The following is a 288358-nucleotide window of genomic DNA, read 5'->3' as shown; positions in this document are numbered from 1 at the left end:
TCAAGCTTTGAATCTCTGAACCGCTTCTGTCTGACAAGTGATTAAATCCTCTTCCAAACTGCAAATGCACCTAATTCTTAAAAATTCCCCATAGGGAATGCTCCGAATCAAATGATTAGGGTGGGCACTGCTAGCATGGAGTATTGAATTATCTGCAGTTGTGTTCCTATGGAGTTTAGTATGGATGGAGTTATCTCTAATATATATCTCAACATGTAGGAACTGCACTCTCTCATTGCTTATATCTGCAGTAAAATACAAATTCAACATGTTGTTATTAATAGTCTCTATAAACTTTGTGGCCAATTCCATAGAGCCTTTCCAGATTAGACCAACATCGTCAATAAATCTCTACCAGTGGCGTACATGTTCATCATAAATGCTACTGTGGATGGTCTTGAGGACATGCTCCTCCCACCAGCCAACGTGAAGGCACGCATAATTGGGAGAGAAGCACGCCCCCATCGCTACTCCACGCAACTGTTGGTATACATCTTTACTGAACATAAAATAGTTGTGAGTATGACAAATCTCAATCATTTGTTAAAATAATTTTGTTGTGTTCATAAAATTGTATATTCTGTTTATTCAAATAGTAGCGCACTGCTTCCATCCTCTCAGTATGTCTAATACTGGTTTATAATGAACTGATATCCATCACTATTAGAAGATAGTCATTTTTCCATTTCACAGATTGTAATTTAGACAGGAAATGACTAGTGTCTCTAATGAACGACGGAAGACCCTCCACAAATTTGTGTAGAAAGTGGTCCACATATTTGGACATCGGTTCGAGGAGACTTTTTTTTAGCTGAAATTATTGGTCTCCCTGGTATTGGTGTCACGTTCTTGTGAACCTTGGGTATGAAGTACAGTGTCTGTGTTGTTGGATAATCGTTCTTTAAAAAACAGTATTCATTTTTTGTTAAAAGGCCAGAGCGTTTCCACTGTGCTAGTTCTTTGAACACATTTTCTTTGATTTGTCTTAGTTCAATAAAGTTAGCTTGTCTATAGCAATCTCCATCATTGAGGAGATGTGCAGCTTCTTCCATATATAAGGATTTAACACTATATTACCACCCTTATCTGCCTTATTAATGATCACATTTTCCTCATTCTGTAATTTTCGTATGAGATTAGAGTATTGTATCTCTTGATGTCTTCTTTTAGTATTCTTCTGTAGAGTATTTCTATTTAATTTTTTGAGGTCATCAATGACGCAGTCGCTAAAAACATCGATAGCGTCCTTGGGCATAATGGGTATAAAGGTGGACGGTGGGTGAAATGGACTGCTTGAAGGACTGCTGCACGTAACTCCCACGTCACATAGTTCATCTTGTGTGGACCCTGATGTAATCATAGTGTCATTGGCCAAGGACTGCATAGATCTAAGCGTGGTGATGTCTGAGACTTGAAGGATTGACGATGGATTAGTAGTATGGACAACCTGTGCTGCTGAATCAGATGCTTTCTTCAGTTTGAAATGTTTGCGTAGTTTCAATTTACGGATACATTTAAACACATCCACTCTTGTTTGTGTGTATTTAAAGCTGTTAGTTGGACAGAAAGAAAGTCCAAGAGCCAATAGTTGTTGTTCCTTTGATAGTACAATATCCGATAAATTGATCATGGTGTTATCTGTTTCATTTATTGTTGGGGCCATTTCTTGCCTCTCTTGCCCCTGTCTCTGTTTCCTGCATTTCCTTCTTTCCCTCCTGTCTTGGTTTCTCCGCTTGTTTTTTGTTTTACAGGATTGCGTGGTCGCAGGGTTTGGCGGCGGTCCTCCAATAAAAAATTCAGTTCTTCACCTGAAGTGAAATTAGTAGGTAGCAGCGCACAATTGATCTCACTGCCATTATCAGATTCATTTCCACTGCTTGCTGAACTGATCTCTCAGACTGATGATTCTATTACGTCTGGTGAAGCTAGAGCCGGGATTTTATTAGTGAGCGATTGTCTTTTCACATTATCACATTTTTTAGAGAAAGTGAAGATTCTTCCTGTTTCATAATCTCGCTTATCTCTAGCAAATTTAAAGATGTTCCTGGCTTTAATCATCTCTTCATGTTTTTTTAGACGTATTTCTATCTATATATATATATATATATTACCTACTGGCAGTCGCCAGTAGGTAGTTATAGTTAGGACCTATTTTCCATTGGAAATCCGCAACATTCTATTTGGAATAACGTTGGCGCCGATTGACGAATCTTCGCACAATTTTCCAAACTTTTGGCCAGCTTCGGTCCGCTCCTATCCTGAAAATTTCACGGTGATTCGTCAAGCGGGGGCCGAGAAAAAAGGGGGTCCCCAAACGCGTTTTCCCCATGCATTTTCCCATAGGACCTGTTGACGCAGCTACAGCCCGAACTGCTGAACGGAATTACACCAAATTTGGCAAAGAGGTAGTCCCCAGTTCAGACTCGTGCCTTTTGCTTAAATGGTATAAATCCGTTCAGTAGTTCCTGAGAAAATTAGAGTTAAAAAGATCGATATATCTGGGCGGAGCCTAACCACACATCTCATCGTGAGATCTGATTGGCTGTCAGTACTTCATCCAAGAAGTGTTGGCATCCAAATTGGGACCAATATACATGATAGCACCTCATTTAAAAGCAATGCAGTTAATAGAAGGTTTTAAGACTTTAGTTACATTATAAATCATTTGTTGATGGGACCATACTCATTTTAAGAATTGTGGTGTGTTGTAAGGTGATTTTACCATGTGAAAAAGCCTTCTGCTGTGATATCATGAATTATATTTGAGAGAAAACTATTTTCTCATGCTTTTCCCACAGAGGTTTGGAAGGTGATCTATAAGCTAAACTGAGAGCATATTTTCTGTAAATTCACATTATCTTTCTCAGTCATGTGAGAATGAAGTCTGACATTCTCAGTAAAACTTGTACATCCAACAAGGGCAGAGACTGTCAGTTGATTCCTTTGTGTTCTACTGCAGCTTCCCAGAGTGTTCTAAAGAACAACTAGAGCGCTAACAGTCCTACTTATGACAAACGTATTGCACACCTGAAGCCATCTTGATTGGAATAAAGTGGTAACTCTTAAAACATTTAATTTATAAAGGAACAAAATGAGGGGGTTCATTTTGCCATAGAAAGTATGATTAGTGCTGCAGAAAGAAAAATTAGGGCACATTTTGAGTGACTTCTCAAATCCTCTTCTATTTCATTAAAAAATTCTGACATGCAGACTGAAACATGCACTTTCAATACCAGCAACAGACTTCCCTGGTGAGCAGTAGCTTTACTACAGTGATCTAATAAGCAACTAGAGTGCTAACATTCTGAATTTATGGCAAATGTGTGACACATATGAATGCCTTCTTGATGGAATCAAAGTCAAAAACTGAAAGTATTTTCTACTGAGGAGACTGTAGAAAATGAGGAAATTAGGAAACTTCATAACAAGTCTCCCAAAATGGCCACCAGAGACAAAAGAGCCCAAATGTAGCCCAAATATCACCCAGATGTAGCCCAAGTATAGCCCAATGATGGAATGTCCCAGAGTGTTCTAACGAACAACTAGAGCGCTAACAGTCTTACTTATGACAAAAGTATGGCACACCTGAAGCCATCTTGATTGGAATAAACTGGTTACACTTAAAACATTTAATATAAAAAGTAACACAATGAGGGGGTTCATTTTGCCATAGAAATTATGATTAGTGCTGAAGAAAGAAAAATGAGGGCACATTTTGAGTCACTTCTCAAATCCTCTTCTATTTCATTAAAAAATTCTGATATGCAGACTGAAACATGCACTTTTAATACCAGCAGCAGACTTCCGTGGTGAGCAGTAGCTTTACTACAGTGATCTAATGAGAAACTAAAGTGCTAACATTCAGAATTTATGGCAAATGTGTGACATATCTGAATACCTTCTTGATGGAATCAAAGTAAAAAATTGAAAGCATTTCCTACTGAGCAGACTTCAGGAAATTAGGAAACTTCATAACAAATAAATCTCCCAAGATGGCCACCAGAGACAAAAGAGCCCAAATGCAGCACAAATATCACCCAGATGTAGCCCACATGTAGCCCAATGACAGAAGTGTGCAAAACACTTATTTTTTGTGTATTTGCAGTTTTATATAGTGCAGACTTGTCAGGTATTGGAGTGCTTTACATGAGCATTGGTTACATCACACAAGATCAAATTCATTTTGCTTGTAGACATGGGGAGATTAAGTGATTTGACCAGAATCACAGAATGTTGAGCTGAAGCAGAAACTCCAACCTGGTTCCCCAGTTGCAAAGTCTGCAGCTCTGGAAGTAACACCACATCCTCTCCCCTAGGTGCAACATTTAATCAAGTGGTCAACTGGATAAAAAAAAACATAAAGATTACAAATAATTTAAAAGATCTTTGTTGCTATTTGAAAACTCAGAAAATATGTCCTCATTTTAGTTTTTTAGAGCACTAACCATAATTTTGATGCAAATAAGACCCTCTCATATATGTAATTTCTAAAGGAAATGCTCTAGGTATTACAGTTTTGATTACATCAAGATGACATCAGGCGTTCCACACTTTTGTAATAAATATAGAATGTTAGCAATCTAGTTGTTCATTGGGATACTGTTGAGAGGCAGAGGCCAGGGGCACGGACTCTGAAAAATGAAGGCAGGTAGGGGAGTGCAGAGGCAACAATTTGACCACACTGGGCAGGCAGGAAGGGCAGTGGCAGCACAACAGATTATGGAGGGCAGTGGAAATGGGGGCAGGGGCAACAAACCAACAATACATGACTGGCAAGAGAGGCTGTGGCAATATAATAGACCATTGTGGGCAGAAGGAAGAGGCAGTGGTAGTACAACCATACATGCCAACAGACCCGTTTCAGCCAGGAAACGTCGAAAGTTTTTAAGCTCAAATGGGCTTTATTTGATCTGTCTCCTGTCTACAATCTCCTCTTTTTCAATGTAACTCAAAGGGGAAAATCAATACCCCAGTTTTTTTTCAAAATCTACCTCTTACCAAGTTCAAAATGTTCGCAAGTATGGTACATTGGATCATTGTAGGCAGGAGGAATTGGGGTAGGGACATGGACTCGGATAACAGAGGACAGGAGGGACATGGAGAGGTGCACCAAACTGACCCTACAGGGCAGGCATCAGGGTTTGCAGCAGCACAATACACCACACAGGGCATGCAGGACGGGAGTGCAGCACAACAATCCATAGAAAGCAATAGGGAGGGGACAGGACCATGAACATGGACAACAGAGAACAGAGGGGAAAGAGGCAATGGTAGCTAGCTGACCATAATGGACAGACAGGAGAGAAAGCTGCAGCATAACAGACCATAAAGGGCAGGAGGGACGGATCAGGGGCATTACAATAGAACAGACAAGCCAGGAGGGAGGGAATAGGGGTCTGCACATGGAAACAGAGGGCAGTGGGGCAAGGGGGCAGGGCAGGAGCAGCTAGATGACCATGGAGATCAGGCAGGATGGGCACTAGAAACAAGACACACCATGGAGAGCAACAATGAAACTATGATGGCATACACACAGACCATGGAGGGAAGGTGGGAGGGGGTCAGGGGCAGCTAGCTGACCACACAGGGAAGGTGGGAGGGGCCATGGCAGCACAGAAGACCATGCATGGCAAGCAGGAGGGTTATTGGCAGCACAATGGCTATGATGGGCAAGAAGGAGGGTGCAGGGGCATGCACAAAGGACCATGGAGGATAGAAGGGAGGGTCAGGACCTGTGCACAGACAAGAGAATTCAGGGGAAGTGGCCTCACAGCAGACCGTGTGGGGCAGGCAGGAGGAGCAGTTACAGCACAACAGACCAGGGAGAGCAGAAGGGTGTGGCAGTAAAATGGACCATGGAGGACAGGAGGAAGGGGATAGGGGCATGGCATGTGGACAGGCAGGGTGAAGGTGGCAGGGACAGGTTACAGTCATCAGACAATGCTAGGCAGGTGGGAGGGGAGTGGCAGCTCAACAGAACACTCAGAGTAGATAGGAGTGGCAGGTCCATGGAACATGGTGGGCAAAAAGGATGGAGCAGGGGCATGCACAAAGACATCGCAGGGCAGGGGGGAGGAGAATAGGGGCAGCAAGCTAAGCACAGAGGCTAAGCAGGAGGTCAATGATGGGCCATAGAATTGGGCAATGGAGGGCAGGAGGAGTGGACTGGTCCATCATGCTAAATGGAGGGCAGTGGCAGCACATCAGACCATGAATGGCAGGAGGGAGGAGGCTAGTCCATGGATTCAGACAACAGGGGATAGGGAGGAGGTGGATGGGGCAGCAAGCTAACTGTTCAGAGAAGGTGGGTATTAGGAACTTTATTGTCTTTAAAATGTGTGGCTGTGCGAACTACTTAAAATATGAACAAGTATGCAGCATAATCTCACTTTTATTCAGGAAGAAGAGGACGTTTGTGACTGTGACTCCGGACTCACTTGGCAGAAACACCCCCTGACCCTCCACCCCCATCGCAAAATGTAATGCCCGTGAAAAGGGTGGGTGGACTCAGTGTTATATAGAACATAGTCCTGAGAGCACGATTGAAAATGAAAACTAGATATAGTATATGGTATAAACTATGCACCAAAATGTGTGATATAAGATGAACCGGGGCGTGAAATATAATATGCAATACATTGTGCGCAATGACAGATTCATTGGAGAGCGCGAGATAGCACAGGCACTAGCGCGTGCTATGCGATATGCGCCTTGGAGTGTAATATGCACAGGACAGTGTTGTGTAACCTAACTATTCTCTAAAGTTGTAATATAAAATATGTGCTGGGGAGTGTAACGTGGCAAGTGCACTGTGACAAAGATATTGATCCCAGATTGTAATATGTATGGCATAGTGCTGTGCGTTATAACATAGGCATCGAGGAAGGGACGTTAGATGGGGAAATATAACACGTGCGAAGGCAAGTGTGGCATGACATATTCACGGGGTGGTGTTACAGTGCACATGGGCTAGAGAGTGTCATAGCATACACACTAGCTGGTGGAATACAACACAGAGGTGTGTTGCACTCGGAGGGCACTGGTGGGTGTAAAACAGCATTGGGCTCAGCCAGGAGCACGCTGTGACTCTCAAGTGAGGTTCGTCTCCTTTCCAGAGAGTAGAATAAAAAATATTACACATCCGGCGGTGGATGTGTGTTTTATTAACCGTGAGGGGGGTTTCTTGCATAGTTTGGTTGAATCCCCTTTGAATGGCTTGGTGTGCATGTGTATTAAATGTGCCTGTCAATAGCTACCCATGTTTGTATAAATTAACGACAAGGGTGTCTACTTGGAGAGTACCCACCGGCGGGGGCGCCGGGATTAAGCACGGTAGGGCGTCAGGCACGGTAGGGCGTCGGGCGCGGTAGGGCCTCAGACACGTCAGAGCTTCACTAGCGGTGTAAATACATTCCACGTGGATTCATTGTATGCATAGTCGCCTTTTAATGAATATCACGCAAATCGTCAAGGTGATAGGTACATACGGTTTGTCCAGCATGTCCTAGGTGTTTCTATAAATATGTATTTTTTTAAAATAATAAAAAACAAATGCCGGCCACGGGGGATGGGGTCCCCGGGGCCATAAGTGACCTGAGGAGGGGGGCAACGCAGCCCCCCTCCTAAAGAATAAACAAAAAAAAAGAAGGCCATGACCCGGGGGTTGGGGTCCCCGGGGCCGGTTAAGGCCTTGGGAGGGCCAAATTTATTTTTTTCAACAAAAAAAATTAGGGTGCAGGCCCTGGAGGATGGGGTCCCCAGGGCCAATAAATTAGAAAAAGAAGGGGGGCCACACAGCCCTCCTTCTTAAAAAAATAAAATAAATAAAAGACCAGCATCGCGCCGGAGACCACGCCCCCTCCTTGCAGCACTCTGCAAACGCGCCCCCCTGGCCAGTTGTAAGTTGGGGAATTAATTCCCCTTCAATACTGAGGGTCCCTAAAGGGCCAACTAGCCCAATAGGTATCTCCAGTACGCGCCTGGGAGCTGCGTTGCAGACAGGTGTTCTGAGGCCACGCCCCTTTTACACCTCTATGCAACGCAGCTCTGTGGCGCTTACTGGAGGTACCTAGTGGGCTAGTTTGACCCTAGGGACCCTTAGGATTCAAGGGGACTTAATCTCTCAATTTAGAACGGCCACAGGGCACGTTTACACAGTGGTGAAGGGAGGGGACGGGCCTGAGGTGACGTGTGCAAACACGCCCTGTGGCGTGTTTTAAGTTGGGGAAATAATTCCCTTTCAATCCTGAGGGAGCCTGGGGGCCAACTAGCCCACCAGGTGCTTCCAGTAAGTGCCACTGCTCTGCGTTGCAGAGAGGTGGTGCAGGCCGTGCCCCTTTTTACACCTCTCTGCAATGGCGCTTACTGGACGTACCTAGTGGGCTATTTTGCCCCTAGGGACCCTCAGGATTCTTTTTTTTTCTTTTTTAATATTTTTATTTTCATCATCATAGTAGGCACAAAATAAAATACAGTAAGACAAAAGCAAATATAGTAGTATACATCAACAATATAGTGAATTCAAAAAGAAAATAAGATAAGTAGCATATGACATAACATATGGAGAAGGAAAGCAACAATAATAAAGTAAGCAGGTAATCAGAAAGGACCATATAATCACAAATTGAGATGATCGCCAAATGATATAAAGCAATGTAATCATGAGGACACAGAGGAACATTTACATCGCAAAATACATAGCCACAGAGTCAATATAAAATATGTAGTAAATAATCAAAAGGACATTGGTCGCCAAAGTGCTTCTAATTTGACCAAGGAACGAAGTCCCCTTGTATTTGCTAGGGCAGCCTCTAAACCATAAGTTTCCTTAATTATCGACCAAAAATCCTCAACCTGAGGAGGTGTGGGAGAAATCCAAGCCCTAGCAATAGCTAGTCTAGCAGCCGCCATTAAAATTGAAAAAAGACGTGCTAAACCTAAATTATTTTCTTTGCAGCCCAGCATGATTTCAAGACCAGTCAATGGTTGATTCAGGCCAAGTTTTAACTGAAGTAGCTGTTCGATTTTCTGCCAGAAAACCGTCAGTGAAGGGCATGAGATAAACATATGCAACAAGTCGGCAGCGTATAATCCGCATTTAGGGCAGTATTTTTTATCTCCCATCATACTACCTGGATCCCATTTTGCAATTCTAGCCGGTGTGTAGTATAGCATACAAGTAATACGTAATTGCTGGAGTTGCAAGTTGACAGAGTGCACCGAGTCCTTTACATTAACTAGTGCTTGTTTGATCATACTAGGGGAGACCGCTGTACCCAGCGTTTGACTCCAACGTTCGGCTAATTTTACGCTACCATCAAGTTTAAAGCTAGATAGATGAGTGTACATCATACCTATTAAGGACTTGGTCTTTGCACCATATATACAATCCCAAACATTTGACTGTGTGAACTCAACTGGAGCGAAACTTGTAGTTAAATAGTCTCTTATTTGCAAATACTTGAAAAAGAAATTTACCGGTAGCTTATACCTTATACGCAAGTTTTCGAATGACATGATTCCTGTCTCATTATAAATTTCGCCCAGGTATGAGATCCCATATTGACTCCAAGATTTGCCTGCCTGATCCTGAAAAATCTTAGGGAGCAATGGGTTCCCCCACAAAGGAAATTTAGTATGGATTTTGGGTAGCTTACTCTTAAAAGACATATCTCTCCATATGGCCACAATATCCCTCAGAGTCTTAAACTTTACTCTCTTAAAATAATTTGGATCATTTATTCCATACAAAAACATGTCCCTCTGATTACCTAAAATAAGCTTAAATAGTGAGTTTGACTGGTCCAAGCCCAACAAGCATCGAAAACGAACAATAAATGAAGACCAGAAATATATTTTAAAATCCGGGAAACCCAGTCCTCCTTGTTCATACGGAGATTTAAGTAGCTCAATTGCTCTTCTGGGTTTTTTATAACCCCATAGAAAGCTACTGCATATGCCCTCAAGTTTTTTAAACAGATTGTTAGGGATTTTCAACGGAATGGAGCGAAACAAATATAAGAATTTGGGAAGTATTTTCATTTTTATTAAGTTAGATCTACCCAGTAGTCCCAAAGGGAGCCTGTGCCAAAATTTAAACAGCCTAGTGGTTTCCTGCAAGAGTGGTAGATAATTGATGTCTATGATCTGTTTAACATTAGGAGTTATTTTTACCCCCAAATAAGTTACTGTAGTGCACGCCCCAGTCATAACATTATGAATCCCTGGAGTAGTAAGTACTTGAGTTTTATTCACGTTCAGCTTGTACCCTGAGACATTGCCGTATTTCTCAGCTTCATCTATAATCTTATTCACGGCCTCACTTGGATTAGTAGCATAAACCGCTATGTCGTCAGCATATGCTGTGAGCTTAAGTTGAGAGGTGCCGGAAACCAACGGATCAATATATGCACAAGATTGAAGGATACGTAAAAATGGCTCTATATATAGAGCAAAAAGTAATGGTGACAGCGGGCAACCTTGCCTGGTCCCGCACAGTATCCTGAATGATGCTGACCTAGAGCCCATATAACAAAGATTAGCTTGTGGATTACTATATAAAGCTTTTACACAGGACTGGAACTGCTTACCGGTACCTATCTTTGCTAGAATAGCCCATAGAAATTCCCATCTGACACGATCGAACGCTTTTTCAGCATCTAATAGGATCATGCCAAAATCAATTTTCTTTTGCTCTGCATAGTCAAATGAGCTAATAGCCGTGTTAACGTGGGCAGTAGTATCCCTCCCTAATATGAATCCATGCTGACTTTCAGAAACTAAGTCCGTCATAATCGGGGCTAAGCGATTTGCCAAGATCTTAGAAAATATCTTCGCGTCCGCATTAATAAGCGAAATTGGCCGGTATGAGCCACACTCAGTCGGTGGTTTGCCCTTTTTTAAAAAAAACACAATCTGTGTCTTATTCCATGATGCCGGCACCTCACCGTTAATAGCTACATATTGGATTGCACTAATGAGAGGTAAAAGTATGATCTGTTTGAAAGATTTATAAAACTCTAATGGTATCGAGTCAAAACCAGCCGCTTTCCCATTTGGCAGTAGTGACAATGCAGATTCAACTTCTTCTGACAAGATTGTTTCTTCTAATGTATTAATTTTCTCATTGTCTGCAGGCTGGAGGCCACTGTTATTAATATAACCTAGTATCTCTTCTTGGTTAGAGGGCCATGTCAAAGAATATAACTGTTGATAGAACTGCGAAAACTGATCTAAGATATCCGATGTTTCCGTGTACAATATCCCATTTGTTCCCTTAATAGCATCAATCTTAGTTCTGGCTTTTGCCTCTGCAGTCTGATATGCCAATACATGTCCTATGTGCTCCCCATACTCATACCTCTCCAACCGATGCTTACTGTAGTTTGCAGCCATTTTTTCTCTTAAGTTTTTTTTAACTGCAACTCTTGCATCAATTAAAGAGAGGAGCATACTTTCCTGAGCCTTTAAATCCTTACTCTTAACTACCTTCACATGTTCTCTCTCAATGTCACGCAAATTAAGTAATAAATTCTCCATTTCGCTTTTTCGTTTTTTATTCTGTAAAAAAATATATTTCTGTGTAATACCGCGGACGAACGCTTTCATAGTATCCCAAACAATTATTGGGGATGCAGAACCTGTATTTATTCTAAAAAATTCCTCTAATTGCTGTGTAGTACTCAACAAATATTCAGTATCAGTCAACAAATACCTAGGGAAAGAGAATTGCCTGATTTCCTTATCTTCAATTTTAACCTGAACAGAGAAAATAATAGGGTTATGGTCGGAGGTCACCCGGGGACATATTTCCATTTTCGATGTTATAAGTACTCTATCAGACACCAAGGCCATGTCAATCCTGGAGTATGATTTATGAGGAGCCGAATAGTAAGTGTAGCCCGGTATTAGAGGATATATATGTCTCCAGGCGTCCTTAATGGACTGGAGCCTCATCATTTGCATGATCGCTCTGCGAGTTTTACACATTCTTACATTACGCCTATTCCCCGTAGAGTCTATATGATAATCTAAGACGCAGTTGAAGTCCCCCAAGATTAATTTTTCCCCCTCCCAGTTTAATAATTCCAAATTGAGGAATTCGAAAATATTAGGATCGTCGACATTAGGGCCATATATGGCACAAATCACATATTTCTTACCCCCTATAGCCAGCTGAGCTATTGCCCATCGGCCCCATTGATCTGCCAGTTTGTTGATGACTTCGCAGGCAAACTTTTTATTTTTTAAGATAGCAACTCCTTTAATAGATACAGTTTGAGTTGTACTAATGATAACCTCTAACCCCAGGTCCGCTAATAAATTCCGGTCTTTGTAAGACAAATGAGTTTCTGTCAGGACCACTAAATGAGACTGATACATTCGTAGCTCCTCTCGGACCAACCTTCTTTTACCTGCACTGTTAAGACCAGCGACATTACAGGCCAAACACTTGATCCAATTCATAATTAAGTTTTATCTTTTGTGTTAATCCTCCTCCTACAACAATAATTATCCAAAAAGTTGAATGAGCTATAACATATAGTTTATTTTTTATACTGTTGACAACTAAAAAAAACCTACCCCATTCTTTAAAAGCATAGCGCCCCAATGATGACGATTTTCTCCCCCCCTTTAACCTCATACTCCCTCCCTGACCCTCACCAAACATAAACCCAATCTAAGGGTGACACCACACCCCGTCTCCAAGAAGAACCCCCCCCCTTATTAACAGCTGCCGCTGGAAATGGCAGCCCTACAAAGCCACAACCCAATAGGTCAACCCTACCCTCACTTGCATCCGATTATAATAATAATCATAATCATAATCACAACCTTTAATCATAATTCACAGTTTCTACAAGTTTCTACAAGTTACTACAAATACTGCAAGAAAAAAAAAAGAAAAAATTGGAAGAAAGGGAGGTAAACGAAGAGAGCCAAAGTCCCTAGTCGCCATAGAACAGACCCCCCTTCTATCCCTCCTATCCCTGTTCAGCAGCTTCTGCCCGCCATTTGGCTATTGCCGCACTTGCTTCTTTTTCTTCCAAAAAAATATAGGTATGACTACCCTTAAGAACTTTCACACGTGCAGGTTCTTGTAAAAAAGCTTGAGCGCCAAGAGCTTTTATAGGATCGATAAATTGGCGCAGTCTCCAACGTCTGTCCATTGTAGCCTTACTCAAATCTGATCTAACAAAAAAAGAAAAAGAATCTACTGAGATTGGAGCATTAGGTCTTGCTTTCATTGACACTGCTTGTCTCAATAAAAAGTTCCCAAAGTAGATCAAGAAAGGGCGAGGATATTGCCCCCCTTTATTCCTCTGAGTTAGCGGCAGTCTATGAACCCTTTGGAGTTGAGAGTCCCAGTCCCAATCAGAGAGGTCAGGGAAAGCTTTTTGAAATAATTTAACCAAGAATCCCCTCGGGTCTGACCCCTCCGCGCCTTCAGAAATACCAAAAAGTCTAAGGTTCTGTCTTCGCTGGCGGTTTTCAATATCCTCCAACTTAATTTGCATATCCGAGATCTGTCCTTCATGCTTTCTGGCAGAGACATCTGTAAGTGCAGATAAATCTTCGGTTGCGGAAACTCTCTGCTGCAACTCAGTTAAATCTTGAGTTAACCCGCTAATTTTATCAGTCATTTCCCGAAGGGATTGTTGAATTCTATTATTATCCTCTCTGACCTGTGTATAGTGCAGCTGCGCCTCTTGTCTTTGCTCAGCTAAAGACTGCAGGATCAAAGAGAGTGATGGTGCTGCTCCCTCATAACAGCCAGCAGTTCCTGCCTCAGATAAGGCCGTCGCCTGAACAACTTGAGACTGAATTTCTTTTGGGGAATACGCATCATTGTGGCTTAAGGATTTAGGCTGTGCTACTCCTGGGGCACCATACCCGGAACTGGCTTCTGATGACGAGCCACCAGAACGAGATGTTGGTGAATTAGCCCCATTGCTGTTGCCGTTAACACCTGAAAGTCTTAGTGCCATATTTCGCACTCCGCCCTTAGCTTGCACCCACTTCCTGAGGGGGCTATTATCAGAGATAGCTTTCCCTATAGGAAGCGCATTATGTAGGTGGAGTGTACTTCTCTTCGATTTGTTATTAACTTTCCCTTTGGCCTTTTTAACGGTCAATGACTTACACCCCATCTGTGCTGGGTACTCGGCTGGTTCTTCAATATCATCAAATGAAGCCGAATCATTAGCTTCACTGTCGCCTTCCCCTTCTTCTATAACGCTACCTTCCAAGCCAAGAGTCCGACTCCCACCAACTATTGCAGTCACGTTATGCTCAACAACTTCAACAACTTCAATACCTTGTCTCAAGTCTGAGGATGTGGGCTCCACTACCTCCGTTACCTCTCCCTCTTGTCTGCCAGTCCCCTCGTCGTGCTGTATGGATGGCAAAGGAATAAGCAGAGACTCAGATTGTGAGCCCTCCGCGCCCACACTACTACTTGCAATAGGCACACTGACGTCGCTATCCTTGTCCGCTACCGATGAAACAATGTCTATTGAAGGAACAGCAGAGCTAAGCGCAACAATGTTACTGTCTGTTATCGCGGAGAGTAAAGTCTCTGTAACATTGTTGCCAGTCGAGCACTTGCCTGCGAGGAGCTCCGGAACTCTCCCAGTTTGTAGAAGGTGCGATAGTGGTTTGCTGGTTGTAATGCCTGATCTCTCCTTGCCGCCAGCACCCGTAAGCAAGTTTCCCTCGCCTTTCCCAGCGATGTTGCGGCCAGTGCGAGTGCACCGCGGGGTCGTTTTTGGTGGTGCCATGTCTCCCCCACGCTCAGAGTCTACCGCAGCAGACGAGGTCAGACCGGTCCAGTGGAGTGTCGAGCAACGCGGTGAGCGTCCTGGGAGGGAGCAGTAACCAGCAAGCAGCCGCTCCAGTGCTCTCCGCTCGAATTTTAGGACGAAAAGCTGCCACATTCGCTCATTCAGCTCCAGTGAGCGCCGTAGTTCTTCCCCGCAAGTATTTTAATTCAGAAACTCGAAGTCTTCCGTATCGCGCATATCGTATTGATTGTTTGCTGGAGGTATAGGGAGACCATCAGGGCTGCAGCTCTCTGTGGCGGCTTCAATCCGCCATCTTGGTTCTCCGCCGATTGACAAACGTTTCAGGACCCTCAGGATTCAAGGGGACTTAATCTCCAAACTTAAAAAACGGCCACAGGGCGTGTTTACACAGTGGGGAAGGGAGGGGACAGGGCCTGAGGTGACGTGTGCAAACACACCCTATGGCGCGTTTTAAGTTGGGGAAATAATACCCCTTCAATCCTGAGGGCCCCTGGGGGCTAACTAGCCCACCAGGTGCTTCCAGTAAGCGCCACTGAGCTGCGTTGCAGAGAGGTGGTCCAGGCCGTGCCACTTTTTACACCTCTCTGCAACGCAGCTCTGTGGCGCTTACTGGAGGTACCTAGTGGGCTAGTTGGACCCTAGGGACCCTCAGGATTCAAATTAACTTAATCTCCCAATTTAAAACGCCCACAGGGCGTGTTTACACAGTGGGGAAGGGAGGGGACGGGGCCTGAGGTGACGTGTGCAAACACGCCCTGTGGCGCATTTTAAGAGGTAGTTTTAATCCCCTGCCCTATTATATACTGGGGGCTTACAGACCCCAACGCATAGTGTTCCCTAGTGTATGTAGGTGTTTTCACTGTATTTCGAGTGTCTTTTAACATAGCACTGGCTCTAGGACTGGTTAGTCAGACTCAGTTACCACCAGTATCCGTCTGAAAAAGTTGAGGATACAGGATGATTTTGCAACAAGGCTTCTTTCTGCTCTTCTGTTTGTTCTTTCTGCACGTTATCCTTCTTCCTGCACTTTTCTTCGTCTTTGAGGACTTCTGTTGCTTCTTTCTGCATTTCTTTTTTTTTCTTTCTGTGCGTTTTTTCTTCTTTCTTCACATGTCCTATCTCTGTAGGCATAGTTAGAAATTAGCATTTAAAAAACCTTTGAAATTCACTGAAAAAAACATAGGTTTCAGGCATGTATTGTTAGGAATTAGCATTTAAAAAACCTTAGAAATTCACTGAAAAAACCATAGGTTTCAGGGGCGTTATAGTTAGCTGAGATGTCATCAGTGATGTCATGAGTGATGTCACTGACCATGTCATGAGTGATGTAATATGTGACGTCATCAGCAGTGCATTGTGGACGCGCGAGTTATAGTTAGCTGAACTAACTATAACGGGGGAATTTCAATGGTTTTGTACGAGTGAAAAGTCCAGCTAACTGTAACGCCCCTGAAACCTATGTTTTTTCAGTGAATATATATATATCTATATCTATATATATATATATATATATATATATATATATATATATATATATATATATCCAACAAAAGTTGCCTGTGATAGGAGTGACCAAACAGGAAGGTAAGTAATTGCCACTTCTTTAATGGAGCGAGTAGGGGGAATACAGCAAACTGCCATGCAAACATTTAGTCCTCCCCAAAGCGTTTCGTGCCAGAGCGCACTTAATCATTGGTTCAGGGCTTTTGCTCAGTGCAGGCAGCGACAGTTCAACCAGGCATCGTTTCAAATTTCGTATCTTCCGCCCCAATGGGCGTGGCCACCCCTGTGGCCTCTGGTAGATGTAGTGCCTTCGTTTCTCCTCTAATGAGTCGCCGTGCCTCACTGACTATATTACAGATAAACAACCAATTGGGTTGCATTGTACAGTTCTGCTGCAGACCCACATTCTTTATCTCACTCCATGGGCTGTTCTTGTCCCAACGCAGCCTCGTCGATTGGCGCTGCAGCCGGACTGCATGAATGCAGCTGGTCTTCTCCCACGGCTCAGGCGGGGCCGTTTACAAAGCCAATAAAAGTTGCCTGTGACAGGAGTGACCAAACAGGAAGGTAAGTAATTGCCACTTCTTTAATGGAGCGAGTAGGGGAAATACAGCAAACTGCCATGCAAACATTTATCCTCCCCAACGCGTTTCGTGCCAGAGCGCACTTAATCATGGGTTCAGGGCTTTTGCTCAGTGCAGGCAGCGACAGTTCAACCAGGCACCGTTTCAAATTTCTTATCTTCCGCCCCAATGGGCGTGGCCACCCCTGTGGCCTCTGGTAGATGTAGTGCCTTTTCTTTCTCCTCTAATGAGTCGCCGTGCATCACTGACTATATTACAGATCAAAAACCAAGTGGGTTGCGTTGTACAGTTCTGCTGCAGACCCACGTTCTTTATCTCACTCCATGGGCTTTTCTTGTCCCAACGCTGCCTCGTCGATTGGCGCTGCAGCCGGACTGCATGAATGCAGCTGGTCTTCTCCCACGGCTCAGGCGAGGCCGTTTACAAATCCAACAAAACTTGCCTGTGACAGGAGTGACCAAACAGGAAGGTAAGTAATTGCCACTTCTTTAATGGAGCGAGTAGGGGGAATACAGCAAACTGCCATGCAAACATTTAGTCCTCCCCAACGCGTTTCGTGCCAGAGCGCACTTAATCATGGGTTCAGGGCTTTTGCTCAGTGCAGGCAGCGACAGTTCAACCAGGCACCGTTTCAAATTTCTTATCTTCCGCCCCAATGGGCTTGGCCACCCCTGTGGCATATATATATATATCCCATTTTCACTGCAACCCCTGCCCACCCGAAACCTTTTAAAAAAAAAACCTTGTCCTAATATATATATATATATATATATATATATAAACGCTTAATACTTACATTTGAAACGCATATGCCTTTTCTATTCATGCCTTTGCACCAAAATTAGTTGTAAAAGCATGCATGGTAAAGAGATATGCGTTGTAAAACCTGTCTGGTAATGGTTATGCGAGTTAACGGTACCGGCATTGTAACAGCCGCGTTGTAATGGTTATACGTGGTAACTGCTGCTTTCTAACAGCTGTTTCGGCATTGATAAAGGCATCCGCCGAAACGCGTCTGCCAGGAGCTGTTACATGAGGACAACGCGTTTGTTTGTTTTTTTAAGTGTGAATAGAGGCATTTAAACTTACTGCAGAGCATCTCCAGCATGTGTCTGACCCGTTTTTTAAGGTAAAAGCGGGACTGGTGTTGTACATATGGCGGAAGTCGGCTCCACTTTCAGACACGCCTCTTGATTTGGAGCTCCACGCATTACCGACAAACTTTGTGACTGAGTGCACGGACTGCACAGCGTGGCGCCCCCCCAGCCTGGACTGTGGTGTAGGCACTGGGGAAAGAGCAGCAGCTGGTCTGCTGATAGAGAAGCTCAGCAGTGATGAAGTCCGCCATCGACCAAGCCAGAGTAAAGGAACGAGCAGAACAAAGGCTGACTATGTCAGGGCACAATTGTATGCACGGGCAGGTTATTATACCGCGCTCGCAATTTTGGACTTGCTTATTCCTTTTGGCGAAAAGATCGTCGCACTGGGCATTTTGAGAGGAATCTTGATTGACATATTGGGAGAGGAAAAGTACTGACTTTTGGGAACTTTCTCTGTCCTCTCTCGATAGCTACATCAGACAGCCAATGAGATCCCTCCATACAGATATTTAAACACCACCCCGCTAAAATCCTCACTTTTGGACTATCCAGCTGAAAACCGGCATTGATAAAGGCATCCGCCGAAACGCGTCTGCCAGGAACTGTTACATGAGGACAACGCGTTTGGTTTTTTTTTTAAGTGTGAATGGAGGCATTTAAACTTACTGCAGAGCATCTCCAGCATGTGTCTGACCCGTTTTTTAAGGTAAAAGCGGGACTGGTGTGGTATATATATATATATATATTGCTCACATTACATGTCTGCCTCGTGAATCAAGCTCCAGCTCCGGCACGATCAGAGTGAAAGGTCATCTCACTCCGAATCCCTTCCTCAGCCATTACACTTTTGCTGAAGTAGCATTTCCCTTTGGTTTGAAATGGCGAGTGGGTCATGCTCACTTGATAAGATTCCAACAACATGCCTCCGAGCAGAGAGCCTCCAACCCTGCAGGGTGGCCTCCAACAACGGGCACGGAGCAGCCCGTCAATTTAACTTCCGTTACACACCACAAGAGGCCCAATACCGGAGATGCAGACTTTAATTCACAGGCACAGCAGCGCAAAGGTTACCCCTTGTCCTTACGCGTTTCAGCAATGTATTGCCTTGATCACAGGTGGGGATTATTCGTTGCAAGTGCATTTCTGCACGCTTTTTAAACTTCAAGAATCACGTGACTGGCCTTAAAAATACAGTTCCCATGGTGCATTTCACAGGTAATGCAAATGTATTTTACAGAGTCTTAGTGAGTTCAAGTTGTCTTTCATTTAAATTCATTATTTCTTTTCTTTTTCCGTTCATGCACCCATGTTAAAGTGGCTAAAATTTACTCACGCCGTCAAGTTGTTATAATTTCTTGGCATATTGCTAACATTACATGTCTGCCTCGTGAATCAAGCTCCAGCTCCGGCACCCACTCGCCATTTCAAACCAAAGGGAAATGCTACTTCAGAAAAAGTGTAATGGCTGAGGAAGGGATTCGGAGTGAGAAGACCTTTCACTCTGATCGTGCTGGAGCTTGATTCACGAGGCAGACATGTAATGTGAGCAATATGCCAAGAAATTATAACAACTTGACGGCGTGAGTAAATTTTAGCCACTTTAACATGGGTGCATGAACGGAAAAAGAAAAAAAATAATGAATTTAAATGAAAGACAACTTGAACTCACTAAGACTCTGTAAAATACATTTGCATTACCTGTGAAATGCACCATGGGAACTGTATTTTTAAGGCCAGTCACGTGATTCTTGAAGTTTAAAAAGCGTGCAGAAATGCACTTGCAACGAATAATCCCCACCTGTGATCAAGGCAATACATTGCTGAAACGCGTAAGGACAAGGGGTAACCTTTGCGCTGCTGTGCCTGTGAATTAAAGTCTGCATCTCCGGTATTGGGCCTCTTGTGGTGTGTAACGGAAGTTAAATTGACGGGCTGCTCCGTGCCCGTTGTTGGAGGCCACCCTGCAGGGTTGGAGGCTCTCTGCTCGGAGGCATGTTGTAGGAATTTATATATATATATATATATATATATATATATATATATATATATATAAACGCTTAATACTTACATTTGAAACGCATGTGCCTTTTCTATTCATGCCTTTGCAACAAAATTAGTTGTAAAAGCATGCATGGTAAAGGGATATGCGTTGTAAAACCTGTCTGGTAATGGTTATGCGAGTTAACGGTACCGGCATTGTAACAGCCGCGTTGTAATGGTTATGCGTGGTAACTGCTGCTTTGTAACAGCTGTTTCTCATCTCTTACACATGCAGTGTATGTCCCCTAATGCATTTTCCAGTGTTTTACCAAGGTACTAACCACCGGTAGTTTCTAGAATAACCCAGGTGTGTACACCACCTCGAATTTATAGGGTACCGCTGTCACCAGTTACGGGAGTAAATGCCTTAGGTGGGTTGAGCCTAGCAGAGACTCTGAGCGTGCAGTTGGTGCTTCAAAAAGCTAAGGTTGAGGAAGAGGAGAAGACCAGAGAGCTTGAGAGGGAAAAGGTAAGGTTTGCACACTTGGAGCAAGAGGAGAGGAGGCGGGACGGACAGAAGGTATTTGCCCATGTTTAGCAACTGTGGTGTATTATAAGGTGGGATCTGAAAGAAACATTTAGCTATAGATTCCTTACCTTAGAATCTCCCCAAGCCGTCAGACTGGATCCGGAAAGTTTTTCGTCAGCAGTACCCCTACTCGGCGAAAGGTGGCGTCTGTCGAATCCGCGTTCGGCGTTGTGGTAGCTACATAGACGCCGCCCTCACGCGCTGACGTCAGTTCTTTCTTTTTCCGCACCAGCAAGCGCAGATCCAGAGAGAGTGGTACCCTCAGTCAATTTGTCAACTTCGTTGTTGTCGAGTCCATAGACTCCTGGTGCAGGAGGGATGCCCAGCTTCAAAGCTTGCAGTTCCTGTAACCGACTCATGTCGGTAACGGATCCGCACTGTATGTGCCTCTACTGCCAGGAGCATGACCACGACCCCAAGTCGTGCTCCGACTGCCAGACCATGGTCCCAAAGTCTTTCCGGGAGCGGTCCCGAAAGCTACTCGAGCATAGCAGTCATCTCCGCGCAGCTAGAGGTCCCAGTTGCAGAGGAGGCCGAGGGACCGGTCGCGGAGCCAACACCGTTCTTCGTCTACATCTTCGCAGTCAGCATCACGTAAGTTGAAGCACAAAAAGTCGAAGAAGCATCGTCGCTCTTCGACTTCTCCCCGTCCGTCGGCCGATGCGACGAGGGATGCGTGTTGTGCCCCTCCTGCGGCTTCACGTGCGGAGCCTACTGGGTCGACTTCGGGTTTCCCTCCCTTTCTGGGACCCCTGCCCAGCTTCGGAGTTTCTACGAAGCGATGCATGCCATCTTTGGGCAGCCCGACTTTGGCGGCGTGCCTTTGGGCCCCGAGGACTCAGCTGGGGGCCGCGGGCCGCCGGCGGCTTCGGCCTCTGCACCACAGGGCCCCCTTTGGATCCAGGCCTCGATCCGGATCAGTGCCGGTCGACCTTGTGACACCATCCCCGGCGCCGATTTCACCAGCACCACGTCCGCCACCGGCGTCAACTGTGTCCCCAGCCAACGTCGACCCTGGCCTCCACCTCAAGGTAGACACAGAGTTAGACTGGCGTCGACCGACACCGGATCTGACGCCGATGGGTGCTTTTGTGCCCCTGTTCTACCCTGGCTCTTTGAGACCAGATTGGTTGCCAGAGGAGGACTGGGACTGGGAGGGGTCTGGAGACACATTAACAGACCAGCTGGTGTATGAGCAGGACTGGAGAGGGGAACTGGGGGAAGCCAGTGGTTTGGCTACCTCACCAGACCTTGGCATGTTGTGTCCTCCTACCGTGGCTATGGAGTAGGGAGCGTCATATGCAGTGGTGTTGCGTAGGGCGGCCGAGGCTCTCCACCTCGAGCTACCTACCGTAACAGTCAGGACTAACATCCTGACACAGGGGCTTCAACTGGCAGCGGGCTCTTCGGAGCCGCTCCTGCAGATTAATGAAGCCCTGACGGACATCCTTTGGGGCACCTGGTCCAGGCCCAACACAGGGGCCCCTGTGCACAGGATGATTGCCCGATGCCACTGCCCGGCCCCGTGCGACCCCCACTTTCCTCTCCCAACACCCCACCCCTGAAAGCTTGGTAGTCCAAGCCTCCACTTCCAAGGGCGCATTCCCTACTGCTCCCCCGGACAGGGAATCCAAGAAGCTGGATCATCTTGGGAAGAAGGTTTATCCTTTCCTCCAGCTTGAGACTGCGGTCAGTCAACACCGCATGTCTAGTGGGCTGTTACACTCACTCCATGTAGGACACAGTTGCGCAAGTGCTGCCTCAATGCCTGGAGGAGGCCCAGGCCGTGCTCTCGCGAGCATTTGCTGAAGAGAGAGAGGCAGCGATATTTACCATCTGCTGTGGGCTGGATACCGCCGACGCACTTGGCAGGACGATTTCCACATCAGTACCCCTTAGACGCTATGCCTGGTTGCGTTCGGCTGGTTTTCCGGGGATGTCCAATCCACACTTATGGACATCCCCTTTGATGGCCGTCGCCTTTTCGGCGACAAGGCAGACAATGCGCTAGAACGTTTTAAGGACTCTGGCTACGGACAGGTCCTTGGGCTTCTCCACCACCTGCCCTGCGCTGTCTGCCTTTTGCCCCTTTCGTGCCTACCGAAGGGGTGCCCCGCTACGTCCCGCCCAGAGCAACAGGCTGGCACAAGCCGTTCAGCCCCATTGCGGCCGGGGACGTGGGAACCATTACCATGGTTCTGGAGGCCTGCGGGCAGGACAGTCCACCACAGCCCCCTCTGCAGCAGCCTCCAAACCCTCCTTGCCCGACCTTTCAGGGCCATCAAACCACAGTGGACGGCAGGATCTGCCATCACCTCGCCCACTGGTGCACCATCACGTCAGACAGATGGGTTTTGAAAATAGTCCAAAGAGGCTACTTCCCCCCCTTCGAGACTACCCCTCCATCCATGCCATCCCAGTACCATTGCATGTCGGAGGATGACCTGGCTCTTCTCCAACAGAAAGTTGTGGCACTCTTGGCCAAGGGAGCCATCGAGCGCGTACCTGCCCCAGAAGTTGGTTGCTATTCGCCCTACTCTCTGGTGCCCAAGAAGGACAAAGGCCTGCGTCCTATCTTGGATCTCAGGAATGTCAACCGCTTCCTCCAGAAGGAGAAGTTCAGAATGTTGACGCTCGCTCAGGTCTTGTCTGCCCTCGACCCTGGAGACTGGCTGACAGCGTTGGACTTGCAAGACACCTATTTACACATCCCCGTCCTGCTGGCCCACAGGCGTTAACTACGGTTCACGGTAGGCCACGAGCATTTTCAGTTTACCATGCTCTCTTTGGCCTTACAAGCGCCCCTCGGGTGTTCATGAAAGTAGTGGCGGTGGACGCAGCTCATCTGCGCAGATCAGGGTTTCCAGTCTTCCCCTAACTCGACGACTGGCTGTTGAAGGCGAGCTCGCCCCAGGCTGTCGTCTCCCACCTCCAGACTACGGCCGACCTCCTGCATTCGCTGGGGTTCTCCATCAACATGCCAAAGTCACACCTGACCCCCTCTCAGAAGCTCCTCTTTATCAGAGGGGTTCTGGACACAACGCTGTTTCGGGTTTATCCTCCCGAACAGTGAGTCCAGGTTATTCGGGCTATGATTCCGATCTTTCTGCCTCTATCCCGAGTTTTGGTTAGGATGACCCTCAGGCTGCTGGGTCTGATGGCCTCCTGCATCCTGCTGGTGGAGCAAGCCAGATGGCATATTTTGGCTCTGCAGTGGGTCCAACATCAAGGGAATCTGTCTGATTGTGTCCAGATCTCAGAGGGCCCTGCACATCAATTGCAGTGATGGCTTACGAACCAGGATTGGGTCAAAGGCAGATCCCTCTCCCATCCTCAACCAGAGTTCACAGTGGTGACCGATGCATCACTCCTGGGATGGGGCTGCCACATGGGGGAGGTGGAGATCAGAGGCCTCTGGTCGCAGGCAGAGTCTGGGCTTCACATCAACCTTCTGGAGCTTCGGGCGATTCGTCTTGCACTCAAGGCATTCCTTCCCTCTGTCCGGGGGAAGAGTAGTGCATGTGTTCATGGACAACAACACCGCCATGTGGTACTGCAACAAATAAGGCGGGGTGGGGTCATGGACTCTTTAAGGTGGCCCTCCGCCTCTGGATATGGCTGTAACATCAGGGCTTATCCCTGTTGGTTCAACACCTGGCAGGTTCTCTGACCGCCAGGGCAGACGAGCTCAGCCGCAAGTGCATGAGGGATCACGAATGGCGTCTGCACTCGGAGGTGGTGCAAAGTCTCAGCAGTGGGGAGAGCCTTGGTTAGATCTATTCACCACCAAAGAGAAAGCGCAATGTCAGCAGTTCTGTATGCTGGAATTCCAAGACGGCACTCGCTAGGCGACGCTTTTCGTCACAAGTGGAGTTGCGGTCTTCTATACGCCTTCCGGCCTATACCACTTCTGCCCAGAGTGTTGAAGAAGATCAAGCACGAATGGGCCCAAGTCATTCTTGTGGCTCCAGATTGGGCACGAAGAGTCTGGTATCCCGAGCTGCTCAACATGGCCATCGGTCTTCCGATCAGACTGCCTCTTATCGGGAGGATCTTCTTTCGCAGCAGCAGGGGAGGGTCCTCCACCCGAACCTGTCCAGCCTTCACCTCCTTGTGGTGGCAGTTGTCGTCGTTTGACCTGCCTCCCGAAGTCTGCGAAGTTGGCAGCCAGGCGTCCCTCCACTAAGACTGTATACGCCTGCAATGGCACAAATTTGTGGCATGGTGCACAGCAAAGGCTGTGGAGACCCTTTCCGCCCCTCTTTCTAAGGTTCTCTTGTTCCTCCTTTCTTTGGCCCAGCAGGGATCTGCTCTGGGCACTCTCAAAGGCTACCTTCCTTAGGCTTCCTGATCAGCCTTCTCTTTTCAAGTCCCCTGTTGTAAATAGATTCCTTAAGGGCATTACTCATCTCTTTCCTTCTGTTCCCTTACTGCTTACTTATCTTATGTGTGATCCCTTTGAGCCCCTGCATAACTGCCCTCTCAGGCTTCTTACTTTGAAAACTGCCTTTCTGGTGGCCATCACCTCTGCATGCCTCCCTTTCTGGCTGTCCATCCGGACAAGGTCATCCTTAGAACTAGACCTTTCTTTCTTCCCAAGGTGGTTACTTCTTTCCACATTGGCCAAACCATCACTTTGCCCACCTTTTCTTTCTGCATCCTTCAAAAGAGGAAGAGAGGCTACACCGGCTGGATCCAAAACGTGTGCTTTCTTTCTATTTGGATTGCACAAAACAATTCCGGGTGGACGACCAGCTCCTTGTTGGTTATGTGGGCGCTAAGAAAGGTCGGGCCGTGCAAAAACGAACCATCTCCAGGTGAGTCGTTCTGTGCATCAAAGCCTGCTACTCTTTGGCAAAGAAGGACCCTCCAGTGGGGCTGTGCGCCTATTCCACCAGGGCGACTGCAGCTACTATTGCCTTGGGACGAGGAGTCCCCCTGAATGACATCTGCCAGGCAGCTACGTGGGCATCGCTGCACACGTCTACCAAACACTACTGCCTGGACAGCCAAGTCCGGAGAGATGGCTTCTTTGGCCATTCTGTTCTCCAGGACTCTCTGGTGTGAACTTAGTTCACAGACCCACCTCCCGGGTTGGTATTGCTGGGATATCTATTCTAAGGTAAGGAATCTATAACTAACTGTTTATTTCAGATGAATAAGTTACTTATCTTCGGTAAAGATATATCTGTAAGAAACATAGGTTAGTTATAGATTCCTTACTGCCCTACCCATCCTCCCTGTTTGGCAAACTGACTTCTAGGGTTAAGGTCATCCTTTCAGGTCCCTAGTTTTGTGCACCAGTGGTCAGTGTCTTGCATGGCTCTGTGCTCCTGGCGTGGAAAGTCGTCTACAGAACTGGCGTCAGCGCACAAGAGCGGCGTCTATGTAGCTACCGCGACATCATCCTGGCGACCACCACCACGACGCCGATGACTAACGTGGAGTCGACCGACACCACCTTATGACGCGCAGGGGTACTGCTGATGAAAAACTTTCCGGATCCAGTCTGACGCCTGGGGGAGATGCTAAGGTAAGTGTTAGAATGGGGAACCCCTAGTTGGCACAGGTAGGTACTTGTGACAAGCAGTGGTCCCTTCTTCTATTCAGGGCGAGAGAGTTACCCCCTCAGAACAACCCCTGCTCACCCTATAGGTAGTGTGGCGCGAGCAGTCAGGGCTAAACTTCAGGGCGCTAGTCAGTTAAGCATTTATGATCACACACAGTAAACCACAATGATCCCCCACAAATGGACACCAGGCGTAAGTTGTATCAAAAATACGGATGCTTTATATAAAAGATTCTTTGTTACGCAGGCATGTACAAGACCATCAATAACGGTTGCGGAATGGAAGCCACAAGATGATAATTAGGCACTGTTATTGTCTTTGGTAACTTATTCGATCACGAGCGCTTCACAGGGCTCGGTTGAGTCGGTCCAGCCACGATGATGCGCAGTGCACCCAGGGTACAGTGATACGGGGAAATCAGAACGTTGCGGACCCCGAGTCCGATAGAGAGTTCACTGTACCTGGGAACGTGCGGTGTGCTTGGACGAGTCTTCAGGAGAGATGCAGGTTCTGCACCTCGTGGGTCTTCCGGATCAAGAATTCAGCGGGCGGCTTTCGGTAGACAGGTGCGGCCCAGGGCCTCCGACACGGACTGTGCGGGAGGTCACTGCGGAGGGCGGCACGGTCAGACTCAGGCTGGGGGGTGAAGCGGGGCGGCCGGATACGTTACGACGTACGGGCGGCCGTCCGAGGCTGGATTTCACTTCCCCACTAGAAATCCGGCGGGAGGGCGAAAGGGCACCAAGCGCGCTCCAGTAGCAGGCAGGTGACAGGGAGGCGGGACGGCCAGACTCGTGGGTCCAGAGCGACTCAGGTAGAGCGGGGCTCTCGGCGAGTGGAGGCGGCCAGGCTTCTGGGTGTCACGGCCCTAGGAGGGATGCGAAGGTGCGCAGGGCACTCCGGCGGGAGAAAGCACACGGCTCGAATTCTCAGACGAGCGGAGACACGGTGAACCCACTGGTCCTGGGGTTCAGTTCAGGGGGCAAGCTCTTCTTCCAAGCCCTTGGAGATAGTTGAAGAACAAAGTGCAAAAGTCTCTTTCAGTCTTTTTCCTCTCCTTCCTTAGCAAGGCACCTACTGCAGGCCAGTCCCTTAGGTCAGGGAAAGTTACTCCTCCTTCAGCTTCTTCCAGGTCCTTCTAGTCAGGCAGAGTTCCTTCGTGGTTCAATCTGGATCTGATTTCTTAGGAGCCAGGCTCCTACTTTTATACAGGGATTCTTTTGTTCCTTAGCGCCAGGGGGCCTGGGCCTGGCTCAGTCCAGTTTTGGAGCACTCTGTTGTAGTGACTCGGCTTGTTCCTTTCAGCAGCAGGGCAGAGACATCAGCCGCTCCACAGGGGGCGGCGCCGGCTTTGTGGTGGCAGAGCACAGGTCTATTCAAGAGTCAGGGTGCACTCCTCCCACCCATCCTGGTGTAATCTCTCTACCCACCACCTGGCAGCCAACCTGTCTCCTGGAATCCCCCAGCCCTGCTCCTGTACTGTTACTAGGCAGAACACACACACACAGCAGAGGCGGACTGGGATGGTCAGGCACGCAAAGGCTAACTTTCTAAAAGTAGCATTTGCAAACCCGGGATATTAAAATAACCTTTACTAAAAGATGTATTTTATTATCCCGAGTTCAGGCATACTAAACATGACTTTCTACCATGCTCTCTGAGTCCACTGGGGTCACAGCGTGTAGCGATCCCAGCAGCCCATTCTGGCCTATGGAGAGCAGGTAGCCTTCAATAGTGAAAAACGAAAATGGCTGTAATTCACTATTAAGACATGCCACACACATCAGGGCATGTCCTACCTTATACCTACAATGCACCCTGCGCTCAGGCCTACCAGAGGGGTGACTAACATGTAGTTAAGGGAAGGTTTAGGGACTGGTAAGTGGGGACACTTGCTCAGTCAGCGCGACGGTACCAGACCGCGCGCAGGGTCTGCAGTGGCAGACCCTAGACACATTTTACCCCGCTGCTTCGGTGGGTGGCACAACCAGTGCTGCAAGCCCACTAGCAGCATTTGGATATACAAGCCCTCGGCACCCCTGGTGCACTCTACTAGGGACTGATAGTAAACCAAATAAACCAAACGTGGAAGTCAATTCACTTAATACATTTTACCATAGGGAGCACTTGCACTGTGGCACTGGATGGCAGTGGCACAGTGCCCTGAGCAGCTAACACCAACACAAAACACATTGAGGCACAGACAAAAATGGAAGGGTGACCCACGCCAATGGTGCCAGGTCTAACACGTGTCCCCTCCAGCTGAAAAGTGGGGAGAACTACCCTACCCCAGGGAGTTCTGCATCACTAAGGCGGAAAAACCTGGACAGACCGTCAGCATTGGCGTGATCTGTGCCAGGGCGATGCTCCACCGTAAAGTCCATACCCTGTAGGGAGATGGACCACCTCAACAGTTTTGGGTTCTCACCCCTCATTTGCATCAACCATCTGAGGGGCCTGTGGTCGGTCTGAACCCGGAAGTGAGACCCAAACAAGTAGGGTCTTAGCTTCTTCAGCGCCCAGACCACAGCGAATGTTTCTCGTTCTATCGCACTCCACCTTTGTTCCCGGGGAAGTAGCCTCCTGCTAATAAAGGCTACGGGTTGGTCAAAGCCCTCCTCAGTGATCTGTGAGAGAACAGCCCCTACACCATGCTCTGATGCATCCGTCTGCACCAGGAACTCTTTGGAGAAGTCAGGAGCCAAGAGCACGGGCGCCGTGCACATGGCAGTTTTCAGGGTGTCGAAGGCTTTCTGACAGGTGTCAGTCCATATCACTTTTCTGGGCTGCTTCTTCGAAGTCAGCTCTGTCAAGGGGGCAACGATGCTGCCATACCCCTTGACAAACCTCCTGTAGTACCCGGTGAGTCCTAAAAAGGCCCTCACCTCCGTCTGGGTCTTTGGGGGCTCCCAAGCCAGGATGGTTTCAACTTTGGGTTGGAGGGGCGCCACCTGGCCGCTCCCCACTTGGTGTCCCAAGTACACCACTGAACCCTGCCCGATCTGACACTTGCTTGCCTTGATCGTGAGGCCTGCCTTGCGCAGCGCCATCAACACTTCCCAGAGATGTTGCAGGTGTTCTTCCCATGTGCCGCTGAACACTGCGATGTCATCCAGGTAGGCGGCGCTGAACTCGGTCAGCCCCGCCAACACCTGGTTGACCAACCTCTGGAAGGTGGCAGGGGCATTCTTCATCCCAAAGGGCATCACCCGGAACTGGTAATGCCCATCTGGTGTAGAGAATGCGGACCTCTCTTTGGCCCCATCAGTTAAGGCGATCTGCCAGTACCCAGACGTTAAGTCAAACGTGCTGAGGTACCGTGCAGCCCCTAACCGATCGATGAGCTCATCAGCTCTGGGGATGGGGTGCGCGTCAGTCTTCGTGACTGAGTTGAGTCCTCGGTAGTCCACACAGAACCGGAGTTCGGGCGTGGCACCCGGCGCTGCAGCCTTTGGGACCAAGACCACTGGGCTGGCCCAAGGACTGCTGGAGGACTCAACCACCCCTAGGGCAAGCATCTTCGAGACCTCCTCTTTGATGCAGGCTCTGACCCTGTCAGTTACCCGGTAGGCCTTGTGCTTCACAGGTAAGCTGTCTCCTGTATCTACATCATGGACGCACCAATTTGTGATACCAGGAATCAGGGAGAACAGGTCAGGGAACTGCCCCAGCAGCTGGCGACAGTCACCCTGTTGCTCAGGGGTCAGGGTGGGTGAGAGGTTAACTCCATCCACTGACCCGTCTCGCTCTGAGGCTACCAAGAGGTCAGGAAGAGGCTCGGACTCCTCTTCCGTCCCATCATCGGTGGCCAAGAGCATGCCCACTTCGGACCTCTCCAAGTGGGGCTTCAGTCGATTGACATGTAGGACCCTTAAGGGGTTCCTAGGAGACCGCAAGTTCACCAAGTAGGTGACAGAACTCTTGCGCTCCACAATCTCAAAGGGTCCGGTCCACTTGTCCTGGAGTGCACAAGGCTCCACAGGGGCCAGGACCCACACTTTTTGGCCAGGTTGAAGCTCAACCAGAGTGGCATTCTGGTCGTACCACCGCTTCATCTCCTCCTGGCTGGCTTCCAGGTTTGCCTCAGCAAGTTGCCTGAAACGCCTAGTCTGGTTCCGGAAAGCCAGCATGTAACTGTATACATTCTGGGGAGGTTTCCTGGGAGATTGCTCCCAGCCTTCCTTGACCAGACTAAGAGGTCCTCGTACGGGGTGGCCGTACAAAAGCTCAAAGGGACTGAACCCTAGAGACTTTTGTGGCACCTCGCGGTACGCAAAGAGAAGGCATGGTAAGAGGATGTCCCACTTACGCCTCATGGGTTCCTCGAGACCCATAATCATGCCCTTCAGGGTTCGGTTGAAGCGCTCAACCAACCCGTTTCCTTGGGGATGGTAAGGTGTGGTGAACTTGTAGGTTACACCACACTCTTGCCAAAGGGACTTCATATATTTCGATATGAAGTTGGTCCCCCTGTCAGACACCACCTCTAGAGGGAATCCTACTCGTGAGAAAATTCCCATCAGTGCCCGTCCCACCACGGGGGCCGTCACTGTCCTCAGAGGGATGGCTTCAGGGTACCGGGTGGCGTGGTCCACCAAGACCAGGATAAACCTGTTGCCCATGGCTGTCTTGGGGTCCAGTGGCCCCACAATGTCAATCCCCACCCGCTGGAATGGGGTACTGACCACAGGGAAAGGTTGGAGTGGAGCTCTCAGCTTCCTTCCACTCTTGCCACTTGCCTGGCAAGTCTGGCATGTCCTGCAGTGAGTGTCAGAACTCCTGCGCATTTGGGGCCAATAAAAGTGGGTGACAAGCCTTTCAAAGGTCTTGTCCTGCCCCAAATGTCCTGCTAACGGTACGTCGTGAGCCAGCCCCAGTAGGAAGGCTCTGAACTTCTGGGGTACCACCAGCGCACGGGCTGACCCAGGTTCAGCAACCTTAGGCTCTGAGTATAGGAGGTCGTTCTCCCAGTAGATCAAGTGAGTTCCGGACTGATCACCATTGGCCTGGGCTGCAGCCTGCTGCCGCATACCCTCTAGAGAGGGGCACTCTTTCTGCTCCCTGCAGAATTCCTCCCTGGTGGGGCCTCCTTCTTGCTGCCAATGGGTCAGCTCAGGCAGGTCCCCCAGTTCGGCTATCTGTTCCCCGGTAGGCTCCAGGGCATTCCCCTCAAGGTCTGCTTCCTCCTGGGCCGTGGGAACTTCAGGAGCCGGAGTCCCGTGCCTCCCTTGCCCTCTCTCTAAGGCCGGTTCCTGGGCCTCTCCCTCAGGCTCCAGGGTTCCTTCAACACCCCTACCGGCTGCCATCGACCGGGTGGTCACACACGCCCAATCAGGCAAGCCCACCATCCGCAGGTGAGTCGTCTTCTCCACCTTTTCCCAAGGGGAGCTCTCCAAATCGTTACCTAGGAGACAATCAACAGGCATGGCCTCTCTCACAGCCACTTGCAGAGTACCAGAGACCCCCCCCCACTCAAAGGGAACCTGAGCCATTGGACACTGACTCTCTGTGTTGTCAGCGTTGACAACACGGCAGAATGCGTGCGGGACAACCTGCTCTTGAGACACCAGGTGTTGCTTGACAGCAGTCACACTGGCTCCTGTATCTCTAAGAGCTCCCACCCTCTTGCCATTTATGGTCACCCACTGCCCATACTTTTGAGTATTGGGGGGCAGCTGGGCCTCAGCGACCATCTCACTGTCTCCTAATGAGACTAGGGTCATCTGTACGGGATCCCCCGCCCCTTGGACATCTATCTCCCTCCCCAAGGCTACACTATTCACCTGCTTGGGGGGTGGAGCACCAGAGGGTGCTGGTTTGCCATACAGGGGGCACTTGGGATCCACGGAAATGTGCCCCAGGTTGTTACACTTGTAACATCGGAGGGGCCCTCTTTGAACAGGGTTACCTGTCGGGGCCCCGGTCTGCTTCGGGGGTGGGGGTGGCTGAGAACCTTTCCCTTGGTTCCCTTGGGAATTACTTTGGGGCCCTCTGTAGAACTCCCTCTGTTTACCCTTGTCCCCCCCACTCTTCTGCTGGGGACCCTGAACACCCTTGGCGGGGCCTCCTACGGGACCCTTGTGGACCCTGGTGCTGATCCAGCGGTCCGCCTCCTCAGCAAGCTTCCTCGGGTTGGACAGCTTGCTATCGATCAGGTGTTGGCGTAGCTCAGGAAAACAATTATCCGACAAGTGCTCCCATGCAATTAAATCAAACAGCCCTTGGTAATCATTCACTTTGCTACCCTTCACCCAACCATCCAGCGCTCTGCAAAAAAAGGTCACATATTCTACATACGTGGTACCAGGTTTCTTGGTGCAATCCCTAAATCTCTGTCTGTACAGTTCAGGAGTTAACCCATACCTTGTCATAAGAGCCTCCTTCATGTGTGGATAGGATGTGTGGACATCAGAGGGGAGGTCTAGCAGAGTGTCCCGCCCCTCACTTAGGAACCTTCCCCACAACCCCGCTCCCCAATCCTTCTCAGGGACCCGGTGGGAGGACATGGCTACTTCATAGGCCCTAAACCACTGCCCAATATCATCCTGCTTATAATATTCTTTGACTACATCTTTAGGAATGTGCACCCTTGACTCTGTTGAATTGCTGCCACCAGAGGGTGAGTTGTCTAAACTCCTGGCCTTGAGATCCAACTCCCTCATTTTTACCTCATGCTCCATGGCCAGTTTCTGCCTTTCTCTCTCCATTTGCAGTTTTGCCATCTCCACCTCGTGTGCTCGGGCGGCACTCCTGTCGGCCAACTCCTCTGGCGACAGGCCTCTGCTAGGCTCAAACACACCTTCGGGGGGTATCACCTCCCGGGCATTCTCTGGGAACTTTGATTCGTGCCAGGCTCTCAGGGCTGTCACGTACTGATCCTTGTTGCTTAGTCCACTTTGCTTGATTCTGTACTTGGAGAGATATCCCTTCAGGACATCATTTGTGCACTTCCTCAGTGCCTCGGGCTCCCAATCGATGTCATCCACTCCAGAGAATACAGAGGGCGCTCCGCCTCCGTTGACTGAGCTAGGCATGGTTTCTTAAGGTGGAGATTTTTCTTTAGCAACAACTGTCAATCAATCTGTGGCTGCGTTATAGGTCTGCTCTACGTGGTGATCAATAATTCACTGTATGTAAATCATAAATGCAAATTCGAAATCCCACCGCTGCCACCAATGTTAGAATGGGGAACCCCTAGTTGGCACAGGTAGGTACTTGTGACAAGCAGTGGTCCCTTCTTCTATTCAGGGCGAGAGAGTTACCCCCTCAGAACAACCCCTGCTCACCCTATAGGTAGTGTGGCGCGAGCAGTCAGGGCTAAACTTCAGGGCGCTAGTCAGTTAAGCATTTATGATCACACACAGTAAACCACAATGATCCCCCACAAATGGACACCAGGCGTAAGTTGTATCAAAAATACGGATGCTTTATATAAAAGATTCTTTGTTACGCAGGCATGTACAAGACCATCAATAACGGTTGCGGAATGGAAGCCACAAGATGATAATTAGGCACTGTTATTGCCTTTGGTAACTTATTCGATCACGAGCGCTTCACAGGGCTCGGTTGAGTCGGTCCAGCCACGATGATGCGCAGTGCACCCAGGGTACAGTGATACGGGGAAATCAGAACGTTGCGGACCCCGAGTCCGATAGAGAGTTCACTGTACCTGGGAACGTGCGGTGTGCTTGGACGAGTCTTCAGGAGAGATGCAGGTTCTGCACCTCGTGGGTCTTCCGGATCAAGAATTCAGCGGGCGGCTTTCGGTAGACAGGTGCGGCCCAGGGCCTCCGACACGGACTGTGCGGGAGGTCACTGCGGAGGGCGGCACGGTCAGACTCAGGCTGGGGGGTGAAGCGGGGCGGCCGGATACGTTACGACGTACGGGCGGCCGTCCGAGGCTGGATTTCACTTCCTCACTAGAAATCCGGCGGGAGGGCGAAAGGGCACCAAGCGCGCTCCAGTAGCAGGCAGGTGACAGGGAGGCGGGACGGCCAGACTCGTGGGTCCAGAGCGACTCAGGTAGAGCGGGGCTCTCGGCGAGTGGAGGCGGCCAGGCTTCTGGGTGTCACGGCCCTAGGAGGGATGCGAAGGTGCGCAGGGCACTCCGGCGGGAGAAAGCACACGGCTCGAATTCTCAGACGAGCGGAGACACGGTGAACCCACTGGTCCTGGGGTTCAGTTCAGGGGGCAAGCTCTTCTTCCAAGCCCTTGGAGATAGTTGAAGAACAAAGTGCAAAAGTCTCTTTCAGTCTTTTTCCTCTCCTTCCTTAGCAAGGCACCTACTGCAGGCCAGTCCCTTAGGTCAGGGAAAGTTACTCCTCCTTCAGCTTCTTCCAGGTCCTTCTAGTCAGGCAGAGTTCCTTCGTGGTTCAATCTGGATCTGATTTCTTAGGAGCCAGGCTCCTACTTTTATACAGGGATTCTTTTGTTCCTTAGCGCCAGGGGGCCTGGGCCTGGCTCAGTCCAGTTTTGGAGCACTCTGTTGTGGTGACTCGGCTTGTTCCTTTCAGCAGCAGGGCAGAGACATCAGCCGCTCCACAGGGGGCGGCGCCGGCTTTGTGGTGGCAGAGCACAGGTCTATTCAAGAGTCAGGGTGCACTCCTCCCACCCATCCTGGTGTAATCTCTCTACCCACCACCTGGCAGCCAACCTGTCTCCTGGAATCCCCCAGCCCTGCTCCTGTACTGTTACTAGGCAGAACACACACACACAGCAGAGGCGGACTGGGATGGTCAGGCACGCAAAGGCTAACTTTCTAAAAGTAGCATTTGCAAACCCGGGATATTAAAATAACCTTTACTAAAAGATGTATTTTATTATCCCGAGTTCAGGCATACTAAACATGACTTTCTACCATGCTCTCTGAGTCCACTGGGGTCACAGCGTGTAGCGATCCCAGCAGCCCATTCTGGCCTATGGAGAGCAGGTAGCCTTCAATAGTGAAAAACGAAAATGGCTGTAATTCACTATTAAGACATGCCACACACATCAGGGCATGTCCTACCTTATACCTACAATGCACCCTGCGCTCAGGCCTACCAGAGGGGTGACTAACATGTAGTTAAGGGAAGGTTTAGGGACTGGTAAGTGGGGACACTTGCTCAGTCAGCGCGACGGTACCAGACCGCGCGCAGGGTCTGCAGTGGCAGACCCTAGACACATTTTACCCCGCTGCTTCGGTGGGTGGCACAACCAGTGCTGCAAGCCCACTAGCAGCATTTGGATATACAAGCCCTCGGCACCCCTGGTGCACTCTACTAGGGACTGATAGTAAACCAAATAAACCAAACGTGGAAGTCAATTCACTTAATACATTTTACCATAGGGAGCACTTGCACTGTGGCACTGGATGGCAGTGGCACAGTGCCCTGAGCAGCTAACACCAACACAAAACACATTGAGGCACAGACAAAAATGGAAGGGTGACCCACGCCAATGGTGCCAGGTCTAACAGTAAGGAATCTATAACTAACCTATGTTTCTTACAGCTATATCGTTACCGAAGGTAAGTAAGGTGTCGTTGTGCAACCACACCGTGAAATACTCACAAAAGCATTTTGGGTCCAGTCAAGCTCATATGCTAAACCATAGTTAAACCCTAGTAGCTGTGGCTTCAAACATTCTGATTTAAACAATCAAACAAGTTTAAAGCATTTAGAAGTACAAAAAGAACAGAATAAGAAATTAACAGATCACAAAAGAAATCAACCCAAATTTACTAAAATGTATTCTATTTTTTATGAATTTTAGACATCAAAACAAACAAAATCCACCAGAGGGTTTTAGAGATATAGATTTGTAAGTAAAACATATATCTCAGCGAATAGGCATTGGTAACCTCAAAGTCGGGAAACATTGTAAAACTTTTGAAGAGTTGTGTTTGACTACTCCGGCCCACATTGGGTGACCAACTCCAACAGGGGTAAGATCAGGGGGGGCTAGTGAGGAGTTGTAGAACAGCCCCAAAACAACCTCCAATCCATTTCCAGAATCTATGGGCAAACTGCCTTAGACTTCAAAGGAGTGGTCCTGATGCAAGGGATGGAGGATGCTGAAGATGCTGTGCCATCAATAGGTGTCTTCCTGCTGGAGCTAATCCTAGGTCCATGGTCCAGGTGGGGCAACTTTGGCCACGGGGGTCGATGTCCCTTAAAGTCTTTTTTGGTCAAGCGAAAGTCCAGTTACCACTAGACTGCTGGTCTCTGGTAAAAGCAAAATCAGTGGTTCCCTTTGATGATGGTGAGAGTCCGTCTTAGCTGTCGAGTCTGCACTTTGATGACTCTCCTCGGTCGGGCAGACTTCGGTGCAACTTTTGAGCATGGGGACTTGGTCGTCCGGGCTGCACATCAGCGGCCTGTGGCAGTCAAGTGATTTTGGCTATTGACTGTCCAGAACTGGCTTCTTCAGCTTTTATGGCCCTGGTGCTGTTACAGCAAGTCGGCCAACTGACTCTTACATTCAACTTCCCTGTCGGGGCTCTGGAGTGACTTTTCCATGAGCCAGGCGCAGTCCTCTCGGTACTAGTCCAAAGATCAGCAGATGCTGTCCAACGGTTGGTGCAACCTGTCTTGCTAGGTCCAGGGAACAGCAAGGCAGTCCTTTGGTCCTCTCTCCAGTCCAGATGTGATCTGAGGTCTGTGTGTTAGGGGTGCCATATTTAGAAGCAGAAAATGCTCTAGGGATGGGGTGGTCACTAGCCAATGGCTTAATAGGAACTTTCCTACCTGATGACGACTTCCTGCAAAGTTTGGCATCTGATGGGAACATCTAGCCAGAGATTATTTAGCTTTGAATTATCCCCAGGTGCTAGACTGGATCCAGAAACCTTTCCAGAGCAGTACCTCTGCGTTTCAGTAGAGATTGTCTAGCGACGTCGTCCACCGGATGTGAATTTAACAGTGTCCATATAAGCACTCCCTGATGCATGAACATACATTTCTTCCTTTCCGTGCCGACCCGGAGAGCCGTACCTTTGCCCAGTTTTTGGCCTATCTCGGCGTTTGTTGACAACAGTGTGCTTTTTTTCTGGATAGTTTGGAGTCCTGTGGACTATGATGTCATCCCCGCACCCTCACTCTATTTGCATGTTGTGTTTGGGTGTGCATCGTGATTCTGAAGGGTGTGTCTCATGTTTTCAGCTTCAGTCATCTGAGTTACAAGAGCCCCGCATGACACTATTAGCGGTGCAGTGGTTGAAGGTCCCTCGTCGGTCGCAGTCCTCGTCTCCATCCGAGGACCACTCAAGGGCCATCTCCTGAAGCCCTTCATCTTCGTTGTCGACTGGTAAGTCATGCCGTAGGCAGTTGGACTGTGGTCTTTCTTGACTTTGCCACGCCTCTGAATCTTCAGGTTACAGAGTCGGAAAGCAAATCTGCCTCGCGCCTTACGATATTCCACTGTACAGATGAGAGAATACTAGCTCTCCGTTCATGCTATTTTTGGTTCTCCACCTCCCTCTGATGTGCATCTTGACCTCAAGGAGGCTGAATAAGCCTTGACTGGGTCCGACTGGACCTCCCTTAATGTCAGTGAGTCCCTCTGGATCCCCAATCGAATCTGTATCGTCTTCAGTGCACATTGCTTCGGTGTTGTCACCTGTGACACCAGTTTTGGATCCACTGGTGCCGACATCAACAGCGCTGATAGCCGCTATTATGTCTCTCCTTCCCAATGCCAAGATGTCACCTCTTCTGCACTGATCACCAGGAGTGGTGTTGGCAGAACCAGTTCTTTTCAGGCTACCTTCTCGACAAGTATTTTGGTGATGTCTGTGATGACATGGGTGACACTACTCAGCCTCCTTCGGAATTTCATTGGGTATCTGGCCTCTCCTCATCCTTAGGTTTCTTTTCCCCTTCTAGCATCGCTACTGAGGCTAGCTCTGCTTTTGATGAGCTTTTGCAGAGAGTTGCTGTGGTTCTAGAGCTGCAGCTCCCTTCTGTAGAGGTGGCCATTGATCCCCTACTTGGGGTGCTTCATCAGAATCTAATGGGGGCTGAGTCTGTGCTCCCCTTCAGTAAGCCCTTTTTGATACTGCTAAACTTGTTTCAAGGGCTTCCGTGGACTGATCCATAGCTCATAAGCACAGTCCTGCCCCTGGAGAGCTGATTTGCCTCATCCAACAGCCTAGACCGCGCATCTTTGTGGTTCATGTGTCCGTATATAATCTGTTGTGTCTGTGGTCATACATCTTTTTATCGGTCTCTCTATAGACAATCGTGTTATGCTACCTTTCTGGGAAGGGGTAGCTTTGTTTACGTGCTGTGTTTTTCCTCCTGTCGCACAGGGCCTTCACTTCGTTGCTTTGCATACACAAACCTTCCTCCACTTTGGTTCTCTATTGCATGGTCACAGAGGGCTCTTTTTTTCTCATGGAGTGTTTCCTTTGGCTATGGATGGGCTATGGCTGTCTTCATTGTTGATGCCATACTCTTACAGTTGGGTGGTGAATTGTTTTGCGACTTCATACCACAGCTCCCATGTTATTTTGATGTTAAAGAAGAGTACATTGATATTGACAGCATTGAACTATGTGTACTTCACAAAAGGAGAGAAGGAACAAAGACAACAAACTCTACAATACAATTGCTGGAATCTTGTGGCACTCCCTTTTGTCTGTTTTTCAGTTTTAAGGTACTTATGGTTTTGGCGTAGTTTTACCATTAGATGGTGAGTGCAGACCACTATTACATTGTGGAACTAGCACTTGTGCAGCTGTCTTTAGCCAGAACTACTCTTGCTTTAGGAGTATTTCTACAAGATAAGGCGTTATCAAAGGTAAGTAACTTATTCATTGAGATATCCTTTAGAGCACTATTCTGCCCACTCCCAAGATGGCTGAGTCCCTCTTTCTTGGTTGTTTGGAGCTTGGTAGGCCACAATAGAGGTGTGGCTACCTGAGGGCTACCCACCCATAAAAAGAATGGCTTGGCAACTGGTCCCCCCTTGCTGTTCCCGATGCCAACCCATCTACTTCAACAAAAGTGAATCCCCACTCGTGTTTGTCCACCATTTGCCCTTCAAAGGCAGCTTCCCCTTTGAAGCTTGACTTTTGGGTCACACTGTGTTGGGCTTCCTACCAGGAAGAGGTGACACCTCTTCAAATGGCAGGTGTCTATTGTTGGTACTCCTTGGAGTTGTTCAAACTTCTCCCCAGGAAGGCCGAATGCTGTCGTGTGGCCAGCATCTGTGTGGCCATTGGAAAACTTAGGCAGCAGAGTGACAACTTTCTAAATGTTGCCCTTATTTAAAAGTTACATTAAATTCGACTTGAGCTTCAAGTTGTGTTTTATGTGACGATACCTTGAAGTGCCAACTGTAGTAGCCCCATTCAGAAATGGCCAGCAATTAATCCTGTACTTGCCAATGGGGCTACTAGCCTTTCCACAGGAAAAACGACAATTTGAGGGTGCAGGGGAATTACTGTTGGGACATATAAAAATGAATGCCCTGCCTTAGGTCTCGATAGGCCTGCTGTAGGGGACACACACACACACACAAGCACGCACGCACGCTCACATACACACACACACACACGCAGACACACACACGCACACACACCTGCTAAACGGATTTACACCAAATTTGGCAAAAAGGTACTGCTTGGCTCAGAAAGCGACCTTTTTAAAAATGGTGTAAATCCGTTCAGTAGTTTTTGAGAAATTAAGAATTAAAGATAGTGATATCTAGAGGCACGGAGGATTCGCGCAACCTCCCGATCACGAGCTTCATGTTAATTGGCAGTCAACACTCCAAACCAGGAAGTGTTAGCAGCCATTTTGAAGAAAACCAAAAAACATATGTGGAAAACAGGAAAAGGGGGCAGGGTAGAAACACCCTGACCCTCTAGGCCTGCTCAGGGGGTCCCACAAGGACCCCCAGGGCCCAATTATTTTTTTGCAGAGTGTTGTAAAAGGGGGCGTGGCCTCTGAACACCTCTCTGCAATGCAGCTCCCTTGCGCATTCTGGAGGTACCTGGTGGGCTAGTTGACCCCCAAGCGGCCCCAGGATTGAAGAGGAATTATTTACCCAACTTAAAACGCGCCACAGGGCGTGTTTGCACACGTCACCTCAGGCCCTGCCCCCTTCCTTCACCATTGTGCAAATGCAATCCCTGGCAAGTTGTAAGTTGGGGAATTAATTCCCCTTCAATACTGAGGGTCCCAGAGGGCCAACTAGACCACCAAGTACCTCCAGTAAGCGCCACTGCGCTGCATTGCAGAGAGGTGGTCCAGGCCGTGCCCCTTTTTACACCTCTTTGCAACACAGCTATGTGGCGCTTACTGGAGGTACCTAGTGGGCTAGTTGGACCCTAGGGACCCTCAGGATTCAAGGGGAGTTAATCTCCCAACTTAAAACGGCCAAAGGGTGTGTTTACACAGTGGTGAAGGGAGGGGTCGGGCCTGAGGTGATGTGTGCAAACACACCCTGTGGCGCGTTTTAAGTTGGGGAAATAATTCCCCTTCAATCCTGAGGGCCCCTGGGGGCCAACTAGACCACCAGGTGCTTCCAGTAAGCACTGCGTTGCAGAGAGGTTGTCCAGGCCGTGCCCCTTTTTACACCTCTCTGCAATGCAGCTCTGTGGCGCTTACTGGAGATACCTGGTGGGCTAGTTGGACCCCAGGGACACTCCGGATTCAAGGGAACTTTATCCCCCAAATTATAACGGCCACAGGGCGTGTTTGCACACGTCACCTCAGGCGCCCCCCTCCCTTCACCAGTGTGCAAACGCGCTCGTGACGCGTTTTATGAGGTAGTTTAATCCCCCTGCCCTATTATGTACTAGGGTCTTACAGAGGAGGTCATGCTAATCACAGGGGTACCCCAACGCATAGTGTTCCCTAGTGTATGTAGGTGTTTTCACTGTATTCTAAGTGTCTTTTACCATAGCACTGGCTCTAGGCCTGGTTAGTCAGAGTCAGTTACCACCAGTACGCGTCTGAAAAAGTTGTGGGCACAGGATGATTTTGCAACAAGGCCTCTTTCTGCTCTTCTGTTGGTTCTTTCTGCACATGTCTTGCTTCTTCCTGCAATTTTCTTCGTCTTTGTGGACTTCTGTTGCCTCTTTCTGCATTTCTTTTGCTTCTTTCTGTGCGTTTTTTCACATGTCCTACCTCTGTCGGCATAGTTAGAAACTAGCATTTGAAAAACCTTTGAAATTTACTGAAACAACCAAAAGTTTCAGGCACGTTATAGTTAGAAATTAGCATTTAAAAAACCTTAGAAATTCACTGAAAAAACCATAGGTTTCAAGGGCGATATAGTTAGTTGGACATTTCACTCGTACAAAACCATTGAAATTCCCCCGTTATAGTTAGTTCAGCTAACTATAACTCGCGCCCCCGCAATGCACTGCTGATGACATCACATATTACATCACTCATGACATCATCCATTTTATAATTTCATGCATCTTCTCACACGGTAATATAACTTTTGATACACCCTCTCTAAATTACAGGCTGCCATTCTCCAAACCATAGACACTCCAAGACCTATAACTACCTACCCGCTCACTGATTCTTAGGTTTACACACACATCCACTCACTCACCCGTACAGTCACTCATACTTATGGTCACTCAGTACAGGACTATCATATGCACTCATACACTTATATAGACACTCACACACCGCCACTCATCCATAGACGTACTCACACACCTAGTCAGTCATGTACCACTGAGATATACATTCACTCACTAACACACCCTTACACACACTCACCCAGCCATACAGTCCATCACAGATGCAGTCTTGAAACCATGCACCCAGTGAATCACTCACTCACACATCTATGCACAGTCACACACACCCCACACACACAAACACTCAGGCACCCATACAAATACTCAGACAACCAATGAAAAACTCATATAGACACTCATGTAGTTATTCACAAACCCATGCAGCCGCTTACACACCAACAGACAGACGAATACAGAGATTCACAGTTTAATCACTAACCCATGCATTCAGTAAGATATGTTTAATCACTCACTTATAGAGTCAGTCACGCACCTAGTAAATCATTCATTCAGACACTTATACACCCACTCCTTCTTCAATACGCCTTTCCCTATAAATATATTAAAGATATTTAAACTTTACAGAAACACACAGTCACTGGATGAGGTCATCAGTGATGTCATCAGTGATGTCATCAGTGATGTCATTTGAGATGTCAACAGTGATGTCATCAGTGATGTCACTGACCATGTCATGAGTGATGTAATATGTGACGTCATCAGCAGTGCATTGCGGGGGCGTGAGTTATAGTTAGCTGAACTAACTATAACGGGGGAATTTCAATGGTTTTGTACGAGTGAAATGTCCAATTAACTATAACGCCCCTGAAACCTATGTTTTTTTCAGTGAAAATATATATATATATATATATATCACCTAACTCCAATCCACCAGCCGTTGCTCCACTTCGCCGCGGGTACTTGCTCAGCGTATGGTTGAGTATGCGATTTATGCCACAAACACGATTCCTCCATCCACGGAACTGTCTCCCAAAAGAGCGCACTCTGGAGCCTAAAGAACTTTATATTTGCTTCTTTTATTGCATTGTTTCTGCAATTATTAACGACAAACGTGTTTCGGCGTGCTTGCCTTCGTCAGTGTCGGGACTCTGACAACGGCAAGCACGCAGAAACGCTTTTGTCGATAATAATTGCAGAAACTAAGCAATAAAAGAAGCAAATATAAAGTTCTTTGGCTCCAGAGTGCACTCTTTTGGGAGACGTTCCGTGGATGGAGGAATCGTGTTTGTGGCATATATATATATATATATATATATATATATATATATATATATCAAGCCTCCTGTCTCTCAGTTAGACAAACAGCACTCACGGGGTACTTTTAAAAGATTTTATTGAGAGGACGCGTTTCGGCGTATCTGCCTTCTTCCAGCTCGATTTAACAACTGGTAGCAACTTCGTGTTGGTACTTTTAAAATCACAACTGCGCCCAATGGGAACAGAGTTGTGATTTTAAAAGTACCAACACGAAGTTGCTGCCAGTTGTTAAAGCGAGCTGGAAGAAGGCAGATACGCGGAAACGCGCCCTCGCAATAAAATCTTTTAAAAGTACCCCGTGAGTGCTGTTTGTCTAACTGAGAGACAGGAGCCTTGATATTTTACATGGATCCACCTCCATGTTACTTGCACCCGTCAAAGAAGAGTGCTGATGTTGCCAGAAGGTGGAAAAACGGAGCGAGTATGTATATTTATATATATATATATATATATATATATATATATATATTACCATCTGGCGGTCGCCAGTAGGTAGTTATAGTTAGGACCACGTTTCCATAGGAAATCCGCAACATTCTATTTTGAATAACTTTGGCGCCGGTTGACGAATCCTCGCGAATTTTTCAAAATAGGTGGGGCGCTACGCTCCGCTCCTACCCTGAAAGGGGATTCGTCAAGCGGGGGCTGAGATAAAAGGGGGGTCCCAAAACGCGTTTTTCCCATGCATTTTTCCATAGGACCTTTAGACACAGCTACAGCCCGAACGGCTGAACAGAATTACTTGAAATTTGGCAGAGAGGTAGTCCTCAGGTCAAGGAAGTGCCTTTTGTAGGTTTGGTGTAAATCTGTTCAGTAGATTCTGAGAAAATAGCCTTTAAGTCAATATATATATCTGAGCCAGTGTACGGTGCGCTTACGGTACGCTTACCGTACGCGTACGGTGGCGTGCGCGAGCGCGATTCTGATTGGCCCTTAGATCTTAGTAAACATTCGAATCGGTCGAAACCAGGAAGCGGCGGCCGCCATTTTCTCTCTCGCACTCTGACAGGGGGTTGAAAAATCAAGTGCAAAAACATGTAAAGGGGCTGTTTACACAGCTCCCAAGCACCTAGCCATGTCGAGGGAGTCCCCAACGATCCCCCAAGTGAAAAAAGGCAATTTTATTTTTTTCGAAAATTTCGCCGATTACGCTTACGGTAAGAAATAATAAAACAAAAAAAAAAATATCCACATTCTCCCCACCCCGTGTGCAAAAGGTGTCCGAAGGGCACCTTTTGTGCATGGCTTATTAGAGCTAAACAAAACATATATTTTACTTGTCACAACGATGCTCATCATATGGCCTCCATGTGCGCACGGTGCGCGAAGCGCATCGTGCGTTCATGGCCCATCTAGCGTAACGTGCACGAAGCGCACCGTGCGCGCACGGAACGAACTGCGTTAAGTGGGCGCGCACGCCACAAATGGCGTAAAGTAACTTAGCATTTAAAAAAACGTACAAATTCAATGAAAAAACCATAGGTTTCACACACGTTATAGTTAGGAATTAGCATTTAAAAAACCTTGCAAATTCACTGAAAAAACCATAGGTTTCACACATGTTATAGTTAGCTGGACATTTTACTGATAAAAAACCAATGAAATTCCCCCGTTATAGTTACTGTAGGCAACTATAACTCACGCGACCGTAATCCTCTGCTGATGACATATGTGTCTTTATGAAAAAAAAATATTTGTAATATATGTATAGCTAAAATTTAATGGAAGAAGACATGGGCAAATAAGCGTCTAAATGCAGTATTAGCATCAGCAGAGGATTACGGTCGCGTGAGTTATAGTTGCCTACAGTAACTATAACGGGGGAATTTCATTGGTTTTTTATCAGTAAAATGTCCAGCTAACTATAAAATGTGTGAAACCTATGGTTTTTTCAGTGAATATATATATATATATATATTATCTACTGGCGGATGCCAGTAGATAGTTATAGTTAGGACCTATTTTGCATAGGAAAAGCGTTTTTTGTTTTCCCAATAACTTTGGCGCCAGTAGACGACTCTTCGCGAAATTTTCAAAACTTGTGGCCCGCTCCGGTCAGCTCCTAGCCTAAAAGTTTCGGGGTGATTCACAAAGCGGGGCCCGAGAAAAAAGGGGGGTCCCAAAACGTGTTTTCTCCATGTTAATTCCCATAGGAAACTTTAGTCACGGCTACAGCTCGAACTGCTTAATGGAATTACACCAAATTTGGCAAAAAGGTAGCCCTTGTTTCAGAAAGAGACCTTTTTTTTTTTAAAATGGAGTAAATCCGTTCAGTAGTTCAGGAGAAATTCAAAAAATAGAGGTCGGAAAATCAATTTCCCATAGGAAACGTTAGACACGGTTACAGCTGAAACTGCTGAACGGAATTACACCAAATTTGGCAAAAAGGTAGCCCTTGGAGACCTTTTTTTTTAAATGGTGTAAATCTGTTCAGTAGGTTTTGAGATATTAAAGGAAAAATGTGTTTATATATCTGGGCGGGACCTAACTACACAAGCACGAGCTTGGCTCTAATTGGCCGACAACACTTCAATCCAGAAAGTGTTGGCACTTGGCAGCCATCTTGGTGCAATGCTTTTTAGGTCTCGTCTAGCGATGCAGCGCATGCGTTGCACGCTTGGCGAGATCTATTTTTGTCGATCTACCCAAACCCCACTGCACTAACCTAAACCCTAAAACACTACCACCAGCACGACCCCCTACACTACACAAACACCACTGCACTACCCTACACCCTAAAACACGACCCTCAGCAAGGCCCCTACACTACCCAAACACCACTGCACTACCCTAAAACCTAAAATACTACCACCAGCATGAACCCCTACACTAGCCAAATACCACTGCACTACCCTAAAACACGACCCCCTACACTACACAAACACCACTGCACTATCCTAAACCCTAAAACACTAACCTCAGCACGACAAGCTACACTACACAAAAACCACTGCACTACCCTAAACCCTTAAACACTACCCCCAGCATGACACCCTACACCAAACAAACACCACTGCACTACCCTAAACCCTAAAACACTACACTCAGCATGACCCCCTACACCACCCAAACACCACTGCATTACCCTAAACCCTAAAACACTACCCCCAGCACGACCCCCCACACTACACAAATACCACTGCACTACCCTAAACCCTAAAACACTACACCCAGCATGAACCCCTACACTACACAAACACCACTGCACTGCCCTAAACCCTAAAACACTACCCCAGCACGACCCCCTACACTACCCAAACACCACTGCACTGCTCTAAACCCCAAACACTAACCCCTGCAAAGACCCCTACACTTTCCAAACACCACTGCACTACCCTAAACCCTAAATCTACCCCAAGCGCGACCCCCTACACAACACAAGTACAATTTCACTACCCTAAACCCTAAAACACTACCCCCAGCACGGCCCCCTACACTACCCAAACACCACTGCACTACCCTAAACCCTAAAACATGACCCACTACACAAACACTGCACTACCCTAAACACTAAAACAATACCCCCAGCACAACCCCCTACACTGCTCAACCACCACTGCATTACCCTAAAACACGACACCCTACACTACCCAAACACCACTGCACTACCCTAAACCCTGAAACACGACCCCATACACTACACAAACACCACTGCACTACCCTAAAACAATACCACCAGCATGGCTCCCTACACTACACAAATACCACTGCACTACCCTGAACCCTAAAACACTACCCCTAGCACAACCCCCTACACAACACAAATTCCACTGCACAACCCTAAACCCTAAAACACTACCCCTAGCACTACCCCTACACTACCCAAACACCACTGCACTACCCTAAAACCTAAAATACTACCACCAGCATGAACCCATACACTAGCCAAATACCACTGCACTACCCTAAAACACGACCCCCTACACTACACAAACACCACTGCACTATCCTAAACCCTAAAACACTAACCTCAGCACGACAAGCTACACTACACAAAAACCACTGCACTACCCTAAACCCTAAAACACTACCCCCAGCATGACACCCTACACTAAACAAACACCACTGCACTACCCTAAACCCTAAAACACTACACTCAGCATGACCCCCTACACTACCCAAACACCACTGCACTGCCCTAAACCGTAAAACACAACCCCCAGCATGACCCCCTACATTACCCAAACACCACGGCACTACCCTAGAAAACAACCCCCTACACTACACAAACACCACTGCACTACCCTAAACCCTAAAACACTACCCCAGCACAACCCCCACACTACACAAACACCAGTGCACTACCCTAAACCCTAAAACACTACCCCCAGCATGAACCCCTACACTACACAAACACCACTGCACTGCCCTAAACCCTAAAACACTACCCCAGCACAACCCCCTACACTACCCAAACACCACTGCACTGCTCTAAACCCCAAAATACTACCCCCTGCAAAGACCCCTACACTTTCCAAACACCACTACACTACCCTAAACCCTAAATCTACCCCCAGCACGACCCCCTACACTACACAAACACTGCACTACCCTAAACACTAAAACACTACCCCCAGCACAACCCCCTACACTACCCAAACACCACTGCACTACCCTAAACCCTAAAACATGACCCCCTACACTACACAAACACCACTGCACTACCCTAAAACAATACCACCAGCATGGCTCCCTACACTACACAAATACCACTGCACTACCCTGAACCCTAAAACACTACCCCCAGGACGACCCCCTACACTATACAAACACCACTGCACAACCCTAAACCCTAAAACACTACCCCCAGCACTACCCAAACACCACTGCACTGCCCTAAACACTAAAACACATACCCCAGCACGATCCCCCTACACTATCCAAACACCACTGCACTAAACCCTAAAACCCTACCCCCAGCATGACCACCTACACTACCCAAATATCACTGCACTATCCTAAACCCTAAATCTACCCCAGTATGACCCCCTACACTACACAAACACCACTGCACTACCCTAAACCCTAAAACACTACCCCAGCAAGTCCCCCTACACAATACAAACACCACTGCACTACCCTAAACCCTAAAACACTGCCCTCAGCATGACCCCCTACACTACACAAACACCACTGTACTACCCTAAACCCTAAAACACTACCCCCTACACTACACAAACACCACTGAACTACCCTAAACCCTAAAACACTACCCCCAGCATGACACCCTACACTAAACAAACACCACTGCACTACCCTAAACCCTAAAACACTACACTCAGCATGACCCCCTACACTACCCAAACACCACTGCACTGCCCTAAACCGTAAAACACAACCCCCAGCATGACCCCCTACATTACCCAAACACCACGGCACTACCCTAGAAAACAACCCCCTACACTACACAAACACCACTGCACTACCCTAAACCCTAAAACACTACCCCAGCACAACCCCCACACTACACAAACACCAGTGCACTACCCTAAACCCTAAAACACTACCCCCAGCATGAACCCCTACACTACACAAACACCACTGCACTGCCCTAAACCCTAAAACACTACCCCAGCACAACCCCCTACACTACCCAAACACCACTGCACTGCTCTAAACCCCAAAATACTACCCCCTGCAAAGACCCCTACACTTTCCAAACACCACTACACTACCCTAAACCCTAAATCTACCCCCAGCACGACCCCCTACACTACACAAACACTGCACTACCCTAAACACTAAAACACTACCCCCAGCACAACCCCCTACACTACCCAAACACCACTGCACTACCCTAAACCCTAAAACATGACCCCCTACACTACACAAACACCACTGCACTACCCTAAAACAATACCACCAGCATGGCTCCCTACACTACACAAATACCACTGCACTACCCTGAACCCTAAAACACTACCCCCAGGACGACCCCCTACACTATACAAACACCACTGCACAACCCTAAACCCTAAAACACTACCCCCAGCACTACCCAAACACCACTGCACTGCCCTAAACACTAAAACACATACCCCAGCACGATCCCCCTACACTATCCAAACACCACTGCACTAAACCCTAAAACCCTACCCCCAGCATGACCACCTACACTACCCAAATATCACTGCACTATCCTAAACCCTAAATCTACCCCAGTATGACCCCCTACACTACACAAACACCACTGCACTACCCTAAACCCTAAAACACTACCCCAGCAAGTCCCCCTACACAATACAAACACCACTGCACTACCCTAAACCCTAAAACACTGCCCTCAGCATGACCCCCTACACTACACAAACACCACTGTACTACCCTAAACCCTAAAACACTACCCCCTACACTACACAAACACCACTGAACTACCCTAAACCCTAAAACACTACCCCCAGCATGACCCCCTACACTACACAAACACCACTGCACTACCCTACACCCTAAAACACTACCCCCAGCAAGACCCCCTACAATACCCAAACACCACTGCACTACCCTAAACCCTAAAATACTACCACCAGCATGAACCCCTAAACTACCCAAATACCACTGCACTGCCCTAAAACACGACCCCCTACACTACACAAACACCACTGCACTATCCGAAACCCTAAAACACTACCCTCAGCACGACAATCTACACTACACAAAAACCATTGCACTACCCTAAACCCTAAAACACTACCCCCAGCATGACACCCTACACTAAACAAACACCACTGCACTACCCTAAACCCTAAAACACTATACCCAGCATGACCCCCTACACTACCCAAACGCCACTGTACTACCCTAAACCCTAAAACACAACCCCCAGCATGACCCCCTACATTACCCAAACACCATTGCACTACCCTAAACCCTAAAACACTACCCACAGCGTGACCCCCTACACAACCCAAACACCACTGCACTACCCTAAACCCTAGAACACTACCCCCCGCACTACCCAAACACCACTGCACTAAACACTAAAACACTTACCCCAGCACGATCCCCCTACACTATCCAAACACCACTACACTAAACCCTAAAACCCTACACCCAGCACAACCACCTACACTACCCAAATATCACTGCACTGTCCTAAACCCTAAATCTACCCCAGTACGACCCACTAGACTACACAAACACCACTGCACTACCCTAAACCCTAAAACACTACCCCAGCAAGTCCCCCTACACTACCCAAACACTACTGCACTACCCTAAACCCTAAAACATGACCCACTACACAAACACTGCACTACCCTAAACACTAAAACAATACCCCCAGCACAACCCCCTACACTGCTCAACCACCACTGCATTACCCTAAAACACGACACCTTACACTACCCAAACACCACTGCACTACCCTAAACCCTGAAACACGACCCCATACACTACACAAACACCACTGCACTACCCTAAAACAATACCACCAGCATGGCTCCCTACACTACACAAATACCACTGCACTACCCTGAACCCTAAAACACTACCCCCAGCACAACCCCCTACACTACACAAATTCCACTGCACAACCCTAAACCCTAAAACACTACCCCCAGCACTACCCCTACACTACCCAAACACCACTGCACTACCCTAAAACCTAAAATACTACCACCAGCATGAACCCATACACTAGCCAAATACCACTGCACTACCCTAAAACACGACCCCCTACACTACACAAACACCACTGCACTATCCTAAACCCTAAAACACTAACCTCAGCACGACAAGCTACACTACACAAAAACCACTGCACTACCCTAAACCCTAAAACACTACCCCCAGCATGACACCCTACACTAAACAAACACCACTGCACTACCCTAAACCCTAAAACACTACACTCAGCATGACCCCCTACACTACCCAAACACCACTGCACTACCCTAAACCGTAAAACACAACCCCCAGCATGACCCCCTACATTACCCAAACACCACGGCACTACCCTAGAAAACAACCCCCTACACTACACAAACACCACTGCACTACCCTAAACCCTAAAACACTACCCCCAGCACAACCCCCACACTACACAAACACCACTGCACTACCCTAAACCCTAAAACACTACCCCCAGCATGAACCCCTACACTACACAAACACCACTGCACTGCCCTAAACCCTAAAACACTACCCCAGCACAACCCCCTACACTACCCAAACACCACTGCACTGCTCTAAACCCCAAAATACTACCCCCTGCAAAGACCCCTACACTTTCCAAACACCACTACACTACCCTAAACCCTAAATCTACCCCCAGCACGACCCCCTACACTACACAAATACCATTTCACTACCCTAAACCCTAAAACACTACCCCCAGCACGACCCCCTACACTACCCAAACACCACTGCACTACCCTAAACCCTAAAACATGACCCACTACACAAACACTGCACTACCCTAAACACTAAAACACTACCCCCAGCACAACCCCCTACACTACCCAAACACCACTGCACTACCCTAAACCCTAAAACATGACCCACTACACAAACACCACTGCACTACCCTAAAACAATACCACCAGCATGGCTCCCTACACTACACAAATACCACTGCACTACCCTGAACCCTAAAACACTACCCTCAGGACGACCCCCTACACTACACAAACACCACTGCACAACCCTAAACCCTAAAACACTACCCCCAGCACTACCCAAACACCACTGCACTGCCCTAAACACTAAAACACATACCCCAGCACGATCCCCCTACACTATCCAAACACCACTGCACTAAACCCTAAAACCCTACCCCCAGCATGACCACCTACACTACCCAAATATCACTGCACTATCCTAAACCCTAAATCTACCCCAGTATGACCCCCTACACTACACAAACACCACTGCACTACCCTAAACCCTAAAACACTACCCCAGCAAGTCCCCCTACACAATACAAACACCACTGCACTACCCTAAACCCTAAAACACTGCCCTCAGCATGACCCCCTACACTACACAAACACCACTGTACTACCCTAAACCCTAAAACACTACCCCCTACACTACACAAACACCACTGAACTACCCTAAACCCTAAAATACTACCCCCAGCATGACCCCCTACACTACACAAACACCACTGCACTACCCTACACCCTAAAACACTACCCCCAGCAAGACCCCCTACAATACCCAAACACCACTGCACTACCCTAAACCCTAAAATACTATCACCAGCATGAACCCCTAAACTACCCAAATACCACTGCACTGCCCTAAAACACGACCCCCTACACTACACAAACACCACTGCACTATCCGAAACCCTAAAACACTACCCTCAGCACGACAAGCTACACTACACAAAAACCATTGCACTACCCTAAACCCTAAAACACTACCCCCAGCATGACACCCTACACTAAACAAACACCACTGCACTACCCTAAACCCTAAAACACTATACCCAGCATGACCCCCTACACTACCCAAACACCACTGTACTACCCTAAACCCTAAAACACAACCCCCAGCATGACCCCCTACATTACCCAAACACCATTGCACTACCCTAAACCCTAAAACACTACCCACAGCGTGACCCCCTACAAAACCCAAACACCACTGCACTACCCTAAACCCTAGAACACTACCCCCCGCACTACCCAAACACCACTGCACTAAACACTAACACACTTACCCCAGCACGATCCCCCTACACTATCCAAACACCACTACACTAAAACCTAAAACCCTACACCCAGCACAACCACCTACACTACCCAAATATCACAGCACTGTCCTAAACCCTAAATCTACCCCAGTACGACCCACTAGACTACACAAACACCACTGCACTACCCTAAACCCTAAAACACTACCCCAGCAACTCCCCCTACACTATACAAACGCCACTGCACTACCCCAAACCCTAAAACACTGCCCTCAGCATGACCCCTTACACTACACAAACACCACTGCACTACCCTAAACCCTAAAACATGACCCACTACACAAACACTGCACTACCCTAAACACTAAAACACTACCCCCAGCACAACCCCCTACACTACCCAAACACAACTGCACTACCCTAAACCCTAAAACATGACCCCCTACACTACACAAACACCACTGCACTACCCTAAAACAATACCACCAGCATGGCTCCCTACACTACACAAATACCACTGCACTACCCTGAACCTGAAAACACTACCCCCAGCACGACCCCCTACACTACACAAACACCACTGCACTGCCCTAAACACTAAAACACATACCCCAGCACGATCCCCCTACACTATCAAAACATCACTGCACTAAACCCTAAAACCCTACCCCCAGCATGACCACCTACACTACCCAAATATCACTGCACTATCCTAAACCCTAAATCTACCCCAGTACGACCCCCCTACACTACACAAACACCACTGCACTACCCTAAACCCTAAAACACTACCCCTGAAAGTCCCCCTACACAATACAAACACCACTGCACTACCCTAAACCCTAAAACACTGCCCTCAGCATGACCCCCTACACTACACAAACACCACTGTACTACCCTAAACCCTAAAACACTACCCCCTACACTACACAAACACCACTGCACTACGCTTAACCCTAAAATACTACCCCCAGCACAACCCCCTACACTACACAAACACCACTGCACTACCCTACACCCTAAAACACTACCCCCAGCAAGACCCCCTACAATACCCAAACACCACTGCACTACCCTAAACCCTAAAATACTACCACCAGCATGAACCCCTAAACTACCCAAATACCACTGCACTGCCCTAAAACACTACCCCCCGCATGACCTCCTACACTACACAAACACCACTGCACTACCCTAAACCCTAAAACACTACCCCAGCAAGTCCCCCTACACAATACAAACACCACTGCACTGCCCTAAACCCTAAAACACTACCCCAGCACAACCCCCTACACTACCCAAACACCACTGCACTGCTCTAAACCCCAAAACACTACCCCCTGCAAAGACCCCTACACTTTCCAAACACCACTGCACTACCCTAAACCCTAAATCTACCCCCAGCACGACCCCCTACACTACACAAATACCATTTCACTACCCTAAACCCTAAAACACTACCCCCAGAACAACCCCTTACACTACCCAAACACCACTGCACTACCCTAAACCCTAAAACACGACCCACTACACAAACACTGCACTACCCTAAACACTAAAACACTACCCCCAGCACAACCCCCTACACTACCCAAACACCACTGCACTACCCTAAACCCTAAAACATGACCCCATACACTACACAAACACCACTGCACTACCCTAAAACAATACCACCAGCATGGCTCCCTACACTACACAAATACCACTGCACTACCCTGAACCCTAAAACACCACCCCCAGCACGACCCCCTACACTGCACAAACACCACTGCACAACCCTAAACCCTAAAACACTACCCCCAGCACTATCCAAACACCACTGCACTGCCCTAAACACTAAAACACATACCCCAGCACGATCCCCCTACACTATCCAAACACCACTGCGCTAAACCCTAAAACCCTACCCCCAGCATGACCACCTACACTTCCCAAATATCACTGCACTATCCTAAACCCTAAATCTACCCCAGTACTACCCCCTACACTACACAAACACCACTGCACTACCCTAAACCCTAAAACACTACCCCAGCAAGTCCCCCTACACAATACAAACACCACTGCACTACCCTAAACCCTAAAACACTGCCCTCAGCATGACCCCTACACTACACAAACACCACTGTACTACCCTAAACCCTAAAACACTACACAAACACCACTGCACTACCCTAAACCCTAAAACACTACCCCCAGCACGACCCCCTACACTACACAAACACCACTGCACTACCCTACACCCTAAAGCACTACCCCCAGCAAGACCCCCTACAATACCCAAACACCACTGCACTATTCTAAACCCTAAAATACTACCACCAGCATGAACCCCTAAACTACCCAAATACCACTGCACTGCCCTAAAACACGACCCCCTACACTACACAAACACCACTGCACTATCCTAAACCCTAAAACACTACCCTCAGCACGATAAGCTACACTACACAAAAACCACTGCACTACCCTAAACCCTAAAACACTACCCCCAGCATGACACCCTACACTAAACAAACACCACTGTACTACCCTAAACACTATACCCAGCATGACCCCCTACACTACCCAAACACCACTGTACTACCCTAAACCCTAAAACACAACCCCCAGCATGACCCCCTACATTACCCAAACACCATTGCACTACCCTAAAGCACTACCCACAGCGTGACCCCCTACACAACCCAAACGCCACTGCACTACCCTAAACCCTAGAACACTACCCCCGCACTACCCAAACACCACTGCACTAAACACTAAAACACTTACCCCAGCACGATCCCCCTACACTATCCAAACACCACTACACTAAACCCTAAAACCCTACCCCCAGCACAACCACCTACACTACCCAAATATCACTGCACTATCCTAAACCCTAAATCTAACCCAGTACGACCCACTAGACTACACAAACACCACTGCACTACCCTAAACCCTAAAGCACTACCCCAGCAAGTCCCCCTACACTATACAAATGCCACTGCACTACCCCAAACCCTAAAACACTGCCCTCAGCATGACCCCCTACACTACACAAACACCACTGCACTACCATAAACCCTAAAACACTACCCCCTAGACTACAAAAACACCACTGCACTACCCGAAACCCTAAAACACTACTCCCAGCACGACCCCCTACACTACACAAACACCACTGCACTACCCTACACCCTAAAATACTACCCCCAGCATGAGCCCCTACAATACCCAAACACCACTGCACTACCCTAAACCCTAAAATACTACCACCAGCATGAACCCCTACACTACCCAAACACCACTGCACTACCCTAAACCCTAAAACATGACCCACTACACAAACACTGCACAACCCTAAACACTAAAACAATACCCCCAGCACAACCCCTACACTGCTCAACCACCACTGCATTACCCTAAAACACAACACCCTACACTACCCAAACACCACTGCACTACCCTAAACCCTGAAACACGACCCCCTACACTACACAAACACTACTGCACTACCCTAAAACAATACCACCAGCATGGCTCCCTACACTACACAAATACCACTGCACTACCCTGACCCCTAAAACACTACCCCCAGCACGACCCGCTACACTACACAAACACCACTGCACAACCCTAAACCCTAAAACACTACCCCCAGCACTACCCCTACACCACCCAAACACCACTGCACTACCCTAAAACCTAAAATACTACCACCAGCATGAACCCATACACTAGCCAAATACCACTGCACTACCCTAAAACACGACCCCCTACACTACACAAACACCACTGCACTATCCTAAACCCTAAAACACTAACCTCAGCACGACAAGCTACACTACACAAAAACCACTGCACTACCCTAAAACACTACCCCCAGCATGACACCCTACACTAAAAAAACACCACTGCACTACCCTAAACCCTAAAACACGACCCACTACATAAACACTGCACTACCCTAAACACTAAAACACTACCCCCAGCACAACCCCCTACACTACTCAAACACCACTGCACTACCCTAAACCCTAAAACATGACCCCCTACACTACACAAATACCACTGCATTACCCTAACACACTACCCCCAGCACGACCCCCTACACTACACAAACACCACTGCACAACCCTAAACCCTAAAACACTACCCCCAGCACTATCCAAACACCACTGCACTGCCCTAAACACTAAAACACATACCCCAGCACGATCCCCCTACACTATCCAAACACCACTGCGCTAAACCCTAAAACCCTACCCCCAGCATGACCACCTACACTACCCAAATATCACTTCACTATCCTAAACCCCAAATCTACCCCAGTACGACTACACAAACACCACTGCACTACCCTAAACCCTAAAACACTACCCCAGCAAGTCCCCCTACACAATACAAACACCACTGCACTACCCTAAACCCTAAAACACTGCCCTCAGCATGACCCCCTACACTACACAAACACCACTGTACTACCCTAAACCTTAAAACACTACACAAACACCACTGCACTACCCTAAACCCTAAAACACTACCCCCAGCACGACCCCCTACACTACACAAACACCACTGCACTACCCTACACCCTAAAACACTACCCCCAGCAAGACCCCCTACAATACCCAAACACCACTGCACTACCCTAAACCATAAAATACCACCACGAGCATGAACCCCTAAACTACCCAAATACCACTGCACTGCCCTAAAACGCGACCCCCTACACTACACAAACACCACTGCACTATCCTAAACCCTAAAACACTACCCCCAGCATGACACCCTACACTAAACAAACACCACTGCACTACCCTAAACCCTAAAACACTGTACCCAGCATGACCCCCTACACTACCCAAACACCACTGTACTACCCTAAACCCTAAAACACAACCCCCAGCATGACCCCCTACATTACCCAACACCATTGCACTACCCTAAAGCCTAAAACACTACCCACAGTGTGACCCCCTACACAACCCAAATACCACTGCACTACCCTAAACCCTAGAACACTACCCCCGCACTACCCAAACACCACTGCACTAAACACTAAAACACTTACCCCAGCACGATCCCCCTACACTATCCAAACACCACTGCACTGCTCTAAACCCCAAAACACTACCCCCTGCAAAGACCCCTACACTATCCAAACACCACTGCACTGCCCTAAACACTAAAACACATACCCCAGCACGATCTCCCTACACTATCCAAACACCACTGCGCGAAACCCTAAAACCCTACCTCCCCCATGACCACCTACACTACCCAAATATCACTTCACTATCCTAAACCCCAAATCTACCCCAGTACGACCCCCTACACTACACAAACACCACTGCACTACCCTAAACCCTAAAACACTACCCCAGCAAGTCCCCCTACACAATACAAACACCACTGCACTACCCTAAACCCTAAAACACTGCCCTCAGCATGACCCCCTACACTACACAAACACCACTGTACTACCCTAAACCCTAAAACACTACACAAACACCACTGCACTACCCTAAAACACTGCCCCCAGCACGACCCCCTACACTACACAAACACCACTGCTCTACCCTACACCCTAAAACACTACCCCCAGCAAGACCCCCTACAATACCCAAACACCACTGCACTACCCTAAACCCTAAAATACTACCACCAGCATGAACCCTTAAACTACCCAAATACCACTGCACTGCCCTAAAACACGACCCCCTACACTACACAAACACCACTGCAATATTCTAAACCCTAAAACACTACCCTCAGCACGACAAGCTACACTACACAAAAACCACTGAACTACCCTAAACCCTAAAACACTACCCCCAGCATGACACCCTACACTAAACAAACACCACTGCACTACCCTAAACCCTAAAACACTATACCCAGCATGACCCCCTACACTACCCAAACACCACTGCACTACCCTAAACCCTAAAACATGACCCCCTACACTACACAAACACCACTGCACTACCCTAAAACACTACCCCCAGCACGACCCCCTACACTACACAAACACCACTGCACAACCCTAAACCCTAAAACACTACCCCCAGCACTATCCAAACACCACTGGACTGCCCTAAACACTAAAACACATACCCCAGCACGATCCCCCTACACTATCCAAACACCACTGCGCTAAACCCTAAAACCCTACCCCCAGCATGACCACCTACACTACCCAAATATCACTTCACTATCCTAAACCCCAAATCTACCCCAGTACGACCCCCTACACTACACAAACACCACTGCACTACCCTAAACCCTAAAACACTACCCCAGCAAATCCCCCTACACAATACAAACACCACTGCACTACCCTAAACCCTAAAACACTGCCCTCAGCATGACCCCCTACACTACACAAACACCACTGTACTACCCTAAACCCTAAAACACTACACAAACGCCACTGCACTACCCTAAACCCTAAAACACTACACCAGCACGACCCCCTACACTACACAAACACCACTGCACTACCCTACACCCTAAAACACTACCCCCAGCAAGACCCCCTACAATACCCAAACACTACTGCACTACCCTAAACCCTAAAATACTACCACCAGCATGAACCCTTAAACTACCCAAATACCACTGCACCGCCCTAAAACGCGACCCCCTACACTACACAAACACCACTGCACTATTCTAAACCCTAGAACACTACCCTCAGCACGACAAGCTACACTACACAAAAACCACTGCACTACCCTAAACCCTAAAACACTACCCCCAGCATGACACCCTACACTAAACAAACACCACTGCACTACCCTAAACCCTAAAACACTATACCCAGCATGACCCCCTACACTACCCAAACACCACTGTACTACCCTAAACCCTAAAACACAACCCCCAGCATGACCCCCTACATTACCCAAACACCATTGCACTACCCTAAAGCCTAAAACACTACCCACAGCGTGACCCCCTACACAACCCAAACACCACTGCACTACCCTAAACCCTAGAACACTACCCCCGCAGTACCCAAACACCACTGCACTAAACACTAAAACACTTACCCCAGCACGATCCCCCTACACTATCCAAACACCACTACACTAAACCCTAAAACCCTACCCCCAGCACAACCACCTACACTACCCAAATATCACTGCACTATCCTAAACCCTAAATCTACCCCAGTACGACCCACTAGACTACACAAACACCACTGCACTACCCTAAACCCTAAAACACTACCCCAGCAAGTCCCCCTACACTATACAAACGCCACTTCACTACCCCAAACCCTAAAACACTGCCCTCAGCATGACCCACTACACTACACAAACACCACTGCACTACCATAAACCCTAAAACACTACCCCCAGCATGAGCCCCTACAATACCCAAACACCACTGCACTACCCTAAACCCTAAAATACTACCACCAGCATGAACCCCTACACTACCCAAACACCACTGCACTGCCATAAACCCCAAAACATGACCCACTACACAAACACTGCACTACCCTAAACACTAAAACAATACCCCCAGCACAACCCCCTACACTGCTCAACCACCACTGCATTACCCTAAAACACAACACCCTACACTACCCAAACACCACTGCACTACCATAAACCCTGAAACACGACCCCCTACACTACACAAACACCACTGCACTACCCTAAAATAATACCACCAGCATGGCTCCCTACACTACACAAATACCACTGCACTACCCTGACCCCTAAAACACTACCCCCAGCACGACCCCCTACACTACACAAACTCCACTGCACAACCCAAAACCCTAAAACACTACCCCCAGCACTACCCCTACACCACCCAAACACCACTGCACTACCCTAAAACCTAAAATACTACCACCAGCATGAACCCATACACTAGCCAAATACCACTGCACTGCCCTAAAACACAACCCTCTACACTACACAAACACCACTGCACTATCCTAAACCCTAAAACACTAACCTCAGCACGACAAGCTACACTACACAAAAACCACTGCACTACCCTAAAACACTACCTCCAGCATGACACCCTACACTAAAAATACACCACTGCACTACCCTAAACCCTAAAACACTACACTCAGCATGACCCCCTACACTACCCAAACACCAATGCACTACCCAAAACCCTAAAACACAACCCCCAGCATGACCCCCTACATTAGACAAACACCACAGCACTACCCTAGAAAACAACCCCCTACACTACACAAACACCACTGCACTACCCTAAACCCTAAAACACTACTCCCAGCACGACCCCCACACTACACAATACCCCCAGCATGACCCCCGACACTACACAAACACCACTGCACTGCCCTAAACCCTAAAACACTACCCCAGCACAACCCCCTACACTACCCAAACACCACTGCACTGCTCTAAACCCCAAAACACTACCCCCTGCAAAGACCCCTACACTTTCCAAACACCACTGCACTACCCTAAACCCTAAATCTACCCCCAGCACGACCCCCTACACTACACAAATACCATTTCACTACCCTAAACCCTAAAACACTACCCCCAGCACGACCCCTTACACTACCCAAACACCACTGCACTACCCTAAACCCTAAAACACGACCCACTACACAAACACTGCACTATCCTAAACACTAAAACACTACCCCCAGCACAACCCCCTACACTACCCAAACACCACTGCACTACCCTAAACCCTAAAACATGACCCCCTACACTACACAAACACCACTGCACTACCCTAAAACAATACCACCAGCATGGCTCCCTACACTACACAAATACCACTGCTCTACCCTGAACCCTAAAACACTACCCCCAGCACTATCCAAACACCACTGCACTGCCCTAAACACTAAAACACATACCCCAGCACAATCCCCCTACACTATCCAAACACCACTGCACTAAACCCTAAAACCCTACCCCCAGCATGACCACCTACACTACCCAAATATCACTGCACTATCCTAAACCCTAAATCTACCCCAGTACGACCCCCTACACTACACAAACACCACTGCACTACCCTAAACCCTAAAACACTGCCCTCAGCATGACCCCCTACACTACACAAACACCACTGTACTACCCTAAACCCTAAAACACTACACAAACACCACTGCACTACCCTAAACCCTAAAACACTACCCCCAGCACGACCCCCTACACTACACAAACACCACTGCACTACCCTATACCCTAAAACACTACCCCCAGCAAGACCCCCTACAATACCCAAACACCACTGCACTACCCTAAACCCTAAAATACTACCACCAGCATGAACCCCTAAACTACCCAAATACCACTGCACTGCCCTAAAACACAACCCCCTACACTACACAAACACCACTGCACTACCCTAAACCCTAAAGCACTCCCCCAGCATGACACCCTACACTAACCAAACACCACTGCACTACCCTAAACCCTAAAACACTATACCCAGCATGACCCCCTACACTACCCAAATACCACTGTACTACCCTAAACCCTAAAACACAACCCCCAGCATGACCCCCTACATTACCCAAACACCAGTGCACTACCCTAAAGCCTAAAACACTACCCACAGCGTGACCCCCTACACAACCCAAACACCACTGCACTACCCTAAACCCTAGAACATTACCCCCCGCACTACCCAAACACCACTGCACTAAACACTAAAACACTTACCCCAGCACGATCCCCCTACACTATCCAAACACCACTACACTAAACCCTAAATCCCTACCCCCAGCACAACCACCTACACTACCCAAATATCACTGCACTATCCTAAACCCTAAATCTACCCCAGTACGACCTACTAGACTACACAAACACCACTGCACTACCCTAAACCCTAAAACACTACCCCAGCAAGTCCCCCTACACTATACAAACGCCACTGCACTACCCCAAACCCTAAAACACTGCCCTCAGCATGACCCCCTTACACTACACAAACACCACTCCACTACCCTAAACCCTAAAACATGACCCACTACACAAACACTGCACTACCCTAAACCCTAAAATACTACCACCAGCATGAACCCCTAAACTACCCAAATACCACTGCACTGCCCTAAAACACAACCCCCTACACTACACAAACACCACTGCACTACCCTAAACCCTAAAGCACTCCCCCAGCATGACACCCTACACTAACCAAACACCACTGCACTACCCTAAACCCTAAAACACAACCCCCAGCATGACCCCCTACATTACCCAAACACCATTGCACTACCCTAAAGCCTAAAACACTACCCACAGCGTGACCCCCTACACAACCCAAACACCACTGCACTACCCTAAACCCTAGAACATTACCCCCCGCACTACCCAAACACCACTGCACTAAACACTAAAACACTTACCCCAGCACGATCCCCCTACACTATCCAAACACCACTACACTAAACCCTAAAACCCTACCCCCAGCACAACCACCTACACTACCCAAATATCACTGCACTATCCTAAACCCTAAATCTACCCCAGTACGACCTACTAGACTACACAAACACCACTGCACTACCCTAAACCCTAAAACACTACCCCAGCAAGTCCCCCTACACTATACAAACGCCACTGCACTACCCCAAACCCTAAAACACTGCCCTCAGCATGACCCCTTACACTACACAAACAGCACTGCACTACCCTAAACCCTAAAACATGACCCACTACACAAACACTGCACTACCCTAAACACTAAAACACTACCCCCAGCACAACCCCCTACACTACCCAAAACCACTGCACTACCCTAAACCGTAAAACATGACCCCCTACACTACACAAATACCACTGCACTACCCTAAAACAATACCACCAGCATGGCTCCCTACACTACACAAATACCACTGCACTACCCTGCACCCTAAAACACTATCCCCAGCACGACCCCCTACACTACACAAACACCACTGCACAACCCTAAACCCTAAAACACTACCCCCAGCACTACCCAAACACCACTGCACTGCCCTAAGCACTAAAACACATACCTCAGCACGATCCCCCTACACTATCCAAACACCACTGCACTAAACCCTAAAACCCTACCCCCAGCATGACCACCTACACTACCCAAATATCACTGCACTATCCTAAACCCTAAATCTACCCCAGTACGACCCCCTACACTACACAAACTCCACTGCACTACCCTAAACCCTAAAACACTACCCCAGCAAGTCCCCCTACACAATACAAACACCACTGCACTACCCTAATCCCTAAAACACTGCCCTCAGCATGACCCCCTACACTACACAAACACCACTGTACTACCCTAAACCCTAAAACACTACCCCCTACACTACACAAACACCACTGCACTACCCTAAATCCTAAAACACTACCCCCAGCACGACCCCCTACACTACACAAACACCACTGAACTACCCTAAACCCTAAAACACAACCCCCAGCATGACCCCCTACATTACCCAAACACCATTGCACTACCCTAAACCCTAAAATACTACCCACAGCGTGACCCCCTACACAACCCAAACACCACTGCACTACCCTAAACCCTAGAACACTACCCCCCGCACTACCCAAACACCACTGCACTAAACACTAAAACACTTACCACAGCATGATCCTCCTACACTATCCAAACACCACTACACTAAACCCTAAAACCCTACCCCCAGCACAACCACCTACACTACCCAAATATCACTGCACTATCCTAAACCCTAAATCTACCCCAGTACGACCCCCTACACTACACAAACACCACTGCACTACCCTAAACCCTAAAACACTACCCCCTAGACTACAAAAACACCACTGCACTACCCAAAACCCTAAAACACTACCCTCAGCACGACCCCCTACACTACACAAACACCACTGAACTACCCTAAACCCTAAAACACAACCCCCAGCATGACCCCCTACATTACCCAAACACCATTGCACTACCCTAAACCCTAAAATACTACCCACAGCGTGACCCCCTACACAACCCAAACACCACTGCACTACCCTAAACCCTAGAACACTACCCCCCACACTACCCAAACACCACTGCACTAAACACTAAAACACTTAACCCAGCATGATCCCCCTACACTATCCAAACACCACTACACTAAACCCTAAAACCCTACCCCCAGCACAACCACCTACACTACCCAAATATCACTGCACTATCCTAAACCCTAAATCTACCCCAGTACAACCCCCTACACTACACAAACACCACTGCACTACCCTAAACCCTAAAACACTACCCCCTAGACTACAAAAACACCACTGCACTACCCAAAACCCTAAAACACTACCCACAGCACGACCCCCTACACTACACAAACACCACTGAACTACCCTACACCCTAATATACTACCCCCAGCATGAGCGCCTACAATACACAAACACCACTGTACTACCCTAAACCCTAAAATACTACCCCCAGCAAGACCCCCTACAATACCCAAACACCACTGCACTACCCTAAACCCTAAAATATTACCACCAGCACGAACCCCTACACTACACAAACACCACTGCACTACCCTACACCCTAAAACACTACCCCCAGCAAGACCCCCTACAATACCCAAACACCACTGCACTATCCTAAACCCTAAAACACTACCCTCAGCACGACAAGCTACACTACACAAAAACCACTGCACTACCCTAAACCCTAAAACACTACCCCCAGCATGACACCCTACACTACCCAAACATCACTGCACTACCCTAAACCCTAAAACACTACACCCAGCATGACCCCCTACATTACCCAAACACCATTGCACTACCCTAAACCCTAACACACAATCCCCAGCATGACCCCCTACATTACCCAAACACCACTGCACTACCCTAAAAACAACCCCTACACTACACAAACACCACTGCACTACCCTAAACCCTAAAACACTATACCCAGCATGACCCCCTACACTACCCAAACACCACTGCACTACCCTAAACCCTAAAACACAACCCCCAGCATGACCCCCTACATTACCCAAACACCATTGCACTACCCTAAACCCTAAAACACTACCCCCAGCGTGACCCCCTACACAACCCAAACACCACTGCACTACCCTAAACCCTAAAACACTACCCCCAGCACGACCCCCTACACTACACAAACACCACTGCACTACCCTATACCCTAAAACACTACCCCCAGCAAGACCCCCTACAATACCCAAACACCAATGCACTACCCTAAACCCTAAAATACTACCACCAGCATGAACCCCTAAACTACCCAAATACCACTGCACTGCCCTAAAACACAACCCCCTACACTACACAAACACCACTGCACTACCCTAAACCCTAAAGCACTCCCCCAGCATGACACCCTACACTAACCAAACACCACTGCACTACCCTAAACCCTAAAACACAACCCCCAGCATGACCCCCTACATTACCCAAACACCATTGCACTACCCTAAAGCCTAAAACACTACCCACAGCGTGACCCCCTACACAACCCAAACACCACTGCACTACCCTAAACCCTAGAACATTACCCCCCGCACTACCCAAACACCACTGCACTAAACACTAAAACACTTACCCCAGCACGATCCCCCTACACTATCCAAACACCACTACACTAAACCCTAAAACCCTACCCCCAGCACAACCACCTACACTACCCAAATATCACTGCACTATCCTAAACCCTAAATCTACCCCAGTACGACCTACTAGACTACAAAAACACCACTGCACTACCCTAAACCCTAAAACACTACCCCAGCAAGTCCCCCTACACTATACAAACGCCACTGCACTACCCCAAACCCTAAAACACTGCCCTCAGCATGACCCCTTACACTACACAAACACCACTGCACTACCCTAAACCCTAAAACATGACCCACTACACAAACACTGCACTACCCTAAACACTAAAACACTACCCCCAGCACAACCCCCTACACTACCCAAAACCACTGCACTACCCTAAACCGTAAAACATGACCCCCTACACTACACAAATACCACTGCACTACCCTAAAACAATACCACCAGCATGGCTCCCTACACTACACAAATACCACTGCACTACCCTGCACCCTAAAACACTATCCCCAGCACGACCCCCTACACTACACAAACACCACTGCACAACCCTAAACCCTAAAACACTACCCCCAGCACTACCCAAACATCACTGCACTGCCCTAAGCACTAAAACACATACCTCAGCACGATCCCCCTACACTATCCAAACACCACTGCACTAAACCATAAAACCCTACCCCCAGCATGACCACCTACACTACCCAAATATCACTGCGCTATCCTAAACCCTAAATCTACCCCAGTACGACCCCCTACACTACACAAACACCACTGCACTACCCTAAACCCTAAAACACTACCCCAGCAAGTCCCCCTACACAATACAAACACCACTGCACTACCCTAAACCCTAAAACACAACCCCCAGCATGACCCCCTACATTTCCCAAACACCATTGCACTACCCTAAACCCTAAAATACTACCCACAGCGTGACCCCCTACACAACCCAAACACCACTGCACTGCCCTAAACCCTAGAACACTACCCCCCGCACTACCCAAACACCACTTCACTAAACACTAAAATACTTACCACAGCATGATCCCCCTACACTATCCAAACACCACTACACTAAACCCTAAAACCCTACCCCCAGCACAACCACCTACACTACCCAAATATCACTGCACTATCCTAAACCTACCCCAGTACGACCCCCTACACTACACAAACACCACTGCACTACCCTAAACCCTAAAACACTACCCCCTAGACTACAAAAACACCACTGCACTACCCAAAACCCTAAAACACTACCCACAGCACGACCCCCTACACTACACAAACACCACTGAACTACCCTACACCCTAATATACTACCCCCAGCATGAGTGCCTACAATACACAAACACCACTGCACTACCCTAAACCCTAAAATACTACCCCCAGCAAGACCCCCTACAATACCCAAACACCACTGCACTACCCTAAACCCTAAAATATTACCACCAGCACGAACCCCTACACTACACAAACACCACTGCACTATCCTAAACCCTAAAACACTACCCTCAGCACGACAAGCTACACTACACAAAAACCACTGCACTACCCTAAACCCTAAAACACTACCCCCAGCATGACACCCTACACTACCCAAACATCACTGCACTACCCTAAACCCTAAAAGACTACACCCAGCATGACCCCCTACATTACCCAAACACCATTGCACTACCCTAAACCCTAACACACAATCCCCAGCATGACCCCCTACATTACCCAAACACCACTGCACTACCCTAAAAACAAACCCTACACTACACAAACACCACTGCACTACCCTAAACCCTAAAACACTATACCCAGCATGACCCCCTACACTACCCAAACACCACTGCACTACCCTAAACCCTAAAACACAACCTCCAGCATGACCCCCTACATTACCCAAACACCATTGCACTACCCTAAACCCTAAAACAGTACCCCCAGCGTGACCCCCTACACAACCCAAACACCACTGCACTACCCAAAACCCTAGAACACTACCCCCAGCGCGGCCCCCTACACTACGCAAACACCACTGCACTACCCTAAACCCTAAATCTACCCCCCGCATGACCCCGTACACTACCCAAACACCACTGCACTACCCTAAATGCTAAAACAATATCCCAGCACAACCCCCCACACTACCCAAACACCACTGCACTACCCTAAACCCTAAAACACTACCCCAGCATGACCCCCTACACTACACAAACACCAGTGCACTGCCCTAAACCCTAAAACACTACCCCAGCACGACCCCCTACACTACCCAAACACCACTGCACTGCTCTAAACCCCAAAACACTACCCCCTGCAAAGACCCCTACACTTTCCAAACACCACTGCACTACCCTAAACCCTAAATATACCGCCAGCACAACCCCCTACACTACACAAATACCATTTCCCTACCATAAACCCTAAAACACTACCCCCAGCATGACCCCCTACACTACCCAAACAGCACTGCACTACCCTAAACCCTAAAACATGACCCACTACACAAACACTGCACTACCCTAAACACTAAAACACTGCCCCCAGCACAACCCCCTACACTACTCAACCACCACTGCATTACCCTAAAACACAAAACCCTACACTACCCAAACACCACTGCACTACCCTAAACCCTAAAACACGACCCCCTACACTACACAAACACCACTGCACTACCCTAAAACAATACCACCAGCATGGCTCCCTACACTACACAAATACCACTGCACTACCCTGAACCCTAAAACACTACCCCCAGCACGACCCGCTACACTACACAAACACCACTGCACAACCATAAACCCGAAAACACTACCCCCAGCACTACCCAAACACCACTGCACTGCCCTAAACACTAAAACACATACCCCAGCACGATCCCCCTACACTATCCAAACACCACTGCACTAAACCCTAAAACCCTACCCCCACCATGACCACCTACACTACCCAAATATCACTGCACTATCCTAAACCCTAAATCTACCCCAGTACGACCCCCTACACTACACAAACACTACTGCACTACCCTAAACCCTAAAACACTACCCCAGCAAGTCCCCCTACACAATACAAACACCACTGCACTACCCTAAACCCTAAATCACTGCCCTCAGCATGACCCCCTACACTACACAAACACCACTGCACTACCCTAAACCATAAAACACTACCCCCTACACTACACAAACACCACTGCACTACCCTAAACCCTAAAACACTACCCCAAGCACGACCCCCAACACTACACAAACACCACTGCACTACCCTACACCCTAAACCACTATCCCCAGCAAGACCCCCTACAATACCCAAACACCACTGCACTACCCTAAACCCTAAAAGACTACCACCAGCATGAACCCCTAAACTACCCAAATACAGCTGCACTGCCCTAAAACACGACCCCCTACACTACACAAACACCACTGCTCTATCCAAACCCCTTAAACACTACCCTCAGCACGACAAGCTCCACTACACAAAAACCACTGCACTACCCTAAACCCTAAAACACTACCCCCAGCATGACACCCTACACTAAAGAAACACCACTGCACTACCCTAAACCCTAAAACACTACCCCCAGCACGACCCCCTACACTACCCAAACATCACTGCACTACCCTAAACCCTAAAACACTACACCCAGCATGACCCCGTACATTACCCAAACACCATTGCACTACCCTAAACCCTAACACACAATCCCCAGCATGACCCCCTACATTACCCAAACACCACTGCACTACCCTAAAAACAACCCCTACACTACAAAAACACCACTGCACTACCCTAAACCCTAAAACACTATACCCAGCATGACCCCCTACACTACCCAAACACCACTGCACTACCCTAAACCCTAAAACACAACCCCCAGCATGACCCCCTACATTACCCAAACACCATTGCACTACCCTAAACCCTAAAACACTACCCCCAGCGTGACCCCCTACACAACCCAAACACCACTGCACTACCCAAAACCCTAGAACACTACCCCCAGCGCGGCCCCCTACACTACGCAAACACCACTGCACTACCCTAAACCCTAAATCTACCCCCCGCATGACCCCGTACACTACCCAAACACCACTGCACTACCCTAAATGCCAAAACAATACCCCAGCACAACCCCCTACACTACCCAAAAACCACTGCACTGCCCAAAACCCTAAAACACTACCCCCGGACGACCCCGTACACTACACAAATACCACTGCACTGCCCTAAACCCTAAAACACTATCCCCAGCACAACCCCCTACACTACCCAAACACCACTGCACTGCCCTAAACCCTAAAACACTACGCCCAGCACGACCCCCTATACTACACAAACACTACTACACTGCCCTAAACCCTAAAACCCTACCTGCAGCACGACCCCCTACACTACCCAAACACCACTGCACTACCCTAAACCCTAAATCTACCCCCAGCATGACCCCCTACACTACACAAACACCACTGCACTACCCTAAAACACTACCCCCAGCACGACCCCGTACACCACACAAACACCACTGCACTACCCTAAACCCTAAAACACTACCCCCTACACTACACAAACACCACTTTACAACCCTAAACCCTAAAACACTACCCCAGCACGACCCCCTAAACTACACAAACACCACTGCACTACCCTAAACCATTAAACACTACCCCCAGCATAACCTCCTACACTACCCAAACATCACTGCACTACCCTAAACCCTAAAACACTACTCCAGCACTACACCCTACACTACCCAAACACCACTGCACTACCCTAAACCCTAAAACACTACCCCCAGCACAACCCCCTACACTACACAAGCACCACTGCACTACCCTAAACCCTAAAACACTACCCCCAGCGCGACAAGCTACACTACACAAAAACCACTGCACTACCCTAAACCCTAAAACACTACCCCCAGCATGACACCCTACACTAAACAAACACCACTGCACTACCCTAAACCCTAAAACACTACACCCAGCATGACCCCCTACACTACCCAAACACCACTGCACTACCCTAAACCCTAAAACACAACCCCCAGCATGACCCCCTACATTACCCAAACACCACGGCACTACCCTAAACCCTAAAACACTACCCCCAGCACGACCCCCCACACTACACAAACACCACTGCACTACCCTAAACCACTACCCCAGCATGACCCCCTACACTACACAAACACCACTGCACTGCCCTAAACCCTAAAACACTACCCCAGCACGACCCCCTACACTACCCAAACACCACTGCACTGCTCTAAACCCCAAAACACTACCCCCTGCAAAGACCCCTACACTTTCCAAACACCACTGCACTACCCTAAACCCTAAATATACCCCCAGCACAACCCCCTACACTACACAAATACCATTTCCCTACCATAAACCCTAAAACACTACCCCCAGTACGACCCCCTACACTACCCAAACAGCACTGCACTACCCTAAACCCTAAAACCTGACCCACTGCACTACCCTAAACACTAAAACACTGCCCCCAGCACAACCCCCTACAATACTCAACCACCACTGCAATACCCTAAAACACAAAACCCTACACTACCCAAACACCACTGCACTACCCTAAACCCTAAAACACGACCCCTACACTACACAAACACCACTGCACTACCCTAAAACAATACCACCAGCATGGCTCCCTACACTACACAAATACCACTGCACTACCCTGAACCCTAAAACACTACCCCCAGCACGACCCACTACACAAACACCACTGCACAACCATAAACCCTAAAACACTACTCCCAGCACTACCCAAACACCACTGCACTGCCCTAAACACTAAAACACATACCCCAGCACGATCCCCCTACACTATCCAAACACCACTGCACTAAACCCTAAAACCCTACCCCCAGCATGACCACCTACACTACCCAAATATCACTGCACTATCCTAAACCCTAAATCTACCCCAGTACGACCCCCTACACTACACAAACACCACTGCACTACCCTAAACCCTAAAACACTACCCCAGCAAGTCCCCCTACACAATACAAACACCACTGCACTACCCTAAACCCTAAAACACTGCCCTCAGCATGACCCCCTACACTACACAAACACCACTGCACTACCCTAAACCCTAAAACACTACCCCCTACACTACACAAACACCACTGCACTACCCTAAACCCTAAAACACTACCCCAAGCACGACCCCCAACACTACACAAACACCACTGCACTACCCTACACCCTAAAACACTACCCCCAGCAAGACCCCCTACAATACCCAAACACCACTGCACTACCCTAAACCCTAAAATACTACCACCAGCATGAACCCCTAAACTACCCAAATACAGCTGCACTGCCCTAAAACACGACCCCCTACACTACACAAACACCACTGCACTACCCTAAACCCTAAAACACTACCCCCAGCATGACACCCTACACTAAAGAAACACCACTGCACTACCCTAAACCCTAAAACACTACCCCCAGCACGACCCCCTACACTACACAAACACCACTGCACTACCCTAAACCCTAAAACACTACCCCCTACACTACACAAACACCACTGCACTATCCTAAACCCTAAAACACTACCCCCAGCACGACCCCCAACTCTACGCAAACACCACTGCACTATCCTACACCCTAAAACACTACCCCCAGCAAGACCCCCTACAATGCCCAAACACCACTGCACTACCCTAAACCCTAAAATACTACCACCAGCTTGAACCCCTAAACTACCCAAATACAGCTGCACTGCCCTAAAACACGACCCCCTACACTACACAAAAACCACTGCACTACCCTAAACCCTAATACACTACCCCCAGCATGACACCCTACACTAAACAAACACCACTGCACTACCCTAATCTCTAAAACACTATACCCAGCATGACCCCCTACACTACCCAAACACCACTGTACTACCCTAAAACACAACCCCCAGCATGACCCCCTACATTACCCAAACACCATTGCACTACCCTAAACCATAAAACACTACCCACAGCGTGACCCCCTACACAACCCAAACACCACTGCACTACCCTAAACCCTAGAACACTACCCCCGCACTACCTAAACACCACTGCACTAAACACTAAAACACTTACCCCAGCACGATCCCCTACACTATCCAAACACCACTGCACTAAACCCTAAAACCCTACCCCCAGCTCGACCACCTACACTACCCAAATATCACTGCACTATCCTAAACCCTAAATCTACCCCAGTACGACCCCTACACTACACAAACACCACTGCACTACCCTAAACCCTAAAACACTACCCCAGCAAGTCCTCCTACACTATACAAATGCCACTGCACTACCCCAAACCCTAAAACACTGCCCTCAGCATGACCCCCGACACTACACAAACACCACTGCACTACCCTAAACCCTAAAACACTACCCCGTATACTACAAAAACACCACTGCACTTCCCTAAACCCTAAAACACTACCACCAGCACGACCCCCTACACTACACAAACACCACTGCACTACCCTACACCCTAAAATACTACCCCCAGCATGACCTCCTACAATACCCAAACACCACTGCACTACCCTAAACCCTAAAATATTACCACCAGCATGAACCCATACACTACCCAAATACCACTGCACTGCCCTACACTACACAAACACCACTGCACTATCCTAAACCCTAAAACACTACCCTCAGCACGACAAGCTACACTACACAAAAACCACTGCACTACCCTAAACCCTAAAACACTACCCCCAGCATGACACCCTACACTACCCAAACATAACTGCACTACCCTAAACCCTAAAACACTACACCCAGCCTGATCCCCTACATTACCCAAACACCATTGCACTACCCTAAACCCTAAAACACAATCCCCAGCATGACCCCCTACATTACCCAAACACCACTGCACTACCCTAATTAGCAACCCCTACACTGCACAAACACCACTGTACTACCCTAAACCCTAAAACATTATACCCAGCATGACCCCCTACACTACCCAAACACCACTGCACTAACCTAAACCCTAAAACCCAACCCCCAGCATGACCCCCTACATTACCCAAACACCATTGCACTACCCTAAACCCTAAACCCTAAAACACTACCCCCAGCGTGACCCCCTACACAACCCAAACACCACTGCACTACCCTAAACCCTAAAACACTATACCCAGCATGACCCCCTACACTAACCAAACACCACTATACTACCCTAAACCCTAGAACACTACCCCCAGCGCGACCCCCTACACTACACAAACACCACTGCACTACCCTAAACCCTAAATATACCCCCAGCAAGACCCCCTACACTACCCAAACACCACTGCACTACCCTAAATGCTAAAACAATACCCCAGCACAACCCCCTACACTACCCAAACACCACTGCACTGCCCAAAACCCTAAAACACTACCCCCGGCACGACCCCGTACACTACACAAACACCACTGCACTGCCCTAAACCCTAAAACACTACCCCCAGCACGACCCCCTACACTACCCAAACACCACTGCACTGCCCTAAACCCTAAAACACTACGCCCAGCACGACCCCCTATACTACACAAACACTACTACACTGCTCTAAACCCTAAAGCCCTACCTGCAGCACGACCCCCTACACTACCCAAACACCACTGCACTACCCTAAACCCTATATCTACCCCCAGCATGACCCCCTACACTACACAAACACCACTGCACTACCCTAAAACACTGCCCCCAGCACGACCCCCTACACTACATAAACACCACTGCACTACCCTAAACCCTAAAACACTACCCCGTACACTACACAAACACCACTGCACTACCCTAAACCATTAAACACTACCCCAGCACAACCTCCTACACTACCCAAACATCACTGCACTACCCTAAACCCTAAAACACTACCCCCTACACTACCCAAACACCACTGCACTACCCTAACCCCTAAAACACTACCCACAGCACAACCCCCTACACCACACAAGCACCACTGCACTACCCTAAACCCTAAAACACTACCCCCAGCGCGACAAGCTACACTACACAAAAAACACTGCACTACCCTAAACCCTAAAACACTACCCACAGCATGACACCCTACACTAAACAAACACCACTGCACTACCCTAAACCCTAAAACACTACACCCAGCAAGTCCCCCTAAACTATACAAACACCACTGCACTACCCTAAACCCTAAAACACTGCCCTCAGCATGACCCCCTACACTACACAAACACCACTGCACTACCCTAAACTAAAACACTACCCCTACACTACACAAACACCACTGCACTACTCTAAACCCTAAAACACTACCCCCAGCACGACCCCCTACACTACACAAACACCACTGCACTACCCTACATCCTAAAACACTACCTCCAGCAAGACCCCCTACAATACCCAAACACCACTGCACTACACTAAACCCTAAAATACTACCACCAGCATGAACCCCTAAACTATCCAAATACCACTGCACTGCCCTAAAACACGACCCCCTACACTACACAAACACCACTACACTATCCTAAACCCTAAAACACTACCCTCAGCACGACAAGCTACACTACACAAAAACCACTGCACTACCCTAAACCCTAAAACACTACCCCCAGCATGACACCCTACACTAAACAAACACCACTGCACTACCCTAAACCCTAAAACACTATACCCAGCATGACCCCCTACACTACCCAAACACCACTGTACTACCCTAAACCCTAAAACACAACCCCCAGCATGACCCCCTACATTACCCAAACACAATTGCACTACCCTAAACCCTAAAACACTACCCACAGCGTGACCCCCTACACAACCCAAACACCACTGCACTACCCTAAACCCTAGAACACTACCCCCCGCACTACCCAAACACCACTGCGCTAAACACTAAAACACTTACCCCAGCACGATCCCCCTACACTATCCAAACACCACTGCACTAAACCCTAAAATCCTACCCCCAGGACAAGCACCTACACTACCCAAATATCACTGCACTATCCTAAACCCTAAATCTACCCCAGTACGACCCACTAGACTACACAAACACCACTGCACTACCCTAAACCCTAAAACACTACCCCCAGCACGACCCGCTACACTACACGAACACCACTGCACTACCCTACACCCTAACATACTACCCCCAGCATGACCCCTACAATACCCAAACACCACTGCACTACCCTAAACCCTAAAATATTACCACCAGCATGAACCCCTACACTACCCAAATACCACTGCACTGCCCTAAAACACAACCCTCTACACTACACAAACACCACTGCGCTATCCTAAACCCTAAAACACTACCCTCCGCACGACAAGCTACACTACACAAAAACCACTGCACTACCCTAAAACACTACCCCCAGCATGACACCCTACACTATCCAAACATCACTGCACTACCCTAAACCCTAAAACACTACACCCAGCATGACCCACTACATTACCCAAACACCACTGCACTACCCTAAAAAACAACCCCTACACTACACAAACACCACTGCACTACCCTAAACCCTAAAACACTATACCCAGCATGACCCCCTACACTACCCAAACACCACTGCACTACCCTAAACCCTAAAACACAACCCCCAGCATGACCCCCTACATTACCCAAACACCATTGCACTACCCTAAACCCTAAAACACTACCCCCAGCGTGACCCCCTACACAACCCAAACACCACTGCACTACCCTAAACCCTAGAACACTACCCCCAGTGCGACCCCCTACACTACACAAACACCACTGCACTACCCTAAACCCTAAATCTACCCCCAGCATGACCCCCTACACTACCCAAACACCACTGCACTACCCTAAACCCTAAAACACAACCCCCAGCATGACCCCCTACATTACCCAAACACCATTGCACTACCCTAAACCATAAAACACTACCCACAGCGTGACCCCCTACACAACCCAAACACCACTGCACTACCCTAAACCCTAGAACACTACCCCCGCACTACCCAAACACCACTGCACTAAACACTAAAACACTTACCCCAGCACGATCCCCCTACACTATCCAAACACCACTGCACTAAACCCTAAAACCCTACCCCCAGCTCGACCACCTACACTACCCAAATATCACTGCACTATCCTAAACCCTAAATCTACCCCAGTACGACCCCTACACTACACAAACACCACTGCACTACCCTAAACCCTAAAACACTACCCCAGCAAGTCCTCCTACACTATACAAATGCCACTGCACTACCCCAAACCCTAAAACACTGCCCTCAGCATGACCCCCGACACTACACAAACACCACTGCACTACCCTAAACCCTAAAACACTACCCCGTATACTACAAAAACACCACTGCACTTCCCTAAACCCTAAAACACTACCACCAGCACGACCCCCTACACTACACAAACACCACTGCACTACCCTACACCCTAAAATACTACCCCCAGCATGACCTCCTACAATACCCAAACACCACTGCACTACCCTAAACCCTAAAATATTACCACCAGCATGAACCCATACACTACCCAAATACCACTGCACTGCCCTACACTACACAAACACCACTGCACTATCCTAAACCCTAAAACACTACCCTCAGCACGACAAGCTACACTACACAAAAACCACTGCACTACCCTAAACCCTAAAACACTACCCCCAGCATGACACCCTACACTACCCAAACATAACTGCACTACCCTAAACCCTAAAACACTACACCCAGCCTGATCCCCTACATTACCCAAACACCATTGCACTACCCTAAACCCTAAAACACAATCCCCAGCATGACCCCCTACATTACCCAAACACCACTGCACTACCCTAATTAACAACCCCTACACTGCACAAACACCACTGTACTACCCTAAACCCTAAAACACTATACCCAGCATGACCCCCTACACTACCCAAACACCACTGCACTAACCTAAACCCTAAAACCCAACCCCCAGCATGACCCCCTACATTACCCAAACACCATTGCACTACCCTAAACCCTAAACCCTAAAACACTACCCCCAGCGTGACCCCCTACACAACCCAAACACCACTGCACTACCCTAAACCCTAAAACACTATACCCAGCATGACCCCCTACACTAACCAAACACCACTATACTACCCTAAACCCTAAAACACAACCCCCAGCATGACCCCCTACATTACCCAAACACCATTGCACTACCCTAAACCCTAGAACACTACCTCCAGCGCGACCCCCTACACTACACAAACACCACTGCACTACCCTAAACCCTAAATATACCCCCAGCAAGACCCCCTACACTACCCAAACACCACTGCACTACCCTAAATGCTAAAACAATACCCCAGCACAACCCCCTACACTACCCAAACACCACTGCACTGCCCAAAACCCTAAAACACTACCCCCGGCACGACCCCGTACACTACACAAACACCACTGCACTGCCCTAAACCCTAAAACACTACCCCCAGCACGACCCCCTACACTACCCAAACACCACTGCACTGCCCTAAACCCTAAAACACTACGCCCAGCACGACCCCCTATACTACACAAACACTACTACACTGCTCTAAACCCTAAAGCCCTACCTGCAGCACGACCCCCTACACTACCCAAACACCACTGCACTACCCTAAACCCTAAATCTACCCCCAGCATGACCCCCTACACTACACAAACACCACTGCACTACCCTAAAACACTGCCCCCAGCACGACCCCCTACACTACATAAACACCACTGCACTACCCTAAACCCTAAAACACTACCCCGTACACTACACAAACACCACTGCACTACCCTAAACCATTAAACACTACCCCAGCACAACCTCCTACACTACCCAAACATCACTGCACTACCCTAAACCCTAAAACACTACCCCAGCACTACCCCCTACACTACCCAAACACCACTGCACTACCCTAACCCCTAAAACACTACCCACAGCACAACCCCCTACACTACACAAGCACCACTGCACTACCCTAAACCCTAAAACACTACCCCCAGCGCGACAAGCTACACTACACAAAAAACACTGCACTACCCTAAACCCTAAAACACTACCCACAGCATGACACCCTACACTAAACAAACACCACTGCACTACCCTAAACCCTAAAACACTACACCCAGCAAGTCCCCCTACACTATACAAACACCACTGCACTACCCTAAACCCTAAAACACTGCCCTCAGCATGACCCCCTACACTACACAAACACCACTGCACTACCCTAAACTAAAACACTACCCCTACACTACACAAACACCACTGCACTACTCTAAACCCTAAAACACTACCCCCAGCACGACCCCCTACACTACACAAACACCACTGCACTACCCTACATCCTAAAACACTACCTCCAGCAAGACCCCCTACAATACCCAAACACCACTGCACTACACTAAACCCTAAAATACTACCACCAGCATGAACCCCTAAACTATCCAAATACCACTGCACTGCCCTAAAACACGACCCCCTACACTACACAAACACCACTACACTATCCTAAACCCTAAAACACTACCCTCAGCACGACAAGCTACACTACACAAAAACCACTGCACTACCCTAAACCCTAAAACACTACCCCCAGCATGACACCCTACACTAAACAAACACCACTGCACTACCCTAAACCCTAAAACACTATACCCAGCATGACCCCCTACACTACCCAAACACCACTGTACTACCCTAAACCCTAAAACACAACCCCCAGCATGACCCCCTACATTACCCAAACACAATTGCACTACCCTAAACCCTAAAACACTACCCACAGCGTGACCCCCTACACAACCCAAACACCACTGCACTACCCTAAACCCTAGAACTCTACCCCCCGCACTACCCAAACACCACTGCGCTAAACACTAAAACACTTACCCCAGCACGATCCCCCTACACTATCCAAACACCACTGCACTAAACCCTAAAATCCTACCCCCAGGACGAGCACCTACACTACCCAAATATCACTGCACTATCCTAAACCCTAAATCTACCCCAGTACGACCCACTAGACTACACAAACACCACTGCACTACCCTAAACCCTAAAACACTGTCCCCAGCACGACCCGCTACACTACACGAACACCACTGCACTACCCTACACCCTAACATACTACCCCCAGCATGACCCCTACAATACCCAAACACCACTGCACTACCCTAAACCCTAAAATATTACCACCAGCATGAACCCCTACACTACCCAAATACCACTGCACTGCCCTAAAACACAACCCTCTACACTACACAAACACCACTGCGCTATCCTAAACCCTAAAACACTACCCTCCGCACGACAAGCTACACTACACAAAAACCACTGCACTACCCTAAAACACTACACCCAGCATGACCCCCTACATTACCCAAACACCATTGCACTACCCTAAACCCTAAAACACAAACCCCAGCATGACCCACTACATTACCCAAACACCACTGCACTACCCTAAAAAACAACCCCTACACTACACAAACACCACTGCACTACCCTACACCCTAAAACACTATACCCAGCATGACCCCCTACACTACCCAAACACCACTGCACTACCCTAAACCCTAAAACACAACCCCCAGCATGACCCCCTACATTACCCAAACACCATTGCACTACCCTAAACCCTAAAACACTACCCCCAGCGTGACCCCCTACACAACCCAAACACCACTGCACTACCCTAAACCCTAGAACACTACCCCCAGCGCGACCCCCTACACTACACAAACACTACTGCACTACCCTAAACCCTAAATCTACCCCCATTATGACCCCCTACACTACCCAAACACCACTGCACTACCCTAAATGCTAAAACAATACCCCAGCACAACCCACTACACTACCCAAACACCACTGCACTGCCCAAAACCCTAAAACACTACCCCCGGCATGACCCCGTACACTACACAAACACCACTGCACTGCCCTAAACCCTAAAACACTACCCCCAGCACGACCCCCTACACTACCCAAACACCACTGCACTGCCCTAAACCCTAAAACACTAAGCCCAGCACGACCCCCTATACTACACAAACACTACTACACTGCCCTAAACCCTAAAACCCTACCTGTAGCACGACCCCCTACACTACCCAAACACCACTGCACTACCCTAAACCCTAAATCTACCCCCAGCATGACCCCCTACACTACACAAACACCACTGCACTAGCCTAAAACACTACCCCCAGCACGACCCCCTACACTACACAAACACCACTGCACTACCCTAAACCCTAAAACACTAACCCCTACACTACACAAACACCACTGTACTACCCTAAACCCTAAAACACTACCCCAGCACGACCCCCTAAACTACACAAACACCACTGCACTACCCTAAACCCTAAAACACTGCCCTCAGCATGACCACCTACACTACCCAAATATCACTGCACTATCCTAAACCCTAAATCTACCCCAGTACGACTCCCTACACTACACAAACACCACTGCACTACCCTAAACCCTAAAACACTACCCCAGCAAGTCCCCCTACACTATACAAACACCACTGCACTACCCTAAACCCTAAAACACTGCCCTCAGCATGACCCCCTACACTACACAAACACCACTGCACTACCCTAAACCCTAAAACACTCCCCCCTACACTACACAAACACCACTGCACTACCCTAAACCCTAAAACACTACCCCCAGCACGACCCCCTACACTACACAAACACCACTGCACTACCCTACACCCTAAAACACTACCCCCAGCATGACCCCCTACAATACCCAAACACCACTGCACTACCCTAAACCCTAAAATACTACCACCAGCATGAACCCCTACACTACCCAAATACCACTGACCTGCCCTAAACCCTAAAACACTACCCTCACCACGACAAGCTACACTACACAAAAACCACTGCACTACCCTAAACCCTAAAACACTACCCCCAGCATGACACCCTACACTACACAAACACCACTGCACTATCCTAAACCCTAAAACACTACCCTCAGCATGACAAGCTACACTACACAAAAACCACTGCACTACCCTAAACCCTAAAACACTATACCCAGCATGAACCCTACACTACCCAAACACCACTGTACTACCCTAAACCCTAAAACACAACCCCCAGCAAGACCCCCTACATTACCCAAACAACATTGCACTACCCTAAACCCTAGAACACTACCCCCAGCGCGACCCCCTACACTACACAAACACCACTGCACTACCCTAAACCCTAAATCTACCCCCAGCATGACCCCCTACACTACCCAAACACCACTGCACTACCCTAAATGCTAAAACAATACCCCAGCACAACCCACTACACTACCCAAACACCACTGCACTGCCCAAAACCCTAAAACACTACCCCCGGCATGACCCCGTACACTACACAAACACCACTGCACTGCCCTAAACCCTAAAACACTACCCCCAGCACGACCCCCTACACTACCCAAACACCACTGCACTGCCCTAAACCCTAAAACACTAAGCCCAGCACGACCCCCTATACTACACAAACACTACTACACTGCCCTAAACCCTTAAACCCTACCTGTAGCACGACCCCCTACACTACCCAAACACCACTGCACTACCCTAAACCCTAAATCTACCCCCAGCATGACCCTCTACACTACACAAACACCACTGCACTAGCCTAAAACACTACCCCCAGCACGACCCCCTACACTACACAAACACCACTGCACTACCCTAAACCCTAAAACACTAACCCCTACACTACACAAACACCACTGTACTACCCTAAACCCTAAAACACTACCCCAGCACGACCCCCTAAACTACATAAACACCACTGCACTACCCTAAACCCTAAAACACTGCCCTCAGCATGACCACCTACACTACCCAAATATCACTGCACTATCCTAAACCCTAAATCTACCCCAGTACGACTCCCTACACTACACAAACACCACTGCACTACCCTAAACCCTAAAACACTACCCCAGCAAGTCCCCCTACACTATACAAACACCACTGCACTACCCTAAACCCTAAAACACTGCCCTCGGCATGACCCCCTACACTACACAAACACCACTGCACTACCCTAAACCCTAAAACACTCCCCCCTACACTACACAAACACCACTGCACTACCCTAAACCCTAAAACACTACCCCAGCACGACCCCCTACACTACACAAACACCACTGCACTACCCTACACCCTAAAACACTACCCCCAGCATGACCCCCTACAATACCCAAACACCACTGCACTACCCTAAACCCTAAAATACTACCACCAGCATGAACCCCTACACTACCCAAATACCACTGACCTGCCCTAAACCCTAAAACACTACCCTCACCACGACAAGCTACACTACACAAAAACCACTGCACTACCCTAAACCCTAAAACACTACCCCCAGCATGACACCCTACACTACACAAACACCACTGCACTATCCTAAACCCTAAAACACTACCCTCAGCATGACAAGCTACACTACACAAAAACCACTGCACTACCCTAAACCCTAAAACACTATACCCAGCATGAACCCCTACACTACCCAAACACCACTGTACTACCCTAAACCCTAAAACACAACCCCCAGCAAGACCCCCTACATTACCCAAACAACATTGCACTGCCCTAAACCCTAAAACACTACCCACAGCGGGACCCCCTACACAACCCAAACACCACTGCACTACCCTAAACCCTAGATCACTACCCCCCGCACTACCCAAACACCACTGCACTAAACCCTAAAACCCTACCCCCAGCACGACCACCTACACTACCCAAATATCACTGCACTATCCTAAACCCTAAATCTACCCCAGTACGACCCCCTACACTACACAAACACCACTGCACTACCCTAAACCCTAAAACACTACCCCCTATACTACAAAAACACCAGTGCACTACCCAAAACCCTAAAACACCTCCCCCAGCACGACCCCCTACACTACACAAACACCACTGCACTACCCTACACCCTAAAATACTACCCCCAGCATGACCCCGTACAATACCCAAACACCACTGCACTACCCTAAACCCTAAAATACTACCACCAGCATGAACCCCTACACTACCCAAATACCACTGCACTGCCCTAAAACACGACCCCCTACACTACACAAACACCACTGCACTATCCTAAACCCCAAAACACTACCTTCAGCATGACAAGCTACACTAAACAAAAACCACTGCACTACCCTAAACCCTAAAACACTACCCCCAGCATGACACACTACACTACCCAAACATCACTGCACTACCCTAAACCCTAAAACACAAACTCCAGCATGACCCCCTACATTACCCAAACACGACTGCACTACCCTAAAAAACAACCCCTACACTACACAAACACCACTGCACTACCCTAAACCCTAAAACACTACACCCAGCATGACCCCCTACACTATCCAAACACCACTGCACTACCCTAAACCCTAAAACACAACCCCCAGCATGACCCCCTACATTACCCAAACACCATTGCACTACCCTAAACCCTAAAACACTACCCCCAGCGTGACCCCCTACACAATCCAAACACCACTGCACTACCCTAAACCCTAGAACACTACCCCCAGCGCGACCCCCTACACTACACAAACTCCACTGCACTACCCTAAACCCTAAATCTACCCCCAGCATGACCCCCTACACTACCAAAACACCACTGCACTATCCTAAATGCTAAAACAATACCCCAGCAAACCCCCCTACACTACCCAAACACCACTGCACTGCCCAAAACCCTAAAACACTACCCCCGGCACGACCCCGTACACTACACAAACACCACTGCACTGCCCTAAACCCTAAAACCCTACCTGCAGCACGACCCCCTACACTACCCAAACACCACTGCACTACCCTAAACCCTACATCTACCCCCAGCATGACCCCCTACACTACACAAACACCACTGCACTACCCTAAAACACTACCCCCAGCATGACCCCCTACACTACACAAACACCACTGTACTACCCTAAACCCTAAAACACTACCCCAGCACGACCCCCTAAACTACACAAACACCACTGCACTACCCTAAACCATTAAACACTACCCCCAGCACAACCTCCTACACTACCCAAACATCACTGCACTACCCTAAACCCTAAAACACTGCCCTCAGCACGACCCCCTACACTACACAAACACCACTGCACTACCCTAAACCCTAAAACACTACACCTACACTACACAAATACCACTGCACTACCCTAAACCCTAAAACACTACCCCCAGCACGACCCCCTACACAACACAAACACCACTGCACTCCCTTACACCCTAAAACACTACCCCCAGCATGACCCCCTACACTACCCAAACACTGCTGCACTACCCTAAACCCTAAAATACTACCACCAGCATGAACCTCTACACTACCCAAATACCACTGAACTATCCTAAACCCTAAAACACTACTCTCTGTTGCCAGTGTGTCCAGCTACCTGCCACCTACCTGCTTTCAGCAACGCTTCTGGGCCCCTAAACGCTGCGTCTCCTCCGTGACTGCTCCACTCCATCGCGCGGTCCGAGGGGGAGACTACAGCTCCCAGGCTCCTTAGCGGGTGTGACGCTCTACTCTCACGGCCTGAGGCGAAGAAAAGCGAGAGGCTCCCTCGGTGGAGCGGGGGACTGCTCTCTGTTGCCAGTGTGTCCAGCTACCTGCCACCTACCTGCTTTCAGCAACGCTTCTGGGCCCCTAAACGCTGCGTCTCCTCCGTGACTGCTCCACTCCATCGCGCGGTCCGAGGGGGAGACTACAGCTCCCAGGCTCCTTAGCGGGTGTGACGCTCTACTCTCGTGGCCGGAGGCGAAGAAAAGCGAGAGGCTCCCTCCACGTCGCGGGACGCGCGCGGGCGGTGCCGGGCTGAGCCCGGGCAGAGGGCGGGCCGTCTGTGGCCGTCAGGGGACGGAAGAGGCCGGGCTGGGCCACCCCCCTAACTCGCTGGGTTTGATGTTGGGATCACTAACCTGGTACTGTGTCCGAGTAACCGCGTCACCCATCATTTGTTGTGGTTGTGGACTGGGTAGTGCCTATTGACTATTTTCTGTTTTGCCGCCCCACATATGTAAGGTGTTTTTGTGTCTGAATCCCCCTTTTTACCTAACTGTTGGCTTTGGACACATACTCTTGTAGTTGCTTACTGTCTACCTGTGCAGGGCTTGTGTTGTTTTTCCTCACGGTCCGGTCCTGTTTCACAAATGTCAACCCGTTCAGGGAAAATTTTGAGAGGGAACGGGGGGGGTATGGCTGGAACCATGGACCAGTTTATTACCCGTGTGGCCAATGTCATTGACAAAGAAATATCCATGGCTGAGCGGCGGCTATCAGGAAACCCATTTGGCGATAGACGCTCCTCGATCGGTCCGCTAGCTCAGATATCTACACCAGAACATGCTTTGGTTCCAATTTCCCATCCTCCTGGGCCCTCTCCTCCGGACCATCCTCGTGTAGCGGCCTTGAGAGCCAATTTAGAAGGGCTTGAAAATTTGTCAGATTCGTCAATTAATGCCCAAAGCACTGGGGCCCCAGCTGTAGCAGGAAGCAAGCCAGCTACTGCTTTTGCCCATTTGGATGCCACCACCAATTCCTTAACTATACCTAGCCCGAAGGCTATTATGGTCCAGGCGGATATCCACCCTGTTCCTCTAAAAGCTAGAAAACAGTCCACCATACAGAGTAATAGATTTTCTAAAATTTGCAAACACAAGAGGCGGGCGGCCGTCAGGAGGGGCGTCCTCAATAAGACATCAGGAGGCGTATCTAGTCAATTTCAGGAAGATAAAGATGAGGGCACTGCTGAGGGGAATGCAACTTTTGCCACCAATACCCATTCTGTGGATAGTTTAGGCCCCCCCCCCCTCTGATTCACCCCTGGCTAAAAAAATGGAGGCAATAATGAAATCTCTACTCTCGCCAGTATTAGATAAAATTAGCGGGCTATCCGAGCGAATAGACAAATTGGAGCAGACAACCCTAGATAATTTTTTCTCATTAAAATCTTTTATGAAAATGCAGTTAAAATCTAGGGATGACAGCTTGGGTAGGGTGTCTGACAAAAAGGCGACGCCTACTGCCCGACACTCTCTAGCTCCCATAGTTGATAAACCAATAGCTTTGGAGGCAACTCCTCACAGCCCGATCCTTACGGCGCCTGCCGACGGCACTCTTAGTTCCATCGGCTCGTCCTCTAGTAAGCCGGCTGTGAAACCTAAATCCCCCAAAGCTACAACCAACACTCTGGGAAAAAAAACCGCTTGTCCCTCGGCAGCGGCTAGCGTAGGTGAGATTACTTCCACTAGCAATATTTTATCCCCGCCTATGGAATCATCAGAGAATGCAAAAGCCCATGGGTTGTATCCAGGCGAGGTCCCTCTCGGTGGGAGACACCCCACTATCAATCTTCCCCCTGAGTGTAAGCCCTACGTAGTCGTTTTGACAGGGGTTCCCGCCCTTAGTTCAGGCAAGAAAGAGTCCTATGTCGAATTGTTTAATAAAACCCTTTTCTGGCTCAAAGAAAACAGACCGCTGCCTGAGTTCTGGGGGGGAAGGATACTACATGTACGCAGAGTCGGCTGGATTGGGTCCAGGGAAAAAGCTATTTCTGGCGATTGTATTATAGTAAATTTTGAAGATCCAAGGATCCCCAGTTTTATATGTAGTGAAGCTGCAAAGGAATACAGTCCAGTAGGAAGCCTGGGTTCAATTGGTACTTGTGACCTCAGTTATTTTTATCCTCCAATTTTGCCACGGGAGTCCGGCATTCATTCGAGGGTTGGTCGGGACCGTGGATATCTTGGTGGTTGTAACTCTTTACTCAGCCCAATTTACAGTGGTCCTGGTCATTTGCAAGGTCATCTGTGGAATGGTTGCTGACAGGTAATTTCGCCCATATGTGTGTCACAAGCTGAATCACTAAGGGAGCCTTCATTGGAAAATTTACCCCTTGGAGAGCTGCAGGTGATCTCTCCAATCTCTACCTTTCTGCCTCCCTCCCCTATATTTAGGGGTCACTTACAGGGGGAGACGCCTGGCGAAAATTCTCGAATTCTCCCTCCGGTGGTATCACCTGTTGGCCATGGGGATATCGTCACGGATTGTTCTCCCTCTATAGGTGCCTTGGTTTTGGGGCACGGAGGGATTCCCAACAACCCCCTGAGGGTCGTAAACTGGAATATTGCCGGCTTAGCCCGTAATATGGGTATCCCAGACTGGAACAAATTTATCGAATCCTTTTCCATCTGTTTGTTCCAGGAAACTTGGTGTATGGACCCACAACATAAGCTGGGATACACTACTTATTTTGTACCAGCTGTTCGTCCGAAGGGAGGCAAAGGGCGCCCCTCCGGAGGATTGTTAATTTGGGTAAGCACTTCCTTGCGGTTTTCTAGTAAAAGTATAGTCACCAATTCCCCAGACCTTTTGAGACTAACTGTAAGTTGCCCGTCTGGTGGTGGGGTGCTCGAAATATTTAATATCTATGTCAGAAGCACTAGAGGTGGTCTATCTATTTTAGCCTCATCTGGTATTGACGAGGAACTCAAGCGTTGTGGCCCAGATTCCCTTGTCTTATTAGCTGGGGATTTTAATTGCACATACGAACCTCTTGCTCTGGAAGATGTGCTGGGCATTGGTGAGGATGACGCAAGGAGAGGCATCCCTCCATTGTCTATCCCCCCTATCAGAAGAGGGACCCAAAACGCAATAGACCTTAATGCTCTTTGCTTGGAGCATGGTCTTAGAGCAACAAACGGTAGATCCAAATCAGACCAAATGGGGACACATACGTTCAACAGAATAGGGCATTCCTCTAGGATCGACTACATTATGCAGAATTTTCGGCTGTGGTCCTTCCTGGTGGATATGGAGGTTTGGCCCTCTATAGATAGTGACCATAATCCTCTAATCTTGTCTCTGTCCCAACCTTGGAGGGGTGGGTCTCTCCCTCAAACCCCTCATGTTTGGAAAACAACCCATGAAGTGCGCCCCTCAAATTGTGGTAGGCGCCTGAAATGGAAAAATATTATTGATAATGAGGCCAAGATGTTGGAGGTACAATCCGTGATGGCTAATATCATGCTCTCTCTAGATTCCCCCTCATTTAGTGTGCAAAAGGCACCTGCAATTTTTGAACAAACCACAAAGGCTATAGGCGATCTATTCATAGTCCCTAAGGTTGGGAAAATGGCCCTCAAGAGAGGGGGCAGGAAGGGTCCTGCCGGGTGGTTTTCAGTCGCTTGTCGCCTGGCCAAACGGGAACTCCTAAGGGCAGTTAGATCTAAGAACAATGCCTTGATTCGCGCCGCAAGGGGTAACTATAGGAGGGTTTTAGCAAAGGCAAAATTAGATTGGGAAGAACAGTTTTGGTGTGACCTGAAGGCCGCAAGTCTTAGGAAGGACGCTAAGGGATTCTGGGACCTTCTTAGAAACAGAGAGTGACCTGTGGATACTTTGATCACCTGTAATGTACCCGAGAGTGCGTGGGTCACCCATTTTTCACAGCTTTATTCTATGACCTTGGACCAGGTTGAGAGTCTGAGTTTTTACCATTTCCATGCTCACTCTCAACCTATCGATGAGATTTTGTTTACACCCATGGAAGTGTTTAAGGCAATCACTTCCCTTACGCCCAATAAAGCTGCTGGCCCGGATGGGATCCCAGGAGATTTGCTACGCATTAATCCTGTGGAATGGGGAATACTCATCTCCGCCCTATTGAATTCTAGCCTTGAAGGGGCATCCCTGCCGACCTCTTGGAAGGGCACTGAGGTCGTTCCTATTTTCAAAAAAGGATGTCGTAACGACCCAGCTAACTATCGCCCAATCAGCCTGCTAGACACCTCACAAAAAGTGGCAGGAAAAGTGGTTTTGGCAAGGTTATTGCAATGGGTAGATGAAAATGACATTCTTTCGGACTTTCAGGCTGGTTTTAGAACAGGCACGGGGACAATAGAGCAATCTTTTCGCCTTCTGATGTTATACTGGAAGGTAGTTCTATTGGGCAAAGGCAGTCTGTATCTTGCTTTCATCGACCTGCGGACTGCCTTTGACCTAGTTCCCCGTAGCCAATTATGGAGGGTACTCAGCGAACAGGGTATTCCACCCTATTTGCTGAGCTTGCTGATAAACCTCCATTCGGATAATTTTGCCCAGATCAGGTGGGGAGACCAGGGCCAAAAAACAGCTTGTATTCCTGTCAATAGAGGGGTTCGCCAGGGTTGTGTTCTTGCCCCCACTCTGTTTTCATTGTATGTCAACGGAGTGGTGGAGCACCTGCTACAACAGCCTGCAGATGCACCAACCCTGGCTGGTAGGAAAATACCTACCCTCCTATTCGCGGATGACACCCTCCTGATCTCTAAAACCCCGGTAGGTTTGCAGAGTCTATTAACCAACTTTAAGTCCTTTTGTGATATGAGAGGGTTAGTTATTAATACAGCGAAGACCAAGTACTTGGTCCTTAACCCCCCGAAAAGGCTGGCCAAACCACCATCTTTGGACTCAGTTACCCTTGAAAGAGTGTCAGAATTTGACTATCTTGGCATCCGCCTCTGCGACTCCATGAGCTGGAAGTGCCACCATCAAAAGATGTTGCTGACCCATAAGAGGGTGGTGGGTGCCTTGCTTACGGAACATCGTGCCTCACCAGTGAAACCCATTGCTCCCGTCCTTGACATATATAGGGCAAGGGGGGTTAGCGCAGCTCTGTATGGGGCGGAACTTTGGGGTGTCCACAAGGTTGACCAACTGTCCCGCTCTGAAAATAAATTCCATAAAGATCTCATGGGGCTACCTTATGGCACCCCTACTCTTCCATTGCTCTTGGACATGGGTACCCGGCCAATCAGTAATCAGGCTAGGCTCCGCCCTCTCCTCCTATGGGCGCGTATATGGAGAACACCTGAACTGTCCAGTTATGCGGATGGCCTTAACGAGGTGTTGGGGTCAACAGGCTGGTCCAAGATCTTCTGGCTGAGGGAGGTTAAGCGTCTCCTCGTTTGCCTAGGTCTTGGCGAGGCCTGGTCCAATAGAACTGCTCCCCCTAAGTCCGAGTTAAAAAAGATTTACTGGAGCTGGGTGGCGGGTAATAGAAGCAGCAATGCTAACTTGTGCAGGTCCACTCTGGATTTTCTTCTGGTTAAAGAAATTTACTTTTGCGAACCCTACTTGGATGTTATTTCTAATCGTAAAGACAGGGCCCTATATTTTCAATTTAGAATAGGCTTACTCCCTGTAGGCGAGTTAACTTCACGATGGAAAGTCCCATCTCAAACATCTTCCATTTGCCCATTTTGTGACAAGAGTCCTGAGTCTGTCCCCCATTTTTTGTTTGAATGTCCTGCTTATGTAGCCCCCCGGAGTAGGTGGTTAAAACCGCTTTGTAGAGAACTTGGTACCAGACATTGCTTAGAAGCCCTACGCATATTAAAAAGTGACCCAAGGCCCTTCTTTGCGTGTGGTTTAGCCAAGTTCTTAGGTTGGGCTTGGCGCATTAGGTCATCTAGGCTTTTGTATGTTGTTTAATCTGTTTTTTAAATGCCTGTTTTTAGTTAATTTATTGGTATCAGTAGTAGTATGAATTGTATGTATATTTTCCTATGTACAGATTCCTTCTTATCTTTTTAATTGTACAATGCTGTTGTTCTGCTTTTTAAGATATATTCATATCGAAATAAAGCTTCTTTGACTACTAAAACACTACCTTCAGCACGACAAGCTACACTACACAAAAACCACTGCACTACCCTAAACCCTAAAACACTACCCCCAGCATGACACCCTACACTACCCAAACATCACTGCACTACCCTAAACCCTAAAACACTACACCCAGCATGACCCCCTACATTACCCAAACACCATTGCACTACCCTAAACCCTAAAACACAATCCCCAGCATGACCCCCTACATTACCCAAACACCACTGCACTACCCTAAAAAACAACCCCTACACTACACAAACACCACTGCACTACCCATAACCCTAAAACACCACACCCAGCATGACCCCCTACACTACCCAAACACCACTGCACTACCCTAAACCCTAAAACACAACCCCCAGTATGACCCCCTACATTACCCAAACACCATTGCACTACCCTAAACCCTAAAACACTACCCCCAGCGTGACCCCCTACACAGCCCAAACACCACTGCACTACCCTAAACCCTAGAACACTACCCCCAGCACGACCCCCTACACTACACAAACACCACTGCACTACCCTAAACCCTAAATCCACCCCCAGCATGACCCCCTACACTACCCAAACACCACTGCACTACCCTAAATGCTAAAACAATACCCCAGCACAACCCCCTACACTACCCAAACACCACTGCACTGCCCAAAACCCTAAAACACTACCCCCGGCACGACCCCGTACACTACACAAACACCACTGCACTGCCCTAAACCCTAAAACACTACCCTCAGCACGACCCCCTATACTACACAAACACCACTGCACTACCCTAAACCCTAAAACACTACACCTACACTACACAAATACCACTGCACTACCCTAAACCCTAAAACACTACCCCCAGCACGACCCCCTACACAACACAAACACCACTGCATTACCCTAAAACACAACACCCTACACTACCCAAACACCACTGCACTACCCTAAACCCTGAAACACGACCCCCTACACTACACAAACACCACTGCACTACCCTAAAACAATACCACCAGCATGGCTCCCTACACTACACAAATACCACTGCACTACCCTGACCCCTAAAACACTTCCCCAGCACGTCCCCCTACACTACACAAACTCCACTGCACAAACCTAAAACACTACCCCCAGCACTACCCCTACACCACCCAAACACCACTGCACAAACCTAAAACCTAAAATACTACCACCAGCATGAACCCATACACTAGCCAAATACCACTGCACTACCCTAAAACACGACCCCCTACACTACACAAACACCACTGCACTATCCTAAACCCTAAAACACTAACCTCAGCACGACAAGCTACACTACACAAAAACCACTGCACTACCCTAAAACACTACCCCCAGCATGACACCCTACACTAAAAAAACACCACTGCACTACCCTAAACCCTAAAACACTACACTAAGCATGACCCCCTACACTACCCAAACACCAATGCACTACCCAAAACCCTAAAACACAACCCCCAGCATGACCCCCTACATTACCCAAACACCACGGCACTACCCTAGAAAACAACCCCCTACACTAATCAAACACCACTGCACTACCCTAAACCCTAAAACACTACTCCCAGCACGACCCCCCACACTACACAATACCCCCAGCATGACCCCCTACACTACACAAACACCACTGCACTGCCCTAAACCCTAAAACACTACCCCAGCACAACCCCCTACACTACCCAAACACCACTGCACTGCTCTAAACCCCAAAACACTACCCCCTGCAAAGACCTCTACACTTTCCAAACACCACTGCACTACCCTAAACCCTAAATCTACCCGCAGCACAACCCCCTACACTACACAAATACCATTTCACTACCCTAAACCCTAAAACACTACCCCCAGCACGACCCCTTACACTACCCAAACACCACTGCACTACCCTAAACCCTAAAACACGACCCACTACACAAACACTGCACTATCCTAAACACTAAAACACTACCCCCAGCACAACCCCCTACACTACCCAAACACCACTTCACTACCCTAAACCCTAAAAAATGACACCCTACTGATGAATACAAGCCCCAGCTAGGCCCGCAAGAGACAAGGGTTCGCTCTTCTGTAACGAAATCTATAAGGAAGTTGGCACGGAAACTGCAAAGTACAAAAACAACGTTTATTAACCCTTAAGGGTGGTCCTACAATCCACACAACACTCTTCAGTATTGCAAGGAGTAGCACAAAGAACTTGCATACACAGTCCCCTTTTATACACAGCGAAGGGGCTCATGAGTGGGTGGATACCACAGAGTTGAAGAACATTACCATTTAGGGTCATTCTCGATACCGAATCAATACATGGGTGGAGCTAACACACTCCTTGGGCCCGCGAAAACACATGGTCAAGCAAAGCTAATTATAACAGATGTGGTCAAGTCTGGGCATGCGCCAGATGGACAAGGGAGAGCTATTTATAACCTGTTGCTAGGCAGATTACAAGAGCAACTAACACAGAAGTCGGACTCTCCTCGTGGTGAACACATGGCAGCATGTCAATACAAAATGGAGTCCGGACTTCGGCCAACATAATGGGGAAGACACGATAAAAGGGAAACACCAATGTTTTCAGTAAATGCTTAATCATATTCTGCCTTAATTTACAACAGACGACCCTTTCAGCATTTACTGAAGACATCCGGTTTCCAAGAATAATCATCGTATATGTCAATTATCATCATTCCTTTAACCTCTTTAGCTAGACCCTTCTGGCGGGCAACTTCGGCAATAGCTTTCTTGTCTGGAATGCAGAATGAAATGCATACAGAACAGCACAATGGTCCACATTGAATACACATACAAAGAAAGAACAGAATTGCTATAATAATGCAGAGACCAGTTAGAACCTTCCAACCCCAGGCAGTAACCAACGCCCAAAACCATCCAGAAAAGGACCAAGTGCCGTTTTCCGTGTGGATTTCAGCTGCTATTTTATGCAGCTTATTAATGGCGTTATAAACGGATGGCGTATGATCAGGAATGAACACACAGCAGCTACTTCCAATAATTTTACAGGCTCCTCCTCGATCAGCTAGCATTACATCCAATACCATACGGTTCTGCAATGCAACAATTCTGGTAATCTGTAACTCTTCCGTAAGATTCCCAAGAGCAGCAGCAGTCTGATTTGTCACAGCTTCTACCACTCTTGTTAATCTTCGGATCTTCCTACTATTCAAAGCGGCTCCGACAAAGAAAAACAGTCCTAAATTAAAATCAATATACTGTTGCAAACTGGTATCAGTTTGATCCACATCATCGATCGATAAAGTACGTTTATATCTATTTACAGTCACATTATTCAACAACTTCAAATCCTTATGATAGGACGCGGGTGCTAGAAATACAGGAGGTAATAGGAATGATACATAGCATACCCCAGACCACCCAGCCGGCAAACGGTAATAACCTTTATTTCCACATACAAAATAGGTATTATGGGATGCTAGGAAGGTGCTGTTGTTCAGCCCATCGATGTTTAATACGGTTATACAATCACTGACACCGACAGGGATAAAACCCACACTCTGGACACACAGGTCCGCTTGGGCTTGAGCCACTTGGATCACAAATTTTTCCTTCCCCACAGTGTCTCTGGTATTCGTGAAGATATAGGGAATGGATTCATTGTCCGGTCGGTACTCTTCCCATTCCCAAATTGTTCCATTCGCTTGTGGATATCCACTCTTATCCTGATGGCATTCTTTATTAAGTCTGAAAAGCAATCGTCCCACTGTCGGTTTTCGAGTAGCAAACAACAGAGTGTACCATGCTCTACAAGAGCCATTGTGAGAGAAAGGAAGTGGTATGAATGGCGTACCTCCTTTCTTCTGATGGGCTGGCATCATCCCACATATCCAACAGTTCGTAGCATTTGTAGCAACGTGGGTGTGATGCAGCATCTGAATGAAAGTGTTATTCAAATAGGATTGCCGATGCTTCAACTCTTGGTATGGCAATGTGTAAAAATAGTGCTCCGCAGGCACTGGAGTCGTCAACACAAGCGTCTCTCGGGCAGGAGTTGCCTCCTCCACAAACCATGTGGTTATACCAACAATAGCTACTGTTAGCATGAACCCCAACGCACAAAGAATTTTCTTCTTCTCCATGTCAAAGGAAATAATACCCTGATATCTTCCTGAAACTAAAAGTCTGTCAGAACTCTTCCCCTTGGGCAGCGGTTGATTTCTTCACCAGCGGGCCAAGACGGGTGTCACTACACTAATGCAAGGCTGATCCCCCCCCCTTGCCTCATCGGCTCTCCGTTTCACTAACCCAAGGGCCGTTCTGACAGTATGTCCCGGTACTGGAAACCTCACTTCCTTGGTCGCAGATGATATCGCCTTCCTCCAGAAGTCGTATGGTCCGGAAAAAGCTCCTCAGTGTCGTTTGGCTCTGCAGCACGGCCTGTTTCTGCTGCTAAGATGTCTCGTTGATCGGTCAGCACGGCAGACTCCACCAATCCGGGCGGTACCTTTCGACAGTGCAAGGAATGGATCCAATTCTTCCTGTTCGAGACTCGCACTGCCGTCCTCGTTGCAAGAAGGACCTGCTCAGGTCCGACCCATCTCGGCTCCAAACTGTTCGTCCTGTCGAAGACCTTCAGCATGACATGATCCCCAGGGCGGAGACCATGTCCTTCACCGGTAGACCGATCAGGGAGCGCCTCTCGGACCTGTTGATGAATAGAAACCAAGTTATCCGTTAACTGTGCCAGATAGTCACTCATCATCACACAAGGTACATCATACACAGCCTTAGGCCTTGGTGGACCCCAAATATTCATTGGGCGTCCAAACACAATCTCATAAGGTGTAAGGCCGGTTCGAGAGTGTGGCACCGACCTAATTGACAATAACGCCAGTGGCAAGGCGTCTGGCCAAGTCAAAGATGTTGAAGCTTGAATTTTGGCGATCTTAAGCTTCAGTGTACCATTATATTTCTCGACTAGTCCTGCAGACTGAGGATGGAACACGGCGTGGAACTTCTGGGTGATGCCTAGGCCCTTCAAGACATACTTTATAACATCTGCTACAAAGTGAGGGCCATTATCACTCCACAGAAGTCTACAGACGCCGTATCGGGGGAAAAACTCTTTCAGCAATAGCTTCGCTGTAGTCATTGCAGTATTGTCTTTCGCAGGGTACGCCTCAACCCACTTACTGAAGGCGCAAACCACTACTAGAACATACTTCAAATTGTTACAGCGCTCAAGCTGGATGTAATCCATCTGCAGAACCTCAAAGGGTGCAGTGGGTGTCGCAAATCCTCCTGCTGGAGTTCGCGTGCCTTTCCCTGGGTTGTACTTCAGACAAATCATACAGGTCTGCACCACCCTCTTTGCTGTGCTAGCAATCTCTGGATGCTCCCAGACTTGGGTAAGCAATTTCACAATTGCGGAAGCTCCAACATGTGCTAGCCCATGTGCCATCTGGACCATAGGTTGTACAAAAGCCGTGGGTAACTTCCATCTATCCATCTGCTTATTTCTCCAGCAACCCTCGTCATCCAGTTCTCCTTCGCTAGCCCATTGTTCCCGCTCTTTGTCAGAAGCGGTCTTTTGTATTTCTCGCACTTCCTCCTTCGCATCATGCCATCTCTCCACCTGTGACTTCACTACGTACATGGCAGTAGTACCGGGCTGCATCGCAGTCTCCCGTGCTACTCGATCCGCTAACGCATTTCCTTCTCCAAGCTTATCAACCACTTTCCTATGGGCACTACACTTAACAATGGCAATTTTCTTTGGGTATGTCAATGCAGTTAAAAGATTGTGGACTAACTCCCCATGCATTATCTGTACCCCATGTGACGTTAGAAACCCTCTCTCCTTCCAGAGTAGGCCGAAATCGTGCGCTACTCCGAAGGCATAGCGGCTGTCTGTGTAAACATTCACACACAATCCTGTACTGAGCTCACACGCTCGTGTTAACGCTATCAGTTCCGCTGCTTGAGCTGATTTCTGTGGTATGCGTGCTGTCTCCACTATCGTCTGTAACGTAGTAATTGCATACGCTGCTGAAGTCGTACCATCTGGTAGCTTCAGGCATGATCCATCTACCCACAACTCTCCATCTACGTCTGAAAAGGGCGTATCCTGGAGATCAATACGACCCTTTGTTTGTTCCTCAGTCACAAGAATACAATCATGCGCTTTCTGTGCCTCAGGCTGGGTCTCGGGGTATGGCAACAATGTGGCCGGGTTTAATGTCACGCACCTTTTTAACGTAATGTGAGGAGCTAAAAGCGTCAACTCATATCCCGTTAAACGGGCACTGGTCAAATGCTGCGTCTTTGTTTGATTAAGCAGGGCATCAACAGCGTGGGGAACTAACACCAACAGTTTATGGGACAATACAATTCCTTCACTCTGCCGTATTGACACAGCTGTTGCCGCAACCGAGCGAAAACACCCTGGTAATGCTCGGGCGACAGGATCAAGCACAGCCGAAAAGTATGCACAAGGGCGCTGCTTATCGCCGTGCATCTGCACTAAGACTGATAATGCACATCCATCTTTCTCATGCACATACAACGAAAAGGGTTTTGCATAATCAGGGGTCCCTAACACTGGTGCTGAACAAAGGGCCTGTCTCAATTGCTGGAAAGCAGCGTCACACTCATCTGACCAGGGGATCGGGATGGGCGTGTCTTTTGTCAAGAGCGCTAGTAATGGCTTAGCTATGTGTGAAAACCCCAATATCCACTGTCTGCAAAAAGAAACAAGACCCAAAAATGCACGCACATCCTTCTGCGTGGATGGCCTTGGTGTGTCCAAAATTACTTGGATACGATCTGGTGTGAGTGCACGCCCCTCCTTAGACAAAAGGTGACCCAAATAAGTCACCTTTGGTCTACAGAATTGCAATTTCTTCCTAGAGACCTTATGGTTGTGGGACGCTAAAAAAGAAAGTAAGGCTATCGTACTTTTCTCACACAACTCCAGGGTGTCAGCCGCCAACAGGATGTCATCAACATATTGAATGAGGGCGACCCCCTCGAGTAAGGCAAAGGAATCCAACTGCCGCTTCAAAGCCTGACTATAAATACTAGGGCTTTCTGTATAGCCCTGGGGAATTCTACAAAAACGATAAGATCTATTGTTTAATGTGAACCCAAAAAGAAATCGGCTATCAGGGTGAATGGGGATAGAAAAGAAGGCATTTTTCAAATCAATCACTGAGAACATGGTCGCCGTAGGCGGGACCAAGGTAAGCAACGTCGTGATATCGGAAACCACCGGGTACTGAGGTATCACGATCTTGTTCACCTCCCTCAAATCAATTATGAACCGATAAACCTTTGCGTCCGTGTCCTTTTTCAGAATAGGGAGAATCGGGCTGTTACAGATATTATAGGGGACTTCTTCCACTACCCCCACTGCGATCAGGTCTTGCACAATCTGTATGAGAGCCTCCTCGCCCTCCCGAGAAATACGATACTGTGGGAGGCGTGGTAGCACCGCCCCCTCCTGGACACTAATGTGGACCGGAGGAATCAACATTTGTCCGACATCTGTGTCCGAAGTCGCCCACAAAGTTTGGGGGAGGGTAGCCAACAACGCGTCCTCTGAGATCGTACACATCCGCCCAGATCGGGGGTAGTTGTCATTTAATATCACCCTCACACCCTCAGGGGAACAGCGAATTGTAGCCCTAAAATGCTTTAACATATCAAGGCCCATAATGTTATCCGGTGTGTACGGAGCAAGCAGAAACGGACAAGGCGCAGAAAAACAATCAACTTTAAATGCAAGGGGCTGTGAAAGAGGGCTTCGGGAAAGTGTACCGTCAAACCCTACCGATGTAACTATTGAGCCGGATGGGGGAGCCCCCGGAACCAAGTACCTAGACAATGCACTACGTGTCGCTCCTGTATCCACTAGGAACTGATCAGTAGAACCTAAAACCTCAGCCGATACATAAGGACCCGTCTGATCGACCGGCACCTCAACTGATTCGGACCCCCATCCTACGCATTCCTATGCATGCTGAGAATCGTGATATCCCAATCGATCGCTGTCCGATACATGATACTGGTGCTGGCGATCGAAAACATTTGAGCTATCTCGGTGCTGTCCGGCAGTATCGAAACGGACATTATCGTTGGAATTCCCTCTAAAGTTCGAGAAGCCCCCTCTACCTCTCGGCCCACCCGGAGTGTGCCCCTGCCGCGAAGCACGCAACGCTGGGCAATCCCTGGCCCAATGGCCCAACTGCTTGCAATACGCACACTGGTTCCTATTCAAATCAGATCGGCCCGAAGGGGGACCATAAGATCCGCCCCTTCCTCTATTATTATTACCCCGGCGGGGCGGGCCATATACTTGTGCTAACATCACTTTGGTTTTAAGATCTTTCGATTTCTTCTCCTCCTGGCCCTTCGCCTCGTGCTCCTGACGCTCATAATACTGGGCAATGGTCAGAAGGGCCGTCGGTGTCGCGGAGGACCAAGAACTCTCACTCGCTTTTAACCGGGCCGCAACTGCCGGCAGCAGATTGGCCACATATTTGTCCGCGAAAAGGTGGCGGCCCGTGTCGTCAGTAAGCGACTGGCCACTAAAATCATGGAACGTTTCCTCAAAACGCGTAAAGAAGTCCGCGACTGACTCGTCAGCTTTCTGTTTACATGCTGCTAACATATTCCAGTCAATCTTTTTAGGGGGGATAATCGTCTTCAATTTAGCCACAATAGCCGCAGGGAGATCTAAAATATTCTGGGGTGGTTTCTGTGCGGGCTTCCGTTCCCTATCCTCATCCTCAAGGTCGGACCACCGGGCCTTGAAGGCAACCGCATCATCTACCTTCCGGACAGAGCGCCACGTATCCGGCGGTAGGATAAGGCCAAAGAACAGGTCTATATCCGCCAAGGTCATAATGCAAGAATTCAAGGCCCCCTCGACTTCTTCATAGAAGGCCGCTGGATTCTTGCGGGGGTCAGGCAGCGCATTCTTTAATGCCATAACATCGGCCCTATGCCATGGAGTATAAACCCAGTTATATACAAAATATCCCCTTGCATCGGCGGAGTTAACATCCGAGCTAGTCCCCGCTCCTTTAGGAGGAACATACAAAGGCGCCGCCTCTCGCATCGGTTTAGCATGCACTACATTATCCTTATCTGACTGGGAGGTGGATGAGTGGCCCCCTGCCGCAACTGAATCCGACCGCTTCTCCTCCTCCGCTCGTTGGCGTGCTTTCTCTCGAAGGGCCAGCACCTCGTCCCGCAAGGCGAACAGCCGCCGAGCCGCCTCAGGAGCCTTAGAGGGAGAAAAAGCACCGTTACGTATTGCTCTGGCATCCGAAGACACTTCGTCAGGCTCAAAAACATGAGAATATTTTCGGAAAGCATTAATCACTTCATCCGCGAAATGACCCAGAAAATACACTTTATCTCTCTCCTGCCATGGCCCCCAAATTTGAAATAATTCCTCCATAGATACCTTGCCTTTAAGCGCACGGAAGGAAATTTGCCGAAGCTCAGCCATTTGCTCGGCCGGCAACATGGACCGTGTGTCTACCTTACCCGAAGCCGGGTCAGAATCCTGCGGCCGCGGAGCGGATGCGCCAACATAAGGGGGCGGAGAGCGATCTAGCAAATAAAAATCATCATCAGGATTATTAAGGACAGGATAAAGCGGCTGGCGAACAACATATTGACCCGAAACTTGTAGCCTACGCTCTTTCTCTTGTCTGTCCGTTTGCTCTTTATCCTCCCGACGCTTCGCTTCCTGCGCTCGCACATGATCATTCTTTCGCTGCTCCTTATCAAACAGCGCTTTCTCACGTTTCTCTCGCTCACGCACTTCCTTCACCCATAATCGCACACACTCAAACATATCCTGACGAGCACGTCGCTTACACATACACTGTTCCACATACTCAATCTTACGTATATCAAACGAGCCATACAAAGGCCAACGCAACTCAGGATCCTTCCTAGTATATTTCCTCCATAACGTGCTGTACATTATGGAAGAAAGACCATGCTTCACGTACATATCCCTATTAGGAGTCCCCTCTGGGGGAGCTGGAGCAGATTCCTCGAGGTTCAACCGGTTCCCAAGACAGCAACACCACTTACGGAGTGCGCTGAAAGCAGGCATGCTAGGAATAATGCAAAATATGCAGTATTATCAAAAAAATGGCACTTAATCGTTGCGCCGTTCAAAGTTTACACAGCTCCGGAGAAATTTCTCCACATTACCTGCCTATATGTGTTGCAACGCATATATTTTCACAAAGACAAATTCAAAATATGACTAGTCACCATCAATCAAACTCAAATAGCCAGACCAGGCTTCAAAACTCGGAGCAAGTACCGTACAACGGTTCTTACCAATCAAGAGTCCAGGTTCCAACTGCCAAGCTCCACAATCGCCCAAACGGCTCTCACGGCAGGACCGACAGAAGAGGTCTCAGTCGATGACCGGCGCCACCCAGATGGTCAGCTCGGAAGGGAAGGAAGAAAAACCTCGGGATGCCAAGGCTAAGACGCCGCTGGCAGTGATCACGTCCCTGGCCAAACTCCTCACCTTCGTCGCGACCAGTCCTTCGAGCATCCGAGTCGCCGATGAGCCCCACGTGACGGGCGCCAATTGATGAATACAAGCCCCAGCTAGGCCCGCAAGAGACAAGGGTTCGCTCTTCTGTAACGAAATCTATAAGGAAGTTGGCACGGAAACTGCAAAGTACAAAAACAACGTTTATTAACCCTTAAGGGTGGTCCTACAATCCACACAACACTCTTCAGTATTGCAAGGAGTAGCACAAAGAACTTGCATACACAGTCCCCTTTTATACACAGCGAAGGGGCTCATGAGTGGGTGGATACCACAGAGTTGAAGAACATTACCATTTAGGGTCATTCTCGATACCGAATCAATACATGGGCGGAGCTAACACACTCCTTGGGCCCGCGAAAACACATGGTCAAGCAAAGCTAATTATAACAGATGTGGTCAAGTCTGGGCATGCGCCAGATGGACAAGGGAGAGCTATTTATAACCTGTTGCTAGGCAGATTACAAGAGCAACTAACACAGAAGTCGGACTCTCCTCGTGGTGAACACATGGCAGCATGTCAATACAAAATGGAGTCCGGACTTCGGCCAACATAATGGGGAAGACACGATAAAAGGGAAACACCAATGTTTTCAGTAAATGCTTAATCATATTCTGCCTTAATTTACAATACTACACTACACACAAACACCACTGCACTACCCTAAAACAATACCACCAGCATGGCTCCCTACACTACACAAATACCACTGCTCTACCCTGAACCCTAAAACACTACACCCAGCACGACCCCCTACACTACACAAACACCACTGCACAACCCTAAACCCTAAAACACTACCCCCAGCACTATCCAAACACCACTGCACTGCCCTAAACACTAAAACACATACCCCAGCACAATCTCCCTACACTATCCAAACACCACTGCACTAAACCCTAAAACCCTACCCCCAGCATGACCACCTACACTACCCAAATATCACTGCACTATCCTAAACCCTAAATCTACCCCAGTACGACCCCCTACACTACACAAACACCACTGCACTACCCTAAACCCTAAAACACTACCCCAGCAAGTCCCCCTACACAATACAAACACCACTGCACTACCCTAAACCCTAAAACACTGCCCTCAGCATGACCCCCTACACTACACAAACACCACTGCACTACCCTAAACCCTAAAACACTACACAAACACCACTGCACTACCCTAAACCCTAAAACACTACCCCAGCAAGTCCCCCTACACAATACAAACACCACTGCACTACCCTAAACCCTAAAACACTACCCCAGCAAGTCCCCCTACACAATACAAACACCACTGCACTACCCTAAACCCTAAAACACTACCCCCAGCACGACCCCCTACACTACACAAACACCACTGCACTACCCTATACCCTAAAACACTACCCCCAGCAAGACCCCCTACAATACCCAAACACCACTGCACTACCCTAAACCCGAAAATACTACCACCAGCATGAACTCCTAAACTACCCAAATACCACTGCACTGCCCTAAAACACGACCCCCTACACTACACAAACACCACTGCACTACCCTAAACCCTAAAGCACTCCCCCAGCATGACACCCTACACTAACCAAACACCACTGCACTACCCTAAACCCTAAAACACTATACCCAGCATGAACCCCTACACTACCCAAACACCACTGTACTACCCTAAACCCTAAAACACAACCCCCAGCATGACCCCCTACATTACCCAAACACCATTGCACTACCCTAAAGCCTAAAACACTACCCAAAGCGTGACCCCCCTACACAACCCAAACACCACTGCACTACCCTAAACCCTAAAACACTACCCCCAGCATGACACCCTACACTAAACAAACACCACTGCACTAACCTAAACCCTAAAACACTATACCCAGCATGACCCCCTACACTACCCAAACACCACTGTACTATCCTAAACCCTAAAACACAACCCCCAGCATGACCCCCTACATTACTCAAACACCATTGCACTACACTAAACCCTAAAACACTACCCACAGCGTGACCCCCTACACAACCCAAACACCACTGCTCTACCCTAAACCCTAGAACACTACCCCCTGCACTACCAAAACACCACTGCACTGCCCTAAACACTAAAACACTTACCCCAGCGCGATCCCCCTACACTATCCAAACACCACTGCACTAAACCCTAAAACCCTACCCCCAGCTCGACCACCTACACTACCCAAATATCACTGCACTATCCTAAACCCTAAATCTACCCCAGTACGACCCCTACACTACACAAACACCACTGCACTACCCTAAACCCTAAAACACTACCCCAGCAAGTCCTCCTACACTATACAAATGCCACTGCACTACCCCAAACCCTAAAACACTGCCCTCAGCATGACCCCCGACACTACACAAACACCACTGCACTATCCTAAACCCTAAAACACTACCCTCAGCACGACAAGCTACTCTACACAAAAACCACTGCACTACCCTAAACCCTAAAACACTACCCCCAGCATGACACCCTACACTAAACAAACACCACTGCACTACCCTAAACCCTAAAACACAACCCCCAGTATGACCCCCTACATTACCCAAACACCATTGCACTACCCTAAACCCTAAAACACTACCCCCAGCGTGACCCCCTACACAGCCCAAACACCACTGCACTACCCTAAACCCTAGAACACTACCCCCAGCACGACCCCCTACACTACACAAACACCACTGCACTACCCTAAACCCTAAATCCACCCCCAGCATGACCCCCTACACTACCCAAACACCACTGCACTACCCTAAATGCTAAAACAATACCCCAGCACAACCCCCTACACTACCCAAACACCACTGCACTGCCCAAAACCCTAAAACACTACCCCCGGCACGACCCCGTACACTACACAAACACCACTGCACTGCCCTAAACCCTAAAACACTACCCTCAGCACGACCCCCTATACTACACAAACACCACTGCACTACCCTAAACCCTAAAACACTACACCTACACTACACAAATACCACTGCACTACCCTAAACCCTAAAACACTACCCCCAGCACGACCCCCTACACAACACAAACACCACTGCATTACCCTAAAACACAACACCCTACACTACCCAAACACCACTGCACTACCCTAAACCCTGAAACACGACCCCCTACACTACACAAACACCACTGCACTACCCTAAAACAATACCACCAGCATGGCTCCCTACACTACACAAATACCACTGCACTACCCTGACCCCTAAAACACTTCCCCAGCACGTCCCCCTACACTACACAAACTCCACTGCACAAACCTAAAACACTACCCCCAGCACTACCCCTACACCACCCAAACACCACTGCACAAACCTAAAACCTAAAATACTACCACCAGCATGAACCCATACACTAGCCAAATACCACTGCACTACCCTAAAACACGACCCCCTACACTACACAAACACCACTGCACTATCCTAAACCCTAAAACACTAACCTCAGCACGACAAGCTACACTACACAAAAACCACTGCACTACCCTAAAACACTACCCCCAGCATGACACCCTACACTAAAAAAACACCACTGCACTACCCTAAACCCTAAAACACTACACTAAGCATGACCCCCTACACTACCCAAACACCAATGCACTACCCAAAACCCTAAAACACAACCCCCAGCATGACCCCCTACATTACCCAAACACCACGGCACTACCCTAGAAAACAACCCCCTACACTAATCAAACACCACTGCACTACCCTAAACCCTAAAACACTACTCCCAGCACGACCCCCCACACTACACAATACCCCCAGCATGACCCCCTACACTACACAAACACCACTGCACTGCCCTAAACCCTAAAACACTACCCCAGCACAACCCCCTACACTACCCAAACACCACTGCACTGCTCTAAACCCCAAAACACTACCCCCTGCAAAGACCTCTACACTTTCCAAACACCACTGCACTACCCTAAACCCTAAATCTACCCGCAGCACAACCCCCTACACTACACAAATACCATTTCACTACCCTAAACCCTAAAACACTACCCCCAGCACGACCCCTTACACTACCCAAACACCACTGCACTACCCTAAACCCTAAAACACGACCCACTACACAAACACTGCACTATCCTAAACACTAAAACACTACCCCCAGCACAACCCCCTACACTACCCAAACACCACTTCACTACCCTAAACCCTAAAAAATGACACCCTACACTACACACAAACACCACTGCACTACCCTAAAACAATACCACCAGCATGGCTCCCTACACTACACAAATACCACTGCTCTACCCTGAACCCTAAAACACTACACCCAGCACGACCCCCTACACTACACAAACACCACTGCACAACCCTAAACCCTAAAACACTACCCCCAGCACTATCCAAACACCACTGCACTGCCCTAAACACTAAAACACATACCCCAGCACAATCTCCCTACACTATCCAAACACCACTGCACTAAACCCTAAAACCCTACCCCCAGCATGACCACCTACACTACCCAAATATCACTGCACTATCCTAAACCCTAAATCTACCCCAGTACGACCCCCTACACTACACAAACACCACTGCACTACCCTAAACCCTAAAACACTACCCCAGCAAGTCCCCCTACACAATACAAACACCACTGCACTACCCTAAACCCTAAAACACTGCCCTCAGCATGACCCCCTACACTACACAAACACCACTGCACTACCCTAAACCCTAAAACACTACACAAACACCACTGCACTACCCTAAACCCTAAAACACTACCCCAGCAAGTCCCCCTACACAATACAAACACCACTGCACTACCCTAAACCCTAAAACACTACCCCAGCAAGTCCCCCTACACAATACAAACACCACTGCACTACCCTAAACCCTAAAACACTACCCCCAGCACGACCCCCTACACTACACAAACACCACTGCACTACCCTATACCCTAAAACACTACCCCCAGCAAGACCCCCTACAATACCCAAACACCACTGCACTACCCTAAACCCGAAAATACTACCACCAGCATGAACTCCTAAACTACCCAAATACCACTGCACTGCCCTAAAACACGACCCCCTACACTACACAAACACCACTGCACTACCCTAAACCCTAAAGCACTCCCCCAGCATGACACCCTACACTAACCAAACACCACTGCACTACCCTAAACCCTAAAACACTATACCCAGCATGACCCCCTACACTACCCAAACACCACTGTACTACCCTAAACCCTAAAACACAACCCCCAGCATGACCCCCTACATTACCCAAACACCATTGCACTACCCTAAAGCCTAAAACACTACCCAAAGCGTGACCCCCCTACACAACCCAAACACCACTGCACTACCCTAAACCCTAAAACACTACCCCCAGCATGACACCCTACACTAAACAAACACCACTGCACTAACCTAAACCCTAAAACACTATACCCAGCATGACCCCCTACACTACCCAAACACCACTGTACTATCCTAAACCCTAAAACACAACCCCCAGCATGACCCCCTACATTACTCAAACACCATTGCACTACACTAAACCCTAAAACACTACCCACAGCGTGACCCCCTACACAACCCAAACACCACTGCTCTACCCTAAACCCTAGAACACTACCCCCTGCACTACCAAAACACCACTGCACTGCCCTAAACACTAAAACACTTACCCCAGCGCGATCCCCCTACACTATCCAAACACCACTGCACTAAACCCTAAAACCCTACCCCCAGCTCGACCACCTACACTACCCAAATATCACTGCACTATCCTAAACCCTAAATCTACCCCAGTACGACCCCTACACTACACAAACACCACTGCACTACCCTAAACCCTAAAACACTACCCCAGCAAGTCCTCCTACACTATACAAATGCCACTGCACTACCCCAAACCCTAAAACACTGCCCTCAGCATGACCCCCGACACTACACAAACACCACTGCACTATCCTAAACCCTAAAACACTACCCTCAGCACGACAAGCTACTCTACACAAAAACCACTGCACTACCCTAAACCCTAAAACACTACCCCCAGCATGACACCCTACACTAAACAAACACCACTGCACTACCCTAAACCCTAAATCACTATACCCAGCATGACCCCCTACACTACCCAAACACCACTGTACTACCCTAAACCCTAAAACACAACCCCCAGCATGACCCCCTACATTACCCAAACACAATTGCACTACCCTAAACCCTAAAACACTACCCACAGCGTGACCCCCTACACAACCCAAACACCACTGCACTGCCCTAAACCCTAGAACACTACCCCCCGCACTACCCAAACACCGCTGCACTAAACACTAAAACACTTACCCCAGCGCGATCCCCCTACACTATCCAAACACCACTGCACTAAACCCTAAAATCCTACCCCCAGCACGACCACCTACACTACCCAAATATCACTGCACTATCCTAAACCCTAAATCTACCCCAGTACGGCCCACTAGACTACACAAACACCACTGCACTACCCTAAACCCTAAACCACTACCCCAGCAAGTCCCCCTACACTATACAAACGCCACTGCACTACCCCAAACCCTAAAACACTGCCCTCAGCATGACCCCCTACACTTCACAAACACCACTGCACTACCCTAAACCCTAAAACACTACCCTCTACACTACAAAAACACCACTGCACTACCCTAAACCCTAAAATATTACCACCAGCATGAACCCCTACACTACCCAAATACCACTGCACTGCTCTAAAACACGAACCCCTACTCTACACAAACACCACTGCACTATCCTAAACCCTAAACACTACCCTCAGCATGACAAGCTACACTACACAAAAACCACTGCACTACCCTAAACCCTAAAACACTACCCCCAGCATGACACCCTACACTACCCAAACATCACTGCAATACCCTAAACCCTAACACAAAATCCCCAGCATGACCCCCTACATTACCCAAACACCACTGCACTACCCTAAAAACAACCCCTACACTACACAAACACCACTGCACTACCCTAAACCCTAAAACACTATACCCAGCATGACCCCCTACACTACCCAAACACCACTGCACTACCCTAAACCCTAAAACACAACCCCCAGCATGACCCCCTACATTACCCAAACACCATTGCACTACCCTAAACCCTAAAACACTACCCCCAGCGTGACCCCCTACACAACCCAAACACCACTGCACTACCCAAAACCCTAGAACACTACCCCCAGCGTGGCCCCCTACACTACGCAAACACCACTGCACTACCCTAAACCCTAAATCTACCCCCCGCATGACCCCGTACACTACCCAAACACCACTGCACTACCCTAAATGCTAAAACAATACCCCAGCACAACCCCCTACACTACCCAAAAACCACTGCACTGCCCAAAACCCTAAAACACTACCCCCGGATGACCCCGCACACTACACAAATACCACTGCACTGCCCTAAACCCTAAAACACTATCCCCAGCACAACCCCCTACACTACCCAAACACCACTGCACTGCCCTAAACCCTAAAACACTACGCCCAGCACGAACCCCTATACTACACAAGCACTACTACACTGCCCCAAACCCTAAGGGCCTGATTCACAGAACTAACTTAAGACAAAATACTATACTTACTACTTTTGGTATTCACAGAAGTTAGGATTTTGTCTTAAGTTTGTCTTAAGTCTGTCTTAAGTCTGTCTTAAGTCTGTCTTAAGTTTGTCTTAAGCCTGTCTTAACTCTGTCTTAAGTTTGTCTTAAGTCTGTCTTAAGTCTGTCTTAAGTCTGTCTTAAGTCTGTCTTAAGACAAACTTAAGACAAAATCCTTACTTCTGTGAATACCAAAAGTACTATGTTTAGGATTTTGTCTTAAGTTATTTCTGTGAATCGGCCCCATAAACCCTACCTGCAGCACTACCGCCTACACTACCCAAACACCACTGCACTACCCTAAACCCTAAATCTACCCCCAGCATGACCCCCTACACTACACAAACACCACTGCACTACCCTAAAACACTACCCCCAGCACGACCCCCTACACCACACAAACAGCACTGCACTACCCTAAACCCTAAACCACTACCCCCTACACTACACAAACACCACTTTACAACCCTAAACCCTAAAACACTACCCCAGCACGACCCCCTAAACTACACGAACACCACTGCACTACCCTAAACCATTAAACACTACCCCCAGCATAACCTCCTACACTACCCAAACATCACTGCACTACCCTAAACCCTAAAACACTACTCCAGCACTACCCCCTACACTACCCAAACACCACTGCACTACCCTAAACCCTAAAACACTACCCCCAGCACAACCCCCTACACTACACAAGCACCACTGCACTACCCTAAACCCTAAAACACTACCCCCAGCGCGACAAGCTACACTACACAAAAACCACTGCACTACCCTAAACCCTAAAACACTACGCCCAGCATGACCCCTACACTACACAAACACCACTGCACTGCCCTAAACCCTAAAACACTACCCCAGCACGACCCCCTACACTACCCAAACACCACTGCACTGCTCTAAACCCCAAAACACTACCCCCTGCAAAGACCCCTACACTTTCCAAACACCACTGCACTACCCTAAACCCTAAATATACCCCCAGCACAACCCCCTACACTACACAAATACCATTTCCCAACCATAAACCCTAAAACACTACCCCCCAGCACGACCCCCTACACTACCCAAACAGCACTGCACTACCCTAAACCCTAAACCATGACCCACTACACAAACACTGCATTACCCTAAACACTAAAACACTGCCCCCAACACAACCCCCTACACTACTCAACCACCACTGCATTACCCTAAAACACAAAACCCTACACTACCCAAACACCACTGCACTACCCTAAACCCTAAAACACGACCCCCTACACTACACAAACACCACTGCACTACCCTAAAACAATACCACCAGCATGGCTCCCTACACTACACAAATACCACTGCACTGCCCTGAACCCTAAAACACTACCCCCAGCACGACCCCCTACACTACACAAACACCACTGCACAACCATAAACCCTAAAACACTACCCCCAGCACTACCCAAACACCACTGCACTGCCCTAAACACTAAAACACATACCCCAGCACAATCCCCTACACTATCCAAACACCACTGCACTAAACCCTAAAACCCTACCCCCAGCATGACCACCTACACTACCCAAATATCACTGCACTATCCTAAACCCTAAATCTACCCCAGTACGACCCCCTACACTACACAAACACCACTGCACTACCCTAAACCCTAAAACACTGCCCACAGCATGACCCCCTACACTACACAAACACCACTGCACTACCCTAAACCCTAAAACACTGCCCTCAGCATGACCCCCTACACTACACAAACACCACTGCACTACCCTAAAACACTACCCCCTACACTACACAAACACCACTGCACTACCCTAAACCCTAAAACACTACCCCCAGCACGACCCCCTACAATACCCAAACACCACTGCACTACCCTAAACCCTAAAATACTACCACCAGCATGAACCCCTAAACTACCCAAATACAGCTGCACTGCCCTAAAACACGACCCCCTACACTACACAAAAACCACTGCACTACCCTAAACCCTAAAACACTACCCCCAGCATGACACCCTACACTAAAGAAACACCACTGCACTACCCTAAACCCTAAAACACTACCCCCAGCACGACCCCCTACACTACACAAACACCACTGCACTACCCTAAACCCTAAAACACCACCCCCTACACTACACAAACACCACTGCACTATCCTAAACCCTAAAACACTACCCCCAGCACGACCCCCAACACTACGCAAACACCACTGCACTACCCTACACCCTAAAACACTACCCCCAGCAAGACCACCTACAATACCCAAACACCACTGCACTACCCTAAACCCTAAAATACTACCACCAGCTTGAACCCCTAAACTACCCAAATACAGCTGCACTGCCCTAAAACACGACCCCCTACACTACACAAACACCACTGCACTATCGAAAACCCTAAAACACTACCCTCAGCACGACAAGCTACACTACACAAAAACCACTGCACTACCCTAAACCCTAAAACACTACACCCAGCATGACACCCTACACTAAACAAACACCACTGTACTACCCTAAACCCTAAAACACAACCCCCAGCATGACCCCCTACATTACCCAAACACCATTGCACTACCCTAAACCATAAAACACTACCCACAGCGTGACTCCCTACACAACCCAAACACCACTGCACTACCCTAAACCCTAGAACACTACCCCCGGCACTACCCAAACACCACTGCACTAAACACTAAAACACTTACCCCAGCACGATCCCCCTACACTATCCAAACACCACTGCACTAAACCCTAAAACCCTACCCCCAGCTCGACCACCTACACTACCCAAATATCACTGCACTATCCTAAACCCTAAATCTACCCCAGTACGACCCCTACACTACACAAACACCACTGCACTACCCTAAACCCTAAAACACTACCCCAGCAAGTCCTCCTACACTATAAAAATGCCACTGCACTACCCCAAACCTTAAAACACTGCCCTCAGCATGACCCCCGACACTACACAAACACCACTGCACTACCCTAAACCCTAAAACACTACCCCGTATACTACAAAAACACCACTGCACTTCCCTAAACCCTAAAACACTACCCCCAGCACGACCCCCTACACTACACAAACACCACTGCACTACCCTACACCCTAAAATACTACCCCCAGCATGACCCCCTACAATACCCAAACACCACTGCACTACCCAAAACCCTAAAATATTACCACCAGCATGAACCCCTACACTACCCAAATACCACTGCACTGCCCTAAAACACGACCCCCTACACTACACAAACACCACTGCACTATCCTAAACCCTAAAACACTACCCTCAGCACGACAAGCTACACTACACAAAAAACACTGCACTAACCTAAACCCTAAAACACTACCCCCAGCATGACACCCTACACTACCCAAACATCACTGCACTACCCTAAACCCTAAAACACTACACCCAGCCTGATCCCCTACATTACCCAAACACCATTGCACTACCCTAAACCCTAAAACACAATCCCCAGCATGACCCCCTACATTACCCAAACACCACTGCACTACCCTAATAAACAACCCCTACACTACACAAACACCACTGTACTACCCTAAACCCTAAAACACTATACCCAGCATGACCCCCTACACTACCCAAACACCACTGCACTAACCTAAACCCTAAAACCCAACCCCCAGCATGACCCCCTACATTACCCAAACACCATTGCACTACCCTAAACCCTAAAACACTATACCCAGCATGACCCCCTACACTAACCAAACACCACTATACTACCCTAAACCCTAAAACACAACCCCCAGCATGACCCCCTACATTACCCAAACACCATTGCACTACCCTAAACCCTAGAACACTACCCCCAGCGCGACCCCCTACACTACACAAACACCACTGCACTACCCTAAACCCTAAATATACCCCCAGCATGACCCCCTACACTACCCAAACACCACTGCACTACCCTAAATGATAAAACAATACCCCAGCACAACCCCCTACACTACCCAAACACCACTGCACTGCCCAAAACCCTAAAACACTACCCCGGCACGACCCCGTACACTACACAAACACCACTGCACTGCCCTAAACCTTAAAACACTACCCCCAGCACACCCCCTACACTACCCAAACACCACTGCACTGCCCTAAACCCTAAAACACTATGCCCAGCATGACCCCCTATACTACACAAACACTACTACACTGCGCTAAACCCTAAAGCCCTACCTGCAGCACGACCCCCTACACTACCCAAACACCACTGCACTACCCTAAACCCTAAATCTACCCCCAGCATGACCCCCTACACTACACAAACACCACTGCACTACCCTAAAACACTACCCCCAGCACGACCCCCTACACTACAAAAACACCACTGCACTAACCTAAACCCTAAAACACTACCCCGTACACTACACAAACACCACTGTACTACCCTAAACCCTAAAACACTACCCCAGCACGACCCCCTAAATTACACAAACACCACTGCACTACCCTAAACCATTAAACACTACCCCCAGCACAAGCTCCTACACTACCCAAACATCACTGCACTACCCTAAACCCTAAAACACTACCCCAGCACTACCCCCTACACTACCCAAACACCACTGCACTACCCTAAACCCTAAAACACTACCCCCATCACAACCCCCTACACTACACAAGCACCACTGCACTACCCTAAACCCTAAAACACTACCCCCAGCGCGACAAGCTACACTACACAAAAACCACTGCACTACCCTAAACCCTAAAACACTACCCACAGCATGACACCCTACACTAAACAAACACCACTGCACTACCCTAAACCCTAAAACACTACACCCAGCAAGTCCCCTGCACTATACAAACACCACTGCACTACCCTCAACCCTAAAACACTGCCCTCAGCATGACCCACTACACAAACACCTCTGCACTACCCTAAACTCCAAAACAGTACCCCTACACTACACAAACACCACTGCACTACCCTAAACCCTAAAACACTACCCCAGCTCGACCCCCTACACTACACAAACACCACTGCACTACCCTACACCCTAAAACACTACCCCCAGCAAGACCCCCTACAATACCCAAACACCACTGCACTACACTAAACCCTAAAATACTACCACCAGCATGAACCCCTAAACTACCCAAATACCACTGCACTGCCCTAAAACACGACCCCCTACACTACACAAACACCACTACACTATCCTAAACCCTAAAACACTACCCTCAGCACAACAAGCTACACTACACAAAAACCACTGCACTACCCGAAACCCTAAAACACTACCCCCAGCATGACAACCTACACTAAACAAACACCACTGCACTACCCTAAACCCTAAAACACTATACCCAGCATGACCCCTACACTACCCAAACACCACTGTACTACCCTAAACCCTAAAACACAACCCCCAGCATGACCCCCTACATTACCCAAACACAATTGCACTACCCTAAAACACTAACCACAGCGTGACCCCCTACACAACCCAAACACAACTGCACTACCCTAAACCCTAGAACACTACCCCCCGCACTACCCAAACACCACTGCACTAAACACTAAAACACTTACCCCAGCACGATCCCCCTACACTATCCAAACACCACTGCACTAAACCCTAAAATCCTACCCCCAGCACGACCACCTACACTACCCAAATATCACTGCACTATCCTAAACCCTAAATCTACCCCAGTACGACCCACTAGACTACACAAACACCACTGCACTACCCTAAACCCTAAAACACTACCCCAGCAAGTCCCCCTACACTATACAAACGCCACTGCACTACCCCAAACCCTAAAACACTGCCCTCAGCATGACCCCCTACACTACACAACCACCACTGCATTACCCTAAACCATAAAATACTACCACCAGCATGAACCCCTAGACTACCCAAATACCACTGCACTGCCCTAAAACACTACCCCCTACACTACACAAACACCACTGCACTATCCTAAACCCTAAAACACTACCCTCAGCACGACAAGCTACACTATACAAAAACCACTGCACTATCCTAAACCCTAAAACACTACCCCCAGCATGACACCCTACACTAAACAAACACCACTGCACTACCCTAAACCCTAAAACACTATACCCAGCATGACCCCCTACACTACCCAAACACCACTGTACTACCCTAAACCCTAAAACACTACCCCCAGCACGACCCCCTACACTACACGAACACCACTGCACTACCCTACACCCTAACATACGACCCCCAGCATGACCCCCTACAATACCCAAACACCACTGCACTACCCTAAACCCTAAAATATTACCACCAGCATGAACCCCTACACTACCCAAATACCACTGCACTGCCCCAAAACACAACCCCCTACACTACACAAACACCACTGCACTATCCTAAACCCTAAAACACTACCCTCAGCACGACAAGCTACACTACACAAAAACCACTGCACTACCCTAAAACACTACCCTCAACACGACAAGCTACACTACACAAAAACAACTGCACTACCCTAAACCCTAAAACACTACCCCCAGCACGACCCCCTACACTACCCAAGCACCACTGCACTGCCCTAAACCCTAAAACACTACGCCCAGCATGACCCCCTATACTACACAAACACTACTACACTGCCCTAAACCCTAAAACCCTACCTGTAGCACGACCCCCTACACTACCCAAACACCACTGCACTACCCTAAACCCTAAATCTACCCCCAGCATGACCCCCTACACTACACAAACACCACTGCACTAGCCTAAAACACTACCCCCAGCACGACCCCCTACACTACACAAACACCACTGCACTACCCTAAACCCTAAAACACTAACCCCTACACTACACAAACACCACTGTACTACCCTAAACCCTAAAACACTACCCCAGCACGACCCCCTAAACTACACAAACACCACTGCACTACCCTAAACCCTAAAACACTGCCCTCAGCATGACCACCTACACTACCCAAATATCACTGCACTATCCTAAACCCTAAATCTACCCCAGTACGACTTCCTACACTACACAAACACCACTGCACTACCCTAAACCCTAAAACACTACCCCAGCAAGTCCCCCTACACTATACAAACACCACTGCACTACCCTAAACCCTAAAACACTGCCCTCAGCATTACCCCCTACACTACACAAACACCACTGCACTACCCTAAACCCTAAAACACTACCCCCTACACTACACAAACACCACTGCACTACCCTAAACCCTAAAACACTACCCCCAGCACGACCCCCCTACACTACACAAACACCACTGCACTACCCTACACCCTAAAACACTACCCCCAGCATGACCCCCTACAATACCCAAACACCACTGCACTACCCTAAACCCTAAAATACTACCACCATCATGAACCCCTACACTACCCAAATACCACTGACCTGCCCTAAACCCTAAAACACTACCCTCACCACGACAAGCTACACTACACAAAAACCACTGCACTACCCTAAACCCTAAAACACTACCCCCAGCATGACACCCTACACTATACAAACATCACTGCACGAACCTAATCCCTAAAACACTACCCTCAGCACGACAAGCTACACTACACAAAAACCACTGCACTACCCTAAACCCTAAAACACTATACCCAGCATGAACCCCTACACTACCCAAACACCACTGTACTACCCTAAACCCTAAAACACAACCCCCAGCATGACCCCCTACATTACCCAAACACCATTGCACTACCCTAAACCCTAAAACACTACCCACAGCGTGACCCCCTACACAACCCAAACACCACTGCACTACCCTAAACCCTAGAACACTACACCCCGCACTACCCAAACACCACTGCACTAAACCCTAAAACCCTACCCCCAGCACGACCACCTACACTACCCAAATATCACTGCACTATCCTAAACCCTAAATCTACCCCAGTACGACCCCCTAGACTACACAAACACCACTGCACTACCCTAAACCCTAAAACACTATGTCTATGTCTATGTATTGGTATTTGTAAGGCGCGTATATCACCCGAAGGTCTCATAGCGCCAGCAGTTACTCAGATGTTAAGAATAAGACACGCCGGTTTAGAAAAGCCATGTTTTCAAGAGTTTGCGAAATTTCTGATGGCGGGGTTCCAGTCTAATGTGAAGTGGAAGAGCATTCCAACTTTCGGGAGCGAGTTTGGAAAAGGATCTATCTCCGTTTCTGACAGTTCGCACTTTGGGAACCGCTAGAAGGTGCAAGCTGGAGGATCTAAGTATTCTGGCCGGACGATATTCTGTCAGTTTGTTAGCTAGATAGGCTGGGCCATTGCCGTTCAAAGATTTATGGACTAGACAGCACATTTTAAACGTAATTCGTTTTTTAATGGGGAGCCAATGAAGCGCCTTCAAGCAGGGTGTAGAAGAGGTGCGAGTAGGTAAATCTAGAGCCATTCTGGCTGCAGTATTTTGAAGGACCTGGAGTTTGTTAAGGAGGTTCTCGTTTATAGAGGCGAAAAGGGCATTGCCGTAATCTAGGCGACTAATAATTAGTCCCTGGATTAAAGGCAGACGAGAGGAAAGAGGGATCCACTTGAAAATTTTCTTTAGATTACACATGAGTCCAAAGCTGGTGTGAGAGATGTTATTAATATGATCTGCTAAGGTAAGCTTATTGTCAAGCGTTATCCCTAAATTACGGGCTGCTGTTTTAGGAGAAGGACAGGCACCCAGTGGTGTTGGCCACCATTCATCAGACCAATGCATATAGGCATTTCCAAAAAGCAGAATCTCCGTCTTTGCCGCATTGAGTGAAAGATAGTTGTTTGACATCCAATCTTTTACTGCTAGCAAGCATTTTTGGAACCTATGTTTGATGTTGATGGAATTGGGTCCCAAAGTGATAAGGATTTGAGTGTCGTCTGCGTAAGACACGGTCTCAAATCCAAAAGCTTTAATCAATCTTGCAAGAGGGGAAACATAAAGATTAAATAGCGTGGGGCTCAAAATAGAGCCCTGGGGTACACCTTTATCAACTTCCTGATTGGCTGATGAAAATTTGCCAATTTGGACATTAGAGCTCCGACCCGTCAGGTAGCTTTTAATCCATGCCAAGGCTGGGCCTTCGACACCAACCTCTGTCAGCCGTTCAATCAAGATGCTGTGTGAGATGGTGTCGAAGGCAGCAGATAGGTCGAGTAATATTAAAATGGCTGATTGTTTAGCATCTAAAGCTAGCCTAAAATTATCAACCATTTCAAGTAGGGCAGTTTCGGTGCTATGGAACGCCCTAAATCCTGACTGGGACGGGTCTAAAAGTTTATTAGACTCAAGATGTTTAGTGAGTTGAGTGTTGATTGAGGATTCCATGATCTTGCCAAACAACGGGAGAAGAGAAATAGGCCTATAGTTTAAAGGTTGAGATGGATCGGCAGAGGGCTTCTTCAGGATCGGTCTGACAATGGCTTCTTTCCAATGTGAAGGTACCGTTGCATGGGCGAGTGAAAGATTAAAGATTTTAGTCAGGTGAGGGATCAAAATAGGTGCAATTTTAGATAAAATTGGAGAAGAAGCTGGATCAATAGGGGAACCAGACTTGATTCTTTTCATAGTAAGTGTAATTTCATCTTCTGTAAATGGGCGAAATAGATTTAGGAAAGTAATGGGGGAGGGTATGGCTGTGTTGATGGACGACTCAGAGGATAGGGTTGGGATAGAAAAATTAATAAATGATTTGTAGATATCATTAATTTTATTTTGAAAAAAAGACGAAAGAGTGTCAGCCCATTCCCTAGACGCGTTTGTGACAGGTTGGCAAGTTAAAGGATTAGAGAACTCTTTAACTATTTTATAGAGTTCTTTGTGTGAATTTGAAGCCTGATCTATCCTGTTCCCCAGGTAGATATTTTTAGCTAGAGCTATATCGCACATATATTGGCGATGAAGTTTTTTGTAATGCAATCTGTCACTGAGATCCTTAGTGTGCCGCCATTTGCGCTCACAGGCTCTTACAGCAAGTTTCGTGGTCTTAAGTTCCAAGGTGAACCACGGGGACAGTTTATTGGGACATCTATTTGATTTACTGGGGGCAATGATATCAAGAGTTGTCGTGATGGCTAAATCTAAGTTGATAGCTGCCTGGTTAGGGTCATTGAGAAGTTCAATGGGAGGAGGGAAGAAGTGAGAAAAAAATGATTCAGGGCTGATCTTATTCCAAGGTCTACTCATGATGGTATCTTTACTAGATCGTGGAGTGAGTGAGGTACGTTGAATATGAAAATGGATCTTGAAATGGTCTGAGCAAAGAACGGGTACAGAACAATCAATCGTTATTTTATTAGAATTAGTAAATAAAAGATCCAGGGTGTGGCCAGCAGAATGAGTGGGGCCGGTCACTAACTGATTTAGACCTAGCGCATTCATACTAGAAATAAGTTCAGCAGTATAAGGGTCTTGTACATGTTCAATATGATGGTTAAAATCGCCTAATAGGAAGAAATTAGGCGAAGATAAACATGCGATGCGATAGTTTCAGTAAGTTTGTTTACGAAATTAGTTTTGGTTACTGGAGGTCTATATAGAAGTGCTCCTTTCCAGGATTCTTTATTCCCCAGTGATAGCGTAAAAGTACAGATCTCACCCCAGTCTGCAGCGAGTGAGTTAACAAGGTGAAGCTTAAAGTTGGCTCTATACACAATGGCAATTCCTCCACCTCTTTTATCTGACCTATCCAGTCTTGCAATTTTAAAGTCCTGGGGAATGGCAGTTGCGATATCTGGCAATGAGGACTTCGATAGCCAAGTTTCAGTAATCAGAGGAGATCAGGTTTATCAGAATCTAAGAGTGACCAGATTTCTAAAGCGTGTTTAGGAAGGGATCGGACATTGCAGTATATACAAGAAAGGTGCCTCGGTGTAATAGGCAAAGACTCACTGTTGGTGGGTACACTTGGAAGGAATCTTCTCGGGGACGGTGAGCCGATGGGTACATTGTTTTTAAGGAAGGGGGAGGAGGATATGTGATTCAATAAGCTGGTGGTAGGGCTATTAGTGTTCATAGCGAGGAGTTCCTCGTGGGAATATTTAATAAGAGCCATGGGGCGTAGGCGAAAGGGGGAGATCTCGGTACAAACGGGCAGCAATCCAGGCGTCTGGCGGCAGTCAGGCGCGGACGGGCGCAGACGGGCTTGCCTTTGGCGCGCTGCTGCGCGCGTCCGCGCCCTAGCCGGAACTAAATAGGATGAGGGGTGCAGGCTGAAGCGCTAACCTTCTGGTTCCGGAGACAGCCGGAAGTGAGTAGGAGCCCCGATGACCCTCCGCTCAATCGGCACCAGCCGTGACGGAACGGGGTCAGGGGCAACTAAGCAGGGCGGAGCAACAAAATTACGTGAGTACAACAGATCAATACATTAAAACAAATGGTTAAAGCTAATAGTTTGAAAACAAATGTGCAAAATATGGCAAGTATCAACACGTGCAAAGTAAGCAAGGTGCATGAAGCGAACAATTATCAATTTGGAATTTCTCAGTGAGCAGATGGAAGGTTTAAAAAATCTTTGTTACACGCTAAAACTAAAAATAGATATCACCAAAGTTCGTGGGAACACCTAGCAGCGGCCTCGAGACATGAGCAACGCTGCGCGCGTCCGTGCCCTAGCCGGAACTAAATAGGATGAGGGGTGCAGGCTGAAGCGCTAACCTTCTGGTTCCGGAGACAGCCGGAAGTGAGTAGGAGCCCCGATGACCCTCCGCTCAATCGGCACCAGCCGTGACGGAACGGGGTCAGGGGCAACTAAGCAGGGCGGAGCAACAAAATTACGTGAGTACAACAGATCAATACATTAAAACAAATGGTTAAAACTAATAGTTTAAAAACAAATGTGCAAAATATGGCAAGTATCAACACGTGCAAAGTAAGCAAGGTGCATGAAGTGAACAATTATCAATTTGGAATTTCTCAGTGAGCAGATGGAAGGTTTAAAACATCTTTGTTACACGCTAAAACTAAAAATAGATATCACCAAAGTTCGTGGGAACACCTAGCAGCGGCCTCGAGACATGAGCAGCGCTACCCCAGCAAGTCCCCCTACACTATACAAATGCCACTGCACTACCCCAAACCCTAAAACACTGCCCTCAGCATGACCACCTACACTACACAGACACCACTGCACTACCCTAAACCCTAAAACACTACCCCCTACACTACAAAAACACCACTACACTTCCCTAAACCCTAAAACACTACCCCCAGCACGATCCCCTACACTACACAAACACCACTGCACTATTCTACACCCTAAAATACTACCCCCAGCATGACCCCCTACAATACCCAAACACCACTGCACTACCCTAAACCCTAAAATATTACCACCAGCATGAACCCCTACACTACCCAAATACCACTGCACTGCCCTAAAACACGACCCCCTACACTACACAAACACCACTGCACTATCCTAAACCCTAAAACACTACCCCCAGCATGACACCCTACACTACCCAAACATCACTGCACTACCCTAAACCCTAAAACAATACACCCAGCCTGATCCCCTACATTACCCAAACACCATTGCACTACCCTAAACCCTAAAACACAATCCCCAGCATGACCCCCTACATTACCCAAACACCACTGCACTACCCTAATAAACAACCCCTACACTACACAAACACCACTGTACTACCCTAAACTCTAAAACACTATACCCAGCATGACCCCCTACACTACCCAAACACCGCTGCACTAACCTAAACCCTAAAACCCAACCCCCAGCATGACCCCCTACATTACCCAAACACCATTGCACTACCCTAACCCTATCCTAAACCCTAAAACACTACCCCCAGCGTGACCCCCTACACAACCCAAACACCACTGCCCTACCCTAAACCCTAAAACACTATACCCAGCATGACCCCTACACTAACCAAACACCACTATACTACCCTAAACCCTAAAACACAACCCCCAGCATGACCCCCTACATTACCCAAACACCATTGCACTACCCTAAACCCTAGAACACTACCCCCAGCGCGACCCCCTACACTACACAAACACCACTGCACTACCCTAAACCCTAAATATACCCCCAGCATGACCCCCTACACTACCCAAACACCACTGCACTACCCTAAATACTAAAACAATACCCCAGCACAACCCCCTACACTACCCAAACACCACTGCACTGCCCAAAACCCTAAAACACTACCCCCAGCACGACCCCGTACACTACACAAACACCACTGCACTGCCCTAAACCCTAAAAGACTACCCCCAGCACGACCCCCTACACTACCCAAACACCACTGCACTGCCCTAAACCCTAAAACACTACGCCCAGCACGACCCCCTACACTACATAAACATTACTACACTGCGCTAAACCCTAAAGCCCTACCTGCAGCATGACCCCCTACACTACCCAAACACCACTGCACTACCCTAAACCCTAAATCTACCCCCAGCATGACCCCCTACACTACACAAACACCACTGCACTACCCTAAAACACTACCCCCAGCACGACCCCCTACACTACATAAACACCACTGCACTACCCTAAACCCTAAAACACTACCCCGTACACTACACAAACACCACTGTACTACCCTAAACCCTAAAACACTACCCCAGCACGACCCCCTAAATTACACAAACACCACTGCACTACCCTAAACCATTAAACACTACCCCCAGCACAACCTCCTACACTACCCAAACATCACTGCACTACCCTAAACCCTAAAAAACTACCCCAGCACTACCCCCTACACTACCCAAACACCACTGCACTACCCTAAACCCTAAAACACTACCCCCAGCACAACCCCCTACACTACACAAGCACCACTGCACTACCCTAAACCCTAAAACACTACCCCCAGCGCAACAAGCTACACTACACAAAAACCACTGCACTACCCTAAACCCTAAAACACTACCCACAGCATGACACCCTACACTAAACAAACACCACTGCACTACCCTAAACCCTAAAACACTACACCCAGCAAGTCCCCCTACACTATAACAACACCACCGCACTACCCTAAACCCTAAAACACTGCCCTCAGCATGACACCCTACACTACACAAACACCACTGCACTACCCTAAACCCTAAAACACTACCCCTACACAAACACCACTGCACTACCCTAAACCCTAAAACACTACCCCCAGCACGACCCCCTACACTACACAAACACCACTGCACTACCCTACACCCTAAAACACTACCCCTAGCAAGACCCCCTACAATACCCAAACACCACTGCACTACACTAAACCCTAAAATACTACCACCAGCATGAACCCCTAAACTACCCAAATACCACTGCACTGCCCTAAAACACAACCCCCTACACTACACAAACACCACTACACTATCCTAAACCCTAAAACACTACCCTCAGCACGACAAGCTACACTACACAAAAACCACTGCACTACCCTAAACCCTAAAACACTACCCCCAGCATGACACCCTACACTAAACAAACACCACTGCACTACCCTAAACCCTAAAACACTATACCCAGCATGACCCCCTACACTACCCAAACACCACTGTACTACCCTAAACCCTAAAACACAACCCCCAGCATGACCCCCTACATTACCCAAACACAATTGCACTACCCTAAACCCTAACACACTACCCACAGCGTGACCCCCTAAACAACCCAAACACCACTGCACTACCCTAAACCCTAGAACACTACCCCCCGCACTACCCAAACACCACTGCACTAAACACTAAAACACTTACCCCAGCACGATCCCCCTACACTATCCAAACACCACTGCACTAAACCCTAAAATCCTACCCCAGCACGACCACCTACACTACCCAAATATCACTGCACTATCCTAAACCCTAAATCTACCCCAGTATGACCCACTAGACTACACAAACACCACTGCACTACCCTAAACCCTAAAACACAACCCCAGCAAGTCCCCCTACACTATACAAACGCCACTGCACTACCCCAAACCCTAAAACACTGCCCTCAGCATGACCCCCTACACTACACAAACACCACTGCATTATCCTAAACCCTAAAATACTACCACCAGCATGAACCCCTAGACTACCCAAATACCACTGCACTGCCCTAAAACACGACCCCCTACACTACACAAACACCACTGCGCTATCCTAAACCCTAAAACGCTACCCTCAGCACGACAAGCTACACTACACAAAAACCACTGCACTACCCTAAACCCTAAAACACTACCCCCAGCATGACACCCTACACTAAACAAACACCACTGCACTACCCTAAACCCTAAAACACTATACCCAGCATGACCCCCTACACTACCCAAACACCACTGCACTACCCTAAACCCTAAAATACTACCACCAGCATGAACCCCTACACTACCCAAATACCACTGACCTGCCCTAAACCCTAAAACACTACCCTCACCACGACAAGCTACACTACACAAAAACCACTGCACTACCCTAAACCCTAAAACACTACCCCCAGCATGACACCCTACACTACACAAACACCACTGCACTATCCTAAACCCTAAAACACTACCCTCAGCAGGACAAGCTACACTACACAAAAAACACTGCACTACCCTAAACCCTAAAACACTATACCCAGCATTAACCCCTACACTACCCAAACACCACTGTACTACCCTAAACCCTAAAACACAACCCCCAGCATGACCCCCTACATTACCCAAACACCATTGCACTACCCTAAACCCTAAAACACTACCCACAGCGTGACCCCCTACACAACCCAAACACCACTGCACTACCCTAAACCCTAGAACACTACCCCCCGCACTACCCAAACACCACTGCACTAAACCCTAAAACCCTACCCCCAGCACGACCACCTACACTACCCAAATATCACTGCACTATCCTAAACCCTAAATCTACCCCAGTACGACCCCCTAGACTACACAAACACCACTGCACTACCCTAAACCCTAAAACACTACCCCAGCAAGTCCCCCTACACTATACAAATGCCACTGCACTACCCCAAATCCTAAAACACTGCCCTCGGCATGACCCCCTACACTACACAAACACCACTGCACTACCCTAAACCCTAAAACACTACCCCCTACACTACAAAAACTCCAGTGCACTACCCAAAACCCTAAAACACCTCCCCCAGCACGACCCCCTACACTACACAAACACCACTGCACTACCCTACACCCTAAAATACTACCCCCAGCATGACCCCGTACAATACCCAAACACCACTGCACTACCCTAAACCCTAAAATACTACCACCAGCATGAACACCTACACTACCCAAATACCACTGCACTGCCCTAAAACACGACCCCCTACACTACACAAACACCACTGCACTATCCTAAACCCCAAAACACTACCTTCAGCACGACAAGCTACACTAAACAAAAACCACTGCACTACCCTAAACCCTAAAACACTACCCCCAGCATGACACCCTACACTACCCAAACATCACTGCACTACCCTAAACCCTAAAACACAAACTCCAGCATGACCCCCTACATTACCCAAACACGACTGCACTACCCTAAAAAACAACCCCTACACTACACAAACACCACTGCACTACCCTAAACCCTAAAACACTACACCCAGCATGACCCCCTACACTATCCAAACACCACTGCACTACCCTAAACCCTAAAACACAACCCCCAGCATGACCCCCTACATTACCCAAACACCATTGCACTACCCTAAACCCTAAAACACTACCCCCAGCGTGACCCCCTACACAACCCAAACACCACTGCACTACCCTAAACCCTAGAACACTACCCCCAGCACGACCCCCTACACTACACAAACACCACTGCACTACCCTAAACCCTAAAACACTAACCCCTACACTACACAAACACTACTGTACTACCCTAAACCCTAAAACACTACCCCAGCACGACCCCCTAAACTACACAAACACCACTGCACTACCCTAAACCCTAAAACACTGCCCTCAGCATGACCACCTACACTACCCAAATATCACTGCACTATCCTAAACCCTAAATCTACCCCAGTACGACTCCCTACACTACACAAACACCACTGCACTACCCTAAACCCTAAAACACTACCCCCAGCACGACCCCCCAACACTACACAAACACCACTGCACTACCCTACACCCTAAAACACTACCCCCAGCATGACCCACTACAATACCCAAACACCACTGCACTACCCTAAACCCTAAAATACTACCACCAGCATGAACCCCTACACTACCCAAATACCACTGACCTGCCCTAAACCCTAAAACACTACCCTCACCACGACAAGCTACACTACACAAAAACCACTGCACTACCCTAAACCCTAAAACACTACCCCCAGCATGACACCCTACACTACACAAACACCACTGCACTATCCTAAACCCTAAAACACTACCCTCAGCAGGACAAGCTACACTACACAAAAACCACTGCACTACCCTAAACCCTAAAACACTATACCCAGCATTAACCCCTACACTACCCAAACACCATTGTACTACCCTAAACCCTAAAACACAACCCCCAGCATGACCCCCTACATTACCCAAACACCATTGCACTACCCTAAACCCTAAAACACTACCCACAGCGTGACCCCCTACACAACCCAAACACCACTGCACTACCCTAAACCCTAGAACACTACCCCCCGCACTACCCAAACACCACTGCACTAAACCCTAAAACCTACCCCCAGCACGACCACCTACACTACCCAAATATCACTGCACTATCCTAAACACTAAATCTACCCCAGTACGACCCCCTAGACTACACAAAAACCACTGCACTACCCTAAACCCTAAAACACTACCCCAGTTAGTCCCCCTGCACTATACAAATGCCACTGCACTACCCCAAACCCTAAAACACTGCCCTCAGCATGACCCCCTACACTACACAAACACCACTGCACTACCCTAAACCCTAAAACACTACCCCCTACACTACAAAAACTCCAGTGCACTACCCAAAACCTTAAAACACCTCCCCCAGCACGACCCCCTACACTACACAAACACCACTGCACTACCCTACACCCTAAAATACTACCCCCAGCATGACCCCGTACAATACCCAAACACCACTGCACTACCCTAAACCCTAAAACACTACCACCAGCATGAACCCCTACACTACCCAAATACCACTGCACTGTCCTAAAACACGACCCCCTACACTACACAAACACCACTGCACTATCCTAAACCCCAAAACACTACCTTCAGCATGACAAGCTACACTAAACAAAAACCACTGCACTACCCTAAACCCTAAAACACAAACTCCAGCATGACCCCCTACTTTACCCAAACACGACTGCACTACCCTAAAAAACAACCCCTACACTACACAAACACCACTGCACTACCCTAAACCCTAAAACACTACACCCAGCATGACCCCCTACACTATCCAAACACCACTGCACTACCCTAAACCCTAAAACACAACCCCCAGCATGACCCCCTACATTACCCAAACACCATTGCACTACCCTAAACCCTAAAACACTACCCCCAGCGTGACCCCCTACACAACCCGAACACCACTGCACTACCCTAAACCCTAGAACACTACCCCCAGCGCGACCCCCTACACTACACAAACACCACTGCACTACCCTAAACCCTAAATCTACCCCCAGCATGACCCCCTACACTACCAAAACACCACTGCACTACCCTAAATGCTAAAACAATACCCCAGCACAACCCCCAACACTACCCAAACACCACGGCACTGCCCAAAACCCTAAAACACTACCCCCGGCACGACCCCGTACACTACACAAACACCACTGCACTACCCTAAACCCTACATCTACCCCCAGCATGACCCCTACACTACACAAACACCACTGCACTACCCTAAAACACTACCCCCAGCATGACCCCCTACACTACACAAACACCACTGCACTACCCTAAACCCTACATCTACCCCCAGCATGACCCCCTACACTACACAAACACCACTGCACTACCCTAAAACACTACCCCCAGCATGACCCCCTACACTACACAAACACCACTGCACTACCCTAAACCCTAAAACACTACCCCCTACACTACACAAACACCACTGTACTACCCTAAACCCTAAAACACTACCCCAGCACGACCCCCTAAACTACACAAACACCTCTGCACTACCCTAAACCATTAAACACTACCCCCAGCACAACCTCCTACACTACCCAAACATCACTGCACTACCCTAAACCCTAAAACACTACCCTCAGCACGACCCCCTCCACTACAAAAACACCACTGCACTACCCTAAACCCTAAAACACTACACCTACACTACACAAATACCACTGTACTACCCTAAACCCTAAAATACTACCCCCAGCACGACCCCCTACACAACACAAACACCACTGCACTCCCCTACACCCTAAAACACTACCCCCAGCATGACCCCCTACACTACCCAAACACTGCTGCACTACCCTAAACCCTAAAAAACTACCACCAGCATGAGCCTCTACACTACCCAAATACCACTGAACTATCCTAAACCCTAAAACACTACCTTCAGCACGACAAGCTACACTACACAAAAACCACTGCACTACCCTAAACCCTAAAACACTACCCCCAGCATGACACCCTACACTACCCAAACATCACTGCACTACCCTACACCCTAAAACACTACACCCCGCATGACCCCCTACATGACCCAAACACCATTGCACTACCCTAAACCCTAAAACACAATCCCCAGCATGACCCCCTACATTACCCAAACACCACTGCACTACCCTAAAAAACAACCCCCATACTACACAAACACCACTGCACTACCCTAAACCCTAAAACACTACACCCAGCATGACCCCCTACACTACCCAAACACCACTGCACTACCCTAAACCCTAAAACACAACCCCCAGTATGACCCCCTACATTACCCAAACACCATTGCACTACCCTAAACCCTAAAACACTACCCCCAGCGTGACCCCCTACACAACCCAAACACCACTGCACTACCTTAAACCCTAGAATACTACCGCCAGCGCGACCCCCTACACTACACAAACACCACTGCACTACCCTAAACCCTAAATCTACCCCCAGGATGACCCCCTACACTACCAAAACACCACTGCACTACCCTAAATGCTAAAACCCTACCTGCAGCACGACCCCCTACACTACCCAAACACCACTGCACTACCCTAAACCCTACATCTACCCCCAGCATGACCCCTACACTACACAAACACCACTGCACTACCCTAAAACACTACCCCCAGCATGACCCCCTACACTACACAAACACCACTGCACTACCCTAAACTCTAAAACACTACCCCCTACACTACACAAACACCACTGTACTTCCCTAAACCCTAAAACACTACCCCAGCACGACCCCCTAAACTACACAAACACCACTGCACTACCCTAAACCATTAAACACTACCCCCAGCACAACCTCCTACACTACCCAAACATAACTGCACTACCCTAAACCCTAAAACACTACCTCAGCACTACCCCCTACTCTACCCAAACACCACTGCACTACCCTAAACCATAAAACACTGCCCCCAGCACAACCCCCTACACTACACAAGCACCACTGCACTACCCTAAACCCTAAAACACTACCCCCAGCGCGACACCCTACACTACACAAACACCACTGCACTACCCTAAACCCTAAAACACTACCCCAAGCACGACTCCCTACACTACCCAAACACCACTGCACTACCCTACCCTAATTCATAAATCTACCCCCAGCATGACCCCCTACACTACACAAACATCACTGTACTACCCTAAACCATACAACACTACCCCCAGCATGACCCAAACACAACTGCACTTCCCTAAACCCAAAAAAACTACCCCCAGCATGACCCCCTACACTACCCAAACACTACTGCACTACGCTAAACCCTAAAACACAACCCCTACACTGCACAAACACCACTGCACTACCCTAAACCCTAAAACACTACCCTCAGCACGACCCCCTACACTACACAAACACTACTGCACTACCCTAAACCCTAAAACACGACACCTACACTACACAAATACCACTGCACTACCCTAAACCCTAAAACACTACCCCCAGCACGACCCCCTACACAACACAAACACCACTGCACTCCCCTACACCCTAAAACACTACCCTCAGCATGCCCCCTACACTACCCAAACACTGCTGCACTACCCTAAACCCTAAAATACTACCACCAGCATGAACCTCTACACTACCCAAATACCACTGAACTATCCTAAACCCTAAAACTCTACCTTCAGCACGACAAGCTACACTACACAAAAACCACTGCACTACCCTAAACCCTAAAACACTACCCCCAGCATGACACCCTACACTACCCAAACATCACTGCACTACCCTAAACCCTAAAACACTGCACCCAGCATGACCCCCTACATTACCCAAACACCATTGCACTACCCTAAACCCTAAAACACAATCCCCAGCATGACCCCCTACATTACCCAAACACCACTGCACTACCCTAAAAAACAACCCCTACACTACACAAACACCACTGCACTACCCTAAACCCTAAAACACTACACCCAGATTGACCCCCTACACTACCCAAACACCACTGCACTACCCTAAACCCTAAAACACAACCCCCAGTATGACCCCCTACATTACCCAAACACCACTGCACTACCCTAAATGCTAAAACAATACCCCAGCACAACCCCCTACACTACCCAAACACCACTGCACTGCCCAAAACCCTAAAACACTACCCCCGGCACGACCCCGTACACTACACAAACACCACTGCCCTGCCCTAAACCCTAAAACACTACCCTCAGCACGACCCCCTATACTACACAAACACCACTGCACTACCCTAAACCCTAAAACACTACACCTACACTACAGAAATACCACTGCACTACCCTAAACCCTAAAACACTACCCCCAGCACGACCCCCTACACAACACAAACACCACTGCACTCCCCTACACCATAAAACACTACCCCCAGCATGACCCCCTACACTACCCAAACACTGCTGCACTACCCTAAACCCTAAAATACTACCACCAGCATGAACCTCTACACTACCCAAATACCACTGAACTATCCTAAACCCTAAAACACTACCTTCAGCATGACAAGCTACACTACACAAAAACCACTGCACTTCCCTAAACCCTAAAACACTACCGTTCGGGCTGGACTGTTCCCATGAGGCACAGGGTCAGACTGATTTGCATATGGCCATGTCTGAACTGGGGTGGCAGAGTGGGCTAAAGAACAGTGATGGATCAAACCCAGATCTGTTGACTGGGTGTGAGTGTTTGATTGGTTCTGATGCTCCGTCCATCACCACCCCCTTTTGTACCGCTTTGTTCACCATAAGTTGGCAGGGTATGCTCAGACGTGAGTCCCTTGTTCACTTTGCCACTGGATTCAAGCAAGCCTGGCTGAAGACGGCTGAAATGCCAGAAACCGGTCCTAGGAAGCTTGTTTCCGGTCCAGGGAAGGCATGGCTTGGCAGTTCGGGCTGGACTGTTCCCATGAGGCACAGGGTCAGACTGATTTGCATATGGCCATGTCTGAACTGGGGTGGCAGAGTGGGCTAAAGAACAGTGATGGATCAAACCCAGATCTGTTGACTGGGTGTGAGTGTTTGATTGGTTCTGATGCTCCGTCCATCACCACCCCCTTTTGTACCGCTTTGTTCGCCATAAGTTGGCAGGGTATGCTCAGACGTGAGTCCCTTGTTCACTTTGCCACTGGATTCAAGCAAGCCTGGCTGAAGACGGCTGAAATGCCAGAAACCGGTCCTAGGAAGCTTGTTTCCGGTCCAGGGAAGGCATGGCTTGGCAGTTCGGGCTGGACTGTTCCCATGAGGCACAGGGTCAGACTGATTTGCATATGGCCATGTCTGAACTGGGGTGGCAGAGTGGGCTAAAGAACGGTGATGGATCAAACCCAGATCTGTTGACTGGGTGTGAGTGTTTGATTGGTTCTGATGCTCCGTCCATCACCACCCCCTTTTGTACCGCTTTGTTCGCCATAAGTTGGCAGGGTATGCTCAGACGTGAGTCCCTTGTTCACTTTGCCACTGGATTCAAGCAAGCCTGGCTGAAGACGGCTGAAATGCCAGAAACCGGTCCTAGGAAGCTTGTTTCCGGTCCAGGGAAGGCATGGCTTGGCAGTTCAGGCTGGACTGTTCCCATGAGGCACAGGGTCAGACTGATTTGCATATGGCCATGTCTGAACTGGGGTGGCAGAGTGGGCTAAAGAATGGTGATGGATCAAACCCAGATCTGTTGACTGGGTGTGAGTGTTTGATTGGTTCTGATGCTCCGTCCATCACCACCCCCTTTTGTACCTACATCTACCCCCAGCATGACCCCCTACACTACACAAACACCACTGCACTACACTAAAACACTACCCCCAGCATGACCCCCTACACTACACAAACACCACTGCACTACCCTAAACCCTAAAACACTACCCCCTACGCTACACAAACACCACTGTACTATCCTAAACCCTAAAACAGCGTTTTTCAACCACTGTTCCGCGGCACACTAGTGAGCCGCGAGATGTTGCCTGGTGTGCCGTGGGAAAACGTGGGAAAAATGGAAACATTCCCAATTTTAAAAAAAAATAATTAATTTTCCCCCACTAGGCCGGGCGGCGGGCACCGGACTGTAAAGTTAACTGTATCCTGGGTATGGGGGGGGGGTGGGGTTTTTGGCGCTCCTCGGATGTCCGGGCTGTGATTGGTCCAGACTCCAGCCTGGACCTATCACAGAGCAGTATTTTCCGACTTCCTTCCCGCCCGAGCGCAGTGTGCGCAGCAGCGGAGAGAAGAAGACGTCGCGTCACCAGGAGGGCCGGAGCAGGAGGACTGACGGACGGAGACCAGGACTCGGCGGGAGTCGGCACTGAGAGACCGGATCCAGACCAGACCGCAGGTATTTAATGTTTAATTATAGGGCTGTCTGGTGCAGTCTCTTCTCGCCGTGTTTCAGTGCGCTTCTCTTTGCGCCTCTCGGACTTATGACTCTGTAGTGTAGCTAGCAATCCTCCATGTACACGCTCGTGTCTGTTTGGACTAGACAGTGTACTCCTTTCTTACTTTTCAATATAATGTGTGTTTTTCAGCTTTATGCAGTCTTCTCTACATTTAGAATAGGTTTTACCTGCACCGCCTCATTGTGTTGGTGGGCCTGCAAGAGTTGATTGTGTGTAGATAGATTATTAGAAAAAAAATGTTGTGGTCCGTTTACTATCTAACTTCCAGGCACCCTTTTATTTCCTACATGTATACTTGTTGCTTGAAACAATGACTTCAAGTTAATCTGTAAATAAAAGCAGTGAGTAGGGATACTATGCCTCTCGCCAGGGGTGGATGATGCTCGTAGCAGCTATTCGCAGTTATATGCTTAAATAAGGGTGTTAATTTTGGCTTTCATGGCGCAGGCCTCCTTTTCGGTAATGTGCTCCAGAAAGCGGTGTTTAATGTGAGGGAGGCCAGCCCTCCGAGCACGTCTAGTCTGACCTGCAAATGAACTCTGGATTTCGCTGGCCGCCTTTCTCACAGAGGGAAGAGCCGGTCACTTTAGGGTTGGTGTCTGTTCGTTATAGTTTTTACAATTACCAAGAGGGGTTTTGCCTGTTTGTCCGATAACTGTAACAGAGTGTGGTGAAGGGTCGCCGATCCGGGGTCTCCATTTTGGACAGGCATTACTAGCATGGATGAACTCCTGTTTATTTCTACAATATACCAACTTTGTTGTGCCGCTTGAGTGGAGCATCCAATGGTTAATTTAGGATTAAAGAGTTGCTGGGCATTAATTCCATGTGGGTGAGATATGAAACACGAATCACTGCTTATTTTACCATTCAATGTGAAGAAATTATGTGAATGGTTAACAACCTTTTCTGTTATACTTGGCGGGCATTCATGTACTGCTGTGCCCGGCATGGCATCTATTCTAGTGCCTGTGATCCTCAGTGTGGTGAGACCCACCTCCCCCCTTTGCTCTTCACCATACCAGCCGCAGGTAAACCTATTATCTTACATAGGGTCTGGTATCTGACTATAATTGACCCTTGAGGAACACAAACTCACCGCCTAAATTTCTGACTCTAAATCTTGACTCACTCCACTATTTCCCGTAATACAAATGGCACCTAAGTACTTGCCTGCAGGCATCAAGAATCAAGATGTGGGCTTGTTAAATTTATCAACATCCTCATGTGCTAACTAGAGGTGGCCAGATACACAGCACCATCCTCCTAGGACAGGCTTTCTGCTATAATGCAAACATTGGTACAAAGCAGCTCTGTTCCCCAACCGCTGCCCATCAGCATGAGCTGGGGAACAGAGCCACCAGAGGATGTCTGCAGCTGTGCCAGAACCCACTGAGCTACTTTGGCAAACCACTGATTTGGTTCCAGGGAATTGATCAAGATGGCCAGACTCCATGGTAAGAGTGCAGGTATTCATTGGCTGGGTACTGTGAGCAGCGTGGAGTGGTCGCATTAGAAGCCCAGTCCAAGAAAGAAACAGTAGCACGAACACTGACATAACAACTGTTATGTGTAACGTAACGTTTGTAGTTAAAGCACGTGCTAACCTTAAAATTGGCATCAAGGGCTCTCTGAGTCTGAGAAACCATCCAGTCACAATTTGCTCCTTTTACTAGAATGATACAAATCTTAAATTTCTTTTATAGGTAACTTGCAGGTGCAGCGTCCTTGTGTATGCCTAGTACTGAGTGACAGTGAGATACTGCAGTGATGGACACGTTTTTGAAAAGGAAACAACTGGACTCTGAACAAAATTTGGAGCCGGATGAGAGCCCAAGTATGAGTGGGGATCAAAAGAAAGCAAAGATGGTTAGCTCAAGCAAATTCTCTGGCACAAGGCAATATAGCGAAAGCTATATTTCATTTGGATTTACTGTCACCGGAGATGCAAACAAACCAACTCCACTGTGCGTGGTGTGTGGTGAAAAGCTAGCTAACAGTGCTATGGTCCCAAGCAAACTTAAACGCCATCTCCAAACGAAACACCCTTCACTTCAAAACAAGAATGCGGACTATTTTGTTCGCCTGCACGAAAACACGGAGAAACAGGCAACTTTCATGAGAAAAACCACAAAGGTAAATGAAAGAGCTCTTAAAGCTAGCTATCAAGTTGCTGAACTTATAGCCAAGTCAAAAAAGTCGCACACTGTGGCAGAGACATTAATACTTCCCGCCTGCAAAGCTATTGTAGAGGAGATGCTCGGACCTGAAGCAGCTAAGGAAATAGCCAAAGTCCCTCTCTCAGACAACACAATTTCCAGACGTATTAATGACATGTCTGCAGACATCGAAAGTGTGGTTTTGGAAAAGATCCGTATCAGTGAGAAATTTGCATTGCAACTTGACGAGTCTACTGATATCAGTGGACATGCTCAACTCTTGGCCAATGTGCGTTTTGTTGATGGTGATGCAATTAGAGAAAACTTCTTTTTTTGCAAGGCATTGCCAGAAAAAACAACAGGAGAAGAAATTTTTCGTGTCACATCAGCATACCTTGAACAAGGAGGACTTAAGTGGGAAAACTGCACAAGTGTCTGCACCGATGGAGCTGCAGCCATGGTCGGGCGCACCAAAGGCTTTGTAAGCAGAGTGAAGGAAAGAAATCCAGATGTGATTGTTACGCATTGTTTTTTACACCGTGAGGCCCTCGTAGCCAAGACTTTACCAGCAGACCTAGTTCATGTGTTGGATGATGTTGTGCGCATGGTAAACTTTGTAAAGTCACGACCCCTGAAAAGTCGCATATTTGCAGCTTTGTGTGAGGAGATGGGAGCGAAGCATAAAACCTTGCTGTTTCATACGGAGGTCCGGTGGTTGTCGCGTGGCAAGGTCTTGGTTCGTGTGTATGAGCTGCGGGAGGAACTTAAAGTGTTTCTGACAAATGAGAGGCCAGATTACGCAAAGCTGCTTGCAAGTGATGAGTGGTGTGCAAGGCTGGCATACCTGGCAGATATATTTCATCATCTGAATGAACTGAACACACGAATGCAAGGCCGAAATGAAAACCTGCTTACAAGTACAGATAAAATAAATGGATTCCGTTCAAAGGTGCAACTCTGGCATCAACACGTGGAAAGTGGCAATCTTGAAATGTTCACACTCACCAAGCAATGGCAAGGTGTTCACACTGCTGCACTGTGTGAGATAATAGTTAAACATTTAAAAACTCTCGAGGAGAGGTTGTCATTTTATTTCTCTTCAGTCTCCACTGAATGCCTTGACTGGGTTAGGGACCCTTATAGCTCAGCATCAGTTGGTGGAAAGGACATGACTTTACAGCAGCGTTTTTCAACCACTGTTCCGCAGCACACTAGTGAGCCGCGAGATGTTGCCTGGTGTGCCGTGGGAAAACGTGGGAAAAATGGAAACATTCCCAATTTTTTAAAAAAAAATTAATTTTCCCCCACTAGGCCGGGCGGCGGGCACCGGACTGTAAAGTTAACTGTATCCTGGGTATAGGGGAGGGGGGGGGGGGGGGGTTTGGCGCTCCTCGGATGTCCGGGCTGTGATTGGTCCAGACTCCAGCCTGGACCTATCACAGAGCAGTATTTTCCGACTTCCTTCCCGCCCGAGCGCAGTGTGCGCAGCAGCGGAGAGAAGAAGACGTCGCGTCACCAGGAGGGCCGGAGCAGGAGGACTGACGGACGGAGACCAGGACTCGGCGGGAGTCGGCACTGAGAGACCGGATCCAGACCAGACCGCAGGTATTTAATGTTTAATTATAGGGCTGTCTGGTGCAGTCTCTTCTCACCGTGTTTCAGTGCGCTTCTCTTTGCGCCTCTCGGACTTATGACTCTGTAGTGTAGCTAGCAATCCTCCATGTACACGCTCGTGTCTGTTTGGACTAGACAGTGTACTCCTTTCTTACTTTTCAATATAATGTGTGTTTTTCAGCTTTATGCAGTCTTCTCTACATTTAGAATAGGTTTTACCTGCACCGCCTCATTGTGTTGGTGGGCCTGCAAGAGTTGATTGTGTGTAGATAGATTATTAGAAAAAAAATGTTGTGGTCCGTTTACTATCTAACTTCCAGGCACCCTTTTATTTCCTACATGTATACTTGTTGCTTGAAACAATGACTTCAAGTTAATCTGTAAATAAAAGCAGTGAGTAGGGATACTATGCCTCTCGCCAGGGGTGGATGATGCTCGTAGCAGCTATTCGCAGTTATATGCTTAAATAAGGGTGTTAATTTTGGCTTTCATGGCGCAGGCCTCCTTTTCGGTAACGTGCTCCAGAAAGCGGTGTTTAATGTGAGGGAAGCCAGCCCTCCGAGCACGTCTAGTCTGACCTGCGAATGAACTCTGGATTTCGCTGGCCGCCTTTCTCACAGAGGGAAGAGCCGGTCACTTTAGGGTTGGTGTCTGTTCGTTATAGTTTTTACAATTACCAAGAGGGGTTTTGCCTGTTTGTCCGATAACTGTAACAGAGTGTGGTGAAGGGCCGCCGCTCCGGGGTCTCCATTTTGGACAGGCATTACTAGCATGGATGAACTCCTGTTTATTTCTACAATATACCAACTTTGTTGTGCCGCTTGAGTGGAGCATCCAATGGTTAATTTAGGATTAAAGAGTTGCTGGGCATTAATTCCATGTGGGTGAGATATGAAACACGAATCACTGCTTATTTTACCATTCAATGTGAAGAAATTATGTGAATGGTTAACAACCTTTTCTGTTATACTTGGCGGGCATTCATGTACTGCTGTGCCCGGCATGGCATCTATTCTAGTGCCTGTGATCCTCAGTGTGGTGAGACCCACCTCCCCCCTTTGCTCTTCACCATACCAGCCGCAGGTAAACCTATTATCTTACATAGGGTCTGGTATCTGACTATAATTGACCCTTGAGGAACACAAACTCACCGCCTAAATTTCTGACTCTAAATCTTGACTCACTCCACTATTTCCCGTAATACAAATGGCACCTAAGTACTTGCCTGCAGGCATCAAGAATCAAGATGTGGGCTTGTTAAATTTATCAACATCCTCATGTGCTAACTAGAGGTGGCCAGATACACAGCACCATCCTCCTAGGACAGGCTTTCTGCTATAATGCAAACATTGGTACAAAGCAGCTCTGTTCCCCAACCGCTGCCCATCAGCATGAGCTGGGGAACAGAGCCACCAGAGGATGTCTGCAGCTGTGCCAGAACCCACTGAGCTACTTTGGCAAACCACTGATTTGGTTCCAGGGAATTGATCAAGATGGCCAGACTCCATGGTAAGAGTGCAGGTATTCATTGGCTGGGTACTGTGAGCAGCGTGGAGTGGTCGCATTAGAAGCCCAGTCCAAGAAAGAAACAGTAGCACGAACACTGACATAACAACTGTTATATGTAACGTAACGTTTGTAGTTAAAGCACGTGCTAACCTTAAAATTGGCATCAAGGGCTCTCTGAGTCTGAGAAACCATCCAGTCACAATTTGCTCCTTATACTAGAATGATACAAATCTTAAATTTCTTTTATAGGTAACTTGCAGGTGCAGCGTCCTTGTGTATGCCTAGTACTGAGTGACAGTGAGATACTGCAGTGATGGACACGTTTTTGAAAAGGAAACAACTGGACTCTGAACAAAATTTGGAGCCGGATGAGAGCCCAAGTATGAGTGGGGATCAAAAGAAAGCAAAGATGGTTAGCTCAAGCAAATTCTCTGGCACAAGGCAATATAGCGAAAGCTATATTTCATTTGGATTTACTGTCACCGGAGATGCAAACAAACCAACTCCACTGTGCGTGGTGTGTTGTGAAAAGCTAGCTAACAGTGCTATGGTCCCAAGCAAACTTAAACGCCATCTCCAAACGAAACACCCTTCACTTCAAAACAAGAATGCGGACTATTTTGTTCGCCTGCGCGAAAACACGGAGAAACAGGCAACTTTCATGAGAAAAACCACAAAGGTAAATGAAAGAGCTCTTAAAGCTAGCTATCAAGTTGCTGAACTTATAGCCAAGTCAAAAAAGTCGCACACTGTGGCAGAGACATTAATACTTCCCGCCTGCAAAGCTATTGTAGAGGAGATGCTCGGACCTGAAGCAGCTAAGGAAATAGCCAAAGTCCCTCTCTCAGACAACACAATTTCCAGACGTATTAATGACATGTCTGCAGACATCGAAAGTGTGGTTTTGGAAAAGATCCGTATCAGTGAGAAATTTGCATTGCAACTTGACGAGTCTACTGATATCAGTGGACATGCTCAACTCTTGGCCAATGTGCGTTTTGTTGATGGTGATGCAATTAGAGAAAACTTCTTTTTTTGCAAGGCATTGCCAGAAAAAACAACAGGAGAAGAAATTTTTCGTGTCACATCAGCATACCTTGAACAAGGAGGACTTAAGTGGGAAAACTGCACAAGTGTCTGCACCGATGGAGCTGCAGCCATGGTCGGGCGCACCAAAGGCTTTGTAAGCAGAGTGAAGGAAAGAAATCCAGATGTGATTGTTACGCATTGTTTTTTACACCGTGAGGCCCTCGTAGCCAAGACTTTACCAGCAGACCTAGTTCATGTGTTGGATGATGTTGTGCGCATGGTAAACTTTGTAAAGTCACGACCCCTGAAAAGTCGCATATTTGCAGCTTTGTGTGAGGAGATGGGAGCGAAGCATAAAACCTTGCTGTTTCATACGGAGGTCCGGTGGTTGTCGCGTGGCAAGGTCTTGGTTCGTGTGTATGAGCTGCGGGAGGAACTTAAAGTGTTTCTGACAAATGAGAGGCCAGATTACGCAAAGCTGCTTGCAAGTGATGAGTGGTGTGCAAGGCTGGCATACCTGGCAGATATATTTCATCATCTGAATGAACTGAACACACGAATGCAAGGCCGAAATGAAAACCTGCTTACAAGTACAGATAAAATAAATGGATTCCGTTCAAAGGTGCAACTCTGGCATCAACACGTGGAAAGTGGCAATCTTGAAATGTTCACACTCACCAAGCAATGGCAAGGTGTTCACACTGCTGCACTGTGTGAGATAATAGTTAAACATTTAAAAACTCTCGAGGAGAGGTTGTCATTTTATTTCTCTTCAGTCTCCACTGAATGCCTTGACTGGGTTAGGGACCCTTATAGCTCAGCATCAGTTGGTGGAAAGGACATGACTTTACAGGAGCAGGAGGAACTAACTGAACTGAGGCAAAATCGTGGTTTCAAGCTAAGATTTGCTGATCTACCTTTGGATAGTTTTTGGTTGGATACTGCCAAGGAGTTCCCCCTTCTGGCAAACAAAGCTATTTTGACATTGCTCCCATTTTCCACTACATATCTGTGTGAGATGAGCTTTTCAAGCATGATTGCTATAAAAACTAAATACAGAGAGAGACTGAGAGCTGTTGACGAAGAGCTACGTGTGTGTCTTTCTTCGATTCCAGCCAGAATATCAGCTTTGTGTTCAGCCAAACAGGCCCAGGTTGCGCACTGATCAATAAGACCAGTGTTTTATAATTTTTCATATTTCTGTTTACTTACTATTTCATAATAAAGTAATTATAAAATACTTTCTTTGTGTTTATTTGATTCCTATTCAAGAGAATTACTTTATATATAGTCAATATAGGCACAGAGTTAAATTTTTTAATATTTTCTAATGGTGGTGTGCCTCGTGATTTTTTTCATGAAACAAGTGTGCCTTTGCCCAAAAAAGGTTGAAAAACGCTGCCCTAAACCATAAAACACTACCCCCAGCATGACCCAAACACAACTGCACTTCCCTAAACCCAAAAACACTACCCCCAGCATGACCCCTTACACTACCCAAACACTACTGCACTACGCTAAACCCTAAAACACAACCCCCTACACTGCACAAACACCACTGCACTACCCTAAACCCTAAAACACTACCCTCAGCATGACCCCCTACACTACACAAACACCACTGCACTACCCTAAACCCTAAAACACTACACCTACACTATACAAATACCACTGCACTACCCTAAACCCTAAAACACTACCCCCAGCACGACCCCCTACACAACACAAACACCACTGCACTCCCCTACACCGTTAAACACTACACCCAGCATGACCCCCTACTCTACCCAAACACCACTGCACTACCCTAAACCCTAAAATACTACCACCAGCATGAACCCCTACACTACCCAAATACCACTGCACTACCCTAAAAGACGACCCCCTACACTACACAAACACCACTGCACTATCCTAAACCCTAAAACACTACCCTCAGCACGACAAGCTACACTACACAAAATCCACTGCACTACCCTAAAACCTAAAACACTACCCCCAGCATGACACCATACACTAAACAAACACCACTGCACTACCCTAAACCCTAAAACACTACACCCAGCATGACCCCCTACACTACCCAAACACCACTGCACTACCCTAAACCCTAAAACACAATCCCTAGCATAACCCCCTACATTACCCAAACACCACTGCACTACCCTAAAAAACAACCCCTACACTACACAAACACCACTGCACTGCCCTAAACCATTAAACACTACCCCCAGCACAACCTCCTACACTACCCAAACATCACTGCACTACCCTAAACCCTAAAACACTACCCCTGCACTACCCCCTACACCACCCCCTACACTACCCAAACACCACTGCACTACCCTAAACCCTAAAACACTACCCCCAGCACGACCCCCTAACCTACACAAACACCACTGCACTACCCTAAACCCTAAAACACTACCACCAGCACGACCCCCTACACTACACAAGCACCACTGCACTACCCTAAACCCTAAAACACTACCACCCGCATGACTCCCTACACTACCCAAACATCAATGCACTACTCTAAACCCTAAAACACAATCCCCAGCATGACCCACTACATTACCCAAACACCACTGCACTACCCTAAAAAACAACCCCTACACAACACAAACACCACTGCACTACCCTAAACCCTAAAACACAACCCCCAGCATGACCCCTTACATTACCCAAACACCATTGCACTACCCTAAACCCTAAAACACTACCCCCAGCGTGACCCTCTACACAACCCAAACACCACTGCACCACACTAAACCCAAGAACACTACCCCCAGCGCGACCCCCTACACTACACACACACCACTGCACCGCCCTAAACCCTAAATCTACCCCCAGCATGACCCCCTACACTACCCAAACACAACTGCACTACCCTAAATGCTAAAACAATACCCCAGCACAACCCCCTACACTACCCAAACACCACTGCACTGCCCAAAACCCTAAAACACTACCCCCGGCACGACCCCGTACACTACACAAACACCACTGCACTGCCCTAAACCCCAAAACACTACCCCCAGCACGACCCCCTACACTACCCAAACACCACTGCACTGCCCTAAACCCTAGAACACTACCCCCAGTGCGACCCCCTACACTACACACACACCACTGCACCACCCTAAACCCTAAATCTACCCCCAGCATGACCCCCTACACTACACAAACACCACTGCACTAGCCTAAAACACTACCCCCAGCACAACCCCCTACACTACACAAACACCACTGCACTACCCTAAACCCTAAAACACTACCCCCTACACTACACAAACACCACTGTACTACCCTAAACCCTAAAACACTACCCCAGCATGACCCCCTAAACTACACAAACACCACTGCACTACCCTAAACCATTAAACACTACCCCCAGCACAACCTCCTACACTACCCAAACATCACTGCACTACCCTAAACCCTAAAACACTACCCCAGCACTACCCCCTACACCACCCCCTACACTACCCAAACACCACTGCACTACCCTAAACCCTAAAACACTACCCCCAGCACGACCCCCTAACCTACACAAACACCACTGCACTACCCTAAACCCTAAAACACTACCACCAGCACGACCCCCTACACTACACAAGCACCACTGCACTACCCTAAACCCTAAAACACTACCACCCGCATGACTCCCTACACTACCCAAACATCAATGCACTACTCTAAACCCTAAAACACAATCCCCAGCATGACCCACTACATTACCCAAACACCACTGCACTACCCTAAAAAACAACCCCTACACAACACAAACACCACTGCACTACCCTAAACCCTAAAACACAACCCCCAGCATGACCCCTTACATTACCCAAACACCATTGCACTACCCTAAACCCTAAAACACTACCCCCAGCGTGACCCTCTACACAACCCAAACACCACTGCACCACACTAAACCCAAGAACACTACCCCCAGCGCGACCCCCTACACTACACACACCACTGCACCGCCCTAAACCCTAAATCTACCCCCAGCATGACCCCCTACACTACCCAAACACAACTGCACTACCCTAAATGCTAAAACAATACCCCAGCACAACCCCCTACACTACCCAAACACCACTGCACTGCCCAAAACCCTAAAACACTACCCCCGGCACGACCCCGTACACTACACAAACACCACTGCACTGCCCTAAACCCCAAAACACTACCCCCAGCACGACCCCCTACACTACCCAAACACCACTGCACTGCCCTAAACCCTAAAACACTACGCCCAGCACGACCCCCTATACTACACAAACACTACTACACTGCCCTAAACCCTAAAACCCTACCTGTAGCACGACCCCCTACACTACCCAAACACCACTGCACTACCCTAAACCCTAAATCTACCCCCAGCATGACCCCCTACACTACACAAACACCACTGCACTAGCCTAAAACACTACCCCCAGCACAACCCCCTACACTACACAAACACCACTGCACTACCCTAAACCCTAAAACACTACCCCCTACACTACACAAACACCACTGTACTACCCTAAACCCTAAAACACTACCCCAGCACTACCCCCTACACCACCCCCTACACTACCCAAACACCACTGCACTACCCTAAACCCTAAAACACTACCCCCAGCACAACCCCCTACACTACACAAGCACCACTGCACTACCCTAAACCCTAAACCCTAAAACACTACCCCCAGCGAGACACCCTACACTACACAAAAACCACTGCACTACCCTAAACCCTAAAACACTACCCCAAGCACGACCCCCTACACTACACAAACATCACTGTACTACCCTAAACCATAAAACACTACCCCCAGCATGACCCAAACACAACTGCATTACCCTAAACCCAAAAACACAACCCCCAGCATGACCCCCTACACTACCCAAACACTACTGCACTACGCTAAACCCTAAAACACAACCCCTACACTGCACAAACACCAGTGCACTACCCTAAACCCTAAAACACTACCCTCAGCACGACCCCCTACACTACACAAACACCACTGCACTAAACCCTAAAACACTACCCCTACACTACACAAATACCACTGCACTACCCTAAACCCTAAAACACTACCCCCAGCACGACCCCTACACTACACAAACACCACTGCACACCCCTACACCCTAAAACACTATCCCCAGCATGACCCCCTACACTACCCAAACACCACTGCACTACCCTAGACCCTAAAATACTACCACCAGCATGAACCCCTCCACTACCCAAATACCACTGCACTACCCTAAAAGACAACCCCCTACACTACACAAACACCACTGCACTATCCTAAACCCTACAACACTACCCTCAGCACGACAAGCTACACTACACAAAATCCACTGCACTACCCTAAACCCTAAAACACTACCCCCAGCATGACACCATACACTAAACAAACACCACTGCACTACCCTAAACCCTAAAACTCTACACCCAGCTTGACCTCCTACATTACCCAAATACCACTGCACTACCCTAAAAGACGACCCCCTACACTACACAAACACCACTGCACTATCCTAAACCCTAAAACACTACCCTCAGCACGACAAGCTACACTACACAAACACCTCTGCACTACCCTAAACCCTAAAACACTACCCCCAGCATGACCCACTACACAAATAGCACTGCACTGCCCTAAACCATAAAACACTACCCCCAGCACGACCCCCTACACTACCCAAACACCACTGCACTGCCCTAAACCCTAAAACACTACCCCAGCACGATCCCCCTACACTACCCAAACACCACTGCACTGCTCTAAACCCAAAAACACTACCCCCTGCACAGCCCTCTACACTTTCCAAACACCACTGCACTACCCTAAACTGTAAATCTACCCCCAGCACGACCCCCTACACTATACAAACACCACTGCACTATCCTAAACCCTAAAACACTACCCTCAGCACGACAAGCTACACTACAAAAAAAACACTGCACTACCCTAAACCCTAAAACACTCCCCCAGCATGACACCCTACACTAAACAAACACCACTGGACTACCCTAAACCCTAAAACACTACACCCAGCATGACCCCTACACTACCCAAACACCACTGCACTACACTAAACCCTAAAATACTACCCCCAGCACGACTCCCTACACTACCCAAACACCACTGCACTACACTAAACCCTAAATCTACCCCCAGCATGACCCCCTCATAACACAAACACCACTGCACTACCCTAAAACATAAATCTACCCCCAGCATGACCCCCTACACTACACTAACACCACTGCACTACCCTAAACCCTAAAACATGACCCCCTACACTACACATACACCACTGCTCTACCCTAAACCCTAAAACACTACCCCCAGCATGACCCCCTACACTACCCAAACACCACTGCACTACCCTAAACCCTAAAACACTACCCCCAGCATGATCCCCTATACTACCCAAACACCACATGCACTACCCTATACCCTAAAACATGACCCCCTACACTACACATACACCACTGCACTACCCTAAACCCTAAAACACTCCCCACAGCATGACCCCCTAAACTACACATACACCACTGCACTACCCTAAACCATAAATCTACACCCAGCATGACCCCCTACACTAGTCTAACACCACTGCACTACCCTAAACCCTAAAACATGACCCCCCTACACTACACATACACCACTGCTCTACCCTAAACCCTAAAACACTACCCCCAGCATGACCCCTACACTACACATACACCGCTGCACTACCCTAAACCATAAATCTACCCCCAGCACGACCCCCTAACCTACACAAACACCACTGCACTACCCTAAACCCTAAAACACTAGCACCAGCACGACCCCCTACACTACCCAAACATCAATGCACTACCCTAAACCCTAAAACACTACACTCAGCATGACCCCTACATTACCCAAACACCATTGCACTAGCCTAAACCCTAAAACACAATCCCCAGCATGACCCACTACATTACCCAAACACCACTGCACTACCCTAAACCCTAAAACACAACCCCCAGCATGACCCCTTACATTACCCAAACACCATTGCACTACCCTAAACCCTAAAACACTACCCCCAGCGTGACCCTCTACACAACCCAAACACCACTGCACCACCCTAAACCCTAGAACACTACCCCCAGCGCGACCCCCTACACTACACACACACAACTGCACTACCCTAAACCCTAAATCTACCCCCAGCATGACCCCCTACACTACCCAAACACAACTGCACTACCCTAAATGCTAAAACAATACCCCAGCACAACCCCCCACACTACCCAAACACCACTGCACTGCCCAAAACCCTAAAACACTACCCCCGGCACAACCCCGTACACTACACAAACACCACTTCACTGCCCTAAACCCCAAAACACTACCCCAGCACAACCCCCTACACTACCCAAACACCACTGCACTGCCCTAAACCCTAAAACACTACGCCCAGCACGACCCCCTATACTACACAAACACTACTACACTGCCCTAAACCCTAAAACCCTACCTGTAGCACGACCCCCTACACTACCCAAACACCACTGCACTACCCTAAACCCTAAATCTACCCCCAGCATGACCCCCTACACTACACAAACACCACTGCACTAGCCTAAAACACTACCCCCAGCACAACCCCCTACACTACACAAACACCACTGCACTACCCTAAACCCTAAAACACTACCCCCTACACTACACAAACACCACTGTACTACCCTAAACCTTAAAACACTACCCCAGCATGACCCCCTAAACTACACAAACACCACTGCACTACCCTAAACCATTAAACACTATTCCCAGCACAACCTCCTACACTACCCAAACATCACTGCACTACCCTAAACCCTAAAACACTACCCCAGCACTACCCCCTACACTACCCAAACACCACTGCACTACCCTAAACCCTAAAACACTACCCCCAGCACAACCCCCTACACTACACAAGCACCACTGCACTACCCTAAACCCTAAAACACTATCCCCAGCGAGACACCCTACACTACACAAAAACCACTGCACTACCCTAAACCCTAAAACACTACCCCAAGCACGACCCCCTACACTACCCAAATACCACTGCACTACCCTAAAAGACGACCCCCTACACTACACAAACACCACTGCACTATCCTAAACCCTAAAACACTACCCTCAGCACGACAAGCTACACTACACAAAATCCACTGCACTACCCTAAACCCTAAAACACTACCCCCAGCATGACACCATACACTAAACAAACACCACTGCACTACCCTAAACCCTAAAACACTACACCCAGCATGACCCCCTACACTACCCAAACACCACTGCACTACCCTAAACCCTAAAATACTACCACCAGCATGAACCCCTCCACTACCCAAATACCACTGCACTACCCTAAAAGACAACCCCCTACACTACACAAACACCACTGCACTATCCTAAACCCTAAAACACTACCTTCAGCACGACAAGCTACACTACACAAAATCCACTGCACTACCCTAAACCCTAAAACACTACCCCCAGCATGACACCATACACTAAACAAACACCACTGCACTACCCTAAACCCTAAAACACTACACCCAGCATGACCTCCTACATTACCCAAACACCACTGCACTACCCTAAAAAACAACCCCTACACTCCACAAACACCACTGCACGGCCCTAAACCCCAAAACACTACCCCCACCATGACCCCCACACTACACAAACACCTCTGCACTACCCTAAACCCTAAAACACTACCCCCAGCATGACCCACTACACAAATAGCACTGCACTGCCCTAAACCATAAAACACTACCCCCAGCACGACCCCCTACACTACCCAAACACCACTGCACTGCCCTAAACCCTAAAACACTACCCCAGCACGATCCCCCTACACTACCCAAACACCACTGCACTGCTCTAAACCCAAAAACACTACCCCCTGCACAGCCCTCTACACTTTCCAAACACCACTGCACTACCCTAAACTGTAAATCTACCCCCAGCACGATCCCCTACACTATACAAACACCACTGCACTATCCTAAACCCTAAAACACTACCCTCAGCACGACAAGCTACACTACACAAAATCCACTGCACTACCCTAAACCCTAAAACACTACCCCCAGCATGACACCATACACTAAACAAACACCACTGCACTACCCTAAACCCTAAAACACTACACCCAGCATGACCTCCTACATTACCCAAACACCACTGCACTACCCTAAAAAACAACCCCTACACTCCACAAACACCACTGCACGGCCCTAAACCCCAAAACACTACCCCCACCATGACCCCCACACTACACAAACACCTCTGCACTACCCTAAACCCTAAAACACTACCCCCAGCATGACCCACTACACAAATAGCACTGCACTGCCCTAAACCATAAAACACTACCCCCAGCACGACCCCCTACACTACCCAAACACCACTGCACTGCCCTAAACCCTAAAACACTACCCCAGCACGAACCCCCTACACTACCCAAACACCACTGCACTGCTCTAAACCCAAAAACACTACCCCCTGCACAGCCCTCTACACTTTCCAAACACCACTGCACTACCCTAAACTGTAAATCTACCCCCAGCACGACCCCCTACACTATACAAACACCACTGCACTATCCTAAACCCTAAAACACTACCCTCAGCACGACAAGCTACACTACAAAAAAACACTGCACTACCCTAAACCCTAAAACACTCCCCCAGCATGACACCCTACACTAAACAAACACCACTGGACTACCCTAAACCCTAAAACACTACACCCAGCATGACCCCCTACACTACCCAAACACCACTGCACTACCCTAAACCCTAAAACACAACCCCCAGCATGACCCCCTACACTACCCAAACACCACTGCTCTACCCTAAACCCTAAAACACTACCTAAGCACGACCCCCTACACTACCCAAACACCACTGCACTGCTCTAAAACCCAAAACACTACCCCCTGCAAAGACCCCTACACTTTCCAAACACCACTGCACTACCCTAAACCCTAAATCTACCCCCAGCACGACCCCCTACACTACACAAATACCATTTTACTACCCTAAACCCTAAAACACTACCCCCAGCACGACCCCCTACACTACCCAAACACCACTGCACTACCCTAAACCCTAAAACATGACCCACTACACAAACACTGCACTACCCTAAACACTAAAACACTACCCCCAGCACAACCCCCTACACTACTCAACCACCACTGCATTACCCTAAAACACAACAGCCTACACTACCCAAACACCACTGCACTACCCTAAACCCTAAAACACGACCTGCTACACTACACAAACACCACTGCGCTACCCTAAAACAATACCACCAGCATGGCTCCCTACACTACACAAATACCACTGCACTACCCTGAACCCTAAAACACTACCCCCAGCACGACCCCCTACACTACACAAACACCACTGCACAACCCTAAACACTGAAACACTACCCCCAGCACTACCCAAACACAACTGCACTGCCCTAAACACTAAAACACATACCCCTACACTATCCAAACACCACTGCACTAAACCCTAAAACCCTACCCCCAGCATGACCACCTACACTACCCAAATATCACTGCACTATCCTAAACCCTAAATCTACCCCAGTACGACCCCCTACACTACACAAACACCACTGCACTACCCTAAACCCTAAAACACTACCCCAGCAAGTCCCCCTACACTATACAAACACCACTGCACTACCCTAATCCCTAAAACACTGCCCTCAGCATGACCCCCTACACTACACAAACACCACTGCACTACCCTAAACCCTAAAACACTACCCCCTACACTACACAAACACCACTGCACTACCCTAAACCCTAAAACACTACCCCAAGCACGACCCCCTACACTACACAAACACCACTGCACTACCCTACACCCTAAAACACTACCCCCAGCATGCAAAACACAGTGGTAGGGACAAATTGCGCAGGGAAGTGAAAATCTTAATACAAATATCAAACTAGAACCCTTGCTGCAAAGTTAACAGTACGACGACCACTGACGTCGTAAATGATGAACAGAGTTCACCTCGTACATAAACAAACTTTGAAAACCGAGCAAAGTGGTTCTGAAGTAGAGCACAAATCAAAGTCCAGATATAGGTCAATAAAGTAGTCCTTAGTTAATGCAAGTTGTTCATGTCTTGTCTTTATTCCGAAGTATAATCTTCACTGCATGCCATCAGGCCAAGCCAACACGTGTTTCGTCCTGACAGTTATAAGTCATGGACTTCATCAGGGAAAGAGGCAAAAGAAATAACTACATTTGCAATCTGATTCCAAATAGATACAAGGATACACTATTGTAGTATAAACATTGATGGATCACATTCGTCTAAGAAAATGGTGAGAGGACCTCTTAATTAGTATTCAATAGGTTGAATGAGACTAAAAAGTAACCGGAAAGGAAGAAGAAAAGAGTTTTTAGATGTCACAGAAATATAAGTGAAGAGTACCTGGTATTCAAAAAGAAAGAGGGACTACACCGAGGAAGCGAAGAGTAGATAAAAAGAACTTGGTGAATTAAATATGTGTAACTATATAGTAAAACCCAACAACACATGTGTGAAAATATTAAAACTGTGTAAGAGAAAATGAGAAAAATAAGTCACAATAGTTCATGATGTATCCATGATTAAAACGTGTACACTAAGCGATACAAGCAGAAGTAGAGTGTGCAAAAGGGGAAGCTGGCATAGCGTAAATAGACCATATATGCCTAAAAATCGCTAGGGACCATGCAATCTAAGCCTAACCTTCTAGTGGTAAGTGCACTTACCAAAAGTTCATCAAATCTCAAATGTATGAAAGTGCAAATCTAAGAATACTTGAACGCAACATCTGTAATCACAAGGAGAAAATACACTGACATCAGTAATTGAATAATGTGAGATTCCTGTGAAAATTACCAACATCTAAAACAGAAAATACGTATATTGAAGCAATATACCTAATATAATGGTATACTCCTATTGAAATGGTCGTATCTGAAAAGCTCTCTGTAAGTCTCTTAGGAATAGTCAGGCAAAGTATATAAGCCATGCTTCCTGTAACATAAGGGTAAAGACTTAACTCAGAAAGGTACACGACAGGAAATACAATATAACGACCGAGTGTGTCTATGGAAAAGGTAGAATATACGTGGCACCTGTCTACATATCTTATATCACAAAAGCCACAGCCGATCAAATTGCAAGTCTAACCTCAACTAAATTAGAAAGAACAATTAATAAGACCTATCTATACTACGAGCTTAGCGGAAGCTAACAATGTAAGGGAACAAAATAACTACACAGGCTGGACAGTAACCTATCCTCGTGTAACAAGTCACTCGTTACAAAGGTTAAAAAAAGTTAAATAAACAATCTGTCCGCACAGGGTCGTATAACTAAACTAAATCGCTCCATATAGAGAGTCTTAAAAGTAGAGTAACAGTACGACGCTTACCTGCAGGCGACCTAGTCAGGTCCTCAATCAAGACCTTTCGTGATAGCGTTGGCGTCTATAACACGCGCCATCTTGAGATGGGATTTTAAGGCCTCATTAAAAAGCGGACTGCGTGGGTCAGCATATGTCACCAGCAGTAAGCGCCATAATGGAATGGTGAACGTATCTTGAGTAATCAAACACAAACATAGCCTTACTATAAAGACGCGTGATCGGAGGGCTACCGGGAGTTCAAATAGAAACAAAATGTTATCCTTTTTACCAATTGATGCATGCTCCGAGGTACACGGGCCAGTTAACTAATACAGGATACTACCCCCAGCATGACCCCCTACAATACCCAAACACCACTGCACTACCCTAAACCCTAAAATACTACCACCAGCATGAACCCCTACACTACCCAAATACCACTGCACTGCCCTAAAACACGACCCCCTACACTACACAAACACCACTGCACTATCCTAAACCCTAAAACACTACCCTCAGCACGACAAGCTACACTACACAAAAATCACTGCACTACCCTAAACCCTAAAACACTACCCCCAGCACGACACCCTACACTAAACAAACGCCACTGCACTACCCTAAACCAAATAACACTATACCCAGGATGAACCCCTACACTACCCAAACACCACTGTACTACCCTAAACCCTAAAACACAACCCCCAGCATGACCCACTACATTACCCAAACACCATTGCACTACCCTAAACCCTAAAACACTACCCACAGTGTGACCCCCTACACAACCAAACACCACTGCACTACCCTAAACCCTAGAACACTGCCCCCGCACTACCCAAACACCACTGCACTAAACCCTAAAACCCTACCCCCAGCACGACCACCTACACTACCCTAATATCACTGCACTATCCTACACCCTAAATCTACCCCAGTACGACCCCCTAGACTACACAAACACCACTGCACTACCCTAAACCCTAAAACACTACCCCAGCAAGTCCCCCTACACTATACAAATGCCACTGCACTACCCCAAACCCTAAAACACTGCCCTCAGCATGACCCCCTAGACTACACAAACACTACACAAACACCACTGCACTACCCTAAACCCTAAAACACCACCCCCTACACTACAAAAACACAACTGCACTACCCCAAACCCTAAAACACTAGCCCCAGCACGACCCCCTACACTACACAAACACCACTGCACTACCCTACACCCTAAAATACTACCCCCAGCATGACCCCGTACAATACCCAAACACCACTGCACTACCCTAAACCCTAAAATACTACCACCAGCATGAACCCCTACACTACCCAAATACCACTGCACTGCCCTAAAACACGACCCCCTACACTACACAAACACCACTGCACTATCCTAAACCCTAAAACACTACCTTCAGCACGACAAGCTACACTACACAAAAACCACTGCACCACCCTAAACCCTAAAACACTACCCCCAGCATGACACCCTACACTACCCAAACATCACGGCACTACCCTAAACCCTAAAACACTACACCCAGAATGACCCCCTACATTACCCAAACACCACTGCACTACCCTAAAAAACAACCCCTACACAACACAAACACCACTGCACTACCCTAAACCCTAAAACACTACACCCAGCATGACCCCCTACACTACCCAAACACCACTGCACTACCCTAAACCCTAAAACACAACCCCCAGCATGACCCCCTACATTACCCAAACACCATTGCACTACCCTAAACCCTAAAACACTACCCCCAGCGTGACCCCCTACACAACCCAAACACCACTGCACTACCCTAAACCCTAGAACACTACCCCCAGCGCGACCCCCTACACTACACAAACACCACTGCACTACCCTAAACCCTAAATCTACCCCCAGCATGACCCCCTACACTACCAAAACACCACTGCACTACCCTAAATGCTAAAACAATACCCCAGCACAACCCCCTACACTACCCAAACACCACTGCACTGCCCAAAACCCTAAAACACTACCCCCGGCACGACCCCGTACACTACACAAACACCACTGCACTGCCCTAAACCCTAAAACACTACCCCCAGCACGACCCCCTACACTACCCAAACCCCACTGCACTGCCCTAAACCCTAAACACTACGACCAGCACGACCCCCTATACTACACAAACACTACTGCACTGCCCTAAACCCTAAAACCCTACCTGCAGCATGACCCCCTACACTACCCAAACACCACTGCACTACCCTAAACCCTACATCTACCCCCAGCATGACCCCCTACACTACACAAACACCACTGAACTACCCTAAAACACTACCCCCAGCATGACCCCCTTGTAGGAAGGTGGATATCTGACTATGGTTACCCCCAAATTTTTGCCTAGTGTCTAGCTGGTTTTTCGACTTAGTTGGCCTGAGATCCTGCCATTCAGGCTCTCAGGCTATCTGCTCTCTCTGTAAAATGGACTCCATGTACCCTAGGTACATACCCAATTGGTTGGATCACCCTGTCAGCCCCTGTACCAGTGTACACTAGGTACCCAGGGCATTGGTGTATCCAAGGCCTGCCAGGGGCTGAAGCATGTATTATGCCACCCCAGGCTTGGCCTAACAATCTGACACAACTGGCTGATCACTCAGCTGGGGTAAGTTGGTGTAATCACCTCTTACTTAGGTGTAGTATACCTATACCTAAACTTAAATGGGACACCTGGTAACCTATAAGTCACTCCTATGGCAGGCCTTAACAATCCTGAAGGCAGAGTGCTTGGTTCCATGTGAGATGGTGCTCTGGCATGAGCTGAGCCTGTCTGCAGTGGTCGGAACAACTTCCTTCTACTGTTTCCAGATATCGTCATACCATATACTCTTAAGTGCATTATGAACCTCGCGGTTAAATGCTATCTTTGGTTTGGCTTTATCAAAACATGTCGAGTAAGGTGTCATACGAATTGGAATACTAACCCCTCGCCAATTCTGGCGACGGGGTTAGCATTCCACCCTTCTAGAGGGACACGACATGTACAGTACCTGAAACCCGGGTAAAATCAGACATAGCCTCAGCTCCACAAAATGGATGCTGCCACCACAGACACAAGTCTACCCTCCTGCTGCTGGGAGTCCTTCCAGCTTGGGAGGTGTGGACAAAGGGTTTCCTGCCAGGGGAGGTGCGTGCACCACCCCAGACAGGATTTTGTGTATTGGTCAGGTAGGGCTTGAAAGAAACCAGACATGCCTGTGGCTCACAAGGAGCCTCGGGGGCATATGCCAGTTCAAACCGGTCCTGGGGCACACCAGTCCCGGGCCTGGGGCGAGCTGGACAAAGGATTGGGGGTGTAACCACCCTCCTTCCTGGTCCCACCCTTAGGGAGGGACCTAGCAGGTAGTCCGGCCCCTAGAATCCGCTTAAAGGTAGGAGCTGTGTCCTAAGACTTCGGACATCCTGGAATCAACTTGAAACTAAGAAGAAGACGGGAACTTCGACATTCTGCTGCACAGAAGACTGAAGAAAATCTCCCCTGTGGTCAGGGAGTGACCACCTTGCTAACGCAAGCACCATCCAGCGAATCACCGTCTGCTTTGCCGCCGCCTCCCGCCGGAGCCCGAGCCCAGAGACTGACAAGACCTGGACCTCCAGACCTCTCACCGCCCGATCCACAGTCCCTGAAAAGAGGAGACCCGTGGAGGCACCGAGACACGTGGAGCCAGCCATCTTGGAACGACTACGACAAGCTGACCAGTGCAACAACCGAGGCTCCCTCCAAGTTGTGCTTTGGGTCCTGAGAAGCCCAACCCTCGAGCAGCATCTGCACCAAAGGTGAGCCCTCCAGCATCTCCACGATCTGCGTGGGGCCCTTCTGCATTTTGCCACTCGACGCGCCTAACCGGTTGCTGGCCCGCTGGCTAGTGGCCATCTTGGCGACGAAATCTACGACAAACACCGCTGGTCTGGTTGCTCCAGACTGGCCCTTGCTCCCCTCCAAAGGAACAATCCCTCTGACCTTGCTGGTCAGAACCAACAGCTGATTTCCGAATCCTCCTACAATTGCTTTTGCCAAGGCTTGTTTGCTTCGATCAAGTCGCCGACACCGCCGACAGCGAGAACCTGCGTGGGACAGCTCGTGAGCCGACTCCTGGACGTCGTCGACCTTCAGGGACCACGTGGCTGCGGAGACAAGCTACCCCTCATCACCTGTTTGCACCCGACATCGCCTGGTACCCACCTGGTGCCACGCTGGTCACTGGCTAGTGACTGTGAACACTGTCCCCTCTGCTTACAGGTCTTCAACATCTCCGATCCACTCTTGGATCCACTGCATCTCTCCCGGACCGACCGCCTGCAGCATCTTTGTCTTCAAGCTCCACGGAACAGATAGAAGAAACCCGACGCACTTTGAGGCCTATGCACCCGCTTCCTGTGGGTGAGGTAAAGCTGGTACTCCGGTGCCCATGTGTAGTAATACATCTCTAGTGCCTGTGTTCCAAATCTTAAGTTCCTAGGTCATCCGGAAGATTCCTTTTGCAGTAACTTTGTACTTTTTACGCACCCATTGAAACCTATGGGAGCCCGCGTGTGACTATTTGCTCTGCACACGCCACCCGTGGACCTCCTGGTCACTAACTGACGTTAGCTCCTTGTAGGCCCAGCGATTCTAGAGGCCCTAGGCCTTTTCCCTTTTCTGTTCGTGGTACTTATACCACTATTTTAGTATATGGTTCGAGTGGCCACCAGGGCCTATCCATATAAAGTGCAACTTCTGTGTATTCTGTGATAATCTTGTTTGACGATTTGTGCTCCTGTGCTCATAAAGAGACTAGGGGTTACTTTGAGAAATAAATATATATATATTTTGAATATATATCTGTGTGGTGTCCTTTCATTGGTATAAAAGGGGGTTACTATTGGTAAAACAGCTTGCTTAACACGCATCACGAGTTTAGCCTCAAAGACTGCTTAGCCTACGCTACCACTAGGGCAGCTAGTCCGAAAAGGTTGACTTACAACCACACCATAAGGGTTGCTTGGCATGGTACAAGGTGGTCACTAGAACTAGTGAACAGCATATACCAGGCCAACTTCTCACATTGGTGAGCAGCGGTTGGATTTGAGCTTGCTGTGTTTTGCCATTGTAATCTCTTGGTTACCAATTGAAAGATCACATAGGTACCTGTAGGTACATATAAAACAAGATTAGATATACATAAGTTCTACTGAACTTAGTTGTTGTAGAGCAAAGGGAGTAGCACACCCTGACTACAACTACTAGATAGGTTTAGTAGGTAAACCCAAGTGTAGGTAGATTGCAACACATCCACCCACACTTAAGAGCAATGGCCGGGGCAGAGGGGTCCACTGTACCCATCTCTGTTGAGAGTGACCCCCAGAGGGCACCATCCAGCTTTGCTACCCTTAATCAGAATGAGCTCAGGCATTTGGCAACTCTTAGAGGCCTTAAACAGCCCAAGAACCCAAACTCTGCTGAGCTCAGAGAGCTCTTACAGAATGATGAGAATCAGAGAGCACTCAAGAAAGCTTCCCAGTTAGCCCCCTTAGGGACAGGAACAGGAGGCCCCCCTTCTGAAGATGCCACTGAAGTACCCCTTCCCAATAGTCACCCCTTAGATGGGATGCCTACCACAGAGGAAGAAAGTGATGGGGATACAGATGTGAGTGGGGATGAAGGGAGAACTAGCCCAGTGCCAAGTGTTATACTTGGCCCAGCTAAACTAAGGCTATTGGGGACTGACAGTGGGTTCACCCCACTGGATCTCCCCAGTGGACTTAACACAGGGCTTGGAAGGCAAAGGAATCGCTCAGGTGACTCCAATGCTTCCCATGGCTCTAGAGGCTCTCAAGGTCACTCCAGGAGAAGGATGACCACCCCTCAGAGGAGGGAACATGAGGCCAAGATGCAAGAAGCCCAGCTGAGGATCAGGAAGCAGGAGCTAGAAGTAGCCCTGATGGAAGAAAAACTGAGCAAGGCTAGGCAGCATAGAGAGAGTGGGTCTATACCCACTGGTGGCAGCAATGTCCCTAGGGACAAAGATAGGGTCTTTGACAATAGGAACCTGTCCAAGATTGTGCCCCCCTACAAAAGTGGGGATGACATCCACAAATGGATGACTGCTCTTGAGAGAGCCTGCAAAGTGCAGCAGGTTCCTGAAGACCAGTGGGCAGCAATCGTATGGCTCTCCTTTGAGGGGAGAGGCAGAGATAGACTCCTCACTGTTAGAGAAGAGGATGTCAGAAATTACAGAGTCCTGAAGAGTGTCCTAGTTGATGGGTTAGGCTTAACCACTGAACAGTACAGGTTAATGTTCAGAGACACCCAGAAGACACAGACTCAGGACTGGTCTGAATATGTGGAATGTGCCACTAAGGCTTTGGAGGGTTGGTTGCTGGGAAGTAAGGTGTCTGATTATACAGGATTGTACAATTTGATGATGAGAGAGCAGATTTTAAGTAATTGTCAAAACCAGCTTCTCCATCAACACCTGGTAGACTCAGATTTGACCTCTCCCCAAGAATTGGGAAAGAGGGCAGATAAATGGGTCAGGACCAGGATCAGGCCTAAAAACCAGGGTGGTGACCAAAAGAAAGATACCACCAAGCCTCAAGAGAAGGGTGGGGATAAAGAAAAAGAGAAACCTTCCTCAGGGCCCCAAAACTCCACACAGGGTGGTGGGTCCCAAGCTCCCTCCTCTACCACAGCTAAAAAGCCCTACTGCCATGAGTGTAAAACTCCTGGGCATTGGAAAACTGACAGCGGTTGCCCAAGGGCTAAAAACAAAACTGTTCCTCCAATTACTCCTGTCACACCACCTATTACTGTCAGCAGTAATCCCCCAGGTGGTGGGAGTGCCCCCAGAAATCTGGGTGGGTTTACTTGGGGAACACAGGGGGACCCTGGCTTAGCCAATTCCCCTACAGCAACCACTCTTGTCTGTGATGGTGGCATGGGGTTTGCCAACTTCACTGCCTGTCCCAACACTTTGGGTAGGTACAGACAGGAGCCCTACATCAATGGTACAAAAGCTGAGGCCTACAGAGACACTGGGGCTAGCATCACAATGGTGGCCCATTGGCTAGTTCCCTCTGAGCAGCTTTTGCCCGGTTTCTCCTACCAGGTGACTAACATTGATGGCAAACAGAACAGTCATCCCATGGCAGAGGTATGTCTCAGCTGGGGAGGGGTCACTGGCCCTAAAAGGGTAGCAGTGTCCCCAACCTTGCCTGTAGACTGCTTACTGGGGAATGACTTAGAACTCTCAGCTTGGGCTGGAGTTGAACAAGACACCCATTCTAAAATGGTAGGCCTTTCACAAAAGGGTAGGGGGGTTGTGCCATTCACAACCCCTGTCCAAATAGATTTCCTCCCTGAAAAGGTTGGAAGGGCAGTGGTAGCCACAGCCCAGGCACAGACAGACTTCCCTGTAGGGACTGGCAGAGCTGTGACAGTCACAGCTCAAACACAAACTGAGTGCCCCCCTGAAAAGGTTGGCAAGGCTGTAATGGTCTCAGCCTATACTCAGACTGACATAGGTGTAGTGAAGCCTGAAACAATGGATCACTCCACACAAACTGAGAGTAGTGGGGAGGAAGAAAAGTCTCCCTCTCCCCAGACATTAGGAAAAGGTCAGCCTCCTCAGGGATCTGACCTCACCCCTTGTGAAGGAACTGCCCCAGAGGTAGCCAGGCCTGGCCTGGCAGAGCCTCTGATGTCAGTGGCCCCTTCCAAGGTGGGATCCAGTCTGGTGCAGGTAGCCTGCCTCTCTCTACCCTGCCTCAGTCAGCCCAGGGCTGCAGAGGTCAGGGAGGCCAGTGGACCCCCAGAGGGCCCCTGTCCACAAGAACCCCCCCATCAAAAGAATGAGGATTGCCTGGCTAGTAGCCCTAGTCAGGTGATGGGTAAAAACATTCCTGAGGGATCTCCTTTACAGGTAGTTAGGGACCTCCCCCAGGGGGATTCTGTTGGGCACAGGCAAACATGGGACCTTAGGGCCCCAAACCTGACCTGTCCCTCCAGTAAGCCCACAAAAGGGACCCAGCCTCCAGCTTTAGGTAGCCAGAGGCTGACCCTGAGAGCACAGTGTAACTCAGTTAAAGAAAGAAAGGCATCCATGGTGGAGGATGATTGGAGGAAGCTGAGGCCTCACTTTGAGGACACTCACTTCAGTACTCCATCTCAACACCAGCCTTTTACTTTGCCAAGACACACCACAGGTAGAGATTCCCTATGGTGGAGACCCTCTGATACCCTTAGGGTGAGGGATTGCTTAGTGGACCATGAGACAGGGGGTAACCATGCCAGTGCTGGTTCCTCCTTATATGGCCACTTGGGCAATATAGGCTTACCTGGTCAAGGTCAGCCTTATCTCCCTTCGTTTGGGGGGGGGTTGTGTAGGAAGGTGGATATCTGACTATGGTTACCCCCAAATTTTTGCCTAGTGTCTAGCTGGTTTTTCGACTTAGTTGGCCTGAGATCCTGCCATTCAGGCTCTCAGGCTATCTGCTCTCTCTGTAAAATGGACTCCATGTACCCTAGGTACATACCCAATTGGTTGGATCACCCTGTCAGCCCCTGTACCAGTGTACACTAGGTACCCAGGGCATTGGTGTATCCAAGGCCTGCCAGGGGCTGAAGCATGTATTATGCCACCCCAGGCTTGGCCTAACAATCTGACACAACTGGCTGATCACTCAGCTGGGGTAAGTTGGTGTAATCACCTCTTACTTAGGTGTAGTATACCTATACCTAAACTTAAATGGGACACCTGGTAACCTATAAGTCACTCCTATGGCAGGCCTTAACAATCCTGAAGGCAGAGTGCTTGGTTCCATGTGAGATGGTGCTCTGGCATGAGCTGAGCCTGTCTGCAGTGGTCGGAACAACTTCCTTCTACTGTTTCCAGATATCGTCATACCATATACTCTTAAGTGCATTATGAACCTCGCGGTTAAATGCTATCTTTGGTTTGGCTTTATCAAAACATGTCGAGTAAGGTGTCATACGAATTGGAATACTAACCCCTCGCCAATTCTGGCGACGGGGTTAGCATTCCACCCTTCTAGAGGGACACGACATGTACAGTACCTGAAACCCGGGTAAAATCAGACATAGCCTCAGCTCCACAAAATGGATGCTGCCACCACAGACACAAGTCTACCCTCCTGCTGCTGGGAGTCCTTCCAGCTTGGGAGGTGTGGACAAAGGGTTTCCTGCCAGGGGAGGTGCGTGCACCACCCCAGACAGGATTTTGTGTATTGGTCAGGTAGGGCTTGAAAGAAACCAGACATGCCTGTGGCTCACAAGGAGCCTCGGTGCATATGCCAGTTCAAACCGGTCCTGGGGCACACCAGTCCCGGGCCTGGGGCGAGCTGGACAAAGGATTGGGGGTGTAACCACCCTCCTTCCTGGTCCCACCCTTAGGGAGGGACCTAGCAGGTAGTCCGGCCCCTAGAATCCGCTTAAAGGTAGGAGCTGTGTCCTAAGACTTCGGACATCCTGGAATCAACTTGAAACTAAGAAGAAGACGGGAACTTCGACATTCTGCTGCACAGAAGACTGAAGAAAATCTCCCCTGTGGTCAGGGAGTGACCACCTTGCTAACGCAAGCACCATCCAGTGAATCACCGTCTGCTTTGCCGCCGCCTCCCGCCGGAGCCCGAGCCCAGAGACTGACAAGACCTGGACCTCCAGACCTCTCACCGCCCGATCCACAGTCCCTGAAAAGAGGAGACCCGTGGAGGCACCGAGACACGTGGAGCCAGCCATCTTGGAACGACTACGACAAGCTGACCAGTGCAACAACCGAGGCTCCCTCCAAGTTGTGCTTTGGGTCCTGAGAAGCCCAACCCTCGAGCAGCATCTGCACCAAAGGTGAGCCCTCCAGCATCTCCACGATCTGCGTGGGGCCCTTCTGCATTTTGCCACTCGACGCGCCTAACCGGTTGCTGGCCCGCTGGCTAGTGGCCATCTTGGCGACGAAATCTACGACAAACACCGCTGGTCTGGTTGCTCCAGACTGGCCCTTGCTCCCCTCCAAAGGAACAATCCCTCTGACCTTGCTGGTCAGAACCAACAGCTGATTTCCGAATCCTCCTACAATTGCTTTTGCCAAGGCTTGTTTGCTTCGATCAAGTCGCCGACACCGCCGACAGCGAGAACCTGCGTGGGACAGCTCGTGAGCCGACTCCTGGACGTCGTCGACCTTCAGGGACCACGTGGCTGCGGAGACAAGCTACCCCTCATCACCTGTTTGCACCCGACATCGCCTGGTACCCACCTGGTGCCACGCTGGTCACTGGCTAGTGACTGTGAACACTGTCCCCTCTGCTTACAGGTCTTCAACATCTCCGATCCACTCTTGGATCCACTGCATCTCTCCCGGACCGACCGCCTGCAGCATCTTTGTCTTCAAGCTCCACGGAACAGATAGAAGAAACCCGACGCACTTTGAGGCCTATGCACCCGCTTCCTGTGGGTGAGGTAAAGCTGGTACTCCGGTGCCCATGTGTAGTAATACATCTCTAGTGCCTGTGTTCCAAATCTTAAGTTCCTAGGTCATCCGGAAGATTCCTTTTGCAGTAACTTTGTACTTTTTACGCACCCATTGAAACCTATGGGAGCCCGCGTGTGACTATTTGCTCTGCACACGCCACCCGTGGACCTCCTGGTCACTAACTGACGTTAGCTCCTTGTAGGCCCAGCGATTCTAGAGGCCCTAGGCCTTTTCCCTTTTCTGTTCGTGGTACTTATACCACTATTTTAGTATATGGTTCGAGTGGCCACCAGGGCCTATCCATATAAAGTGCAACTTCTGTGTATTCTGTGATAATCTTGTTTGACGATTTGTGCTCCTGTGCTCATAAAGAGACTAGGGGTTACTTTGAGAAATAAATATATATATATTTTGAATATATATCTGTGTGGTGTCCTTTCATTGGTATAAAAGGGGGTTACTATTGGTAAAACAGCTTGCTTAACACGCATCACGAGTTTAGCCTCAAAGACTGCTTAGCCTACGCTACCACTAGGGCAGCTAGTCCGAAAAGGTTGACTTACAACCACACCATAAGGGTTGCTTGGCATGGTACAAGGTGGTCACTAGAACTAGTGAACAGCATATACCAGGCCAACTTCTCACACCCCTACACTACACAAACACCACTGCACTACCCTAAACCCTAAAACACTACCCCCTACACTACACAAACACCACTGTACTAACCTAAACCCTAAAACACTACACCAGCACGACCCCCTTAACTACACAACCACCACTGCACTACCCTAAACCATTAAACACTACCCCCAGCACAACTTCCTACACTACCCAAACATCACTGCACTACCCTAAACCCTAAAACACTACCATAACACTACCCCCTACACTACCCAAACACCACTGCACTACCCTAAACCCTAAAACACTACCCCCAGCACAACCCCCTACACTACACAAGCACCACTGCACTACGCTAAACCCTAAAACACTACCCCCAGCGTGACACCCTACACTACACAAACACCACTGCACTACCCTAAACCCTAACACACTACCAGCACGACTCCCTACACTACCCAAACACCACTGCACTACCCTACCCTAATTCATAAACCTACCCCCAGCATGACCCCCTACACTACTCAAACACCACTGCACTACCCTAAACCCTAAAACACTACCCCCAGTATGACCCCCTACCCTACACAAACACCACTGCACTACCCTAAACCCTAAAACACTACCCCAAGCACGACCCCCTACACTACACAAACATCACTGTACGACCCTAAACCATAAAACACTACCCCCAGCATGACCCAAACACAACTGCACTTCCCTAAACCCAAAAACACTACCCCCAGCATGACTCCCTACACTACCCAAACACTACTGCACTACGCTAAACCCTAAAACACAACCCCTACACTGCACAAACACCACTGCACTACCCTAAACCCTAAAACACTACACTCAGCACAACCCCCTACACTACACAAACACCACTGCACTACCCTAAACCCTAAAACACTACACCTACACTACACAAATACCACTGCACTACCCTAAACCCTAAAACACAACCCCCAGCACGACCCCCTACACAACACAAACACCACTGCACTCCCCTACACCCTAAAACACTACCCCCAGCATGACCCCCTACACTACCCAAACACCACTGCACTACCCTAAACCCTAAAATACTACCACCAGCATGAACCTCTACACTACCCAAATACCACTACACTATCCTAAACCCTAAAACACTACCTTCAGCACGACAAGCTACACTACCCAAACATCACTGCACTACCCTAAGCCCTAAAACACTACACCCAGCATGACCCCCTACATTACCGAAACACCATTGCACTACCCTAAACCCTAAAACACAATCCCCAGCATGACCCCCTACATTACGCAAACACCACTGCACTACCCTAAAAAACAACCCCTACACTACCCAAACACCACTGCACTACCCTAAACACTAAAACACAACGCCCAGTATGACCACCTACATTACCGAAACACCATTGCACTACCCTAAACCCTAAAACACTACCCCAGCGTGACCCCCTACACAACCCAAACACCACTGCACTACCCTAAACCCTAGAACACTACCCCCAGCGAGACCCCCTACCCTACACAAACACCACTGCACTACCCTAAACCCTAAATCCACCCCCAGCATGACCCCCTACACTACCCAAACACCACTGCACTACCCCAAATGCTAAAACAATACCCCAGCAAAACCCCCTACACTACCCAAACACCACTGCACTGCCCAAAACCCTAAACCACTACCCACGGCACGACCCCGTACACTACACAAACACGACTGCACTGCCCTAAACCCTAAAACACTGCCCCCCGCACGACCCCCTACTCTCCCCAAACACCACTGCACTGCCCTAAACCCTAAAACACTACGTCCAGCACGACCCCCTATACTACACAAACACTACTGCATTGCCCTAAACCCTAAAACCCTACCTGCAGCACGACCCCCTACACTACCCAAAAACCACTGCACTACCCTAAACCCTACATCTACCCCCAGCATGACCCCCTACACTACACAAACACCACTGCACTACCCTAAAACACTACCCCCAGCATGACCCCCTACACTACACAAACACCACTGCACTGCCCTAAACCCTAAAACACTACCCCCTACACTACACAAACACCACTGTCCTACCCTAAACCCTAAAACACTACCCCAGCACGACCCCCTATACTACACAAACACCACTGCACTACCCTAAACCATTAAACACTACCCCCAGCACAACCTCCTACACTACCCAAACATCACTGCACTACCCTAAACCCTAAACCATTACCCCAGCACTACCCCCTACACTACCCAAACACCACTGCACTACCCTAAACCCTAAAACACTACCCCCAGCACAACCCCCTACACTACACAAGCACCACTGCACTACCCTAAACCCTAAAACACTACCCCCAGCGCTACACCCTACACTACACAAACACCACTGCACTACCCTAAACCCTAAACCACTACCCCAGGTACGACTCCCTACACTACACAAGCACCACTGCACTACCCTAAACCCTAAAACACTACCACTAGCATGACTCCCTACACTACCCAAACACCACTGCACTACCCTACACTAAACCCTAAATCTACCCCCATCATGACCCCCTACACTACACAAACACCACTGCACTTACCTAAACCCTAAAACACTGCCCCAAGCACGACCCCCTACACTACACAAACATCACTGTACTACCCTAAACCATAGCACACTACCCCCAGCATGACCCCGTACAATACCCAAACACCACTGCACTACCCTAAACCCTAAAATACTACCACCAGCATGAACCCCTACACTACCCAAATACCACTGCACTGCCCTAAAACACGACCCCCTACACTACACAAACACCACTGCACTATCCTAAACCCTAAAACACTACCTTCAGCACGACAAGCTACACTACACAAAAACCACTGCACCACCCTAAACCCTAAAACACTACCCCCAGCATGGCACCCTACACTACCCAAACATCACTGCACTACCCTAAACCCTAAAACACTACACCCAGCATGACCCCCTACATTACCCAAACACCACTGCACTACCCTAAAAAACAACCCCTACACAACACAAACACCACTGCACTACCCTAAACCCTAAAACACTACACCCAGCATGACCCCCTACACTACCCAAACACCACTGCACTACCCTAAACCCTAACACACAACCCCCAGCATGATCCCCTACATTACCCAAACACCATTGCACTACCCTAAACCCTAAAACACTACCCCCAGCGTGACCCCCTACACAACCCAAACACCACTGCACTACCCTAAACCCTAGAACACTACCCCCAGCGCGACCCCCTACACTACACAAACACCACTGCACTACCCTAAACCCTAAATCTACCCACAGCATGACCCCCTACACTACCAAAACACCACTGCACTACCCTAAATGCTAAAACAATACCCCAGCACAACCCCCTACACTACCCAAACACCACTGCACTGCCCAAAACCCTAAAACACTACCCCCGGCACGACCCCGTACACTACACAAACACCACTGCACTGCACTGCCCTAAACCCTAAAACACTACCCCCAGCACGACCCCCTACACTACCCAAACACCACTGCACTGCCCTAAACCCTAAACACTACGACCAGCACGACCCCCTATACTACCCAAACACCACTGCACTACCCTAAACCCTACATCTACCCCCAGCATGACCCCCTACACTACACAAACACCACTGCACTACCCTAAAACACTACCCCCAGCATGACCCCCTACACTACACAAACACCACTGCACTGCCCTAAACCCTAAAACACTACCCCCTACACTACACAAACACCACTGTACTAACCTAAACCCTAAAACACTACACCAGCACGACCCCCTAAACTACACAACCACCACTGCACTACCCTAAACCATTAAACACTACCCCCAGCACAACCTCCTACAGTACCCAAACATAACTGCACTACCCTAAACCCTAAAACACTACCATAGCACTACCCCCTACACTACCCAAACACCACTGCACTACCCTAAACCCTAAAACACTACCCCCAGCACAACCCCCTACACTACACAAGCATCACTGCACTACGCTAAACCCTAAAACACTACCCCCAGCGTGACACCCTACACTACACAAACACCACTGCACTACCCTAAACCCTAACACACTACCCCAAGCACGACTCCCTACACTACCCAAACACCACTGCACCACCCTACCCTAATTCATAAACCTACCCCCAGCATGACCCCCTACACTACTCAAACACCACTGCACTACCCTAAACCCTAAAACACTACCCCAAGCACGACCCCTACACTACACAAACACTACTGCACTACGCTAAACCCTAAAACACAACCCCTACACTGCACAAACACCACTGCACTACCCTAAACCCTAAAACACAACACTCAGCACAACCCCCTACACTACACAAACACCACTGCACTACCCTAAACCCTAAAACACTACCCCCAGCACGACCCCCTACACAACACAAACACCACTGCACTCCCCTACACCCTAAAACACTACCCACAGCATGAACCCCTACACTACCCAAACACCACTGCACTACCCTAAATCCTAAAATACTACCACCAGCATGAACCTCTACACTACCCAAATACCACTACACTATCCTAAACCGTATAACACTACCTTCAGCACGACAAGCTACACTACACAAAAACCACTGCACTACCCTAAACCCTAAAACACTACCCCCAGCTTGACACCCTACACTACCCAAACATCACTGCACTACCCTAAGCCCTAAAACACTACACCCAGCATGACCCCCTACATTACCCAAACACCATTGCACTACCCTAAACCCTAAAACACAATCCCCAGCATGACCCCCTACATTACGCAAACACCACTGCACTACCCTAAAAAACAACCCCTACACTACCCAAACACCACTGCACTACCCTAAACACTAAAACACAACGCCCAGTATGACCACCTACATTACCGAAACACCATTGCACTACCCTAAACCCTAAAACACTACCCCAGCGTGACCCCCTACACAACCCAAACACCACTGCACTACCCTAAACCCTAGAACACTACCCCCAGCGAGACCCCCTACCCTACACAAACACCACTGCACTACCCTAAACCCTAAATCCACCCCCAGCATGACCCCCTACACTACCCAAACACCACTGCACTACCCTAAATGCTAAAACAATACCCCAGCAAAACCCCCTACACTACCCAAACACCACTGCACTGCCCAAAACCCTAAAACACTACCCCCGGCACGACCCCGTACACTACACAAACACGACTGCACTGCCCTAAACCCTAAAACACTGCCCCCAGCACGACCCCCTACTCTCCCCAAACACCACTGCACTGCCCTAAACCCTAAAACACTACGCCCAGCACGACCCCCTATACTACACAAACACTACTGCACTGCCCTAAAACCTAAAACCCTACCTGCAGCACGACCCCCTACACTACCCAAACACCACTGCACTACCCTAAACCCTACATCTACCCCGAGCATGACCCCCTACACTACACAAACACCACTGCACTACCCTAAAACACTACCCCCAGCATGACCCCCTACACTACACAAACACCACTGCACTACCCTAAACCCTAAAACACTACCCCCTACACTACACAACCACCACTGTACTACCCTAAACCCTAAAACACTACCCCAGCACGACCCCCTATACTACACAAACACCACTGCACTACCCTAAACCATTAAACACTACCCCCAGCACAACCTCCTACACTACCCAAACATCACTGCACTACCCTAAACCCTAAACCATTACCCCAGCACTACCCCCTACACTACCCAAACACCACTGCACTACCCTAAACCCTAAAACACTACCCCCAGCACAACCCCCTACACTACACAAGCACCACTGCACTACCCTAAACCCTAAAACACTACCCCCAGCGCGACACCCTACACTACACAAACACCACTGCACTACCCTAAACCCTAAACCACTACCCCAATTACGACTCCCTACACTACACAAGCACCACTGCACTACCCTAAACCCTAAAACACTACCACTAGCATGACTCCCTACACTACCCAAACACCACTGCACTACCCTACACTAAACCCTAAATCTACCCCCATCATGACCCCCTACACTACACAAACACCACTGCACTTACCTAAACCCTAAAACACTGCCCCAAGCACGATCCCCTACACTACACAAACATCACTGTACTACCCTAAACCATAGCACACTACCCCAGCATGACCCAAACACAACTGCACTACCCTAAACCCAAAAACACTACCCCCAGCATGACCCCCTACACTACCCAAACACCACTGCACTACCCTAAACCCTAAAACACGACCCCATACACTACACAAAAATCACTGCACAACCCTCAACCCTAAAACACTACCCTCAGCACGACCCCCTACACTACACACACCACTGCACTACCCTAAACCCTAAAACACTACCCCCTACACTACACAAACACCACTGCACTAACTTAAACCCTAAAACAATATGCCCAGCACGACCCCCTACATTGCAATCACCACTGCACTACCCTAAACCCTAAAATACTACCCCAGCACTACCCCTGACACTACCCAAACACCACTGCACTACCCTAAAACACTATCCCCAGCACGACCCCCTACTTTACCCAAACACCACTGCACTACCCTAACCCTAAAACACTACCCCCAGCACGACTCTCTACACTACACAAACACCACTGCACTACCCTAAACCCTAAAACACTACCCCAGCACTACCCCCGACACTACCCAAACACCACTGCACTACCCTAAACCCTAAAACACTACCCCCAGCAGGACCCCCTACACTACCCAAACACCACTGCACTACCCTACACCCTAAAACACTACTCCCAGCACGACTCTCTACACTACACAAACACCACTGCACTACCGTAAACCCTAAAACACTACCCCCCAGCATGACTCCCTACAATACCCAAGCACCACTGCAGTACACTAAACCCTAAATCTACCCCCAGCATGACCTCCCACACTACACAAACACCATTGCACTACCCTAAACCCTAAAACACTACCCCAGCACGAACCCCTACACTACCCAAACACCACTGCACTACCCTACACCCTAAAACACGACTCTCTACACTACACAAACACCACTGCACTACTGTAAACCCTAAAACACTACCCCCAGCATGACTCCCTACAATACCCAAACTCCACTGCAGTACACTAAACCCTAAATCTACCCCCAGGATGACCTCCCACACTACACAAACACCATTGCACTACCCTAAACCCTAAAACACTACCCCAGCACGAACCCCTACACTACCCAAACACCACTGCACTACCCTAAACCCTAAAACACTAACCCCAGCATGACCCCCTACACTACCCAAACACCACTGCACTAGCCTAAAGCCTAAAACAATACCCACAGCGTGACCCCCACACTCCACAAACACCACTGCACTACCCTAATCCCTAAAACACTTCCCTCTACACAAACACCACTGCACTACCCGACACCCTAAAACACTACCATTAGCATGACCCCCTACACTACACAAACACCACTGCTCTACCCTAAACCCTAAAACACTACCCCCAGCATGACCCCCTACACTACACATACACCACTGCACTACCCTAAACCCTAAAACACTACCCACAGCATGACCCCCTAAACTACACAAACACCACTGCTCTACCCTAAACCCTAAAACACTACCCCCAGCATGACCCCCTACACTACACATACACCACTGCACTACCCTAAACCCTAAAACACTACCCCCAGCACGACACCATACACTACCAAAACATAACTGCACTACCCTAAACCCTAAAAGACTGCCACCAGCACGACTCCCTACACTACCCAAACACCACTGCACTACCCTAAACCCTAATTCTACCCCATCACAACCCCTTAGACTACACAAACACCCCTGCACTACGCTAAACCCTAGAACACTACCCCCAGAACGACCCCCTACACTACAAAAATACCACTGCGCTGCGTTAAACCCTTAAACACTACCCACAGCACGACCCCAACACTACAAAAATACCACTGCACTACCCTAAAACACTACCCCCAGCATGACCCTCTGCACTACACAAACGACTGCAATACCCTAAACCCTAAAACACTACCTCAAGCCCTACCCCTACATTACCGAAACACCACTGCACTACCCTAAACCCTAAAACACTACCCCAGCACGACCCCCTACTCTACACAAACACCACTGCACTACCCTAAACCCTAAAACACTACCCCTACACTACCCAAACACCACTGCACTACCCTAAACCCTACAACACTACCTCCAGCACGACCCCCAACACTACACAAACACCACTGCACTATCCTAAAACACTACCCCCAGCACGAACCCCTGCCCTACCCAAACACCACTGCACTACCCTAAACCCTAAAACACTAACCCCAGCATGATCCCCTACACTACACATACACCACTGCACTACCCTAAACCCTAAAACACTACCCACAGCATGACCCCCTACACTACACAAACACCACTGCACTACCCTAAACCCTAAAACACTACCCCCAGCATGACCCACTACACAAACAGCACTGCACTACCCTAAAACACTACCCCCAGCATGACCCCCTACACTACCCAAACACCACTGCACTGCCCTAAACCCTAAAACACTACCCCAGCATGATCCCCATACACTACCCAAACACCACTGCACTGCTCTAAACCCCAAAACACTACCCCCTGCACAGCCCTCTACACTTTCCAAACACCACTGCACTACCCTAAACCCTAAATCTACCCCCAGCACGACCCCCTACACTACACAAACACCACTGCACTACCCCAAACCCTAAATCTACTCCCAGCACCACCCCTACACTAAACAAATACCACTTCACTGCCCTAAACCCTAAAACACTACCCCCAGCACGACCCCCTACACTCCACAAACACCACTGCACTACCCTATACCCTAAAACATGACCCACTACACAAACAACCCTGCACTACCCTAAACACTAAAACACTACCCCCAGCACAACTCCCTATACTACTCAAACACCACTGCGCTACCCTAAAACACTACCCCCAGCACTACCCAAACACCACTGCACTGCCCTAAACACTAAAACACTTACACCAGCACGATCCCCCTACACTATCCAAACACCACTGCACTAAACCCTAAAACCCTACCCCAAGGACGACCACCTACACTACCCAAATATCACTGCACTATCCTAAACCCTAAATCTACCCCAGTACGACCCCCTATACTACACAAACACCACTGCACTACCCTAAACCCTAAAACACGACCCCCTACACTACACAAACACCACTGCACTACCCTAAACTCTAAAACACTACCCCCAGCACGACCCCCTACACTACACAAACACCACTGCACTACCCTAAACCCTAAAACACTATCCTAACACAACCCCGACACTACCCAAACACCACTGCACTACCCTAAACCCTAAAACACTACCCCCAGCAGGACCCCCTACACTACCCAAACACCACTGCACTACCCTACACCCTAAAACACTACTCACAGCACGACTCTCTACACTACACAAACACCACTGCACTACCGTAAACCCTAAAACACTCCCCAGCATGACTCCCTACAATACCCAAGCACCACTGCAGTACACTAAACCCTAAATCTACCCCCAGCATGACCTCCCACTACACAAACACCATTGCACTACCCTAAACCCTAAAACACTACCCCAGCACGAACCCCTACACTGCCCAAACACCACTGCACTACCATACACCCTAAAACACGACTCTCTACACTACACAAACACCACTGCACTACTGTAAACCCTAAAACACTACCCCCAGCATGACTCCCTACAATACCCAAACTCCACTGCAGTACACTAAACCCTAAATCTACCCCCAGCATGACCTCCCACACTACACAAACACCATTGCACTACCCTAAACCCTAAAACACTACCCCAAGCACGAACCCCTACACTACCCAAACACCACTGCACTACCCTAAACCCTAAAACACTAACCCCAGCATGACCCTCTACACTACCCAAACACCACTGCACTACCCTAAAGCCTAAAACAATACCCACAGCGTGACCACCACATTCCACAAACACCACTGCACTACCCTAATCCCTAAAACACTTCCCTCTACACAAACACCACTGCACTACCCGACACCCTAAAACACTACCATTAGCATGACCCCCTACACTACACAAACACCACTGCTCTACCCTAAACCATAAAACACTACCCCCAGCATGACCCCCTACACTACACATACACCACTGCTCTACCCTAAACCCTAAAACACTACCCACAGCATGACCCCCTAAACTACACAAACACCACTGCTCTACCCTAAACCCTAAAACACTACCCCCAGCATGACCCCCTACACTACACATACACCACTGCACTACCCTAAACCCTAAAACACTACCCCCAGCACGACACCATACACTACCAAAACATAACTGCACTACCCTAAACCCTAAAAGACTACCACCAGCACGACTCCCTACACTACCCAAACACCACTGCACTACCCTAAACCCTAATTCTACCCCATCACAACCCCTTAGACTACACAAACACCCCTGCACTACCCTAAACCCTAGAACACTACCCCCAGAACGACCCGCTACACTACAAAAATACCACTGCGCTGCGTTAAACCCTTAAACACTACCCACAGCACGACCCCAACACTACAAAAATACCACTGCACTACCCTAAAACACTACCCCCAGCATGACCCTCTGCACTACACAAACGACTGCAATACCCTAAACCCTAAAACACTACCTCAAGCACTACCCCCTACATTACCGAAACACCACTGCACTACCCTAAACCCTAAAACACTACCCCAGCACGACCCCCTACACTCCACAAACACCACTGCACTATCCTATACCCTAAAACATGACCCACTACACAAACAACCCTGCACTACCCTAAACACTAAAACACTACCCCCAGCGCAACTCCCTATACTACTCAAACACCACTGCGCTACCCTAAAACACTACCCCCAGCACTACCCAAACACCACTGCACTGCCCTAAACACTAAAACACTTACACCAGCACGATCCCCCAACACTATCCAAACACCACTGCACTAAACCCTAAAACCCTACCCCAAGGACGACCACCTACACTACCCAAATATCACTGCACTATCCTAAACCCTAAATCTACCCCAGTATGACCCCCTATACTACACAAACACCACTGCACTACCCTAAACCCTAAAACACCACCCCAGCATGTCCCCCTACACTATACAAACATCACTGCACTACCATAAACCCAGAACACTACCCCCAGCGCGACCCCCTACACTACACAAACACCACTGCACTACCCTAAACCCTAAATCTACCCCCAGCATGACCCCCTACACTACCAAAATACCACTGCACTACCCTAAACGGTAAAACAATAGCCCAGCACAACCCCCTACACTACCCAAACACCACTGCACTGCCCTAAACCCTAAAATACTACCCCGTTCATGACCCCTACACTACCCAAACACCACTGCACTACCCTAAACCCTAAAACACTAACCCCAGCATGACCCTCTACACTACCCAAACACCACTGCACTACCCTAAAGCCTAAAACAATACCCACAGCGTGACCACCACATTCCACAAACACCACTGCACTACCCTAATCCCTAAAACACTTCCCTCTACACAAACACCACTGCACTACCCGACACCCTAAAACACTACCATTAGCATGACCCCCTACACTACACAAACACCACTGCTCTACCCTAAACCATAAAACACTACCCCCAGCATGACCCCCTACATTACACATACACCACTGCTCTACCCTAAACCCTAAAACACTACCCACAGCATGACCCCCTAAACTACACAAACACCACTGCTCTACCCTAAACCCTAAAACACTACCCCCAGCATGACCCCCTACACTACACATACACCACTGCACTACCCTAAACCCTAAAACACTACCCCCAGCACGACACCATACACTACCAAAACATAACTGCACTACCCTAAACCCTAAAAGACTACCACCAGCACGACTCCCTACACTACCCAAACACCACTGCACTACCCTAAACCCTAATTCTACCCCATCACAACCCCTTAGACTACACAAACACCCCTGCACTACCCTAAACCCTAGAACACTACCCCCAGAACGACCCGCTACACTACAAAAATACCACTGCGCTGCGTTAAACCCTTAAACACTACCCACAGCACGACCCCAACACTACAAAAATACCACTGCACTACCCTAAAACACTACCCCCAGCATGACCCTCTGCACTACACAAACGACTGCAATACCCTAAACCCTAAAACACTACCTCAAGCACTACCCCCTACATTACCGAAACACCACTGCACTACCCTAAACCCTAAAACACTACCCCAGCACGACCCCCTACACTCCACAAACACCACTGCACTATCCTATACCCTAAAACATGACCCACTACACAAACAACCCTGCACTACCCTAAACACTAAAACACTACCCCCAGCGCAACTCCCTATACTACTCAAACACCACTGCGCTACCCTAAAACACTACCCCCAGCACTACCCAAACACCACTGCACTGCCCTAAACACTAAAACACTTACACCAGCACGATCCCCCTACACTATCCAAACACCACTGCACTAAACCCTAAAACCCTACCCCAAGGACGACCACCTACACTACCCAAATATCACTGCACTATCCTAAACCCTAAATCTACCCCAGTATGACCCCCTATACTACACAAACACCACTGCACTACCCTAAACCCTAAAACACCACCCCAGCATGTCCCCCTACACTATACAAACATCACTGCACTACCATAAACCCAGAACACTACCCCCAGCGCGACCCCCTACACTACACAAACACCACTGCACTACCCTAAACCCTAAATCTACCCCCAGCATGACCCCCTACACTACCAAAATACCACTGCACTACCCTAAACGGTAAAACAATAGCCCAGCACAACCCCCTACACTACCCAAACACCACTGCACTGCCCTAAACCCTAAAATACTACCCCGTTCATGACCCCGTACACTACATAAACACCACTGCACTGCCCTAAACCCTAAAACACTACCCCCAGCATGACCCCCTACACTACACAAACACCACTGCACTACCCTAAACCCTAAAACACTACCACTATACTACACAAACACCTCTGTACTACCCTAAAACACTACCCCCAGCACGACCCCCTAAACTACACAAACACCACTGCACTACCCTAAACCATTAAACACTACCCCCAGCACGACCCCCTACACTACCCAAACACCACTGCACTACCCTAAACCCTAAAACACTACCCCCAGCACTACCTCTATACTACCCAAACACCACTGCACTACCCTAAACCCTAAAACACTACCGCCAGCACGACCCTCTACACTACACAAACACCACTGCACTACCCTAAACCCTAAAACACTACCCCTACACTGCACAAACACCACTGTACTACCCTAAACCCTAAAACACTACCCCCAGCACAACCCCCTAAACTACACAAACACCACTGCACTACCCTAAACCATTAAAAACTACCTCCAGCACAACCCCCTACAATACCCAAACATCACTGCACTACCATAAACCCTAAAACACTACCCCCAGCACTACCCCCTATACTACCCAAACACCACTGCACTACCCTAAACCCTAAAACACTACCCCCAGCATGACCCCTACACTACTCAAGCACCACTGCACTTACCTAAACCCTAAAACACTACCCCAAGCACGACCCCCCACACTACACAAACATCACTGTACTACCCTAAACCATAGCACACTACCCCCAGCATGACCCAAACACAACTGCACTACCCTACACCCAAAAACACTACCCCCAGCATGACCCCCTACACTACCCAAACACCACTGCACTACCCTAAACCCTAAAACACGACCCCATACACTAGACAAAAATCACTGCACTACCCTAAACCCTAAAACACTACCCTCAGCACGACCCCCTACACTACACACACCACTGCACTACCGTAAACCCTAAAACACTACCCCCAGCATGACTCCCTACAATACCCAAACACCACTGCAGTACACTAAACCCTAAATCTACCCCCAGCATGACCTCCCACACTACACAAACACCATTGCACTACCCTAAACCCTAAAACACTACCCCAGCACGAACCCCTACACTACCCACACACCACTGCACTACCCTAAACCCTAAAACACTAACCCCAGCATGACCCCCTACACTACCCAAACACCACTGCACTACCCTATACCCTAAAACATGACCCCCTACACTATACAAACACCACTGCACTACCCTAAACCCTAAAACAATACCCACAGCGCACCCCCACACTCCACAAACACCACTGCACTACCCTAATCCCTAAAACACTTCTCCCTACACAAACACCACTGCACTACCCTACACCCTAAAACACTACCCCTAGCATGACCCCCTACACTACCCAAACACCACTGCACTACCCTAAACCCTAAAACACTACCCCCAGCACGACCCCCTACACTACACAAGCACCACTGCACTACCCTAAACCATTAAACACTATCCCCAGCACAACCCCCTGCACTACCCAAACATCACTGCATTACCCTAAACCCTAAAACACTACCCCCAGCACTACCTCTATACTACCCAAACACCACTGCACTACCCTAAACCCTAAAACACTACCGCAAGCACGACCCTCTATACTACACAAGCACCACTGCACTACCCTAAACCCTAAAACACTACCCCCTACACTGCACAAACACCACTGTACTACCCTAAAACACTACCCCCAGCACAACCCCCTAAACTACACAAACACTACTGCACTACCCTAAATCATTAAAAACTACCCCAGCACGACCCCTACACTACCCAAACATCACTGCACTACCCTAAACCCTAAAACACTACCCCCAGCACTACCCCCTACACTACACAAGCACCACTGCACTACCCTAAACCCTAAAACACTACCACCAGCATGACTCCCTACACTACCCAAACACCACTGCACTACCCTACACTAAACCCTAAATCAACCCCCAGCATGACCCCCTACACTACACAAACACCACTGCACTTACCTAAACCCTAAAACACTACCCCAAGCACGACCCCCTACACTACACAAACATCACTGTACTACCCTAAACCATAGCGCACTACCCCCAGTATGACCCAAACACAACTGCACTACCCTAAACCCAAAAACACTACCCCCAGCATGATCCCCTACACTACCCAAACACCACTGCACTACCCTAAACCCTAAAACACGACCCCATACACTACACAAAAATCACTGCACTACCCTAAACCCTAAAACACTACCCTCAGCACGACCCCCTACACTACACACACCACTGCACTACCCTAAACCCTAAAACACTACACCCTACACTACACAAACACCACTGCACTACCCTAAACCCTAAAACACTACCCCCAGCACGACCCCCTACACTACCCAAACACCACGGCACTACCCTAAACCCTAAAACACTACCCCCAGCACGACTCTCTACACTACACAAACACCACTGCACTACCGTAAACCCTAAAACACTACCCCCAGCATGACTCCCTACAATACCCAAACACCACTGCAGTACACTAAACCCTAAATCTACCCCCAGCATGACCTCCCACACTACACAAACACCATTGCACTACCCTAAACCCTAAAACACTACCCCAGCACGAACCCCTACACTACCCAAACATCACTGCACTACCCTAAACCCTAAAACACTAACCCCAGCATGACCCCCTACACTACCCAAACACCACTGCACTACCCTATACCCTAAATCATGACCCCCTACACTATACAAACACCACTGCACTACCCTAAACCCTAAAACACTACCCCCAGCACGACCCCCTACACTACACAAGCACCACTGCACTACCCTAAACCCTAAAACACTACCACCAGCATGACTCCCTACACTACCCAAACACCACTGCACTACCCTACACTAAACCCTAAATCTACCCCCAGCATGACCCCCTACACTACACAAACACCACTGCACTACCCTACACTAAACCCTAAATCTACCCCCAGCATGATCTCCCACACTACACAAATACCATTGAACTACCCTAAACCCTAAAACACTACCCCAGCACGAACCCCTACACTACCCAAACACCACTGTACTACCCCAAACCCTAAAACACTAACCCCAGCATGACCCCCTACACTACCCGAACACCACTGCACTACCCTATTCCCTAAATCATGACCCCCTACACTATACAAACACCACTGCACTACCCTAAAACAATACCCACAGCGCAACCCCCACACTCCACAAACACCACTGCACTACCCTAATCCCTAAAACACTTCTCCCTACACAAACACCTCTGCACTACCCTACACCCTAAAACACTACCCCTAGCATGACCCCCTACACTACACAAACACCACTGCACTACCCTAAACCCTAAAACACTATCCCCAGCATGACCCCCTACACTACCCAAACACCACTGCACTATTCTAAACCCTAAAACACTACCCCCAGCACGACCCCCTAAACTGCACAAACACCACTGCACTACACTAAACCATTAAACAATACCCCCAGCACGACCCCTACACTACCCAAATATCACTGCACTACCCTAAACCCTAAAACAGTACCGACAGCACTACCCCCTATACTACCCAAACACCACTGCACTACCCTAAACCCTAAAACACTACCCCCAGCACGACCCCCTACACTACACAAGCACCACTGCACTACCCTAACCCTAAAACACTACCACCAGCATGACTCCCTACACTACCCAAACACCACTGCACTACCCTGCACTAAACCCTAAATCTACCCGCAGCATGACCCCTACACTACACAAACACCACTGCACTACCCTAAACCCTAAAACACTAACCCCAGAATGACCCCCTACACTACTCAAACACCACTGCACTACTCTATACCCTAAATCATGACCCCCTACACTATACAAACACCACTGCACTACCCTAAACCCTAAAACAATACCCACAGCGCAACCCCCACACTCCACAAACACCACTGCACTACCCTAATCCCTAAAACACTTCTCCTTACACAAACACCACTGCACTACCCTACACCCTAAAACACTACCCCTAGCATGACCCCCTACACTACACAAACACCACTGCACTACCCTAAACCCTAAAACACTATCCCCAGCATGACCCCCTACACTACCCAAACACCACTGCACTATTCAAAACCCTAAAACACTACCCCCAGCACGACCCTCTAAACTAGACAAACACCACTGCACTACCCTTAACCATTAAACCCTACCCCCAGCACGACCCCCTACACTGCCCAAACATCTCTGCACTACCCTAAACCCTAAAACAGTACCCCCAGAACTACCCCCTATACTACCCAAACACCACTGCACTACCCTAAACCCTAAAACACTACCCCCAGCATGACCCCCGACACTACACAAGCACCACTGCACTACCCTAAACCCTAAAACACTACCACCAGCATGACTCCCTACACTACCCAAACACCACTGCACTACCCTACACTAAACCCTAAATCTACCCGCAGCATGACCCCCTACACTACACAAACACCACTGCACTTACCTAAACCCTAAAACACAACCCCAAGCACGACCCCCTACACTACACAAACATCACTGTACTACCCTAAACCATAGCACACTACGCCCAGAATGACCCAAACACAACTGCACTACCCTAAACCCAAAAACACTACCCCCAGCATGACCCCTACACTACCCAAACACCACTGCACTACCCTAAACCCTAAAACATGACCCCCTACACTACACAAAAATCACTGCACTACCCTAAACCCTAGAACACTACCCCCAGCACGACCCCCTACACTACACAAACACCACTGCACTACCCTAAACCCTAAAACACTACCCCAGCACTACCCCTGACACTACCCAAACACCACTGCACTACCCTAAACCCTAAAACACTACCCCCAGCATGACCCCCTACACTACCCAAACACCACTGCACTACCCTACACCCTAAAACACTACTCCCAGCACGACTCTCTACACTACACAAACACCACTGCACTACCGTAAACCCTAAAACACTACCCCCAGCATGACCCCCTATACTACACAAACACCACTGCACTACCCTACACCCTAAAACACTACTCCCAGCATGACCCCCTTCACTACCCAAAAACCACTGCACTACCCTAAACCCTAAAACACTAACCCCAGCATGACCCCCTACACTGCCCAAACACCACTGCACTACTCTATACCCTAAAACATGACACCTTACACTATACAAACACCACTGCACTACCCTAAACCCTAAAACAAAACCCACAGCGTGACCCCCACACTCCACAAACACCACTGCACTACCCTAATCCCTAAAACACTTCCCTCTACACAAACACCACTGCACTACCCTACACCCTAAAACACTACCCCTAGCATGACCCCCTACACTACACAAACACCACTGCACTACCCTAAACCCTAAAACACTATCACCAGCATGACCCCCTACACTAACCAAACACCACTGCACTATCCGAAACCCTAAAACACTACCCCTCGCATGACCCCCTACACTACACAAACACCACTGCTCTACCCTAAACCCTAAAACACTACCCCCAGCATGACCCCCTACACTACACATACACCACTGCACTACCCTAAACCATAAATCTACACCCAGCATGACCCCCTACACTACACTAACACCACTGCACTACCCTAAACCCTAAAACACTATCCCCAGCATGACCCCCTACACTACCCAAACACCACTGCACTACCCTAAACCCTAAAACACTACCCCCAGCACGACCCCCTAACCTACACAAACACCACTGCACTACCCTAAACCCTAAAACACTACCACCAGCACGACCCCCTACACTACACATGCACCACTGCACTACCCTAAACCCTAAAACACTACCATCAGCATGACTCCCTACACAACCCAAACATCAATGCACTACCCTAAACCCTAAAACACTACACCCAGTATGACCCCTACATTACCCAAACACCATTGCACTACCCTAAACCCTAAAACACAATCCCCAGCATGACCCACTACATTACCCAAACACCACTGCACTACCCTAAAAAACAACCCCTACACAACCCCTACACAACACAAACACCACTGCACTACCCTAAACCCTAAATCAATATACCCAGCATGACCCCCTACACTACCCAAACACCACTGCACTACCCTAAACCCTAAAACACAACCCCCAGCATGACCCCCTACATTACCCAAACACCATTGCACTACCCTAAACCCTAAAACACTACCCCCAGCGTGACCCTCTACACAACCCAAACACCACTGCACTACCCTAAACCCTAGAACACTACCCCCAGCGCGACCCCCTACACTACACAAACACCACTGCACTACCCTAAACCCTAAATCTACCCCCAGCATGACCCCCTACACTACCCAAACACAACTGCACTACCCTAAATGCTAAAACAATACCCCAGCACAACCCCCTACACTACCCAAACACCACTGCACTGCCGAAAACTCTAAAACACTACCCCCGGCACGACCCCGTACACTACACAAACACCACTGCACTGCCCTAAACCCCAAAACACTACCCCCAGCACGACCCCCTACACTACCCAAACACCACTGCACTGCCCTAAACCCTAAAACACTACCCCCAGCACGACCCCCTATACTACACAAACACTACTACACTGCTCTAAACCCTAAAACCCTACCTGTAGCACGACCCCCTACACTACCCAAACACCACTGCACTAGCCTAAACCCTAAATCTACCCCCAGCATGACCCCCTACACTACACAAACACCACTGGACTAGCCTAAAACACTACCCCCAGCACAACCCCCTACACTACACAAACACCACTGCACTACCCTAAACCCTAAAACACTACCCCCTACACTACACAAACACCCCTGTACTACCCTAAACCCTAAAACACTACCCCAGCATCACCCCCTAAACTACACAAACACCACTGCACTACCCTAAACCATTAAACACTACCCCCAGCACAACCTCCTACACTACCCAAACACCACTGCACTACCCTAAACCCTAAAACACTATCCCCAGCGAGACACCCTACACTACACAAAAACCACTGCACTACCCTAAACCCTAAAACACTACCCCAAGCATGAATCCCTACACTACCCAAACACCACTGCTCTACCCTACCCTAAATCATAAATCTACCCTCAGCATGACCCCCTACACTACACAAACACCACTGCACTACCCTAAACCCTAAAACACTACCCCCAGCATGACCCCCTACACTACACAAACACCACTGCACTACCCTAAACCCTAAAACACTACCCCAAGCACGACCCCCTACACTACACAAACATCACTGTACTACCCTAAACCATAAAACACTACCCCCAGCATGACCCAAACACAACTGCATTACCCTAAACCAAAAAACACTACCCCCAGCATGACCCCCTACACTACCCAAACACTACTGCACTACGCTAAACCCTAAAACACAACCCCTACACTGCACAAACACCACTGCACTACCCTAAACCCTAAAACACTACCCCTACACTACACAAATACCACTGCACTACCCTAAACCCTAAAACACTACCCCCAGCACGACCCCCACACTACACAAACACCACTGCACTCCCCTACACCCTAAAACACTACCCCCAGCATGACCCCCTACACTACCCAAACACCACTGCACTACCCTAAACCCTAAAAAACTACCACCAGCATGAACCCCTCCACTACCCAAATACCACTGCACTACCCTAAAAGACGACCCCCTACACTACACAAACACCACTGCACTATCCTAAACCCTAAAACACTACCCTCAGCACGACAAGCTACACTACACAAAATCCACTGCACTACCCTAAACCCTAAAACACTACCCCCAGCATGACACCATACACTAAACAAACACCACTGCACTACCCTAAACCCTAAAACACTACACCCAGCATGACCTCCTACACTACACAAACACCACTGCACTACCCTAAACCCAAAAACACAATCCCCAACATGACCCCCTACATTACCCAAACACCACTGCACTACCCTAAAAAACAACCCCTACACTCCACAAACACCACTGCACTGCCCTAAACCCCAAAACACTACCCCCACCCTGACCCCCACACTACACAAACACCTCTGCACTACCCTAAACCCTAAAACACTACCCCCAGCATGACCCACTACACAAATAGCACTGCACTGCCCTAAACCCTAAAACACTACCCCAGCACGATCCCCCTACACTACCCAAACACCACTGCACTGCTCTAAACCCAAAAACACTACCCCCTGCACAGCCCTCTACACTTTCCAAACACCACTGCACTACCCTAAACTCTAAATCTACCCCCAGCACGACCCCCTACACTATACAAACACCCCTGCACTATCCTAAACCCTAAAACACTACCCTCAGCACGACAAGCTACACTACAAAAAAACACTGCACTACCCTAAACCCTAAAACACTCCCCCAGCATGACACCCTACACTAAACAAACACCACTGGACTACCCTAAACCCTAAAACACTACACCCAGCATGACCCCCTACACTACCCAAACACCACTACACTACCCAAAACCCTAAAACACAACCCCCAGCATGACCCCCTACACTACCCAAACACCACTGCTCTACCCTAAACCCTAAAACACTACCTAAGCACGACCTCCAACACTACCCAAACACCACTGCACTGCTCTAAACCCCAAAACACTACCCCCTGCAAAGACCCCTACACTTTCCAAACACCACTGCACTACCCTAAACCCTAAATCTACCCCCAGCACGACTCCCTGCACTACACAAATACCATTTCACTACCCTAAACCCTAAAACACTACCCCCAGCACGACCCCCTACACTACCCAAACACCACTGCACTACCCTAAACCCTAAAAAATGACCCACTACACAAACACTGCACTACCCTAAACACTAAAACACTACCCCCAGCACAACCCCCTACACTACTCAACCACCACTGCATTACCCTAAAACACAACAGCCTACACTACCCAAACACCACTGCACTACCCTAAACCCTAAAACACGACCTGCTACACTACACAAACACCACTGCGCTACCCTAAAACAATACCACCAGCATGGCTCCCTACACTACACAAATACCACTGCACTACCCTGAACCCTGAAACACTACCCCCAGCACGACCCCCTACACTACACAAACACCACTGCACAACCCTAAACACTGAAATACTACCCCCAGCACTACCCAAACACCACTGCACTGCTCTAAACCCCAAAACACTACCCCCTGCAAAGACCCCTACACTTTCCAAACACCACTGCACTACCCTAAACTCTAAATCTACCCCCAGCACGACCCCCTACACTATACAAACACCCCTGCACTATCCTAAACCCTAAAACACTACCCTCAGCACGACAAGCTACACTACAAAAAAAACACTGCACTACCCTAAACCCTAAAACATTCCCCCAGCATGACACCCTACACTAAACAAACACCACTGGACTACCCTAAACCCTAAAACACTACACCCAGCATGACCCCCTACACTACCCAAACACCACTGCACTACCTTAAACCCTAAAACACAACCCCCAGCATGACCCCCTACACTACCCATACACCACTGCTCTACCCTAAACCCTAAAACACTACCTAAGCACGACCTCCTACACTACCCAAACACCACTGCACTGCTCTAAACCCCAAAACACTACCCCCTGCAAAGACCCCTACACTTTCCAAACACCACTGCACTACCCTAAACCCTAAATCTACCCCCAGCACGACCCCCTACACTACACAAATACCATTTCACTACCCTAAACCCTAAAACACTACCCCCAGCACGACCCCCTACACTATCCAAACACCACTGCACTAAACCCTAAATCCCTACCCCCAGCGTGACCACCTACACTACCCAAATATCACTGCACTATCCTAAACCCTAAATCTACCCCAGTACGACCCCCTAGACTACACAAACACCACTGCACTACCCTAAACCCTAAAACACTACCCCAGCAAGTCCCCCTACACTATACAAACACCACTGCACTACCCTAAACCCTAAAACACTACCCTCAGCATGACCCCCTACACTACACAAACACCACTGCACTACCCTAAACCCTAAAACATTACCCCCTACACTACACAAACACCACTGCACCACCCTAAACCCTAAAACACTACCCCAAGCACGACCCCCTACACTACACAAACACCACTGCACTACCCTACACCCTAAAACACTACCCCCAGCATGCAAAACACAGTGGTAGGGACAAATTGCGCAGGGAAGTGAAAATCTTAATACAAATATCAAACTAGAACCCTTGCTGCAAAGTTAACAGTACGACGACCACTGACGTCGTAAATGATGAACAGAGTTCACCTCGTACATAAACAAACTTTGAAAACCGAGCAAAGTGGTTCTGAAGTAGAGCACAAATCAAAGTCCAGATATAGGTCAATAAAGTAGTCCTTAGTTAATGCAAGTTGTTCATGTCTTGTCTTTATTCCGAAGTATAATCTTCACTGCATGCCATCAGGCCAAGCCAACACGTGTTTCGTCCTGACAGTTATAAGTCATGGACTTCATCAGGGCTAGAGGCAAAAGAAATAACTACATTTGCAATCTGATTCCAAATAGATACAAGGATACACTATTGTAGTATAAACATTGATGGATCACATTCGTCTAAGAAAATGGTGAGAGGACCTCTTAATTAGTATTCAATAGGTTGAATGAGACTAAAAAGTAACCGGAAAGGAAGAAGAAAAGAGTTTTTAGATGTCACAGAAATATAAGTGAAGAGTACCTGGTATTCAAAAAGAAAGAGGGACTACACCGAGGAAGCGAAGAGTAGATAAAAAGAACTTTGTGAATTAAATATGTGTAACCATATAGTAAAACCCAACAACACATGTGTGAAAATATTAAAACTGTGTAAGAGAAAATGAGAAAAATAAGTCACAATAGTTCATGATATATCCATGATTAAAACGTGTACACTAAGCGATACAAGCAGAAGTAGAGTGTGCAAAAGGGGAAGCTGGCATAGCGTAAATAGACCATATATGCCTAAAAATCGCTAGGGACCATGCAATCTAAGCCCAACCTTCTAGTGGTAAGTGCACTTACCAAAAGTTCATCAAATCTCAAATGTATGAAAGTGCAAATCTAAGAATGCTTGAACGCAACATCTGTAATCACAAGGAGAAAAGCGTAAATAGACCATATATGCCTAAAAATCGCTAGGGACCATGCAATCTAAGCCTAACCTTCTAGTGGTAAGTGCACTTACCAAAAGTTCATCAAATCTCAAATGTATGAAAGTGCAAATCTAAGAATACTTGAACGCAACATCTGTAATCACAAGGAGAAAATACACTGACATCAGTAATTGAATAATGTGAGATTCCAGTGAAAATTACCAACATCTAAAACAGAAAATACGTATATTGAAGCAACATACCTAATATAATGGTATACTCCTATTGAAATGGGCGTATCTGAAAAGCTCTCTGTAAGTCGCTTAGGAATAGTCAGGCAAAGTATATAAGCCATGCTTCCTGTAACATAAGGGTAAAGACTTAACTCAGAAAGGTACACGACAGGAAATACAATATAACGACCGAGTGTGTCTATGGAAAAGGTAGAATATACGTGGCACCTGTCTACATATCTTATATCACAAAAGCCACAGCCGATCAAATTGCAAGTCTAACCTCAACTAAATTAGAAAGAACAATTAATAAGACCTATCTATACTACGAGCTTAGCGGAAGCTAACAATGTAAGGGAACAAAATAACTACACAGGCTGGACAGTAACCTATCCTCGTGTAACAAGTCACTCGTTACAAAGGTTAAAAAAAGTTAAATAAACAATCTGTCCGCACAGGGTCGTATAACTAAACTAAATCGCTCCATATAGAGAGTCTTAAAAGTAGAGTAACAGTACGACGCTTACCTGCAGGCGACCTAGTCAGGTCCTCAATCAAGACCTTTCGTGATAGCGTTGGTGTCTATAACACGCGCCATCTTGAGATGGGATTTTAAGGCCTCATTAGAAAGCGGACTGCGTGGGTCAGCATATGTCACCAGCAGTAAGCGCCATAATGGAATGGTGAACGTATCTTGAGTAATCAAACACAAACATAGCCTTACTATAAAGACGCGTGATCGGAGGGCTACTGGGAGTTCAAATAGAAACAAAATGTTATCCTTTTTACCAATTGATGCATGCGCCGAGGTACACGGGGCAGTTAACTAATACAGGATACTACCCCCAGCATGACCCCCTACAATACCCAAACACCACTGCACTACCCTAAGCCCTAAAATACTACCACCAGCATGAACCCCTACACTTCCCAAATACCACTGCACTGCCCTAAAACACGACCCCCTACACTACACAATCACCACTGCACTATCCTAAACCCTAAAACACTACCCTCAGCACGACAAGCTACACTGCACAAAAACCACTGCACTACCCTAAACCGTAAAACACTACCCCCAGCATGACACCCTACACTAAACAAACACCACTGCACTACCCTAAACCCAATAACACTATACCCAGCATGAACCCCTACACTACCCAAACACCACTGTACTACCCTAAACCCTAAAACACAACCCCCAGCATGACCCCCTACATTACCCAAACACCATTGCACTACCCTAAACCCTAAAACACTACCCACAGCGTGACCCCCTACACAACCCAAACACCACTGCACTACCCTAAACCCTAGAACACTACCCCCGCACTGCCCAAACACCACTGCACTAAACCCTAAAACCCTACCCCCAGCACGACCACCTACACTATCCTAATATCACTGCACTATCCTAAACCCTAAATCTACCCCAGTACGACCCCCTAGACTACACAAACACTACTGCACTACCCTAAACCCTAAAACACTACCCCAGCAAGTCCCCCTACACTATACAAATGCCACTGCACTACCCCAAACCCTAAAACACTGCCCTCAGCATGACCCTCTACACTACACAAAAACCACTGCACTACCCTAAACCCTAAAACACCACCCCCTACACTACAAAAACACCACTGCACTACCCAAAACCCTAAAACACTACCCCCAGCACGACCCCCTACACTACACAAACACCACTGCACTACCCTACACCCTAAAATACTACCCCCAGCATGACCCCGTACAATACCCAAACACCACTGCACTACCTTAAACCCTAAAATACTACCACCAGCATGAACCCCTACACTACCCAAATACCACTGCACTGCCCTAAAACACGACCCCCTACACTACACAAACACCACTGCACTATCCTAAACCCTAAAACACTACCTTCAGCACGACAAGCTACACTACACAAAAACCACTGCACCACCCTAAACCCTAAAACACTACCCCCAGCATGACACCCTACACTACCCAAACATCACTGCACTACCCTAAACCCTAAAACACTACACCCAGCAAGAACCCCTACATTACCCAAACACCACTGCACTACCCTAAAAAACCAACCCCTACACAACACAAACACCACTGCACTACCCTAAACCCTAAAACACTACACCCAGCATGACCCCCTACACTACCCAAACACCACTGCACTACCCTAAACCCTAAAACACAACCCCCAGCACGACCCCCTACATTACCCAAACACCATTGCACTACCCTAAACCCTAAAACACTACCCCCAGCGTGACCCCCTACACAACCCAAACACCACTGCACTACCCTAAACCCTAGAACACTACCCCCAGCGCGACCCCCTACACTACACAAACACCACTGTACTACCCTAAACCCTAAATCTACCCCCAGCATGACCCCCTACACTACCAAAATACCACTGCACTACCCTAAATGCTAAAACAATACCCAAGCACAACCCCCTACACTACCCAAACACCACTGCACTGCCCAAAACCCTAAAACACTACCCCCGGCACGACCCCGTACACTACACAAACACCATTGCACTGCCCTAAAACATAAAACACTACGACCAGCACGACCCCCTATACTACACAAACACTACTGCACTGCCCTAAACCCTAAAACCCTACCTGCAGCACGACCCCCTACACTACCCAAACACCACTGCACTACCCTAAACCCTACATCTACCCCCAGCATGACCCCCTACACTACACAAACACCACTGCTCTACCCTAAACCCTAAAACACTACCCAAGCACGACCCCCTACACTACACAAACACCACTGTACTACCCTAAACCATAAAACACGACCCCAGCAAGTCCCCCTACACTATACAAATGCCACTGCACTACCCCAAACCCTAAAACACTGCCCTCAGCATGACCCCCTACACTACACAAACACCACTGCACTACCCCAAACCCTAAAACACCACCCCCTACACTACAAAAACACCACTGCACTACCCAAAACCCTAAAACACTACCCCCAGCACGACCCCCTACACTACACAAACACCACTGCACTACCCTACACCCTAAAATACTACCCCCAGCATGACCCCGTACAATACCCAAACACCACTGCACTACCCTAAACCCTAAAATACTACCACCAGCATGAACCCCTACACTACCCAAATACCACTGCACTGCCCTAAAACACGACCCCCTACACTACACAAACACCACTGCACTATCCTAAACCCTAAAACACTACCTTCAGCACGACAAGCTACACTACACAAAAACCACTGCACCACCCTAAACCCTAAAACACTACCCCCAGCATGACACCCTACACTACCCAAACATCACTGCACTACCCTAAACCCTAAAACACTACACCCAGCATGACCCCCTACATTACCCAAACACCACTGCACTACCCTAAAAAACCAACCCCTACACAACACAAACACCACTGCACTACCCTAAACCCTAAAACACTACACCCAGCATGACCCCCAACACTACCCAAACACCACTGCACTACCCTAAACCCTAAAACACAACCCCCAGCACGACCCCCTACATTACCCAAACACCATTGCACTACCCTAAACCCTAAAACACTACCCCCAGCGTGACCCCCTACACAACCCAAACACCACTGCACTACCCTAAACCCTAGAACACTACCCCCAGCGTGACCCCCTACACTACACAAACACCACTGTACTACCCTAAACCCTAAATCTACCCCCAGCATGACTTCCTACACTACCAAAACACCACTGCACTACCCTAAATGCTAAAACAATACCCCAGCACAACCCCCTACACTACCCAAACACCACTGCACTGCCCAAAACCCTAAAACACTACCCCCGGCACGACCCCGTACACTACACAAACACCACAGCACTGCCCTAAACCCTAAAACACTACCCCCAGCACGACCCCCTACACTACCCAAACACCATTGCACTGCCCTAAAACATAAAACACTACGACCAGCACGACCCCCTATACTACACAAACACTACTGCACTGCCCTAAACCCTAAAACCCTACCTGCAGCACGACCCCCTACACTACCCAAACACCACTGCACTACCCTAAACCCTACATCTACCCCCAGCATGACCCCCTACACTACACAAACACCACTGCACTACCCTAAAACACTACCCCCAGCATGACCCCCTACACTACACAAACACCACTGCACTACCCTAAACCCTAAAACACTACCCCCTACACTACACAAACACCACTGTACTACCCTAAACCCTAAAACACTACCCCAGCACGACCCCCTAAACTACACAACCACCCCTGCACTACCCTACACCATTAAACACTACCCCCAGCACAACCTCCTACACTACCCAAACATCACTGCACTACCCTAAACCCTAAAACACTACCCCCAGCACAATCCCCTACACTACACAAGCACCACTGCACTACCCTAAACCCTAAAACACTACCCCCAGCGTGACACCCTACACTACACAAACACCACTGCACTACCCTAAACCCTAAAACACTACCCAAGCACGACTCCCTACACTACCCAAACACCACTGCACTACCCTACCCTAATTCATAAACCTACCCCCAGCATGACCCCCTACACTACTCAAACACCACTGCACTACCCTAAACCCTAAAACACTACCCCCAGTATGACCCCCTACACTAAACAAATACCACTGCACTACCCTAAACCCTAAAACACTACCCCAAGCATGACCCCCTACACTACACAAACATCACTGTACTACCCTAAAGCATAAAACACTACCCCAGCACGACCCCCTAAACTACACAACCACCCCTGCACTACCCTACACCATTAAACACTACCCCCAGCACAACCTCCTACACTACCCAAACATCACTGCACTACCCTAAACCCTAAAACACTACCCCCAGCACAACCCCCTACACTACACAAGCACCACTGCACTACCCTAAACCCTAAAACACTACCCCCAGCGTGACACCCTACACTACACAAACACCACTGCACTACCCTAAACCCTAAAACACTACCCCAAGCACGACTCCCTACACTACACAAACACCACTGCACTACCCTACCCTAATTCATAAACCTACCCCCAGCATGACCCCCTACACTACTCAAACACCACTGCACTACCCTAAACCCTAAAACACTACCCCCAGTATGACCCCCTACACTAAACAAACACCACTGCACTACCCTAAACCCTAAAACACTACCCCAAGCACGACCCCCTACACTACACAAACATCACTGTACTACCCTAAACCATAAAACACTACCCCCAGCATGACCCAAACACCACTGCACTACCCTAAACCCTAAAACACTACACTCAGCACGACCCCCTACACTACACAAACACCACTGCACTACCCTAAACCCTAAAACACTACACCTACACTACACAAATACCACTGCACTACCCTAAACCCTAAAACACTACCTCCAGCACGACCCCCTACACATCACAAAAACCACTGCACTCCCCTACACCCTAAAACACTACCCCCAGCATGACCCCCTACACTACCCAAACAACACTGCACTACCCTAAACCCTAAAATACTACCACCAGCATGAACCTCTCCACTACCCAAATACCACTACACTATCCTAAACCTTAAAACACTACCTTCAGCACGACAAGCTACACTACACAAAAACCACTGCACTACCCTAAACCCTAAAACACTAACCCTAGCATGACACCCTACACTACCCAAACATCACTGCACTACCCTAAACCCTAAAACACTACACCCAGCATGACCCCCTACATTACCCAAACACCATTGCACTACCCTAAACCCTAAAACACAATCCCCAGCATGACCCCCTACATTACGCAAACACCACTGCACTACCCTAAAAAACAACCCCTACACTACCCAAACACCACTGCACTACCCTCAACACTAAAACACAACCCCCAGTATGGCCTCCTACATTACCCAAACACCACTGCAGTACCCTAAACCCTAAAATACTACCCCAGCACTACCCCTGACACTACCCAAACACCACTGCACTACCCTAAAACACTATCCCCAGCACGCCCCCTACTTTACCCAAGCACCACTGCACTACCCTAAACCCTAAAACACTACCCCCAGCACGACTCTCTACACTACACAAACACCACTGCACTACCCTAAACCCTAAAACACTACCCCAGCACGACCCCCTACACTACACAAGCACCACTGCACTACCCTAAACCCTAAAACACTACCACCAGCATGACTCCCTACACTACCCAAACACCACTGCACTACCCTAAACCCTAAAACACTACACCCAGCATGACCCCTACATTACCCAAACACCATTGCACTACCCTAAACCCTAAAACACAATCCCCAGCATGACCCCCTACATTACGCAAACACCACTGCACTACCCTAAAAAACAACCCCTACACTACCCAAACACCACTGCACTACCCTAAACACTAAAACACAACCCCCAGTATGACCTCCTACATTACCCAAACACCATTGCACTACCCTAAACCCTAAAACACTACCCCAGCGTGACCCCCTACACAACCCAATCACCACTGCATTACCCTAAACCCTAGAACACTACCCCCAGCGCGACCCCCTACACTACACAAACACCACTGCACTACCCTAAACCCTAAATCTACTCCCAGCATGACCCCCTACACTACCAAAACACCACTGCACTACCCTAAACGCTAAAACAATAGCCCAGCACAACCCCCTACACTACCCAAACACCACTGCACTGCCCTAAACCCTAAAATACTACCCCGTTCATGACCCCGTACACTACATAAACACCACTGCACTGCCCTAAACCCTAAAACACTACCCCCAGCATGACCCCCTACACTACACAAACACCACTGCACTACCCTAAACCCTAAAACACTACCGCCTATACTACACAAACACCTCTGTACTACTCTAAAACACTACCCCCAGCACGACCCCCTAAACTACACAAACACCACTGCACTACCCTAAACCATTAAACACTACCCCCAGCACGACCCCCTACACTACCCAAACACCACTGCACTACCCTAAACCCTAAAACACTACCCCCAGCACTACCTCTATACTACCCACACACCACTGCACTACCCTAAACCCTAAAACACTACCGCCAGCAGGACCCTCTACACTACACAAACACCACTGCACTACCCCAAACCCTAAAACACTACCCCCTACACTGCACAAACACCACTGTACTACCCTAAACCCTAAAACACTACCCCCAGCACAACCCCCTAAACTACACAAACACCACTGCACTACCCTAAACCATTAAAAACTACCCCCAGCACGACCCCCTACAATACCCAAACATCACTGCACTACCCTAAACCTTAAACACTACCCCCAGCACTACCCCCTATACTACCCAAACACCACTGCACTACCCTAAACCCTAAAACACTACCCCCAGCACGACCCCCTACACTACTCAAGCACCCCTGCACTACCCTAAACTCTAAAACACTACCACCAGCATGACTCCCTACACTACCCAAACACCACTGCACTACCCTACACTAAACCCTAAATCTACCCCCAGCATGACCACCTACACTACACAAACACCACTGCACTTACCTAAACCCTAAAACACTACCCCAAGCACGACCCCCTACACTACACAAACATCACTGTACTACCCTAAACCATAGCACACTACCCCCAGCATGAGCCAAACACAACTGCACTACCCTAAACCCAAAAACACTACCCCCAGCATGACTCCCTACACTACCCAAACACCACTGCACTACCCTAAATCCTAAAACACGACCCCATACACTACACAAAAATAACTGCACTACCCTAAACCCTAAAACACTACCCTCAGCACGACCCCCTACACTACACACACCACTGCACTACCGTAAACCCTAAAACACTACCCCCAGCATGACTCCCTACAATACCCAAACACCACTGCAGTACACTAAACCCTAAATCTACCCCCAGCATGACCTCCCACACTACACAAACACCATTGCACTACCCTAAACCCTAAAACACCACCCCAGCACGAACCCCTACACTACCCACACACCACTGCACTACCCTAAATCCTAAAACACTAACCCCAGCATGACCCCCTACACTACCCAAACACCACTGCACTACCCTATACCCTAAAACATGACCCCCTACACTATACAAACACCACTGCACTACCCTAAACCCTAAAACAATACCCACAACTCACCCCCACACTCCACAAACACCACTGCACTACCCTAATCCCTAAAACACTTCTCCCTACACAAACACCACTGCACTACCCTACACCCTAAAACACTACCCCTAGCATGACCCCCTACACTACACAAACACCACTGCACTACCCTAAACCCTAAAACACTATCCCCAGCATGACCCCCTACACTACCCAAACACCACTGCACTATTCGAAACCCTAAAACACTACCCCCAGCACGACCCCCTAAACTACACAAACACCACTGCACTACCCTAAACCATTAAACACTACCCCCAGCACGACCCCCTACACTACCCAAACATCACTGCACTACCCTAAACCCTAAAACAGTACCCCCAGCACTACCCCCTACACTACCCAAATACCACTGCACTACCCTAAACCCTAAAACACTACCCCCAGCACGACCCCCTACACCACACAAGCACCACTGCACTACCCTAAACCCTAAAACACTACCACCAGCATGACTCCCTACACTACCCAAACACCACTGCACTACCCTACACTAAACCCTAAATCTACCCGCAGCATGACCCCCTACACTACACAAACACCACTGCACTTACCTAAACCCTAAAACACTTCCCCAAGCACGACCCCCTACACTACACAAACATCACTGTACTACCCTAAACCATAGCACACTACGCCCAGAATGACCCAAACAACACTGCACTACCATAAACCCAAAAACACTATCCCCAGCATGACCCCCTACACTACCCAAACACCACTGCACTACACTAAACCCTAAAACACAACCCCCTACACTACACAAAAATCACTGCACTACCCTAAACCCTAAAACACTACCCTCAGCACGACCCCCTGCACCACACACATCACTGCACTACCGTAAACCCTAAAACACTACCCCCTACACTACACAAACACCACTGCACTACCCTAAACTCTAAAACACTACCCCCAGCACGACCCCCTACACTACACAAACACCACAGCACTACCCTAAACCCTAAAACACTACTCCAGCACTACACCCGACACTACCTAAACACCACTGCACTACCCTACACCCTAAAACACTACTCCCAGCACGACTCTCTACACTACACAAACACCACTGCACTACCGTAAACCCTAAAACACTACCCCCAGCATGACTCCCTACAATACCTAAACACCACTGCAGTACACTAAACCCTAAATCTACCCCCAGCATGACCTCCCACACTACACAAACACCATTGCACTACCCTAAACCCTAAAACACTACCCCAGCACGAACCCCTACACTACCCAAACACCACTGCACTACCCTAAACCCTAAAACGCTAACCCCAGCATGACCCCCTACACTACCCAAACACCACTGCACTACCCTACACCCTAAAACACTACTCCCAGCACGACTCTCTACACTACACAAACACCACTGCACTACCGTAAACCCTAAAACACTACCCCCAGCATGACTCCCTACAATACCCAAACACCACTGCAGTACACTAAACCCTAAATCTACCCCCAGCATGACCTCCCACACTACACAAATACCATTGCACTACCCTAAACCCTAAAACACTACCCCAGCACGAACCCCTACAATACCCAAACACCACTGCACTACCCTAAACCCTAAAACACTAACCCCAGCATAACCCCCTACACTACCCAAACACCACTGCACTACTCTATACCCTAAAACATGATCCCCTACACTATACAAACACCACTGCACAACCCTAAACCCTAAAACAATACCCACAGTGTGACCCCCACACTCCACAAACACCACTGCACTACCCTAATCCCTAAAACACTTCCCTCTACACAAACACCACTGCACTACCCTAAACCCTAAAACACTATCACCAGCATGACCCCCTACACTACCCAAACACCACTGCACTATCCGAAACCCTAAAACACTACCCCAGCATGACACCCTTCACTATACAAACACCACTGCACTACCCTAATCCCTAAAAAACTCCCCCCAGCATGACCCTCTCACAAAACAAACACCACTGCACTACGCTAAACCCCAAATCTACCCCCAGCATGACCCCCTACACCACCCAAACTCCACTGGACTACCCTAAACCCTAAAACACTACCCCCTGCATGACCCCCTACACTACACAAACACCACTGCTCTACCCTAAACCCTAAAACACTTCCCAAGCACGACCCCCTACACTACACAAACACCACTGTACTACCCTAAACCATAAAACACCAACCCCAGCACTACCCTAAACCCAAAACCACTACCCCATCACGACCCCCTACACTACCCAAACACCACTGCACTCCCGTAAACCCTAAAACATTAACCCCTGACCTACACAAACACCACTGCACTACCCTAAACCCAAAACCGCTACCCCCATCACGACCCCCTGCACTACCCAAACACCACTGCACTACCCTAAACCCTAAAACACTAACCCCTGCACTACACAAACACCACTGCACTACCCTAAACCCTAAACACTACCCCCAGCATGACCCCCTACACTACACAAACACCACTGCTCTACCCTAAACCCTAAAACACTACCCAAGCACGACCCCTACACTACACAAACACCACTGTACTACCCTAAACCATAAAACACTACCCCCAGCACGACCCAAACACAACTGCACTACCCTAAACCCAAAACCACCACCCCATCACGACCCCCTACACTACCCAAACACCACTGCACTCCCCTAAACCCTAAAACACTAATCCCTGCACTACACAAACACCACTGCACTACCCTAAACCCAAAACCGCTACCCCCATCACGACCCCCTACACTACCCAAACACCACTGCACTACCCTAAACTCTAAAACACTAACCCCTGCACTACACAAACACCACTGCACTACCCTAAACCCTAAAAAACTACCCTCAGCACGACCCCCTACACTACACAAGCAGCACTGCACTACCCTAAACCCTAAAACACTACCCCCAGCACGGCACCATACACTACCTAAACATAACTGCACTACCCTAAACCCTAAATCTACCCCCAGCATGACCCCCTCATAACACAAACACCACTGCACTACCCTAAACCATAAATCTACCCCCAGCATGACCCCCTACACTACCCAAACACCACTACCCTAAACCCTAAAACACTACCCCCAGCATGATCCCCTATACTACCCAAACACCCCATGCACTACCCTATACCCTAAAACATGACCCCCTACACTACACATACACCACTGCACTACCCTAAACCCTAAAACACTCCCCACAGCATGACCCCCTAAACTACACAAACACCACTGCTCTACCCTAAACCCTAAAACACTACCCCCAGCATGACCCCCTACACTACACATACATCACTGCACTACCCTAAACCATAAATCTACACCCAGCATGACCCCCTACACTACACTAACACCACTGCACTACCCTAAACCCTAAAACACTACCCCCAGCATGACCCCCTACACTACACATACATCACTGCACTACCCTAAACCATAAATCTACACCCAGCATGACCCCCTACACTACACTAACACCACTGCACTACCCTAAACCCTAAAACACTACCCACAGCACTACCCCTATACACCCTAAAACACTACCCCCAGCACTACCCCCTATACTACCCAAACACCACTGCACTACCCTAAACCCTAAAATACTACCCCCAGCACGACCCCCTACACTACACAAGCACCACTGCACTACCCTAAAACACTACCACCAGCATGACTCCCTACACTACCCAAACTCCACTGCACTACCCTACACTAAACCCTAAATCTACCCCAGCATAACCCCCTACGCTACACAAACACCACTGCACTTACCTAAACCCTAAAACACTACCCCAAGCACGACCCCCTACACTACACAAACACCACTGTACTACCCTAAACCATAGCACACTACCCCCAGAATGACCCAAACACAACTGCACTACCCTAAATCCAAAAACACTACCCCCAGCATGACCCCCTACACTACTCAAACACCACTGCACTACCCTAAACCCTAAAACACGACCCCCTACACTACACAAAAATCACTGCACTACCCTAAACCCTAAAACACTACCCACAGCACGACCCCCTGCACTACACACATCACTGCACTACCCTAAACCCTAAAACAATACCCCCACACTACACAAACACCACTGCACTACCCTAAACTCTAAAAGACTACCCCCAGTATGACCCCCTACACTACACAAACACCACTGCACTACCCTAAACCCTAAAACACTACCCTAGCACTACCGCCGACACTACCCAAACACCACTGCACTACCCTAAACCCTAAAACACTACCCCAGCACGACCCCCTACACTACCCAAACACCACTGCACTACCCTACACCCTAAACACTACTCCCAGCACGACTCTCTACACTACACAAACACCACTGCACTACCGTAAACCCTAAAACACTACCCCCAGCATGACTCCCTACAATACCCAAACACAACTGCAGTACACTAAACCCTAAATCTACCCCCAGCTTGACCTCCCACACTACACAAACACCATTGCACTACCCTAAACCCTAAAACACTACCCCAGCACGAACCCCTACACTACCCAAACACCACTGCACTACCCTACACCCTAAAACACTACTCCCAGCACGACTCTCTACACTACACAAACACCACTGCACTACTGTAAACCCTAAAACACTACCCCCAGCATGACTCCCTACAATACCCAAACTCCACTGCAGTACACTAAACCCTAAAACTACCCCCAGCATGACCTCCCACACTACACAAACACCATTGCACTACCCTAAACCCTAAAACACTAACCCCAGCATGACCCCCTACACTACCCAAACACCACTGCACTACCCTAAAGCCTAAAACAATACCCACAGCGTGACTCCCACACTCCACAAACACCACTGCACTACCCTAATCCCTAAAACACTTCCCTCTACACAAACACCACTGCACTACCCGACACCCTAAAACACTACCATTAGCATGACCCCCTACACTACACAAACACCACTGCTCTACCCTAAACCCTAAAACACTACCCCCAGCATGACCCCCTACACTACACATACACCACTGCACTACCCTAAACCCTAAAACACTACCCACAGCATGACACCCTAAACTACACAAACACCACTGCTCTACCCTAAACCCTAAAACACTACCCCCAGCATGACCCCCTACACTACACATACACCACTGCACTACCCTAAACCATAAATCTACACCCAGCATGACCCCCTACACTATCCAAACACCACTGTACTACCCTAAACCCTAAAACACTACCCCAAGCGTGAACCCCTGCACTACCCTAAACCCTAAATCACTACCCCCAGCATGAACCCCTACACTACACTACCCTAAACCCTAAAACACTACCACCAGCACGACTCCCTACGCTACACAAGCAGCACTGCACTACCCTAAGCCCTAAAACACTACCCCCAGCACGACACCATACACTACCAAAACATAACTGCACTACCCTAAACCCTAAAAGACTACCACCAGCACGACTCCCTACACTACCCAAACACCACTGCACTACCCTAAACCCTAATTCTACCCCATCACAACCCCTTAGACTACACAAACACCCCTGCACTACCCTAAACCCTAGAACACTACCCCCAGAACGACCCCCTACACTACAACAATACCACTGCGCTGCCTTAAACCCTTAAACACTACCCACAGCACGACCCCAACACTACAAAAACACCACTGCACTACCCTAAAACACTACCCTCAGCATGACCCTCTGCACTACACAAACGACTGCAATACCCTAAACCCTAAAACACTACCTCAAGCACTACCCCCTACATTACCGAAACACCACTGCACTACCCTAAACCCTAAAACGCTACCCCAGCACGACCCCCTACTCTACACAAACACTACTGCACTACCCTAAACCCTAAAACACTACCCCTACACTACCCAAACACCACTGCTCTACCCTAAACCCTACAACACTACCTCCAGCACGACCCCCAACACTACACAAACACCACTGCACTATCCTAAAACACTACCCCCAGCACGAACCCCTGCACTACCCAAACACCACTGCACTACCCTAAACCCTAAAACACTAACCCCAGCATGATCCCCTACACTACACATACACCACTGCACTACCCTAAACCCTAAAACACTACCCACAGCATGACCCCCTACACTACACAAACACCACTGCACTACCCTAAACCCTAAAACACTACCCCCAGCATGACCCACTACACAAACAGCACTGCACTGCCCTAAACCCTAAAACACTACCCCCAGCACGAACCCTACACTACCCAAACACCACTGCACTGCCCTAAACCCTAAAACACTACCCCCAGCACGACCCCCTGCACTACACACATCACTGCACTACCCTAAACCCTAAAACAATACCCCCCACACTACACAAACACCACTGCACTACCCTAAACTCTAAAACACTACCCCCAGTACGACCCCCTACACTACACAAACACCACTGCACTACCCTAAACCCTAAAACACTACCCTAGCACTACCGCCGACACTACCCAAACACCACTGCACTACCCTAAACCCTAAAACACTACCCCAGCACGACCCCCTACACTACCCAAACACCACTGCACTACCCTACACCCTAAAACACTACTCCCAGCACGACTCTCTACACTACACAAACACCACTGCACTACTGTAAACCCTAAAACACTACCCCCAGCATGACTCCCTACAATACCCAAACTCCACTGCAGTACACTAAACCCTAAATCTACCCCCAGCATGACCTCCCACACTACACAAACACCATTGCACTACCCTAAACCCTAAAACACTTACCCCAGCATGACCCCCTACACTACCCAAACACCACTGCACTACCCTAAAGCCTAAAACAATACCCACAGTGTGACTCCCACACTCCACAAACACCACTGCACTACCCTAATCCCTAAAACACTTCCCTCTACACAAACACCACTGCACTACCCGACACCCTAAAACACTACCATTAGCATGACCCCCTACACTACACAAACACCACTGCTCTACCCTAAACCCTAAAACACTACCCCCAGCATGACCCCCTACACTACACATACACCACTGCACTACCCTAAACCCTAAAACACTACCCACAGCATGACACCCTAAACTACACAAACACCACTGCTCTACCCTAAACCCTAAAACACTACCCCCAGCATGACCCCCTACACTACACATACACCACTGCACTACCCTAAACCATAAATCTACACCCAGCATGACCCCCTACACTATCCAAACACCACTGTACTACCCTAAACCCTAAAACACTACCCCAAGCGTGAACCCCTGCACTACCCTAAACCCTAAATCACTACCCCCAGCATGAACCCCTACACTACACTACCCTAAACCCTAAAACACTACCACCAGCACGACCCCCTACGCTACACAAGCAGCACTGCACTACCCTAAGCCCTAAAACACTACCCCCAGCACGACACCATACACTACCAAAACATAACTGCACTACCCTAAACCCTAAAAGACTACCACCAGCACGACTCCCTACACTACCCAAACACCACTGCACTACCCTAAACCCTAATTCTACCCCATCACAACCCCTTAGACTACACAAACACCCCTGCACTACCCTAAACCCTAGAACACTACCCCCAGAACGACCCCCTACACTACAACAATACCACTGCGCTGCCTTAAACCCTTAAACACTACCCACAGCACGACCCCAACACTACAAAAACACCACTGCACTACCCTAAAACACTACCCCCAGCATGACCCTCTGCACTACACAAACGACTGCAATACCCTAAACCCTAAAACACTACCTCAAGCACTACCCCCTACATTACCGAAACACCACTGCACTACCCTAAACCCTAAAACGCTACCCCAGCACGACCCCCTACTCTACACAAACACTACTGCACTACCCTAAACCCTAAAACACTACCCCTACACTACCCAAACACCACTGCTCTACCCTAAACCCTACAACACTACCTCCAGCACGACCCCCAACACTACACAAACACCACTGCACTATCCTAAAACACTACCCCCAGCACGAACCCCTGCACTACCCAAACACCACTGCACTATCCTAAACCCTAAAACACTAACCCCAGCATGATCCCCTACACTACACATACACCACTGCACTACCCTAAACCCTAAAACACTACCCACAGCATGACCCCCTACACTACACAAACACCACTGCACTACCCTAAACCCTAAAACACTACCCCCAGCATGACCCACTACACAAACAGCACTGCACTGCCCTAAACCCTAAAACACTACCCCAGCACGACCCCTACACTACCCAAACACCACTGCACTGCCCTAAACCCTAAAACACTACCCCCAGCACGACCCCCTACACTACCCAAACACCACTGCACTGCTCTAAACCCAAAAACACTACCCCCTGCACAGCCCTCTACACTTTAAAAACACCACTGCACTACCCTAAACCCTAAATCTACCCCCAGCACGACTCCCTACACTACACAAACACCACTGCACTACCCTAAACTCTAAATCTACCCCCAGCAGCACCCCCTACACTACACAAATACCACTTCACTACCCTAAACCCTAAAACACTACCCCAAGCGTGAACCCCTGCACTACCCTAAACCCTAAATCACTACCCCCAGCATGAACCCCTACACTACACTACCCTAAACCCTAAAACACTACCACCAGCACGACCCCCTACGCTACACAAGCAGCACTGCACTACCCTAAGCCCTAAAACACTACCCCCAGCACGACACCATACACTACCAAAACATAACTGCACTACCCTAAACCCTAAAAGACTACCACCAGCACGACTCCCTACACTACCCAAACACCACTGCACTACCCTAAACCCTAATTCTACCCCATCACAACCCCTTAGACTACACAAACACCCCTGCACTACCCTAAACCCTAGAACACTACCCCCAGAACGACCCCCTACACTACAACAATACCACTGCGCTGCCTTAAACCATTAAACACTACCCACAGCACGACCCCAACACTACAAAAACACCACTGCACTACCCTAAAACACTACCCCCAGCATGACCCTCTGCACTACACAAATGACTGCAATACCCTAAACCCTAAAACACTACCTCAAGCACTACCCCCTACATAACCGAAACACCACTGCACTACCCTAAACCCTAAAACACTACCCCAGCACGACCCCCTACTCTACACAAACACTACTGCACTACCCTAAACCCTAAAACACTACCCCTACACTACCCAAACACCACTGCACTACCCTAAACCCTACAACACTACCTCCAGCACGACCCCCAACACTACACAAACACCACTGCACTATCCTAAAACACTACCCCCAGCACGAACCCCTGCACTACCCAAACACCACTGCACTACCCTGAACCCTAAAACACTACCCCCAGCATGACCCACTACACAAACAGCACTGCACTGCCCTAAACCCTAAAACACTACCCCCAGCACGACCCCTACACTACCCAAACACCACTGCACTGCCCTAAACCCTAAAACACTACCCCCAGCACGACCCCCTACACTACCCAAACACCACTGCACTGCTCTAAACCCAAAAACACTACCCCCTGCACAGCCCTCTACACTTTAAAAACACCACTGCACTACCCTAAACCCTAAATCTACCCCCAGCACGACTCCCTACACTACACAAACACCACTGCACTACCCTAAACTCTAAATCTACCCCCAGCAGCACCCCCTACACTACACAAATACCACTTCACTACCCTAAACCCTAAAACACTACCCCCAGCATGACCCCCTACACACCCCAAACACCACTGCACTACCCTATACCCCAAAACATGACCCACTACACAAACAACACTGCACTACCCTAAATACTAAAACACTACCCCCAGCACAACTCCCTATACTACTCAAACACCACTGCGCTACCCTAAAACACTACCCCCAGCACCACCCAAACACCACTGCACTGCCCTAAACACTAAAACACTTACACCAGCACGATCCCCCTACACTATCCAAACACCACTGCACTAAACCCTAAAACCCTACCCCAAGGACGACCACCTACACTACCCAAATATCACTGCACTATCCTAAACCCTAAATCTACCCCAGTACGACCCCCTATACTACACAAACACCACTGCACTACCCTAAACCCTAAAACACCACCCCAGCATGTCCCCCTACACTATACAAACATCACTGCACTACCATAAACCCAGAACACTACCCCCAGCGCGACCCCCTACACTACACAAACACCACTGCACTACCCTAAACCCTAAATCTACCCCCAGCATGACCCCCTACACTACCAAAACACCACTGCACTACCCTAAACGCTAAAACAATAGCCCAGCACAACCCCCTACACTACCCAAACACCATTGCACTGCCCTAAACCCTAAAATACTACCCCGTTCATGACCCCGTACACTACATAAACACCACTGCACTGCCCGAAACCCTAAAACACTACCCCCAGCATGACCCCCTACACTACACTACACAAACACCACTGCACTACCCTAAACCCTAAAACACTACCGCCTATACTACACAAACACCTCTGTACTACCCTAAAACACTACCCCCAGCACGACCCCCTAAACTACACAAACACCACTGCACTACCCTAAACCATTAAACACTACCCCCAGCACGACCCCCTACACTACCCAAACACCACTGCACTACCCTAAACCCTAAAACACTACCCCCAGCACTACCTCTATACTACCCAAACACCACTGCACTACCCTAAACCCTAAAACACTACCACCAGCACGACCCTCTACACTACACAAACAGCACTGCACTACCCTAAACCCTAAAACACTACCCCCTACACTGCACAAACACCACTGTACTACCCTAAACCCTAAAACACTACCCCCAGTACAACCCCCTAAACTACACAAACACCACTGCACTACCCTAAACCATTAAAAACTACCCCCAGCACGACCCCCTATAATACCCAAACATCACTGCACTACCCTAAACCCTAAAACATTACCCCCAGCACTACCCCTATACTACCCAAACACCACTGCACTACCCTAAACCCTAAAACACTACACCCAGCACGACCCCCTACACTACTCAATCACCACTGCACTACCCTAAACTCTAAAACACTACCACCAGCATGACTCCCTACACTACCCAAACACCACTGCACTACCCTACACTAAACCCTAAATCTACCCCCAGCATGACCACCTACACTACACAAACACCACTGCACTTACCTAAACCCTAAAACACTACCCCAAGCACGACCCCCTACACTACACAAACATCACTGTACTACCCTAAACCATAGCACACTACCCCCAGAATGACCCAAACACAACTGCACTACCCTAAACCCAAAAACACTACCCCCAGCATGACCCCCTACACTACCCAAACACCACTGCGCTACCCTAAACCCTAAAACACAACCCCATACACTACACAAAAATCACTGCACTACCCTAAACCCTAAAACACTACCCTCAGCACGACCCCCTACACTACACACACCACTGCACTACCGTAAACACTACCCCCAGCATGACTCCCTACAATACCCAAACACCACTTCAGTACACTAAACCCTAAATCTACCCCCAGCATGACCTCCCACACTACACAAACATCATTGCACTACCCTAAACCCTAAAACACTACCCCAGCACGAACCCCTACACTACCCACACACCACTGCACTACCCTAAACCCTAAAACACTAACCCCAGCATGACCCCTACACTACCCAAACACCACTGCACTACCCTATACCCTAAAACATGACCCCCTATACTATACAAACACCACTGCACTACCCTAAACCCTAAAACAATACCCACAGCGCACCCCCACACTCCACAAACACCACTGCACTACCCTAATCCCTAAAACACTTCTCCCTACACAAACACCACTGCACTACCCTACACCCTAAAACACTACCCCTAGCATGACCCCCTACACTACGCAAACACCACTTCACTACCCTAAACCCTAAAACACTATCCCCAGCATGACCCCCTACACTACCCAAACACAACTGCACTATTCGAAACCCTAAAACACTACCCCCAGCACGACCCCCTAAACTACACAAACACCACTGCACTACCCTAAACCATTAAACACTACCCCCAGCTCGACCCCCTAGACTACCCATACATCACTGCACTACCCTAAACCCTAAAACAGTACCCCCAGCACTACCCCCTACACTACCCAAACACCACTGCACTACCCTAAACCCTAAAACACTACCCCCAGCACGACCCCCTACACCACACAAGCACCACTGCACTACCCTAAACCCTAAAACACTACCACCAGCATGACTCCCTACACTACCCAAACACCACTGCACTACCCTACACTAAACCCTAAATCTACCCGCAGCATGACCCCCTACACTACACAAACACCACTGCACTTACCTAAACCCTAAATCACTTCCCCAAGCACGACCCCCTACACTACACAAACATCACTGTACTACCCTAAACCATAGCACACTACGCCCAGAATGACCCAAACACAACTGCACTACCCTAAACCCAAAACACTATCCCCAGCATGACCCCCTACACTACCCAAACACCACTGCACTACACTAAACCCTAAAACACGACCCCCTACACTACACAAAAATCACTGCACTACCCTAAACCCTAAAACACTACCCTCAGCACGACCCCCTGCACTACACACATCACTGCACTAACCTAAACCCTAAAACACTACCCCCTACACTACACAAACACCACTGCACTACCCTAAACTCTAAAACACTACCCCCAGCACGACCCCCTACACTACACAAACAACACAGCACTACCCTAAACCCTAAAACACTACCCCAGCACTACCCCCGACACTACCCAAACACCACTGCACTACCCTACACCCTAAAACACTACTCCCAGCACGACTCTCTACACTACACAAACACCACTGCACTACCATAAACCCTAAAACACTACCCCCAGCATGACTCCCTACAATACCCAAACACCACTGCAGTACACTAAACCCTAAATCTACCCCCAGCATGACCTCCCACACTACACAAACACCATTGCACTACCCTAAACCCTAAAACACTACCCCAGCACGAACCCCTACACTACCCAAACACCAAGTTAAACCAGATTGGTCGCACACTGCTACACCTACCAGGCGTGTTCCCCCAATGAAAATGGTCCCTGAAGGTCAGCGTCGGCGGATACACCTATGCTCGAGTGTGAATGCTCCCTTGAGCCAACGGGCTGACGAGCCTTGGATCTGCACCTGCACGCCATGAGAGGTACTTGACCTGTTTTTAATTACATTTTGGCAGTCCACACGGCACACCTTTACACTGACCTGCTCCCTGCTGACGAGAGGCAACTACCTCGAAACACGTGTCCAGGGATGGCTAACGCAACACATACTGTTCTTTTTACACATCGTGGCATAGGCGTACCCGCCGCCGCCACTACATTTACCACAGTCCTTTGGGGCAACTTGCTAGTGTGACGAGCAGTGTGCGACCAACTTTTGCACAACTACCCAAACACCACTGCACTACCCTAAACCCTAAAACACTAACCCCAGCATGACCCCCTACACTACCCAAACACCACTGCACTATTCTATACCCTAAAACATGACCCCCTACACTATACAAACACCACTGCACTACCCTAAACCCTAAAACAATACCCACAGTGTGACCCCCACACTCCACAAACACCACTGCACTACCCTAATCCCTAAAACACTTCCCTATACACAAACACCACTGCACTACCCTACACCCTAAAACACTACCCCTAGCATGACCCCCCACACTACACAAACACCCCTGCACTACCCTAAACTTTAAAACACTATCACCAGCATGACCCCCTACACTACCCAAACACCACTGCACTATCCGAAACCCTAAAACACTACCCCCAGCATGACACCCTTCACTATACAAACACCACTGCACTACCCTAATCCATACAAAACTCCCCCCAGCATGACCCTCTCACAAAACAAACACCACTACACTACGCTAAACCCCAAATCTACCCCCAGCATGACCCCCTACACTACCCAAACTCCCCTGGACTACCCTAAACCCCAAATCTACCCCCAGCATGACCCCCTACACTACCCAAACACCACTGTACTACCCTAAACCATAAAACACTAACCCCAGCACTACCCTAAACCCAAAACCACTACCCCATCACGACCCCCTACACTACCCAAACACCACTGCACTCCCCTAAACCCTAAAACATTAACCCCTGCCCTACACAAACACCACTGCACTACCCTAAACCCAAAAGCGCTACCCACATCACGACCCCCTACACTACCCAACCACCACTGCACTCCCCTAAACCCTAAAACACTAACCCCTGCACTACACTAACACCACTGCACTACCCTAAACCCTAAAACACTACCCCCAGCATGACCCCCTACACTACACAAACACCACTGCTCTACCCTAAACCCTAAAACACTACCCAAGCACGACCCCCTACACTACACAAACACCATTGTACTACCCTAAACCATAAAACACTACCCCCAGCACGACCCAAACACAACTGCACTACCCTAAACCCAAAACCACTACCCCATCACGACCCCCTAACCTACCCAAACACCACTGCACTCCCCTAAACCCTAAAACACTAACCCCTGCACTACACAAACACCACTGCACTACCCTAAACCCAAAACCGCTACCCCATCACGACCCCCTACACTACCCAAACTCCACTGCACTACCCTACACTAAACCCTAAATCTACCCCCAGCATAACCCCCTACGCTACACAAACACCACTGCACTTACCTAAACCCTAAAACACTACCCCAAGCACGACCCCCTACACTACACAAACACCACTGTACTACCCTAAACCATAGCACACTACCCCCAGAATGACCCAAACACAACTGCACTACCCTAAACCCAAAAACACTACCCCCAGCATGACCCCCTACACTACCCAAACACCACTGCACTACCCCAAACCGTTAAACACGACCCCCTACACTACAAAAAAATCACTGCACTACCCTAAACCCTAAAACACTACCCTCAGCATGACCCCCTGCACTACACACACCACTGCACTACCCTAAACCCTAAAACACTACCCCCTACACTACACAAACACCACTGCACTACCCTAAACCCTAAAACACTACCCCCAGCATGACCCCTTATACTACACAAACACCACTGCACTACCCTAAACCCTAAAACACTCCCCACAGCATGACCCCCTAAACTACACAAACACCACTGCTCTACCCTAAACCCTAAAACACTACCCCCAGCATGACCCCCTACACTACACACACATCACTGCACTACCCTAAACCATAAATCTACACCCAGCATGACCCCTACACTACACTAACACCACTGCACTACCCTAAACTCTAAAACACTATCCCCAGCATGACCCCCTACACTACCCAAACACCACTGCACTACCCTAAACCCTAAAGCACTACCCCCAGCACTACCCCCTATACACCCTAAAACACTACCCCCAGCACTACCCCCTATACTACCCAAACACCACTGCACTACCCTAAACCCTAAAACACTACCCCCAGCACGACCCCCTACACTACACAAGCACCACTGCACTACCCTAAACCCTAAAACACTACCACCAGCATGACTCCCTACACTACCCAAACTCCACTGCACTACCCTACACTAAACCCTAAATCTACCCCCAGCATAACCCCCTACGCTACACAAACACCACTGCACTTACCTAAACCCTAAAACACTACCCCAAGCACGACCCCCTACACTACACAAACACCACTATACTACCCTAAACCATAGCACACTACCCCCAGAATGACCCAAACACAACTGCACTACCCTAAACCCAAAAACACTACCCCCAGCATGACCCCCTACACTACCCAAACACTACTGCACTACCCTAAACCCTAAAACACGACCCCCTACACTACAAAAAAATCACTGCACTACCCTAAACCCTAAAACACTACCCTCAGCATGACCCCCTGCACTACACACACCACTGCACTACCCTAAACCCTAAAACACTACCCCCTACACTACACAAACACCACTGCACTACCCTAAACCCTAAAACACTACCCCCAGCACGACCCCCTACACTACCCAAGCACCACTGCACTAGCCTACACCCTAAAACACTACTCCCAGCACGACTCTCTACACTACACAAACACCACTGCACTACCGTAAACCCTAAAACACTACCCCCAGCATGACCCCCTACACTACACAAACACCACTGCTCTACCCTAAACCCTAAAACACTACCCAAGCACGACCCCCTACACTACACAAACACCACTGTACTACCCTAAACCATAAAACACTGCCCCCAGCACGACCCAAACACAACTGCACTACCCTAAACCCAAAACCACTACCCCATCACGACCCCCTACACTACCCAAACACCACTGCACTCCCCTAAACCCTAAAACACTAACCCCTGCACTACACAAACACCACTGCACTACCCTAAACCCAAAACCGCTACCCCCATCACGACCCCCTACACTACCCAAACACCACTGCACTACCTTAAACTCTAAAACACTAACCCCTGCACTACACAAACACCACTGCACTACCCTAAACCCTAAAACACTACCCTCAGCACGACCCCCTACACTACACAAGCAGCACTGCACTACCCTAAACCCTAAAACACTACCCCCAGCACTGCACCATACACTACCCAAACATAACTGCACTACCCTAAACCCTAAAATACTACCCCCAGCACGACTCCCTACACTACCCAAACACCACTGCACTACACTAAACCCTAAATCTACCCCCAGCATGACCCCCTCATAACACAAACACCACTGCACTACCCTAAACCATAAATCTACCCCCAGCATGACCCCCTACACTACCCAAACACCACTACCCTAAACCCTAAAACACTACCCCCAGCATGATCCCCTATACTACCCAAACACACCATGCACTACCCTATACCCTAAAACATGACCCCCTATACTACACATACACCACTGCACTACCCTAAACCCTAAAACACTCCCCACAGCATGACCCCCTAAACTACAAAAACACCACTGCTCTACCCTAAACCCTAAAACACTACCCCCAGCATGACCCCCTACACTACACATACATCACTGCACTACCCTAAACCATAAATCTACACCCAGCATGACACCCTACACTACACTAACACCACTGCACTACCCTAAACCCTAAAACACTATCCCCAGCATGACCCCCTACACTACCCAAACACCACTGCACTACCCTAAAACACTACCTCCAGCACGACCCCCTATACACCCTAAAACACTTCCCCCAGCACTACCCCCTATACTACCCAAACACCACTGCACTACCCTAAACCCTAAAACACTACCCCCAGCACGACCCCCTACACTACACAAGCACCACTGCACTACCCTAAACCCTAAAACACTACCACCAGCATGACTCCCTACACTACCCAAACTCCACTGCACTACCCTACACTAAACCCTAAATCTACCCCCAGCATAACCCCCTACGCTACACAAACACCACTGCACTTACCTAAACCCTAAAACACTACCCCAAGCACGACCCCCTACACTACACAAACACCACTGTACTACCCTAAACCATAGCACACTACCCCCAGAATGACCCAAACACAACTGCACTACCCTAAACCCAAAAACACTACCCCCAGCATGACCCCCTACACTACCCAAACACCACTGCACTACCCTAAACCGTAAAACACGACCCCCTACACTACAAAAAATCACTGCACTACCCTAAACCCTAAAACACTACCCTCAGCATGACCCCCTGCACTACACACACCACTGCACTACCCTAAACCCTAAGACACTACCCCCTACACTACACACACACCACTGCACTACCCTAAACCCTAAAACACTACCCCCAGCACGACCCCTTATACTACACAAACACCACTGCACTACCCTAAACCCCAAAACACTCCCCACAGCATGACCCCCTAAACTACACAAACACCACTGCTCTACCCTAAACCCTAAAACACTACCCCCAGCATGACCCCCTACACTACACATACATCACTGCACTACCCTAAACCATAAATCTACACCCAGCATGACCCACTACACTAACACCACTGCACTACCCTAAACCCTAAAACACTATCCCCAGCATGACCCCCTACACTACCCAAACACCACTGCACTACCCTAAACCCTAAAACACTACCCCCAGCACTACCCCCTATACACCCTAAAACACTACCCCCAATACTACCCAAACACCACTGCACTACCCTAAACCCTAAAACACTACCACCAGCATGACTCCCTACACTACCCAAACTGCACTGCACTACCCTACACTAAACCCTAAATCTACCCCCAGCATAACCCCCTACGCTACACAAACACCACTGCACTTACCTTAACCCTAAAACACTACCCCAAGCACGACCCCCTACACTACACAAACACCACTGTACTACCCTAAACCATAGCACACTACCCCCAGAATGACCCAAACACAACTGCACTACCCTAAACCCAAAAACACTACCCCCAGCATGACCCCCTACAGTACCCAAACACCACTGCACTACCCTAAACCCTAAAACACGACCCCCTCGACTACACAAACACCACTGCACTACCCTAAACCCTAAAACACTACCCCCAGCACGGCACCATACACTACCCAAACATAACTGCACTACCCTAAACCCTAAAATACTACCCCCAGCACGACTCCCTACACTACCCAAACACAACTGCACTACACTAAACCCTAAATCTACCCCCAGCATGACCCCCTCATAACACAAACACCACTGCACTACCCTAAACCATAAATATACCCCCAGCATGACCCCCTACACTACCCAAACACCACTACCCTAAACCCTAAAACACTACCCCCAGCATGATCCCCTATACTACCCAAACACACCATGCACTACCCTATACCCTAAAACATGACCCCCTATACTACACATACACCACTGCACTACCCTAAACCCTAAAACACTCCCCACAGCATGACCCCCTAAACTACAAAAACACCACTGCTCTACCCTAAACCCTAAAACACTACCCTCAGCATGACCCCCTACACTACACATACATCACTGCACTACCCTAAACCATAAATCTACACCCAGCATGACACCCTACACTACACTAACACCACTGCACTACCCTAAACCCTAAAACACTATCCCCAGCATGACCCCCTACACTACCCAAACACCACTGCACTACCCTAAAACACTACCTCCAGCACGACCCCTATACACCCTAAAACACTTCCCCCAGCACTACCCCCTGTACTACCCAAACACCACTGCACTACCCTAAACCCTAAAACACTACCCCCAGCACGACCCCCTACACTACACAAGCACCACTGCACTACCCTAAACCCTAAAACACTACCACCAGCATGACTCCCTACACTACCCAAACTCCACTGCACTACCCTACACTAAACCCTAAATCTACCCCCAGCATAACCCCCTACGCTACACAAACACCACTGCACTTACCTAAACCCTAAAACACTACCCCAAGCACGACCCCCTACACTACACAAACACCACTGTACTACCCTAAACCATAGCACACTACCCCCAGAATGACCCAAACACAACTGCACTACCCTAAACCCAAAAACACTACCCCCAGCATGACCCATACACTACCCAAACACCACTGCACTACCCTGAACCGTAAAACACGACCCCCTACACTACAAAAAAATCACTGCACTACCCTAAACCCTAAAACACTACCCTCAGCATGACCCCCTGCACTACACACACCACTGCACTACCCTAAACCCTAAAAAACTATCCCCAGCATGACCCCCTACACTACCCAAACACCACTGCACTACCCTAAACCCTAAAACACTACCCCCAGCACTACCCCCTATACACCCTAAAACACTACCCCCAGCACTACCCCCTATACTACCCAAACACCACTGCACTACCCTAAACCCTAAAACACTACCACCAGCATGACTCCCTACACTACCCAAACTCCACTGCACTACCCTACACTAAACCCTAAATCTACCCCCAGCATAACCCCCTACGCTACACAAACACCACTGCACTTACCTTAACCCTAAAACACTACCCCAAGCACGACCCCCTACACTACACAAACACCACTGTACTACCCTAAACCATAGCACACTACCCCCAGAATGACCCAAACACAACTGCACTACCCTAAACCCAAAAACACTACCCCCAGCATGACCCCCTACACTACCCAAACACCACTGCACTACCCTAAACCCTAAAACACGACCCCCTACACTACACAAACACCACTGCACTACCCTAAACGCTAAAACACTACCCCCAGCACAACCCCTTATACTACACAAACACCACTGCACTACCCTAAACCCTAAAACACTACCCCAGCACGACCCCCTACACTACCCAAGCACCACTGCACTACCCTACACCCTAAAACACTACTCCCAGCACGACTCTCTACACTACACAAACACCACTGCACTACCGTAAACCCTAAAACACTACCCCCAGCATGACTCCCTACAATACCCAAACACCACTGCAGTACACTAAACCCTAAATCTACCCCCAGCATGACCTCCCACACTACACAAACACCATTGCACTACCCTAAACCCTAAAACACTAAGCCAGCACGAACCCCTACACTACACAAACACCACTGCACTATCCAAAACCCTAAAACACTACCCCCAGCATGACACCCTTCACTATACAAACACCACTGCACTACCCTAATCCCTCAAATACTCCCCCAGCATGACCCCCTCACAAAACAAACACCACTGCACTACCCTAAACCCTAAATCTACCCCCAGTATGACCCCCTACACTACCCAAACACCACTGCACTACCCTAAACCCTAAAACACTACCCCCAGCATGACCCCCTACACTACACAAACACCATTGCTCTACCCTAAACCCTAAAACACTACCCAAGCACGCCCCCCTACACTACACAAACACCACTGTACTACCCTAAACCATAAACCACTACCCCCAGCACGACCCAAACACAACTGCACTACCCTAAACCCAAAACCACTACCACATCACGACCCCCTACACTACCCAAACACCACTGCACTCCCCTAAACCCTAAAACACTAACCCCTGCACTACACAGACACCACTGCACTACCCTAAACCCAAAACCGCTACCCCCATCACGACCCCCTACACTATCCAAACACCACTGCACTACCCTAAACCCTAAAACACTAACCCCTGCACTACACAAACACCACTGCACTACCCTAAACCCTAAAACACTACCCTCAGCATGACCCCCTACACTACACAAGCAGCACTGCACTACCCTAAACCCTAAAACACTACCCCAGCACGACACCATACACTACCCAAACATAACTGCACTACCCTAAACCCTAAAATACTACCCCCAGCACGACTCCCTACACTACCCAAACACCACTGCACTACACTAAACCCTAAATCTACCCCCAGCATTCCCCTCATAACACAAACCCCACTGCACTACCCTAAACCATAAATCTACCCCCAGCATGACCCCCTACACTACCCAAACACCACTGCACTACCCTAAACCCTAAAACACTACCCCCAGCATGATCCCCTATACTACCCAAACACCACATGCACTACCCTATACCCTAAAACATGACCCCTTACACTACACATACACCACTGCACTACCCTGAACCCTAAAACACTACCCACAGCATGACCCCCTAAACTACACAAAAACCACTGCTCTACTCTAAACCCTAAAACATTACCCCCAGAATGACCCCCTACACTACACATACACCACTGCACTACCCTAAACCATAAATCTACACCCAGCATGACCCCCTACACTATCCAAACACCACTGTACTACCCTAAACCCTAAAACACTACCCCAGCATGAACCCCTGCACTACCTTAAACCCTAAAACACTACCCCCAGCATGAACCCCTGCACTACACTACCCTAAACCCTAAAACACTACCACCAGTACGACCCCCTTCACTGCACAAGCAGCACTGCACTACCCTAAACCCTAAAACACTACCCCCAGCACGACACCATACACTACCAAAACATAACTGCACTACCCTAAACCCTAAAAGACTACCACCAGTACAACTCCCTACACTACCCAAACACCACTGCACTACCCTAAACCCTAATTCTACCCCATCACAACCCCTTAGACTACACAAACACCCCTGCACTACCCTAAACCCTAGAACACTACCCCAAGCACGACCTCCTACACTACACAAACATCACTGTACTACCTCAAACCATAGCACACTACCCCCAGAATGACCCAAACACAACTGCACTACCCTAAACCCAAAAAAACTACCCCCAGCATGACCCCCTACACTACCCAAACACCACTGCACTACCCTAAACCCTAACACACGACCCCCTACACTACAAAAAAATCACTGCACTACCCTAAACCCTAAAACATTACCCTCAGCATGACCCCCTGCACTACACACACCACTGCACTACCCTAAACCCTAAAACACTACCCCCTACACTACAAAAACACCACTGCACTTCCCTAAACCCTAAAACACTACCCCCAGCATGACCCCTTATACTACACAAACACCACTGCACTACCCTAAACCCTAAAAGACTACCACCAGCACAACTCCCTACACTACCAAAACACCACTTCACTACCCTAAACCCTAATTCTACCCCATCACAACCCCTTAGACTACACAAACACCCCTGCACTACCCTAAACCCTAGAACACTACCCCAGAACGACCCCCTACACTACAAAAATACCACTGCGTTGCCTTAAACCCTTAAACACTACCCACAGCATGACCCCAACACTACAAAAACACCACTGCACTACCCTAAAACACTACCCCAGGATGACCATCTGCACTACACAAACGACTGCAATACCCTAAACCCTAAAAAACTACCTCAAGCACTACCCCCTACATTACCGAAACACCACTGCACTACCCTAAACCCTAAAACACTACCCCAGCACGACCCCCTACACTACACAAACACCACTGCACTACCCTAAACCCTAAAACACTACCCCAGCACTACCCCTACACTACCCAAACACCACTGCACTACCCTAAACCCTACAACACTACCTCCAGCACGACCCCCAACACTACACAAACACCACTGCACTATCCTAAAACACTACCACCAGCACGAACCCCTGCACTACCCAAACACCACTGCACTACCCTAAACCCTAAAACACTAACCCCAGCATGTTCCCCTACACTACACCTACACCACTGCACTACCCTAAACCCTAAAACACTACCCAGAGCATGACCCCCTACACTACACAAACACCACTGCACTACCCTAAACCCTAAAACACTACCCCCAGCATGACCCACTACAATACCCAAACACCACTGCACTACCCTAAAACACTATCCCCAGCATGACCCCCTACACTATGCAAACACCACTGCACTACCTTAAACCATAAATCTACCCCCAGCATGACCCCCTACACTACCCAAACACCACTGCACTACCCTAAACCCTAACACACGACCCCCTACACTACAAAAAAATCACTGCACTACCCTAAACCCTAAAACATTACCCTCAGCATGACCCCCTGCACTACACACACCACTGCACTACCCTAAACCCTAAAACACTACCCCCTACACTACAAAAACACCACTGCACTTCCCTAAACCCTAAAACACTACCCCCAGCATGACCCCTTATACTACACAAACACCACTGCACTACCCTAAACCCTAAAAGACTACCACCAGCACAACTCCCTACACTACCAAAACACCACTTCACTACCCTAAACCCTAATTCTCCCCCATCACAACCCCTTAGACTACACAAACACCCCTGCACTACCCTAAACCCTAGAACACTACCCCAGAACGACCCCCTACACTACAAAAATACCACTGCGTTGCCTTAAACCCTTAAACACTACCCACAGCATGACCCCAACACTACCCAAACACCACTGCACTACCCTAAACCCTAAAACGCAACCCCAGCATGACCCCCTACACTACCCAAACACTGCATGAACCCCTACACTACCCAAACACCACTGCACTACCCTAAACACTAAAACCTAAACCCTAAAACACTACCCCCAGCACTACCCTCTACACTACACACCACTACACCACTGCACTACCCTAAACCGTAAAACACGACCCCCTACACTACAAAAAAATCACTGCACTACCCTAAACCCTAAAACACTACCCTCAGCCTGACCCCCTGCACTACACACACCACTGCACTACCCTAAAACACTACCCCCTACACTACACAAACACCACTGCACTACCCTAAACCCTAAAACACTACCCCCAGCATGACCCCTTATACAACACAAACACCACTGCACTACCCTAAACCCTAAAACACTCCCCACAGCATGACCCCCTAAACTACACAAACACCACTGCTCTACCCTAAACCCTAAAACACTACCCCCAGCATGACCCCCTACACTACACATACATCACTGCACTACCCTAAACCATAAATCTACACCCAGCATGACCCCTACACTACACTAACACCACTGCACTACCCTAAACCCTAAAACACTATCCCCAGCATGACCCCCTACACTACCCAAACACCACTGCACTACCCTAAACCCTAAAACACTACCCCCAGCACTACCCCCTATACACCCTAAAACACTACCCCCAGCACTACCCCCTATACTACCCAAACACCACTGCACTACCCTAAACCCTAAAACACTACCCCCAGCACGACCCCCTACACTACACAAGCACCACTGCACTACCCTAAACCATAAAACACTACCACCAGCATGACTCCCTACACTACCCAAACTCCACTGCACTACCCTACACTAAACCCTAAATCTACCCCCAGCATAACCCCCTACGCTACACAAACACCACTGCACTTACCTAAACCTTAAAACACTACCCCAAGCACGACCCCCTACACTACACAAACACCACTGTACTACCCTAAACCATAGCACACTACCCCCAGAATGACCCAAACACAGCTGCACTACCCTAAACCCAAAAACACTACCCCCAGAATGACCCCCTACACTACCCAAACACCACTGCACTACCCTAAACCCTAAAACACGACCCCCTACACTACAAAAAAAATCACTGCACTACCCTAAACCCTAAAACACTACCCTCAGCATGACCCCCTGCACTACACACACCACTGCACTACCCTAAACCCTAAAACACTACCCCCTACACTACCCAAGCACCACTGCACTTGCCTACACCCTAAAACACTACTCCCAGCACGACTCTCTACACTACACAAACACCACTGCACTACCGTAAACCCTAAAACACTACCCCCAGCATGACCCCCTACACTACACAAACACCACTGCTCTACCCTAAACCCTAAAACACTACCCAAGCACGACCCCCTACACTACACAAACACCACTGTACTACCCTAAACCATAAAACACTACCCCCAGCACGACCCAAACACAACTGCACTACCCTAAACCCAAAACCACTACCCCATCACGACCCCCTACACTACCCAAACACCACTGCACTCCCCTAAACCCTAAAACACTAATTCCTGCACTACACAAACACCACTGCACTACCCTAAACCCAAAACCGCTACCCCCATCACGACCCCCTACACTACCCAAACACCACTGCACTACCCTAAACTATAAAACACTAACCCCTGCACTACACAAACACCACTGCACTACCCTAAACCCTAAAACACTACCCTCAGCACGACCCCCTACACTACCCAAACATAACTGCACTACCCTAAACCCTAAAACACTACCCCAAGCACGACCCCCTACACTACACAAACACCACTGTACTACCCTAAACCATAGCACACTACCCTCAGCACGACCCCCTACACTACACAAGCAGCACTGCACTACCCTAAACCCTAAAACACTACCCCCAGCACGGCACCATACACTACCCAAACATAACTGCACTACCCTAAACCCTAAAACACTACCCCAAGCACGACCCCCTACACTACACAAACACCACTGCACTACCCTAAACCCAAAAACACTACCCCCAGCATGACCCCCTACACTACCCAAACACCACTGCACTACCCTAAACCGTAAAACACGACCCCCTACACTACAAAAAAATCACTGCACTACCCTAAACCCTAAAACACTACCCTCAGCATGACCCCCTGCACTACACACACCACTGCACTACCCTAAACCCTATAACACTACCCCCTACACTACACACACACCACTGCACTACCCTAAACCCTAAAACACTACCCCCAGCACGACCCCTTATACTACACAAACACCACTGCACTACCCTAAACCCTAAAACACTCCCCACAGCATGACCCCCTAAACTACACAAACACCACTGCACTACCCTAAACCATAAATCTACCCCCAGCATGACCCCCTACACTACCCAAACACCACTGCACTACCCTAAACCCTAAAACGCAACCCCAGCATGACCCCCTACACTACCCAAACACTGCATGAACCCCTACACTACCCAAACACCACTGCACTACCCTAAACACTAAAACCTAAACCCTAAAACACTACCCCCAGCACTACCCTCTACACTACACACCACTACACCACTGCACTACCCTAAACCGTAAAACACGACCCCCTACACTACAAAAAAATCACTGCACTACCCTAAACCCTAAAACACTACCCTCAGCCTGACCCCCTGCACTACACACACCACTGCACTACCCTAAAACACTACCCCCTACACTACACAAACACCACTGCACTACCCTAAACCCTAAAACACTACCCCCAGCATGACCCCTTATACTACACAAACACCACTGCACTACCCTAAACCCTAAAACACTCCCCACAGCATGACCCCCTAAACTACACAAACACCACTGCTCTACCCTAAACCCTAAAACACTACCCCCAGCATGACCCCCTACACTACACATACATCACTGCACTACCCTAAACCATAAATCTACACCCAGCATGACCCCCTACACTACACTAACACCACTGCACTACCCTAAACCCTAAAACACTATCCCCAGCATGACCCCCTACACTACCCAAACACCACTGCACTACCCTAAACCCTAAAACACTACCCCCAGCACTACCCCCTATACACCCTAAAACACTACCCCCAGCACTACCCCCTATACTACCCAAACACCACTGCACTACCCTAAACCCTAAAACACTACCCCCAGCACGACCCCCTACACTACACAAGCACCACTGCACTACCCTAAACCATAAAACACTACCACCAGCATGACTCCCTACACTACCCAAACTCCACTGCACTACCCTACACTAAACCCTAAATCTACCCCCAGCATAACCCCCTACGCTACACAAACACCACTGCACTTACCTAAACCTTAAAACACTACCCCAAGCACGACCCCCTACACTACACAAACACCACTGTACTACCCTAAACCATAGCACACTACCCCCAGAATGACCCAAACACAACTGCACTACCCTAAAGCCAAAAACACTACCCCCAGCATGACCCCCTACACTACCCAAACACCACTGCACTACCCTAAACCCTAAAACACGACCCCCTACACTACAAAAAAATCACTGCACTACCCTAAACCCTAAAACACTACCCTCAGCATGACCCCCTGCACTACACACACCACTGCACTACCCTAAACCCTAAAACACTACCCCCTACACTACCCAAGCACCACTGCACTTGCCTACACCCTAAAACACTACTCCCAGCACGACTCTCTACACTACACAAACACCACTGCACTGCCGTAAACCCTAAAACACTACCCCCAGCATGACCCCCTACACTACACAAACACCACTGCTCTACCCTAAACCCTAAAACACAACCCAAGCACGAACCCCTACACTACACAAACACCACTGTACTACCCTAAACCATAAAACACTACCCCCAGCACGACCCAAACACAACTGCACTACCCTAAACCCAAAACCACTACCCCATCACGACCCCCTACACTACCCAAACACCACTGCACTCCCCTAAACCCTAAAACACTAATTCCTGCACTACACAAACACCACTGCACTACCCTAAACCCAAAACCGCTACCCCCATCACGACCCCCTACACTACCCAAACACCACTGCACTACCCTAAACTATAAAACACTAACCCCTGCACTACACAAACACCACTGCACTACCCTAAACCCTAAAACACTACCCTCAGCACGACCCCCTACACTACCCAAACATAACTGCACTACCCTAAACCCTAAAACACTACCCCAAGCACGACCCCCTACACTACACAAACACCACTGTACTACCCTAAACCATAGCACACTACCCTCAGCACGACCCCCTACACTACACAAGCAGCACTGCACTACCCTAAACCCTAAAACACTACCCCCAGCACGGCACCATACACTACCCAAACATAACTGCACTACCCTAAACCCTAAAACACTACCCCAAGCACGACCCCCTACACTACACAAACACCACTGCACTACCCTAAACCCAAAAACAATACCCCCAGCATGACCCCCTACACTACCCAAACACCACTGCACTACCCTAAACCGTAAAACACGACCCCCTACACTACAAAAAAATCACTGCACTACCCTAAACCCTAAAACACTACCCTCAGCATGACCCCCTGCACTACACACACCACTGCTCTACCCTAAACCCTATAACACTACCCCCTACACTACACACACACCACTGCACTACCCTAAACCCTAAAACACTACCCCCAGCACGACCCCTTATACTACACAAACACCACTGCACTACCCTAAACCCTAAAACACTCCCCACAGCATGACCCCCTAAACTACACAAACACCACTGCTCTACCCTAAACCCTAAAACACTATCCCCAGCATGACCCCCTACACTACCCAAACACCACTGCACTACCCTAAACCCTAAAACACTACCCCCAGCACTACCCCCTATACACCCTAAAACACTACCCCCAGCACTACCCCTATACTACCCAAACACCACTGCACTACCCTAAACCCTAAAACACTACCACCAGCATGACTCCCTACACTACCCAAACTCCACTGCACTACCCTACACTAAACCCTAAATCTACCCCCAGCATAACCCCCTACGCTACACAAACACCACTGCACTTACCTTAACCCTAAAACACTACCCCAAGCACGACCCCCTACACTACACAAACACCACTGTACTACCCTAAACCATAGCACACTACCCCCAGAATGACCCAAACACAACTGCACTACCCTAAACCCAAAAACACTACCCCCAGCATGACCCCCTACACTACCCAAACACCACTGCACTACCCTAAACCCTAAAACACGACCCCCTACACTACAAAAAAATCACTGCACTACCCTAAACCCTAAAACACTACCCTCAGCATGACCCCCTGCACTACACACACCACTTCACTACCCTAAACCCTAAAACACTACCCCCTACACTACACAAACACCACTGCACTACCCTAAACCCTAAAACACTACCCCCAGCACAACCCCTTATACTACACAAACACCACTGCACTACCCTAAACCCTAAAACACTACCCCAGCACGACCCCCTACACTACCCAAGCACCACTGCACTAGCCTACACCCTAAAACACTACTCCCAGCACAACTCTCTAAACTACACAAACACCACTGCACTACCGTAAACCCTAAAACACTACCCCCAGCATGACCCCCTACACTACACAAACACCACTGCTCTACCCTAAACCCTAAAACACTACTCAAGCACGACCCCCTACACTACAGAAACACCACTGTACTACCCTAAACCATAAAACACTACCCCCAGCACGACCCAAACACAACTGCACTACCCTAAACCCAAAACCACTACCCCATTACGACCCCCTACACTACCCAAACACCACTGCACTCCCCTAAACCCTAAAACACTAACCCCTGCACTACACAAACACCACTGCACTACCCTAAACCCAAAACCGCTACCCCCATCACGACCCCCTACACTACCCAAACACCACTGCACTACCCTAAACTCTAAAACACTAACCCCTGCACTACACAAACACCACTGCACTACCCTAAATCCTAAAACACTACCCTCAGCACGACCCCCTACACTACTCAAGCAGCACTGCACTACCCTAAACCCTAAAACACTACCCCCAGCACGGCACCATACACTACCCAAACATAACTGCACTACCCTAAACCCTAAAACACTACCCCAAGCACGACCCCCTACACTACACAAACACCACTGTACTACCCTAAACCATAGCACACTACCCCCAGAATGACCCAAACACAACTGCACTACCCTAAACCCAAAAACACTACCCCCAGCATGACCCCCTACACTACCCAAACACCACTGCACTACCCTAAACCGTAAAACACGACCCCCTACACTACAAAAAAATCACTGCACTACCCTAAACCCTAAAACACTACCCTCAGCATGACCCCCTGCACTACACACACCACTGCACTACCCTAAACCCTAAAACACTACCCCCTACACTACACACACACCACTGCACTACCCTAAACCCTAAAACACTACCCCCAGCACGACCCCTTATACTACACAAACACCACTGCACTACCCTAAACCCTAAAACACTCCCCACAGCATGACCCCCTAAACTACACAAACACCACTGCTCTACCCTAAACCCTAAAACACTACCCCCAGCATGACCCCCTACACTACACATACATCACTGCACTACCCTAAACCATAAATCTACACCCAGCATGACCCCCTACACTACACTAACACCACTGCACTACCCTAAACCCTAAAACACTATCCCCAGCATGACCCCCTACACTACCCAAACACCACTGCACTACCCTAAACCCTAAAACACTACCCCCAGCACTACCCCCTATACACCCTAAAACACTACCCCCAGCACTACCCCCTATACTACCCAAACACCACTGCACTACCCTAAACCCTAAAACACTACCACCAGCATGACTCCCTACACTACCCAAACTCCACTGCACTACCCTACACTAAACCCTAAATCTATCCCCAGCATAACCCCCTACGCTACACAAACACCACTGCACTTACCTTAACCCTAAAACACTACCCCAAGCACGACCCCCTACACTACATAAACACCACTGTACTACCCTAAACCATAGCACACTACCCCCAGAATGACCCAAACACAACTGCACTACCCTAAACCCAAAAACACTACCCCCAGCATGACCCCCTACACTACCCAAACACCACTGCACTACCCTAAACCCTAAAACACGACCCCCTACACTACAAAAAAATCACTGCACTACCCTAAACCCTAAAACACTACCCTCAGCATGACCCCCTGCACTACACACACCACTGCACTACCCTAAACCCTAAAACACTACCCCCTACACTACACAAACACCACTGCACTACCCTAAACCCTAAAGCACTACCCCCAGCACAACCCCTTATACTACACAAACACCACTGCACTACCCTAAACCCTAAAACACTACCCCAGCACGACCCCCTACACTACCCAAGCACCACTGCACTAGCCTACACCCTCAAACACTACTCCCAGCACGACTCTCTACACTACACAAACACCACTGCACTACCGTAAACCCTAAAACACTACCCCCAGCATGACCCCCTACACTACACAAACACCACTGCTCTACCCTAAACCCTAAAACACTACCTAAGCACGACCCCCTACACTACACAAACACCACTGTACTACCCTAAACCATAAAACACTACCCCCAGCACGACCCAAACACAACTGCACTACCCTAAACCCAAAACCACTACCCCATCACGACCCCCTACACTACCCAAACACCACTGCACTCCCCTAAACCGTAAAACACTAACCCCTGCACTACACAAACACCACTGCACTACCCTAAACCCAAAACCGCTACCCCCATCACGACCCCCTACACTACCCAAACACCACTGCACTACCCTAAACTCTAAAACACTAACCCCTGCACTACACAAACACCACTGCACTACCCTAAACCCTAAAACACTACCCTCAGCACAACCCCCTACACTACACAAGCAGCACTGCACTACCCTAAACCCTAAAACACTACCCCCAGCACGGCACCATACACTACCCAAACATAACTGCACTACCCTAAACCCTAAAATACTACCCCCAGCACGACTCCCTACACTACCCAAACACCACTGCACTACACTAAACCCTAAATCTACCCCCAGCATGACCCCCTCATAACACAAACACCACTGCACTACCCTAAACCATAAATCTACCCCCAGCATGATCCCCTATACTACCCAAACACACCATGCACTACCCTATACCCTAAAACATGACCCCCTACACTACACATACACCACTGCACTACCCTAAACCCTAAAACACTCCCCACAGCATGACCCCCTAAACTACAAAAACACCACTGCTCTACCCTAAACCCTAAAACACTACCCCCAGCATGACCCCCTACACTACACATACATCACTGACTACCCTAAACCATAAATCTACACTCAGCATGACACCCTACACTACACTAACACCACTGCACTACCCTAAACCCTAAAACACTATCCCCAGCATGACCCCCTACACTACCCAAACACCACTGCACTACCCTAAAACACTACCTCCAGCACGACCCCCTATACACCCTAAAACACTACCCCCAGCACTACCCCCTATACTACCCAAACACCACTGCACTACCCTAAACCCTAAAACACTACCCCAGCACGACCCCCTACACTACACAAGCACCACTGCACTACCCTAAACCCTAAAACACTACCACCAGCACGACCCCAACACTACAAAAATACCACTGCACTACCCTAAAACACTACCCACAGCATGACCCCCTAAACTACACAAAAACCACTGCTCTACCCTAAACCCTAAAACATTACCCCCAGAATGACCCCCTACACTACACATACACCACTGCACTACCCTAAACCATAAATCTACACCCAGCATGACCCCCTACACTATCCAAACACCACTGTACTACCCTAAAACACTACCCCTGCATGAACCCCTGCACTACCCTAAACCCTAAAACACTACCCCCAGCATGAACCCCTGCACTACACTACCCTAAACCCTAAAACACTACCACCAGTACGACCCCCTTCACTGCACAAGCAGCACTGCACTACCCTAAACCCTAAAACACTACCCCCAGCACGACACCATACACTACCAAAACATAACTGCACTACCCTAAACCCTAAAAGACTACCACCAGTACAACTCCCTACACTACCCAAACACCACTGCACTACCCTAAACCCTAATTCTACCCCATCACAACCCCTTAGACTACACAAACACCCCTGCACTACCCTAAACCCTAGAACACTACCCCAAGCATGACCTCCTACACTACACAAACATCACTGTACTACCTCAAACCATAGAACACTACCCCCAGAATGACCCAAACACAACTGCACTACCCTAAACCCAAAAAAACTACCCCCAGCATGACCCCCTACACTACCCAAACACCACTGCACTAGCCTAAACCCTAACACACGACCCCCTACACTACAAAAAAATCACTGCACTACCCTAAACCCTAAAACATTACCCTCAGCATGACCCCCTGCACTACACACACCACTGCACTACCCTAAACCCTATAACACTACCCCCTACACTACAAAAACTCCACTGCACTTCCCTAAACCCTAAAACACTACCCCCAGCATGACCCCTTATACTACACAAACACCACTGCACTACCCTAAACCCTAAAACACTACCCCAGCACGACCCCTACACTACCCAAGCACCACTGCACTACCCTACACCCTAAAACACTACTCCCAGCACGACACCATACACTACCAAAACATAACTGCACTACCCTAAACCCTAAAAGACTACCACCAGCACAACTCCCTACACTACCAAAACACCACTTCACTACCCTAAACCCTAATTCTACCCCATCACAACCCCTTAGACTACACAAACACCCCTGCACTACCCTAAACCCTAATTCTACCCCATCACAACCCCTTAGACTACACAAACACCCCTGCACTACCCTAAACCCTAGAACACTACCCCAGAACGACCCCCTACACTACAAAAATACCACTGCGTTGCCTTAAACCCTAAAACACTACCCACAGCATGACCCCAACACTACAAAAACACCACTGCACTACCCTAAAACACTACCCCCAGGATGACCCTCTGCACTACACAAACGACTGCAATACCCTAAACCCTAAAAAACTACCTCAAGCACTACCCCCTACAGTACCGAAACACCACTGCACTACCCTAAACCCTAAAACACTACCCCAGCACGACCCCCTACACTACACAAACACCACTGCACTACCCTAAACCCTAAAACACTACCCCAGCACTACCCCTACACTACCCAAACACCACTGCACTACCCTAAACCCTACAACACTACCTCCAGCACGACCCCCAACACTACACAAACACCACTGCACTATCCTAAAACACTACCACCAGCACGAACCCCTGCACTACCCAAACACCACTGCACTACCCTAAACCCTAAAACACTACCCAGAGCATGACCCCCTACACTACACAAACACCACTGCACTACCCTAAACCCTAAAACACTACCCCCAGCATGACCCACTACAATACCCAAACACCACTGCACTACCCTAAAACACTATCCCCAGCATGACCCCCTACACTATGCAAACACCACTGCACTACCCTAAACCATAAATCTACCCCCAGCATGACCCCCTACACTACCCAAACACCACTGCACTACCCTAAACCCTAAAACGCAACCCCAGCATGACCCCCTACACTACCCAAACACCGCATGAACCCCTACACTACCCAAACACCACTGCACTACCCTAAACACTAAAACCTAAACCCTAAAACACTACCCCCAGCACTACCCTCTACACTACACACCACTACACCACTGCACTACCCTAAACCGTAAAACACGACCCCCTACACTACAAAAAAATCACTGCACTACCCTAAACCCTAAAACACTACCCTCAGCATGACCCCCTGCACTACACACACCACTGCACTACCCTAAACCCTAAAACACTACCCCCTACACTACACAAACACCACTGCACTACCCTAAACCCTAAAACACTACCCCCAGCATGACCCCTTATACTACACAAACACCACTGCACTACCCTAAACCCTAAAACACTCCCCACAGCATGACCCCCTAAACTACACAAACACCACTGCTCTACCCTAAACCCTAAAACACTACCCCCAGCATGACCCCCTACACTACACATACATCACTGCACTACCCTAAACCATAATTCTACACCCGGCATGACCCCCTACACTACACTAACACCACTGCACTACCCTAAACCCTAAAACACTATCCCCAGCATGACCCCCTACACTACCCAAACACCACTGCACTACCCTAAAGCCTAAAACACTACCCCCAGCACTACCCCCTATACACCCTAAAACACTACCCCCAGCACTACCCTCTATACTACCCAAACACCACTGCACTACCCTAAACCCTAAAACACTACCCCCAGCACGACCCCCTACACTACACAAGCACCACTGCACTACCCTAAACCCTAAAACACTACCACCAGCATGACTCCCTACACTACCCAAACTCCACTGCACTACCCTACACTAAACCCTAAATCTACCCCCAGCATAACCCCCTACGCTACACAAACACCACTGCACTTACCTAAACCCTAAAACACTACCCCAAGCACGACCCCCTACACTACACAAACACCACTGTACTACCCTAAACTATAGCACACTACCCCCAGAATGACGCAAACACAACTGCACTACCCTAAACCCAAAAACACTACCCCCAGCATGACCCCCTACACTACCCAAACACCACTGCACTACCCTAAACCCTAAAACACGACCCCCTACACTGCAAAAAAATCACTGCACTACCCTAAACCCTAAAACACTACCCTCAGCATGACCCCCTGCACTACACACACCACTGCACTACCCTAAACCCTAAAACACTACCCCCTACACTACACAAACACCACTGCACTACCCTAAACCCTAAAACACTACCCCCAGCACAACCCCTTATACTACACAAACACCACTGCACTACCCTAAACCCTAAAACACTACCCCAGCACGACCCCCTACACTACCCAAGCACCACTGCACTAGCCTACACCCTAAAACACTACTCCCAGCACGACTCTCTACACTACACAAACACCACTGCACTACCGTAAACCCTAAAACACTACCCCCAGCATGACCCCCTACACTACACAAACACCACTGCTCTACCCTAAACCCTAAAACACTACCCAAGCACGACCCCCTACACTACACAAACACCACTGTACTACCCTAAACCATAAAACACTACCCCCAGCACGACCCAAACACAACGGCACTACCCTAAACCCAAAACCACTACCCCATCACGACCCCCTACTCTACCCAAACACCACTGCACTCCCCTAAACCCTAAAACACTAACCCCTGCACTACACAAACACCACTGCACTACCCTAAACCCAAAACCGCTACCCCCATCATGACCCCCTACACTACCCAAACACCACTGCACTACCCTAAACTCTAAAACACTAACCCCTGCACTACACAAACACCACTGCACTACCCTAAACCCTAAAACACTACCCTCAGCACGTCCCCCTACACTACACAAGCAGCACAGCACTACCCTAAACCCTAAAACACTACCCCCAGCACGGCACCATACACTACCCAAACATAACTGCACTACCCTAAACCCTAAAATACTACCCCCAGCACGACTCCCTACACTACCCAAACACCACTGCACTACACTAAACCCTAAATCTACCCCCAGCATGACCCCCTCATAACACAAACACCACTGCACTACCCTAAACCATAAATCTACCCCCAGCATGACCCCCTACACTACCCAAACACCACTACCCTAAACCCTAAAACACTACCCCCAGCATGATCCCCTATACTACCCAAACACACCATGCACTACCCTATACCCTAAAACATGACCCCCTACACTACACATACACCACTGCACTACCCTAAACCCTAAAACACTCCCCACAGCATGACCCCCTAAACTACAAAAACACCACTGCTCTACCCTAAACCCTAAAACACTACCCCCAGCATGACCCCCTACACTACACATACATCACTGCACTACCCTAAGCCATAAATCTACACCCAGCATGACACCCTACACTACACTAACACCACTGCACTACCCTAAACCCTAAAACACTATCCCCAGCATGACCCCCTACACTACCCAAACACCACTGCACTACCCTAAAACACTACCTCCAGCACGACCCCCTATACACCCTAAAACACTACCCCCAGCACTACCCCCTATACTACCCAAACACCACTGCACTACCCTAAACCCTAAAACACTACCCCCAGCACGACCCCCTACACTACACAAGCACCACTGCACTACCCTAAACCCTAAAACACTACCACCAGCATGACTCCCTACACTACCCAAACTCCACTGCACTACCCTACACTAAACCCTAAATCTACCCCCAGCATAACCCCCTACGCTACACAAACACCACTGCACTTACCTAAACCCTAAAACACTACCCCAAGCACGACCCCCTACACTACACAAACACCACTGTACTACCCTAAACCATAGCACACTACCCCCAGAATGACCCAAACACAACTGCACTACCCTAAACCCAAAAACACTACCCCCAGCATGACCCCCTACACTACCCAAACACCACTGCACAACCCTAAACCGTAAAACACGACGCCCTACACTACAAAAAAATCACTGCACTACCCTAAACCCTAAAACACTACCCTCAGCATGACCCCCTGCACTACACACACCACTGCACTACCCTAAACCCTAAAACACTACCCCCTACACTACACACACACCACTGCTCTACCCTAAACCCTAAAACACTACCCCCAGCACGACCCCTTATACTACACAAACACCACTGCACTACCCTAAACCCTAAAACACTCCCCACAGCATGACCCCCTAAACTACACAAACACCACTGCTCTACCCTAAACCCTAAAACACTACCCCCAGCATGACCCCCTACACTACTCATACATCACTGCACTACCCTAAACCATAAATCTACACCCAGCATGACCCCCTACACTACACTAACACCACTGCACTACCCTAAACCCTAAAACACTATCCCCAGCATGACCCCCTACACTACCCAAACACCACTGCACTACCCTAAACCCTAAAACACTACCCCCAGCACTACCCCTATACACCCTAAAACACTACCCCCAGCACTACCCCCTATACTACCCAAACACCACTGCACTACCCTAAACCCTAAAACACTACCACCGGCATGACTCCCTACACTACCCAAACTCCACTGCACTACCCTACACTAAACCCTAAATCTACCCCCAGCATAACCCCCTATGCTACACAAACACCACTGCACTTACCTTAACCCTAAAACACTACCCCAAGCACGACCCCCTACACTACACAAACACCACTGTACTACCCTAAACCATAGCACACTACCCCCAGAATGACCCAAACACAACTGCACTACCCTAAACCCACAAACACTACCCCCAGCATGACCCCCTACACTACCCAAACACCACTGCACTACCCTAAACCCTAAAACACGACCCCCTACACTACAAAAAAATCACTGCACTACCCTAAACCACTACCCTGAGCATGACCCCCTGCACTACACACACCACTGCACTACCCTAAACCCTAAAACACTACCCCCTACACTACACAAACACCACTGCACTACCCTAAACCCTAAAACACTACCCCCAGCACAACCCCTTATACTACACAAACACCACTGCACTACCCTAAACCCTAAAACACTACCCCAGCACGACCCCCTACACTACCCAAGCACCACTGCACTACCCTACTCCCTAAAACACTACTCCCAGCACGACTCTCTACACTACACAAACACCACTGCACTACCGTAAACCCTAAAACACTACCCCCAGCATGACTCCCTACAATACCCAAACACTACTGCAGTACACTAAACCCTAAATCTACCCCCAGCATGACCTCCCACACTACACAAACACCATTGCACTACCCTAAACCCTAAAACACTAAGCCAGCACGACCCCTACACTACCCAAACACCACTACACTACCCTAAACCCTAAAACACTAACCCCAGCATGACCCCCTACACTACCCATACACCACTGCACTACTCTATACCCTAAAACATGACCCCCTACACTATACAAACACCACTGCACTACCCTAAACCCTAAAACAATACCCACAGCGTGACCCCCACACTCCACTAACACCACTGCACTACCCTAATCCCTAAAACACTTCCCTCTACACAAACACCACTGCACTACCCTACACCGTAAAACACTACCCCTAGCATGACCCTCTACACTACACAAACACCACTGCACTACCCTAAACCCTAAAACACTATCCCCAGCATGACCCCCTACACTACCCAAACACCACTGCACTATCCAAAACCCTAAAACACTACCTCCAGCATGACACCCTTCACTATACAAACACCACTGCACTACCCTAATCCCTAAAATACTCCCCCAGCATGACCCCCTCACAAAACAAACACCACTGCACTACCCTAAACCCTAAATCTACCCCCAGCATGACCCCCTACACTACCCAAACACCACTGCACTACCCTAAACCCTAAAACACTACCCCCAGCATGACCCCCTACACTACACAAACACCATTGCTCTACCCTAAATCCTAAAACACTACCCAAGCACGCCCCCCTACACTACACAAACACCACTGTACTACCCTAAACCATAAAACACTACCCCCAGCACGACCCAAACACAACTGCACTACCCTAAACCCAAAACCACTACCACATCACGACCCCCTACACTACCCAAACACCACTGCACTCCCCTAAACCCTAAAACACTAACCCCTGCACAACACAGACACCACTGCACTACCCTAAACCCAAAACCGCTACCCCCATCACGACCCCCTACACTATACAAACACCACTGCACTACCCTAAACCCTAAAACACTAACCCCTGCACTACACAAACACCACTGCACTACCCTAAACCCTAAAACACTACCCTCAGCATGACCCCCTACACTACACAAGCAGCACTGCACTACCCTAAACCCTAAAACACTACCCCAGCACGACACCATACACTATCCAAACACCACTGCACTACACTAAACCCTAAATCTACCCCCAGCATTCCCCTCATAACACAAACCCCACTGCACTACCCTAAACCATAAATCTACCCCCAGCATGACCCCCTACACTACCCAAACACCACTGCACTACCCTAAACCCTAAAACACTACCCCCAGCATGATCCCCTATACTACCCAAACACCACATGCACTACCCTATACCCTAAAACATGACCCCTTACACTACACATACACCACTGCACTACCCTAAACCCTAAAACACTACCCACAGCATGACCCCCTAAACTACACAAAAACCACTGCTCTACCCTAAACCCTAAAACATTACCCCCAGAATGACCCCCTACACTACACATACACCACTGCACTACCCTAAACCATAAATCTACACCCAGCATGACCCCCTACACTATCCAAACACCACTGTACTACCCTAAACCCTAAAACACTACCCCCAGCATGAACCCCTGCACTACCCTAAACCCTAAAACACTACCCCCAGCATGAACCCCTGCACTACACTACCCTAAACCCTAAAACACTACCACCAGTACGACCCCCTTCACTGCACAAGCAGCACTGCACTACCCTAAACCCTAAAACACTACCCCCAGCACGACACCATACACTACCAAAACATAACTGCACTACCCTAAACCCTAAAAGACTACCACCAGTACAACTCCCTACACTACCCAAACACCACTGCACTACCCTAAACCCTAATTCTACCCCATCACAACCCCTTAGACTACACAAACACCCCTGCACTACCCTAAACCCTAGAACACTACCCCAAGCACGACCTCCTACACTACACAAACATCACTGTACTACCTCAAACCATAGCACACTACCCCCAGAATGACCCAAACACAACTGCACTACCCTAAACCCAAAAAAACTACCCCCAGCATGACCCCCTACACTACCCAAACGCCACTGCACTACCCTAAACCCTAACACACGACCCCCTACACTACAAAAAAAATCACTGCACTACCCTAAACCCTAAAACATTACCCTCAGCATGACCCCCTGCACTACACACACCACTGCACTACCCTAATCCCTAAAACACTACCCCCTACACTACAAAAACACCACTGCACTTCCCTAAACCTTAAAACACTACCCCCAGCATGACCCCTTATTCTACACAAACACCACTGCACTACCCTAAACCCTAAAACACTACCCCAGCACGACCCCTACACTACCCAAGCACCACTGCACTACCCTACACCCTAAAACACTACTCCCAGCACGACACCATACACTACCAAAACATAACTGCACTACCCTAAACCCTAAAAGACTACCACCAGCACAACTCCCTACACTACCAAAACACCACTTCACTACCCTAAACCCTAATTCTACCCCATCACAACCCCTTAGACTACACAAACACCCCTGCACTACCCTAAACCCTAGAACACTACCCCAGAACGACCCCCTACACTACAAAAATACCACTGCGTTGCCTTAAACCCTTAAACACTACCCACAGCATGACCCCAACACTACAAAAACACCACTGCACTACCCTAAAACACTACCCCCAGGATGACCCTCTGCACTACACAAACGACTGCAATACCCTAAACCCTAAAAAACTACCTCAAGCACTACCCCCTACATTACCGAAACACCACTGCACTACCCTAAACCCTAAAACACTACCCCAGCACGACCCCCTACACTACACAAACACCACTGCACTACCCTAAACCCTAAAACACTACCCCAGCACTACCCCTACACTACCCAAACACCACTGCACTACCCTAAACCCTACAACACTACCTCCAGCACGACCCCCAACACTACACAAACACCACTGCACTATCCTAAAACACTACCACCAGCACGAACCCCTGCACTACCCAAACACCACTGCACTACCCTAAACCCTAAAACACTAACCCCAGCATGTTCCCCTACACTACACATACACCACTGCACTACCCTAAACCCTAAAACACTACCCAGAGCATGACCCCCTACACGACACAAACACCACTGCACTACCCTAAACCCTAAAACACTACCCCCAGCATGACCCACTACAATACCCAAACACCACTGCACTACCCTACAACACTATCCCCAGCATGACCCCCTACACTATGCAAACACCACTGCACTACCCTAAACCATAAATCTACCCCCAGCATGACCCCCTACACTACCCAAACACCACTGCACTACCCTAAACCCTAAAACGCAACCCCAGCATGACCCCCTACACTACCCAAACACCGCATGAACCCCTACACTACCCAAACACCACTGCACTACCCTAAACACTAAAACCTAAACCCTAAAACACTACCCCCAGCACTACCCTCTACACTACACAAACACCACTGCACTACCCTAAACCCTAAAACACTACCCCAGCACTGCCCCCTACACTACACAAACACCACTGCACTACCATAATCCCTAAAACACTACCCCCAGCACCACCCCCTACACTACACGAACACCACCGCACTACCCTAAATCCTAAAACACTACCCCCAGCATGACTCCCTACACTACCCAAACACCACTGCACTACCCTAAACCCTAACACACTACCCCAGCACGACCCCCTACACTACCCATATACCACTGCACTACCCTAAACCCTAAAGCACTACCCCCAGCATGACCCCCTACACTACTGCACTACACTAAACCCCAAAACACCTCCCCTGCATCACCCCCTACACTACCCAAACACCACTGCACTACCCTAAACCCTAGAAAAGAAACCCCCACCACATGCCCAATTCCCTTACCTCTCACTGCTCGTGGTTCCTCTCTCTTTGTGGTTCCTGCTTTACGTTGTCTCTGAGGGCCGGTGCATGTCGTTGTGAGGAAATGGAACAGCCTCTGTTTCCTTACCACTGCACTACCCTAAACACTAAAACACTACCCACACCATGGCCCCTACACTACACAAACACCACTGCTCTACCCTAAACCCTAAAACACTACCCCCAGCATGACCCCCTACACTACACATATACCACTGCACTACCCTAAACCATAAATCTACACCCAGCATGACCCCCTACACTACCCAAACACCACTGTACTACCCTAAACCCTAAAACACTAAAACACTACCCCCAGCATGAACCCCTACACTACCCTAAACCCTAAAACACTACCCCCAGCATGAACCCCTACACTACCCTAAACCCTAAAACACTACCCCCAGCATGACCCCCTACACTACACAAGCAGCACTGCCCTACCCTAAACCGTAAAACACTACCCCCAGCACGACACCATACACTAACCAAACATAACTGCACTACCCTAAACCCTAAAAGACTACCACCAGCACGACTCCCTGCACTACCCAAACACCACTGCACTACCCTAAACCCTAAATCTACCCCATCACAACCCCTTAGACTACACAAACACCACTGCACTACCCTAAACCCTAAAACACAACCCCCAGAACGACCCCTACACTACAAAAACACCACTGCACTGCCTTAAAGCCTTAAACACTACCTCCAGCACGACCCCCAACACTACAAAAACACCACTGCACTACCCTAAAACACTAACCCCAGCACGACCCTCTGCACTACACAAACGAGTGCACTACCCTAAAACCTAAAACACTATCTCAAGCACTACCCCCTACACTACCGAAACACCACTGCACTACCCTAAACCCTAAAACACTACCCCAGCACGACCCCCTACACTACACAAACACCACTGCACTACCCTAAACCCTAAAACACTACCCCAGCACTACCCCTACACCACCCAAACACCACTGCACTACCCTAAACCCTACAACACTACCTCCAGCACGACCCCCAACACTACACAAACACCACTGCACTATCCTAAAACACTGCCCCCAGCACGAACCCCTACACTACCCAAACACCACTGCACTACCCTAAACCCTAAAACACTAACCCCAGCATGATCCCCATACACAACACATACACCACTGCACTACCCTAAACCCTAAAATACTACCCCCAGCACGACTCCCTACACTACCCAAACACCACTGCACTACACTAAACCCTAAATCTACCCCCAGCATTCCCCTCATAACACAAACCCCACTGCACTACCCTAAACCATAAATCTACCCCCAGCATGACCCCCTACACTACCCAAACACCACTGCACTACCCTAAACCCTAAAACACTACCCCCAGCATGATCCCCTATACTACCCAAACACCACATGCACTACCCTATACCCTAAAACATGACCCCTTACACTACACATACACCACTGCACTACCCTAAACCCTAAAACACTACCCACAGCATGACCCCCTAAACTACACAAAAACCACTGCTCTACCCTAAACCCTAAAACATTACCCCCAGAATGACCCCCTACACTACACATACACCACTGCACTACCCTAAACCATAAATCTACACCCAGCATGACCCCCTACACTATCCAAACACCACTGTACTACCCTAAACCCTAAAACACTACCCCCAGCATGAACCCCTGCACTACCCTAAACCCTAAAACACTACCCCCAGCATGAACCCCTGCACTACACTACCCTAAACCCTAAAACACTACCACCAGTACGACCCCCTTCACTGCACAAGCAGCACTGCACTACCCTAAACCCTAAAACACTACCCCCAGCACGACACCATACACTACCAAAACATAACTGCACTACCCTAAACCCTAAAAGACTACCACCAGTACAACTCCCTACACTACCCAAACACCACTGCACTACCCTAAACCCTAATTCTACCCCATCACAACCCCTTAGACTACACAAACACCCCTGCACTACCCTAAACCCTAGAACACTACCCCAAGCACGACCTCCTACACTACACAAACATCACTGTACTACCTCAAACCATAGCACACTACCCCCAGAATGACCCAAACACAACTGCACTACCCTAAACCCAAAAAAACTACCCCCAGCATGACCCCCTACACTACCCAAACGCCACTGCACTACCCTAAACCCTAACACACGACCCCCTACACTACAAAAAAATCACTGCACTACCCTAAACCCTAAAACATTACCCTCAGCATGACCCCCTGCACTACACACACCACTGCACTACCCTAATCCCTAAAACACTACCCCCTACACTACAAAAACACCACTGCACTTCCCTAAACCTTAAAACACTACCCCCAGCATGACCCCTTATACTACACAAACACCACTGCACTACCCTAAACCCTAAAACACTACCCCAGCACGACCCCTACACTACCCAAGCACCACTGCACTACCCTACACCCTAAAACACTACTCCCAGCACGACACCATACACTACCAAAACATAACTGCACTACCCTAAACCCTAAAAGACTACCACCAGCACAACTCCCTACACTACCAAAACACCACTTCACTACCCTAAACCCTAATTCTACCCCATCACAACCCCTTAGACTACACAAACACCCCTGCACTACCCTAAACCCTAGAACACTACCCCAGAACGACCCCCTACACTACAAAAATACCACTGCGTTGCCTTAAACCCTTAAACACTACCCACAGCATGACCCCAACACTACAAAAACACCACTGCACTACCCTAAAACACTACCCCCAGGATGACCCTCTGCACTACACAAACAACTGCAATACCCTAAACCCTAAAAAACTACCTCAAGCACTACCCCCTACATTACCGAAACACCACTGCACTACCCTAAACCCTAAAACACTACCCCAGCACGACCCCCTACACTACACAAACACCACTGCACTACCCTAAACCCTAAAACACTACCCCAGCACTACCCCTACACTACCCAAACACCACTGCACTACCCTAAACCCTACAACACTACCTCCAGCATGACCCCCTACACGACACAAACACCACTGCACTACCCTAAACCCTAAAACACTACCCCCAGCATGACCCACTACAATACCCAAACACCACTGCACTACCCTACAACACTATCCCCAGCATGACCCCCTACACTATGCAAACACCTCTGCACTACCCTAAACCATAAATCTACCCCCAGCATGACCCCCTACACTACCCAAACACCACTGCACTACCCTAAACCCTAAAACGCAACCCCAGCATGACCCCCTACACTACCCAAACACCGCATGAACCCCTACACTACCCAAACACCACTGCACTACCCTAAACACTAAAACCTAAACCCTAAAACACTACCCCCAGCACTACCCTCTACACTACACAAACACCACTGCACTACCCTAAACCCTAAAACACTACCCCAGCACTGCCCCCTACACTACACAAACACCACTGCACTACCATAATCCCTAAAACACTACCCCCAGCACCACCCCCTACACTACACGAACACCACCGCACTACCCTAAATCCTAAAACACTACCCCCAGCATGACTCCCTACACTACCCAAACACCACTGCACTACCCTAAACCCTAACACACTATCCCAGCACGACCCCCTACACTACCCATATACCACTGCACTACCCTAAACCCTAAAGCACTACCCCCAGCATGACCCCCTACACTACTGCACTACACTAAACCCCAAAACACCTCCCCTGCATCACCCCCTACACTACCCAAACACCACTGCACTACCCTAAACCCTAGAAAAGAAACCCCCACCACATGCCCAATTCCCTTACCTCTCACTGCTCGTGGTTCCTCTCTCTTTGTGGTTCCTGCTTTACGTTGTCTCTGAGGGCCGGTGCATGTCGTTGTGAGGAAATGGAACAGCCTCTGTTTCCTTACCACTGCACTACCCTAAACACTAAAACACTACCCACACCATGGCCCCTACACTACACAAACACCACTGCTCTACCCTAAACCCTAAAACACTACCCCCAGCATGACCCCCTACACTACACATATACCACTGCACTACCCTAAACCATAAATCTACACCCAGCATGACCCCCTACACTACCCAAACACCACTGTACTACCCTAAACCCTAAAACACTAAAACACTACCCCCAGCATGAACCCCTACACTACCCTAAACCCTAAAACACTACCCCCAGCATGAACCCCTACACTACCCTAAACCCTAAAACACTACCCCCAGCATGACCCCCTACACTACACAAGCAGCACTGCCCTACCCTAAACCGTAAAACACTACCCCCAGCACGACACCATACACTAACCAAACATAACTGCACTACCCTAAACCCTAAAAGACTACCACCAGCACGACTCCCTGCACTACCCAAACACCACTGCACTACCCTAAACCCTAAATCTACCCCATCACAACCCCTTAGACTACACAAACACCACTGCACTACCCTAAACCCTAAAACACAACCCCCAGAACGACCCCTACACTACAAAAACACCACTGCACTGCCTTAAAGCCTTAAACACTACCTCCAGCACGACCCCCAACACTACAAAAACACCACTGCACTACCCTAAAACACTAACCCCAGCACGACCCTCTGCACTACACAAACGAGTGCACTACCCTAAAACCTAAAACACTATCTCAAGCACTACCCCCTACACTACCGAAACACCACTGCACTACCCTAAACCCTAAAACACTACCCCAGCACGACCCCCTACACTACACAAACACCACTGCACTACCCTAAACCCTAAAACACTACCCCAGCACTACCCCTACACCACCCAAACACCACTGCACTACCCTAAACCCTACAACACTACCTCCAGCACGACCCCCAACACTACACAAACACCACTGCACTATCCTAAAACACTGCCCCCAGCACGAACCCCTACACTACCCAAACACCACTGCACTACCCTAAACCCTAAAACACTAACCCCAGCATGATCCCCATACACAACACATACACCACTGCACTACCCTAAACCCTAAAACACTACCCACAGCATGACCCCCTACACTACCCAAACACCACTGCACTACCCTAAACCCTAAAACACTATCCCCAGCATGGCCCCCTACACTATACAAACACCACTGCCCTACCCTAAAACACTACCTCAGCATGATCCCCTCACAACACAAACACCACTGCACTACCCTAAACCATAAATCTACCCCCACCATGACCCCCTACACTACCCAAACACCACTGCACTACCCTAAACCCTAAAACGCAACCCCCAGCATGAACCCCTACACAACCCAAACACCGCATGAACCCCTACACTACCCAAACACCACTGCACTACCCTAAACCCTAAAACCTAAACCCTAAAACACTACCCCCTGCACTACCCTCTACACTACACAAACACCACTGCACTACCCTAAACCCTAAAACACTACCCCAGCACTGCCCCCTACACTACCCAAACACCACTGCACTACCATAAACCCTAAAACACTACCCCCAGCACAACCCCCTACACTACACAAACACCACTGCACTACCCTAAATCCTAAAACACTACCCCCAGCATGACTCCCTACACTACCCAAACACCACTGCACTACCATAAACCCTAACACACTACCCCAGCATGACCCCCTACACTACCCATATACCACTGCACTACCCTAAACCTTAAAACACTACCCCAGCATGACCCTCTACACTACTGCACTACTCTAAACCCCAAAACTCTACCCCAGCATGACCCCCTACACTACCCAAACACCACTGCACTACCCAAAACCCTAGAAAAGAAACCCCCACCACATGCCCGATCCCCTTACCTCTCACTGTTCGTGGTTCCTCTCTCCTTGTGGTTCCTGCTTTACGTTGTCTCTGAGGTCCGGTGCATGTCGTGTTGAGGAAACGGAACAACCTCTGTTTCCTTACCACTGCACTACCCTAAACCCTAAAACACTACCCACACCATGACCCCCTACTCTACACAAACACCACTGCAGTACCCTAAACCCTAAAACACTACCCCCAGAATGACCCCCTGCACTAGCCAAACACCATTGTACTACCCTAAACCCTAAAACACTACCCCCAGCATGACCCCCTACACTATACAACCACCCGTGCACTACCCTAAACCCTAAATCTACCCCCAGCATAACCCGCCACACTACCCAAACACCACTGCACTACCCTAAACCCTAAAACACTACCCCAGCATGAGCCCCTACACTACCCAAACACCACTGCACTGCCCTAAACCCTAAAACACTACCCCCAGCACAACCTCCTACACTACACAAACACCACTGCACTACCCTAAACCCTAAAACACCACCCCATCACTACTCCCTACACTATCCAAACACCACTGCACTACCCTAAACCCTAAAACACGACCCCCAGCACGACCCCCTCACAACACAAACACCACTGCACTACCCTAAACCCTAAATCTACCCCCAGCATGATTTGCCACACTACCTAAACACCACTGCGCTACCCTAAACCCTAAAACACTTGCCCAGCATGAACCCCTACACTACCCAAACACCACTGCACTGCCCTAAACCCTAAAACACTACCCCCAGCACAACCCCCTACACTACCCAAACACCACTGCACTACCCTAAACCCTAAAACACCACCCCAGCACGATTCCCTACACTACCCAAACACCACTGCACTACCCTAAACCCTAAATCTCTCCCAGCACGACCCCCTACACTACACAAACACCACTGCACTACCCTAAACCCTAAAACACTGCCCACAGCATGACCCCCTACACTACACAAGCACCACAGCACTACCCTAAACCACAACCCCAGCATGACCCCCTACACTACCCATATACCACTGCACTACCCTAAACCCTAAAACACTACCCCAGCATGACTCCCTACACTACCCAAACACCACTGCACAACCCTAAACCCTAGAAAAGAAACCCCCACCACATGCCCAATCCCCCTTACCTCTCACTGCTCGTGGTTCCTCTCTCCTCATGGTTCCAGCTTCACATCGTCTCTGAGGGGCGGTGCACGTCGTTGTGAGGAAACTGAACAGCCTCTGTTTCCTTACAACAACGTGGATCTTCTACATGTTTTTTAGAACGCATGGTCACTTACCATACATACCTTTACAACGAAATTTGTTGTAAAGGCATGTGTGGTAAATGACCATGTGTTCTAAAAAAAATGTGTAGTAATGACTTTGCGATGTACAAGGCATGCGTGGTAATGGATGTGTTGTAATGGTATCGCAAAGTAAAAAAGTCGTAACGGCTGTTTACTGATTGAAGCTGGTCCCTGTTCTTCAGTGAGTCGTTTATTTGATAAATTAGGAGGAAGGAATGTGGTTTTTTTTACCAAAAAGTGCATTCCCGGCTTTTGTATTCTGAAAGTGTCCGCGTGGCCTGGTTTCACTTCCGGTGAGAGAGTGGAAGAGTCTGTTTGGATCTAAAGGAGTTCTGTTGTTGGACGGGTCCGGCGCGACACGTCATCAGAAAACACAGTTAATGAAAAGCGTCCTCCCTGAAGTGTGGAGCAGTGCCATGAGAGGTCAACGAGTGTGCGTCCCACCGCAGTATGACCGTACCGCGTGACCCATGTGCCGCCTCCAGGGTACGGGAGGCAGAAGCGTCATCGCAGGTCCTCTTGAAGACCGTTGTAGCTCTAATTCTACATTTTGGAACTAGGGCATTTTAACCTCGTTGTTCCTGCCAGATACAAAGAGAAGATCTTGTGTTATTCAGTGCCCTCGTTACCTTTTATGTGGGTTGGGGTGCTTGTCACTTCGCTGCCCCGCCGGTGCACACGACTGGGCACCCCACCTCGTGTGCCATCTGCAGGGTCTCTGCCCTCGGATCACTGGTTTCGGTTTCTGGAGTGGCAACATAAACAGTTGCTCCCAAAGGACTAGCCTGAACATTTAGGTGAATATCCCCTGCACCAGCATTCCATTGAAATTCTATCCTAGCTCTCCCACATCGACGAGGACGTCATATTAGCACGGCTCCGCTCGCGACACCGTATGACATCATCGGAGCCATAAGAGGATCTCGTCCGCGTGCTGACGTCACATAAATACATAACCAATAAAGGCATAATGAAATAGCAACAGATCAAGCATTTCTCACTGTTGAAACATACGCATGATTAAGACATATTAAAAACATTCATGCCAAACAGTAAAAGCATCTTTTTGGTAGGAACAGGTGGACAACGGGGAGGCAGGTAGGACAGTGAGGAATCCACAATCAGATACTGTATCCACCAGAAAAAGCGTTACCTAAGGTAAGTAACTTGTTCTTCTGATGGATACTTCTGCCTGTGGATTCCTCACCTTTTGAATAGAATCCCTAAGCCGTACCTCACCCGGAGGAGGGTATCCACCTAACTAGACCAAAAAATCTTGCAAAATAGATCAAGCAAAATGGCCATCCCTCCTAACCTCCGAATCCAATAATAATCGAATAATTTTTCATCTAAATTATATTGGAAATTATACTTTAAAAATACTTTTATTAATAAATTTAGACAAACACTTTTATTTCTAATTAATATAAAGATATTTCATAATTTACAAATTACACCGAAGTCGCGACACCAGCGCGACTTTTCAAAATGACTTTCAGTATGCGCTCAGCCATCGTGTAGGGTGCGTGACTTCTGTATAATATTAAAAAAAAAAAGATTGACTATAGTTTTCCTAACTAAAAATTATTCACAATTTTTTTAATATATATATATGTATATATTCAAATAGAAGAGGTTACCGCTCCGGTGGCACGCACTCGCTGGAGGTAGGCCATTAGCAGGGCTCAACACCAACAACATCTCCCCATTCTGATGCTGCCAACGCGTTTCGGGATTGCTCCCTTCCTCTGGGCAAGTAAAGCAGGAAATAAAAGGCAAGCAGTTCAAAAGCATAGTCCCTTCTTTAATATGCGTGATGCATTACCTCGATCAAAATCAGGTGAGTAATGAGCTTTGCATGATGGGACTAGTAGTTCAACATTTGCATATCCAAGTGGATGCTGCCTTTAACTTGTTTAAAACGTTTCTCACATGGGCCCAACAATGCTGCAAGTGTCGCGCCGATAATAGTCAAGACCCCTCCAGCTCCGCATCGCAGAGCCAGTGCACAGCGGCGGACCCACTCGGGTCTTGTGGTGGTGCGAGCCGTGGCCTGGACCTGGCCACAAATATTCAAATAGAAGAGGTTGCCGCTCCGGTGGCACGCACTCGCTGGAGGTAGGCCATTAGCAGGGCTCAACACCAACAACATCTCCCCATCTTGATGCTGCCAACGCGTTTCGGGATTGCTCCCTTCCTCTGGGCAAGTAAAACAGGAAATAAAAGGCAAGCAGTTCAAAAGCATAGTCCCTTCTTTAATATGCGTGATGCATTACCTCGATCAAAATCAGGTGAGTAATGAGCTTTGCATGATGGGACTAGTAGTTCAACATTTGCATATCCAAGTGGATGCTGCCTTTAACTTGTTTAAAACGTTTCTCACATGGGCCCAACAATGCTGCAAGTGTCGCGCCGATAATAGTCAAGACCCCTCCAGCTCCGCATCGCAGAGCCAGTGCACAGCGGCGGACCCACTCGGGTCTTGTGGTGGTGCGAGCCGTGGCCTGGACCTGGCCACAAATATTCAAATAGAAGAGGTTGCCGCTCCGGTGGCACGCACTCGCTGGAGGTAGGCCATTAGCAGGGCTCAACACCAACAACATCTCCCCATCTTGATGCTGCCAACGCGTTTCGGGATTGCTCCCTTCCTCTGGGCAAGTAAAACAGGAAATAAAAGGCAAGCAGTTCAAAAGCATAGTCCCTTCTTTAATATGCGTGATGCATTACCTCGATCAAAATCAGGTGAGTAATGAGCTTTGCATGATGGGACTAGTAGTTCAACATTTGCATATCCAAGTGGATGCTGCCTTTAACTTGTTTAAAACGTTTCTCACATGGGCCCAACAATGCTGCAAGTGTTCGCGCCGATAATAGTCAAGACCCCTCCAGCTCCGCATCGCAGAGCCAGTGCACAGCGGCGGACCCACTCGGGTCTTGTGGTGGTGCCAGCCGTGGCCTGGACCTGGCCACAAATATTCAAATAGAAGAGGTTGCCGCTCCGGTGGCACGCACTCGCTGGAGGTAGGCCATTAGCAGGGCTCAACACCAACAACATCTCCCCATTCTGATGCTGCCAACGCGTGTCGGGATTGCTCCCTTCCTCTGGGCAAGTAAAACAGGAAATAAAAGGCAAGCAGTTCAAAAGCATAGTCCCTTCTTTAATATGTGTGATGCATTACCTCGATCAAAATCAGGTGAGTAATGAGCTTTGCATGATGGGACTAGTAGTTCAACATTTGCATATCCAAGTGGATGCTGCCTTTAACTTGTTTAAAACGTTTCTCACATGGGCCCAACAATGGGCCCAACAATGCTGCACTAAAAGATAATCCCAAACATAAAGTTGTTTTGTCGAAATAAGACAGAGTACGTGATGAAAGATTGATAATGGTTTGATTTACCGTTTCCGGATCCATCATTACTGCATTTTGTTGGAGCCTTTTCTTCTTGTTCCCATTGGCTCGCGACTTTATGTTTGGGATTATCTTTATGTCCCACAGAACTTTTCAATTACACCAATACTCGTATAGACATTTTCAAATTTGTACGGAAAATCAAATTAAAAAAATGGCACATGCTCAGAAACAGTGCAACTTACTCTGGGAATACATCTATACCTGCCAAACTGAGTGATGTAAATCTTACAGTTGGCGATGCTGATACTTTGTATACAGTATTTGATTTAGGAATTAACATAGATGAATCGGTGACCCAGGAAAGGTCTGATTTTGTTACTGATAAAGCTGCTTGTACCTCTTTTAAACCAAGCTCTGTCTTTTATCCTAACCTACCTTATGATTCAATTGACACTTTCCAAGATGTGGTAACGAAGGAACTTAAGAAACAGAAACATGGATTGAATGACAAACATGGAATCAACTACAATCTATCTCTCAAACAGCGTAACGTGATTTTGTCTTTGGCCAAAGATGACAGTTTGGTTATACGTCCCTCTGATAAGGGAGGAAATATAGTGTTGTGGGACAAACAATTGTATATAGAAGAGGCTAAAAAACAAGTGAATAATGTAAGATTTTACTGCACTTGTGACACAAGTACCTACAACGCCAGTATAACTTCTGCATGGGAAAAACTTGCAGAGTTGCAAGAATCAGGGGTCATTACCTGGCATGAATATTGTTTTCTGAAGAGAGATTATCCAAAGTTACCTGGGTTGTATCTCTTACCTAAAATCCATAAGCACCCCACCATCCCCCCAGAGAGGCCTATAGTATCCTCAGTAGGGAATGTATTGGAAAACATTTCCAAATATGTTGACCAATTCCTTAAAGAATATGTTATCGAACTACCTTCATATGTTAAGGATACGAAGGATTTTCTTAACAAGATTGAAGGTTTTGATTGGAAAGAGGACTATTCACTGATTACCCTGGACGTGAATACACTGTATACCATCATTGATCACGACCAGGGTATTGAAGCATGTTTATATTTTCTAAATTCACGGAACATCATGTATTTGGAACATACTAGAATGCTAAAAGACATGATATCGATATGTCTCAAAAATAACATTTTTCTCTTTGATGGTGTTTTGTATAAACAAGTGCGAGGCACGGCGATGGGTACGTGCTTCGCGTCAAGCTTTGCCAACCTATTTCTAGGAAAGTGGGAAGAAGAAATTCGTTCTGACACAAATATGGCAGATGATTTTAAGTCAGTAGTGAAATGGCTCAGGTACATTGATGATTTACTGATAGTATGGAAAGGAAGTGAATCAGAAGCCTTACATTTTATTGACAAACTGAATAACAACAAGTACAATATTGTCCTGACTTACAAAATCAGCAAAACGTATGTAGAATTTCTTGATATTAAGATTGAAGTTGTGCAAGATAAAATCATCACTAGCCTATACCGGAAAGAGACAGCTGGGAATAGTCTTCTTCATGCCCTCAGTGAACATCCAGAAGCCCTTAAATGGAGCATTCCGTATGGAGAATTACTGAGGGCAAGAAGGAATTGCAGCAATGAGGGTAAATACATGCAAGAACAGGAAGTTTTACTTAAAAGATTTAGAGAACGCGGTTACCCTGAATGGGTACTGAAAAAAGCATTAGAGAAGGTCGCTAAAGTCAGTAGAGAAGAATCGCTAGGCCAGACACAAGAATTGGATACAACTAAATCTGTCACCAGGGTGATAACAACTTTTAATAGTCACTCCAAGAAGATACAAAAAATCCTATGTGACAGTTGGAATATTCTCCAGACAGATAATAATGTGGGCTCAGAAGTAGGGGAGAGACCGAAAGTTACCTATAGAAAAGGGAAAAGCTTCAGAGATATCCTGGTTAAAAGTGATATTACTGTTACAAAGAAAAGTACTTTTCATGATCTCAAAGGTTTCTTTCCGTGTGGTCACTGTAGATCTTGTAAATTTAGCCAGTCAGTTAAGGAATTCAGTATTCCTGGTAGAGCACAGAAATGGAAAATACATCAGTTCCTCACTTGCAGTAGTACCTATATAGTGTATATCTTGGAATGTCCCTGTAAACTCAGGTATGTAGGTAGTACCACTTGTATGATCAAAAAAAGAGTTATGGAACATCTAAGAGCAATCACAAACGTTGATATACATTATCCTATTGCCAGACATTTTAAAGGATATCATGATTCTAATAGTGCCTTATTGCGCTTCTATGCTATTGAACAAATTATTCTTGGCAATAGAGGCGGCAATAGAGAATTAGCTCTCAGAAAGAAAGAATCCAAATGGATACTTGAGTTGGAAACTAAATTCCCTGGAGGCCACAACATGGATGATGAATTAGCAACACACCTATATGAGGAATGAATACTAGATATTGAGAATCTGTCTAGTATATCTATTACTGTGCTATGACTGTAACTCTCTGTTTTATGTATTGATTTTGAATTCTGATGAACTCTTTTCTATGATAAGTGAAATTATTGTTTTACTCTCCCTTTTGTTTTTACTTTCACAGGAAGAAAGGAAGGGACCCACCGTATTGTATGGTCACTGCACGGGTACCCTACCCTTTTCTTCACCGGGCTCGGAAACACATGTGAAACAAGATAAGAGACTTTTTAACCATTTTCTTATGTCCAAATAATTGAAAGTTTGACTATTTTCACTTTAGTATTTTTCACATTATTATGTTGGAAATTTCTGGAGGTTTGGATATACACTTATTTAAGTAGGCATTTGCCTAATTTCATTAGTCTTGTCACTAATATCTGTATATGTGTAGGCCGGTTTATTTGACTATTACAAGAATCTAATTGGTCACTGACCTTAGAATAGTAGGAACCATATGTTTCTAATTTTATTGTATGAGACAACAAAATACTTATATGATAATCAGTATGACATCATGACAGCATTTGTACTAATCTTAATAGCTATTCTCAAAACATGTAACGAGATCAACGCCACTAGTGCGATGGAAATTATTCCCATTATATGTAGGATGTGCAATATCAGTTAATTACAACAGAGTTCTAATGTAAATACAATTTGATATAAAAAAAAATCACTGAAAGAAAGCATAATAATTTGAGTTGTGAAAGGACTATGAGGCATTTCCTATTTGATAATCAATATTTGAGCCACTAGTGCGTTAAATAAACATACAGTATGTAATTTACTACTATAATATTGGTTTCAATGGAATTACAAAGATGTCATGATTTTCATTTACTTATGTTAAGTAATATATTTTACCATTACAAGATGGCCGACACCTTTTAGGGACAGGACATGCAATGAACTAAATGTAGTCCTTCTTCCTTTTCCAATGTTTATTTATGCACGTCTTTGTTTGCTTTACCGTTCGTGTGATCAAGACATTAATTTGTCGAAACGCGTAACGAGCAATAAACTAGTTTCTTTATAGCACTATACTTCGAGTGTGCGTGTAAATTAATGTAAAGTGCAAGTAATTATACCGGTGAGGGCATACCGGAAAACGCACCACCTGACGTTGGGCTCAATCCCGGAATGACCCGTTCTGTGAAGTAAATATATATATATATATAGAGATATATATATATATATATATATATATATATATATATATATATATATATATATATATATATATATATATGATTTCAGCCTTGTCATTAGTTCAAAGGACAAAGTCAAATTTACAGTTTAAAACTGCCCTACTAGTCTGCAGTGGCAGGCTGGGAGACATGTTTTCACAGTGTCACAGCCTGAGTGTCATAAGCCTTGCTGCTGCCCTGTGGGTTTGCGGAAAACACTTTAATTTACAGGCATTGAGTACCTCTTGTACCATACAAAGTGTCAAAACACTGGCACTGAGATCTGGTTAGTGGGCCTCTGTGCACTCTGTCTTGAAAAGCTTTGTATGCTCCCTCCTCACCCATCCTCCCCGTTCTGCGAACGGACTTCTAGGGTTTAGGACTTCCTTTCAGGGCCCTAGTTTTGTGCACCAGTGGTCAGTATCTTGCATGTCTCTGCTCTTCTGGCATGGAAAGTCGTGTACAGAACTGACGTCAGCGCGCGAGGGCTGCGTGCATGTAGCTACCGCGACATCATCCCGGCGACCTCATCCCGGCGACCTCATCCCAGCGACCTCATCCCAGCGACCTTGACGCCTACGACGAATGCGGTGTCAACCGACGCCACCTTCCGACGCGCAGGGGTACTGCTGACAAAATCTTTCCGGATCCCGTCTGACGCCTGGGGGTAATTCTAAGGTAAGGAATCTACAACTAACCTATGTTTCTTACAGATTTACCGTTACCGAAGGTAAGTAACTTGTTCTTCACTGTAAAGTTGAAACCTTGTAGGGAAATTGACCACCTCAATAGTTTCTGATTCTCTCTTCTCATCTACATCAGGCACCTGAGAGGCCTATAAACTCTGATCAAGTCCCAAACATGTAGGGTCTCAGCTTCCTCAGGGACCAAACTACAGCAAAGACTTCCCTATCAATGGTGACTCCTTTCTGGGGCGGACTCACCTACTGATGGAGACACCTCGTTGATCCTGGCCCAAATCATTCACTTGTGACATTTTCCCAATATTCTACACACGGGGATCACAGGGATCGAGAAAGCCAGGGGGTACTAATCCCTCAGAATACTATATATCACACAAAGTATGTCCGGCTATACATTAGGGTAGCTGTAGATTAAGGTGTGGTATCAGTGCGAGAGAGAGAGAAGAGCGAAAGGGAGAAAATCCTTTTCAGGACAAAAACCCTCACTCACAGTACATGTTTTATCATATGGGTTCACTCCTCACACCAAGGTGTCGGCTACGACTCCCGGAAGGGAGGAGCTGAGGTGTTTTTTCTCTCAAGATGAGCGTTTGGATGAGAGGTGAATGAGGGGGAGAGTGTAAGGGGGGTAGTGATTTAAAATGCCTCTTGGGGTCCACTAAATCTTTATTGGGTGGCCTCAAGGACAATCTAAAATAGACAGGACTAGGGATTGAACAAATATATCCCTAGATGTTGGTCAACATGTTTCTGCCATGTGTTGGTGCCCTAAAGAGACCGGTGGCATTCATCAGGACCATATTTAATAGTCACTGTTGGTGTGAAAAATGATAGATATACTGGCCACCACAGGAGCTGTGCGATCAGGTGTTCAACGACCCAAGAGAATCCTACTGGGTTTGTCTTCTCTAAACAGTGAAAAATCAAACCAACTCTCCGGACTTAAGGTACGCTTCGAGTGTCCAACGTATTAGATCCACAGTCCATGGGCATTTAGGCCTCTGTAGTCCAAACTGAACATCATCTCGGGTTTCCCTCCTTTTGATTTAGTTTGGGCACCCCTGACCTGACCCAAGGATTACTAGAGAGCTCTATCCACCAAACTGTAGTATCTTGGCATCCTCAGCCTTGATGCTAGCTCTGAACTGGACTGACAGTCTGTAAATCTTACTTTTGTCAGGCAAGCTGTCACCTGTGTCCACATCATGAGTACACCAATTTGTCAGACCTGGGGTCAAGAAAAACAGACCAGCAAACTGCCTTAACAGTACTTAGCAGTTCTTCTGATGTCGGTCTGTGAGAGTGGAAGAGAGAACTACTCCTCCCACTGATCCATATTTGACATTAGTAAATCACACGTCAGGGAAGGCTCCCTCTACTCTACTTCCCCTCTGTCTCTCACCATGAGCATTGTAATGTCTGCTCTGTCTCTTGGTGTTTCAGCCTGTTTACATGGTCAACCTTGTGAGGGCTTCTTGGGGTTTGCAAGTCCACCAATAGGCACCGAGGTCTGGGTAGCAGGCCTCAATTTACTGTCAGTCAAAAAACACGCAGCATCAGCCCAAAGGGATTGGGGTGATCATGCAAAAAGTGGCATTTCCATGCAGCACATGAAGAGAAATGGAAGGAAAGAAAAGAGAGCTGGAGAGGTAAAAGAAAGCCCTTGAGGGAGAGAAACTTAGGATGGCAGCAATGACAACTCTATTTGGGACAAGTGACTACATCCAGTTCAGGCCAGGTTGTCGCCAAGGTTCCAGGAGATCTTGTGCATGTGTAGGTAGAAGGTCAGGACATCTTGGAATGCATTTTGAGCTTTGAGATCACTTGTAAGGTGCAGGCCATGAATGATGTGAATGTCTTATTAGGGTGCATGGCATTGAAAGCTACTCATCGTTGGAAGGATACCTGTGGTAGACCAGATGGTTTATGAGCGAATGAAGGAGGTTCAGATTAAACGGTTTTGGTTGAAGGCAGGTCAGTGCCTTTAGAGATTCAGAGGCTACAAGAGAGGGTGGTGTTGGAATGAGTGGTTTAGAAGGATGGAGGCCAATGAAGTTCAGTCCTTGAATCAGTTGATTGTGACAGAGCAACTCAAGGAGGAGTGCTTTACCCCAGTCAGGCAATACCTTTCTGATTTGAAAGAGATCCAGTAAAGCACTGTTGGCTGACACGTGGTTAATTCACAGGGTTCACAAAGGGCTATAGCAGCATGGTTTTAAGCCAAACGGGCAGAGGAACTCTCCACAGACTGGTACAAAAACAGAGGGTCAGGGCCACGGTAATTCCCATGACATTCTAGAATGGCGTAGGAAATATGTTAATGGTCTGTCCGGGAAGGACCATTATGAGAAGGGAGGACAGGGTGGTTCTTTCTAATCCAAAGTTATGACTTGCTTCAAGTGCCTCAAGGTGGGATGCTACAAGAGAAATTGTGGGGCGAAAGACCCTGATCCAGCGGCACCTGTGATAGCAAGCATACTACACATGGATGAAGAAACTAGTTGCGCTCATCCTAGTAGCTATGGAGATCTGGGCGAGGGACTGAGATGCTCTAAAGCACTCAAACTAGGATGATGAGCTTTGTGCTGGAAGTTAATATGAATGGGAGGAAAGTGCCTGCCCTGAGTAATACTGGAGCCTCCCACCCTATGTTTGAGAGGAAGTACCTTAAGCCTGTGGAAATTCTTTCCTGGACCAAAGATACATATTTGGTAGCCTGTGGAGAGGGCATGGAGTACCCTCTTTCCAGGGTTGAGATTGAGCTCAATGGCAAGGCAGCCATGATTGCTATTGGAGTAAGGGGAAAAGCAAGTAGCTGGATGTCTCTTGGCTAATTATATTTGATTGCCCCTAACTTGGTGCCAGTACCAGCAGCGTTTATGGCTTGAACGACCGTTTTATTGACTAGAGCACAGGCTCCACATCAGTCTCAGAGGCGGGACTGGGACCATGCAAAAACAACAGTTGATGGACAGAATGCAGAACAATGTCATACATTCACCCCAGTACAGAGATCTGGGCCTAAATCCATTGTTTTTTGCTCACCGTGCCATTCCAGTTTGAACCCAGCCATATGCAAATCAGTCTTGACCCTGTGCCTCATGGGAACAGTCCTGCCCAAACTGCCAAGCCAGGTCCTCCCTGGACAGGAAACAAGCATCGTAGGACCGGTTTCGGGGTTTCACCCCTCTTCAGCCAGGATAGCTTGATTCCAGTGGCATGGATAGCACGGGACTCACGTCTGAGCATACCCATCCCACTCGGGGTGACAAATGCAAAAACAGCAGTTGATGGACAAAATGCAGAACAATGTCATACATTCACCCCAGTACAGAGATCTGGGCCTAAATCCATCGTGACTTGCAGGGACCAGGATAAGGTAATTTGCTGGAAAGGGCAGACTCCAGGAAGGCAATGGCTATGGAAGACATTGTTTTTGCTCCACCTGGAGGAGTGGATGAGACTCCTGAAGTGGACCTGGTGCTGAATTATGGGTCGCTTCCAAAGCTGCAAGGTTTGCTAGCTGCTGGAGTGCCTGCCGGAAACATTTCTGCAAGACATAGGAGTAGTATCCTACACTTGTGGGTCTTTGTAAGGAAGCTAAGGAACAGGCCAGAATAGGAGTGATTGGGAAACACTGTTTCTGGGAGGATGGACTACTTTATAGTGAACCGGCGAATCCTGAGCCAGTAACTAGCAAGAGGGTGGAGTTTGCATTAGGGCACAGGAACTTCCTGTTGTCACTGGCCCCTGAAGTGCCCTTAGCAGGATACTTTGAGAGTAGAAAGACCCACAATTGGTTGGACCCTCTGTTCTACTGCAAGGCATGTGAAGACATAGAGAGGTTCTGTAGAACCTGCCCCACTTGCCAGATGAGTGGTAAGTCAGGAGGGAGGATGAAGGTGCCATCTGAAAGAAACACGTTAGTTATAGATTCCTTACCTTAGAATTACCCCCAGGCGTCAGACTGGATCCAGAAAGTTTTCTTGTCAGCAGTACCTCTGCGCGTCGGAAGGTGATGTCAGTTGGCTCCGCGTCCGGTGTCATGGTCGCCGGGATGACGTTGTGACAGCTACTAAGATGCTGCCCTCCTGCGCTGTCAGTTCTTTCTTTTTACGCTCCAGCAGGCGCAGATCAAGGAACAGCGGTACCTCAGTCATTTTTGACTTAACGTTTTCTCGACTTTTCTCGACATCTTTTTTCGAGTCTAAGGTGCACGAGGGATGCCCGGCTTCAAGCTATGTGGTTCCTGTCATCGGACGATGTTGGTGACTGATCCGCCCCGCGTGTCTTTTTTTGCCTGGAGCGCGACCACAACCCCCAGTCATGCTCCGACTGCCAGTCGATGGCACTGAAAGCTTCGCAGGAGCGGTCCCGAAAGCTGCTTGAGCACCAGTAGTCGGCTCTGTGGCATTCGAGGTCCTGGTCGCGAGGGAGGTCGAGGGAGCCACGATCATTCCGGTTCCAAGTCTTCTAAGTCTTCGCAATCGGGGTCGGGTAAGTTGAAGCATAAGAAGAAGTCAAAGAAGCATCTTTGACTTCTCCTCGACGGTCGGCCAACCCAACGAGGCACGCGGTGATGCCCCTCCCACGGCTCCGCACGCGGCGATTGAAGAGTTGACCTTGTGTTTCTCTCCCTTTCCGGGACCCAGAGCGACTCCTGCCCAGCTTAGTACGTTCTACGAGGTGATGCATGCCATCTTTGGGCAGCCCGAACCTGCCGGCGCACCTTCGGGCCCCAAGGACTCGTTTGGGGGTCCTAGGCCTTCTCCACCTGCGGCTTCGGCCCCAGCGCTGCAGGGCCCCCTTGCATCCAGGCCTGGATCCAGATCGGAACCGGTTGACCTGATTACGCCTCCACTGGTGCCGCTTTCTCCGGCACCACTACCACGTTTGACGCCGGTCAGTCCCCGCCTCCATCCCAACGTGGACACGGAGCCGGACCGGCGTCTTCCGACGCCAGATCTGGCCCCGAGAGGGGTTTTTATGTCCCTGTTCACTCCTGGGGCCCTTTTTCAACCAGAATAGCACCCAGATACTGAGTAGGAGGACTGGGAGGGGTCAGGTGACCCTCTAGCTGGCCAGGAGAGGGAGCAGGACTGAAGAGAGGAACTGGGGGATTCCAGTGGTTTGGACACCTTGCCTGACCTTGGCATGTTGCATCCTCCTACCGTGGCTACGGAGGAGGAGGGAGCATCGTACGCAGTGGTGTTCTGTAGGGCGGCCTAGGCTCTCAACCTCGAGCTTCCTACGGTGATGGTCAGGACTAACCTCCTGACAGAGGTGCTTCAACTGGTTGCGAGCTCTTTGGAGCCCTTGCTACAGTTTAATGAGGCCCTCACCGACATCCTTTTGGGCACATGCTCCAGGCCCAACACGGGGGCTCCCGTGGACAGGATGATTGCCCGACGCCACCTCCCGGCTCCGGGCGACCCCACTTTCCTTTCCCAACACCCCACCCCGGAGAGCTTGGTGGTCCAAGCCTCCACTTACAAAAGCGCCTTCCCTACCGCTCCACCGTAAAGGGAATCCAAGAAGCTGGACCATCTTGGAAAGAAAATTTTCTCTTCTGCCTGCTTAGGACTGCGGTATGTAAACACGGCATGTCTCTTGGGCTGTTATTCCCATTCTGTGTGGGATACGGTGGCGCAAGTGCTGCCAAAGTGTCCTGTCTGGAGGAGGCCCGGGCAGTGCTCTCACAGGCTGTCGCCGCCGGGAGGGATGCAGTGAAGTTTGCGATACATTGTGGGCTGGATACCGCCGACTCTCTAGGCAGGACCATTTGAACGTCAGTAGCTCTTCGTCGATAAGCCTGGATGAGGTCGACTGGTTTTTCAGGGGATGTCCAGAACACCTTAAAGGACATGCTCTTTGATGGCCGTCGCCTTTTTGGCGACAAAGCAGACAACGCCCTAGAGCGCTTCAAGGTCTCGCGGGTTACAGCCAAGTCCTTGGGCCTCTCCACCCGCCCGGTGCAGTCTGCTTTTGCCCATCTTGTGGCTAGGAAGGGGTGCCCTGCTACGTCCCGCCCAGAGCCACAGGCCGTAGCAAGTTACCCAACCTTCACACAGCCGTGCGATGTGGGAACCAACGCCGTGGTTCAGGGGGCCAGCGGGCGGGCCAGTCCACCAACCCTCTCTCTGCAGCAGCCTCCAAACCCTCCTAGTTTGACCTTTCAGGCCCATCAAATGCCAGTGGGCGGCAGGATTTGCCATCACCTCCACCACTGGCGCACCATCACGTCGGGCAGGTGGGTTTTGGAAATAGTCCGAAGGGGCTATTCCCTCCCCTTTGAGACTACCCCTCCAGCCTTGCCACCACAATACCACCGCATGTCGGAGGATCACCTGGCCCTCCTCAAGCAGGAAGTTTCAGCTCTCTTGGCCAAGGGAGCCTTCGAGCGCGTTCCTGTCCCAGAAGTAGGTTGTGGTTGTTACTCCCACTACTTTCTGGTTCCCAAGAAGGACAAGGGCCTGCGTCTTATCTTGGATCTCATGGACGTCAACCGCTTCCTCCGGAAGGAGAAGTTTAAGATATTGACGCTGGCTCAGGTCTCGTCTGCCCTCAATCCAGAAGACTGGATGGTAGCGTTGGACATGCAGGACGCTTATTTTCACATCCCAGTCCTGCCGGCCCACCGGTGTTACCTACGGTTCACGGTGGGCCACAAGCATTTTCAATGTACCGTGCTCCCCTTTTGCCTTACCAGTGCCCCTCGGGTGTTCACGAAAGTGATGGCGGTGGTCGCAGCTCATCTGCGCAGATCAGGGGTTTCAGTCTTCCCCTATCTAGACGACTGGCTGTTGAAGGCGGGCTCGCCCCAGGCAGTTGTCTCCCACCTCCAGACTACGGCCGACCTCCTGCATTCGCTGGGGTTCTCCATCAATGTACTGAAGTCGCACCTGACCCCTCTCGGAAGCTCCTTTTCATCGGAGCGGTTCTGGACACGACCCGGTTTCGAGTCTATCCTTCCGAACATCGAGTCTGGGATATTCGGGCTATGATTCCGATCTTTCAGCCTCTATCCCGGGTTTCGGTCAGGATGACTCTAAGGCTGCTGGGCCTTATAACCTCCTGCATCCTGTTGGTCGATCATGCCAGGTGGTATATGCAGGCTCTGCAGTGGGACCTGAGGTTCCAGTGGGCGCAGCATCAGAGGAATCTCCGATAGCGTCCAGATCTCGGAGGGCACTGCTTAACAACTCCAGTGGTGGCTCACGAACCAAGATTGGGTCAATTCAATGGCAGATCCCTCTCCCTTCCCCAACCAGAACACGGTGGTGACTGACGCATCCCTTCTGGGATGGGGCGGCCACATGGGAGAGGCAGAGATCAGAGGCCTCTGGTCTCCGGCGGAGTCCGGGCTTCACATCAACCTTCTGGAGCTCCGGGCGATTCGTCTTGCACTGAAAGCATTCCTTCCCTCGGTCCCGGGAAAAGTACTGCAGGTGTTCACGGACAACACCATCGCCATGTGGTACTGCAACAAACAGGGAGGGATGGGGTCATGGACCCTATGTCAGGAGGCCCTTCGCCTTTGGTCATGGCTGGAACATCAGTATATAACCCTTTCTTTGTTCAACACTTGGCGGGTTCGCTGAACGCCAGGGCGGACTAACTCAGCCGCAGGTGCATGATGGATCACAAATGGCGTCTACACTCGGAGGTGGTGCAAGGTCTCTTTCGACAGTGGGGAGAGCCTTGGTTAGATCTATATGCCACCGAAGAGAATGCGCACTGTCAGCAATTCTGCGCGTTGGAATTTCCATCGCGGCACTCCCTAGGCGACGCTTTTTGTCACGAGTGGCGTTACGGTCATTTGTATGCCTTTCCGCCTATACCACTTCTGCCCAGAGTGCTGAAGAAGATCAGGCGCGACCGAGCCCAAGTCATTCTTGTGGCTCCGGATTGGGCACGAAGAGTCTGGTATCCCGAGCTGCTCAACATGGCAATTGATCCTCCGATCAGACTGCCTCTTCTGGAGGATCTTCTGTCACAGCAGCAGGGGACCATCCTCCACCCGAACTTGTCCAGCCTCCACCTCCTTGCGTGGAGATTGAGCGGCAGCAGTTGGCGTCTTTCGACATGCCTCCCGAAGTCTGTGACGTAATCTTGGCAGCCAGGCATCCCTCCACTAAGACAGTATACGCCTACCGGTGGAACAAGTTTGTGGCAGGGTGCACAGCAACGGCTGAGGATCCCCTTTCTGCCCCTCTTTCTGAAGTTCTCTTGTTCCTTCTTTCTTTAGCCCAGCAGGGCTCTGCTCTGGGCACTATCATGGGCTATCTTTCAGCAATCTCTGCCTACCTTTGGTTGCCAGACCAACCTTCTCTTTTCAAGTCCCCGCTAGTTAACCGTTTCTTAAAAGGCTTAACGCATCTCTTTACTCCTATCCCCTTCGTTATGCCTCAGTGGGACTTGAATCTTGTTCTTACCTATTTACTGTGCGTTCACTTTGAGCTGCTTCATGACTGTCCTTGAAGACTCTTGACTCCTAAGACTGCTTTCCTGGTAGCCATCACTTCTGCTAGAAGGGTGAGTGAGCTCCAGGCCCTTTCTTCCAAACCTCCTTTCCTGTCTGTCCATCCGGACAAGGTGGTTCTCAGGACCCATCCATCCTTCCTTCCTACGGTGGGCACTGCCTTCCACATTGGGGAGACCATTACTTTGCCCACCTTCTTTCCGCCTCCGCATCCTTCGAAGGAGGAAGAGAGTCTCTACAGTCTGGACCCAAAACATGCGCTCTCTTTCTATCTGGATCGCACAAAACAGTTCCGGGTGAATGACCAACTCTTTGTTGGCTACATGGGCACCAAGAAAGGTCGGGACGTACACAAACGCACCATTTCTCAATGGGTCGTTTTGTGTCTTAAGGCATGCTATTCTCTGGCTAAAAAGGAGCCTCCGGTTGGGCTGCGTGCCCATTCCACCAGGGCAACGGCAGCCACTACTGCCTTGGGAGGAGGAGTTTCTCTTAATGACATCTGTCAGGCAGCCACGTGGGCATCACTGCACACGTTCACAAAACACTACTGCCTGGACAGCCAAGTCCGGAGAGACGGCTTCTTTGGCCGTTCTGTTCTCCAGGACTTTCTGGTGTGATCTTGGTTTGCAGACCCACCACCGGGTTTGGTATTGCTGGGGTATCCATTCTGAGGTAAGGAATCTATAACGAACGTGTTTCTTTCAGATGACCAAGTTACTTACTTTCGGTAACAATATATCTGTAAGAAACATTAGTTAGTTATAGATTCCTTACAGCCCCACCCATCCTCCCCCTTATGCGAACTGATTTCTTGGGTTAAGTACATCCCTTCATGGCTCTAGTTTTGTGCACCAGTGGTCAGTGTCTTGCATGGCTCTGCGTTTCTGGCGCGGAAAGTCGTGTACAGAACTGACGTCGGCACGTGAGGGCGGCGTCTAAGTAGCTGCCGCGTGACGGACGCGGAGCCGACCGACGCCACCTTACGACACGCAGAGGTACTGCTGATGAAAAAAACTTTCCTGATCCAGTCTGACGCCTGGGGGTAATTCAAAGGTAAGGAATCTATAACTAACTAATGTTTCTTACAGATATATTGTTACCGAAGGTTAGTAACTTCTTCATTAGTGTCGCTCCATTTGAGCGGGTGGTAATAGACCTAATTGGGCGATGTGACACACACACTCACACACTCTCACACACACACTCACACACACACTCACACACACACACACTCTCACACACACTGTCACACACACTCTCACATACTCCGGCAACAAGTGTATCTTGGGTGTGGTGGATCATGCCACCATGGACCCCGATGCTGTACCCAAGAGCAATGCCCATCCAATTTCTGGAGCGGACGAGCTTGTAGATCAGATAGGTGCTGCAAAATATTTGAGCACCTTGGATCTGAACTGTGGGTACTGCTAGATTGCTTTGGCACCATATTCCAAAGAGAAGGCTGCCTTTTATATGCCAGAGGGCTTGCATCAGTTCAAGGTAATGCCTTGTAGTCTGAAGAATGCAACTGACACTTTTCAGCACCTGGTGAACCATGTTCTCACAGGGCTGGAAGAGTTCTGTGTGTCCTACCAGGATTATATTGTTGTGGTTAGCAATTCATGGTCACCTGAGGCACCTAGAACATGTGTTGGGTAGGATAGAGGAGGCAAAACTGACCAAGGCAACCAAGTATTAGGTGGGGCAGTACTCTGTAGGCTATCTTGAGCACAAAGAGGGGCACAAGAAGATTCGCTCATTGAATGTCATGGAGTGGGAAGAAGCTACTACCAAGACTTAAGTTGAGATTCTTTTGGGACTCACCAGGTATTACAAGAACGTTATGGTGAACTATAGAAATATAGTTGCCCCGCTGGTGCTTTGACCGGCAAGAAGCAGCCTAGGAAAGTGAAATGGACTGAGGAGTCGGAAAGCATTTGAGGAATTGAAGAAGACACTATGCACCTCCCCTGTACTGAAAGCACTCGATTATAGTTAGCCTTTATTTGTGCAGACAGATGCATCTGACAGAGGAGTTGGAGCGGTATTAGCTCATCTGGATGACAAAGTAGAGCGCGACCAGTAGCCTCTATTGGTAGAGGTTTACTGTAGAAAACTGGGTTTCTGTTGCAGTAACCATCCCACTTTTTGCCAGGCTACTGATGCAATTTGACTTGATGTGCCCTGGGTCCCTGCCAATTAGCTTCCCAGGGCCTGTGTTCTATTCCAAAAACTGTACCTTGTACCCCCAATTGGCACCTCTCTGGTCACATGTCAGTCTCCTGTAAAAGGTACCAAAGGTACAAGGGCACTGTGGCCAGGGAAGGCCTCTAAGGGCTGCAGCACTTATTGTGGCACCCTTAGAGGCGCTGTACCTTTACACAAACACACTGCAATTGCAGGCACGTGTTTTGGTGCAAAACAAAGTGAAGAGTCCCTGTGTGAAATGCCTACAACCCACTGCTCTGCAAAGGTCAGCCACCCCCTCTAGCTGTGGGCACTATACCAGTGGTGAGGGTACAGGTGCATGAGCCCTGTACCTCTACAGTGTCTAAGCCAATTTGTAGACATTGTAAGTGCAGTAATGCCATTCAGAGTATATGGTGCTGGGAGTTTCTCATTGGGAGCTCCACAACACCATAATGGCCAGTGTGGCGTTTAATCAAAAATGCACCCAGAGGGCATCTTAGAGATGCCCATTGAAAAACGACCAGCCTCTGGTGGGTTCCATAGCTGGTACACACCAGCCTGCCACCACAAGACATGTTTCTGGACCACTGGGGTGGGAGCCTTTGCTCCATGAGCCCAGAAACAACGCCTTTCCTGGGCAGAGGTGCTCACACCTCCCCCAGGCCAGGAAGAGCCATCTGTGGCAGGGGAGCATCAAAGGCCTTGCAGCCTTTGTAATGCAACCCCCAGTCTCTCCTGCTATCAGGAGCATGCCCCCTTCCTGTCTCCCCTTTTTTTGTCAAGAAGACACGCTGGAAAAATCAGCAAGCCCAGAAGGTGTGCCCACCTCTGCCAACCCCACCCCTCAGGTGGGGGAGGCGAGGTGAAGCCCACTCTTCAGTGCCCGCCATCTTGCAGATGGCAGACACTCTCCAATCAGGATTAGGGATTGTGCTCACTCCCCCATGCGGGGTGAGCACACCAAGGGTGTAGTCGCCCTAAAGTCAGTAGCCCATGGGATCCTGTCAAGTGGGAATTCTGTAGTGAGATGTGAGAAGACAGCTGCTGAACCGATCGGGTCGTTGCTTGTATGCCAAGGGATTGCTGCCCTGACCGTTGCTGTACTGATCAGGCTGTAGCCCATGTGTGGTATCAAGTTGGCAACCCTATATGCCAGGTGGGGCTGCCATGAAGAATGCTGCTGTGTTGATCGCCTTAGCCTGTTCGCAGAGGAGGAACGGGCTGCCAGGAAAAAGCAAGAAGTGTGATCTGGTCGAGACCGTTGATGGAGGAAGAAGGCTGTTGTGGTAACCTGAGCAGGCCCAAGCTGTGACTGAGGACCAACACTAGGATATTCACCACCCCCGCATCTGTGGGAAGAAACCCATGGAACTTACCAAGCATCGGAGGAGCACAAATAACCCACCTGCTGCTGCAGGACCGTGTGTGAGGAACTCAAGAACACCCAACCACAGCCCTCTAGGGAAGCGTGTGAAAGACTTACCGGACTCCGGTCACTTGGATCCTGCTGGTGTGGGTAAAACTCATTTTCGGGCCAGAAGGCCTTGGGGAAATTTGCTGGTCAGTGCTGGATCACTTTTGACTTTAATTGAGAGTCTGAGAGGCTCCTGGGACTGACTAATAGAGGGGCGTAACCTGAATGCCAACTATAGTGAATTAAGAATAACCACTACTGCTAGCTTGAGTGGATTGGGACTCCGGGACTGCATATGAAACACCAGAGCCCTGACCTCAAGGGGCTGTGTGCATTGTTCACGAATATTGTATTTTACTTTGTGGTCTTACATAAACCTTTTTTATTAATAAAAGCAAGTATTTGACCAGACAATCATTTATTGCCTCTGCGCTTCAAGTTGTGAGCCTCTGTTCACTCCTTTGTGTCTACCTCTCCCCTCCCCAAGAAGCCATTGACTGCTCATCCCCCGCTACCACTAAGAGTCAAGTGCAGAAGGGGTACTTAGCTCAGTTGCTCAGAATTCATATTAGGTCAGGCCCCAGGACATCAGGAGTGAAAGTGCTTAACCCCCGCGGTTGGAATCAGCATCTCCTGCTTGCCCCGTGGCCCTCTGAACTGTGTTCTGACACAAGTGCATTGTTGCTGGTATGGGGAGGCCACCTGGGGGAGGTGACGATCAGAGAACTCTGGTCTCTGGCAGAGACTTGCCTTCACGTCAACTTCTTGGAGTTGCAAGCAATTCGCTTGGCACTGAAGATGTTCCCCTCAACCATCAAAGGAGAACGGGTACAGGTTCTCACAGACAACACAATCGATATCTTTGAAAGCAACAAACAAGGTGGTGTGGGGTCATGGATCCTGTGCCTTGGAAATGAGTGAACATTCAGGACATTTTCCTGATCATCCAGCACCTGGTGGTGTCTTTAAATACCAGGGCAGACAAACTCAGCTGACCTTGTTTAACGGAGCAGAACCTCTGACCTCCGCCCCAGCAGCTCCGCTGTTACGTCGCCTGCCGCTGCCCCGACACCTCTCTTATGGTAGGTGTTCGAGGCCTGCTGTCCTGCTGTTGTCTGCGTGTTGTGCCAGTTCAGCACCAGAAACCCACACTGATGCCAGTGTGGGATTTAGTAAAAAATGCACTCGGAGGGCATCTTAGAGATGCCCCCTTAAAAACGACCAGCCTCTGCTGGGTTACTTGACTGGTACACACCAGCCTGCCACCACACAACATGTTTTTGGACCCCTGGGGTGGGGGCCTGCGCTCCCTGAGCCTAGAAACAAAGCCTTTCCTAGGCGGATGTGGTCACACCTCCTCCAGGCCAGGAAGAGCCATCTATGGCAGGAGAGCTATAAAGGCCTGGCAGCCTTTGTAACACGGCCCCCAGCCTCTCCTGCTATCAGGAGCAGGCCCCCTTCCTGTCTTCCCTCCTTTTCTGCCAACCTCACCCCTCAGGTGGGGGAGGCGTGGTGAAGCCCACTCTTCAGTGCCCACCATCTTGCAGATGGCAGGCACTCTCCAAACAGGATTAGGGATTGTGCCCACTCCCCCACGTGGGGTGAGCACACCAAGAGTGTAGTCACCCTAAGGTCAGTAACCCATTGGCTACTGACCTGGAGACCCCTAACACGCCCCCTAAATACAGTATTTAGGGGGCAGCCCTGAACCAAGAAGACAGATTCCCGCAACCTAAGAAGAAGAAGGATGAAAGAATATGCCCAGCAAAGGAGACTACAGAGAAGAACTGACTGGGCTACCAGGCCGTCTGCAGTTTCCAGAGATCCTGCGCCAAAATGGGCCTTGTCCTGCAGCCAGTGAACTCGAGAACCCCTGGGAGGACTGACTGCCTTCAACAAAGACCGGATCTCCTGTAAACAGCAGCTCTGTTCAAAAGAAACAGCCAAGAAAGAATCCAAGCCTGCTGAGCACAAAGAAACACGACGCCTGGAAGCACCACTGCACCCGACACCTCCAGCCTGAGTACGAGTGGCCCACCGGTCGCAGTGAGGTTCCCCAGCGCTCCAGAGCCCAGGTCCACCGTGGGTTGGCCCCTCCAGGACTCCCCGACATCACCTGCAGCACCCGCACGGAGCACCCCAACCGCCATTGGCCTGGTAAGTTGAAATCCGACCTCAAATGACAGCCCTGCATCCGCTTCCATGCATCCTGGAGAAGAGAACCCGAGGTGCACCTACGTCCCCGAGCCCTCTAACTTATCTGCCCCGCTGTTGGCTTCTCCCAGAAGTCTTCCTGGACCGAGACTGCAGCCAAAATCCCAAACTGGCAACTCCCATTTCAAACAACAGGGCACCCTACACAACAACAGCATCGTGCACCCAACCGCCGCTGCGGGTGCACTTTGTGTGCTAAACCGGATCCCCCTTTGCCCTGAGCGTAACACCAGGATCTTTGCTCCCACAACTTTGTGGCCTGCTCGTGAGCGGCCACCAACCAGAGCCTCCTATCCCCCATTGGCTAACATTGGGCCTCAGCGCTCTGCAACCGGGCGCCCTAGTGCCGCTGAGGGTATTTCAAGAGTGCATCCTTGACCTTGGGGGAACCCTGGTTTTTACCTCAGAATACCAACTCCCACAAATAAGTACTTACCTGCAGGCCATTAACTTTATTTCCTTCAATAGGATTGTGTTGACTGCTTTTCTTAAATTGTTCTGTGTGGAGTTGGTTTGTATGAAACATTGACAAAACTGCAAGTTTACTAAAAGTGAATTACTTACCTTTTGTCTAGGAAATGTCTCAGTGTGATATTCAGGCATATCACACTGATTAGCAAAAGTAATCTGAAAATTAATCCAAAAGGTAGCATACAAAGTAATCTGTGAAGTAACTGAAAAGGAATTTCAGAACATTGACTTACCTGTAACTCAATCAACTGCATTTGAACCTGCATTCAATTGTAAAACATTGCATTAGATTTTGCAAAGTATTAGTTCACTTACCTGTACCAGGCATGGCTTGGTTCTAGAAATAAAATAACGTAATAATATTTTTATACAAACCAATTGGTCTGAGTTCAGTCTTTGAGTGTGTGACATAATTTTTTGCCTGAGTGTGTACAGCTTAGCACTACCCTCTGATAAAGCCTTACTGCTTGCCCACACTACCACAAATAGAGAGTAAGGTGCTATGTACTTTTACCTCTGCCTACCTTTGGAGTTTCACTGGACTCTGTGCACACTATACCTCATTTCGGTATAGTATATACAGAGCCAGCTTCCTACACCCCACACAAAAGATTGGTCTAAGGCAAGGTTCACATTTCTTAGGCAGTACCGTGCCACAATATTTGGCTCACGGTAGACCCTTATGTGCTCACCTGTCGTTGGCTACAGTGGTGACAGTTGTATCTTTCCTCAGTTGCGATGGTCAATTGTGTGCACTTAAGGTTTGAGGTCTCTGGTCTCCCTTCACCTAGAGGTATCACATCAACCTGCTCAAGTTTCATGCCAGGCATCTGGCCTCAAGGCATTTCTGCCTTCCATCCATGGGCATTTGATCTTTGTATTAATAAACAACACCACTGCGATATATGTCCACAAGCAGGGCAACATGAGCTAACACTGTGTGTTGGAAGGCACTTGCGCTATGGTTGTGGACTCAGGTTCACTGCATTTTGGTAATGGTGAATCATGTGGCAGATTCAATGAAGGTGCACACAGATTCCCACAGTTCATGACATCTTGCTGACTACAAGTGACAGCTTCACCCAGAGTTAGGTCATCCATCTCAACCCCTAGGGCTTTCCTCAGATGTGTCTCTTCATGAGAGACCAGGCAGTGCCTGCAGCTGTGCTCCCTTTAGTTTCCTTGTAAGGGAGCAATCATTGACTCCTTGGATCTGAAGTGTGACATCCATCTCCACAATTCCTTACCTCCCATTCTTCTGATCCCTTGTGTTCTAGGGAATCTGCATTCAAACTGGGCACAGTGTTCTTAATTGCATCCGATTGGCCTTGCAGGCTTTGGTACTCTGATCTTCTGCACCTTTCCCTATTCCCTCCTGTTAGAAATGGGGTCTCTAATTGATAGAGGTTTGCACCCTGCCCAAGTAGGGACCAACTCTCTAGTCAGGGTAAGTCAGATACACACCCTAAATTAACCTGTGCTCACCCTCTGATAGCTTGGCACAGAGCAGTCAGTCGTAACTTAAGAGGCAATTTGTAAAGTATTTGTGCAACACTCAAATTACAGTAACCTAATTAAAACACCACAAAAAGACTCACACGGATTTAGAAAGATAGAGTATTTATCCGAGTAAAACAAGACCAAGATGACAAAACTCCAATAAGTAGAAGTCGAGATATTAATTTAAAAAAAAGTAAAGGTGAAAACAGTGCTTAGAAGTCACTAGCGGTCAAAAGGTTACTTGAGATCACGAGGGAGCAGTGCAAATCCAAAGTTCAGGCTGACTGCGATGGAGGGCACACCGACCACAGGACCCAAACAGGTCCGCTAAAGAAATACCTTGGATAGAGCTTTTGTCGACGTCTAGATTCTACTGCATTGTCGTCGAGCTCCAGTGAAGTGAATGCAATGTGTCATAGTCAAGCCGTGCAGAGCGTCGACATCGAGCTGCGCAGACTCTGTGCTGGTGTCGAAGGCCAACGCAGCAGAAATTCCCACGCAGTCAAGGCAATGTGTTGGTTTTTGCAGAAAACACTTCTGAAGCACAGGACTGGAGGGAGTATCTTAGGCAAGGGCAGGACTCACAAATGGCAGAGTCCAGCAGCACCAGCAGGATTGCAGGAAGTATTTTGTGTCCATTAGACTCCAGAAAACAGGAGGCAAGCCAGCAAGCCCTTGGAGTTACTCTGGGTTCAAGTGAGATGGGTCCAATCCTTGACCTCAGCAGGGCAGAGATCAGCAGTTAGCAGGGCAGCTCAGCAAAGCAGAGAAGCAGTTCATCAGAACAGTCAGTAACAACAAAGGTACAGTCCTTACAGCTCAGCAGTCATTACTCCAGCAGAGTTCTTCCCAAGTCCAGTAGTGTACTGATTTAGTTGGGTTAGAGCCCTGGTGCTTATACTTAAAAGTGCATTTAATGTAGGGGGTGACTTCAAAGGAACTCTCTGAGGTGCACAAGGATCCCTTTCAACCCAGTCATGTCTGCCAGGCTACCTGTGTGTGTGTGTGTGTGGGGGGGGGGGTAATCAGCCCTTTGTGTGAGAACAGGACACAGCCTATTCAGATGTAACTATGAGTCACCTCTCCCCTTTCCTGCCCGGGAAGGCTATCAGAATGTAGATGAGTCACACCCAGCCCTTTCTGTGTTTGTGGCTGTCTAAAGGCACGCTCAAGAGCAGCTGTCACCCATCCCAGTCGTGTTTTGGAGAAAGGCTGCAGGCACACAAAGTTTAGAGCAGAGAAATGTCCACTTTCTAAAAGTGCAAAAGGAACAATGCAATTTTGCATTTTGCTTTTGCACTTTCTAAAAGTGCCATTTCAAAAACAGTAATGTCAAATCAAACTTTACCACTAAAAAGGATTTATCATTACCATTCCAAAGATATGAAACATGATGTAGCAACTCCTTTCTGATCAGGAATACAGCTTAAAAGTGTTTTAAGGAATCCCCAATGCTAGCCTATGAGAGGAGTAGGCCTCATTGCAGTGAATAACGAGTTTAGCTGTTTGTCACTACAAGGACATGTAAAACTTAAAAGAACATGTTCTGCCTTTTAGTTACACAGCACCCTGCCCTTAGGGTCTCTTAAGACCTACCTTAGGGGTGACCTATGTGTTATAACAGGGGAGTTTAAGGCTTGGCAAGTAGTTTTACATGCCAAGTTGAAATGATAATAAACTGCACACACGTGCCTTGCACTGGCAGGCCTGAGACAGGTTTGAAAGGCTACTTGAATGAGCAGCACGACCAGTGCCGCAGGCCCACAAGTAGAATTTACATTACAGGGCCTTTTCAGCAGTGGTAAAGTGCTCAGAGTCCTAAGGCCGATATAAAAATACAGAAAAAAGAGGAGGACAAAGGTAAATGTTTAGGGTAACCCTGCACAAATGGCTATTTCCAACATGAACCCCCACCCCCAACTAAAGCCAGAGTAGCCTGATCAATACCTTGATGGACTTCCCTGCTTAGGGTAATATAACCTGGACAATGGCTCACTATTGCAGGGGTACTTGCCAGTTGGATCCCTCTGTCTATGCTCTCTGGGGTCACTAAGCTAACCTATGGGGGAATCCGTCTCCTTATCTGGGGGCCCCTTCTGTGCAGCACCTAACCATAATTGGCTCACAAATGCATCCCAGTAGGCAGACAGAACCACCATGGCCAACAAAGTGATGTGGCCCAATCCACCCCTTGGGTCTGACTTCTATCCCCAACCCAAGGAATACTCTGTCCATAGGGACAGCAACCAACATAGGACTCTGACAGCTATCAAGAGCCAGGCCCAATGCCATCCAGGGTTCTCTGTCCTCTGTGGTTTCTCTGAGTGGGGGGGCTGTATCCCCAGGTGCCTTGCATCCTTTCTCTACTCCACCTCTCACCAGTTCGGGGGTGGTACCCTGCAACTGGTCCTCCAACCTAGGGTTTGTACCTTTGGACAGGACAGGGGTCAGAAGTGAGTACTTCCTCTCCCTGCCCTTCCATCTGGGGTTCTGTACCCTTCCTTTGGGAGTGGTACCCCAAGAAATCTGAACTGTCAGGGCGCCTGTTGCGGCCCCACTCCCAGTTCTCCAGACACTGGGAGCATCTCATTCCTCAGAATGCAGTCAGTGGGCATCTGGGGACTAACTATGACCCTTCTCTGGGTTACCTCCCCATCCAATTCCACGGACACCAGAGCAATAGGGCGGAAAAAGTCCTGCCTATGGGCTGAAGTCACCCTACACACCTCACTAATGTACTGAACTGGGGAGACTAGCTCTTCCACAGTCATGGTGCTGCTTGCCCCAGTATCCCTCAAAGCAGTGGTTGGGACACCAGTCAATCCCACCTGGTGAAAGTGATGACTCCCACCCTTGTGGATCACCAATTCACCCTCTGAGTCTATCTCCTAGCTGAGGGAGAACATGGCATGTCCAATTACCTGCTCCTGGGAGCTACTTTCCCTTAAGGCCACCCCTGTAGAATTCCCACTAGTGGGTTGTTTCTTTGGACAGAGTCCCCCTGCTTGTGTCTTAACTCGGAACAATCAATGCAGCAGGGTTGGAAGTAAGGTGCCCTGGTCATCACCCACCAGTACCTCCCTCCTTCTTCTCATATTGGACTTAGGAACCATTTCCTTCCACCTTATCCTGGGACCTGTCTGGGTCTATCTTGACCTCCCTCTCACTCTCTTGGGGGGAACCTGAACCACCCTTCTTGGTATCACTTCCAACACTCTAGTGCTGACCCAGATGTCTGCAAGCTTCCTAGAGTCAGTCAGCTTGCTATCCACCAGTGTGAAAGCAAAAAATATAAACTGTGAAAGCTACAAAATATAAACATATAGGGCCCGATTCACAGAACTAACTTAAGACAAAATCCTAAACTTACTACCATTTTGGTATTCACAGAAGGCACTTACTCATTTTGGTATTCACAGAAGGCACTTACTCATTTCGGTATTCACAGAAGTTAGGAGTCCTAACTTTAGGACTCCTAAATGCCTTCTGTGAATACCGAAAGTCTTAAAATTAGGATTTTTCTCAGTTTAGTAGTAGTATAGTTAGGACTCCTAACTTTAGGACTCCTAAATGCCTTCTGTGAATACCGAAAGTCTTAAAATTAGGATTTTTCTCAATTTAGTAGTCCTAAGTTTAGGACTCCTAAATGCCTTCTGTGAATACCGAAAGCCTTAAAATTAGGATTTTTCTCAGTTTAGTAGTTGTAAAGTTAGGAGTCCTAACCTTAGGACTCCTAAACTGAGAAAAATCCTAATTTTAAGGCTTTCGGTATTCACAGAAGGCATTTAGGAGTCCTAAAGTTAGGAGTCCTAACTATACTACTACTAAACTGAGAAAAATCCTAATTTTAAGACTTTCGGTATTCACAGAAGGCATTTAGGAGTCCTAAAGTTAGGACTCCTAACTTCTGTGAATACCGAAATGAGTAAGTGCCTTCTGTGAATACCAAAATGAGTACGTGCCTTCTGTGAATACCAAAATGGTAGTAAGTTTAGGATTTTGTCTTAAGTTAGTTCTGTGAATCGGGCCCATAGATTTGAACTATTGTCCAAACATTTTCAATCGCTTCCCATTTTCAATTGTGCTTTTAGAATGTTTTTCGAAAACATGCTCTCATTTCTTTAAAAGGAACCGTAGGAGGCTGGCTTAGTATATTTAAGTGAAGCATCTTGCACTAACCCAGACAACCCTTGTGGTGATTTAAGTGATCTTAGACAACCATAGAAAGCTCTCTAAGTGGTAGCGGTTTAGAGCAGCCGTCAGGCTTAGTCTAAAAGGAGTGTTAAGCAGCTAGTTTTACCAGATCTAATCATGTAGAGTAGGTTAAACGCAAAGGAACCACACAGTGTAGTTGTCTAAATATGGATTCACCAGGATACTTACACCAGGAAGCCGGGTACATAGGTACGAAGTGATGTGGGAAACTGCTTTAGACCACAATTCAGTAAGGATACCGCTGGCAAAGACTGCAAGAGTCCTGTGGAATCCAAGGGTGAATTCTTGAAGAGAAGAACCTGCAAGCAGAAAGACCAGAGTCGATGCCACTCTGAGGTGATCCAGGAGGCACGGAAGAGCTATGCCCACTGATGATGGAAGGGAGTGAAGACAGTGACCTTGTCGCTGCAGCTGTGAGGACCAGGCGAAGCTGAGGAAGATCAGGAGCCGTTCACGAGCTGTCGAAGTTGAGAACCAGGGGGTCATTCTCCGGCAGGAGCACCAACAAGCCTTAGCAGCAGCAATAGATGTGGAAAACGATGATAAAACAACGTTGGGACCAGCAAGGTCCAAGGGACTCACCAAGTGCAGGAGAGTGAAAGCAGGCCCCAGGCAAGCAGGGGAACCCTATTGAAGCAAGAGAAGACCCTCAGGAGGACCCAAAAGCCAAAGGCACTGGAGTCGCAAGAGGACCTTGAGCAGCTCACAAAAGAAGGCCCATGGTGCAGAGGATATTGGCAGGAAGAGATGCTGGTGGCTGGTGCTTCTTGTAGCCGAATGATCACTGGAGTGCAGAGCCAACAAGCCTTGGCAACGGCAAGTCAACGCGGTGCACAGTGGTTCTGTCCCAGCGGTTCCGACAAGGGATACTGGCCTCCAAATTTCAGAGAGGACAGTTCAGGCCTCAGGGGAAATGTAGAACCACTATCTGTGTTGCTGAGCCTTTCAAAGTCTGTGGGATGTCAGGAGCAGCAGACCAGTCAGCTTAGTTTTGGTGCCTGCTGATGCAGGGGAGTGACTCCCTCACTCCGAGGGAGATACCTTCGGGTGTCCTATATGCCCACAAGTCTAATGAAGATCCTGGAAGAAGCACAGACACAAACAATAAAGAAGACTTGCAGAACAGCAAGATCAGGACCATCAGGAGTCTTCCTTGCTGCAGTCTTGGTTCCAGGCAAAGTCCAGCAAAGTCCAATTGTCTAGATGGTTGAAGAGTGACGTGGTTTCAGGCTTGAGTCTTGTCCCACGACCAATCTGAGGATCCACCCACAGGTTCTACCTTTCCCTGCTCTACCTTCTAACTTCCCCTGCTCAGGCTCAGCTCAGCAGCAGAAGGGCAGAATCGTGTCTGGGGTCGGCAGCAGCATTAGTTTGCTTGCTGACGTGGAAGGCTGATACCAGGAGTACTGAGGGCTTTCTCGGAGGAGCCCCCAGTGCATGTAATCATACCACAACACCGGTAACTGTTGTAGGTATGATTCCAACATGTTTGATACCAAACATGCTCAGGTTCGGCACAGCCACTATAGAGTTAGCCATTGCGTAATGATGCATGGCCACTATAAGTATCAAAATGGCTGACCACACTTACAAAGCCTGGAGAATTGACTTTGGAGTTTGTAGGGCGTGTACTGCTCATGCACGGGCACCCTACCTCTTATAACCCAGCACCTTGCCTTCAGGATTGAAAGGCCTGCCTTAGGGGTGACTTATAGGTTTTCAGTAGTGACCTCAGATATAAGAAAACTTATATCTGTCGTAAATTGTGCTAGCACCAACTTACACAGGCTGCAATGGCAGGCCTGTAGTCCTAGCTTGAATGGTCTCTCATGGGCGACAATACACGCTGCAGCAGCCCATGCGATACCCCTGGTGTACCTATGTACCTATGCCCTGGGTACCTTAGTACCATATACTAAGGACTTACAGGAGTACACCAGTAGCCAATTGTAGAGGAATCACAGTGACTTGGGTTTTGATTAGCAGGATCCCAGGCAGACTGTAGTATAGATGGTGGGCTCATTGTCGACAGTGCTAAGTTAGCATGAGCTTAGCTGCCATTAGGCTGCTTTTGCGCACAACGCTACATGCGTTTATTTTGCAAGACTTTATTTGTGCCCTTTTCACATGAGAACTGTCTGCTTTTCGTGTTCTCTGCCACGCTCTGAGGTTTATTCTGCACACGATGTACAAGGTCAATAAACAATGCCCCTTGTTATTCTGTTCTGGTCAGTTCCTCGCACCTAGACATAACATAACACACAGCTGCACTACTGAAAATCTTATGCTTTAATATTGCAAGCTAAGTGTGTAGTTCAGGCACTTGGAGAGAGACCCTTCCAGAGAGAAGAGCTGTGCTTGTCCTGAGATGTAAACCTTTCATCTAGGCCTTGAGGTAAGGGGTCTGCTGACAAAGCCTAGAGGTTTTCTTTTCTATAATAAACTACTTCTTATAACGGGGAGGATGGTTAGGCACGGTAGTCCTTCTCCACTGTCTTTATAAAATGATATCCCCCTTTGTATTCTATGGAATTGTGACAATGCTAACTATATTCTGTTTATGCATTTTGCTGCTAGTAATGGCACGTGTGCTGTACCATAGAGCGCGTTAGTTAAAATAAACATTTTAAACTATACCATGACTCTGATTACTCTTATTGTGGACAAGTATGAGTGAGTGAGCGAAAGAGTTGTCTTGCTCCTGCAATTCCTGAGAGAGTTGGAACTGTCGTGTTCTGGGTTGTCTTATCATTGGTAGCTTCGCTGTTAGTCGGAGAACGAATGAGACACTATTGCTAGTCGGTTTTGGGGATTTTGGGTACTGATGTGATAGGTTGGTACACCACCATCTCCAGAGGTCCTGGTTTCCTGCGCATAGTTCTGTATATGTGCAGAATCCCTGCAACATGGTGCCGCCAACATTTGGTCTGGTTCTTATCTGCGAGACGCTTGAGTAGTGCTTGTCCACAATCCCCTCACTTCTGTTTCCTTAGACAGCTGTGATGGTGTAACTTCCTATATTGATGTTTTTATAGGTTCATCCAAGCTTGAAATTTAAAAAAAGGTTTTTCTTTCTTCTTAACCATTTATTGCACTGCTGCTTTTTAGGTTGTTATTCTTTGTTTTCCGTGATGGCGGTTGATATTCCGCCTCACAGCCCCGCAGCCCTCCAGACATATCTGGCACGGTATGGAGTGCCTAATGAGTGTACGCAGCTCATATTCGTGGTGGAGGCGAACCCGGCCTACCACTTCGAGGGCTTTTCTTCTTGGGTCACCTTTCTGGTGGTGGATGGGACGGATGGTATGTTTCATACGTACACTGCCGCAGCCCTTCCTCATAATTATCAGCCTTATAGGGCTCTTGAATTTCCGCTTACAGCTTGGCAACACCAGATTTGGTTTAATGGCGCCCTTCCTCACCCAGTGACACCGGTCCGTTTAGGTCCTTTATCTATTGATGGGGCCACTTGGCCCGTTTTGGCTGGGTACATCCCCACACCCACGTTATTTAACTCTTTAAATTGGGCACCTTCGCGTATATCATACGTTTTTGATACGCGTGCATAGAGCTGTTATACAATCGTGACGCTCAACGTTCAGGTGGGACCACCAGGCGCTGCAGCGCAACCAGCGGGCACAGGTGGTGTGACTGAGTCCCGTTATGGTTAATTCAGTAATGGGCAAGCATACTACAAATAAGGATGAAGTGCCTTATTAGCTTGCTGAAAAAGTTGGGCAACTTGAGGCTCTTTTTCCGAATACCTCTCCTGTGGAGAAACACAGGATTTTGACTATTATTTTGCCTAAAGACTTACTTCCTGAGTTACACCTGGGGTAAGGTGTTCGCAGCGGTATATTCAAAGTGCTTCAGCACTCCCTCCATGACTGTACTCCCCTCCGTGATTAAACGTGTTCAAGATGAACACGGAGCTGATGCGGCTGTGTAGTTGGGGATGAGACTGGTAGTTCGACGTAGTTGCTGACATGATCCTTGCCAATGTCAAGGGCGATGCAGTGAGCTTTCAAGTGGCAAACGGCTTGGAGGCTGTCCCTGAGGAAGACAAACCACGCAAATTACCAAAAATGATCGCGAAGGCTTATAAAACCATAGGCCGCAATAGTTTGGGAGTTGAGCCTTTTACTCAAACACAGACTCAATCTCAGACACAACAAAAAGCTCAGTCTGATAAAGACGGGCATCCAGTCTTTCCTAAAAAGAACTGGAAAAATAAAAAACAGGGGCAGCAACAAAAGCAAGGTTCGCGTGCAGGTTCACCGACACCTGACACTTCTGAGCGCACTTATGACTTGCGCGACCTCGCGAAAATTAAGACTCCTGATAGATTTCAAGTCTTCCTGACCAGCGTTCTCGTTCTTCACAGGACACATCTGGCTCTCAAGTCGGTGGTGGGGATCACCAGGATTGTGGCAAGAGTCATCCTGCACCACAGGGACGTGATCAGCCTAGTCAGTTTGACATTAAAGGAAAAGGGAGCTGGAACAAAACTTACCATCAAGTGGTCCACATTGCCGCCGCCACTGCCAAGAGTCAAAGGGGAACCAGAATCCCGTTATTCAAACTCGCCGCGTCGCGTCGTCGCCCCGGGACTTCATATCCCGGCAGCCTCAGCGGCGGCGCGTTGCTGAAACGCAGCGCCAGCGCCTGGAGGCGCCTATATCTTGTGCTGCAACCGGCGGAGCAGGGGGAGCTGGAACAAAACTTACCGTCAAGTGGTCCACATTGCTGCCGCCACTGCCAAGAGTCAAAGGGGAACCAGAATCCCGTTATTCAAACTCGCCGCATCGCGTCGCCGCCCCAGGACTTCATATCCCGGCAGCCTCAGCGGCGGCGCGTTGCTGACACGCAGCGCCAGCGCCTGGAGGCGCCTATATCTTGTGCTGCAACCGGCGGAGCAGGGGGAGCTGGAACAAAACTTACCGTCAAGTGGTCCACATTGCCGCCGCCACTGCCAAGAGTCAAAGGGGAACCAGAATCCCGTTATTCAAACTCGCCGAGTCGCGTCGCCGCCCCGGGACTTCATATCCCGGCAGCCTCAGCGGCGGCGCGTTGCTGACACGCAGCGCCAGCGCCTGGAGGCGCCTATATCTTGTGCTGCAACCGGCGGAGCAGGGGGAGCTGGAACAAAACTTACCGTCAAGTGGTCCACATTGCCGCCGCCACTGCCAAGAGTCAAAGGGGAACCAGAATCCCGTTATTCAAAGTCGCCGCGTCGCGTTGCCGCCCCGGGACTTCATATCCCGGCAGCCTCAGCGGCGGCGCGTTGCTGACACGCAGCGCCAGCGCCTGGAGGCGCCTATATCTTGTGCTGCAACCCGCTTCGCGGGACGTGCCGGGAGAAGCCCGGGCAAAGGTCGGGCCCTCTGTGGCCCTCAGTGGTCACCAGTGGTCGGGCGGGCCATCCTTCTGTTCACATCAGGCTGCAAAGGTACTGGAACATACCATGGGGAAACGTACTAACACGACTGCACCTGTAGACCCTATTGAGTTGCCCACATTGTTTGATAAATTGTTGGCCAATGCCCTTACCATGGTCACCAATTAGATAGCAGACACTGAAAGAAGGATGTCCATTGGACTACCTACTATTACTACTCTATGCCCTCAATCTCCAAAGGCTACTTCCAATCTCGACCTCCCACTTTCCCCTACAGTAATTGCCATTAAACCAACTGTCCAAGTTGATACATCAGCCCCTATTATTGGAACCACCAGTTTGGCGACTATCCCTGTCACTGACTCTTTAGTGGAATCTGAAACAGATATAATGCCATCTACTAATAAAACAGCAGGGGGAAAAAGCAAGAGAGGCCCTGCCAAAAGTACTGTAAATAAAAGGAAACAACCAAGTCGCTGTAGAAATCAACCTACCCCACAGAGCATGTGGAATAAAGATAAAGATAAAGACTGTGAAATAGTAACACCAATTGTCACCGAGGATCTATTGCCCTCACTATCACTATTGGACAAAGGCACTGAGAGCCTCCCTGCTTTTGTCAGTAGCCCACAGCTTTTAGCTATGGACAAAGGCACCTGTGGGGATTTCATGTTGCCCCCTGAGGGAATTGATAACTCTGTCTGTACACAGACTGAATTCTTCGATCGAAATATCCAACCTAAATACAATGGCAACTTGATTGAAACTATTGTAGATACTATTTTTAAACAAGTTGAAGTTCAAATAGCTAAACAATTTAATACTATTTTTAAGAGACTAGATAAAATCGAAAACCTTGTAAAAAAACAGGAAACTAAAAGAAAAGGCATTATTAGTTTAGATGCCCTCCGGGGCGAGAAATTTATGAAGGAGCTAGAACCACTATGTAATGTCCTGAGGGAGGGGGGTCTGGCTATTACCGCTGACCCTGGGTCTAGTAACATCAAAGGCCCAACTATTTCTAAAATTGTATCCTCTAATAGCAGCCCAGCCAATACCCCACCCGTACGGAACATTGGTTCAACTTATGACCCCTCTGAAGTAGTAGGAATAGCAATGGCCAACACTGTAAGTTCAAATGTCAAGGCTATTGCTACCCCATTAGCTACTTCACTAGCCAGGACAGGCATTACCCTTGATGGCGTAAGCAATAGTGGAGGTGTACCTGTAAGAAATAGACCCACTAACTATCAAGGGCCGTCACTCCACTTACCCCCAGAAGCCTGCCCATATGTTATAGTCTTAGCAGGCGTCCCTGCCCTTAAAGAAGGTCAAGGTGAGTCATGGGTACAACTACACAACAAATGTATCGATTGGCTGACCAAACATAAAGGGGCAAGATGGGACATCTCAAATGAGATCATATCAGCTCGCCGGGTGATTTGGGTGGGCCCACAACACAAAAACATAAGTGGGGACTGTATAGTGATCAATTTTAGACACCCAAACTCAGTTAGATTCTTTATGGATAATTAGAAAACCCACGCCAGTCTGTCTACCGCAATAACCCTCCTTCCATTGGGTTATTTCTATAGGCCTCCTCATAGATTATTTCAAACGGCCCCTACCACTTTTCCCCTATCCAATAGAGTTTCCGCCTTATCTGATTTAGGAAGTTTAGATTGACCACCACTAACATTTCCTAACATAACTGATGAGGTTACAAGTATTGCTCCTTTGGTAAAGGCAAATTTCACATGTATTCACAAGCCATGCCCAGGTAGATTAGTACCTCCACATGTAGTATGCCCTGATCTTCCCATTGCCCTTCCTCTTTCCCCCATTAGCTTACCGATTGAAACTTTGAGTATCATTGGTTGGAACATTGCTGGGCTCTTGGGAAAGATGAAAATTAAAGAATGGGTTACTTGGATAAGTAACTTTGATGTGGTAATGCTGCAAGAAACATGGTGCACACGTGTTCAATTACTGGAGGGCTTTTTCTGTCATAATCTTATTCCACCATCTCCTGCTATGGGGCGACCTAGTGGTGGTCTATCTATCTGGGCAAAAATCTCTAAGGACTTGAAAATTGAACCACTAAATGTGGTCAGCAAACACTTGATAGCTGTGAAATATGTTGCAAGGTTAAAGATTTGTTTTATAAACTTTTATAACAATGATTTCGTTAACCATCCTAATCCCACTTTTTTAGAATTGTTTAATTTTATTGATGAAATTGCAAATGGAGAAAAGTATGGCCAATTTGATGGTATTTGTGTTGGCGGAGATTTCAATGCTCACATTCATTCTATATCCCCGCCTTGTAGACGAGGATCTGAACTATTGAACTTATTATATAGCAGGGATTTAGACGATGTAATGGGTTACAGTGGAATTGCTGAGGAAAAGGCACCGGCCCCCACCTATATCGGCCGCGGTAGTTCAACAACTATTGACTATATGTTTACCTCCTCCCTCCTTAGTGGTGTGTTACTTAAATCTGAGGTTGTCAGGAGCTCATATAGCGATCACCTGCCAATAGTAATTCACCTTAAATCCATTAAAAAACCTATAGGCCCACATGAGGTGGGGGCCTCAAACATCACTGTATCTACAGACAGGCTTAGGATTGTATGGAGAGGGATTGATAACCAAGAGATTCTAGCTAATGTGATTAAGAATCACCCTCTATTGATCTCTAACTGCTTAACATTCGGCGGCCCTGACATAATCAAGTCTTTCTGTGATTTATGTGCAGCTATAAAAAGGGCAATCTCCAAACCCCTAAAAAAGAATAACATAAACAACCATAGATGGTTTGACACTGATTGTTCGAGGGCTAATAGAGAGCTCAGAAAGGCCTTGGAAGCTAAACCCAGAGATGTGTCCCTTGTCAGATCATTACGCCTTAAATATAAACATACATTAAAAGTCAGATCTGAGGAGCTGTTAATAAGCCACTGGGACAATCTCACTAAAACTGTTGCTCTAAAAGACTCGACAGGGTTTTGGAGAGAAGTAAAGAACTTGAGAGCCCTGGGCAGTAACATTACCCCGATAAACTGCAATATCACAGGTGATTCATGGGTCAATCATTTTTCTAAGCTCTATGCTGAGGTTGGAGACCTAACCGAGGATACTTTCCCCGACAGTACCATAGTTATAACATTAGAGGAGGTGGAGGATGCCATTGCCAATAGTGCTGGCAATAAGGCTCCTGGCCCAGATGGCTTGTCCATTGACCAGATAAAATCTAACATCTGTATCTGGGCCCCCTTACTCTGTAACCTTTTTAATAACTTGAGTAAGAAATCCATCCCCTCGACATGGTCCAACAGTACCGTTGTACCCATTTTTTAAAAAGGAGTTAGGATGGACCCGGGGTGTTATCGACCAATATCCTTGATCGATAACACCCTGAAGGTGCTCGGAAGGGTTCTATTTAATAAAATTAGTACCTGGGCAGATGAGAACTCTATTATCCATCGTTGCCAGTTGGGCTTTAGGAGTAAACTTGGCACGGTGGAACAATGCTTGAATCTTAATCTCCTAATGGCCAAATATACAAGGGCCAAACAATCCCCTTTATATTTTGGTTTTATGGATTTAAGTTCAGCATTTGATTTTGTAAACCGTTCCCGCTTATGGTCCATTCTTTTAAATTATGGTTTAGATGAACCTTTAGTTCACTTTTTGGCCAACCTCCATTGCAATTTGAAAGCCCGAGTACGAATAAATAACGAAGATGAGGTTTCAAATGATATTTTAATTGGCAAGGGGGTGAGACAAGGCTGCGTCCTGGCCCCCTTGCTTTTTATATTATACATTAATGAACTAACTAACTCCCTATGTAATCTGACAAAGGATGTCCCTATCATTAAACAAAGACCTATCCCGGCGTTACTTTACGCAGATGATGCGGTCCTTATGGGCCGCACCCCGAATGCTCTGCGCATTTTAATCTCGGGATTTGTTAATTATATGTCTGATCTTGGTTTGTGCACTAATTTTAGCAAATCTTTTATAATGACCTGCGGCCCTAAAAATTATAAAATCCCAAAGATTGTGATAGGCCAAAACATTTTAAAAAGCACATGCACTTTCCCTTATCTGGGTCTACTATTCTCTAACAGCGGTTCATGGCAACCCCATGTTGCAATGGGGAGGAACAAACTCTCTAAATCCATTAATTCTGTCACTTCTCTTCGTCAACCCCGTCTGGCTGATGTGGTTTCCAGTTTATTACAAATTTATCGGACTCAATGTCTTCCAACTGGTACGTATGGAGCAGAAGTCTGGGGGTTCTCGAACTGTTCAGAATTACAAAGAGAAGAGAATAGATTCTGTCGGAAGATCCTGGGGGGGTTATTAGTGCACCGACCTTCGTATGTCATAAAGAACTAAAATTGCATTATATTGAGGATTTCATAAGAGCCAGACCTGCATTATTTTGGTTAAGGATTTGGCTAAACCCAGCAGCTTCCCTTTCCCGTGAGATCATTATGGATTGTTTGAAATGTGAGAACTCGAGCTTAATCCCCTGGATAAACGCGGTGGAAAGGAGCCTTGTGAGTGTCAACTATGGTCACCTCTTTACAGATCCCAACCAGATTGACCGCTCCCATAAAAACCTGGTGAGAAGGGCACTCTATCAATACTTTTATAATGAGAGGGAAAGAGTGGACTCACTGAAATTATCTACAACAAACTACCTAATGGTCCGGGAATTATACACTGAATCTCCGACATTACCTGAGCCCTATTTACGCAAAAATTTGGGCAGGTGGAACAGGGGCTTATTATTTAGATTTAGGGATAGGAGCATTGTAAACCTTATCTGCTTTCCATTGGGCTACACCAAAAATCTGGAAAAATTACATTGCCCTTGTGATCTTGGTGGAACCTGGAGCATGCTCCATTTTACTTTTGGCTGTGGTTTTTATAGGAAATATACAAAGTATTACCTAATTCCTTATTGCAGGAAATATGATTTGACTGACCATAATCATGCTTTTAGACACTTTTTAACGCTTGGATCGGACGAATTAATTTTTAGAGTCAGTGGTTTTCTTAATGCAATTGTACGTTCACGCAGGTCTTTGAAAATTGAGTAATTTTGTTTATATATGCACTATGCACTTTAAAGCTTAATTTGCACAAACCTAATGCACTTATCTGCTTTGCCTCTTAAAGTTAGTAGTTACATTTCTGTACATTTTTATATATTGCATGTATGATGGCCTAATGTATAGTCTAGTAAGATGGTATAATTGTATTTTAATTGTTGCTCTTGTAAGTTATATTTAATATGTCATTTATTATTAATTTGCGGACTAAAACTGTAGTGTTAAACTGTGTATTTTAATTCAGGTTTTGTGCTTTTATGGATGGTTTTGAAATCCGAATAAAGTCTATTTGAATTTAATTGAATTGAAAGGAAAACAAGAGGATCTACCTCCTTTTCGACCTCCTTTTCAAAAGAAAAACGTTGCCGCTTTAACAGCGAGATATGCCTCAGACGATGAGAACACAATTACTGGATTGGACTTGTGCGGTGACTCTGCTTGACAGCGCAGCGGAAGTTACCATAGAGCGGGAGGCACTGCGTTCTTGTCTGGAGGCGACAGCAACTGACACTTTCATTACAGTGGAGACACCTGACACCCAGGTTGCCCCCCCTGATAGATTGTATAATATAGTTTTTCAAATTGAAGGTGACATTGAGCGTGTAATCACAGGGATTTTTTGGGAGAATCTGACCTCTTCTTACAATATTATGTTGGCAGAGGCGGATTGGCCCCCACCATTTGTTCTGGCTGCATCAAGAGGGGAGGACATATTACTTCCGAGTTTTTCGCGTTACGTTCCCAAGGAGCATGCACAGGCTTTTGCAGCTGAGTGGGCATTGGCCCTTGCACCGGCGGTGTACCGTAATCAAGTGGGCTGGGATAAAGATTTTCCGCCACATGAGATTCCATTGTGGTCTATGCCACAACCTCAACCCCAATATCCTATCCGGCGGGAAGCTAAAGGTCCAGTTTCTGATGTTCTAACAGAGTTGGAGTATCAAGGTGTGATTGAGACGTGTGTGATACCGATGAATAATTCTCTTTTTAATGTATCCAAACCTGATGGGCCTTATCGCATAGTGTTAGATTATCGGCATTTGAACTCTCATTGTCGTGCTTTCGTGGTACAGAATACCCATAGTTCTGCTCTTGTAGACAATCTTGTTCGTAAAAATATAAAACAACACTTGACATTTCAAATGGCTTTTACAGCCATAACCTGTCCCCTGAATGCAGTCAACATTGGTGATCAGCTGATTCCCAACGCTGACCGCAGATACTCTTGGATAAAAGCCGCACACGAAGGCTTGGCCTCGGCCCATGCCGGCGTGTCTGCAACAGTTTCTATCTTGCAGCAACGTTACTGGTGGCGTGGTTTATATAAACAGACTCGTAATTATGTACTTTATGTGACATCTGTCAGCAAATTAAGCCTTCTACGATGACACACCCACCACAAACACAGCTATGTATTACTAATAGGCCTTTCGGTTGTGTCTATCTTGATCACTGCGGTCCATTTTCTTCAGATACTGCATATAAATGCATTTTGGTTGCAGTTGATTCGTGCACTAGATTCCTTTGGGTTTGGCCACAACACAGTGCTGACGCTCGAAATGTCATCAGAGATTTGCGTGTCTTTGTTGGGATCTTTGCTTGTGGCACCTTTCATTCTGACCAAGGTCCACAATGATGTGATGAAGTCTTTGGGGGTGCTGGTGCAGTTTTCGTCTCCATACAGGCATGGGGCCAATTCAGTTGTGGAGCGAATGAACCGTGACTTAAAGCAATCTTTGACAGCTAGGGTCTTAGGTACTGGCAGGAACTGGCTAGCCCATTTGTATGGAGTCCAACGTGCACTTAATAATCTCTCTAGAAGACCGCTGGGTGGGCAGACCCCATATGAGATGCTCTTTGGCATCAAAATGTTTGTGCCAGACCTTGATGATCTAGACGTTGCGGCGGCTGCCCCAGCCTTTGACATAGATAATCATTCTACTATGTTACAGGACCTACAAGAGACCCATGACAGACTTGCAACTGAACATTTGTCCTCTGCCTCTGATACTGCACTGCTGATTCCGGTGGCCGGCTGGCTTCCGAAAGTTGGAGATCTAGTCCGAGAGAATTTGGGGAACAAAATAGAATTTGGTCCCTCTTATCGCACACCGGTTCCAGTGCTTGGCTTGAAGGGTACTCGTACAGTCCTTGTACCACCGCTTCCTGGTTGCAAGGACAACAGATACATCTCAATTGACAAGGTCAAACTTCAACATCTGGCCGATTCTGAATAGTGTGACTCCT

General features: G+C 48.4%; 2 protein-coding genes across 2 annotated transcripts; both read left to right on the top strand.

The window, feature by feature from the left end:
• The first annotated feature begins 135994 nt into the window (after window positions 1–135994).
• On the top strand, window positions 135995–139820 carry LOC146801780 (zinc finger BED domain-containing protein 5-like). The gene is made up of 3 exons (XM_085623714.1): window positions 135995–136864; window positions 137006–137300; window positions 139756–139820. The coding sequence occupies exons 1-3, from the start codon at window positions 135995–135997 to the stop codon at window positions 139818–139820; spliced, it is 1230 nt and encodes a 409-aa protein (XP_085479840.1).
• LOC146801779 (zinc finger BED domain-containing protein 5-like) lies at window positions 139820–250892 on the top strand. Its single transcript, XM_085623713.1, has 2 exons — window positions 139820–140689; window positions 250863–250892. The coding sequence occupies exons 1-2, from the start codon at window positions 139820–139822 to the stop codon at window positions 250890–250892; spliced, it is 900 nt and encodes a 299-aa protein (XP_085479839.1).
• Window positions 250893–288358: the final 37466 nt, after the last annotated feature.

Source organism: Triturus cristatus, chromosome 8 (genome assembly GCF_964204655.1).
Source record: "Triturus cristatus chromosome 8, aTriCri1.1, whole genome shotgun sequence".
NCBI lineage: Eukaryota > Metazoa > Chordata > Amphibia > Caudata > Salamandridae > Triturus > Triturus cristatus.
This window is presented reverse-complemented; position numbering and strand designations above follow the sequence as displayed.

What these genes read in the sequence shown, in the direction of transcription:
- LOC146801780 (XM_085623714.1), top strand. Translation starts at nt 135,995, where the DNA reads ATGGACACGTTTTTGAAAAGGAAACAACTGGACTCTGAACAAAATTTG. An exon ending in TCGGGCGCACCAAAGGCTTT is followed by an intron (nt 136,865 to 137,005) that starts GTAAGCAGAGTG and finishes AACTTTGTAAAG; the next exon opens with TCACGACCCCTGAAAAGTCG. An exon ending in AAATGAAAACCTGCTTACAA is followed by an intron (nt 137,301 to 139,755) that starts GTACAGATAAAA and finishes TTTCTTTTATAG; the next exon opens with GTAACTTGCAGGTGCAGCGT.
- LOC146801779 (XM_085623713.1), top strand. Translation starts at nt 139,820, where the DNA reads ATGGACACGTTTTTGAAAAGGAAACAACTGGACTCTGAACAAAATTTG. An exon ending in TCGGGCGCACCAAAGGCTTT is followed by an intron (nt 140,690 to 250,862) that starts GTAAGCAGAGTG and finishes TATGTCCCACAG; the next exon opens with AACTTTTCAATTACACCAAT.